General features: G+C 42.5%; 4 protein-coding genes and 1 long non-coding RNA gene across 6 annotated transcripts in view; 1 reads left to right on the forward strand and 4 right to left on the reverse strand.

The window, feature by feature from the left end:
- Positions 1 to 1210: 1210 nt before the first annotated feature.
- LOC127382078 (uncharacterized) lies at positions 1211 to 7533 on the reverse strand. The gene is made up of 2 exons (XR_007888860.1): positions 7342 to 7533; positions 1211 to 1331 (listed from the first exon to the last, which is right to left on the reverse strand). It is a non-coding gene; the product is annotated as an uncharacterized LOC127382078 (long non-coding RNA).
- REV3L (REV3 like, DNA directed polymerase zeta catalytic subunit) lies at positions 6931 to 115712 on the forward strand. The gene is made up of 32 exons (XM_051613089.1): positions 6931 to 7153; positions 44567 to 44756; positions 47623 to 47697; positions 49104 to 49264; positions 52538 to 52634; positions 57866 to 57960; positions 58523 to 58627; positions 59863 to 59947; positions 60033 to 60181; positions 60476 to 60604; positions 63123 to 63360; positions 67186 to 67325; positions 70150 to 74347; positions 74722 to 75701; positions 76306 to 76388; positions 77422 to 77547; positions 79608 to 79800; positions 82202 to 82313; positions 92361 to 92476; positions 97139 to 97257; positions 97909 to 98027; positions 99029 to 99170; positions 101273 to 101517; positions 102510 to 102618; positions 103655 to 103861; positions 104549 to 104658; positions 105652 to 105766; positions 107551 to 107688; positions 109164 to 109354; positions 110548 to 110794; positions 112555 to 112764; positions 114557 to 115712. Exons 1-32 carry the CDS (start codon positions 7015 to 7017, stop codon positions 114695 to 114697), a joined length of 9504 nt encoding a protein of 3167 aa, XP_051469049.1. The 5' UTR covers positions 6931 to 7014; the 3' UTR covers positions 114698 to 115712.
- A 298-nt stretch (positions 115713 to 116010) lies between these two features.
- MFSD4B (major facilitator superfamily domain containing 4B) lies at positions 116011 to 126316 on the reverse strand. 2 transcript variants are annotated; one of them, XR_007888848.1, is made up of 5 exons: positions 126101 to 126316; positions 125844 to 126012; positions 122559 to 122675; positions 117217 to 120461; positions 116011 to 117186 (listed from the first exon to the last, which is right to left on the reverse strand). XR_007888848.1 is itself a non-coding variant. In XM_051613131.1 (4 exons), exons 1-4 carry the CDS (start codon positions 126230 to 126232, stop codon positions 119242 to 119244), a joined length of 1638 nt encoding a protein of 545 aa, XP_051469091.1. In that variant the 5' UTR covers positions 126233 to 126316; the 3' UTR covers positions 116011 to 119241. The 2 variants fall into 2 exon arrangements, 1 of the variants encoding a protein (XP_051469091.1); XM_051613131.1 differs by having other exon boundaries at positions 116011 to 120461.
- Positions 126317 to 128889: 2573 nt separating this feature from the next.
- SLC16A10 (solute carrier family 16 member 10) lies at positions 128890 to 202940 on the reverse strand. The gene is made up of 6 exons (XM_051613139.1): positions 202416 to 202940; positions 160523 to 160667; positions 156951 to 157389; positions 137272 to 137415; positions 134874 to 135102; positions 128890 to 134118 (listed from the first exon to the last, which is right to left on the reverse strand). Exons 1-6 carry the CDS (start codon positions 202834 to 202836, stop codon positions 133883 to 133885), a joined length of 1614 nt encoding a protein of 537 aa, XP_051469099.1. The 5' UTR covers positions 202837 to 202940; the 3' UTR covers positions 128890 to 133882.
- Positions 202941 to 227364: 24424 nt separating this feature from the next.
- RPF2 (ribosome production factor 2 homolog) overlaps positions 227365 to 239068 on the reverse strand; it is a 12768-nt gene continuing 1064 nt past the window's right edge. The window contains exons 2-10 of the mRNA XM_051613172.1: positions 238811 to 238943; positions 237967 to 238004; positions 236500 to 236539; positions 235486 to 235567; positions 235321 to 235397; positions 233589 to 233688; positions 229189 to 229291; positions 228070 to 228214; positions 227365 to 227762 (exon numbers count right to left, since the gene is read on the reverse strand). Of these exons, the coding sequence (XP_051469132.1) occupies positions 227583 to 227762; positions 228070 to 228214; positions 229189 to 229291; positions 233589 to 233688; positions 235321 to 235397; positions 235486 to 235567; positions 236500 to 236539; positions 237967 to 238004; positions 238811 to 238943 (898 nt within the window). The 3' untranslated portion in view covers positions 227365 to 227582. The remainder of the gene's footprint in view (positions 227763 to 228069; positions 228215 to 229188; positions 229292 to 233588; positions 233689 to 235320; positions 235398 to 235485; positions 235568 to 236499; positions 236540 to 237966; positions 238005 to 238810; positions 238944 to 239068) is intronic.

The following is a 239068-nucleotide window of genomic DNA, read 5'->3' on the forward strand; positions in this document are numbered from 1 at the left end:
GGCAGACTACATGGCAGAAAAAAACACAGCATCTAAAATTAAATGGATTTTAACACTTACTGTCTAGCCCCATTTCTGTGATTCATTCACAGAATCACATTTCACATTTTAAAACAACAAAACTTCAAATAATAACCACATACTCATATCTCTTTGGTTACGTAAATTATAAGAGACTGACAGGGCTTTTGGCAGTTACAATACTTGAACATTTTCCATTATTAAATCTTTTTAATTAGTTGCTATTTGAACCATTTGGACTAACTCTCTTCACACCACACGTATTTCTCAATGGAAAGTTTCAGCTAAATGCTTCAGCAATTAGAACTAGCATATGAAAAAGTATCTTTTGCTTGCCTGTTTAAAAACAATTCTTACAGCCACTAATGTGACAGTGTATGGAACCAAAATGTCAGAGTTTGGGAAGGACATGGACACCTCTAGACAGGCACACATATATATTAAAAACACTTTTAAAGTTAATAAATCCCACCCAGTCACATATGCTTTCTCCTCAGAATATGGAATGATCAACCACATGCAGCCCCAACTGGAAGCTCTGTTGTAAAAATAAACTAATAACTTTTATTTTTACAACAAAAGCTATTCAAAGGCTCAACCATTTTTCCCTACTACTTGCCAGCAACTCTCACTGCTGGCCATGCCACTCCCCCAAGCAGCACTAACGTTCAAATGTTATTTGCCATTACACACAATTTTGTCTTTTAAGTCCATACCCACTTTTATAGTCATTAAATCCAAGCACTAGACAGCAGTTTTTTTAATTACATGGATTCAGCAGTGCCACTCATAAAAAGAGCTCTAGCACTATTCTTCAATTATATAAGGCTTAATCAGTTAATCTTAATCAAATTTCATCCATGCAATTCTCATTGTCCTACATCCAACCACTAAACTTCACTTCTGCCCATACTGCTAACTGTTCCTCAACAACGTGTGTGTTCCTGTCACAAAAGTTAACCCCTTATGCATTCATGTAAATATTTTGCTCTTTATGGCAGGTCAGTCTCCAAACATGGGAGGGAACCTCAGTCCCTTCTTGACATGTACAGTTCTGTCAGCACAGATCAGGAATCTCATCTTAAGAATTAACATTGTTTACTGACCATTTTCTTACATTATGCATATGCTGCACAATATGCTTCTCAATTAAATACACTTTCTCAATTTAAAAAAAACAGTGGTACAGTTCTACATTGCTACACATGTAATTCTTTATTGATTTTTACATTTCAGTTTATATAATGGTCTTGAATACTTATGCATTTTCCTGTAGGCAGGTCCATCAGTCAGTTTTTCTGGTAAGAGACCTGAAAATGTCAGAAAAATAAATTGTTACTTTCAAAACAAGCAAAAGATTGAATCACCTGCAATTAAAACTTCTGTTTGAGATATAAGTTGCTAACTGAAATACAACAGAGGAAACAAAAACGGTCAGAGGTGGCTTTGCATTTTCATATAAACATCATGTGTGTGCATTTGTACATACACACACAACTCATTTACAGATATGAAGGTATCAGGCCACAACACACGTTGCAACAGGGTTCCATTTTGTGCCAGTCAGGGTTTTCTGAATCACAAAGCTACACCACAACCATGGGATACAGGGTGTTTTACACCAGGATGATGAAAACCCATTTATCCTCATGGCCAAATTGTCTCCATCGATTAGTGGAACTCTTGATGGAAATGTCTCCTGAACTACATGAAAATCTTCTACAAGTTTGATAACCAGGTGCAGTCGTGTGTGACAGCCAGCAAACATCATATAACCCTTTGCATAACCTCATCAAACCCCATATTAGAGCTCAATAAAGTGCTCTGCCCTGCTACTTCCACTGAGAGAAGAAAAGCATTCCCTCCTTGGTTAGAAACCTTCTTCCATGGCCAGTTAATCTCCAGTTTGTATCTAATCGTTCTGCACCAACACTGTTCAGCTTAAATATTTTTCCTTCTTGCTTCCTCCAAAGTTACAGATACACTTATCAAGCCCTTATATTCTCTCATCTTTTCTCCTTCTAGATGAAGCCAACCGGTTTTTATCTTCTTGATAAAAAAATGCTTTTCAAATCTATGATCATTTTTGGAACTCAACTCTGTACCTCTTCTAGTTAAAATTATTCTTTCTTGACAACACAAAAACCAGTCCAAATAAGGTATGACCACAATCTTGTATAATCACACTGACATATCACATGGACAGTAGATTGAGTGTCTCCACAGCAAGTTTGCTGACAACTCCAAGCTGTGTGGAGTAGCTGACACTGCTTGGCACCCCAAGATTTCAGACCACAGGCCTCAGAAATACTAAGCATCCTGAAAATCACTAGGAACTCAGACCCAGACACTAAGTCAGTCTTGAAGACATACTGCTTAAAATTTCACCTTCTGTGTCACAAACTTTTATGACCAAGTTCTGTTGCATTCTGCTACTGTAATTAGATCTTTGAAAAATGTGGCTTCTCCCTGCCCCCCCCATCATGTTTAGTTGCTGAATGATTGCTCGTATTTGCATTTATAAATTTTTTGTCAACTGCAGATACCATCTTGTGACCAGATCTATTTTTTTTTAAGTAGGTACACAGTAAGGATTAAGAGAAACTAAAACCTGATGTGCTTTTCATTAAAAAAACAACAACAAAAAAACCAAAAACAACATTGATTTTACTCTATTGGGAAATTCTAACTTTCAAGACAGTCATCAGTTATGGTGATAATACTACTAATACTCAAATTTTTATTGTACAGCTGTTTAACTCTGCATGATTAGAAGCAGTTATATATTCAGGCTTGATTATTTTCATGCAAATACATAGCTGGCTAATGGGGAGAACAGCTGCTGCTTAGCAACTGGAGGAACACAGAATGGGGTGACTTGCTGTCTAACAGAAAACTGGATGAAACCTTAGAGAGTACATACTGAGCTGGGAGAAACCAGGGAAGATGGGTGGCAGTGCTCTCTACTCCTGATGTTTCCTTTTGCAATTACTGACATCCTAGGAGGTCAGAATTTGCAGGCAATACAGAATAAACTACAAGGAAACATATATATATAGTAGGTGCATACACACACAGAACCACAGAATGGTTTGGGTTGGAAGGGACCTTCAAGATCATCCAGTTCCAACCCCCTGCATGGGCAGGGACACCTCCCAGCAGCCCAGGCTGCTCCAAGCCCCATCCAACCTGCCCTTCAACACTGCCAGGGATGGGGCAGCCACAGCTTCCCTGGGCAACCTGGGCCAGGCTCTCACCACCCTCACACTCCAGATTTTCCTCCTCATGTCTCACCTCAATCTCCCCTCCTCCAGTTTTCATCCATTGCCCCTTGTCCTCTCCCTCCCTGCCCTTGTCCCAAGCCCCTCCCCAGCTTTCCTGGAGCCCCTTCAGGCACTGGAAGGTGCTCTAAGGTCTCCCTGGAGCCTTCTCTTCTCCAGGCTGAACACCCCAACTCTCCCAGCCTGTCTCCAGAGCAGAGCTGCTCCAGCCCAAGGGTCATCTTCATGACCCTTCTCTGGACTCTCTCCAACAGGTCTAGATCTTTCTTGTGCTGAGGGCACCAGAACTGGACAGAGTTCTCCAGGTGGGGTCTCACCAGAGCAGAGCAGAGGGGACAATCCCCTCCCTGGCCCTGCTGCATTTGATGCACCCAGGACACGGGTATGAGCACACACTCATGCACATGTGGGAAAGAACAAAACAAATGCTGAAGAAACACAAACACACAAGCTGAAATGTAAGAAACTGAGAAACAAGTTTTGTGCCTGTCATCTACTGTAAGGGTTACACGGACTTTTAGACTTCAGCAAGTTACACTAGTGATCTACTCAAGCCAAGCCTGCTGGAAGAAGTGCTCCTTTCCCTCCTGCTCACACTCAGGCCCTGCACTGCCTCCTCCACTGTGCAACCAGAGGCTTTCAAGCACCTGCATTATGAGGCACATCAAGGACCTGATCTACAGTAAAACTAACCCATACTTTTTAGATTACTTCCACCTGGATCAGTTTCTGAATCCAGTCTGCTATATAACTAGTCAAATGCTTGCAGTGACATGAGGAGGGGGGCAGGGGACCTCCCGTGACAGTGCTGACTCAAACCTTGTCTGAAAATACATTCTGACCTTGGCGTGACCCAGAAGACCAACTTACTGACTTGCCTGCAAGAAGAACATGAAAGCAGAAGTGCACTCAAAGAAATGAAGGGAAACTGAAAAGGTAGAGCTCAGAAAGCATGAGTTCCACATAAATGTCTGCGTGATGCTAAGACTACAACTTGCATCAGGCTATCTACATCAAAAAGGAAAGTAATTTCATTTTTTTTTCTCACAGTAATTCATTCAACATTTCAAGAAACCAAATTAATGCCTCTATAAACAGGAAGCTGGCTGTAGGCTAGGCATTAACTGCTCTTGTCTCAGTCCTGCTGGCTTCCATTTGCAACAGTTCTTCCTAATTCAAGGCATGGTTCTCTCTGATTTAATAAACATTAACGTTTGTAATGAAATAGAAGACTCTGAATGACATGCCTTAGTGAAAACTGCTTTATGCTTCTGGAAAGTTAGTTATTGCAGCTATCCATACCATCCTCTTGTGGGCCATGGCTTTCTCCTCAGCAAGGCAGGAACTTGTGCCTACACCTCACACATCACACTCCCTTAGAAGTGCCCAGAATCCTCCAGAAGCTGAAAAGTCTTGGATTATCTACAAACCCAGCTGAGGCACAGATACACATCGTGTCCTGCTGCCTGTGTACGTGGCAGCAGAACCCAGCAGTGGGCTGGTGTCCCCTGGCACAGGACTGGGCTGCAGATGTTGTGGCACCTTCACCTCGTGCAGGAAGGGGAACCAGAGCACACTTGTCAGTGTTCAAAGACATGAAGCCACTGGTGAAAGAAACAGTGGTGGGAAGATACAATGCTTAAGAAGTTACAGATGAACAGAAAGACAACAGAACACAGAATGGAGCACTGCAAGAACAGCACCGTGTCCTACCAGGCCTATGGAAAGTGAGGGAAATCAATGCACTTAGCTGAGCAGCAGTAGAGAATGTATGAAAATAAAAAGAACTAGAGATGCTATTTGTTAACATACTTCACCAGCAATCTCCTGGTGATTTATCAGCCTTTGTGATATTTAGGTATTCCTAACAATGTTCTTGCAGTTCCAAAGGTTTTTCAAATATTATCCTTGCAAATGTAAATATGTGTCAAAAATTAAGGTTGTAGCTGAGTTATTCTTTAGATACAATGAAAATACAGGGTTTCAACCCTATTCCAGCTACTCACCTCTGTGAGGCAAGATTTCTCAATGACTAACTCGGCAGTTTTACCGTTTTTCTGTCTGCATAAAAAGAGAGTTTAAGGAGGAAAGCAGAAGCGAGCTAGAGAAAACGAACAGCTCACAAAGAAAGAGTAGGAAACCAGTTACCCTTGAGCAGACAGGCAAGCTTCCTGTTCATTACAATGAAAAAATGAAGGGTAGCAACTGCCTGACCTGTCTTTTGTTCCAATCTAAAACCAAAACATATGTAAGCAAAATGTGAAACATATGTTTTACATATTGGGACTTTTGTCAGATTTTATAGCCGTGTGCGTTTGTCTCCCATCATCCCGTCTTGCAGGCACATGGAACAGTATCACCCTAGGCAGAGGTAAGAACATTTTGGCTTTTTAGAGGCCGCTCTGCCAACTCTTTTTTGATACTTGGGTGCGATTTTTTGTTGTTGTTGTTGTTGTTGTTTTTCCCCCCTCAAAACCCTCAGCTCCGAGACAAAGGGACTGCAACAGGAATCCCACCCCAAGCTTTTCGCTGTCGTTTTAAAACGGAAAACCTGCACGGGAGCTGGGAAAGGCGAAGGGAGCGCTCCCGAAGGCCCAAACGCAGGAAAACCCGAGTCCTCCCGAGCTCCACCCGAGCTGCTGGCGGGGCAGGGAGGCACTGCACTCCGTCAGCCCCTTCTGCCGCGGTGCCAGCAGCCGGGCCCCGGCCCCGCAGCACCCGCAGCACCCGCGGGAAGGTGACGGGCAACCGCGCGTGGCGGGCGGGGGAAGAGGGATGAGGCGGGAGCGAGGGCGGAGCGCGGGGGAGGCCGGAGGGGGAGGCCGGGGCCCCGCGGGGAGGCTGCCCCCAGGCCCGGCCCCGCACCGGCAGCCCCGCACGGCCCCGCCCCGCCCGCGGGGAGCGAGACACCCGGAGGAGGCGGCGGCTCCGGCGGCGGCGCTGCCCGAGCCCCCGCCCCGCAGCCCCCCCCGCCGCCCTCCCGCCCCTCTGCCGCCAGCCCCGCGGCCCGCCCGCCCGCTCACCTGCCCCGCCGCGGGGCCCGGCACCCGGCATGGCGGCGGGGCCCTGGCGTCCCGCCCGCTCCAAGGCTCGGCGCTCCGCAGCCTCCCGCAGGCCGCGCCGGCCGATCGCCGATCACCGCCCCCCCCCTCCCCCCCGCCCCGGGGAGGACGGATGATGAGCCTGGGAAACGTTTCCCCCCCGCGTCCCGCCCGGTGCCCGCCCCGCAGGACGCGGGGAGCGCGCGGCGTGTGCGGGGCGGACGTGACACCCCCCCCCCTCCCCCCCCCCGTAGTTGCGCCCGTGACGTCATCATCATGGCAACAAGCGCCGCAGCCGGGGCCGGGCCCCGCCGAGCTCCGCGCCGCTGCGGGGGGACGGGCCCGCGCTGCCCCTGAGGCGGCCCGGGCTCTGGAGCCGGCGGGGCGGCCCGGCCGCGCCCGGGGCGGCGGCGGCGGGAGCGGGGCGGGAGGGAGAGCAGGCGCGCGCCAGGCTGTGCGCGTGCCCGCGTGTGAGCGCGCGGGGCTGCGCGCGCCGGCGGGCGGGCGGAGGCGGGCGGGCGGGCGGGGGGCTGCGCTCGCGCGCTGCGGCGGGCGCGCGCGGGGGGGGGGGGTGGGGGGTGGGGGGGGGCGCGGGGAAGAGCCGCCGCGCGGGCTCCGCGCGCTCCCTCAGTGTGCGCGGCGGCGGCGGCGGGAGCGGCAGCGGCGGCAAGATGTTCTCAGTGCGGATCGTCACCGCCGACTACTACATGGGCAGCCCGCTGCCCGGCCTGGACCCCTGCCAGGCCCGCTTCCGAGAGGCCCCGGCCAGGCGGGTGCCCGTCGTCAGAGTCTTCGGCGCCACCCCCGCAGGTAAGGGACCCCCCCCCCCCCGCCGCCGCTCCCCCCTCCCAGCCGCGGCCGGGCGGGGACGGCTCCGCTGCAGCGGGTCCTGCCGCCGCCGGGCCGCGGTGGCGCGGGCAGCGGCAGCTCCTGCTCTTTGTGGCTGGGTCGCCGTCCCCAACCGCCCCCCCCCCCACCGCCCTCCCGGCGCGTCTCACCTGCCCGCGGCGGCTGCGGGGGAGCGCGGCGGGCCCGGCCGGGCCGCGGGGCGGCCGGCGAGGCGGGCTGCGTGGCCCGGGTGTCCCGGCGGGCGGCGGGGCCGTGTGGTGTGGCGGCCCCCGCCCGGCCGGTGGCGGGGCCGGGCGCAGGTGCGGGGCGCAGGCCCGCGGCCGCCGGGGCTTTGTGCTTGGCGCGGCCGGCCCGGGGGCTGCCCCGAGCGGCGGCGGCGCTGCCGGCCCCGGGGGCAGGAGGGCGGCCCTGGGAAGGGCAGGAGAGCGGCCCGCGGGCGCGGAGGGGGTGAAGGCGGCGGAGCGGGAGGTCGCGTTTATGCGGGGCTGCGTGGCCGGGGGGTGAGCCGGCCCGGGGAGACCTGTGGAGGCGGTCAGCAGCGAGACTCGTGCGGTACTTGCAAAGTGGGGGGGTTGTGTTGATCCCACGCTAGCGTGGTGCCAGCCGCGTGAGACCGTGCGGGCACTGGTGCTGCACTGCAGAAGGGAACGTCCTCACCGCTGGCCACATGTTGCCCCCTGAGAGTTCCCGGTAACACGTCCCACTTGTTCCTTGCTGCTTCTCTGTGGGCTCGTGCTCATAGTCCTCCCACGTCTCCAGTGTGGTGCTGTCTATCAGAACACGTTTCTGACAAATGTAGTATTTAGGAAAACGTATTTACTATTTTTTGTAGTTGTACCCATATGTTAAATACTAAGTTGGAAAAAAACGCCCCAAACCCTGTTACATGAGATGTTAGACATGTTGAGTATCATTACTTGTGATACCTTTATACTTACATTGTGTAATGCTGACCTTGGGAATTAACGTATTTCTGCATACTTTTTTGACTTAAATGTTGAAAATGAGGTGTATATATATACATTAAATCTTAGGCAATACAAAAAACACATAATGAAAAAGCACACTAATGGTATTTTCCCTTCACCAGGTTCTTATAGTAGAGCAGATTTTTTTTGTTGGGCTGGGTTTTTTGTTGTTGGTTGGTTGTCTTGTTGTTTTCTTATTTTTAATTTAGCATTATCTGTCCTCTGCTTAGACACATCAGAATGTGAACTATTAAAGCTGTTGTGATCTGATGCATCTGCAGCTCCAAATTATTAAGTGGATGAGTGGGATTAATAGATACAATATTGAAATAGTGGGACCTATTTTATTGTAGTTCTAATTTTGCATACAAAGGAGATATTATGTAATAATATTTATGTAATGGCATGAATAACTATTTCATTATAAAAAAATGTAGAGCCTGAGGTTGTCTGGCAGGTAGCAGGCTTTCTGTGTGTGCGTGTGGTTAACTCATTAAGGCTGACTTGCTTTTAAGAAAATGTTTAGGTTGTGCCGTATCATGAATGTGGCATCATAAAGTAAACAGGGAAGTAGGTTAGTTGTCCAGCTGTTAGGAACACAGGAGGAAATCCCTGCCTTCCCAAACTATAAACTTTCATATTAGTTTGCATAATAGAAGTGTTTTTGATGTGTTTTGGTTAGAGAGGATACTTCACTACAGTCTGCAAAGGAAGTGTGGCTTGACTATCTTCTATTTGTTGTTAAACATTTTAATGCCTTTTTTTCCTTTCTATACCTTCACTGATGTTTGGTAGCAAGTTTCGAAAACTTACTACATTTCTGCATTATTTTTTCTTTTTTAAAAAAGGAGACAAATATAATTCTGCCTTTTTTCAGAGGTGTTGGACCTAAGCAGTCATTTTCAGATGCGTGTGACTTCAGAGAGAGGCCCACCCTGTCACTCACTTCTTAGTTGAAATATTAAAATGAAATTAAGTATAATCACCTACGTATACATTGACATTTTCTTTGAGGAAAAAGAAATAGTGGAAACAACTCCTAATATGCTGTGTAAAACAGTGGGGTGTACTTGTTTGGCTCCCAGTCACTGTGATCCTTGCCTTCCCCTAAGTTGGTCTGGGTAAGGATAATGCTTTCCCATTGGGGTTAATGTGTCTGCCTTGCCTACAGGAAAGGTGCTGAGTTGCCACGCTGCCTGCATGACAGCAAACTGCTATGTCTGTACAGGCTGCTTCACCTCCAGCATGATTAGCTCTGCACGGATCTTAGCATGTTTAATACTGTGTGTCCATGCTGTGCAGCTAATTGGGAGTCAGGTTCAGAGCAGACTCCAAATTCCACCTGTTGAGTGAAGAAGGTTTGGTTCGTATGTGGAAGTGGCTTATGCCAGTGTTCAGAAAGTCAAATGTCTGAGGGCACTGTGTCTTGTGTCTAGTATCAGCTGTGGATGTTGGTTCTGAAGGCACCTGTTTACTCCTCCTGCCTCCTCTTTTGGAGTATTGTGCTTGGTGAGGTACATGAATGACAAGGATTGCCAGTGTTCTTACCTTTGAGGACTTATATGTGTTTCTGTAGTCAACAACTGGTTTGTAAAGGTTTGCTGGTACAATCAATAAAAATAAAGTGGTTTGTGGTATGGTGGTTGAGAGACGTAAAAAACAGAGTTTTAGTGAAAAGTAATGGAAGGATGAAGTTCTAGAATGGACTGTGTTGACAGTAATGTTTGACAACGTTTTTAGGTCTTTTGAAGAAGAAACCTCATTGAATTTGGCAACACTATTTAAGTAGTGTCTTGATGTCCTACATCTTTGCGTAGTAAGCTTGAAAGGCAAGGAATCAAAATTTTGTTTAAGCCCCAAAATCCACCTACTATTTCCCATTGTTCTGTGAAATACAAAGAGTAAAATTCTGACTACAAAAGGAAAGGTGCTACTAGAGTTAATGTTTTAGTGCATCTTACCTGGTTGAGCCATTTTGTTCCATGTTAGCCATTTGATGTGTGAATCAGACTGGCATGTCAGCTGGCATCCTGACTCAGACAAAAGTGTAATTTCAGAAATGCTACAACATGGCTATGGGGGTGATATAATGAAAGCAGTGTTAAAGTCATGCTTCCGTGTACAGGATCATAGGTATTATTTTATATAGTAGTCTTTGTGTCTCTAAAAGAGTCTCATAATTTTGCCACTTAAATTTATAAACAGTAGGTTTTAATTCACAAGGTAATGCTCAACTATTAAACAAAACTTCATTATCTTCTCAGGCAGCATTTCTTTTGTGCTAGCTAGCAATTTTTGTAAATGGTTTTTATTAAAAAAGAAAAAACCTTTGAGAAATTGCAAGGCCTCTTTATTAGAGTAAAATCATATGAAAATTTGTTTTTCTATTTGAGTATGGTCTTTTGTTGATTTGGTAAGGAGTGAATTGTCATTCTTGCTGCTAAGCTGTGGTGTCTGGAGGTAATCAAAGTTTTGACTTTGGCTGGCTTTTGGCCATTACAAGCCCTTGGAGTCTTTCCTCAAATAAGTATGTGAATGTTCAGTTGAGCATTTCTGTCAGGCACCTACCAAACTGTAAATCCATCCATAAAGAAATCAGGATGAGACTAGATGTTAACAAACCAGCTGAGGTTACTTAGTTATCATTTCACTTAAGGAAGTGCAAGGAGCTGAGAACACTAATTGTGAACTGCATACATGATACCTGTTGGTGTATGATAATGAATATTGTAAAACAGCTGAAATATTTTTAAAAATCAGAATTTTGATTTGAGGCTGATCTATGTGATAAGTTTTACAGAAATAGGAATACATTTTAAAATTGCTTTTGAAGGACATTGCGCTGAGAAAGGTGTGTTCAATTGACAGGAGGGCCTTTGGAGAAGGCAGGCTAGGAATTTACCTAAGAAAAAACAATGTGTAGTTTGAGGCATAATATAACTCTGCTGTCCCCAACTCTCACTTTTTATGTCTCTTTTTGAAGGGCTTTGTATGTTACGTTATGAAATCACTAATCCAAGAATGAATCTTACTTCAGGGTAGCACAAAAATTCGGCCAAAGGAGAGGCTGTTTTGATTATAGTCTTGCATGCTTTTGAAGTTTTTCTGAGGTGAAATTTTAAGTAGGGGTTTAGTGTTAGCAAAATCTGAAAGCATTGCAGACGTCTTAAGTTTGGTAGCTTCAGTTCTTCTTGATTTCCTGAGAGGGGGAAAAAAGCAGAGACAAATGCTCCAGCACAAATCTGGCACCCCTCCAGCAGCAGTAGCTCTGGTATGACTCAGTGAGGGGCCTGCTTATCTTCTTTCTTCTGTTCTTCCCTCCCCTTTCCCCCTTCCCTGACCTGGCTAGGCTGTCTGCTCTTATCCCACTGTCTTTCTCTCCTTCACTGCTGCTCACTTAGGAAGGAATTCACTCATTGCAGGAACTTGTTGCTTTCTACGCTCAGCTTGTGATTTATGTGTATGTGTCCCCCTCATTTTTGCTACTGTTTCAGACACTGTCCCACAGTGTTTTTTCCCCTAGCCACTTTGGTTCATTATCCCAATACTCACTGCTGAGCATCATTCTAGTTGCTGCTACTTCCCATATTCCATTTCTCAGAAGCGGGCACTTCTCCTTCACAGTCTTCCAGTTCCCTCTGTGACTTCATGGTAAGGGCAGGAGGATGCAAAACAGGAATCATCCATTGTGGTGAGGCTTGTGCCTCTGCCTTACCTTTCCACATCCTCTCTGTAAACGTACCCATGTACAACTCCTGGTAGAGGGGTTTGTTTTGTGGACTGCAGCATGGCCTGGGAAGATTCTCAGCAGTGTACAATGTAGCTCTACTTCCAGTATGCTATTTCTGTACCTTACACTGACAGGCTTTTTGTGCTTCTAAAGAGCCATTTGAAAAACAGCCTTGTGTCCATTTGTTTCTCTTTTCTCCCAAGGTTTATAGCTTCTGTGAAATGTGAGCAGGGAATAAGGAATTTGGGAGAATGTATTTATTCTGAGAATGCTTTGAATGTTTGAGTTTTGCTGTGTGATTGGAGGTCATTAGCCTGTAAATTACCTGGTTCTTAAAAGGCTGTGTCTCCTAGCATGTTGGAGGGGTTTTTGTAGTCTGGTTTTTTGTGTTGTTTGTTTTTTTAAGAATCTTCTTTTTTTGAGACATTTGTTACATACTGTGTATAGCTTGCCTGCTGGGTTGTTTGAGCAGTGAGAGGCTGCCTGAATAAACTGTGAGATTCTGCTCTGCTGGCATGAAGCTCGTTAAGTAGTAAATTTAGTACCCGTGTATATACTTGCTTTAGTTCTGTTTTTTAAATAAGCCTTAACATACTGTGACAAAATCAAGGTTCTAACTAGAATCCACGTTCTGGTTTCATAGCTGCTCCTCTTTTTGCTACTGTAGAGCACCTCTTGCTTGAGTCACGTAATATATTGGTGCTTTTGTAATTCAGTCAGAAGATACATGTATAACTGACACTACGTGCTTAGAACTCATCAGCTGCAGACTTCAAAATGGTTCACAAAGTAGCTGCATCTATATTAGGTCTAATATATAACTTGGGACTGATTTTTATGATCAGTGCCCCTGGAAGTAGACTAACAGCTCTATCTCAGCTAAAACTTGCAGTTCTGTTACATATTTGTTAAAGGTGCCTTTTGGCTGCTTGCTGAAATAGCTTCTTTCTCAGTGTGTAAAATGAACCTCCTCAAAATAACACACTGGCCTGAAAATAGTTGTCTCTCTTATTTTTACTAGAGTAGCACATGCATATCACAACTGAGGTTGGCAGGATTAGACAATGTGTAAACACTCATTGAGAAACAGCTCCTGTTGGGTAGTTTTTGCAGTTGGAGTAGAAAAGATAAATCTCTGGAAGAAGGAAAGAGGTGCAGTAACACCGTGCTGTCCCTTTCTTCTCAATCTTTTGTTTCAGAGTCCCAGTATTGGTCATTTAATGCCCTGTTCTGCTAACTGTTGTGATTACCCTGTTTTTGTCCTTTACCTTTGATAAACTTGATTGATCCCTATGTGCAGTGGGCCTCTGGGAAGGATGATGGTGACAATGAAAATGTAACCATTTGGAAAGAGCCAGCATGAGCACTCACACTGAAACATTTGCAGTGGATATTTGGTCTTGCAGATCAAGCAGCTAAAATCCTTCAGAATGATTGGACAAGGTCACTGGGGATTCAGTCTCATGTCAAGGGAGATCTGGTAAAAATATATGGACGATTAGCAGTCAACACTTTTTATTTGTTTTTTTTTTTTTAATCAAGCATGCTGTATTTCCAGCAACTGCACAGCCAGCTTCTGAAAAGCCAGCATCACACCCTTCTGGCTGGTCATCACTGAATGTTGAGTTGACAATTGATGAACTTGCTTCTTCCTCTCTGTACACCATGTTGTATGCACTGTCACTGTGTGTTAAAATTGTGAGTGTTTTTTAAGTTCCGGTGTATGTCTCCTCTATGTGACAAGAAATTGTTTCACTGTCTATCAAATTGCTCTCTCACATTACAGGAATGTGATCTTGACAGCAAGGTGTATCTGTGTAAAGAGAAGAATGGGTTTGATTAGGGTCTCACATCAAATCAGTAGCAGAACTGATAGTACAATGAAGAAGCTGCTGTCTGCAAGCAGTGTTATTTCTGTGCTGTTACCCTGCCCAGTAATGAATTAATGCAAAGCATGAAATAATGTTCCTTTATACATTGTCCAAAGCTGTAGTTGTGGTAGCAATTATAACATTAAGGCCTGGGCTTGATTAACAAGGTCTAGGGAGTGGTTGCAAAGATTTGCCATGAAATCTGTCCAGTTTGGTTGTAATTGCACTGTTATTCATGATGTCTGTATGTATTGTGGTGAAAACAGTGATTTTGAGGAATGCAATGGAATAATCAAGTATACGGGCTTGCAAACAGGCAGTATTTTTCTGCTTGTGATACAGTTACTTTAAGACTCAGGATAGAGCCCAAAATCTACAAGAATCTAATCAAATATCAGAAGTTTGTACTAGACACAGGGTGTGTCTGAGATACAAGTGTTTGCATAGGCTTAATTAATGTAAATTTGTTAAGGTTCTTTTCTTTCAAGTGCTGTTTTTTCTTAAAGAGAAATTATGAAGTGTGTGGAACTCTGTGGGGTTTTTGGCAGGCCGTTTAAATACAACTTCACACTAGCTGGCTGGGTGGGCCACATGGCTGATTAGGGAGCCATTTGATGTCTGAGTGCTCCAGCCTTCCTGCGATCAGCAGGCAGCCATTCTGGTAACTCCTTCCCCCATTCATGCACATGCAGTCTGTCATGTTGACTCTGTGTTTAGGAGATCATGATATGGGCCTTGGCATACATGTGCATGCCTTCCCATGTTGTGTAGTCGTCTCCTTGGAGATACCCAAAGGCCATCTGGATGTGGTCCTGGGCAACTGGGACTTTAGGACCAGGTGACCTCCAGAGGTCCCTTCCAGCCTTAGCCACTCTGATTACTGAGATGACTCTTATCAGCAGTGAGCATCCAGGTGCTCTGTGCAGCCTGTTCATGTGTCCAGGCAAACACAGTTGCATCCAGGTGGTGTGGAAAGGTTTCCAGGTAGCTATCTTCTAAGTTGGTTACCCTGCAGCTGTAAAAGTTACTGGAGAGTTTTGGCAGTGCTAGTGAGAACTGATTTAGCTTCGGAAAGAAGAAGAGAAAGAATGTTCACTACAGAGACCATTGCTAGGTTGGCTTTGTCCCTCAATGACAGCTTCTTTTCCTAAAAATTACAGAGAAAATGGGAGCAGCCACTGCTTATTTATATTCAAGTTGTGCCTCTCTACTGTTTGCTGACTAAACCAGTGTTTACTGCAGCAAGACTGTGTGTCCTATTTTAGGTGCACTATCAACATGTGGTATACCCTGCAAATATTGAAAAGGCTGTGAAATGTTGCACCTAATCCATAATAGTGAGCATTACTCTTCAGGGGAGGTTTACAATGCAAGTTTCTGAGTTTTGTATAATGAAATATATAGTGAGTCTTTCATTTTGTGTTTGAAACTACCAAGGTAGGTTTCTGTACAGAACAAATCTTATTAAGCAGTGGGAATTGGAAGCTGATTTAGCCTTCACTTCTGCAGGAACTGCCTTCAGATCAGTATTGAACAGATTTTTATTGCTGCCACCCCTATTATATTTATTATCCAGATGAGGAAGTTATTTTTTGGAATTACTGATATAGCAGCTCTTATTAAAAAGTTACCTTTTAAAAAGTTACCTATTTAACCCAGCTAAAATGTTACAGAAGACTTTTCATTGCGAATTGCTCTTCCTTCATATTCTTCGATCCATTTACCCTTGAATCATAGGATGTCTTGGGTTGGAAGGGACCTCTAAAGGTCATCTAGTCCAAACCCCTTCAATAAGCAGGGACATCTCCACCTAGACCAGGTTGCTCAGAGCCCCATCAAGCCTGACATTGAATGTTTCCAGCAGTGAGGCCCCTGCCACCTTTCTAGGCAACCTGTTCCAGTGATCCACCACCCTGATACTAAAGAACTTTTTCCTAGTGTCCAACCTAAATCTACCTTTTTCTAGCTTAAACCATTACCCCTTGTCCTATTGTTCCATGCCTTTCCTTCCCCAGCCTTCTTACAGGCCCCTTCAGGCACTGGAAGGTTGCTATAAGGTCCCCCCAGAGCCTTCTTTTCTCCAGGCTGAACAACCCCAACTCTCAGCCTGTCCTCATCAGAGAGCTGCTCCTTGGGTCTTTTTCGTGGCCCTTCTCTGGACATGTTCCAACAGCTCCACATCCCTCTTGTGTTGGGGGCTCCAGAGCTGGACACAGTATTCCAGGTGATGTCTCACCAGGGCAGAGTAGAGGGGCAGAATCACCTCTTGATCTGCTGGCCACACTTCTTTTGATGCAGCCCAGGATGAGGTTGGGCCTCTGGGCTGCAGCTGCACATGGGTGGCTCATGTCCAGCTTTTGATCCACTAGGACCCCCAGGTCTGTTACCACAGGGCTGCTCTCCAGCGTGACCTCCCCCAGCCTGTATTCATGTCTTGGGTTACCTTGGCCCAGGCGCAGGACCCTGCACTTGGCCTTGTTGAACCTCATGAGGTTCCCCTGGGCCCACTTCTCCAGCTTGTCCAGGTCCCTCTGGATGGCATCCCATCCCTCTGGCATACTGACCACACCACCCAGCTTGGTGTCATCAGCAAACTTGCTGAGGGTACTCTCAGTGCTACTGTCAATATCCTCAATGAAAATATTAAACAACACTGGTCCCAGTACCAACCCCTGATGGACACTACTTGTCACTGTTTTCCATCTGGACATTGAGCTATTGGCCACTACCCTCTGGATGTGACCATCCAGCCAGTTCCTCATCCACTGAACAGTCCACCCATCAGACCCATATCTCTCCAATTTAGTGAGAAGGATGTTGTGGGGTCCATGTCAAAGGCCTTGCAGAAGTTCAGATAGATGACATCCATAGGTCTTCCCTTGCTCACTGCTGCAGTCACTCCATTGTAGAAGGTCACTAGGTTGGCCAGGCGGGATTTGCACCTCATAAAACCACCCTGGCTGTCCTGAATCACCATCAAGCATGTGGTTTTGAGGCATTCACTTCTGTAAGCAGTGAAACCTATTTTACTATCTGTAGGAAATTAGAAGAGTTTGCAGGCAGTTTCTTTTGTTGAGGTAAAATGAATCTACTGATAGAAATCTTGGTATCAAATATTTTAGGTTTTGTGCTGTTTTAATTAATTGTGTAGAACTGGGGCTTAACCATCTTGCTGTTAGACCTAAATAGCAACAGTAAAGCAACCCAGTTCTAATGTATTACCTGTTTGTCTATTTCCAATGGTGGGAGTGTGTTTTTACCCTCAGATTAATGAAGGGGCCTCTAGATGTTGTTCAGTTAGTCGAAGCACCCTGCATAAAGCAAGACCAGCTCCAGGGATGGAAATGCTACACCCTGTTTCAGTGTCTGATCACCCTCACAGTTAAAACAAACAACTGAAAAAAGAAGTCTAAAAAAATCCACTCAAAATGTATTTTTAAGTTTCTTGTTTGAATCTGTGCCTGTTGCCTCTTGTCCATTTGCTGAGCACCACTGAGGAGAGTCAGACTCACTCTTCCTTACTGCTTCCTCTCAGGTGTTCATATGCATGGATAAGATCTTCACCCTTGCATCCCCTCACCCCCAGTCCTTCTCGAGGCTACAAAATCCTGGCTCACCTGACCTTCCCAGGTCTGTCCAATGCTCCAGGCCCTTCATCATCTTCGTGGCCTCTATGTCTGTCTTGTACTGGGGAACTCAGACCTGGACCCAGTGCTCCAGATGCGTTTCACCAGTGTCAAGCAGAGAGGAAGGGTCCTGCCCCCTCAACCTGCTGGTGGTGTTCTCCTTAATGCAGCCTTCTTTGTGCCTGAGCTTTGTTGCTGCCTCATCTGGGACCCCTGGGCCCTTTCCTGAGGAACTGCTTTCCAGACAGTCTGCCTCCAGCTTGTACCAAGTGTATGGAGTTATTCCTCCCCAGGTGGGAACTTCGGATTTCCCCTCATACGGCTTCACAAAATTACTCTCTGCCGTTTTCTCCAGCCTGTCAAGGTTCTGCTGAATGTCAGCACAATCCTTTGGTATATGAGGCACTCCTCCAAATTTTATCATCTGCAAACTTACCAAGGATGTACCTGTTCAATGTCCAGGTCATTAATGAAGATGTTAAACAATATTGGCTTCAGTATTGACTTTCAGAGTACGTGACAAATGGCTGGTCCCGTGTTCCATTATTACAAGGTTGCTTCGTCACACTTAAGTTTCATTTCTCTCTCTCCTGCACAACAGTTAGATCTGTTTTAGAGCTCTCCAGTGTGTGTTTTATAGTTACCTCTTCCTTTTTTTAGCATGCCATCCTCTAAGGTGAAAGTATGCACACTTAATTTCTGATTACAGCAAGGTTTGTTTTGTGGTGTTTGTAAAACTTCTCTGTAGATATCTTGGGGGCAGTATGATTATGTAAAAGTAATAAATCCTAGGTCTGTATTTTCTGGTTTTTGATGGTGTGTTTTACCTGAACGTAAAACATAGGAATTATGTAAAGTAACTGAATATAAACCATTGTTAGACTAAAAAGGTGTTCTGTATCAGAAATAAAGTTTTAAATTGTCCCATGTTTTTCTTACTTCAGAAAAGTGGTGTAAGTTTTGCATGAAGTAATTTAACTTGCTATGGTAATTCAGGTCATTCTTCCTTAAAAATCATGCATTAAAAAAAATAGTGAATTTGTGCATTCATATGTCCATTTGTAAACCTGCAGTTCCCATGCAGGGATTAATTTACTATCTTTACACTCTAGGTTCCTGTTCTGAATCTGGTGCACTAAAAAACCTAAAAAAAACCTCAGCAGCAAAATCCCTGCCTCGGGATAGATGGGAAGAACAGAATTAAGTTCTGCTGAGCATTTACAGATTGTGCCAGCATGTTGGATTTTGGTGAGCTTGTGTTCTTCTGCCAGCAGTTGGAAACCTAGTCAAGGAAATAAATAGTAATTTTTAACCACTGCTGTATTAAAGATGAAAGACTTAAGAACAGAAACCAGTTGTTTTAGGCTGTGTGCAGATAATGGTGGATAGTCCTCACTCCAACAAAATTATGTTCTGTATAAACGGAGTGTTAAAAGGTGTAGAAAGAATGATATGTTATGAAAACAGATGGCATGGCAATGTTGTTAGTCATTATTTTGAAGTGGAATTTTGTAGGAGGGATTGCCTGAATGGAAAAACAGGAGGAGGAGATGATGTGTTGAAAGGAAAGCTGGGAATGGAAAGGAATATGTAGAGCATGTGAGGTGAGCTGGGGAGGGGAGGTTGCAGGAAAGAGAGGGTGAGAGCCAGGACTGTGGAAAATACTGATGTTGGAGTTGCAACAACAGGGACCAGTTATCTAAGGCTGCTCCCTTTTGGTTTCATTCGATTTGGCTCATGGGGCTGATTCATCCCCTGGAATTTCTTATCTCCAGACTTGTGGCTGGAAGCAGATTAGGTGTTACCTGAGGTTTATTGCTCTGTGTAGTGGGAGAAGAGAGAGAGAAAGAAAACAAAGTCACACACACACCCCCCCTCCCTGAGATCTGTCCAGGAGGTGCAGAACATAGCAGAGAACTACAGTATATGCTCATGAGCACCCTGCAGTTTGTGAGCACTTTTTGCATTGCCTGCTTTCATGACAATTTGTGTTACTATTTTTAGGTTAAGGCATGTGAAAATGTAATTAAAATTAATTCTAAATACCAGATGTTCATCTTCCCAGTGTATCACTAGGAACCTAGTACTACCAGTCAGACTTCAAGCCTGACTGTAGTGTGCTGCATGCACAAGAGTATACATCTTTCACTGGCAGAGATAGGTCAGCCTGCACAGTGTAGGTGCATATGTGCCAGATTTAAAAAACAGAATCCACAGTGAGAAAGGGTTCACTTCTTCAACTGATCATCTCTTCTTTAGTGCAAATGTGTTTTCTCTAGCCTGTTCATTTGTCATGTTAATTGGTTGCTTCCATAAAAATCTTACTTGGTTTGTGTTACATTTGACAAAGTTGTGGAGATAAAATGGTGATGGAAAAATAAGACTAGATCGGAGCAGAGTTGGCCAGATAACCTTTAGTTAGGTGTTGGTTTACGAGAAAACCTAGTGACTAAGATTGCAGTGTAGTGCTTTTATTATCTGAAGATAAACAATTTGGTATGTAAGAGTCAGGAGAGGCACAAGGAAGTTTAAAACTGAGTAGTACAAAACTTTGGCTCTTTTTACAGCTGCTCTGCAGCAGCCATCAGTTGAAACTCAAAGCTTGATCATATAGTTGAATCTCTGCACATGCCTCTAGGATTGAGTTTTCAAATCCAGTTGCTTGCAATTTTTTTTCTTTAATGTTTAATGATTTTAAGTGGTTTATGGTGTGCATTATTGAACATGAATTTAATGAAAAGCGTGGCCAGCAGGTTGAAGGAAGGGATTCTCTGCCTCTACTCTGCTCTGGTGAGAACCCACCTGGAGTACTGTGTCCAATTCTGGAGCCCCCAGCACAAGAAGAACACAAGCCTGTTGGGAGAGTCCAGAGGAGGCCAGAAGATGATCCTTGGGCTGGAGCACCTCTCCTGTGAAGACAGACTGAGGGAATTGGGGTTGTTCAGCCTGGAGAAGAGAAGGCTCCAGGGAGACCTTAGAGCACCTTCCAGTGCCTGAAGGGGCTCCAGGAAAGCTGGGGAGGGGCTTGGGACAAGGGCAGGGAGGGAGAGGACAAGGGGGAATGGATTAAAGCTGGAGGAGGGGAGATTGAGGTGAGAAATGAGGAGGAAATTCTGGAGTGTGAGGGTGGTGAGACCCTGGCCCAGGTTGCCCAGGGAAGCTGTGGCTGCCTCATCCCTGGCAGTGTTGAAGGGCAGGTTGGATGGGGCAGCAGATGTTCTATAGCATCTGATTACAGTTATTACTTTTTCCAAGGCATTGTGTTTTTATCAGTCTGTAATTTGAATGTTTAATGTATAGTGATTATAAATGCATACCACAAAGGAACTTTATATTCTTCAATATTATTGTTTGCAAGCTAGGATTGGAATTGATGGAATATGCCTTTTTGAATGTGAGGAAGCAGTCTCTTTCAACCTCTTGGGTTTTTTCTATTTTTGATTAGTTTTCAGTTGATGAACAGAATTAATCGCCATGATGCATGACATACTTAACAAGGAGAAAGTGGTTTTTCATCAGCCTGTGTTCTAGTAGCTGCCAGAATTTAGAACAAGGAAATCTCCCAGTTGACACTGGAGGCGAGCCATGTAAAAGGATAAGGCGCCAACTGCACCAAGTGTTGTCTTTCTGGCAGATAGCTCCTGTGTGTGCTCAGCCCTAACTCAGAATCCAACTCTGATGTGAGGTAGTTTCTGCTTTTGTGAGTTAGTTGAAGTTTAACTTTGAGTTCATGAAACATAGGTCACATCTGTAGTGAAAATTGTTGCTCTTTGACTGTTTTTGTAGTTGCACAAGGAGGTCAAAAGCTCTTTTTCCATTCAGGAAGTCAGGTCACATTTTAAAATAAGCTTAGCTGCAACTGGACATCTTTGTCTCTCATTGCCAAGCTGTATGTTGAACTATTTAGCTTTAAAAAGGCTTCTAAAATTAATCTCTTATGAGGCTTATTGGTATTTCTGCATAGGTCCAATTGTACACAAAAGGATTTTCTCCAAAGAGGGTTTGTAATGGTTGGAATTGTTGTAATTTTGGATTAGAATTTGCTCAAGCAGTTAAGGAATCTGTTTAAAGAAAAAAAAGTAGAAAATGTCTGTTAATCTAGTTAGTCCTACTGTTAGTAAAGAATGGCATGGAATTGGAGTGACCTTTTCCAAAACTGAGAAGTAAGTTGATACAAAATTAATTGTGGCTGCAGTTAAAACTAATAATTTCCATTAAGTAAAAGGTGAAAAAAGAGATAAATGCACTAGATTATGTTTATAATTAATATTTATTTAGAAGTGGGTTCCATTTTTTCCAGTGAGAGACAAATATTTATGTTCCGTAATTGTGTGTTAACAGAGATCTTGATCCTAGTATATAGAACTCTAGCAGCCACAATAACAGGATAATTGTGTTAAAAATGTCACATTTAAAGGTTTTTCTAAACTGTTCATGGTTGTAGCTAATGATTTTTCTATGTTTTAAGAGAGTTTCTTAGTATTTAAGACAATTTTAACATTTCAAGCAACAGTCTTCAGTTTGGTGCAAGGAAGTTTATCAGTAGATTACCAGGGCTAATGTGGTTCTATAACATCAAGACTTGATTTTTCAGAAGTATGTGATATTTCCAATTCCTATAAAATCGGTTCCAGAAGTTCCATCCTTAGTAATTATAGAAATGTGAGATAAATGTTTTTATTTAGAAGCAATAACTGGAATCCTGTGTTTTTTCTAATGCATAATTGTCAAGGGTAGTTACTTATTTGTAGGAGAGAATAAGTAGAACCCGCAGTCTCATTTGTGACTTGTGTATGAGGTTAAGTTCTTAGTTCTTTATGACTGGAAGTTTTAAGTGATTGCTGTTTTTTGTGCAGTCACAACTTAAGGTCTTTGTCTCCCTTACAACCGCCCAGTTCACATCCTAAACTCAATTTAATACATCAAGACCTGATAATAGCAAGATAAATCAAAAGACTTACCATAGCAAACAACTGCCCTTCTATGCATCATCTCTGCTGTTTGGTCGTCACTTTGTACTTTTACTAATATGAGTTATTTTAAATTGGATTAAGCTCTTGCAAGAGAATAATTCAGTCAAGTTGACCTTTCAAGATTATGTTAAGATTGAAAGCTCAGAATCACTTTCAGAACCTTTGCTAAGACATTTGCCTTTTCTTTCTTTTAATAGTACTCCTGCAAAGATATTTAGTAATCTTTATCACATATATAGACTGTATGACTGCATTTCTGTCTGGATGCCATGTATGCAGATAGTGAATGGTTTTGTGCTTACAAATACTGAAGTAATTCTTAATTTGGTGTTATGGATGTGCAATCAAGACCAAGGGATTGGATGACTTGTACAAGGTCGTGAGGGTTTCGAAGTGGGATTCATTCTCCTTTTCTTGCCTTTATGTGTCTTCATTGCAAGACCATAATTTAAAATAATTATATGCCACCAGTGCTTCTAAGAATTCTCACAAGATACGTGCCTTTACACCATAATATTGTGTGCAGGTTTGTGCAGCTAAACTAGGAGCAGTAGACTGGAAACAGAGCTTGTAGAATATGTATTAGAAAGCCATAAAACAAAAGGTGTTATTAAAGGTTATATTTTGAGTGGAACTGAAGGTGGCTGTGTTCATCAGTTTCCACTGATTTCACTGGAGTTTGTGGTTGTTAAAGATTTTGAGTATTGTGTACTGATAAATTATTTCAAAGGCTCCAAACAAAGCATTTTTTTTCCTGGAGATTAAAGTTTTGACTGTGCAGTGTCTTCTAATGTTTTTGAACCATATTCAAATGCAAGTCTGCATATGTGCTGGTGCACTTCAACTTTCTGAAAGAATTGTTTGAAGGATAGTCCCTGACAAGGGTTGGATCACACAGTTCCTGTCTTTAAAAAAAAAATTAAAAAATCCTGAACAGGGAAACTTGGCAGACATTCATATTGGAAAATAATAAACATGTCTCTGCCAGAAGTGTTTGGATTTGTTACGGTCATCTGGTCTGGACTAGTAGCTGCTTAGAGATCTATGAATAGCAACAGTAGAGGCAGAGGAGCAATTTTTCTACAGGCATAGGGTTGAAATGATTCTCATTTGGAAGTCTGCCTTTGTTATCAAAGAGTTAGAAACACAAGTTAAAGTTGTTTTGTTTTTTTTTCTGAAGAAATTAATAATATGTAGAAGTAAACATAATCTAAAATTTGCTGGAACATTCCGTTTAGAAGAGGATGATGCAGAAAGACCCCCTTGATACTGATTAATGATTTTCTGACCAAAGCCAAGACAAATTATAGATCACCTTACTTGTGTTTTTAGATCTCAGGGTCTTTGGGTGGTTTTGATAGCAATTCTTTTCTACTTTTCCTAGAAATAAAGGAATTCTTTGTCTCTTAAAGGGCTAGAGCCCCACAGGTTTCAATCATCAGCATCTCTTCTGAGTTGCACAAGACTTACTTTCTCTCAAGATGAGGTTCTCAGGTTGCTGTCCTAGTCCCCAGCCTTCAGTGCTGCAACAGGGTGGTCACCTGTGTGATACATTCTCTTGATCTCTGCTTTGCTCTCCGTATGCTTTGTATTGATTTCACTTTTGCTATATTCAAGTTAATTGACTAGACTTTGAAATAATCAGTTAAGTGTTGATCTTAATGATGCAAAGTAATTTTTAAGCACAGATTTTTATTCTTGGTTATGCTCAGTTTTCTCTGGTTGTCCACATGTTTGAATGTCCACTGGAAGAGTGAGACTTGAAGAACAGTCTGATGGTCAGGGTGTTGGAGTTCAAGTTTTGTTTTTTCCATTCATTTCCTGAAAGGCTTTGGAAAATGCTTCACCTTTTGGTCTAATTGTGAATAAAACATGTATCCTTTTCTTCATTGTCCTGAACTTTGCTATTAGTACAGAATCACAGAATCCTAGGGGTTGGAAGGGACCTGGAAAGATCGCCTAATCCAACACCCTGCCAGAGCAGGATCACCCAGAGCACATCACACAGGAACTTGTCCAGGCAGGTTTAAATGTCTCCAGCCAAGGAGACTCCACAACCTGGGCAGCCTGTCCCAGGGCTCTGTCACCCTCACAGTAAAGAAGCTTTTTCTGATGTTTATGTGGAACCTCCTATGTTCCTTTTAGCAATTAGTAGTCCTTATGGTCTGTGAGTTAACTGCAGTATTAACTGTCCTACAGACCTCAGGGACAAAAAAATTGGAGGTATGATTGTCAGTGTACTTCTGAACTTGTATAAACTTCTGTCTCCTGGCACTGGGTGATTAGTGTGAAGTTGCTGCATGGCTTCAGGAAGACCTTTCTTTTCAGCTCTTGGAAATGTAGATAACTGCTTCTGAGGAAGACTCTAAGGTCTCTCTTAAGGTGTGTCTTCACAAGCAGTTAGCAGTAGTGCTTTTGGTTCTTGCCCCAAAAAAGTGTATCATACCATTTGCATTAACAGCCTGCATGTACTTTAAGATTTGGTCAAGTTTACTGACTTTAGGGGAAATCATAGATCAGAATTCAAGCACATTCCTTACTGAAGCTTGCCATGGCATGCAAGTAAAATTACTAGAGCACCTGTAGTCCTCCAGTCCTCTTGCTGCAGTTATTGTTACAGAGCAGGTTAGCTGACACGTGCTGGTAAAACCTCTTAAGAGGATTGCAGCATGAAAAGTAGAATATAGCACTAGAGGTACACAGGTGAACAGAGACAGTATTGAAATGCAGAATCACTGGGTGGTGTTTTACAAGGTTAACCTGGGTTTTCAGAATTGGTCACCAATCTTTGAGTTTTCCATGGGATAACCAGCTGCAAGGGGATCTAAACCCACATAGGAATAAAGCAAAAGCTATTTTCAAAGAGGTGGAGAAAACCACTTCTTTGACAGAGAAGAGAAAAATGTTCAGTAGCTGCTAGTCCTCTTTGTTTTCTTTTAGGAGTAGCTTCTACTATTGCAGTAGTTGTAGCATGGGAAAACAATGGCTTGGAAAGATTACTGTGTCCGTATGCTGCCATCAGCTGAAAAAAAGACCTAATAAATGTTTGTTTCTGTAAGCCCTTGGGTAAAAAGCAATAAAGCCACTACAGAAAACTAACTAGTATGGAATAAACTGGTTTCAAATGTCTACTCTGTAATAATTTCATCAAAAGTTCTATTCAAAATGCATAAAATTACCTCTCACAGCTGATCTATAGAGTTATACCAAGTTTTACCTGTTACTGTGACGAGGAGACTTCATCCTGTTTACTTACAAAGTGAACAGTGTCCTGGGAGTTGAATGGATCATATTTAGTTTAGTTTTGTCCCCTCCCATTGCTCCCTCTTGAGTAATATTTAGCTCTAAAACTCTCCAACATGTGTTTTGTTGTTTGGGGTTTTTTTTAACTATGTACTACCCCTGCTTTTGTATTAAACCCTTGTAGTCCACATGGACCTTTGATTAGTGCAGTGAGATGTCTATATTTTGTTTGGATGTTGTTATTTCAGTTACCAGGTTGTAGTGAGGAGCTTAATGAAGTCCTATGGGTATCTTAAACATGGAATGTCCTCCATCCCATGACTAAAATATGTAGCTTTTAAACAGGTTACAAAGTGAGGACTTTGTTCTGAGTAGATGATGATAATTTTTTTCTCAGTGCATTGGAAATGCAACTTCTCTAGCATTTTTTAAGCCTTCCCGATACTTTTGATGATGCATTCAACTCAAAGGCATTAAGATATGAAATATTTATGTTAAACTTGCATAGATATGTGCTTAATTTTTCTAAACATGCTGATCAGTACACATAAATTTTCAAAACCTGAATCAATAAAGTTCTGTTCACAGAACTTTGCATGCAGGTTTGTATAGTATGTGCTATTCTCTCCATCTTCCATTTTACCAGGATTTTGTGCAAAACCAAACTTGTGCCATGAGTATAAGCATACTGTACTGGTTCTTTCTGGCCTAGTGAACAATATTCGTTCTAACTGTAATAAAACTAATGAAAGTAATTTATTGACAGTTGAGAACACAAAAGAACTGCTCAGCATTTTTTCTTTTTTCTTTTTTTTTAATATTCCCTGCAATGTACAGAATTCAAGGTGGAAATTTTCTGATAACTCAGAGCGTGTCACCTGATGCTGTGTTTTCGTTTGTTTTGAGTTGTAATACATGGTTGCAGAGTAAGAGCTGGAGTTGAATTTTTAGAAAAGGTTAACAACTTTGGGGTTTTCATCCCTTTAAGGAGCACAAGTATTTCACGTCAGAAACTGCTGGTTATAATATTTATAATAAGCTATTATTTATTTTCTTGCAAGTTTGCTGTGTAATTAGTTTGTATTGATAATGTCTAATGTTGATAGAATTCAAGGAAAGTGAAGTAGTGCAGCAGTCGTACAAAGTTATGTCAATTACTTGCAGAGTTTGGGTATTCAAACAAAGCAGGTTGTTGTATATAAAAAAAAAAGAATGTAAGCAGAGTTCATGGTACAGGAAACAGTGGCTGTGAAAAAAAAAAAGGTGTCATTGCAGACAAGCAGCTGAATGAGTATCAGTGTGATGCTGAAAGAGCTAATGTCATTTTTGTTTACATCAGTAATAGGAGAATGCTGTGGAGGTTGAAGGCAGCATTTCTGGAACAGATGTGGGAAGCAGTGTGTCCAACTCCTGCACCAGTACATTTTGAATTGTGTTGAAAAAATATAGTAGACTCAGAAGAGAGCTCAAACATGTTTTTTCCTCCTCTAGAGACTCTTTAAGTCCAGATGGAAAATAGTGACAAGTTTTGTCCATCAGGGGTCATTGCTGGGTCCACTGTTGTTTAATATCTTCATTAACAATATTGCCAGTGGCACTGAGAGCACCCTCAGCAAGTTTGCTGATGACACCAAGCTGGGTGGTGTGGTCAATATGCCAGAGGGATGGGATGCCATCCAGAGGGACCTGGACAAGCTGGAGAAGTGGGCCCAGGGGAACCTCATGAGGTTCAACAAGGCCAAGTGCAGGTTCCTGCGCCTGAGCCAAGGTAACCCAAGACATGAATACAGGCTGGGGGAGGTCACGCTGGAGAGCAGCCCTGTGGAAACAGACCTGGGGGTCCTAGTGGATCAAAAGCTGGACATGAGCCACCCATGTGCAGCTGCAGCCCAGAGGCCCAACCTCATTCTGGGCCAGCAGATCAAGAGGTGATTCTTTCAGGCTGGACAACAAGGGTCTCGATCCCCTCCCTCTCCTACCCAGGTAGGGAAGGAGAGACAGAAAAAGAAAGACTTTGCTGGGTTGAAAACTAAACTACACAGCTTTAATTAAACACTGATGACATAAGAAAATATATACAATTATATACAAATGTGTTCAGGATATGTACAAAGCCCCTGTTGCCTCCCCCCACCCCCAGCAACTCCCACAGTACTCTCCTTAGCTGCAAACAGTCCCAAAAAGTTCCAGAGCTGCTGCTGAAGAGAGAGCAGAGTGATGAGGGTCAGGAGAGCTTGAGCTTGGGGGTTGATGGTGATGGATGGACGGAGTCCTCCCCAAGCGCCAGCCATGGATGAAAGAGAAGGGAAGAAGAAGGAGGAAGGAAGTTGTCTTCTGTGATCTCTGGGCTTCCTCTGAGCTTAAATAGATACATGGAATGGAATATCTCTGGCCAGTTTTGCTGTCTGTCTAACTCAGCCTCCTACAGGCGGGTCACAGATCTCCCCGTAGTGTCTGAGACGGCAGAGTGAAGGTGCAACCTTGAAGCCCCAGCAGTTAGAGAAACATTCCACCATTATCAGTCTTGGTTGGAACACTACTAGTTAAAAGAAAGCTTACTGAAGGAAAAAATAATCAGTAAAAGGAAAATGGGCTTCATCCTGACTCCGTCACTATTTCTGGAGTGACAGGAGGTTCTCAACAAACCAGGACAAGGATTCAGCGCAGGTTCACTGTACGGCTGCCTCTGGGTGGGAAGTACTGCCCTGATTCAGTCTCAGCAATGTGGAGTTAGAACCATAGGCTTGTAAAGTGAAAAGATGTGAGTCCCAGTTCCCCATCAGGCTCCTTGTGTTATTACAGAACTTACTGCCTTGTTCTGGTCTGAGCTGTGTGTAAACAGCTGACCCCAAGTACTGAAGGTTAACATAAAATCTGTCTGTAGGACTGTCCTTTTGTAACACCTTGGAGCTCAGGTGAGAGCTCCCTATCTTTGCAGCACCACCCTAAGGTGTTACCCTGTGGGAACAGCTGTGCCCAACTGTCAGGGCAGGAGCACTCTAAATTTGTGTGCTAGTTCAACCTGCTGTAGCTTGTGAGTGTATTTGTGCTTCTAGGGATGACAGGCAAAACATCATGCCTGTACTTTCAAAGCATGTGAGCAGTCAATTACAATGTCTTTGCCTGGTGTCACTGTCACCATGGGCACTGCCACAGTGGAATCAGAATTCGAAGCTAAATGTAACTTTTATATGAAATGTGTCCTTGGGTATTCACTATCTCACTGTAGGGGAAGGAGATTAGTGTCTTGGAGCTGGGAAAGCAGCTGTTAAATGCACAAGTTGAGTAAACTTTGGCTCCATAAACCAGCTTTAGAGATTGGCTTGTCCTTAGAAATGCAAATGATATTAATAATTCAGCACATGCAGGATTGGATTCTTCTGATTGCTTGTGACCTAAGAGAAGATGCCAGCACTGGAGGTGCTCTCACTGTTCAGATAAGTTGTTCCTTTATGTATAGCAGCATTTCAGCCAGGTGCAAAGCCAGAAATATTTGAGTCATTTGACTTTGTTTTATCTGTTACTGCTAAGTATTTCTGATGCTTATTGCATTTTGGCAGATGCTCTTTTTATTGAAACCTCTTTTAAGTATCTAAAACAGTAACACTGTAAAAGCAGCTTCAGGGGAGCAGAGCATCAGGCCAGACCTGGTTTGGTTCCATACTGTGTAAAATAGAACGAGAAAGTCTCTGCTGTTCTTTCTGAAGCAAATGTATATTTGTTCCTCCAGCAAGCATCTATTTGTTCTGCAAGTGTTGAGCACTTCAGCACTAATAAAAAATACATCACAGCATTCTTTGGAACAGTTATTATTTCTAGACAGATCTGTTAGTTTATGGCAATACAAGTGTTTAACTGGTATTGCTTTGGTTTGTGGCCCTGAGAGACCTGCTTGACACTGTCATGTCACCCTTGCCTCTTTCTTAGAGTGTGAGAGGTCATTGCAAAATACCAGTTTCCAAATAGTCATGCCCATCTACTGAAAAAAGCTCACCCCTTGCCATCAGAGATTTCTTACTCATACTTCACACAACCCAGGTTGATGAATTACAAGTTAGATTGAATCACTGGAGAAATCTCAAGTGGAATGGAGAGATAATTGTGGTCATAGAAGGAGCAGCTGACACTGTCATGTTTATTCCAATATCCTCACCAGGAGGACTGAGCCTCTTCTAGACAACAGGCTTCATTTGTTGCCTCTAAAGTTAGATATCTTTTGTTGAATATTCATTGAATTCAGTGTTGTTAATTTATGTCCTTCATAGGCATATACTCCTGCTTGAGCGAGTATTATTTCTGGCTGAAACCTAATTCTTAAAGGGGATAAACTGATAAAAAAAGAGATCATTTGCCAAAAGATCACTGCTTTCTGGCCAGCCCAGCTATCAGCAGTTTGCCTATTGTTCTTTTCTGTCAGCAGTCTTCATCTGTCAATTTGAGGGTTCAGGCAACTCACAGAAACTCCTGAGCTACAAAGCTCTGCCAGGTCTCCCTTTTTGAGGGTCAAAAGAGAGGTTTAAAACATGGGCTTTTGATAACTTCAACACAGAGGTGGAAAGTAAGACAACTTCAGAACAATATGAAAAGTATTGGAAGTTTGTTAGAAAATGCATCTGGTGACAACTGGACATTTCAGCCAAGTCTTCCAAATCTTTATGCATGTAAAAGGCCTGTAAAAATATAGTTCTAAATTTACATGGCAGGGAATCAGTTTTTCATCTTTTATTACTTCTGTCTGCTTTCTGGCTGGTTCTAGGTTGCTGATTGTGCCCCTGAAACACTGGAGAGGTGTTGTCTGTACAAGTTCTGTCTTAAAGTAGGATGAATTACCTGCTGAAGGGGCCCATCTCCCCTGGTCCTCTTTCACTTAGAAGTAGCATAATGCTTAATTTATTAGTCTGGATGTACCTCCTGCATAAAATAAAAGGTAGGGCTCTGGAGCATCCATCTGACCTACAGAAGGTGAGTATAATGAAAGACTTAGTGAAGATGAAGATGCTGTTCCTACTGTTTCTTTTTATGGTTCTTCCTCAACACATTTTCCTTTTTCCTCACAGGCAGTAGGATTCGTTAGGTTCATGTTAACAGCACAGTCTGTTGACAGACATGTGAAAACAAATGTACTTTTTTTCCCCAGGGGACAACGGTACAGAAACATCTTTATGAAGTGAACAGTAGCACAAAGTATGTGTTACAAGCATTTGATTCAAAATGAGCCAAGACAGAGAGTTGCAGTTCAAGAGTCTCACATGAGTAGACAGGATACATGGGCCCTGTGAGTGCAGGCAGGGAACTCTACAGATAATGACATTTATACATGGTGTGGTAACTACACAAAGAGTAATTTTATCAGTATATTGGCTTGTGTCTACTTATTTTTGAAGTGATTCAACTTTTGCTGAGATAATCGATTTGGGACTAGGAAAGTTAAAAATTACTTTGTACTGGCTCCATTTGAAGTTCTATTAATGCATGTGTATCATGTACACAGGGGGCTGGTCTGTGCAATTTTTTATAAGCAATGAGCTGCAAATTAGACTGTTATGCATTTTTTTTTTTTTTTACTAGAATAAAGAGACTTCAGAAAATAGCATGTTTTGTAATACACATCCCTAGAGCTATATGCCTTTCAGTTGAGTGCAGATGTTAATTATTAGTTGGTTAACCTCAAATTTCTTCGGAGCAAAAATGTAAGCCTGGTCACATGGCAGGCCGCAATGTTGATTTCTATCATCTGGAGTTCTTAAAAGTTTTCTTAACAATAGTCTTACTTTTTTTCTGACTGTTAAGGTAAATTGCCATTCTTTGCATGCCTAGCTACAGATTGTGGTGACTGTGTCTTGGATCCTCTACTGCGGGTGTTACACTGAGATTATTTTTCACTTTTTCTAAAGTCATTTGATAAGTCATAATTCCCACACGGTTGGAATTGTGCTGCACTGTCTCTAGGGAAGCATTGCTTTGTTTGTTTAGGTATGTTTGAGTCTCCAGTACTGAGGAGATCACTATGGCGTGATCTCTTGGAGAGCTGTAATGCACATTTACCCAAAACTGGCTTTGTTTTTTTAGCCAGATCAGTGTTCTGTCTCCATTCCTGGTGCTGATGTCCAAAATCTTGTACAGTCTCAAAGGAGAAATGGAAAATGGGAGCAAGAGCAGGTGACCTCAGCAGCTTAGTTTTAATCAGATTGTTGTCTCTACTGTACAGCTGAGTTGTTTTTCTAAAGCATGATAATTCTGTATAAACACCCAGAGGATATTTTGGTATTGGCTTGAGGGTTGGGTTGTTTGTTTTTTTCTTTCTTTCCTTTTGCCTTTTTCCCCTTCTGTTGCCTTTCCTAGAAGAATAAAAGGGCAAAAATTAAAAACTGAGGAGTATATATAGCAGGTTTGATGCTTTGGATGTTTATAGGTGTGTGTTATTTCACATCTTCCTGAGTGTTGTTTGTGTTACAAGTGGCTGGAGGAAAGACAGTTATATCTGGAACCTGGAGATGTTTCCTGTTCAATTCACTGAAATCTGAAACCTCAAATACTTGGACAGACAGTTGCTCTGTGCTAGGTTCAAATGATGCTTTAATAAATTTCTTTTAAAAAGTTACTTTAAAATGTAATAACTTAAAACATGTTTATATTTTAGCAATGTCATGGGTCATATTTCAATAAGTTTGAAATTTTAATTTTGGAAAAAGCAACCAGTAAGCAAGTACTTTAACTCAGATTAATCTAGATACCTTTATAACGTAGCTACTTGTGTGCTTATAGGAGAAGTACATCTTTAGCAATTCAGCTGTCCTGTTTGCAGCCAACTGCACTCATCATTTCACCTTTTGATACACTTACTGAAGTTGATGTGTGCAGATGCTGAACCTGCAGTGTTGTCATAAAATTGCTTTTAAAGTTCATAAGGAATCTAGTACATTATTCAATCTGGCCACAAGGTGACTTGTGCTATTATGTTGCTCCTGTAGGATGGGAGTTGTATAAGAATCCCAACTCTCTCAGGCTGTCTCCAGAGCAGAGCTACTCCAGCCCAAGGATCATCTCTGTGGCTTTCTCTGAACTCTCTCCAACAGCTCCATGTCCTTCTTGTGTTGGGGGCTCCAGAACTGGACACAGTTCTCCAGGTGGGGTCTGACCAGAGCAGAGCAGAGGGGACAATCCCCTCCCTGGCCCTGCTGCCAGGTGCTGCTGGTGACACAGCCCAGGACAGGGTTGGTTTCTGGGCTGTGACTGCACATTGCTGGCTCATGTTGAGTTTCTCATTCATCATCACCCCCAACTCTTGTTAAACTAAAACTAAACTTTTGGTCCTTCTGTGACCTGAGGGAAGGAGCAGATTACTGCAGTTCTTGGCCCAGCTCAGCAAGCTCTGTCAAATGGCATCTGTGGGTTGATTCGAGTTGTTTATTCACCTTCATAGCACCATAGAATGGCATGGGTTGGAAGGGACCTTTAAAGGTCTTCTCATCCATCCCCTCTTCAGTGAGCAGGGACATCTTCAACTTTCAGAGCTGCCAAATTTTAACTAGCTTCCTCCCAGCTCATCTTTTCTCTTTCATAGAAGTTCAGCAGTCCCCATTTATCAGTGTTGCATGTAAATTCTTCATTAAAAGCACACCAGGGTTTCAGTCCCTAAGAAGTGCAAAGGTGTGCCAGAAATCTCTTCCTCTGTGTGAAAACATTACAATGACTTTCAAGAATGTGTTCAAATGCTATTTTTTCACATTCTTTCTAGCAATTATCACATGGTGCTTAGTGACTTTGTATTCAGTTGCTCAGCTGGTAGGCATCAGCTTGTTTATCATCCCCAGTTAAAAACTTAACCCAAATAAAACATTCACTTTTGTGGGGTCTCAACCTGAATGTATTAGCTTTAAGTTTTTATATACTATTACAATACTTATTTAATAAAGCCTAGGAATACTTAATTGTTTTCTAAATAATAATCAGAATGAAAATGGCAAGAAGAAGGTGGGAATGGTATCTGTTTTCTAGAATCTGTTTTCTAGAATCTGTTTTCTAGAATCTGTTTTCTAGAATCTGTTTTCTAGAATCTGTTTTCTAGAATCTGTTTTCTAGAATCTGTTTTCTAGAATCTGTTTTCTAGAATCTGTTTTCTAGAATCTGTTTTCTAGAATCTGTTTTCTAGAATCTGTTTTCTAGAATCTGTTTTCTAGAATCTGTTTTCTAGAATCTGTTTTCTAGAATCTGTTTTCTAGAATCTGTTTTCTAGAATCTGTTTTCTAGAATCTGTTTTCTATACGCATCTCCCTTGATGGTGAATCTTTGTGTTGATGCTTGCTGTATTGGCATACATCTCTAGCTCCTGTGCCAAATGAGATCTGCATTATCAAGTAATTTGTCCAGCCTGTAGTTCTGACTTACTTGCATATTCCGTGTCTTTCCTATTTATCAGATGAAGCTAAGGTTCTGTGAAAGAATTGCTATCAGTTGCACCATTAAACTTTTGTTTAATACATACACCTGAGGAGCCAGAGGCTTAACTAGTAGCACTTAGTTCTGGCACTTACTAAGATTTCTGTCAATAGATTGACAGTTTGAGTTGTGAGTTGAGTTCAGGTTGTTACCACTGGTTATCAGCTGCCAGACTGCAGCTCCATCTATTTTTCCTGTCATTCTCAGACTCTTGCTTCCTGTTTTCTCCCTGTGCTTCTTTATATCTCCATTTATCTTTTTACGCTCCCCCCCCCATGTGTAGTTTGGCTTTTTGAGTTTTGGTCTTGGTATTTTGAGTTGTTTTTTTCATTTCTCTTTCCATTCTTGCTGGATACCTGCAGTAGGGCTGCCAAGAGCCTGGGGAGGGAGAGTGTTGCTTTTGACTGCAGTTCCTCTGCTCTTGCTGCAGACTTTATTAAATTGTCTTAGACATGGAAGAAATTCCCTTTATTGCTCAGGTTTTATTTTTGAGGGAAAGCTTTTAGTGTGTAGTGTGTAGTCATAAAGTACTGACTTGTCTTTTCTTCTCATTGGTCTTAGTCATTCAGGCTTTATCCAGTTAATTTTTCTCTGAGCAAGCTGCTACATTAAAGAAAAGAAATAAATACCTGAATAGTTTCTATATATAGCACTACTTAAAATTACCATGATCATCCACATAATTGTCATTGTAAATATGTGGATACACAGCCCATGAAATTGTCAATGTAACGGTTACAGTGAGAATCTTTCAGTAGGTGCGGGATGCATCTGTGCTGGTAAGATTCGAGGACAATTCCTACTGAGCTCCCCAAGTTCATTTCACAGCGACCTTTCAAGAACATGAGCAATGCTGATTATACCCCAAGTACATGTACTCTTGTCTTCTCTGTCGGTCAGATTTCAGTCTGCCATAAGCCATTCAAAACACAGGATGAAAGGAGCTTCAAAAGCATGATGTCCTGACTCTTAAAAGAACAGGAAATCTCTTAGAGCATTAGCAGAAAACGACATTTTAGAAAAAGCTGTGGACTGGTAGTGGAAATTAAACATCCTTTTTGATAACATATTGGTGCTGGAAGGAGTTTTTCACATTTTTGTCACTTTATATGATGTTTTAATCTTGATCTGAAAAATGTAATGTCAAATGTGAGGACTACATTTTGGAGAAGGCTGGTTAAAAAGTGTTAATACTACCTATGTATCAGTGCTGTCAGGGGTTTGGTAGAGGGGCTGAGTGGGCATTGAGAGGATTCAGATCTGAACAGAGCAAGGGAGTGACTGATACAAGCACTCCCTCTGAGCATTTGTTGGATTAGCTTAAAATGTGAAACTAGATTGCTAGCTGTTTTTCTCCCCGTGTTCCTTTTAATTATACATGAAGGACAGCTTTTGTGTTCAGTGCAGAAAGGTAGTCAGTAGTTAGAGTTGTGCTGTGCACAGAGTTTCCACAATTTAAAATTTAATAGCCAGTGAGAGGACCCTGTAAAACAGGAGAATCTGGACAGGGTGATAGTACGTCAGTGACAGATACTTCTCAGTAGCACTTCAAAACATATCTTAAAGAATGCAGACTTGCTATAAATACCTAGTCTTGGCAAGTGAAACATCCAGTCTGTGCAGTCTTTACAGCCACTCTGAAGATCATCAAGTAAATATGAAACAATCACATGAAATGATCTGTACAAGACGAGCAGTCTTTAGATACAGACTCTCTGTAAAATGCTCAAGTGTTTAAATTTTTCTTGCTGTAGCACTGAGGCAGAAAAAGGTAGTTCAGTTGCAATTGTGTGAAGAACTAGAACAGTGTGTATGTTATCAATTAGTGACTGTAACAAGCCTAAGATAAGAGTGCTACAAAGATTGGGCATTCTTTGCAGAAGGAGCAGGCAAAAAAGCCATTAAACCCTTTGTGTGCTGCCAAGAGACAGCAGACTTTATAGAAGATGAAAAGCTGGGGATGGATGCTTAATTAAAGATGAGGAAGTGAAGTAGCATGTCACAAAAGAGACCAAAATAGGAAGTAAGATATTGAATAGTATTGCAAAATGTGCAGAATGAAATAGTTATGCCAGCTGTATTAGTGAAAGAGCATTGATTTACATATTTTGTAATACATAAAAGAACAGAAGAAGGCATAAAAAGGTCACATTTGAAGAGTGACAGATGCTGTGCCTACATTTAGCATCTATTTGCTTTAGTGGATGCTAAGGTCTTTGTTTACCTGGTTGGGGGGGACCCCTGCTTGTTAGTAACCACAGCTGAGGGTGTGGCAGAGTTCTAAGGACTAAATTCATAGTAGAAGACAAAAAAATTAAAATACAGCTTCTTTTTAAACACCGTGGACAGATCTATGGGAAAATAAGTCTAAGAAGAGCTAATTTAATTTACTTTTAATTTCACAGGCTTTTTTCTTGCATAAGACTCTTACCCTCCCATGGCTTTTGACAAGCAAACAGGCTATCTGATATTTTGGCAAGCAAAAGTAGAGAACGTTACTGTAGTGTTATTTCTTTATGCCTCAATATTGTAGTGTAAAGGAGGAGAACATTTTTCATTACCATATAAAAATACACTGAAAAATACTATAATTTGAAGTTAATTTTTCTAATGCTGCTGCTGTTTTCATTGTTTAAAACAGTTATTTTTTTGTACTTATACAGCACCTCTGCAGACTTAATCTTGAATAGCTATTGAAGATAAATGTAATAGTTATCCGACAACTGTTAAAGTGGAGCAAAGAGATGAAAATTGGTATGAAGGAAAAGAGGACAGTAAGATTTTTTTGGTGTGGTAAAAACTGTAGAATTGCTCAGGATTTACAGTTTTGTTAGATAAATAAGGATTCAGAGCACCAGCTTTCAAGAATACAGCTTCTCTAAGTGGTCTTCAGAGCTGTTTCCTTTGGGGATTGGTTCATAGCAAACTCAAAGCTGCTACATCATCTGAAAATGGTTTCCCTTGTTTAGTTGGTTGGAGAATCCTGTCATGAGAATCCTTAGGGAAAGCTTTGAATAAGGATTTGAGGTATGTGTAATTTAAATGTGTAGCATCATTTTTAAAACTACCATGAATTAGAGTGTTTTATTACCCTGTCTGCTTGCTGGAGCTTCCTTGTCCCCCACTTGGAAATGTCTTGAGCACTCTACACCTTTGTGCATAGCCTTTCTTGGAAGACTCATGAACAGGCATACTCTTCACTGATATGGTTTAAGTAGGTTTTATTGTGAAGGATAATACTGTCTCCCACATTATTTAATTCTTAATAGAAAAATGGGCAATATTTATACCATTGTGTTAATTTATGGTAATATTACTAACTTATGTAAAGTTCATGGTTTAAAATGTTAAGGTTGTATTGAAAGGTTTTATTAGTTTGGGGGTTGAGCTGTATGTTGTTTTTCATGAACGCTGATCAGCTGAAACTTCTACTCTGAGTAAAGGGTTTAAATCAGAGGCTTTCAGCTGTGACACCCCCTGAAATCTTCTGGTCAAGTTAGGGATCACAAGGTAGCACGTGTAAGTCTAACACTAAGACTTGCTTTACTTTGTTGCCTTTTCCAGGCCTTCTGAAATAGTTTGAAGGCTCCGAAGGTTGACATCCAGGGGATCATTTCTGTTTCTCGTGTGTGCTGGGTTAGACTTGCCTAACAGCCACCTTCCTGCCCCTCTGATAAGATGCACCACTCCCCCCACCCTGTTTAGGCAGAGGGATAAAAGTGGAAGAACAGAACCAGTAAAAGGAGTAGGTCAGGATAACACAGGGAAATTGGTTACCAATTATCATTGTAGGCAAAACAGACTCTACTCTTTAATTCAACAAGGGCAAGTGCAGAGTCTTGCATCTGGGGAAGAACAAGCCCATGGACCAGTACAGGTTGGGGGCTGAGCTGCTGGAGAGCAGGGTAGGAGAAAGGGACCTGGGGGTTCTGGTGGACAGGAGGATGACCATGAGCCAGCAGTGTGCCCTTGTGGCCAAGAAGGCCAATGGCATCCTGGGGTGCATTAGAAAGGGGGTGGTTAGTAGGTCAAGGGAGGTTCTCCCCCTCTGTTCTGCCTTGGTGAGGCCACATCTGGAATATTGTATCCAGTTCTGGGCCCCTCAGTTTAGGAAGGACAGGGAACTGCTTGAAAGAGTTCAACACAGAGCCACAAAGATGCTGAAGGGAGTGGAACATCTCCCTGATGAGGAAAGGCTGAGGGAGCTGGGTCTCTTGAGCTTGGAGGAGACTGAGGGGTGACCTCATCAGTGTTTACAAATATGTTAAGGGCAGTGTCAGGAGGACAGAGCCAGGCTTTGTTCAGGGATGTCCAGTGATAGGACAAGGGGTAATGGGTGCAAGCTGGAGCACAGGAGGTTCCATGTAAACATCAGAAAAAACTTCTTTACAGTGAGTGTGACAGAGCCCTGAGACAGGCTGCCCAGAGAGGCTGTGGAGTCTCCTTGGCTGGAGATATTCCAAACCCGCCTGGACACGTTCCTGTGTGATGTGCTCTGGGTGACCTTGCTTTGACAGGGGGGTTGGACTGGGTGATCTTTTGAGGTCCTGTCCAACCCCTAAGATTCTGTGATTCTGTGAAACTGGGAGAAAATTAACTAATTTGTTGCCAGTTAAAATCAATGTAGAAACAAACATTGTAACAGCACACCTTTCCTCCCCGTTCTCCAGTCTTTGCTTAGTTCCATCACCCCAGACTCCCCGAACCACACACCTCACTCCTGCCCTGCAGGCTCCCATGAAGCCTGGCAGGGGGGTTGCAGTCAATACACAGGTGGTATCTCTGCCACTCCTTCCTTCCTGTGCTTGCTGTGCAGCAGGCTCTCCATGGGCTGCAGTTCCTTCAGGAATATCCTCATGCTCCACTGAGGCGTTCTCCACAGGCTGCAGGGGATACCTGCTCTGCCATGGAGCTGCTGCTCCTCCTCTTTTCTCTGACTTTAGTGTTCCCTTTCCTAAACATGTTTTCCCAGAGGTGTCCCCAGTTTGTCTGAGGGGCTCAGCTGTGCTCTGCAGGAGGGTCTGTTGGAGCCAGTGTCCCACATGGGGCAGCTCCTGGCCTCTTGCCACAGCTAACAGGTTAGTAAGATACTAAGAAAGCAGTGTATTTTCTGGGTCTGTTCCCTGCTATTACTGTTGCACACCATATAGCTCTTTTAGAAGCTTATAGAGGAGTTTAAAAGTTGTCTGAATTGTTCTGACTAGCTATCTGGCAGACAGAAAACTGCCTGCTTTCTTCCAGTTGAAAAAAAAAAAATAGTTTGTTTCAGCTGTTTTTTTTCTGACACAGGAAAAAGGGGAAATGTGATGGGAACAGTGCACAGTCATTACAGTATTTAATAGGCAGATGAGCCTCATGCGGAGGTGAAAGTTCAAGTTCAGTTACCAACCAGCAAATCTTTTTCTCCTTTGAATATATATGCAGCAATTTCCATTTACATGTGGCTTGTGTTACTTCCATGAAGACAGACCGTAAGGTAGCTGAGAGAACTTGTGTAGCAGTCGCAGTCTTTAATGAAAGCTGGGTGAAGGAAATGGAAACAAAAGGCTCTGCTCCTCCTTTTTACTACTGGCTCATTTTTTCATCTTTTACAAGCTGCAGCAAAGAGCACATCATTGTTTTATTTGTGACTAGCAAATCCACTCTTTCTGCCCGGCTGTGCTGTGGTCAGTGTGGTGTGAAGCAGTCTGCTCTGCTGCATTCATGTGGTTGCTTTTCTTACTGGCATAGCATCTTGCCTGTGTTGCCAGCCCATGTGTGCCAACAGCCCGGCAGGATAGCTGGGATCTGTAGCTGGGGCCAGCTACACTTTCCTCCTTCACGTGTTTTAGTTCATTTTAGCTGGCATCCTACTGATTTTTTTGGCATTTGAGAAATATTGCCAATATTATCTGGCTGCTTACGTGAGTAATATGTCAATAGAGGAAGCAAGAATAGCAGTTTGTATGTGGCTCATTCTCTAGATGTGTACTGAATTAAGGAAATCCCTGACCTCGTCTGCTTGTTTCTACTAAGAAGAAAATACTGTTGCCATTTCTTACAGCTCACAAGAATTCAAAGTAGTGAAGAATGGTTTGTATATGGTTCATTGTTGATTTCTGAGGTGCTTAATTTCTTTGGTCTCTGTTATTTCAGGAGCCTTGTACTTCTAAACTCTCTTCTGCATCTTTGGATGTACCTAGTTCTAGTTTGACTGCATACCAGTGAACTTCACGAGTTACGTTTTTCCTATAATATCCACTATGGAGTTATTTTACTTGGTGGTAGGTAATAGCTGTTCCTTTCTGTTGATGTACCTGTGCATCTTATAAATGGTCAGGTTTGTCTCAGTAAGACAAGGGCAGTAGCTTTGCTTTGGGGAGCTTAGGATTGATCTGGGCAGTAATGCCCAGTGTAGACTCTAGCCTGAGAGGCCTCAAAGGTTATGTCTTTTGTAGATACCTCCCAGTTCAAAGTACCTAATGGACTTCATCTTTGTGTGGCTGTTGCATGGCTTTCTAGTCTGGAGAAGACAAGACTTGGTGAGCCAGGTGGTCTCTTAAGCTAAATGTTTCAAATTATTAAGACAACTTCTATTTGCTGTAAAAGAGTTGTCTCTGGGCAAACTGGCTGCATGGCTATCAGCTGGAGATGTGGTAACTGCAGGATGTGCTTAGGCACGACACAGAAATCAGTGCTTCTAATGTAATTTTGTTTGGTGTTACCTCTCTGAACCTCTGAGCAGTAGAAACATCTGTTCCAGGGTTCTCAGACCTTGGGACCTGACACATTTGCTAAAGAACTTGAGCGGAGTTTGTCTTTTGGAAGATAATTGGTTTAGGGAAGCCTGTGGACTTCTTGTTCCAATCTAGAAAATGCCCAGAGATCTGGGATTCTGGGAAGAGGATATTTGTGCTGCTTTCAAAAGCACAGGAATGTTGTGATGCCTCTGTGTTTGGAGGGAGGTGTGCTGTCCCTGAAATGAAGAATACATTGCATTTTCTTCTAATTGTGAGAGCTTCTTACCAGCTTTTAGGAGCCTACTGAAGTGGTGGGAAGTGTATTGCAAGTTTTGACCTTTAATTTTGAATATAGAGATAAACTTTCTTCATACTGTTTTTTTGCCTTTTTTTCCCTTGTAGGGACATCTTATATATTTGGATTAGTTTTTTTTAAAATGCAATTCAACTTTGTATCTGAATGCTCTGCTTTTCTCTCAGCTTTGTCTCCCTCCATAGTTCAAGTGGTAGAAAAAAATCTGTTGACTCACTTGTCTTGCTGCACTTCACCATCTCATAGGTGGATGGTTGAGATGGTCTGGTTTCCATATCGTCAGGTTGTTTCAGTTTTGCTGATGCAAAGTGTTGAAGAAGGCTGGGTGCCACTTCAGAATTTAGTAGTATGAGAGGAAGAAGGATGCAGGGGGCTTGCTGTTGCAAGACAAGAATGTTCAGTAGTGGTATTCTAGCCCTGCAAATTGCTTATACAACTTGCTTTCCTTTCTGCAAGACCTGTGGGAAAGAACTTACTTTGAAATTGGATTCTAATATTTATCCCATTTACAAGTTTTTATTTTCAGATTTTTCCTAACAGGATTGTTATTTTTCCCACTTTCTGTAGTTGTCATTGTTCACAGTTAGCTTTTCAATTACTTTTTTTTTAATCTAGATGGTTTAATAGCCAATTGAAAATACCTCTTAGTATTTTAAAGATGGCAGTGTAATGTCTTTTGGTTCCTAACAACTTTGCTCTACTGTTGCTGTTAAAGGCAGGAAATCCCTTATGGCTGTCAAGTCTTTTTTGCATCCTGCAGTGACACTCTTGTGTTAATGTGAATTCTGTTGCTAATACTGTCCATGTTTAATTAGTCCTGCCACTTTACTGAACTACAGTTAAAGTACTTTTTAATAGATGGCAAGTGTGTAAAAAGAGCTTTTCTTCCATTTTCTGCATCCTTTTTTTAATCTCAAGCCAGAATTTGTCCTGAAATCTTGGGATTTTGCAATGTATTTAAGTGCTGCTGCATTCTCCTTTTTACTCCCACTCTATTGTATTTTATAATGGTCTGTGAGAAAGGGATTATACTTCAGCTTCAACAAAACTGATTGTTCATTTACACAGAGGAGAGTGGATTCTGTGTAGTTGCTCCCAATGGATCTACTTAGCTTCTTTTAATGGGATCAGTTTGTTCTGTGGCAGAAGTATCACAGCAAAATATTTTTGCATGAAGACCAACACTGAACTGTTGTCTGAAGTTATGTTTCTCTCTAGTTCTAGTTTTCTAAATACTAAGTAAGATTATGTCTACTCAAAATGTTTCTAGTATTGAGTTCAACTTGTGAGGGTTCTGTAGTCACTTCTGGAATTAAGTACAGGATAGGAACTAAATGGCTTTGAGCATCATTTACAAAAGGTTAGTAAAACTGTATCACAACCACAGGACATGCACTCATTCATTATTAGAAATCTCCCATGCTGGGATTTTGTATTTTAAAGGTATCCTACCTAATGCATGAACATCACTGAGGCTGCAAGGCCCCTGAGCTCTGGAGTCAGCCACTTATTCTTACTGTAGAATCTTGCATTCTTCTCTGGGGTGAAATGAATTGGGGACTGTAGAGCTTTGCCTGTAGCCTCAAGGTTAGGTCAGTCTAAAGTGAAAATACTGGATTCGGCTGTTTGTAGGTAGAACAGATTCTGAAACCTTGTGTGTGGTTTCTTTGGGGTGACTTGACCTCAGTATTGACTTAAAGGCTCAGTAGAGCTCACATTCTTTACTATCCAAAAATACTGCATTTGTAGTTTTTTAAAAGTATTGATTCATTATTATTCTGGCTACTCATCAATATTAACATTTAGTTTGCAGTTTCTTGTTTTCAAATAGCCAAGTTGTGTTTCCCACAGTGTCTCATCATCTCAAAGTTTTGTGTGTTTCTTCTGAAATAGTTGAAAAGCATGGACAGAATTCATCATAGATGGTGACCTCAACAATAAGATCTGAGCAATCTGTTCTAGTGTGAGATATCCCTGCTTTTTGTAGGAAGGTTGGACTAGATGACCTTTAGAGGTCCCTTCCAACCCAAGGCATTCTATGATGTATGTGTATACAGGTTGTGTTTAAACATTGCAGAAGAGACTTTATGAGAGTGACTTATGGGGCAAATAACATTCTCCTTGGAAAATGGACTTGTAATACCAGCCTTTAAGCAGTTTCTTTCACTTCTAGACATGATGTGGAGGTCTGATAAATATTGGAAGGACAATACAGTAGAAAAAGTGCTGTGCTGTTTATGGTCTTTGGAGGCATGCGTTCCACAGGTGTGAAAATTTGAAAGCCCTCCTGATTCTGCCAGAGTTCTTCCTGCTTTTTGATTGACTCACAGCTGCCTGCACTGGGTGGCCAATGGTGCACTGATTGGAGTGTGAATGAGTGCAGGTAGTTCAGCCAAAGTCCACCTGCTGAGAAATAACCTCAGCTTGAAATAACAGACTTCTGGAAGTATTATCATTGGTCTTGTGGATCAGGGAAGTGGTGTTACCTCTTTGCAGTATTTCTCTCCTGGTTGATGAAAGCACTGCCTTTAGATGCTGCTTTGCTGTCTTTGTGCAGAGAGCTTCTCCAACCCTAGCTCAAGGTTCTATACTTTGCCTGTCCTGAGGGTTAATCCCCAACATCTGCTTACTGCATTTTTCTGTGAAGCTATTGCATTGACCAGCGAGAAGTCATGAATGATTTTTGGGACTGGAAGGAGGCTGAGCAGGATCCAGTGTTAGTTTTGGGAGTGACTGCATGCTCTGTTGTGTTCTGGTGAGGAAAGAACAGACAATGTGCATGACACTTGAGACCAGCCCCCCAAAATTGGGGTAGATTTGGAAAATCTTGGTCCATATCACTGTTCTGCCTTGTCTGAAGCAGAAGTTCAAGCTGTGGCACAGCACAGTGGTTTTCATGGTGTGTTCTTCTGCTGTTATTGCAGACTCATGAAACCTAAAGGAGTGAGCATGTTGTTAGAAGGCTGGAGACCTGCATATGCTGTAGAGGCTTCTCCAGGATGCATAAAGCTGAAAAGGAGGATGTTATTTTTTTCTGAATTGCAACTTATGCCTTAGATAACTAGATTATGGAATGGCTCCACACATGCTCTGGAGGCTCTTTTTAATTTCTGGCAGGTTGTGTGCTCATCCCAATGAGGAATGGGAAGAACTTAGATTCCGCTAAATTTTCACAAAGGCTGGGAAACTATTAACCCTCCTGTATGCGGAGTTGTTCTCAGAGAGGTGTTGTGTTGCTACTATAAAGAAAATTGTTAGGAGAGGAATTGCCACTGTGTGTGTCACATTCTGTTCTGTTCTGCTTTTGTCAGTGACTCAAATGTGAGAACTGCTGCAAGTTGGTACCATTTGTTTGAAACACACCTGAACTGGTTTTGTAAACGTATCCTGTCTGCAGAACCTGAAAATAACCTGAAAAAAAAATAAACTTGGGGACTACTTAAGAAAAAGTTGTTACTAGAAAATAAATGTTTACCTTTTTTTTTTTTTTAGGTCAGAAGACTTGTCTCCACTTACATGGTATCTTCCCTTACCTCTATGTACCATACGATGGTTTTGGACAGCATCCAGAATATTATCTTCGTCAAGTGGCATTCAGCATTGACAGAGCACTGAATGTGGCTTTAGGCAATCCCTCTTCTACTGTTCAACATGTTTTCAAAGTGTCATTGGTATCTGGAATGTAAGTATGACCTGTTAGGATTTTTGGTTATTTGTTCTGAAATGTTGCAATTGCACTACATCAAGGCACTGAGTGTGGACCTGGGTGACTGCAGTGCTTTTCCTTTTTCTTTTCCCCCATGTGTGTCTTTGTACAGGCCTGTACAACTACTAAACAACTCTTCTCACTTGCTTTGACTTTAACATAATCAACAGGTTTTCCTCCAAACACTTGACACACCATTTTTTCCCAAACTTGGATTCTCCTGTCGTTTTTCCAGATCTGTTCCTTTTAACTTTTCCTGTCTCTGCTCTCTCAGCAGTATTTTCCTGACAACATTTTCTACCTGTCCAGGTTATTCTAGGTTCTCTGTGACCAGGCATGTCTTGCAGGAGCCTGACTCTAGGTCTCCTTTTCTTTGTTCATCTAAGATGGCTCCTTTAGGAAGCACATCCCAGAGACTGTCAGGTTGTGTTTATCCATCTGATTCTTACAGCAGCCCAGGCCAGGAAGCAGAGGCTCTTAAACACTGATTTACTTACCTTTTGAGCTTTCTGTCATGTTTTATTTGGTGTAGCTTTATACTACTGCTGGAACTATATTCTATTATTCAATGTTAACATTTTAAGGATTCTCTTAATTTTTATTTAACTTGCATAACCAAGGACAGAAAATATGTCAAATCATAATGAATAATAGGAAGCTGTCCTGGAGGAACACAGCCTATACATATGTTGACTTTTTAATGTTTTTTTCATCTTCAGAACAATGTAAATGCTAATTTTAAGTATTGTGCAGCACTACCTTTTACTTTTTTTAGTGCACTTTTGAAGTATGTTCTTTCCAACTGTTAAGTTTCTATTCCCAGCCAGTTTTATTGGTATCTTCTACATATTGCTTAGTAAAGTTGTTTCAATAACTTTCTTTTTTAATCAGAACTTTCTGATGTGGTTTTGCAGTAACAGGGAAGCTAACCCCCAGATTTCTTGGTTTTGTGAGAACTGGGAATTGAAGTATAACCATTCATCTCGCCAGTGAGAGCTGGGCAGATTAAACTGCTGAAGACACTCTTTGAATCAGGGAGAAAACAGCAGGCAGAGATTAGGAGAACCTTCACCTTTTTCACCTCCCTTACAGCTTCAAAACAGTCATTACTGAAAGTCAGATGCTCCTTGCCTCAAATGAGCACAGGAGAGTGTGTTTCCTGGGGTTTTGTTTGCTGATGGGAAGCACCTAACAGAGACTGTAATAAACCTTCATCTGGACCTGGGTAGAAAGACATGCTTACGGAGTTACACAAATCCCTTTTCTTCTATCCTGACCTGACTCAGATTTTGTTCCTAGATAATACAGTGTCTCTGTGGTGAGAAACAGAATTTTTTTTTCTTGAAAATTTGGAGGTTATTTTATCCCTTCTCTTCTGGATTAGCAGGAAGGGTGTTATTTTTACAGATTTAACAAGATATATTACTACTTTTTTTTTTTTTTTTTGCATTAACTTCCAAGCATAGTTGAGGTCCAGGAATAAAAAGAGGCAAAAGATGCTGTCCTTGTGCATTGTGTATGTAAAGCAGGTGTTCACAGCTAACCTTGGAAGTGTTGTAAATCTTTCTCACCCATGTCAGTGTGAGTGTGGAGCACTTGTTATGCAAGTGCTGACGGTTTTTTTAAGTAGCTTTTAATTGACATGCCTACAGCAGAGGGAGTTGTAGTGAGTTTATGTATATAACCTGGTGTTAGGCTTATACTGTTGCTGTAAGAAAGAGATTGGTTTGTTGTATGAGATCTGATCTCCTTTTCAGCTTAAAGGTTTAAGTTTGTTGTTTCAACTTAGCTCAATTTTAACATCATAAACGATTTTTAAACAGTTCAGTGTAGCTTTTGGAGGTATTAAATGTGTGCATATTTAACCATGTGGAGGACAGCAGTGCTAATGCTACAGTGGTGCAGTTCTGCTGAGTTTGCATTTAATTTAGGGCTGAAATCCCTCTTACTGCTGAACTTCATATTTTAGACTTAGCAAGCAAGCATCCCAGTTGCATTATCTTTATACATTTTTAATAAAGAAGTTTTACTTGTAGAGATAACATCTAAATGTAGGCTTACCTGAATTTCTGTTGACTTTGCTTTTGGTGATTGCAAACTAGACTTCTTGCATTCACCCAGCGTGCTGAATTATGGCCCCTTACTTGCTATTTTACAAGCATGTTTGATAAGATTATAATTCTGGATGCTGAAAAGTCAGTAATTCAGGCAGGTAATACTAGATTCAGTGCTGCCTCTTCAACCTCAGTTTAGTCTGGACATACTCATTGTGTTTTCTTTAATTGCATTCTCACATCTGTATTCTTCACTGTTCATGCCTCATTTACTGCACAAGATCGTTAGGAATCAGTGAAAAGGGGTAGCTCTTCACTCTTTGGAACTGTTTTGATTGTTCAGTTACTTATATTAAACAGCTGGTATTTATTCTTTTTCGCCTGATAAGCAGAATTAATGTCCTTAAGGACTTTGCAGCATTTCTCAGAAAGGCTGAACACTGGTTTTGAAGCAGTCCAGCACAGATACATTTATTAAAAGTGCTATTATGATGGTTTGCCATCAGAGTCTTTACATGTGGGGAAACTGAAAAACAATGTCAAGCCAGAAGTGCCTCCTAATTATTTTTTTATACTTTGACACACATAGGACCTATTTTTTTTTTTATCTGAAACCTTTTATATCATAATGTAGTGGTCTGACACGTGGGAATTTTCCTTCTCCTGGATATGCAGTTTTTACCTTCTTATTTTTTCCCTGGATTTTAATGATCTTTATAGTAAAAGATGGTTCAATAAATGCCACAGCATAACTGGCTAGCTTCTTGATTTTACTTCTTCCTCTCCAGGCCTTTTTATGGTTACCATGAAAAGGAGAGACAGTTCATGAAGATTTATCTTTACAATCCTGCAATGGTAAAAAGGTAAGGATGTAGTGATAAGAAGTTCTGGCTGATTTCCTTATACCTTGCTTCAAAATTGATGTTTTAGCAACAGATTCACGTACATATTAACAAAACAAAAGAACCAAATTAGTGTCCAAATTTTTCAAAACGCCTAAGAAAATTGCTAATTTTAAGCACAGCAAGAACCTTTATAAAGCAGTAGCAGGTCAGAAAAGCAAGACCAGATGTGCTTGCCTTTAGTTGTCTTGTATTAACTCTAATTCTTGAACACTTGAACAAATTTGCATTAGGGTACTTTTTCTGTAACTCTGAAGCAAGACAGGAGAACAACGTGGTATTCTTTTTATATATTAAGTGGATTTTTAAGTCTTTTAATTCCAGCATCAATTATCAAAATTAAAATATTCATGTAAAGCTGGATAATTTTTGTTATTAGGCAGTTTCTCTACTTCACAATAGACTGATTCTCTGTTAAATGAAAGCACAGTTGATCTCAACCTGACTGTTACAGAATAAATAAGGAATTATTTCTCAAACATCAACTGGTGTCTCTTTGAGTGTTTAGTATTACCTGTCATAACTGTATTGTTTAAAGAACTAATATGTGATCATAAGGTAGATTGTCTGGGTTTCTGTCTAGGCTGGCCAAATTTTTCATGATGTGAAATTTCTGTCTCAGTGTAATCTCTATGCATGTGTGATGTGACACTTGATCTGAGGTTGGGAGCTTCTCATGGTTGAATGACTCCTATCCAGACAAGCACTGACACATTTCTGTGTCAGACTTTTTTTCTAACCCATCTGGTTGCATGTAGAGGTGCTTTGTGCTGTTCTCTGATCTGTAGATACATCTTGTTACTTGGAGATAAGTTTATTGCACCCATTTATAATTATGCAAATACCTGCAGTTATTTGTTTAATGTGTAGGTATTTAAAAGAGCAGACTGGTCATGCTTCTAGGGAGTTGTTAGAATCTTGCTTCTATGGATACAGTATGGAACTTTAAAACTGAAGAGGAGACCTTTGTATGTATGTCAGGACGAACTAGAGAGACTTCCAGAGCTTTTCCTGCTGAGTGGGTGTGCAGCTCCCCCAGTTATTCAGTAGAAAGATTCCCATGGACTCTAGTGGTTTTGGGTCAGTTGCAGGAACAGTACATGGCATGAGGAGTTTTGAGAGGTTTTTTTTTTTTTTTTCTTTTAAGCTGGAGTATTCACAGCTCCTTTGTAATTAACACCCAAATATTGAGTCATCGTGTGCAAAGGTAACTTCTGTGCATCTGTGATTGTGAAAACAAAATTCTAAAGTTAAAAATACAACAAAATTTAAGAAGTTTAAGTATTTTATTTTTTTATAAAATCAAATATCAGCATTGTTGTACTGAAATAATTTTTGCTTTTTGTCCTAATTGTCTTTAATTTTAGAGTGTGTGAGCTTCTGCAAGGTGGAGCCATAATGAACAAATCTTACCAGCCTCATGAAGCCCATGTTCCCTACCTCCTTCAACTCTTTATAGACTACAACTTATATGGAATGAATTTAATAAACCTGGCTGCTGTCAAATTCAGAAAGGCAAGGAGAAAAAGTAAGGTGTTTATTTCTTTAGACTGAATAACTGTTTTGAAGGCTAAAAACTACCATTTTGAACAAGATGTCACTAGCTGCCAGGTTTTTGCTGTAGGTTGTGGCTGAGTGGGTATCATGTTGTTTCCCTGTAGTTTGCTCTGTCTCAAAGCAAACTCCATGTGTGGTTTTCTGTTGTTTCTCCTTTTTGTGCCTGTGAGTTGGGCCTGGGGAGGAGTCTGCTTCCTGAAATGAGGTGCTATGGATCAGGAAACATGTTCTGTCAGCAGTGCTGCTGTGAACATTTTCACAAGATGATCACACCTCTTTTCAAGTTAGAGAATTAAAAATAGTTAATATTTAGTTGAAGAATGCACCTGACAGCATACTGATACCATTGTGTTAATTTTTTTACATTTGTTTTTGATCCCTGTATCAATTACAATTCATTTTTTCCTGTGGTAGTGTTTTTACGGAATTCTGGCTAATCGTTCTGGTGACAAATAATATTTTTATTAAAACACTTGTGTTTGTACTGAGGTCATTTGCTCTAGGGTGAAATTTGTAATAGAAATGTCTGGGCCAAGAAAAGTAATTTAAATCTCCATCTTAAAGAATTAGGTTGGCATTTTGAATGTACACACTTACATGAAGATTAAGTTTGTCAAGAACATCCATAATATTAGCTAAATGTTTTAGTATATTGGGGAGATAACAATAGGAAAACCATAATGTCCTTTGTACTTAACATTTAGAAAAATAAGTGTAATTTACTTAAATCAGAGTTGTTCTACAGCTAGAGCAAGAATTGAAAAGAATGGTGAAGTATCTTTTTGTAAAAAACAGCAAGTAGGAATAATGCTAACTTTTTTTTTTCCAATTAATTCTATGTATCTTCAGACAGCAATAGATGAGTGCATGGAGTTTCAGGAGCCTATTTTCAGTGATACTGTTCTCACTGAGACAGGTAGATTGTTTTGAAGGCTTAGAGAGGTCAGTAGGAAGCATGTAGTAGCAGGAATACTCTCTTCACCAGCCTCTATCCAGAAGATGCAGAGGTTCTTTTTTTCAAGCTCTTCTCATGAGTGGATAGTGAGGAAGAAGTCTGGAAATTCATTTGTGCACCACATGCCACTAAAATTAGTACTAAAGTTTTATTTTAAGTATTGAACCTTCTTCTGTAATATGATTCTGAAAGACCTTGTGTCACTGCTATTGTCTTTAAAGACCTTCATGTCAAGAAAAAGGGAATATTATGTGTCTTTAAATCTCTATCCCTATGAGTAACTTTACTGAAGAAACAAACTGATACAGGAATTTGAGCCTTCTAGAAGTGTTTGAAAGTAGAGCTCACAGGGAGTAAGAAAGGGAGTAATGCACTGAAACTGCTCTGGTGTGGTATTTGAAATGCACGTGATTTTAAAAAATAATAGTATCTGTTTTACCAGTTGGCCTATAATCTTGCATAACTACTGTGAGGTATTTTCCTTTAAAATTTACAACTATTCAGTCCCATTTTGTCAACTGAGAATAATCAAGCTGCAGATGAAAAATAACAAGCGATGCGTTTTTATACAGAGAGTAGACTTTGCATTTTGATACAGAGAATTAACTGACATGTGGTACAGCAAACACAGGACTATGTTGCTTCCTGGACTAGCTCTGCCTGGGGGCAAGTTGTCTCTCTGGAACAGCACAGGCACTGAGCTGTGCTAGGTCTGAGCAGGGTCTGTGCAAGCAGGGTCAGCTATTTTGTGTTGTCTCTCTGGAATCACCTGCTGAGACTTGGCAGAACACAGCTCACCAGTGCAGCTGTGGCTGGGCAGGACCAGCCCCTGCCCAGGGAGGTGGTGGAGTCACCATCCCTGGAAGTGTGTAAAAGAAGTGTAGATATAGTGCTTAGGGACATGATTTAAGCACTGAACGGGTAGATTAGGTTATGGTTGGACTTGATGAGCTTCAAGGTCCCTTCCAACCAGGATGATTTGATGATTCTATTCCTGCACAAACACACATATCTTTTCTCCACACTGGAGAGCCACAGACTAGATAGTCTCTAGGGGCCCTTCCAACTCCATGATTTCCCATGGGTGTCTAGGTTCTGTGTGCTGGGTCTGTGCACTGAGGAGTCTGGTGTTCAGGCAGGGTTTGCAGGAGCTAGACTGGGTACAGCATGATTGGGCTGAAACATATTGAATTAAGCCCACTGGATTCCAGTTGCTTCTGTTGATATCTTCTAAGGCACTTTTGACATGGTGTTTCCCACTTGCTTCTGTAGTAACTATTATTCAGAGCTATCCCTCTCTCTGCTGTTCTAAGTAGTGGAATTCACATTGGCAAGACTCCATTATGAAATTTACTTTTAAATTATGTTCTAATAAATATGTATTTATTGAAGGCCTGTGACAACTGGATCGTTCCTTTATCTTTAATGAATGCAAAACTGCCCTTGTTGAAAGGGAAATTCAGTACAAAGGAACCTGCTAGTGTGTGACACCAGCATAGCTGAGAAAGTTCAAGGTTCAGGCTGGTCTTTCATGTAGACATGGAAGACTAAGTAGTTTTCAAGGTCTTCTGTTCCACCTTTCCCCAACCCCATTCCTGGTCTTTTGTCTTTCTTGAGCTGCATCCTGTGTGTATTGTCTTTCCTTCCTCTGAAGAGTGAAGGTTCAGGAGGAGACCACGAGGAGGTGGTAAATCTTCAGAGGGGACTTCTCCAGCATGACTTTGGAGCACGCTTCCTTACACTGAAACCTCTGAGCAAGCTTACACAACATTGTCTTTGTTTGTAGGTCAGACAGCATCTGCCTTTATTGCAGGTTTTCACTTACTTCTACTGCCACTGCACCTGGAATGTATTTTGTATTCTCTTTCAGCTCACAGATAAGAAAGAAGAAAAGTGTGAAGTAGAATTTAGTGTTTTCTTGGCTTTTAATTTCCACTGGGATTTGAGACACTTAAGAATTCTGAAGTTTACATCAACTCTGCATGATTTACTTTGAAACTCGCACAAATAGGAAGAGCTAAATAAATTTAGGCTAAGATATGACTAGAACACAGCAAATATAATTTGAATAATGTCAGTGTGTTGAGAATATATTTTTATTTTTATATGTATCTACATGTTAGAAAGTTCAATCATTGAAATGAGAGCATAATTGCATTTTGAAGTTGATATGCAATGGCGTTTATTCCTCAGGAGCATTTGGGCAATAATAAATACAATTATATAATTAATGTGTAAGGAATTTTGCTGTGTAAATGAATTAATTTCTCATACTGATTTTCTTTCTAGGTGACACATCAGGTGTAAGTAAACGTCACAGAATTCATTTGACAGAGAATTCAAGTAGTGCATCTTTCATTGAATGGGAAGAAGATGAAATACCAAGGTCAGCATGCCCATTTTTTGTAATGTATGCTGTGTTTTCTTAAGATACTTCAACTTATATATACTACAGGGCTCCAGTCTCATGTAGAGGACCCTTATATGTTTTGTTTATTTGTTTTTAAAAAGGTGCTAAGTGACAGACAATTGTTATTTAATTTCTTGGTGTAGTTTTGGTCATCTGACACTTTGTGGTATCTAGTTGTTAAAGTCTAACTGGGAGGTAACAGTAGGAATCCATGTGGCAAGTTCATCTGTCTGGTTTTTGAAAGATGTGTTTCTAGCCTATGATTTCAGAGGAAAAGCGAAGCAAGTTTAATGGTTGTAGGGAATACCTACACATTCTGTCTTTCCTTAACAAATTACAGCCTGTATTCCAAACACTGTCTCCGTGCATAGCTGTGTCAACAGGGACACTGATTTCTCATTTCTTGTGCAACATCAGCACAGTCCCCTCACTTTATTATCCTGATTTCTTGAGTTCAAGTTGAGGTGTTTAACTGTTTAATGAATTGTTCAGCAAAAAAATTTCACTTACTATATTCACTGTTTGACTGCTATTTGCAGCAGCATTTGGGGTTCCTCCTGTGTCAGTGCAGAACTGCTGAGCCTTTGCTTGTCCTTCAGGTCAGGTACAAAGATCTCATCAATCTTTCCCTGCCTTTTGCAGTTGTTCTTTCAAGAAACAGCAAAAGAGGAAAAGACAATCAAATGTTGTTTGAGACCACAGAATTTCTAGGGCTGCCTTGTTTTCTTAGTGATTTGGATGTCTGCTTAGACTCATTATCCTTGATTTATGAGCACAAAGATTAGATTTGAGAGACAGTCCGACATGTTCTGTCACATCCTTGCTGCAGGTGGCACCTGAGATTCCTGGTTTAGCCCAGTAGTGCCAGTGATGTGGCATTTCTTGACTTTGCAGTACAGTATGTCAAGTGGTTGAAATCTGATGCTGGATATCTGGGAGGTAACATGCAAAATATTCTTTAGCGGTTACGTATGTGACATTAGCAGCATTTTGCATGAGTAAATGCCAGTGGGGGTTTCTTATTTCAAAAAAGCATCTGAGAACTATGCCAGAATTCCTTGGTGTCTGAACTCACTTCCCAGTAGTAGACAGCACCTTGCTGCTCTGCCACTTTTCCAGAGCAGTGTTTAACCCAGCCATGTCCTGTCTTGCTCCTGGCAGATCTCTAAGTCACTAACTTGCCACTCTGTTTAGCATCCTGTATTAAACCAGGGACAGTTGTTTTTTCATGTAATTCTAGAATGATTCTGTTACAAAGCAGACAAATGTCCAAAGCCTCTAGTACCCAGGGATCCCTGGCTTTAAGTGTTATCAAACTGGAACCTACAAAGCCCACCTTAAAACAGGCAGTAGTCACCTAAGCCTGGCAGTGCTATCCAAATGATTTGACAAGAGGAATTTTTCACATGAGAAACATTTATATTTTCCCTCAGGTAGCTGATGAAAGACTTAATGAGTTCCAATGAGAGAGCTTGCTGGTGAACATCAGACCTGAAATAATCTGCTAGTCAAGTCTACCACTTGGACATGATGTGTTAAAGGCAAATGACTGAAAGAATGCTTTTGAGGAACTTTCTTTTTTAAATCCTTGATTAACTGTTGAATGCTAGTTTATATGGAAGTGGGGAGATCTTACAAATAACCCTGTTGAGCAGTCTAGCAGTTATATACATATTACAGATTTCTGCAGAGTTTGTGGCTGTCATAATTGCAGTTCTCACTGGTCAGGAGCTGTTTGATTCTTCAGAGAATGTGTGCATTGTTCAAGTCACTGGAACATCCTGCAAACAAAGAATTTAATTTTTTTTTTTCCGTGAACAGCATATGGAGAATTATTGTGTCAAAATGGAGAGTCCTTACCAGTGTAGAGTGATACCTTTCAGATTGTCTGTGGGGTTAACTTCTTATCTACTATCCTCAGTTTAACGTTGTAAATACCTAAGACATGGTCATCACAGAACTTGTTTCAACAGAAACTTGTTTTCAATCAGAAACGCTTCTGATATCTGTGCCCATTGTGTAGTGTGATCTTGTTTCACTTGCTCCCAGAAATACTTTGATTTCATGAAGGGAGCAGACAGGATTTTTGCAGCCTCCTCCCTTGTTCTTGTTTCCCAGTGATCTCTCAGTCCTTTCCTGTTCTGTGACCAAAATGCAGGTTTGGGCTTGCCTGCCATCACGGGCAGGCTCTGAATGCTTGGAGGAATGGCAGCACCCTAAATGTGTGACAGGAAAAGTGTGCATTTTGATGATATGGACTTAACTTTCAGCTGATGGCATGGCTGGGAAGAGAGGGAAGTGGTGGCAATGGATTGTCCTTAAAGGGTGCATTAGGGCATGGGCTGTCAGGAGTCCTGTGACGTGCTCTCTCAATTCTCACAACTCTGAAACAGTACTGCTGACTGGGAGGGATTACTGATCATACATTACTGCACAGCATCTTACAGCTGTTAGTAAGTTCTACATGATAAGTGCTTCACAACGTCTGCCAGACTATTTTTGGATGGTTAGAATAAATAAATACCCTACTCTGCCTTCTTTTGCTGTAATCGAAACATACATTTACATACAGACTGGAAAATACATTTGATGTATTAATGCAGCCACAAAATGTGACATCACAAATCTTAAAAGTATGGCTGCCAAGAAATTATTGTTGCAACTTTCTTTTCTCTGCTTTTAAACTATATGCTTTCAAAATGTTGAGTTTCAGGCAGTTTCTAAAGCTGACTTTCATGATGCCTGTTCCTTTTTTCTTATCCCTCGCTCCATTTAAAATCCAATTGCAAGAGATTTCTGTTTTGTTTCTCAGTTTCACATTATGTATAGCACAGGATTTTACTTTCCAATAAAAGTTCCACTATTACAGTGTGATGCAGGAGGAGAGCAAAGACTATTCTTGAAAGCTGAGTCTGCTGTAAAGAGGCTGAGGTTATCACAGTCACCCTAGCAGCCTTACACTGGGGAATACTGCTTTCCTACCCCGGAGTTAACTCAACTAGTTACACAAATTGACCTTTGTATGACTGGACTATAGAGAACAAATCAATGACCAAATAACTAGATCTCCTTTCAGTCCTCTTTGCCTATTCCATTTGAAGTGCCAGTAAATAGATGTACTAGGGCTGGTTTAATTTCTGCCTGCATTTCTAGAACTGTTTATTTCTGTCTTGTCCGGTTCCTTGTCCAAGCAGTTAACCTAACAAGCTGTAAGTTTACTGAGGTTTTTTATCTCCACTGGAGATAAGAGTGGACTTTTTCAGAACCTCATTATTTTATAGTTAAGAGTAATTTTCTGATTTCCTTGTAAAGTCTCAGTGTTCTCTCTAACAATGGTGGAAACTGTTTCGACATGATGCACAATGCAGTTGGTATTTCAAGTGACTGTTGTTATGTTTCCATAGGTGGACAGATAAATAGAAGTGTAATAAAGTAGTTATAGCCTAACAATCTCCTTTTTTCTGTGCGTGATCCTGGCACCTAACAGTCTTCAGTTTATGGAGGAAAGGGTTGTTCTTGTGGGGGATGCAAGGAAAGCTGAGGGCCAGGAGGAAGTGAGATGGGGGAAATGTTGCACCCCTTTAGAAGTACCCTGTGTTGTGTCCTTCATGTACAGCATGGACTTCACATGGGCTGACAAGTCTCTCAGGAGTTGTGTGATGCTAAAGCAGGAGGCCACTGAAGCTGCTATGAAAGCAGCCCTTTACCTTTGGTTTGGCTTGTTTAAACCAGTTTATTTTTGCAGTGCATGTGAGAGAACTTGGTTTTCTGCTGCTGCAAATTCAGAAAAGGTATTTTAGAGCTTTCTTGCAAGAGGCATCATAGTACTTTTAATTGGCTCTCTGCTGGGCAAATCAACACGCTCTGCCCATGGATAACAGACTTAGGGAAGAGCACATGTCTGAACATGTGTTGAAGACGTCAGTTTTGGTTTTTTCCTGGCATGCTATCTTATCTTTTGATAATAAATCTGATGCCCTGAAGCCTTTTAGGAATTCAGAATATTTTTGTGGTTGAGTGCTCTGATGTTTTGAGAGAAGCCATTAGATTTTTGCTCATACAGTGTAAGTGAAGCAGTTTAATTTTACATTTCTTTCAGATTTAATATTTCTATATAATTAAATACTTAATTTTCAGAGAATGTGTCAGGGATATCCAGCTTTTAATTACATCACTTGCTACCTCCTTGTGCTACAGTGACTACTATTCAAATCTTATAGAGAACATTGAAAATGTTAATGAATTATATCTTACACTCTCTGCAGATATTTTTAAGGCTCTGTGTACATTGGGGAATGTAGTAATACAAGTAGATGTTGTAAGTCACCAGTCAAAGAGTCCTGAACAATAACATATTTTAACTGATTACCATATTTTAAGTATGGGGAACTTCAAGGGGACTTTCTGTGTTTCCTTAAATTTGAAAAGGGTAAACAGACTTCCACATAAACCTGGAAGAAAGTTTCTTTTTCTTAGCTTCCTCCATTCGCTCCTTAAAATCAGTTCACTGATAGCAGCAGGTGGAAGGCCACTGACCTTAGCAGAGCTGGGAAGGCACAGTGGAAAGATCATCAGATCATTATACAATCTGGACTGTGTTTCTGGTATTTTAAGTCTTTACCAAGGCAGCTGTCCTTAGTTCTGCTCATGTTTGGGATGCTAATACCATGTTTATATTCCCAGGCTACCCCTACGCCCCCTAAATAAATTTAAAAAAACTGAAAAATAAAACTTTTTTTGTTTCACTTCTCTGGTTGGGAGGATTAACCTGTTTTGAATTGCTCTGGACTGTGAAGGAGAGAGAATTCTGGCCCTTGTGTTTTCTGTTCACAAGGTGATCCAAATGCAGATGTTCCTATAGGCTGAGAGTTCTACAGCACATTTCAACTGGGGTTTGAGGAGGACAACATTCTTGTCAGTGCTGTAGTATTTAGAGTTGTGTACCACTTTTTTCTCTTTTCCCCACAAAAGGAGAAGCTAATCCCTTTATGTTTAAGATATAAATTTCTCATATAATTATATTTGGAAATTACCTTTAATTTATGGACTGGCAGGTGAGGATGAGAATGTACAATTCTGTATTCAGGTACCCACCCCTGTTCCCCCTGAAATGTTTTAGGTATTAGTCCAGTTAGAAAACAGTGATGATGCATGTTTCAAATTCAGCACATTGATAAAATTAACCTGTGGTATTTATGTTGTTGCAGCTCTTTAATGTTGAAAGGTGTTGAGCCACAAAGTACCTGTGAGTTGGAGGTGGACGCTGTGGCTGCTGACATTTTAAATCAACTGGATATTGAAGGTGAAGTGTTAATAACTTTCTGTGTAAAATCTTATAGGACAGGAGCTATATTGTCATCTTTTTTAAGGCTCATCTTGGTTAAGCCGTAGTTGAGATCTCAGTATTAGTGAATTGCTGATATATAAATTTCTGAAGTTTAAAAAAATAACAAACATTTAATGAACTCTGGGAGAAAACAAGTTATCAGTGTAGCCTAAAGTCAGAGCAATAGAAAGAGTTTTTTGTTAATGCATAATAAAAGATTTCAGACCTGTAAGGAGACTAAGTGGAATATCAACAGCTTTGTGTGTATGTACGTACATCTATACATACGTACACATACTTGGTGAGAAGACCAACAAAAGCCAGATCTACATCCAGAAAACAAATAGTAGATCTAGAAAACAAAGTTACACCTTAACTTGTACTTAACACTGAATCCTAGAGTAAGGCAAGAGTGGAATTAAAAACCCAACAGGTCAGAAAAACAAAAGAGTTGAAGAGTATCAACATCTAATTTGGAGGGAAGAATACTTTTTGTCACATTGACAGATTTCCCTTTACGTGTTGATCCATATTTCAGCCCAGATTGGCAGGAATCCTGGTTTACAAGCTATATGGGAAGATGAAAAGCAGCGACGGAGGCAGAAATGCGAATCCTCTCAGATCAAGACACCTGAGTCGCAAGGTAAAAAAGTGTGCAGCTGTTTGTCAAGAACTGTGAATTAGAAGAAAGCAGGAGGTAGAATTTAAAGCCGTATATGAAGTTTGAGGGATTTTTAGATGTCCTGTTGTTTCAGTTCCAAGCTTACTGATTGCCCAGGATGTGTATTCTAATTTTAAAAGCAACATGCAGCATCTAGATGCAGCTCACTGCAAAGCATCCCAGGCAGAGTGAATTCTTCTGAAAAAGAGTGTGGAAAAAATGGAACAAAACAAGAAAGCTGGGGAGGGGCTTTTGACAAGGGCTGGTAGTGATAGGATAAGGGGTGTAATGGTTTAAAACTGGAGGAGGAAAGATTTAGATTAGACGTGAGGAGGAAATTCTTCAGTGTGAGGATGGGGAGACGCTGGCCCAGGTTGCCCAGGGAAGCTGTGGCTGCCCCATCCCTGGCAGTGTTGAAGGGCAGGTTGGATAGGACTTGGAGCAACCTGGGCTGGTGGGAGGTGTCTCTGCCCATGCAGGGGGTTGGAACTGGATGATCTTTAAGGTCCCTCTGTGCCAGTCAAGACTGCATGCTTTGTGATGGAAAACGTGTAAATATTTAAATACTGGCAAAATGAAATGTCTTCTGTTGAAGCTTTTCATGGTTGTTTATGCACAATGGTAATTCCTTTGAGTTACTGAGGAATTACAGCTGAGGTCATGTTAGATGAAAATTCTAGGATGGACAAATCCTTGTGTTTTTAAGTAAAATTCCTTGCACGGGGAAGTCTATGCTCTGCACACTAATTGCATAATGAGCAGAGCTACTCCCTGCAGAACCTATGCTATGTTTCTGTTGAGATATGAATGGTAGCTGGCATGTGAGCCAGAGCAGTGCAGGAAGGGAAGAGGCAGGTTCCTGGCTGAGGCAGGCTGCTTTCTGGCTGGTTTTCCTTGATTTCTGTGTAGAGTTAATCAGGCTGCATGAGCCAGACTTTTCAGAATTGTTTACTGATTGTTCTTGTCCTCTGAATGTTCACCTTGGTGCAGTTGCAGCATGATTTGTAAATGCTGTTGTAAATGAGATCAGTGGGAGTATGTGAAGCATTTTAAAATGTTTAAGTACACTTGAAAAATAGGCTTTCAAATGTGGCACTTAAAAGTAGTGGACACTGCAACTTTGAGCCATTTCCTAATAGAATTAGGAATTTTAGTTCGTCTCTGTGTTGAGAGATCAAAGTAAAACTAAATAACAAACATTTTTTTACATTTTAAAGACCGTGGATTTGTGCCAGCAACAGAGAGTGAAAAGTTTTTTCAGAAGAGACTTAAAGAAATCCTCAAGCAAAATGACTTCTCTGTGTAAGTGTTCAGCCATTTGCCATAAAGTATAGTATTCAATGCCAACCTTAAATATGCATTTAAAAATTGGTTTTCAATTAACTAGAACGTTGTCAGGATCAGTGGACTACAGTAATGGATCAGAGGAGTTCTCTGCTGAGCTAACACTACATTCTGAGGTACTTTCCCCTGAAGCCTTTCAGTGTACGCCAGCTAATATGGTAGAAGTGCATAAAGATAAAAAGATGAACAAAGGTGAGTATTTTTAACAGCATAATTGTTTAGGCATAAATCTGTCATGCTTTGGCTGTTTATACTGTTAGCAGAAGTAAGCCAAGGAGGATCTGATTATCAGTTATGAAAAAATGAAGAGTCATTTTGCTTTTATTTTCATCGTTGTTAGATTAAGCCTTTTTAAAATTGCTGTAGCAAATAATGGAAACAGACTTGAATAGTGAAATCCATTTACAAGTGGCTTGCTTTCATAGTGTATTGTTGTCTGTGACTCCTGGAAGTTTTATCCTTTCACTTTTTGTTTTTCTTTTAAAGAATCCAGTAAGATGCATACTGATAAAGAAGAGGAAGCAGTTATTAATGAAGAAGCAATTTTAAACATCGTGGAGAATAGTCAGAGCTTTCAGTCTTTGTCTCAAAGACTGAGTCAGACTACAGTTTTTAGTGAGTATGACTGAAATGTCTTTTCTTGCAGGCTGTTTTGTTGTTCCACAGTCATTGTTGTGTTCACTTAGGTTACCAGTCATGAAAGAAAGTAGGTACTTTACCTCAAGGAGTTTGTCAGATTGAGACTTCGTACACACACATCCCCTACTACCACTGCCAAAAAAACACCTTATATTTTTCCAAAGTGTCACCAGGACAGTGTATTTGTAGAGGCTGCTCTGTGCTTCATGGTTCACTCAACCTGTCCCCTTGCCAGGTCAGCTCATTGCAGTCTCTTAGAGGTATTGTCCTTCCTTGTGCTCCTGGGGTTATAGGACTAAAACTGTCAGAATAAAGATAATTGTGACTGTCTATCCATTATATTACTGCAGTTACTGCATCTTTCTTACAGTTATGATAAAGAGCATGCTTATGGGCTACCTTTAGAAGCTCAGCTGTCTGGAAATACTGAGACATAGTAGGCTGATCTTGAGAGGCAAGTTGCAGCAGAGCATTTCCCAAAATTTGGATACAAAATAATGGATGAAGGCAAAGAAACGAGAAGTGAAACATTAAAGATGGAGAAAAAAAGCAACAGCAAACAAATGTGGGTGGCGTGAGGGGGAAACAACAATAAAATAACACAACAAATCTACTTCAGGTAGAAATAGTTTAGTTACTCTAAAGGAAGTGAAAAACACGTAGTTTATGCTGTCTCTATATATATTCTTATGTAAAAATAAGCTGTAGTGTTAATATGCTCTAAAGCTGGTACTACAGGGTGTAGAGAGGGGAAAAATATCTGACCCCCATAGCCTCCAGTGCTTGTGACACATCCATGGTGTGAATATGTGCATGGGCAGCAACATATGTCTGTGGGTGAGACAGTGTACAGCAATGTACAGTCTTTTCTTGCACAGGAAGGAGCAAGATTAAGAGCATTTTTCAGTGCTCTTTATTTTGGAGAAAGTAGGCAGGATTTTGGTTATAGAAATTTTATAGGCAAGGGCTTGGGTTTATCAAGAGAACTTTAAGTAAAGTTATGTGGGAGCTGGCAAATATGAGCATTGATCTGTTCTTTTTTGGAGGGAGAACACTGAGAGGATAGAAGTGGCTGACACAGTATCTAGGGTACATCTTATGACTGCGTGTGGATTCCTCAACCAAACAGCAGTGTTGAAAGGGTCTGTTTTTTCCCACTGACTACAGACTCAAATAGAGATTTTATGACTTCCTTCTTTTTTGTCCTTCTGGTTTTTTTTATTATTATTATTATCATGGTGCTGCTAATCACTGGTGTCTTGTGTGACCCTGAGTAGCACATTGCATCTGAGAGTCTCTTGCTCTTCCATAGCATGGACTAGTCTTTCCTATGTCTGTGTAGAGTCTTAGTGTCACAGGGGCTGTGAAGTGCCCTCCTGTTGCTGTGAAGTACACAACAAGGTTTTTATTAATGGGAGGTGAAGTTGGAGTTTAGTGCAAAGGAGCCAAGGACAGAAAGTGGCATGGAAAGTGGGTTAATTCAGAGCTCTGGCAAAGGGGATGGTTTCCATTCTAAATGGTTGCATGGTGTCTTGTGAAGCCTTTGTAAAACATGGAAAATGCCTTCCTCACTGATGTTGAGACCTATTTTATATGATTCTCAGGATCATTGTAAATCATATGATATTTCCTGAGGAAGGAAAGTAGAGATTGTAGTTCTTCAGCCAGAGGAGAAGGAGAGAGAAGTAACAAAGATGCCTGGTAGACTGGAGATCATAAATTGGTTATGAGGTCAGATGAAAGGTAAGCAGGAGGAGAGTGAGAAACAGTTGTGGCTTGGAAGGATGTTTAAGAAATAAAAATAAAGAATGAGAAGGCAAGTGCAGAGTTAGTGTAAGCCTGGGTGAAATAAAGGAAAATTAAAAAAAAAATAAAGGGAGGAATGAATCAGATAAACTTTTTTGTGTGTTTAGGAAAACCTAGGAATAGGTAATAGTGAAAAGGGAGATGAAGTTAAGCATGATAGTAAGGGACAGAAGGAGAGGATAAATAGTTGGTCAAAATCAGCAGCACCTTTCATGAGCTGCAGTGATTGGAATTCTTCCCAGTGATACAGAGAGAAGTGCCCAACAAGGCTGATGCAGCCACTGACATGGTAAAAGCCAGAGAAGACAGGGATTTTTCAGGATAGGGAGAGTGAGGTTCCACGGAATGTGAGGAGGTGGTGGGTGGGGAGAGAGAGAGAGAGAGAGAGAGAGAGAGAGAAGAGCTGCCACAGAATTACTGCAATTAGAAGAGGAAGGCAGAAAGGAGGTCATGAAGATTATAGATAAAGAGCTAGAAAAGATAACAAATCATATGACTTTGAAAGATAAGATATAAAAAGACCTCTGTTTCTTTAGCCTGCCTTGCTCTAGACAGTAGTGAATTATTAGATTTTTAAATGTTGGGGGGTTTTGGTTTCCCTTGTTTGGTTTTGTTTTTTACTGGTAGACTATAACTAGTCATTTGCAAGTAGAACAAAATAAAGATACTACTTGGTCTTTTTCTGCAGTGGACAGTGGTGCTGATGAGGCCATGATTGATCTGTTGGCTGGATTGGAGAACGATGGATTTCAGATGGGACATCACAAAACCCTTTCTCACCATCATTCTCTCGGGAACTGCCGAAACTCTCAGAACAGCGATGACGAAGAGAACGAGCCGCAGCGTGAGAAGGAAGAGATGGAGCTTAGCTTGGTCATGTCCCAGAGGTGGGACAGTAGCACGGAAGAGCCGGGGCCAAAAAGAAGGTATCTGTGTGATTTTCTTTTCTTAATATGCTCTCTACTGCCAAATCCTTCCTCCCTCCCATCCAGTTCTCAAGAGTGCTGCAAGCCCAGTGAGCTGTAGAGAGCTCTCTGTTGGCAACAGTGGAAGAATCTGTGCAGATCTTGGACTGGAATGCAGTGACTGAGGTGATGCTGTGAATTGTCAGCTTTATGTGGAAATAAAGATGAAACATTTAGGTTTGAGATGAAAAATCAAGAAGGTTTTTTGTCCTGCAACTCCTAATAGAAAAACTTTAGTTGTAACCTCCTTTAAAGTCAGCCGCTGGATGTAGTACAAATGCTCAGACATACCTTGCACACCGTGTGTGCCCCTAACTTGTACTGAAGTGAATATTTTAAGAAGTATTCTTGAGAAGACTGACACACAAACCTGAGAAAAACACCCATTTGTTTCCATGCTCATAGCTTAAATCAAGACTTGAATGTTTTTCACTCTACTGAGCTACTAAAGGTCAGCATCTTGAATATTTTTAGGGCCAAGATTCTTGGAACACCTTCTCAGGTTGTAATGACCTTTTGTACAGCCTGCACTGACAGGTGTTGAAAGAAGTTATATTCAGTTTCTCTTCACCTCTGCTTTGGGCAGACCTTTTGGCATTTATAATTCTGTTTGAAAGGTGAGAGTCTTCAGATATAACATTCTCACTTATATATTTTTTTTACATCAGAAATAATAATTATACTGTGATTCAGAGAGCAAGAGAGGGACTGAAGTATTAAATATTTTCTTTCCTGAAGACATACAGAAAAGTTGTAACAGAATCAGAAGTTAGATCATTAGTCTTCTAATTCTAGAGATGATTCATCTCTAAAGCTACTTTTCCTATCTGACCTTTGGTTTTCTTGGGTTTTTTTCCCTCGTGTTAGTCTGAAAAGTTGGAATTTCCACCTAAAATGATGTTACTCTTCAGTTTAGTAGTTGTTTCTCTGTAAAACCAGCCTATATCTTGCAGGATGGATTAGCTCAGGGACAGCTCAGTATGAGCATGACACTACAGCTTCTGGGGACAGGTGGGATCCTCAAGCAATTAACTGATTGATGCAATAAAGAACCATATTTAAAAAAACTCATGAGACTTGTTGAGCTGGCTCCTGAATAGCACACTTGTAGATGCCTCCGTGTGAAGCCCCTCAGAAAGCACTAGGGACAGTGTGCAACAGGGTGGCAGCTCCTGTTCAGATAGAATGCCAGGCTTGGCTTCAGTGTGACCTCTGCAGAATTTGGACTGTCTTCAGAAGTGAGCACAGATACCTCTGCTCCCATGTGATTCTGCTCCTGCAGAAAGAGCCACTTTGCATCTGATGATGGATCCAACCTTATTCTGCTTAGGCTCAGTCTATCTTCACTGAATCCTAATGTATCCTACTATATCCATACTGTCACTTTGCTCTTCTTGGGTATTCAATGATCTTCCATTATCTCAAAAAATATATTGAGATTTTAAGGAGTAACTACACCCTACTGATGGAATTAAATGGCTTGGGTTTGATTTGTGCTGAACTGGAGCAGAACGCCCACCAAGACCTGGACTGGTTCATGTGTGGTGGTCTGATGCTGTGTCACTTAAATTTTCCTGGATTCTAAACTGGTGGGCTTGAATGCAGAGAGAACCAAGTTCTTATTGCAGAAGTTGTCTCCATCCTGACTGGGTTTACTAAAGTTGACCAAGATTTGCTTCATGCACAGGATTATAGCATAATTCAGGTTGGAAGAAACATCTAAATGCGTTAGAGTCCAGTGCTCTGGTGAAAGCAGCTGTGGATAGATCAGTTGCTCAAGGCCTTGTCTGGTCAAGGTTTGAGTATCTCCAGAGACAGATATTGCTTAGCCTGCATGGACAACTGTTCCAATGTTTGAACACCCTCAAAATGAAGAATATTTTCTGTATACATACCATTCCCTGGTGCATCCCTGCTCACCTCTGAATCTGGATTAATCTTCTTAATACCCATCTGTTGGATGTTTGACAAGTGCAACAAGACCTCTTAGTTTTTTCTCAAGGCTGAATAAATGCTGTTCCTTAGCCCCTTCTTGTACATCATGTGCTCTGGCCTCCAGTCACCCTGGTGCTCCTCAGCTGGATTTGCTCCAGTGTGTCAGTGTCTGCCTTGCAGTGGGAAGCCCTGGGCTGAGCACACTGCTCCAGATTCAGCCTCACAACTGCTGATTCTGGCCCCAGTCTTGCAGTCACAGCCCAGGGTGCAGCTCCACCTTTGCTGCCAAGGCACACTGCGTGCTCTCCCTTTAAGCTACTTGTCCACCAGGGTCTTCTGTATCCTTTTCCACCAAGCCATTTTCTAGCCAGCTCTCTCCCTGCCTGCAGCAATACTTAAAGGTTCTTTCGTCCCATTTGTGTGACATTTGGGTGGGTTTTTTTTGAAGTGCGGGAGGTTCCTGTCAGCTCGTTCCCCAGCCTATTGAGGTCCTTTGAAAGAGCAGCCCTGCTTTCTGGAGTACTGACTGATCTCCTCAGTTTGACATCCATTTGCAAGTAGAGCTGAATGTCTTTGCACTGTGCTTTTCTATGTTTCAGGAGCATAGAAGAGGGAGAACTAAGCTCATTTCATAGGTTGTGGCTGCTGTGTACCTAGCTGTGCTTGGTAAAGTCTCCCTTCCAAGTCTTGCTGCTTCCAGACTTGAGTTAGTCATTAATTATGAAGCCACTTGTGGGGTTTATTTGTTTCTGAACAAATAAACATGGCTTGACCTAAGCTGGCTACTTACTAAGCACATTCAGGTGGCTGGGGTGTTCTATGTGTAATTCATGCTCTGATCAAAGAGTTATCTCCACAGATAAGAGTTCTTCAAAAGGTTAGAGTGGATTTTCCTTCCTGTAACTTCAAAACCTTTGTATTTATACCTGTTGAGGTACTACACAATAATGTTTTGATACAATCTACTAGGCTAGATTATTATTGTCTTAAAAACAACAAACAAAGCAACCAAAACAACTCCCCAAACCTCAGTTCCTTAATATTTATCTGGATTTCTCTCTGGTAGCCACAGAGTAGCTTACTTCTATGAAGAATTATGTCCATCTCACACTTCATTTTAAAGAAGAAGAAATCAAATTCCCAAGTGCTTCTAAAATCATAGGGTTTGTATTTTGGGTTTTTCTATAGTTGTTTTTCTTCCTTTTCTTTTCCCCATATAAAGCCATGCCACCCTGAAAAATTCAGAGAAGCATTTCTTCCTAGATTTACTACTTTTTTTTTTCCAGCAGATTTTTAACTGTAAAAATTACAGTGTAGAACAGTGAACTTAGTAAAAGCAGCTTAAGCATCAGCAACTTCAGGGTGTTCAAGGGGGGGTGTGAAAAAAGCATTGTTTTTGTGATTGTGCTTTAGCTAAGCTTGCCAAGAGAGAGAAATGTTATCATATAGTAAAAATTCCTTTAAAAAAATTAAGCATCTGTTTGCTAAGAGCTAAACTGAAGTAATTTTGCACAGTTGATTTAGTCTTCAAATTTCAAGCACTTTCAAGCAATGGAATTAGATTTCAGTAAAACTGAAATAAAATTAAGCATCTAAGTGCCTTGTCTTTAGCTTAAGCTAGTGAATCCTGCTGGTTTTGTCTGTAGTTGTTGCCTCTTAAAATAGTAACAGCAAATAATATTTTTATTTTCTCAGCAGGAATTGTAACAATTACTTGTTTGTTGCCCTTGGCTCCTTCAAATGATATAACCATACAGCACCACAGCCCTTGGATTTTGAGGTTCCCTGTGTGTATTGGTATTCTCTAAGAGGGGTATTGTGCATTAATTAGTGCCTTCATTTTTCTCTTAGGTCAGCTGGCAAAAATACACATCGAAGTTCAACAGAAGAGGATTCATCTTCAGAGGAAGAAATGGAGTGGAGTGGTAACAATGTGCTCCTAAGTAATCTCTCTATACCTCAGTTAGATGGGACTGCAGATGAAAATGGTGGTAAGTAAACAGAAAAACAGTTTGGAATTTAAATTATTAACTGGGTCATAGTTAGTTTTCAGATGAATTTGCTAATCTCAGCAGTCGTAACCATTTCTAATTCTTGTTTCAATTGGAAGGAAACATTCTCAGTGGATTGCAGAAGCAGGCCCTTCATAGCCTCCTTACAAGCCAACAATATTTTAAACTCAGTGCCCTCTGCAAGTTACCAGAATCTGCAGTTTTGTTGTTTTATTGATCAAAAAAAGTCACTGTTCAATTAATTTTTTTTAAAAAAAAAACAGTTACATTGTTGCAAGGGGTATCTTTCTGTTACTATTTGTTATGCAAATATGGTCTTAAAATGAATTCTTTTGTAGGGTCATTTATCCCGTTAGGAATTAATTGTAAATAGTAAATGTGTTGTAAATTTAGTTGGTTCTTTGTTTTCTAGGTGTTTGCCACACATGCAAAAAAATAGTAAACCTTGGCTTGAGCCTGTATTTCATTCAGCAAATGGCATGTTCACTTCTTGGTATTGCATGAGCTAGAACTGTGCTGGGGCCAAACTGGTGCAGAAGAATCTGCCTTTCAAAATGTATAAAAAGTTAAATGAACCTATAGAGCTTTCTCTTGCCATCTCTTTATAACCTGCTGTCTTTGATTAAATAACCTTAGTTAATAGAATACACACTTTGAGGTTAGTCAAATATATTTAATGTGGTTTTTTCATTAGATAATTACATATTTTCACATTTTTTAAATTCTGTTGAACAAAACAGTGTAAAATATATGGATCTTGTGTGGCACTAAACCCACCCATATGCAGGGTTTTCTCAGTTCTAAGTTCACATTTCTTCTTGGTCTAATCAACAGTGATTCTACTTTAAGAAGTGTTAGTCATACTTCATTGGCTTAAAAATTTAAAATTTGTGGTTAACATCACTTTGTAAAGAAGCTTCTTTCTCAATCTGTAGCACAAATTGGTTGATGTAAAATCTTGTTTGTGATTATGCATAAATCTCATTTCCTATTACTGCATTTGCTCTTCAGGGCAGGAGTGTAACTCTCCACAAAATTTCTGTTTGTGTCTCTTGAAGCTATTTGACAAAATGACAAATCTCATCTTTTCTATAAGTATATAAAATACATGTGTCTTAACATATGTATTAACAGTTGTGTTTTAGAGAAAGTGAGCTGTGTGATCTCATCACAAAGACACCTACTCTTTCATGTTCACTCTTTAATGCATAGTTTGCTTTTTCCTTTGCTTTTATAGGTAGAATGGTAGGCTTAATGTGTGACTCGATGTAATCATAATATGATTTGATTTTGCAAAATACACAATTTTAATTTCCGTATTTGCAGTGCTTTGTAATTTAATGTAGAAGGGGATGCTTCTGACTGATGAGACTGTATTTAAAATTATTGTTTGAATTTTAGAATATTTTAAGGATAGGAAATAGGACATGCAAAAGAAGAATATAAGCTTAGAATGACTTTATTACTGTGAACTTTTACATCACCTTATAATAGGAGATACAGTAAATTCAAAACAGATCTCAGTCCACCTCCTCTAAATCAGAAAATGCTTGTCCACGCGTGAGTCTGTGACCATAGCATGACTGACTGACAAGTATTTTTGGAATCTTTATATCTGAATGGCCAGTTATCTCCAAGTGTTCACCATTTTCTTGGTTTTCAGTTAATCTTCCTCATTTTTTGTGTGGACTCCTACCCTCCCAAGAATCACAGGCATCTCCCAGCTGTGTTTCACAGCTCAGAGACTCTGTGTATGCACTAGAAAATGTTACTGGAAACAGATTGAGACTTCATTTTATTTTTCTCACCCGGCAACAAATAAATGGCAAAGATGAAGGCAGCATGAATCTAAGATAATCTCCAGACTGGTTGAGACTTAGAGCCCAAAGGATCCCCTGTCTAGTATGACAGTGTGTGCCACGTGCTTGCGGGTCATGCAGCAGGAGCAGGCTGCTGTGTGCCAGGAGCTCTGCAGTGAATGCCTCTCTGCAGAGCAATCAGCTCCTTCCAGGTGCTTAGTGTTCATTGTGGTTATGAGCAAGCACACAGCTGCTGCAAACTGGTTCTTAATTGGTTACTCCCCACCTGCCTGTCCACACAATCTCCTGCAGCACATGTGGTGAAAGTACCAGCCTGCCCAGGACAGTTAGTGCAGCCCAGGCTGGCCCCAGAGCAGTGTGGGGATGTTATCATGGACCTGAATTAATGGTCTCACTCCATGGTGCCAGCTTCTGGCAGAACCACCTGGGTGGGTGGTGGGTTGCTCTGCTGTATAACAGTGCAGCCAGCTACCTGTGCTTAGAGCACAGGACACCCTTGCCATGCTGCAAGACTGTACTTCAGCTTTCTGCACAATGACTTTTATGCATGGGGAGAGTCATCTAAAGAAGGTCTTTGTTTTTTAGAACCAGTGAGTGTGCCTTCTTCCCAGGGACAAAGCAGGATAAACACTTCTCTAGAAATCAACCTGTTAGTAGTTAGCTATTGGGAAGTGATCATAAAAGCCTTCTTTCATAAAACCAGCATTAATCTTTGGCAACTGAATGCAAGCCTACAATTTAAGAGTAACTGGTAGAAGGGCTGAGACACAATTGTCCTGACAACATGATAAGCAACTGAGAAAGCAGCTCATGTACTCAGGGTCTGTAGCGCTCGTGATCATAAATGCAATGTGATTTGGAAGGGATTTATTTATTTCTTTGGATGAGAGGGCTTTCAGGAAAATGTCATTAAAATTGTTAATGCCTTAGGTTTGTGTTTTTTGCAGGAAAACTAGGGTAAAATTGCTTATCTTCCATTTCAGACAATCCTTTGAATAATGAAAGTTCTCGAACTCACTCCTCCGTCGTTGCAACAAGCAAGATGTCTGTCAAGACCTCAATCTTTCACAAAGATGCTGCTACGCTAGAGCCCCCATCTTCTGCTAAAATCACTTTTCAGTGTAAACACACAAGTGCCCTTTCTAACCATGTTTTGAATAATGAAGATTTAGTAGAAGACCTCTCACAACCAAACACAGAAACAAGACCTGAACTTTCAGTCCATTCTCTTACAAAAGAAAGCACTTACTCAGCCAAGTACCCAACTCCATTCAGCAATAGTACCCACACAGAGAACTCTCACAAGGAGAGTAACAAGAAAGATAATCTCCCAGTAACTTCATGTGAAAATAATATTTTTGAGTATGAAGATGACATTTCATCAGTGAGCAGACAGATACCTAGTAGGAAGTATACTAGCATCAGAAAGGCTGAAAAAGATGTCTCTTTCATGCATGTGGGCCGCCACATTGGTGACAGCATGCTGAATAAAAACTTATTTAACTTTTCTGACTTGAGCCACTCAAGCCACTCCAAAGGTAAAATGCCCTCTGAAGTAAATGAAAAATCCAGCAGTGCAAGTATAAATAGTTTCTTTCCAGCAACAGTAACAGAAAATTGTGAGTTGGTGTCTTGTTCGGGAGGCAGTCGAACTGTGGTACATTCGCTTGAAAATAACACTGACGAAGGTGGCCTTAATAAGCTTAAAATTAGGTATGAAGAATTTCAGGAGCATAAGGCAGAAAAGCCAAGCCTCAGCCAACAAGCAGCACATTATATGTTCTTCCCTAGCGTTGTTCTTTCTAATTGTCTCAGTCGACCACAGAAGTTGGCTCCCGTGACATACAAACTGCAGCAAGGCAACAAGCAGTCCAGGTTGAAGCTGAATAAAAAGAAACATAGTTTTATCAATCATCAGGAGCCTGCAGGTATGAATGATGTTTCATCAGTGAAGGAAAGCTGCTACACACAAGGTAATGCTTGTAGTAATGTTCCTGATAAGGACAGCGCTTTACCTAGTGACTTAGTTCCTCTTGAGGCTTTTGAAAACAAAATGCCCACAAGTACTGCTAATTATGCTGACTGCCAGTTTGCAGATGGGTCTCTTGAAAGTGAGCAGTCATTTGGATTGTGTGGGAATAAATACACGCTCCGGACAAAACGGAAGGTGAATTATGAGCCTGAAGACAGTGAATCGAGCTTTGTCGCACACAACTCAAGAATTAATCTACCTCAGCCAATGGAAAGTGTTGAAAGTTTGGAAGGGTCTCAGAAGTCGCGAAAGCGTAGGAAGCTTTCTAAAAAACTGCCACCTGTTATTATCAAATATATTATCATCAATAGATTTAGAGGGAGAAAAAATATGCTTGTTAAGCTAGGGAAAGTAGATTCTAGTGAGGAAAGAGTAGTGCTCACAGAGGAAAAGATGAACTTATATAGAAAGCTTGCACCTTTAAAGGACTTTTGGCCAAAAGTTCCTGACTCTCCTGCAACCAAATACCCTATTTATCCACTAACACCAAAGAAAAGTCACAAAAGGAAAGCAAAACATAAGTCAACCAAGAAAAAAACTGGAAAACCGCAAAAAACAGGTAGTAGAAATATTAAAAGAACTTTATCTTTCAGAAAAAGGACTCATACAATTCTTTCTCCTCCTTCACCATCTTACAACGCTGAAGCTGAAGACTGTGACTATAACTATAGTGATGTGATGTCCAAGTTAGGTTTTCTTTCTGAGAGAAGCACAAGCCCAGTAAATACGTCTCCTCCTCGCTGCTGGTCACCCACTGATCCAAAAGCAGAAGAAATTATGACTAACCTGGACAGAGAAGCTTTATTTAGTAGGGGACCCAACAGGTACAACAGCAAGACTGTTAATGCTAGCGTAGGGAAAAATAGTCGAGCGAAAACTCAGGTTAAGAAATGTAAAAAGAAATTTGCTGGCCCCGCTGTATCTACCAAGAAAAAGAGAAAGATGAATCAGGCTGATAAAACAGCAGATGACGGGAAGAAGAAACCTAGAACAAAGCAAAGGCAAAAAGCAGCTGAAAAAGCATCCTCGAGAAAGCGCGTTGTGTTTACAGATGAGAAGGGCAGTGCTCGCCCGGCTGCAGAAGTGAAGTTTGTCCTGAAACATCAAGAGCTGCCTGAGATGTCTTACAGCTCTGTCACCTCACAGCCACTTCCTCACCGGAAAGACAGTCCTGGCTGCTCAGCAGGGTATCTGCCATCAGCACAGCTCCCCCCAGCACCCGAATCACAAGGGAATTTGTCAGGCTGCTTTCACGCACTGATGGATGTTGATAACCCTGTAGATGCACAGGGTTTGCCTGCTCCCCGAGAAGACCCTCATTCATCTCTTGCATCTACTCCTGTGCCAGCTGGAAGGGAAGTACCAAAAATGAGCTCTCAAAGGCCCAGGACTCAAAGTGCTGTATTCAGAATGAAGGATTCTGCTGTCATTCCAAACGTGTTCGATCCAGCTAATCACTCAACTCAGGTAACACAGAATGCACACATCTCTAAAGATAAGACTGCTGCAAAAGCAGAAGAGAGAAAAAATTTGCAAAACAGATACTTACCACCATCTGGGAAATTAAATGAAGCTCGTGACCCTTTGGACACAACGAAGATGGATCAGTTGCATGCCACTAACTATTTGCATTGTAAGGACAATAATCAACAGCAGATTTTTTGTTTATCAGAGGCATCCAAGCATTCTGACCCTTGTTCTTCTATTCTCAAGTCATCTGAGGAAAGCCCTGGGCCACTTCAGTTGCCCAAGAACTGTTTTGTAACATCTTTGAAGAGTCCAGTGAAGCAGTTAAATTGGGATCAAAACCAGAGAGGATTTGTTTTGGATATGTCACATTTTAAGCCTGAAACAGTAAAACAAAGGTCTCTGTCAGAAACAACCACGCAACCAAAACCCATCTCCCAGTATAAAAACAGGACTATAGTGGCCCCATCAGCGTTCAGTGAAGGACAGTCTGGCCTGGCTGTTTTGAAAGAGCTGCTCCAGAAGAGGCAGCAGAAGGCTCAGAGTGCAAATGTTGCACAGGAACCATTACCAGCTAAACCACAGCTGAGCGGGAATATCCCATGTCCTCTTGAGCCCAATAAAGGAATCAAAAGGTCACGGTCAGTCATGTCACCAAGAAAATCTCGTGCTCCCCGGAACACAAAGCCTAAAGAAAAAACACCAAAACTTTCAAAAATGGAGTCTTTGAGCCAGCAGATCACTAGTTGTGTGGATCACTCGATGTCTGATGGCAGCCCAGTGTTTTTTTCAGACCCTGGTTTTGAAAGCTGCTACTCTCTTGAAGACAGCTTGTCTCCAGACCACAATTACAACTTTGATATTAATACTCTAGGTCAGACTGGATTTTGCAGTTTTTATTCTGCAAGCCAGTTTGTCCCAGCAGATCAAAATTTGCCCCAGAAATTCTTGAGTGATGCAGTTCAAGATCTTGGTTCTGGACAAACAGCAGAAAATGACCTTCTGGGTCACAGTGACCAAAAATCTGAGGAAGAAAATCAGCGTTCTTCAAGCACAAGTAAATGGATAAGATCTGGTGCCCTGAGCCCTGAGCTTTTTGAGAAAACCTCCCTGGATAATACTGAGAACCACTGCCACAGCCAGCGGAGGAAAAACGTTCATCCCTCCACTGCTAGACCTACTTCTGGTGATACCTCTTGTACACAAGAGGCTGAGGTCTGTTTAAATGAAAAATTCAGATTGAATAGAAGTACAGTAAATAAAGAGAGATTTCTGAACCTTCCTCAGCCAACCAGCTCAGACTGGATACAAAGCCACATTAGAAAAGAAACCACTTTTGAACCTTGCCAACCACTTGATTCAGTTAGTACCTCTTTTACGTTGATACTGTCTTCTCCTGATGGTGAACTTATAGATGCAGCTTCTGAGGATTTAGAATTGTATGTTTCGAGAAACAATGAGGCATTAACTCCAACTCCAGACAGTTCACCAAGATCAACCAGCTCTCCCTCACAATCAAAGAATGGAAGTTTTACACCTCGTACTGCTCACATTCTTAAGCCTCTGATGTCCCCACCCAGTCGTGAAGAAATCATGGCAACTCTGCTGGATCATGATCTTGCAGAAACAATTTATCAGGAACCATTTTGCAGCAACCCTTCAGATGCTCCAGAAAAGCCAAGGTACTGTGTTACATTTCTGTCTACATATGCTTGTGATCATATTAGATTTAATTTATTCCTGTAAACAGTTTGATGCTGTTATGTGGCCCAGATGCATGAAAGATCCCATCTGATATACATATATTTGAAGTTGAAAATTACTGTACTTCCCATGCAAATACCCATTTTCATTCATGACACTTAGGTTTCTTTTATTGCTTGATACTATTTTAGCAAGTGGGAATGTGCCTGCTTGGCCTGTAAAACAAAGATGCTGCCCAGAGGAGTTGCATAGTGGGGAAACTAGTTAGCAGGGCTCTGCTTGCCAGTCAGCTTGCGGACTGCCTGCAGTGCAGGTTAGAGCAAAACAATAATTCCAACTGTTTTCTTAACAGGGAGATTGGAGGACGGGTTCTCACAGTGGAAACTAGACTTCCAAATGACCTGCTTGAGTTTGAGGGGGACTTCTCATTAGAAGGTCTGCGACTCTGGAAGACGGCGTTCTCAGCCATGACAGAAAGTCCCAGGCCAGGGTCTCCCCCCCGGTACGGTCACCCGACTGTTAACAAAAGAGAGAGGAATAGCCATAAAACTAGTGTAGACAAAAAAATAGTCATAATGCCATGCAAATGTGCTCCAAGCCAACAGCAAGTTCAGATATGGCTTCATGCCAAAGAAGAGTATGAACACTTCAAGAAATTGCCTAAGAATCATCCTGCTGAGCCAGGAAAGGCTGAGGATTCCAGCTCTGCAGTATTGTCTGAAGAAAAATCTATAGACATAGTAAAAGCATCTAAAGATTTGAATTTATCTAGTCTGGAAGATGAAAGACCTGTTGTGCCTACAAAGAATTCTCCTGCTTCTGTGGCAGAAGCTACAAAAACACAAACTAAGGAAACCTGTGATAAATCTACAAGCACTATAAGAACTTGTATAAATACTAAAAATGAAATAGACTCCAGTAAAACTCCATCTGAAAGCAAGACACTTATTACTTCAACACTAGAACATGAGAAAGAGGAGGAGGAGGAAGATTATTATGTCAATTACAGTTCACCAGATTCTCCAGTACTTCCTCCTTGGCAGCAAGTAGCATCTCCAGATCCCAGGCAGTCCAATTTAGAAGACACAGATTGGAAAAGTCAGGATATTATTCTGTCTTCTGTGGAAGGAAATGATGTAGTACCTGTTGGAAGTGCACAGAACTCTCCATCCACCCAGGAGGATGTTAGGACATCCTTTGACACATCTCCATTTCCAGTTAATGAAGATCCTGGGAATTCTGAAGTTGTTTGCCTGCACAGCACACCCATTGTGCAGAGAAAGAACCAAGATGGAATACCTGAAGTTCTTGGATTTACGCCTTTGTCCACAGGTAAATCCATGAAGGGATTCTAATGAAATGCCAAAACAAATTTCTGAATATAAGAGGCTGTATTTCTTTTGACATCATGAGAAAAGAATTTCATCTCCTCAAAAATGTACTGAAAACTAGCTTTGGAAAGGCAAAGTCCTGTGCATGATTGTTAAAGTAACTGCTGAATTTTGAAAAAGGGCTAGAAACAGAACACCCTTTTGCTTCCTGATAGTTTCTAATAGCTGAACTCTGAAGTGCGGATTAAAAACTTAGTTTAAAAGTGTAGCTTATTTGGGGGATTTTGAAATCGTGTTGGTTCTGTTGCTTGTATTTTTTCCAAATATAATCTCAACGTAGGGTGTGAGTGACATTGCAGTGTTCAACATGTTAATAGTGTGGGCTTTGGTAACTTACTGGCCTTGTGCTGTACATTCCTAAGTGCCCATAAATATCAAGTTCTAATAGTTGTGCTTTGGATTGGACAGATAAAGTTGCATTTGTTTATATATACAGTATTTGTTTGTAATGCTAACCACATGCCTCTGGTTGTTTCCAGCATGTTGTTTAATATCTAGACAGTATGATTGAGGCTAAGCAGTTTTGCACTCATCTGTGTTTACAGAACCAAAAGCCCAGAAGCTGAGCCATAAGAAGGGAAATCACGCTGATGGTCTTCGAAGAGTGCTTCTAACCACACAAATGAAGGTAAATTAAGATGTTGGGTACAGATGTATTTTTATTACACCACACCTGCACATTTCCATTCTTTTCCTTCTGTCTTGTTTTTTTCTTTTCCTGTTAAGGTTTAGAAAATATATTTTCAGTGGCAGAGCCCCAAGCTTTAGAATCGGTGTACACTCAAAGTTAGCAAGAGAATATAAATTTAATTTGCAGGAGGGGGAAAAGTTCTGTGCTTTAGGGTAGTGAGAAGCTAACGGAACACTAAAGAGACACTGTAAGGATGTTGCTTGGCTCTATTAGTTACAACATCCTTTTAAAGTTCTTTTGTGATTTCCCCTACATATGTGTCTGTATATACACAGACCTGGATATTTAGGTGTCTGTGTGTGTTTTCAGACAAGGTTCTAAGCATTTTCTGAGAACAAGGGGTGCAGTGACTGGCACTGCTGAGCTGCCAGGGGAAGGAAGGGAATGGATCACATAAAATGACCAGACTTGCCTGTTTTCCCTCAGCAGGGTTTCTGGACACAGAAGGTGGGTTAGGGGCAGTACTGGAATGACCCAATAGTCTTTTCTTTTGTGCTCAACATACCGGTGTTCACCTAGTTCACGTGGGTACTTCAGTGTACCCTCAATTCAGTGCCTTAAAAAGTGGTGACTGAAACAGGTTTTTGATGAATTGAGCTCAAGAGAGAAGAGAGATCTGCTGGTTCCCCTGCCCTAGAGTTTCTAAGAAGGCCAATATGTGTGGGGTTTTTTTATTTTGTGCTTGCTTGGGTCTTTTTCAAATATTTTCAGACTGCCTGTTGCTTTTCTATGAAGTTTAACAGAAATTATTCCTAAAATACAGAAAGATACAGCTGTTGTTTCCCCATTAAAATATGACATGAGGGAGATGGTGAAAGCTTTTTTGTGTGTGTAATTCCAGTGTAGCATTTGCATTTTGATTGATAAATTTGTATTTAATATTGTGTATGAATTTAGCGTCCTGTCGTTTTTAAATATTGTAGTGTGATGATTTTTTTTTCCTCTTCTTTTTTTTCCTCCTCCCGATAAGAATCAATTTGCTGCACTTGATGCTCCAAAGAAAGAGACTTCTCAGATTGAAGGACCATCTTTAAATAACACTTACGGTTTTAAAATGAGTGTGGAAAACCTGCAGGAAGCAAAATCTTTACATGAGGTAACTTGTATGATATTTTATAAAATAATTCAGGCCAGTTTTATAATGGCAGAATTTAAAAATGTTTTCCTCCTTGGTCCCTGCCTGACTTAGAATTAATCAGTGTGTCATGCCTGCAGGCTGAAGTAGTTGCTCTTCTAGTTTCAGCCTGATGTCCAACTGTCTGTATATAATAGTGTCTGTGACTAAATGTCACAGTGTTTCTGTTGAGAAGGTGATAAACATCCCTTTAAAAAATAAGAAAGTTAAGGAAAGATCAGGAGGAAGAAATAGCAAGTTTTGAATAAAAACGTTACTGGAAAAACTGCTGGACCATAACTTTGATGGATCGTGTCCTTAAGGAACAAGGCACCTGGCACCATTGCCCTGCCCTCCCAATATCTACAGGTTCCCTTCTGAGCCTGCTGCCAGTTTCTGCCACCTCTAACAGAACAGTGCATGTCTCAAAGAGCACTTCTACGTGCTTCATGTAGATCAGTGGTTGGTCTGGGGAGAGAGGTCACGCTTGGTGCTGGAGATGGGGATGCAGTGTGGGCGCAGTGTTGCTGTGTGTGGCTGCTGCCTGGCCAGCCAGCACGTCTGTGCTCTGGACCTCACCACACCCTGGCCTGGAACGAGCTGTTGGGTCAATTCAGAGATGAGATGAGGAGACAGCAGATGATACAGGAGAAGCCACAAGAAACTAATGGTTCTGCAGGAAGAGGAGTTAGAGCTTGGCAGTCAATTCATTCCAGTGATGGCTGCTGTGATTTGGGATGCAAACCTAGAGGAACTCGGGCTGCTTCTAGGGCAGCTGATGTACTGGGCAGTACTTGTAACTTTCCCTTGTAAACCCTCAACTTGCCCATTGGTTCCCACTGTCAACTATGTTATGCAAAACCACAGAGCAACACCATAGCACTGAAACAGTATCAAATACTACAGTATTTCTTGTAGCGTCAAACCTGTACAATGTATCACAGAATCCCAGAGTGGTGGGGTTGGAAGGGACCTCTGGAGATCACCCAGTCCAACCCCTGCCAGAGCAGGATCCCTTAGAGCAGATCCCACAGGAACACGTCCAGGTGGAGTTGGAATGTCTCCAGAGAAGGAGACTCCACAGCCTCCCTGGGCAGCCTGTCCCAGGGCTCTGTCACTCTCACTGTAAAGAAGTTTCTTCTGATGTTTACATGGAACCTCCTATGTTCCAGTTTGCACCCACTGCCCCTTGTCCTATCACTGGACATCACTGAACAAAGCCTGGCTCCATCCTCCTGACACTGCCCTTAACATATTTGTAAACACTGATGAGGTTGCCCCTCAGTCTCCTTCAAGCTCAAGAGACCCAGCTCCCTCAGCCTTTCCTCATCAGGGAGATGTTCCACTCCCTTCAGCATCTTTGTGTCTCTGCGCTGGACTCTCTCAAGCAGTTCCCTGTCCTTCTGGAACTGAAGGGCCCAGAACTGGACACAATATTCCAGATGTGGCCTCACCAGGACAGGGATTAGCATTTTCTTAGTGCAAACCGTTCTGCAAACAGCTGTAGCAGCATTATGAGGAGGCTTATTACTGCAAGTGAAGGGAAAGTTGGGTATTCTCTATCTTCCTGTGAGTGACTTAATCTTCATGCTTATTTGCGCATCTTGAGGTGAGGAAGGGAAAGGAAGATAAAGACCAACAGTGATCCTTTGTTCTTGCTCAGTCTAGAAACTTGAATCAGCTCAATATGCAAAACTGTTAGAAAACACTGCAGGAATTTACAGTTGCTGAAGTTGATTGTTTCTGCTTGTTTGTGTTTTCTGCTTTTAGTAGAAGAAGGTAGTTCTCAGAAAAAAATACTGAACTTTAATAATAAAAAATGTATTAAATGATTAATGTTTTACTGCAAGGCAATGCCTTTTGCAAAAAAGTGAGATCCAGAGATGCATGTTTAATAATTTCTAGTGATTCTCAGATGTGACCTCTTAGTTACAACATAATATTACCATAAAATGTCTGCAATTAATTCATTTGCGCTGATAATCTCTTAAATATCTTGAAGAGAGCTCCAAAACTAACTCATTGTGTTTATTTGTTGGTAGGTCCAACACCTTACCCTCATCAGTTTGGAGTTACATGCTCGAACCAGACGAGATTTGGAACCAGACCCAGAGTTTGACCCGATCTGTGCTTTATTCTATTGCATCTCCTCAGACACAGCACTGCCAAATACTGATAAAAAAGAGATCACTGGTGCTATAGTGATTGACAGAGACAGGACGCTCTCCAGCCAAGGTTCCTATTGCTTTTTTCTTAACATATTTTACAGAAATGCTGATTTCATAGTAGTCAAACAGTAGCAAGCAAAATATAACCGAGTATCTGTATTACTATTTAGCTCATTTAATTTTGTCTTGTTGACTGTTGGATGAATGGCCATTTTAAACATAGAGTTTTCCTGCTTATATCTTCCAAAGAACTATTGCATGGGCTGTAAACCACAAACAACATCCTCACGTGCAAAATCCCTGTGTTTGCCTACTTGTGGACAAGCTCCTGCAGTGTTCTAAAAGTATAAAGAGGAAAACCTGCCTTTAGCTTCCTGCTCAAGTTGCTGGTTTAGCTACGAGTAGCAAATGTTAAAAAGCAAGACAGTATGTTTGATATTTTACTTAAGGGTTATTTTTGTGGTTTTATCTGATCCTTTCAGGATCCAAACAGGGGCCCTTATTCTACTGTACCTTTTTGGCTTTGTTTAGACCAGTGATACTCAACCTGTGGCTCTAGAGCCGGATGTGGCTCTTCATGGCCCTACAGGCGGCTCTCGCAATGTAGGCGTCTGATCGGCGCTCCACCCTGTCAGGCAGCGCGGGGAGCACTGAGCAAATGGACCAGCAGTGTGGGAGTCGCTGAAGTTCCCCCTCCCATAGGGGGAAAGAAAAGGAGCTGCTGGGACCCCCCCACAGGTAAGAGTAGAGATCACCTCCCACCCAGCAGCCGTGGGGCAGAGTGGGGAGAAACTCGCCCGTTTTGCCCCTTCCACCCCCTCCACCCCACTCCTTCCGAGCAGTCAGAAGGGGGTTGAAGGCAGAATGCTGCTGGGAGAGAGGATGCTGATGTGTCACCTCGTGATATATCAATATGTGATGATGTTGAGGCAGCAGCATCACACATTGAAGTGTCATGATGGGAAGAAAAAAAATATAAAAAAAAATAATAAAAATCACACTGTTGATACTTGATTCTGATGGTGCTCTACAACTCCATTTAATAAAGAAGTGGCTCTCCAGCTGTTAAAGGTTGAGTACCACTGGTTTAGGCTAGTGAAAAAAACAACAAACAAAAAAGTCCTCTTTCTTTCAGGGTTTCTTTTGGCATTGTGAACATGTATTAAACCACAAAATACTGTCTAAAATTTTAAGTGTGGAGAAAGCCCTACCAAAAATAAATTTAGCATTAAGGCAACAGCTCCTTCTTTTACCAGTTTATTTTTCCATGTATTGTAGATATTATATCATGTTAAGTTCTTATTATTGTCAGTGAAATTTATTCTGGTATTATATGCTTGTTATCTTTAAAAAAAATCTCTCCGTTACCCTTCTAAGTGAGATTTTCCAGAGTATCACCACCATGGCTCCCTAGGTGTGTGCCACTGATAAATGAGCAAGAAAAAGCTCTCTGTAAAGAGGTCCAATAATATTTTGAAAAAACAAAGGTTCTCCTCTGGTTTTGTTAGTGAAATAAAATTATATGTTTAAATGTTCTTGTGACATTCCTTGCTTTAATTGATGTGTGCTGTCATTATTTTCTTGGTTAGAACCTTTTGAGTTCCTTGTGAAGTGACTTGACATTGAGAAACACCTTTTTTTTTCCTTTTTGTACTATTTGTGCTTTGTAAGTTATAGTGCTCATTTTAACATATAATTCTGAAAGCACACTTTTCATTCTGAAGATCTGAAGAATACGTCAAAGTGGAATGCCTTTCAAAACCTCTAGATTGTTGGCTTCATCAGAGAGATTATCTGTTGCATAGAGAAAGTGAAAAGACAGTTTGTGTTGCCTATTATTAATGTAAAGAGTCTTTTTATATGGAGGGCAAATGCTGAGTTTGTGCATGCATATAAATGTAGCTATTATGCAGACGTGATCAATGTAAACACTTAAATGTGCACTCACTGAGCAGTTGCTTGTGTTTTTCTATTGGTAACTTAGCAGTGTTTTTCATGAAATGTACTAAAAACAGAACTATACTTTGTTATGTAGCAATTTCCATTCTTCGAGGCATTTTGCAAAGCACTACTCTGAGCTAGCAATTAAAATATGTATTTTGCATGAAAACTGTATGAGCTGTCATGCAGTCCTTCAGTATTTCTTCTTCAAAAATAATTTTCTAATAGCTGGGCTCTGGTACATGTGAAATGGTGATGTATCTCTTGAATCAATTTTCTTTCTAACTGAGAATTTGTGCAGAATTACCACTATCAGAATTTTACAAAGTCATAAGAACAACTTTTCCACCCAGGAGGAACAAAATAAGTCAACGGAAATAACTGTGAGAACAATTAGTGTTAAAGATAAAAATAGGTTGTATTCCATACTTCTTTACAGTTGTATGCTTTATTCTAATGTAATGTTGTTGACTGAAATAATGGAATTCCTTCTAAATGGTAATGATTCTTTTTAATTTCTTTTCTAGGGAGCAGAGACCAAGCCCCCTTGCTCACAAGATCTGGAGTTACAGGACTAGAAGTCAGTTACGCTACTGATGAAACAGCTCTTTTCCAGGAAGTAGTGAATATTGTAAAAAGGTAGCATATCTGTACGTTCTGCTTTTATTTTTCAGGCTTGGTACAGCAGATTTAGTTCCTTCAACCCTTGCCAGTCTCTCAAATACTGATTTTCGTTGCTGTTGTTTCCCTCAAAGGCTTATTTCTAGAGTGGACAAGCATGGTGGTCTTTGGAATAAAAATATGTTTTGATTTTCCTTTTCTCTGACAGCAAGAACACTCAGATCCTCTTAAGCAGCTGAGTTACAGTCTTGAGACTAATCTGCCATATATGTAATCTTCTTTAACGTACAACCTTTCCTGTTAATCCCAGACTTTACTACACATCTCTCTCTGAAACACTCAGACTGGTAGACACCAACAGTGCTGAAAGCTACAGAAAATCCCTTAGATGGGAAGAAGTTTTCTAGGGACTCTGAAGCAAGACAGGAAAAAAACCTACATGAAACTGCCATGGACGGATTAAAATAACCAGTAGTTGAAAAATCAGTTTCTTTCATTAGTTTTGTCTTCTCTGAATGGAAATCCCCTGCTCCATCAGACTTGGAAAACTGCTGGTTTTCCTCATCCCCACCAGGGCTGGGAAGCCTGTTTGGTAGACCTCTCAGCTGGTGAGTAGGTGGAACCACAGATGTCTCTCCAGGCCATACTGACAGAGGTGCAAAGCTGTAAAAGTGCAAGGAAAAATAAACAGATTTAAACTATGAGTCACCCTGCTGGAATAGAGGCACAAGAAAAGTGTGTACTAGGCAGAGTACATTTGCAATTCTTTCTCTCTCCAACCAGAAAACCTCTGATGAGAAAGACATTGACCAACCCCATGAAGCCAGAATACAAAAAGAGTTGCTGAATGCAACCAGCACAGGGTGGGTCCTGACAGAGCAGCAGATCCCTGCTCAGAGAAGACAAAATTCAGGTAAGGAACATAGTTTTATATTTCTCTTTCTTGGAAATCTAGTGCTCCATCAAACTTAGGAAAATTGCTGACAATGAGAAGCTGCCAACAAATGAAGAATTCTCTGCCAGCTGTGTGGAGTTTTAAAAAATGACAGTACCTAAAAGAGTATGGGAGGGAGAACTCAGCAGTTAGAATATCTGTTTGTTGATGAAGAGCAGCAGGAGTGCACATCTGTGGGTATTGGAGGCACTATGGGATGAGAAAAGCATGCAGGGCTGGTAGTGCTTCAAGATGGGCTGTACCAATCAGCAGGGTGCTGACTGAGGAGTCTCTTCAGAAGAGATCTTCTCTTCCAGCACTGTGCTAGCCCGCCTTTTTGACTCAGCAGCTTTCTCTTCAAAGACTGAGTTAGTTAGCTTGTATTCCTGGAAGATAAAAGATGTGATCTGTTAATGGAGAGGCAGACTGCTGTCATCATCTTAGTCTGCATCTCTCCCCCCTCTATGCAGTATCACCCAAGGAATCAGACTTCTGCTGAACTCTCAACAACTTGTAAAGTTTGGACCACATCTGCAGTGTGGAGCTCTTTTTCCCCTTTATTTTCTGTAGCCTAGGTGAAAGTGAATAATTAATTTTACTGCAGTAAATGTTTTATCTTTCTTAAGCATAAAACACGTGTCCAGGCCCAGAGTAGCTTTATCTGAAGGAAGAAGGTAAAACTATGTGATTAAAAAGGAGTGGACTGCAAAAATCTTCCTCAATGGGAAGTGAACAAGCAGGCAGCTTTTATGAAAACTTTAAGCATCAGGAATTATTTTTCAAACAATCTTCTTTTGCTGTTTTTAGTGTTATTGTTTCCAGCACAAGCTAGATACTGTAGTTGTTCTGGTAGGTGCACTTAATAATCTGATAGATTAGAGAAATAAAACAACCAGGCCATGTTTAAGAAGCATGGCCGCTTGGGCTTCTTGGAGCAAGACTCAAAATCACCAGTTTCTCAGCAGAGAACCATGTCATTGTCTTCCATACTGATGTATGTGCATCAGGCTCCAGGATAATAGGTTCTTGTGACCAAACAGCATGGCCAGCTTGACTGCAGCTGGCTTTTGGTTCATGTTCTTGGCGTCTTTGGCAGTTGGAGAGAAGGTTGGAAGAGTGAAATTCCACATTACCTGGCCCAGTGAATGACAGTGTCTCTTCAATCTTGATTGTCTCTACCAGGAACAGACTTTATCAGCCCTTTACTGGGACACTGAAGAGGGGCTAGCTCAGCTGTGGGAGGAATTCTCTTACGCAGTCCAGTTGAAGAGCCTTTGTTCTCATTTCTAGTCATTCTCTTCGCAGTTGGCCTAATTCTTGCTCTTACTTCATACATGTGAAATTGTGGAGCATACTCATTTGCTTCAAGTTCCAGCCTTCTACTTCCCTACTCAGGCCTTTAGTTTTCATTCAGGTCCTGGTTATTGAAAGTGAGAAATGGTTGATTCTGTCGCTTCTTGTCAATAGATGTAAACTCTGGGAGAGCACAGTAGAGAATTCTTGATGACTGTTCCCAGCACACAGATCAGGGAAAGGTGATTCCTGGGAAATGTGTAATTCCCTGCAATACTCTTAGCTCATCAATCTCTTTCTCCATCAGAAATCTGCAAGCATTTTGCCTTCCAGCAACTGAGAGTATCTACACAAATACTTCTGTAGTGTGCTGGTTGATATCAAGGGACATAGATGCTAAAGCAAAGAGTAATAAATTAATGAGGTTTTAATGCTTGATGGTGTTTTGTTCTTGGGCTGCACCACGATCACAGAACCACGGAATTACTCTGGTTGGAAAAGACCTTTAAGATCATAGAATCCAACCATAAACTAGTAGCCTTGTGTCACTGAAGTGTTTCCCAAATCTAACCTTTTATAGCACAGATAAAGTTACTCTCTTACATGTTCACTGCAGATGAGACTAGCTCCAGGAACTTCCCTGGAATTGATGAACAGAAGCTGGATTCAGTCGCACGTTCACTGTGAAGCTGTTCAGTGTGTGCTAAAGTGAATGATTACAGTAAGACTAATGTGGTTTTCCACCTAGACATCCCTGAAATAAATACCACGTTAAATGTTCTTCTGTGAAATTAATGATGTTGTCTCTGATTAACTCAGGGCAACTGAAAATTAAAATAAGTCATCTTGAGGTCTATAGTCCAGAAGACAATCTGATTGTTTCTCTGAAATTGTGATCTGTGATTTCATCTCTGCTGAAAACTAGCAGATTTGTCCAAACATTGAGGGGAATAAGCACTTTTCTTTCTAGGGAATTATTACAAAGAATGATTCAGCTGTGAAATGGTATTACTTACAAGTGTGAGTACCAAAATCTATGTAGAGACAGATAGAAGAAAGCACATAATTGTAAAGGAAATTTGAGAATTCTCTTTAATTCTAAAAAGTATTGAAATACCAAGCATGCTTGAGGGTTGAGAGGCAGGGAACAGTTTGAAAGGAAGAGCCATAGAGGTGAGTTTGGAGGAGGCAGGGAAGAATAAACAACATGGATTTGCAACAAAGAAAAATAGCATTAAAGTGGTTCTTGATATCCTGACAACTGTCTCAGCTTTTGAGAGGAAGCTTCCCTTACATAGGTCCAGTTTTCCCTTCTTTGGTAAGCTGTTGTAGAATCCAGGAATGGTAGGTTGGAAGGGACCTGAAGGATCATCTGGCCCAACCTCTCTAGGCACTACTCCAGTTGACATGAGGTGGCTCAGCACCCTGTCAAGCTGAGACTTCAAACTGCCCAATGTGGGGGAATCCACCACTTCCCTTGGGAGACTATTCCAGTTTGCCTGTCCTCATGGTGAGAAATTTACCTCTTCTGTCCCATTGGAATTTTCCCAGAAGCAACTTGTGCCCATAGCATCATCCTCTGGCTGTAAACAAAAAAAATAGGACTTCATCTCGAAACTGGCATAAAGCAGCTGAGAAGCAGCCTCCTTCCTATGCTGTGCAGCCATCGTGGATGATCTACAAGCACAGGGAGCCAAGTTGTAAGCTCTTTGATGTTGGCACAGGAGAAATGTTTGGGTGTTTTTCTTGAAGTGGAGCCTGTTCCTATCCTGCTGTCCTGAAGGACTCTGTCATGCTGCCTGAGCAGCCTTCTGGAATAGCTGCTCTCTTTATCATGAGGTGGCAGTGGCAGTGAGTTGGGATAAAGTTGGAAGAAGCTGCTTGAAGAGGTAAAACAGAACCAGCTCTGTCTGAACCTAAAGGCAGAGAAGCAGACTCAGGTAGCTCCACAAGCCAGTCAGTACAGCACACAGGAAGGCTGGCTGTTCAAAGAGGAGGAAGGGAATGCTGCAAGAAAGGTGGTCTTCAAAAGTGTGGGAGAACTAGAGCTGTCCAAGCCTGATGGAGCAGTGGATTCCCATGAAAGAGAAATTAAATGTCTGGGCCTCTCCTTCACTTTTAAGGCAAATTATGTCAGATACTACCAGATACTAGCAGAAAAGGGCTGGTCCTGCAGACATGAGAGAAGCATAATTTGGGGAATTCATGTGGGAATGCACAGTCCCCATCTCTGTGACACTCAGAGGATATGGAAACAGGATCAGCTTGAAAAGAAGTGCTAGATTCACTGCTACTTGAGACTCACCAGCCACCTGTGGCTTTGTCCTCATGGAAGTAGTTTCAGATAAAAGTATAAAAACACAGTATAAAGCTGTAAGATTTTTCTTCAAAATTTTTGGATCAAGTATTTTTTAATTAATTAGCTGTTAATATTTGGCATTTATATATTTTGCATAATGTTTTCCTTGTATGCTAATCAGTTTTTTGTATTTGGTACAATGCTTTATATTTGTTCTTCTGTAAATCCTCCAGCAACATTTTCTTTTCAAAATAGAGATATGTTAATCTAACCTTCTTTTCCCAGGTCAGTGTGATCTTCTGTGGCGTTTTCCTGTAGAAATATTTACTTCATGTCTTGTATCAGCTTTATGGATTTTTACTGTCCAAAGCAAACTGGAAAATGTTTTCAGATATTTCAGTTACGTATTTGAGTCACCAAATATTCTGCTTCAGTTACTGCTTTTGTCTATCTTGTAGGTCTGGCCTAATTTCCACCCCCCCTTTTTTCTCTGAATTTTAGCTGGAAGAAAAATAACAGTCAGGAAAACCAGGCACACAATAAAAGGGAAGGCATAACTGGGAGCTTTAGTATTCATTCACAAAATTACCAAGTGAGAAAGAGGAAGAGATGGCATCACAGCACGTACAGCTTAGCTAGAGAGGAGAGTAATCCCGTTTCTTGTCTCTGCAGCATGTATGAGTGGAATGCTAATGCTGTTGTCTGTAAACCCTGCCGGTACAAATGCTGCTTTTCATCTTTGCAGAGAGACTGACAGCAGGCAAAGCACCATCAGTGCCCATCCTTTTAATAACAGAGCACTGTGGTGGCAGACACAGCCCCTGCTCCTGCCGCGTTACTCCTCGCCAGCAGCTTTCACAAAACCTCTTAGAACTTACTAGTTCCTTGCAGGTGTAAGAGACCAACTGGATAGTACACTGTATAAATTGTGAGAAGGGAGGATGAAAAATACAAAGCTTGTCCTCTCCTTAGCTCACAGCCTGCCATCTTTGTGGTACCACATGAAAAGGAGAGAGAGAGAGAGAGAGGGGCTGCAGTTGAGCTCACAGCAGCTAAACCTTGGCTTTACCTGTTCTTCTTCCAATGGGGAACAATGTCATCTTTTAGTTCCAAGCATCTCCTCTTCTCTAATAACAAAATGAATACCACAGGAGGGCTCAATAAATGACACACTGGTCCATTGGTGCAGCTGCTAGGTGGGATTGGGCTGCAGGAGAAGGCACTTCAGCTGCACAAATTGAAATGGAGTTTGATCAGCAAGGAAGTAAGCAGGAAACAGCAGCTGCTCATGGTGGGTGCAGGAAATCTGATAGCTCTGTTCAAGCTGTACTTCAGTGTAGGAGAGGTTGTTCAGCAGAAGCAGTTGTACTTGAATATAATCTTACGTTGTTTTTTCCTTCAGATAATTCAGAGATACACTTAACCAAAAGTATTTTGATTGGAAATACCTAAGCATCCATACATGTGTTAATAGCAGTTAGAGTCCCTGCTGCATGTACATTGTGATTGCCCAGACACATTCACAATACACTGATGTGTGACCAACCTACTGCAGGATCCCAGCAGCTCAGTTGCTGGTACCATGTTGATCATTTTTCATGCTTTCGTAGAATCACAGACTGGTTTGGGTTGGAAGGGACCTTCAAGATCATCTAGTTCCAGCCCCCCTACATGGGCAGAGACACCTCCCACCAGACCAAGTTGCTCAGAGCCCCATCCAGCCTGCCCTTGAACACTTCCAGGGAGGGGGCAAGGATACCACTTGGATTCAAGTTTTAAATGTAGGAAACTGAGACTAAGGGATTATATTTACAGTAGGGTTTGAATGCATCATTTACTAGCTACTCTACCTTGATTTTCCATGGAGATAGCTTTATATGAAAGTCATCTGACTGAAACTTAGACATCAGTATCATTGTCAGTGTCTTAGTAGTTACCCTCATCACTGTGGACATTAGAGAGAATTGACAAGATCTTCTGCAAGAGGTAGCTAAAAATAAATAGTTTGCCCAATGAGGCACTTTTCCTTCAATGACAATAAAGAGAGCAGCTTGGAAAACTTGAGATGCCAAAATTAGCTGAAATGAGACCCTCCCCTTAACGCATGTGTGGTGTCTAGTTGGGAAGGAAAGGCAAAGTAACACATGGCAAAGTGATGCCCTGGGGCTCAGGAATGTGCTGCTCCAGGCACACCCTAAGGGCCTGTACAAGCAGGACCAAGTTCAAAATTAGCATGCTGACTGTTCTTTTTAATCTTTTGAGAGAGAATCTTCCCAGTCTACATGTGAATTTATATAAAATTGTTTTAAAATATGTAAAATTTAAGTCAGATGCAACTTATTTAGAATCATAAAATCATAGAATGGTTTGGGTTGGAAGGGACCTTCAAGATCATCCAGTCCCAACCCCCTGCATGGGCAGGGACACCTCCCACCAGCCCAGGCTGCTCCAAGCCCCATCCAACCTGCCCTTCAACACTGCCAGGGATGGGGCAGCCACAGCTTCCCTGGGCAACCTGGTCCAGGCTCTCACCACCCTCACACTCCAGAATTCCCTCCTCATGTCTCACCTCAATCTCCCCTCCTCCAGTTTTCATCCATTCCCCCTTGTCCTCTCCCTCCCTGCCCTTGTCCCAAGCCCCTCCCCAGCTTTCCTGGAGCCCCTTCAGGCACTGGAAGGTGCTCTCAGGTCTCCCTGGAGCCTTCTCTTCTCCAGGCTGAACACCCCAACTCTCCCAGCCTGTCTCCAGAGCAGAGCTGCTCCAGCCCAAGGATCATCTTCATGACCCTCATCTGGACTCTCTCCAGAAGTTCCACGTCCTTCTTGTGCTGAGGGCTCCAGAACCAAGCACAGAAAGGAAATTTATATAAGGAAAATGCATGTATCTGAAATAATAATAAACTAAACTGATGTTATGTCTTAATCTATAAAACATCCTTCTATCTGAAGGACAATAGAGAAACAGTTATTGAGCTTATATGCAGATTGTTTATAGTGGTCGTTTTACTAATTAGCTTAATTTGTAAGATTAACTCAAGAATTGATGAAATGTATTTCCTTGTAATGCAATAGAGGTATTTGCAGTAGTAATGTAATAACCCACTAAAATTTGGTTAAGTAGGAAGTGAGGGAGATAATGCATTGCTTGGCAAGGAGGAACCCAAAGCCACTGTTGTTCATCACAGGGGGAGCTGCTGGTAGAGCTGGGGCAGCTTGTTGCTTCCAGGCAGTGTGATGGTTTCTGTTGGAACAGGCCTCCCAGAGCAAGCACATTCCTGACATAACAAATACTGGTTTATGTAGCTCATAAGCAGTTCTTCACATGTTTCCCATTCCCCTCTGCATCTGTCACAGAACCCACCTGCATAATGTCTTGCCCTGCCTGAAATCTGCAGGTATTTTCCATTTTAAATGATGTGAAAGCAGTTTTCAAAGATGAATTTAAATTACTACTTCTGTAGGGTTTTCCTTGCAAAATGCCAGACCCAAGGTAGTTCACCTGCAAGGAAGAATGTGAAAAGATGTTAATTTTTTTAACACGTATTCTATGACTTTATAAACCATCAGATAAGTCTGTTTTATTTCAAAACTTAAATGAAGCTATTGATACTTTTGGAAGCTCAGTTGGCATGTCACTGTACGTTGTGTGGAGCAGCAGGTGGTTGTAACTCTCTTTGACACTGATTCTGCTGCTGGAAGAGCTGCAGGCTGGCTTCACTCCTCTGCTCACAAATTGTTCCAAGTAGCTTTGGGTTAGTACCACAGGTAGACTAGGCTTCCAAAATGAGTACATTCACTGTTTCCACTCTTTATTATCATTTCCTGTCTCCAAAACCAAGGATCATTCATTTGACATTAACAGCAGATAGCAAAATACACCCCAGATGCAAAGTCCTAATTCTTTTACTTTCTCTAGAATGCTAGAAATGCCAAAACTTTAGAATCTTCTGCTTTAGCCAAAAACTAGATGAAAACCATTCCTTCACAGGTAGAAGTAGGTGGTAAAAGGGATTTTCGCAACTTTTGCTGGCTGGTTCAAAAGCCCAAATTGTAATAAAGAGAGAGCCAGGCTGAGTCACAAGATTCAAATACTTCTCCCTTTTTCACAAACGTTTGGTGTCAGTGGCAGAGGTGTGGAGCAGCTCTTCTCTGGAGTCATGCTCAGAGTAGTTAGTCACTTCATAGTGAGTTCTCATCTACCTCTGGCTGTAACACACAAGCAAGGAAGTCACCATCACAGTAATATCTGAAGCTTCATTTATAATGTCTGTGATACAACTTGGTTTTATTCCACATCCAACAGTCAGGAGATGTTGGCATTTTCAGATGCATTCAGTGATGCAAAAAGCACACAGCTCCTGGTCATAAGCCAGGGCCCCTGTCCACCTCTCCTGGGAAGTAAGGTCTACAAGCCTGCATCCATGGGTTGGGCACAAACTGTGGTCCAAGACCCTCTGCCTGTTGCCCAGTCCTCTCCCTCCTGGCAGCTGCCCTTCTGTCACTCAGTGGTATTGAGTGCAACCTGCTGGAACTCAAAACCCCTTGACTGAGCTGCACTAAAAGAAGCAGCTGTGCTTCCCAGTGAAGCTTCCTTTCTTGAGATATCTGATGTTACTTTGGCCAGTCTCTGTCTAGCCCGAGAAAGTAATTCTTAGGCTCTTCAGCGAGTGACCACATCATGACTTCTGGTGTTAATAGTGCTTACTCGAAAGGCAGGTGATACAGGCTGCTCCAAGCTAACTCCTACCAGCACTTTGAAGCCGCTTTGTTTGTCCTTCTGTCTAGTCAACACGTCTCTGAGCCTGGTTGAAAGATGGGCAGTGACTGGGTCAGCAGACAATTCTGCCTTTTCTTGTTATACCCGAGCCAGTCAACTTCTCCACCTGGCACGAGATATAGCATAAAATGACTTGTGCATCTTACAGAAAGGTTATATTAACAGAAGAGGTGTTTATATAGAACTGGTAGGTATGGTTGCTTTTCCCCATCTTTCAGTTGTGACAGCTCTTACTCAGCTGGGAATTGTCCTCTGGTTATTAGAAGCTGTGCTTCAGTATGCATGGCATGTGGTTGTTTGCAAAACCTTCAAGTAGTCTAGCAGCAAATTCTATTTCATAAAGGAAAATAATACAATGAAGTTGGAGGACAGGACTGTATTTCATTGCACTTCTCTTGTGCCAGTAGCTGGACTGCAGTTTGTGCTCACTACAGCCTGATTCCATCCATAAAGTGTGATTAGACCTAGATTTTGTTCTTTATTTGTAAGTACTGAAATAATAGAAGTATGTTCAAAAAAAATGTTTTCCCAATGAAACTGCCCCTTCTAAAGATTTGTTCAGTTGAATGTTATTAACAATCCTAAAATATTGTCTGTTTTAAATATTGACTCTTAGTCCAGATGCTGCTTTCATAGATACCCATTGGGCTGCTGCTTTTTTAAACTCAACATGATTAGATTGAAATCCTGTTTATGCTCTCTTCATGGAAAATATTTTCTTAAATAATATGAAGCTCATTTTCCTTTTTACCCCCTCTCTAGATATGACCCAGACATTTTGTTAGGCTATGAAGTCCAGATGCATTCCTGGGGTTATCTCTTACAGAGGGCAGCTGCACTGAATGTTGCTTTGTGCCAGATGATTTCTCGTGTGCCAGGTAAGTTACTGTGTAGGGTTTCATTCAGTTCCAATAGAAACAACTTGAAATTATGAGTAAATTGAAAAAAAAAATGCAGTGTTTCTTCAGATGGACCTCTCCTGTTGTTGTTGCTGTTGTGTTGTTACAGATATAATCGCACACACAAAATTTGAAATACCAAAGAGATCCTGGTTTTCAGTGTTTTCTGAATTTTTAAATCCCTTGTGTATTCCACTTCTGGGTATGTCCTGGATCCATGAACCTAACCTCATTTTCAGTAGTCATCTGTGTTAAGTCTTCAGTTCTTGGAGGTGCTTCTGCTGCCAAACCTCTCTTTCTTCTGCTTGGCTTCAGTCATGTATCTGTCACTCAACCACCCACCACAATCATCATTCACAGTTTCTCTGGCTGGCACACCAGGACCTAAAGATGCTCCTGGGCAGGACACAGCAGCTCTGTAAGAAAAATCCTCCCTTTCAGTAGCCATTCCAGTACTCTGGGCAAATTTTACTGGCCCAAGTGCTCATGCTTTCCTCCAAGATTCAGATAAAGATGTGTTTTGATTTTTTCTTGAAAATCTGGGGGAAAGTTATACAGGAGAGTGGGGAGCCTGGTGCTGCACTGAGCCAGTCAGCAGAGTGGCTCTGGAGAATGCAGGTAGTGAACAGCTAAATAAATGTGTTGTACCTGAGAGGCATCAAGGTAACTTTGTAAAATTAAAAACTGTCTCAGAGATTTGTTGTAGCTCTCAGCAGTCATAAAGATGATGTGGATGAGGGAGATAGGATTTTAAAAATCAAAACAATTGAAAAAGCTGCTTTCGTCAGGGCTCTTCACAAAGATTTGTAGAGAAGCTAAATAGCCATGAAATTGGAAGTGCTTTGCTGTGATTGTCCTGTTAAAAACCTGATCTCATTACTCTGTAATGTTTGAAAAGACAAATAAAATGTTAAGAATTACAGAGCAAGGAAAATATAAAACAATGAATGTAAATGTAAAAATCTGTAGTTTGCTTGCACCTCAAATCCTCTAATTCTGGCCTCTTCATAACCTTCCCCCTCAAAGTGTATTTAGGAGAACTGGTAAAGATGAGAAGGACAATCCAAATGTGTCTAGTAATTTACTAAGTGAGGGTTCCAGAAGAGACAAAACTGGGTAAGGAAGGTAAAAGCCTATTAAATTTGGGGGGATATAAAGGGGAATATGGATTGGTTGTTCGTGGTCTGTTCCAATGCAAGAACTAGTCATCAAATGAAACTGGAAAAGGGCAGCTACAGAATAGGAGTTGATTTTTCACCCCTGGGTTGTTGAGTTCCTTGCCACAAGATAGTACAGATGCTTAAAGTGTATGTTGCTTTTAGAGGAGATAAATTCTTGGAAGAAAAAATTCAGTGGCAACTACATATGTGGAAATAACTTCTGGCTTAGGAAGCTACAAATATTTAGAAGCTGGGAGAATATTCTGCAGAGGATCAGTAGCTGTTTCCCCTGTTCTTGAAGCATCTGCTTTTTGGCACTTGATAGAACAGGGCTCTGGGCTAGCTGCATCTTTGGGCTTACCCAGCATAGCAATAACATCTCTTATGTTGGCATCCTCTGTGCCTGGATGTTTTAGGAGGGCCAAGTTCACACACTCCTTCCTTGACGTTTCAACATTTGTGCACTCCCTCCATCCTTCAGAATCTGTTTGGTCTCTCTTAAAAAGGTCTTAGTTATAGAGACCAGTCAGGGACAAGAAAACATAAGAACAAATTTGCTCCTTCTGTTGAAAAGTGTTGGCAACTGGACCTTGGTGAATTTTTAAATACTTAATAAATGAAAGCAGGAACACATGACAGGTTAAATATGAATTGACCATCAAAGATCACAAGTTTCCAACTTCAGCACAAAGGTCTCAAATTTGTTCTGCAGGAATAATAGCTGATAGCATAAACCTTGTTATTAAATTGCCCTGATGGCTACACTGAGATGATGCACTGCTTGCAATAATAATGCCTCTAGGTACCATCTTCAGATGTATTGAAGGATGTTCAGACATCTCCCTGGTACCCATCTTCATGGTTCAAGTTACCGGGATTGGGATATACAGAGTTCCTCAGAGAAGAAGGGATACTTCTCTGGGAACTGTGTGGTTTTTAGTGGTGATATCCGTGTGTATTTCACAGCTGGGCTCTACAAGTAAAGTCCCACGCAACATGGGTTCAGTTCTAGTCAAGGAACCCAGGGTTGTAGCCCCTAGTGTCTTTGGACAGAAAGTTGAAGTGGGTTTGCAGGACCTTGGCATGATCTGCACAGTGCTGGTGTCCATGGTACAGATGTGGTACATGCACACCCAGAAGCAGAATATGTAACACTTCAAATGTTTCTAAGAACTAATGTTAATTGTAAGGTAAGTAATTCTTTTTTGACTGAACTGCAGAAGAAAGATACAGAAGTGTTCACACTGAGGAGCTCCTCCCAGAGATGTCATGCAATAGGTGTGAGCTTGCATGCATGACCATAAACATAAGTGTTGTGTTCTCTGCTCTTTGGTTTCGGCCCCATCTGTGTTCCTCTTGCGTTTCCAGCCCCTGTGCTTTGTGTTTCCCTCCTCCCTCCACACGCTGTGTTTTCAGAGCAGGAGGTGTTCCTTCAGGCATCGTGCTCTTCTTTCCTCCTGTTGAAACAAAGATGGAAGGTCCCTCTCCTCAGCTTAACAAAAAGAAAGCTGGACTTCTGTCTGGTTTTGCTTTATTGGCTGAGTCTGCTGCTGCATGTGCCATTTACCAGGGAGCTATTGCTAAGGACACAGCACAAGAGCAGTGAGCCCTATGGTCCTTGGGTGTGCACTGTGGCCTCCTGCTTCCTCCTTTGCATCACTGCTCCAAGGTAGGGAGAGGGTGAAGGAGGATAAGAAGGAGACCTCTTTTTATTTTATCTCATACACTTGAAAGATGGGAAGAATGTGCAGTTTAGCTTCTTAACAACTTTTTCCAAAGAAGCTGAGGTGGTTCTGGTGATCTATTCCCACACCAGTTGTGGAGCACTGCAGGGTTTGGTGACTTTGTGATGCTCACCCCAGGTGGAGTCTCTTGTTCATCAGGGCAGTGGGGCTCTTTCTGACTGCAGGATTTTTAGTCACCTGTCTGTACCTTCAAGACATGAAATGAACTTAAGAAACGTAGTAAATCTCCTAAACAAGTCAAAAGAGGATGACACTGTGGAAACCAGAACTAACAGTTTCTGCTTCCAATTTAAAAAAAAAAAAAAAAAAAAAAAGGAGGGAGGGAAATGTAAGTTGCTCATTTTTGTAGGGGACCCAGCACGTGGAAATGAGGAAAAGCAGAAGAAAAAGTGTTGCTTCTTGTGGGGCTGTTTTTTCCCATCCAAACGTGAAAAAAGAAGTCACTATTTTTGCCTGTTAAAAACCTGAAACAATAAGGTGGTTTAAAAGCTGTTGTGTCATTTTTGTGAAGTGTATGAAAAGTTTGCTATGTTTTCCCAAGACTCTGTCATTTGTTGGTCAGGTCAGTAAATGAGAAATAGGCTTTCAGTATTTTGGTTGGAATGCTGCTCATTTGAAGGATCAGCACATGAAGTTAGCCTGTGTCAGCAATGTGGTTTCAGAGCAGTTCTACAGAACTTCAGGCAGTTTTTACTTCTGTCTTCCAGGGTAAATGTGCTTGGTGGCTGCCTGAGGAGCTCATTGCTCAGTTCTGCAAAGCATTGTGTATCTACACTTGGGTGTGCTCTGTCCAAAATGCTCTGCTCTTTTATTAGTAGGCTACTCTACAGGGGTATCTGAGGAGCCAGCAGTGGCCGCTGAAGAGTAGGTAGGGATTTAAAATTGTGGGAAAATTGCCCCAAAGTGCTTTCTCTTCTGTTAAGCTAGTAAGAAGGAGCAAGACTGGAGGATCAGCTAATACAGTGTGTTTTCATACTGAATTTTAACTTGTACGTTTTAAAAACCATCTATGTAAATATAGAAAAGAAAACTAAAACTGTAGCCTTAGGTTGACTGAATAAAAAGCAGTTTCAAGAAATATATACCCACAAGATTATCTTCTGTTATGTTGTAGTATTTCAAAGCATGAAAAATCCCAAGGGTGGCAGAGGAGGTGTGTCCCCTGTCACTGGTGTGACTACAGAAAGATTCAGGGAGCAGCTTCTGCCTCTGCATCTGTTCCTTCCTGTTTCCTTCCGTCTCTTTTGTGCTATTCAGAGCTCCTATTTACCTGCTCTTTTTTGCTATTTCTGTGTGAAAGGTGCTGAATTTTCTCTCCCATGACTGGTTCCAACTGTATGAGGTCATCACAAGTAAAGCCCTGGGTTATAAACTCTTCAGGGCAAAAATAACTGTTTTTTTATAATGTTGTGCATTGGTGTGCATGCAGCCAGGTCTCAAATAACATTCAGCATTGCTTAACAATCACAGTAACTGTGAAGAATATATTGCCATGGACCATCTTAGTGAAACCAGAGCAGGAGTTACCTGCAGGGGGGTGTGCAAGGGCAGCAAAACCTGGAGGAGCTTCATTTGAAGATAGTGTGAAGACTGGTAAATAAATCAAATTCTGCAGTCAGGAATGGCCCTTAGGAATGCTTGTTCTTCCACAGAGCTCCAGTTGGAGGAGGGATGGTTTGATCTGGTCTTGACTGTCCTGCAACTTGTCTGAATGTGTTCTCTTTCCATGTCTTCAGATGAGAAGAAAGAGAACAGATTTGCAGCTGAGCTGGATGAATATGGATCAGATACAATGACTGAAATAAATATTGTTGGGAGAATTACCTTAAATGTTTGGAGAATGATGAGAAATGAGGTAAAGTTTTTAAAAGTTTAATGTATTTGACTTCCTGAATTTTTAAAATGATAGTGGATTTTGTTGACAGTGGCATGTAACTTGGGTAACTTTTTGTTCCTTGTTTTGTACCCCTCTCAAATAGAGCTGTCTGCCACTTTGTGCATGTTGCTGATGTGTAAAATACTGAAACCCTTCTCTTTCTGTGAAGTTTCTTCATTACATTACTTTTCACTTTTTGGGTTTTGAGAACAATTTGCCTGTTTCAGCAGTTTGTCTGGTATGATGCATGTACTGAATGAAATACTTGAACTTTTCTTTAGCTGTCAGACTTACTCATTGGTCTGCTGTTTATGACCTTGGATTGATAATAATAAAATGGTTCAGCCTATAGAAATCTACATCTGATCAAATTCAGACCTGATCTTTGTGATCTTCTTAATACCATCTGTTCTTTTCAATTGATATGGGATATATATTCTTTCCTGACTTGTAAATAGTTAGGGACTTTTAAATACCCTATATACTAATAACATGTAAATATAAATAATAAAAATACCTAATATGCTAATTAAAATGAATAAATTAGTTGTTACAGTTTTTAGAAAGTAAATACTTATTTTGCTGTGAAAGACATTATGTATCTTGTCATGTCCTGTGTGTGTTTTCTAGGTGAATCTGATGAATTACACTTTTGAAAACGTGGGCTTTCATGTGCTTCATCATCGTTTTCCTCTCTTTACTTTCCGAGTTCTGTCGGATTGGTTTGATAACAAGGCAGATGTCTACAGGTAAGGATCTGTCCATCTATTTTGTTTGTTGTTTTTAACACCAGATTCCTAACATTGGATGGGTATAAACTAAAGTCAGCATAGGAAGAAATTACCAGTTTAGCTCAGGTACAAGAACAGTCTCTATGCAGCAATGTACTTATTTACTCTTCTGTTCTGCTGTGTTGTGCAGTTATACCCTCCATAGTTCATCTTCATGTAATTTCTGTTTAAAATACACAAAACCAAAGCAATTTTTCAGTTACAGTTTCAACATATCCGGGTAATTGTCCTATTTTGAAGTTCTGTAAGGTCTTTTTGCATATACTATTCATCAGGAGGACTTCTAATGAACTGTCAGGGCTCTGGTTTACTTTGCAGTACAAGTCACCCAAGCCAGGCTTAAAAATAAAACACAAAAGGGTGCAAGATGTTTAGACAGTAACTGTAGTAGTTTAGACAGTAACTTAAAAATACTTTTATATGATACATGTCACACTGGGCTGTGCTCTTTATTGGAGTGATTTGGTATTGTGTGATATGAACAATTAACAAAGCTGAATCTGAACATCATTCACGACGTACCTATAATTTCTGTACAATTCTAATACTTTTTGACCAGATAGAAACTTGATTTAGTGCTGAAATTATAAACTTATGTTCAACTGAGAAAGGTGTTTTTAATACTGAAGGATGTTTCCACAACAGTCCACCTGGTTAAAAGAACCACATGTAAACAGGTGAAGAGAAACCTGAGTTTCTGATTGAGCAATGACTTAGGGCAGCAAGGAGAACAGGATATGGTCACTGAGATGGGCCTTGCAAGCAGCTTGTAGCACATTCTCTGTATGTTTTTAGAATGCATAAGGGTGTGTTTTATGTGCCACGTTTTTGAAAGAGCCCTACGAAAATGTCCTAGGGGAAATTCTACTTGCTAGTTTGTAACAAGCTATCATACATGTTTCTTAATAGAAAGAGCAGCACTCTCCTGGTTGGTTGTAACAAGGCGTTCACTTTCACAGGTGGAAAATGGTTGATCATTATGTTAGTCGGGTCCGTGGGAACCTCCAGTTGTTGGAGAAACTGGATTTGATTGGCAGAACAAGTGAAATGGCCAGACTTTTTGGCATTCAGTTCTTACATGTGTTAACAAGAGGCTCCCAGGTAAGACTTAGTTTTCCTTACACTTGGCAAAAACAAAACAGTCCTTATAAGATGTTATAGTTCTTCTCTAGCTTTTCAGCTAGTATATGGGTTTTCGTAAGGTCACAGAGGACAGTTTTGCATAACATGAAATCGAAACACAAAGAAATGCAATTGAAAAGCAGTAATAATAGACTGAATGGTTACTCTCAGGATTAAAAATAGCTGTGAAAAATAGAGTGCCCCAAATGTAATCACACCAGTGAGTCTCTTCCAGGGACTTTGGGAGCACTGTTTTCCCTTTGAGCTGGTATTTTTCACACTTGGATGAGTCTAAAAATGAATGCTTTAAAAACATTAAGAAGTATAATTGAGCATGTCTTGGGAAAGATGAGATTCTTTTCTTCTGGGACAGACGAAGCTGCCTTGAATAGGTTCTACGTGACATTGACTGTTAAGCAGACCTGGGGGTGAGATCTGGTGATAAGACAAGAAGGGTTCTGGCTTTGTTGAGTACGTGTCGTACAAGATGTGTGTAGTTCTGTTATTCTGATACTAGCATCAGAGGGGAAGGCAGCAGGACAGAGTGAGATTTACACTCTGCTTTGAGACCCAGCAGTCTCAGGTAATACTACCAAAGGCTGAGTCACTCACGTGCTGAATCACTAGACTAACCAGGCTGTTCTCAGGGCTTCACATGAGCCATGAGCAGCACCTGAAATGAGAGACAACTCCTCTCACTCACGTGTGTCTGCTCTTCTGTTGACATCTTTCCTCAGGTGATTGAAAATCTTGCTGGAAACTAAAAAATAAAGAACCCCTAGCTCTTGCCAGGTCCAGCCTCTGACTGCTACCTCATCACACATCTGATCTCACCAGTGGAAGCAAATTAGTGTGCGATTAGTACAAGGCAGCAACAGCTTGTGCTGCTGCAAAACTGTGCTTTCAAACCCCAGCCTGTGTGTGAGGCAGGAGGGTCTGTTAGTGTTGGTTCTGTCAGTCCCTTCAGAACATCAGTTAAATCATACCCACCATGTCTGGTACAGTGGCTGCATGTGTAGTACATCAGCCAGGGCTCTGGAACAGGGATGGAGCTGTTTACAAAGCACAGGATCTTAGGGCTTTGTAGGATTGTTCTTTGATATTTTGGGACTGTCAGTGCTGGGCCACACGTGGATGGAATTTTCAGCTTATTTGTGTTTTATTGTGAATGGACACAGTGGGTACGTGCAGTCAGTGCTGGTGAAGTCCTACTAAAGCATTGAGTACATCAATACCTAAATAACTAGGGCTGGTTTTTCTCATGTTGCTGCCTCCACATAGGACATTTTGTGATGTCTTGGACCAGGTGAAGGTGCTTAAACATTTTAATTTAATACTTCCTGTACCACTTGTGGCATCATCCTGGAGCAGGCAGGGTAGCCAGTGCAGAGCAGCAGGCAAGTTGAAATCCTCCCCATCTTCTGCTGCCAAGGACATTCTGGTTGCTGCTCACGGTCAAAAGCTTGGGGGCACAATAACCAACTTACACAGCTCTCATGTCCTGCCTCTGTTTTCCCAGGTGTTGAAATCAAATTGCAGTGCAGGTTCCTATGGAAAATTGTCAACAGCTGCATATGACACTTGGTTGTCTTCAGTGTTCTGCCAGTCTGACAAAAGCACAGTAGCAGCTGCTCATTCCCTGACTCCAGCATGGCCTCCACACTTGGGTGTTGCAGCCTGGGGAATGGTTTTTCACCTGAGCTGCATGCTTACTTTTTCCCTAGAAAAAAATTATAAGGACTTGATTTTCAGTCATTAGGGCTGAACGATGAGGAAAGACTTGGAAAAGTTCACTGCAATAGGAAACTTACATTAAAAATATGGCTGTTTATTTCGGAAAACCAGCTGTCTAGACTTTAAATTCAGGATATTTAAGTGTGTGTTTATGCAGTTGTAAAACACCCATGTGTACAGTACTACCCATGTTGATGTGGGGCTTGGTCTGGTGGGAGGTGTCCCTGCTCCCAGCAGGAGGGTTGGAACCTGATGATCTTGAAGGTCCCTCCCAGCCGCTCCTGTGGTTCTGTGATGCTGTGACCTGCATTTTGGAAGCTCTGATGAGTGTCTCCACCCTGTGGCAGTACCGTGTGGAGTCCATGATGCTGCGCATTGCCAAGCCCATGAACTACATTGCTGTGAGCCCCAGCGTCCAGCAGCGAGCCCAGATGAAGGCCCCTCAGTGCGTCCCCCTGATCATGGAGCCCGAGTCGCGCTTCTACAGCAACGCTGTCCTGGTCCTGGATTTCCAGTCCTTGTATCCTTCCATTGTCATAGCATACAACTACTGCTTCTCAACCTGCCTGGGACATGTTGAAAACTTAGGAAAGTAAGTGGTTCTCCTGTAATCGCAAACTTGGATTCCATAGAGACTTTAGGATCTTTTGTGAGGTACTGAGAGCCCTTGGTTGTCATTGGAAACAAGGGGCATATAGGAACCTGTACATACAGACATCAGTATGTATTTTAAATTAAATACTTAATTAGACTCAGTTCCATTAAAAAAACAAACAACTCAATATGTGCATGTGAGTGGGAGGTGTCCCTGCTCATAGCAGAGAGGTTGGAACCTGATGATCTTTAAGGTTCCTTCCAAACTTCACCACTCAGTGGTTCCATGTGTGCACACCTGTTCCATTGCTGTGGTGATGCCAGTTTTCAGTATTGCCTCACAGTAACTTCAGTTGTTATTTAAATCCCCTACCTGTTTTCAAAACCAGACAAGTAGTATTGTATGTTAATGAATTGGTTTTGTTCTCTTTTAGTTCAATCTGGTCTTAACGATTCAAAATGAAAAGATCCAATGAGTTATTCTGTGTAGCATCTCTGACTGAGTTTAACAGTAATCCTCTTAATTGGAAGGAAAAAATCTCATTGCTCATTATGATTACCTCAATAAAACAATACTTGGAAGAATGGGGGATGCATGCAGTGCTTGCTAGGTGTCATCACCAGGTTTTCAGGCTTCTGACTGGGAATTCTGAATTTGTAGAAAGAAAATAGATGCAGTTTGTTACCTGGTAAACATGCCTGCTTTCCACGTGCCTGCACTAACTCAGCATTTGGGAATCTTGCATTAGCAGCACAGAGCTGATACATTATGCATGTGTTGGAATTCAGCTGTTTAGTTCTGCTTTATTCCTAGAGCCTTTCACATGCAGCTAAGAACTATTCATGATTCTGGGTCTGGTTACACCTGAGATGACAGCTGTGACTCTGTCCTTGCTGGCCTGACCAGCATTTCCATGGGAGCTGATGGTTTTGCTGGGCCAGGCTGCAAAGGGCTGGATCCTGTTCACATTTGCTTTTCCTTTCTGCCAGGTACGACGCCTTCAGGTTTGGCTGTGCCTCCCTCCAGGTGCCCCCTGACTTACTCTACCAGATCCGGCACGATATCACAGTGTCACCCAGTGGAGTGGCATTTGTCAAGGTACTGACCTTCCTGCTGGCTGACTGGCCTCAGAGCAGCCTGATACTGCCCTTTACATTTTGCTGCATTAAGAGCAGAAGGGGGGAGGTTCAGTTTCTTGTTTCCCCCGTGTTTCTTGTGTATTTGTCAGAGTGCTGAACTTCTGGCAGTTCAGGACATAAAACATCATCTTAATTCTTTCATTTAGACCAAAGGCTTATTTCATCTATAATTAAACCATATTTTACTTGTGCAGTTTGGGGATCACACGGTGATTATCAGTGTGTAACACTTCACTCTTCTGCCTGGACAGCAGAAACCCTTCCTAGAAAAAGGGTCATGGTTTGGGAGATGAAACTCCCTGACTGGCTTTCCGTTGTTCTCATTTTGTTACGTGCACTGCTGGCTGCTTTGTAATGAATTAATAAATAAGGCCTGGAGCTCTTACAAATAATTAGCCAGTCAGCAGCATCCATAAATGTGGTGTAAAACAAAACCTCTGGGTGAAGAATATTTGCAGAATTTGTAAAGGTGATTCACCTTTAGCACTGAATGCTCAGAGAATGACCAGTTCAGTATTGAAGTCCTGCTCTGGTTCATTGGGTGATCTAAAGGCTGCAGTAGCAGGGCTGATGGAGACAAGGAACAAAAAGCAGTTTGCCCTGCCCTGGTGAGCTGTCCTGGGCTGCTGCAATATCTGTGGGAAGAGCCAAACCACTGGTGCCTGGGGCATCCTGCTAATTAATTTGTCTTCTTAACAGTGATTATCTCACAGGTTTGGGTCTAGTGCTTTTCCTCTGAACTGTTTAGGTTGGGCTTTTTAACATATTTTTCTTTCTGTCTTTCTTTCTTTGTCTTTCTGTCTTTCTCTCTTTCTCTCTCTTTCTCTCTTTCTCTCTCTCTTTCTCTCTTTCTCTCTCTCTTTCTCTCTTTCTCTCTCTTTCTCTCTCTCTTTCTCTCTCTCTTTCTTTCTCTCTCTCTCTATTTCTCTCTTTCTCTTTCTTTCTCTTTCTTTCTCTTTCTTTCTCTTTCTTTCTCTTTCTTCCCTTTGTGGCAGCCCTCAGTAAGAAAAGGTGTGCTGCCAGGAATGCTGGAAGAGATCCTGAAGACCAGGATCATGGTGAAACAGTCCATGAAGGCTTATAAGCAGGACAAGGCCATAACCCGAATGCTCGAAGCTCGTCAGCTGGGTCTGAAGTTTATAGCTAATTTCACATTTGGTTATACTGCTGCTCATTTTTCTGGAAGAATGCCATGCACTGAGGTAAGGGCTGCAGAGCAAAATGTGGGAAAGACACTATTTGTAAAGTTTAGCCATATCACACAGTATTATTCTTTGAAACGTAATTAATCTTTATAAACGTTAGTAAAATAATAAACATATTTAATCTTAAAACCTTAATAAAACCATTTTTATTTGTAGTATTGAAAATAAAAATGGGATTTTTTGTGACTTTTTTTTTCTTAAAAAAATATGCATCACAGATCCCAATATATTTTTTTAATTTAAAACAACTAAATCTTATTTTCTGTCTTCCCATAAAAGAGGGTTCTGAGTTGGCATTTCTCTAGAGCTCTCCCCAGAGGTAAATTGGGTTACATTTCTAATAGGGGGGGGGGGGAAATAAAACATTGTAGCCATTTCATAGTTTTCATAAAAGGAGGAATCAGAAACTAGAGAAAATGACCCTACGTGGCCTTGCTCCTTTGCTTAAACCAAATGTTTATTTTAATTCTCTCCATATTTGATCAGTCTTCCTGCCCCCTGCTACTTGGGGGCAGTGTCAGCAACCTTGTTATTTATTATATGCATTTAAACCATGAAATAAAACACATGCTCACAATATAGTCATTTTCATAAACAGGCCAAGCAATTAGACAGTGTTTGCCAAGAGCCAGGGTTTTGTTTAGCAGTGGGAAAGAGATGGTCAGTTTCTCTTTAACTTTGCAGGTGGGGGACAGCATTGTCCACAAAGCCAGAGAAACATTGGAACGTGCTATAAAACTGGTGAATGATACCAAAAAATGGGGTGCTCGTGTTGTGTATGGGGACACTGACAGGTAAGCAATTCATGCTCTGCCCCTCAAATCTTTGCAGTCCTTCACAGATACATTTTTGTCTCAGCAAGAGGAGTTTGTGATACTGAAAAGAGCATCTGGGCCCTCACTGAGATGTTGCTCACTGTCTCCAGGATGTGCCAAGTAAATAATACTTGTTTTCTTGGAGGTTTTTTTAGGACTCTCAGGAAGCACTTTGACAAGTTTCCTTTCTTTTGAAAACTCTGTGGAATAGAAAGGGGAGAATCATATTTTTTCAGCTGTTACTACAAGTCTTACTTATCAAATGGGTGGTTTTGTGCCTGTTCCTGATGCCATTTTTATTTTGGGAAGTAGAGTGTTTGTAATGGAGCAGGCAGTGCACATTGATACTTAGAGGAAGGCACCGTTTTAAGCTTCAAAAGTGGATCCAGTTCAGAAGCAGCCCCCAGAGCGTGCAAAGATATGATCAGGCTGCCTGAAATGCATCATATCAGTACCTCCCATTTCTTAGCCAATCTGTTATCTAAATAATGGCCACTCTGGAGGTGTCTCCATCTCTGCTGCTGGACTTGGATAATTTTTCAGCCATGGGAAACAAAGCTTGTCTGGCTGTCCTGTCTGAATGATTGTGAATCCAGTGTCTGCCATCAGCCAGAGTTGAAAATTCAAAGATACTAAATTCACCAAAAAAAAGAAAAACAAATTGGAGAAAGGAAGTAAAATCCTGTTGCTGCCCATAGTGGGGAGAAAATGGTATACCCAGAGCTCCTGAGAGTTCCCTGCTGGGAGCTCAGGTTTTGCAGTCCTGCAGTCAGACCCCCTGCTCACCTCCTGCCTTTGGCACTCCTGATCCCCTCCTGAACATTCCCAGTTCTCAGGGTTTTTGGCTTTTCTAGCTGCAGGAAGGGAACAGAACTGATAGCAACAACCCTGCCTTGCCTCCAGGGATCCATAGCTTGTCAGGAGCTAACTTGAACAGATGTGTGCTTACTTCCTACCTCTGCTTTCTTGTAGCATGTTTGTACTCTTGAAAGGAGCCACAAAAGAGCAGTCTTTCAAGATTGGTCAAGAAATTGCTGAAGCTGTAACAGCAACAAATCCCAAACCTGTTAAACTGAAGTTTGAGAAGGTAAAAGGAAAATATTTTACTTCAAATGTGTTGTGTGAAAACATTGTTATCATAGAATCCTAGGATGGTTTGGGTTGGAAGATCATCTTCAAGATCATCTAGTTCCAACCCCTGCATGGGCAGGGACACCTGAAAAATAGAAAATGAAGATAAAAGATTTGGTTTGGACACGAATGTAGCATAAGGCTGTAGGACAGTTGTGTGCTGTGCTGGTTCTGTGGGAACAGTGCAGGCTCCTTCATGCCTCAGAGGCCTGGTCAGAGCAGCACTGCAGCATCAGCCACAAAGTGACAGGGTCCTGCTGTCACACCAGGATGCCTGGGGGCCTGTTGTACCAGACAGTTTGAAATTCCTGTCCCATCAGCTTTTGGAAATGTCTCCCTCAGTTTTGTCTTACATACAATCAAACCAGTGTGTGCAACTTGGTAGAGAACATGTGCCCCATCCCTTGAAGTGACTCCAGTGCATTAATTACAAGTCTGATATTGATTCTTCAGCCAGCCTGAGCACACTGCAGGATATTTTCCTGTAAGACATTTACCTATAAAATGAAAAATCATACAAACCCATTCAGTAGGCTTTTTAGAAGAAGTATTAATGACAATAACACTTTATATTAAAGAGCCAGGGAATATGATACTAATTTTGGTGGGAATTTATCATTGGGAATTCATTAGCAATCGGCTCAGGTGCACTAGACATTATTCAAAATACATGCCTGACTCAACAGGTTCAGTCAGAATTTGTAAGCAAATTACCATTTCTTCATGGAAGATACACTAGAAAAATATTAGCAAGAAAAATCAGAGTAAGTGTGGAAGGCACAGCAACTCTTCCTCACTGACTAATTCCTGTGCATGGACCCTTCCCATTCTGAGGCAATTCTGTGTCATTAAGATGAAGGAGAAATTAGCCAGAAAAAAAATACTAGGTGCAAGGAAATACTTGAGAAGATGCCTGAGTGCTTCACTTCACCTGCGGGTCAAAATATTGAGTACTTTCCTAGGGAAGCTTCCTAGAAAGGAAGAGGAAAATGCCCCAAAGCTGCAGCATCTGCTGAAGAAGTGACACCTATGTGCAGGACCTTCCTCAGCCTGAGGCCATCTGAACTCACTGCTCCCTCTTCCACGGGAGCCAGGAGATGTTATCCTAGTCATACGGTGAAGAAATTGCTCCCCATTCCTCCTTTTAAAACTGGTCAAGGAATACTGACTCAGTCAAGAAGGAAGTAAGAGGTTGGAGAGCACAGGCAAAAGAGACCAGGATCCTAAAAATCCATCCATCAGGAATCCATTCTCCAAGCATAGGCATGTGGAAACCACCCCAAGCCAAGGTGCTCACTGATTTTAGGTACCTCGTAATTAGGTGAAGTTTGAAAATAGAAAGTTCAAAGCCACTCCTTCTGAGAAGGTTTTCTTCTCTAATGCTTAAAATGAAGTTGTTGTCTTTTTAAGATAATACAGTTACATGAAAACCACTGAAAGAGGCAATCCAGAAAAGGAAGAGTACTCAGAACAAATCACAGTGTGTGTCACTTCCCATCTGAGCTCCAGGTTGCTTGGCTTTCACAGCTAGATGAAATACAAAGGGATTTGAGAATGGAACACAACTGAACCCCAACATCCTCAGCCATCCTTCAGCAGTGCTTTGATCAGGTTTATTTGGTTTAATGATTTAAACACCAAACAAACAGAAAAACAACAACAAAGCAAAGTATTCCCTAGGAAACCCCCTATATTCCAGGTACATGCCAGGTCAGCCTGTCTTTTTTCTAAACATTCCAGGTCTACTTGCCATGTGTCCTGCAAACCAAGAAGAGGTACGTGGGGTACATGTATGAAACAGTGGAGCAGAAGGACCCAGTATTTGATGCAAAGGGCATAGAGACAGTCCGGAGGGACTCCTGTCCTGCTGTTTCCAAGGTAAAACACTTGGGAATTTCTTCCGGAATGAAATGTTCTTTCATCATATGTGTAATACCTGTTAATGTCTCTCTTCCCTGAGGGCTGTGGGGCAGCAAGCTCAGAGCCAGCCCTGTGCTCTGGCAGCTGCATCCTGCACCAAACCCTGCATCCCCAGCCAGCCAAGGGAGGGGATTGTCCTGCCAGGCTGGGGGTTGGTGCTGCCTCACCTGCAGGGCTCTCTGCAGCTCTGGGCCCCACCATGTAAGAAGGATGTGAAGGTCCTTGAACACACCCAGAGGAGGGCAGCAAAGCTCGTGAAAGGGTTGGAAGGAAAGTCCTGTGAGGAAGGGCTGAAGAGACTGGGCTTGTCTAGCTTGGAGAAAAGGACCCTGAGGGGCAACCTCATTGCTCTCCACAGCTTCCTGAGGAAGGGAGGTGGAGGAAAAGGTGCTGAGCTCTTGTTATCTGGAGATAGGATGTGTGGGAATGGTTCAGAGCTGTGCCAGGGAGGTTCAGACTTGACATTAGGAAGACTTTCTTTACCAAGAGAATGGTCAAACACAGGAACAGCCTTCCTAGAGGGGTGGTCAGTGCCCCCAGGCTGTCACTGTTTACAAGACATTTGGACAATGCCCTTAATAACAGGCTGTAACTTTTGGAGAGCCCTGAAGTGGTCAGGCAGTTGAACTAGGTGATCATGGTAGGTCACTTCCAACTGAAAATAGCCTTTGCTGTTCTATATTTGTCCTCTCTCAGATTTTTAATCCTTGGGAGTTGTCTGATACTTTGTTTTTCTTGTATGCTTGAAAGCCCGTGAGAAGGACTTGCCTTTCCACCCAAACTACTTCAGCCCCTAAAAACCCCATAATAAGTCCTTTGCCCCATGTAAGTTCTCCAGAAGACCATTCTTGAGCCAGTTCACTATAACTGGAAGTATTACTCCAAGAGGAGTGAGACACACTGATGTGCCTGCTGAACAGCCCACTTACTTAACTGTAGTTTAGCTAAGAATTCATTTAAAATAAACTTCCTTGCCTGTTTATTTTGAGGTGTGAAAAAGAAAAGGCTCTTGTTTTAAGTCAAGTCAAAACAAATGTATCTCAGGAAGAGAAGAGACCACTTTGGAGGATTTACTTCCATTTTTCTTTTTAACCCCAACTGTTTTGTTTTTTGAGGTGTCGCAGCACCAGCAAAACCTTTTAGATTGTATGGAGAAATGCATTCTCATACTCTGGAAAACCTCTGGGGTGGTTGAAGCAGTTTTAGTGATGGAATATGGGTCAAGTCATGAAAGGTGTCAAACAGAACAAGTTGTCCAGTGATGTGTTTTTGAAAGTCTTGGGAGTGGAAGAGAATGGAACCACTTGAAATATTAACATTCTCGTTCACAACTAATATTTTTTCTAAACAGTGTATTAATATTTTAATATAATTTACTTAACTATTTTTTCATTAACATGTGGTTCTCTGACCTTTCTCCCTTGGCTGTAAAGATACTTGAGTGTTCTATCAAGCTGCTGTTTGAAACACGGGACATAAGTCAGATCAAGCAGTATGTTCAGAATCAATGCATGAAGTTGCTGGAAGGAAAAGCCAGCATGCAGGACTTCATCTTTGCAAAAGAGTACAGAGGGAGCTCAGCTTACAGACCCGGGTCCTGCGTGCCAGCCCTGGAGATCACCAGGTGAGAAGATTAAGTGCTAATCAGAGGTATCTTTTTCTCTTGACCTTTGCACTGCCACGTGATGGGTAGCGGTGAGATGTCTCCTTCAGATATTGTTGCAGCAGTTGGCTCTGACTTTCTTCTCTGTGTAAAGAGAGCTCAGGCATCAGGCAGCCCTGGAAAGCCCTTTTGTAGTCCTGGAAGGAGCCAGACACGTTGAGGAGTGAGGTCTCTTGTCGGGACACTGTGACGCTGTTTTCTGCTGTTCCTCCTGCTGTGGGTTTTGTCACAAGGGCTTGACTCCCTGAGGTTGCCCAGGGCTCACGGGTACTGGATAAGTTACAGATGGTAATGGTGATGTCTCTCAGTGCTGTGAAATACATTCTTACCAGGCATAATTTACTCTACATTAATATTTCAACCTGTCAACACTGTTTATCAGCAATAGATAACGTGAGCTGTCTCTTGACCTGCCCAGTCGGGTTAGGGTTGAGGTTCAGGCCTGCCCCACCCAGTGGACACAGGTAGAGTTAACCTTTTGGAACAGCCCCTGGGGCAAGGTTAACCTTCTCTCAGTTAATCTCTTTTAACAACCTTGTCCTCAAGATTAACCTCCTGAATTCTCTGTGCCATAGCCAGGAGTAACGACCATTACCCAGGAGGTTTAAACAAAACACAAAGTTACTTAAATTGAGTAAGATTCTAAAGTTTGTCCCAAACCACACAGTATTACTCCCAAAGCAGCAGGTTACAACCTGCAAAACTTAGCAGAATTAGAAATGCTGTTACCTGCCTGTGCTGAGAAGGTTAGAAACAAAGGAGCTATGAAGAAAAGGGGATAGAAGAGGTATCACCACCCTTGGGTCAGCAAGGATCTCTGCAGGAAGCTGTGGTCCTTCGCTTTCTGGGTTCTCGAGCTCTTTTTAGTACCCTGGCTGCTCCTTATTTAAAACATTTCATTAAGGATGGGGTGACTAGAAAGCAGCTGCATGCAAATCCAAGGGACATGGAACAGGACGTACCTTTAGGGCTCGTGTTCCAGGTTCTAAAATCTGGGTCTGATGGGGCAAATTAAAAATGAAACAACCTGGTCCTGTGCTTCACAACAGGCACCAGCTTCAGTCATCTGGGGAGCTACTCATGTGATCAGATGGGAGCTTGACCAGCAGGTGCAGTGGCTGAGTCTGGAGGTTAAGAAGGCTGTTTCTCCACAGGAGGATGCTGGCCTACGACCGCCGCTCCGAGCCGCGGGTTGGGGAGCGAGTTCCCTACGTCATCGTCTGCGGCTCGCCCGGCCTGCCGCTCATCCAGCTGGTCAGGAGGCCCAGCGAGCTGCTGCAGGACCCCAGCCTCAGGCTGAACGCCACCTACTACATCACCAAGCAGATCCTGCCACCCCTGGCCAGGGTCTTCTCCCTTATTGGCATCGACGTCTTCAGCTGGTACCAGGAGCTGCCGCGGGTGCGTGTGCGAGGAGCTGGCGCGGGGATGGGACGGCGTGTCTGGGCTTGGGGGGCCCTGGGATGGAAGGCAGGAGCAGAGGCTGTTTGACAAGGCAGTGTGTGATGCCCAAACCTGTAGACCTGATTCTTAGCTCTTCTCTGTGGGTTTTTTCACTTAGTAAATCAGTTTTTCAGCCAACCCTTCTGCACAGGATTGTTAACTCCTGTCATCTTCTCTCTTCTGACCTCTTCCATAGTTAAAAATAATATTTTTCTAAAACTGAGTATTTTTAGCAGTACTTGTATCTGCATCTATTGGGTTCTACCACCTTTTAAATCTCTCCGTAGGAGATGTTGGAACCCCAAGATGTTCTGAAGATCTGGGGCCTGGAGAAAAGGAGGTTGAGGTCTCTGAGGGGAGACCTTCTTACTCTCTGCCTGAAAGGAGGGTGTAGTGAGGTGGGGGTTGGTCTCTGCTCCCTAGTAACAAGCAACAGGACAGGAGAAGATGGGCTCAAGTTGTACCAGGGGAGGTTTAGATTGGGTGAAGTAGAAGAAGAAAAATCTTCTTCACCGAAACAGTTATTAAGCACTGCAGTAGTGTTTAATAGTGCCCAGGGAGGTGGTTGGATAACCTGGAGGTGTTCAAAAGATGTGTAGATGTGGTGCTTAGGAACATGGTTTAGCACCAGACTTGGTAGAGTTGGGTTAATGGTTTGACTCGACCACCTTACGGGTCTTTTCCAACCAGAAGGATTCTGTGTGGTTCTGTGTGTGATCTTTCCTCTTCCTAGAAAAGCTGGTAATGCCCCAGCAGCAGGAATGCTTCTGTCAAAATCTGTATCACTAGAAATTTGAAACTCTTAATATCCAAATCTGATTGCCCTGAAAGTTAAACTAAACACTGAGAGGCAGAAGAGAAGTGTGAGACACTGTAGGCTGTGGTTCCCCTGATGAGAAGGGATGGTGAGGGACAGTGTGTACGTGCAGTTTAGTTACTCTGCTCAGACTTCAGCAGCGCAGCAGCTGCATCCTGTTTTCCACTGAAAACTGTTAATAAAGCCTTGATTGGCTTCAGTTCTGCTTGTTCTCTACCAGTCTGATGGCACGGTGACATTCACCCTCAGTATCTCCAACAAGCTGCTCTAGAAAGGCAAGAAGAGCCCTGACTTTGCATAGACCAGGGAGCATGGGGAGATGCTGGAAGCAGGAGAGGGAAGGACAGCACAAAGCACAAGTTGTGCAGCAGGAGCGAGTGCAGGGAACCACCTTCCCTGGGCCAGGGGGCAGTGGTGGAGCTTTGTCTGGAGAGATGGGACCCTGAGCTAGAGCCACAGACCAAAGGGAAGTGGCAGCTCTGGGGCTGGGACTGGCACAGAACCTCGAGGGGGGCAGGATCTGGCAGCCCCTGGGGCTGCAGCCAGGACACGTCTGGATGGGAAGTAGATGAGCCCCTACAAAGGGACAACTGCAGGAGGAGGAGTTTGAGATGAGATGGGGAAATCAGCATGGGACTGAGGATTTCTGCAGTTACTGTTTTGTTCTGATCAGATGCCCAGTGAAGCAGGTGTGGGTGGCTCTGCTCAGGGCATCACCTCAGGGCAGGTGCTGTGCTCCTCAGAGTGCTGCAGCCCATGGTAACACCCTGTGTGTGACCCCACGGCCTGCAGGCTGTGTTGCACTTCCACACTCCTTTAAAAAAAATACCTTGTGTAATGAAGGCAGGTGGGAAACTGCTCCCTTGGAAGTTCCTTACCTCTGACTTGTTTTTGTGAACAGATCCAAAAAGCTGCCTCGGCCGCCCGCAGCGAGTTGGAAGGACGCAAAGGCACCATCTCCCAGTACTTCCCCACCCTGCACTGCCCCGTGTGTGACGAGCTGACCCAGCACGGGATCTGCAGTTCCTGCAGGAGCCAACCACAGCACGTGGCTGTGATCCTCAACCAAGAGATCCGAGAGCTGGAGCGTAAGCAGGAGCAGCTGCTCAAGGTAGGATGGATGGGAGCGTGGTCTGATGTCTGCCAGCCCCAGGGGCTGGGGTTTCAAAGCAGCATGGTACTGAATGGGCCGAGCAGGAACGGGAAGTACAATCCTAGAATCATTGGTTTGGGTGGGAAGGGACCTTCAAGATTATCCAGTTTCCACTCCCTGCATGGGCAGGGACACCTCCCACCAGCCCAGGTTGCTCTGGATGTCAAACCCGTTGCAGCTTGTTTGCTTCTCCCATCGCTGCTGAAGGCAGCACAGCTGTTCTCTGGCCTTGTGTAAAACCAAAGGCAAACGGGGGGATCAGAACAGAAGTTTCTTTTCTCTCTCTCTGCTTTTTTTAAGGGTAACTTCCATGGTTCATAGGTGTCTTTTTATGGTGACAGGGATGGAGAGTTGTGACAAGAGGAGGCACCTTTTCTGCATTGAAATAACTAATAAGTGTTCTAGTAATGAAAATGTTCGTCCAAGAAAGTGTATTTCTTTCTACATGTAACATGGATGTTTTAGCTTGGGGGATTTCTTGTTGCCTTTCCTCTTGATAGGAGTTTTCCAGGCTGGTTTTTTTCCTTTAGCTGTAGGTCAGTTAAGAGGGTGCCTGACTGAGCTCACCAATACCCTCTAGCAAAGCACGATGCGTTTCCTCACCTGATTTTCATAGTTATGTTTTATAACTAATAAATGTTTTGGTTGAAATGTATTTTTAGCACTAGCACATAAACCATGTTAAAGACTTGTCTGAATTGCAGGGCTATAAATGTTCCTGTAGTCCAGGCATTGATTTGATAGGTTCCCATGGGGTTTTGTTGCTAGAAAACCATTAAAATTCACGCGTCATAAATCCTGCATGACCAAAGTGTGGACTTCTGCTCCTTGCTGTATTTTGTAATATTGGCTCTGATCTGCCTTGTAAAGCAGGAAAGGAAGGTGCTGAATGTTCTGCACTTTTCCTGTGGCACTCTGACCCCTTCTGCATTGCCTTTATTCTGGAGTAACTCAGAACCTGGCAGATGGGTCCAGCCCCACGGAAGGATCAGGGGGTTTGATCAGAACATTTTCTTGCAACACGTGACAGGTCGGCAGGGCCTGGATCCTGTTCTGGTCAGTGCTGGGGTAGCTCAGCCTCTCTGCATGAGCATCTTACTTTAATGTGAAGATGAAATCATCCTTCACAGCTTCAGTTTTTGGGCACCTCTCTTAGAAGCATGCCAGAGCCAGCAGAAATTGTACATTATATTTAAATGCACTTAAAAATTACATGCCATAAATGGAGGCAGTAGACTTCTCCCCTCTGCACAAATGCAACTTGAGTGTGTCTTGAGTGCTGTTTAGTTTGGTCCCTTGCCTGTCTGACTTGGGAAGTGAAACTAACTGAAGCTTGAAGCAGTAGTTTTTGTGTAGAGGGCACCCGCAGGACACCAGCTTCGTCTTACTTCACTAGGAAACTTTCATATAGGGTCAGTTTATCATTAATATAACACACCTCTCCATTTAAATCCACCCGACTTATTTACCTTATTTTTCCAAAGTGCCACCATGTATGAGCAGAACTTAACGAGCAGGATTGAAACCCAAGCTGTTGATTGGAGCCAGCTGAGGGCAGGTGGCACCAGCAGGAGCAGGGGAGTGGCAGGAGAGGCTGCAGCAGAGAGGGGAGCTGCTCTGGACCTTGGGGCTGGCAGGGCTGGGCCTGCTCTGCTGACGCAACATCGAGGACTTTAGAGCCCCAAGAGATTTGTGCCTCACTGGTGCCAAGTTTCAAATAACCTGTTTTGCTTTTCTACATGTACCCCAGATATGCAAGAACTGCACAGGCTGCTTCGATGGACAGATCCAGTGTGTCTCCCTCAGCTGCCCAGTGCTCTTCAAGGTGTCCCGCGTGAGCAGAGACCTGTCCAGGGCTCCCTACCTGCGCCAGCTCCTTGACCAGTTTTAAACGATCCCTGTTACAGGATTCCAGGTGCTATTTTTTTTTTCAGTGTTTACCACACTAAGACTATTGTGCATGGTGCTTTTTCAAGTCTCATCTAGTCCAGGATTTCCATTTTAACTGTTGGGTTTATTATCTGAAGAATAATGAACGCTTATCCTAACTAAATTAAAAGAACCGACACGTGTTGATCTACGAGTAGCTCACTTTTTAAGATGTACAAATTTCTTCTTTCTTTCATGTTTCTAACATACTGTTTTATAATGCTGATGTTGGAATAGCTACGTGTAACACCTTGTAAATCCATTTCAAAGTAGAAGTCAAGTTTACTTCCTGGAGGAAGGAGCACTGAAAACCTCTCGAAAGGCTAAACCCGTTAGTGTGTGTTCTTGCCCCGTCCCCGCCCACACCTGTGACTTACATTTTACCCATTCACTTTATAATTTTGTCTGCGAAATATTTTGTAAATACACTTTTTTACTTTTCAAACAACTGAGTAAAATAATGTGCAATGACTTTTATACAGATAATTTTAAAGTTGGTTGGTATATCTCCTCCTCAGTTTTGCTTGATTCCAAGTAGATGGTTATTTTGATCAGACTGTGCAAGCAGTAGTACCATGTGTAGCATTTTGAAACATTATTTTCTAAAAATTGCTGTCTTGCTTTAGCTATTAATGGGGCATTGTGAGGAACTGTGCAAAGACATTTTTGTTACAAACCTGTGGGACTGTTGCAATACTTTAAATATAAAATTTTATTCCATTTTTGCTTGTTTTGTATAGACATTTCTATTGCTTCTAAATATGCTTAAAATATTTTCTTTCCTTACGTACTGTACAGTTAAATCTTATTTGCCACCATCTTGACAAAATGTGTATTTAGAATATTTGTATAACTGTATAAAATGGAAAAGGAATTATGTGGTCAGTGCATTGTTTTCTAAACTGGAAATCATTTTGTTTTAGAAGTTAATAATGGAAACCATATTAAAGTTGAATAAAATGATATGGTAAAAATTATGTGTGTTGTGTTTTTTTAATAGTTACCCCCACTTGTACATCCCTTTGTTCTCCTCACTTGCCACACAAATATTTATAAACAAGATGGATCACGGAAGAGTTGAAAATCCACAGTTTAATTTCCAGCTTAAGCTTTGGGATCTAAAAACCTCAGTATCAACTTTGGAAGCCTTCCCCAAACCAGAAGGGAAACATTTCTGGTTTTCCAATAGTCAAAACAGGAGCAAGTTTGAACCTCAGAAGTCCAGAGCACCTTTGAAAACTGGAACAAAACTTCATTTACATGAAGGAGCCAGAGTGCCTTCTCCAGTTAAGAATTTATTACATTCAAAAATACAAGTCAGGCTGTTAAATGTCACGTTACACAGTTCCATGTAAACTCACACCAAGCAGAACAGACCCAATACAAACAGACACCAGAACATCACACCCTGTGCTTTTATGCAAACTAACCAAAAACCAGACCATCCATCAAGGCACTGTAAGAACATCCTCCCTTTAACTGCACCTCCTAGACAACAATTTTACTTTGGAAAGAAATTTAAATGTGAACACTAACATTCCTTGTCTAAAAACAAGTCTTAAGGAACACCAGGATCCAAGATCTAGGAAACATACAGCCTTGAACATCAAGGAAGTCTAGACCTCCTGTGAGCTGGACTCTGCCTTGGATGTCCTCCAGCTGTTTTAACCTCCTCTGCTTTCACCACTTCCTTCTCAGATGGGCAGCCCCTGCTCTGACAAACGTGCTTAGGGCATGAAGAGAACCAATCCCATACTTTTCCATCTGAGGCCAGAACTAAAGATGTTGAAGGTTCTAGGTGCCAAGATGACACCCAAGTTAGACTCATCCAAAGGCCTCCACCTGTCACCTGCACAGGACTCTCCACACAGCACCATTCCTGAGCACTGAGTTCCACTCCATCCTCCTGCCACTGCCTTTTGGAGCTATTCCTTTTGGCAAAAGGCTCCTCTGAGCTTGGCATTCCAGGCTGGCACTCTGTGCTACACAGGCCTCCTGCTTTTAAAGGCGGGGGGGGGGGGGAGGGAAGCAGGGATGAATTCAAGTGACTCATGCAGGAATTAATACAGCCAGGCAACTATAAATAAATCACTGTTTTGCACAGTGTTTTTATACTTGGTGGGAAGACAGCAGAAACACAAGTTGCAGGCATGTGTGTGTATATATATACATACACACATATATATATATATAAAAAAATAAAAAAGCAGTTCAGTAGGCCAGGTTAGCCAGGTTAAAGAGGCTACAGCCTATTTCCCATGTTCTTGTTTTTAGCAGTTGATCATGCAAGACATTAACTATCCCTGAGAACAATCTTACAGGACATTCCAATTTCAAATTTCATTCAAAAAAAAATAGCATATGAATTGTGAATCATTTAAAAATCATCCTGGTTACCAGGTGTGGGTTTTTTTTTTTTTTTCCAACTGATTTTTCTTCTGGCAACATGATCTCAGGTCTCGGGGCGGGGGGGGAAGTGACACTTTTTTACATCACTGTGGAGCCAGGTGCAGCCTGTGGGGCAGAGCTGCAGCAGGGAGCTGCCCTGTATCCCTGTCCCTGCCCTTGGTTGGCTGTCCTGCACAGAGCCCAACACCGCCAAAGGAAACCTGGGACCTCCTACCGAAGCAGAGCAGCAGCAGGTACCACCTCCCTCCAGCCCAGCAGGGTTTGTCCAGACCAGCAGGTAACACTCCCTGCTCTTGACAGGAGTTGCATGGAGTGCAGGAGAAAGGGGAAGCTGCAGCAGTGCAGGCTCCATCTGCAGCCCTGGCTACCTCTGCCACATCACAGCACTTGGTACCATCCACAAGGCCACACAGACCTTCCTGCTGCTGAACAATGTCACATACACCTAGGGCAGGATTTGTCCTGACAGGTAGAAGCATCTCCTGTCACTGCAAGCACAGGGAAACCTTGACTGGCATGTGGAACAAGTGCAGGTTCATGCATTGCACTGGAAAAGACACCACAGGAGTACACAGACACACATACAGAAAACAAAGTGCAGAGGGAGAGGGAGGCACTTCAGCAGAGCAAGATGCCAAAAAATTATGCATTTTTCACTACAAGTTCATCCCTGCTTCTTACTAACTTCTCAGAAGGAAGGAAAAAGCCACAAGATTCTAGGTTGCACACTCAGGACGAGGGAGCAAAACCAGACCTGAAAATACAGGGAACATCTAAGGTTTTTGTGCTATGCTGCATCTCGACCTCTGTTGTCAGTAAAGTAAAATTCTTCACAAGAAAATTACTAATAAAAGTGCAAAGTAAAAAAAAAGCCCAAAGATGAGCACATTGTGATCACACAGCCTTAAAAAAAAAAAATCTTTTCAAATCTGGAGTGTCAGTCAGATGAATGTCAAGCCCAATATTTCAGGGTTCAACGGTTCAGACTCCCATTTTGTCATGAGCTGCTGCTTTGTTTTCTCTCCCTGGGTAGGGCTGCCTGGCCCAACGGGTCCATCCCAGGTGTTCCTGCTTGGCAGCAGTGTCCCTACCCCTACCAACCACTGCTGCTCCACCAGGAAGAGCCTCCTGTCCAGCCCCACCCATGGGAATGACCCTCAGACAGCACCAATCCGACTGGGAAAGGGGCAGGGGATCGTGCAGTGCAACCAGGAAGGATTGTCTCACCAGTAATTCCCTCTCCTTTTCAAACTTCCATTTTAACACAACACAACATTCCAGTCCTGGCACTGAAGCCAGAGAAGTTATTACAACCTTAATTTAAGCAACTGGCTGAAAAATACCATAGCCCTATGTCAATACCATCTCCTAAATCTGTTTATCTTCACACGTGCCTTGATTTCAGTACTGTAATCAAAACCACAAGTACAATCACAAGTACTTGAGACTACTTAGATTTCTCACCACCGTTCAACTGGTAAATCCAGGGTTAAGCATTAGAGCAGACTAATACCACTAATACCACCCGTTTTGCCCCCCTTCCCAGATGCAGCTTTTGAATGGCCCAAAGGCACAGTTCCACTTCTAAAAATTCATTTATCATTTTTTCTCAACTGACAGAACCAGAACATTCCAGTTTGCCAATGGGTTCTCTAATTTCCAGCCACTGGGCATCAACTGAAATTTGACTTCATGCCCTGGTTCATGTCCCACACCAACTCACAGTGCAGCAGGAACATTCTTCTTTCAGGAGATAAGAGAGCTCAGCATCACAGATCACACATTTCTCTGCTCTCCCATGAAAACACTGTGACCAAGCTACCTCAGAACTGCACCCTCACCCACCTCCCAAAACCTGAGTGGTCTGAGCAGTCCCCTGTGCATGCCCCACATTTAGAAAACGTCTCTGCTCTTTGCGCGCTCCCGCTCCAGGACTCATCCCTGCAGGCTGGAGGTGAACGAGGAGAAAAGGCTGGGCAAGCAGGAATGGAAGCGCTGAGCTCTGCGCCACTGACAGGACTCTTGAACCACTTGACAAGAGCAGCTACAATTCCATTGCACTTCCCTTTCAAAAACACAAGGCAGTCAGCTTTTACTCTAATCGTTCTTCTCCCGGTCAACATTCCCATCGTCTCCCCCAGGGGAGCCACCACCAACCAGTGGAGAATCACAGGATACATCGTCCAGGTGGGGCTGGAGAGTGACTTGGGCTGGAGAGTCCCCTGGGATCTTGCGGGAGGTCTCTACCACAGAGTTTCTCAGCGTGTCATTCATTTCTATCACCTCAAAGTCTGCCTCGTTCCACTCTGCTGCATCCTCCTCATCCTCTTCATCCTCAGTGAGCCCCGAGTTTGACAACAGAGCTTTCCGGTACTCACTGTCCCTTGTTTCTTTCAAGTTGCTCTCTCGGGGAGAGTTGGCCAGTTTGTACATCACGGGGAAGAGAAGCACGGTCATCAGTGAGGTCACCAGAGAAGCGTACATCACCACGGGGACGTGGTGGAACCTGCCCTGAAGATACCCCACCACGGCAGGGATGCACATCTCGCCCAGCGCGGCGCCCACCACGAAGAGGGAGGCGGATTTTCCCTGCACCACCGTGTACTGCTCCACCCAGGAGATGCCGCTGGGGAAGACCGTGGCCATCGACGCCCCGTAGACGGCGGTTCCGGCCCACAGGGAGAGCGGGTGCCCTGCAAAGAAGGCCAAGCACAAAGAGGAGGCAGCAGAGCCCAGGAGGCTCAGCAGGATCATGGTGCCCGGGTAGAGGCAGGCAGCACAGAATATGGCCACGCCCCGGCAGGCCGCAAACGCGCCCCAGAAGACAGAGTTCAGAGCAGCTGCTTCGTTCTCTTGCATCTCGGCAAAGACCCTGGCGTAGGTGAAGATGTAAGAGCCATAAGTGACCTCTGCTCCCACGTAGCAGAAGAAGAACATGAACAGGAGAGCAATAAGGGCATAGTGGTATTTGGCAAGCGTGCCTTTCTGCTGAGAAGCCTTTGATTTCTCTCGAGCTGAGCTGCCCTTTGAATACAAGATAAAAAAGAAAGAAGAAACAAACAGGAGATAGGTCCCTATGACCACATAGGACCACAAGAAATCTGCACCAAAATGTTGCTTCAGTCCTGTCAGCACAGATCTCGGTACAGACTGGTTTGTCTTTTCAACCACTGGAAGGTCTTTAGATTCGGGGCCTCCCAAGGCCATTTTAGCCAGGAGGGGAGCCACAAATGCACCAACAGCAAAACTGAAGTGTAGGGCCTGCATGTGTGGCCCAGCCTCTGCTCCCCAGGTGTTCAGTGCCAGCACATTGCCACCTGCAGAGGGGACACAGGAGGGTACTGTCATTTTAGCCTGAAAACAGATACTGTTAAAAAAAACCACAACAAAAGGAACAAAAAACCATAACCAACCTGGATTATTAATTCAACTGGCAATAATACCAGGTTTAGCAATAGAATCATAGAATGTAAAGGGTTGGAAGGAACCTACAAAGGTCACCTAGTCCAACCCCCCTACAATAAGCAAGGAAAATACATTGGTCAACACTGTAGTGAACTAAATTTCTGCCTGTAAGCACCTTAAACCCACATGAGCTTTAGGGGGGCAGCCACCCAGTGGCTTAATCCAGCACCCGTGCCTGTCCTTAATCACCCCACATGACAGTTTGCAGCATTTTTCAGCTTTTTTTTTTTTTTTCAAAAAAGCAGATTTTGAGCAGAAGAAGGTCACTTTTACAAGCAACAATGCACAAAGCTGAGGATCAGAGGTCTCATTAAACAGCACCCCAGGAAACATCAAGAATCACTGGTGTCTCACAGGCTGGGACTAGCCCAGCTGCCTTCAAATGCCTAATGCTGCTTCCAGAAACAGAAAGGTTGAGAGGAAAACAGCTGCAGAGACCAAACTACAACACCCTCAGATCAACAAAAATGCCAGAAAATAAGATCTCAAAGAGACATGTTTAAGTAGTCCCTGAGAAGAATGCAGGAAAACTAGAGCAGTGATCAAGTTCCTGTGCTGCAGTGCAGCAGCCCTTGTCATGCAGCACCAACACACTTCCAGATCAAGTCAGTTGCCTTGCTCTTACGTTTCTCCTGCTGGGAAGTCTCCCTGCCTCAAGGGTCTGACTTCAAAGCTGCACAGCCACCTGCTGAAGATTTTTTTTTTTTACAATATACCAACAGGATTTTCCCATATGAAGGATTTTTTAACCAAGTGCTACATATAATGGTCCTACCAGAGGCAGCAAGTACACCTCCGTGTTCAGGTTATTTAGCATAACCTGTGCCATGCAAAACCATGTGTTTCCATGGATCTGGATCCTGTCTCATGTCCTCCTCAGTGTTAACAGAGCTCCCTCAAGCTCTGCAGAATTGTGCAGCTGTCCCTCCCCCGTGCTGCCCACCAGCTGAGCCACTGAAGACAGGCCCTGGCTGGGATGCCTCCAGAGCTGGCTGGACACCTGGTTCATGAGCCACAACACTCCACCACTGATGTCCTCTGGTGGTGTCCTGATCCCCATCTCAAGCATGCCAGCGTTACCCAGCTGTCCCAAGGCAGCCTCAGGTCTCTGCTGTGGCCTCACCTCCTGACCCAGCCTTCCCACTGCAGCCATCCCTCACTCCCTCTTCCAGGCCATGCCCAAGGAACTAATCCATGCAGACCTTCCCTATCCGTACCTCTGGCACCACGGACCTTCCCACAGCACCTGCAGACCTCTGCTCTGCAACTTCACCAGTACGTTTTTCTCCAACAAGGAGCCTCTACTGAGAAACTGGTTTTCAACAGGTTTCCAGCAGACGTGTTTTCCCCAGGCTGTTTGCAGCAGGCACATGCCATGGACTTACAATTTGGGGCGTGGAATAAATCTGTATTCCCAAACACCTAAGTGAGGCTGGAGCAGGGCAGCAAACACTCCTCAGTTCAGGGAGATGGAGGACGTGGTGCCAGTGAGCTGTGGCAGCAGATGCCCAGGCCAGGTTGAAGTGGCCAACTCCAGCACAGCAACTGATCTCAAATCTCTCTTCAACACCAGGGCTTGCTCAGGACTAATTTTGTTCCCGCTGGCACTAATGAACCATAACCCAGTTAGCTTCCTCTAGATGAGTCATTTAAAGAAAACACTGTTTAAAGAGCACATGATGCTTTCTTTATGCCTGTAGCTGCCCAATGAAACGTGTACTGACCTTCTCCAGGAAGCAAGAGACACCCAGCTTCCCAAGCCCCTTCAGGAAGGCAGGCCTGCTACAGAGACACAAACACTGGAAGTCTAAGTATCCCAGGCAGATGAAAGAGCTCCCCACTTTCCATTCAAGGTGTGTCCAATTAAATACCAGGAACAGTTTGGGTAAACTTGAATTAAGTTGCCAACTACTTCAGTGAAGGAACTATCAGACCATGTGGTCCCTTACCTGTGTCTAGAATTCCCATGGAACCTCCAATAACTGACATCAAGGCAGTTAACAGCAGGGATTTCTTACACCAGGGTATCCCATAGAGCCCAACCGTTGTTCCAAACATGGACAGTGCTGGAAAGGTTAAAAAGAAACAAAACAAAAACCCCCAGATAATTCAGTTTTCATTACAACACAGAGCAAACCAAGAAACACAAATCCATTCATCATTACCTTTACAGATAACTCTCATAGTTGGTGTCACCTAACAACGTCCACTCATGATTAGCAGAAGCAGTGAGGAAGTTCAGCATAATAATTCTTCACTTGGAAAAAAAGGATTTTCATCAGAATATAAACACTGTGTGAAAAATCTGCTTTGCTGAAGCTTCATTTGCAAAGGGGACAGCATCTGCTGCTACAACACTAAGAAGTCTTCTGCAAACTTCTGATCTATAAACACTACTTTAAAATGAAAGAAGTAAAACATGGTTTGGAACAGTATGAAGTTTTCCCTCTGAGAACTACAGAGCATTACATTCGGCTCCATTTTAAAAGAACCAAAATCACTGAATTCTTAAAATCCTGGGCCAAAATTTCTTGGCTAATAAGCAAACTCCATACAGAAGGGCTGGCTTTAATTTACATTCTGTTCTCACATGAGGGATGCATTCCAAGGCATCTCTGGAGTTCTAAGAGACAGGACTACAAAATTTCTCATCATAAATTTACCACCAATTTATTAACTGTATTAGTTTTGCTACTATTGACCCTTAAAACATCGCACTTCAAAAAGTATTTTTTAGCAGGTGTAAAGTATTTTTACTGCAATTTGGGAGGAAGTTCAGCTGTTATATTCTAATGCTTATAATCACCTTCATAACAAAATAATCTGCAATTAGCATTTTGAATATACAGTATTAGGTTTCTTGAAAGCCTGCACCAGTTCAGGCATCTCAATGCTTGATCATAGGTGGGGCAGATACTTAAAAAATCAATGGGGATTGATGACATTGAGAACTCAGGTCAATTCCAAACAAAACCAACAGAAAAAAAACAAGCATCCAGAACCCTAGAGCCCTAGAAAGGTATTTGGGATATGTGCCTCACAAAATACTTGAGGGCTAGGATGCTGGGATGCAGAGGGAAAAAGGTAAAGATGGGGTGTGTTACGTACAGCTTCTCAGATGCCCCACTCAGAGCTGACAACTCAGACGCTGAGTTGTCCCCTTCAGCTTTTCACCTGAAGATTGGTACTTAAATGCTTTCTTGACAGATTATGTCTTCAATTTTTTTCTCCGTACAGCAGCAGAGTTTCAGCAGTTTAAAGATGGGAGGTAAAAATACCTGAGCCAAAATCTCTTCCAGGCAGCCCTCAGATGACAGAAATGAGAGAATCATAGAATCATTCAGGTTGGAAGGGACCTTAAAGATCATCCAGTTCCAACCCCCCTGCCACGAGCAGGGGAACCACTAGACCAGGCTGCACAAAACCTCATCCAACCTGGCCTTAAAAACCTCCAGGGATGGGGCATCAACAACCTCCCTGGGCAACCCATCCCAATTCCTCACCACCCTTAGAGTGAAGAATTTCTTCCTAATATCTCACCTAAATCTCCCCTCTCTCAGTTTAAAACCATTAACCCTTGTCCTGTCACTGTCTTCTCTGATGAAAAGTCTCTCCCCGGCTTTCCTGGAGCCCCTTCAGGCACTGGAAGGTGCTCTAAGGTCTCCCTGGAGCCAAGAGATTCACTGGTTCAAATTTTGGTTTTGCCAGAAGTGCTACCAAACTGGAAAGGATTAAGATATGAAACATTCTCCAAGCATTGCTGACAGACAGCTATCCTGTGTGATGTATCAGGAAAACAAGTCAACACTAAATGATTCCAAGTTAATACTTCCACAGGTGTATTAATACCATTATGGAAAGTAGAGTCTCAAATGCCAGACACACACGACTCTGACTTTGTCAGATGTACAAGGAAGCTACAAGAAACCTGCTTTGCAGGTGGGGGAGAAGAGCAACAGAGAGGATGAAGTGAAGACACCTTAGAACAAGAGCAAGTAAGAGGAACTGGTCCAGGGAGGTGTAGACAAGAGTGGGGAAAAAAGAGAGACAGACAGACATTATATGACATGATTGCACCTGACAGCAGGAGAGAGGCATACAGGGATAAGATCAGACTTAGTTCAAACACTAGCAATGCAAAATGGACCTTCTCATGTTCTCTGAACTCAGTGGTCACAGCACAGTCCTCAGAGGGGACACAGTTCTGTTCCTCTCCCCAGGTATGGGAAGGGAAAGGAAGAGCCAGCCCAGGTATCAGCCTTAATCCTTGATTTACAGCACAAAGCCACATACCACTTCTGCTGCACTTGAAAGAAAAACAGCCAGAGCTTCCCCCAGTGTAGGTGTGCTCTGAGAACCTCCACCTGAACAAGGCACTAAGGCAACTCTGACAGGAGCACCTCATTTCTGGGTGCTGAGTGTGGCTTCTGGGGACCTGAGGGCCAAGCAGCCCCACTCTGCCAGGATCACACCCATCCTGTGCTCCCACTGGAGAGCTTCCACCTGGCCAGAAAACTGTTAAGAACACAAACTGTGGTTCCTTGAAACATTTTCATAGCCAGGCAGCAACTGAGCAGCAAGTTTACACCACCACAGAGGCAGTTTAATGCTTTTTCACTTTGAATACATTCTAATTTGATTAAGACCCTGTAGTCAAAGTCTTAGTCCTTTTGTTTGATACACAAAAATGGGCACTTTGCTACTCTTTAAGAAAGAGAAGGCTTTTACAAAGCTGCAGAAGCGTCCCTCGGTGTGACTACAGTTTTCTGCTGTGTGCAAATTAAAGCCAAAGTGCAGGTTCCCCTGTTCTCTGCCTGTGTTTCATAGAGAAACATTGCAGAAACCTCTATGTTCCAAGAGAATCTATATGAAGCGTTGTACTTTCTTTGTCCAAACCAAAGACACGTGTCGGTCAATCCAAACGGGTCTGGGGGAATCCCAGAGTGGTGGGGTTGGCAGGGACCTCTGGGGATCACCCAGTCCAACCCCTGCTAGAGCAGGATCCCCTAGAGCAGATCCCACAGGAACACGTCCAGGTGGGGCTGGAATGTCTCCAGGGATGGAGACTCCACAGCCTCCCTGGGCAGCCTGTCCCAGGGCTCTGGGACCCTCAGAGTCAAGAAGGGTTTTCCCATCTCCAGGTTCAACCTCCTGTGCTCCAGTTTGTGCCCATTGCCCCTCGCCCTGTCCCTGCACACCCCCGAGCAGGGTCTGGCCCCCCCTCCGGCACTCACCCAGCAGCAGGTGGGGGTTCATGCCGTCGAAGAGCAGCCCCCCGAGCACCGACCCGCCCAGGTAGCCCAGCGACCGGCCCACGAAGACGTAGGAGATGTCGCTGACGTTGCTGCGGACGTTGGCGGCCAGGTTGGGGAAGGTGGGGCCCAGCACGGCGATGCTCATCCCCTGCAAGGCGGTACAGAGGGGGGGATGACCTCTCCCGCCGAGCCGCGGGGCCGCCGCCCGGCGCCTCCCGCCGCAGCCCGGCACTCACCAGCCCCAGGAAGGCCGCGCACAGCGCCAGCGAGACGCACCAGCGCAGCGCCGCTCCCTCCGCGCCGCCCGCCACCGCCACCTCCCCCGGCGCGGCCACCCGGGCGTGCGGCCGCCGCTGAGCGCCGGCCATGGCTGCCCGCGCCGGCCCTCCCCATGGCGGCGGCAGCGGGGCGGGAGCGGGCCGGGAGCTGCCCACAAGATGGCGGCCCCGCCTGGCCCCGTGACGGCGGCGGCGGGGCGGGAGCTGCCCGGCCTGCCCACAAGATGGCGGCGGGGCGGGAGCTGCCCGGCCTGCCCACAAGATGGCGGCGGGGCGGGAGCTGCCCACAAGATGGCGGCGCCGCCCGCAGGTCGGTGTGTGGTAGTGGGAAGGCGGGTAATGAAAACCAGGGGGGGAGGGGGGGGAAAGGGAGAGGTTTTACATTCAGGCCTCACCAAACAAAACTATAATAAGCGAGTTTTTTTTTAATAGACCTTTAAAAATCTAATTGTTTTGGATCCCCTTATATAAGTAAGAAGGGCTTGGGGGTGGGAGGAGATGAGGAGCTGGAGATGAGCTGACACTTTATACTGGAGCCCCGAGGGGCAGTTGTGTCCTGGGCTGCGTCCCCAGCAGCGTGGGCAGCAGGGCCAGGGAGGGGATTGTCCCCTCTGCTCTGGTGAGACCCCACCTGGAGAGCTGTGTCCAGTTCTGGAGCCCCCAGCACAGGAAGGACATGGAGCTGTTGGAGAGAGTCCAGAGGAGGCCACAGAGATGATCCTTGGGCTGGGGCAGCTCTGCTCTGGAGACAGGCTGGGAGAGTTGGGGTGTTCAGCCTGGAGAAGAGAAGGCTCCAGGGAGACCTTAGAGCAGCTTCCAGGGCCTGAAGGGGCTCCAGGAAAGCTGGGGAGGGGCTTGGGACAAGGGCAGGGAGGGAGAGGACAAGGGGGAATGGATGAAAACTGGAGGAGGGGAGATTGAGGTGAGACATGAGGAGGAAATTCTGGAGTGTGAGGGGGGTGAGAGCCTGGCCCAGGTTGCCCAGGGAAGCTGTGGCTGCCCCATCCCTGGCAGTGTTGAAGGGCAGGTTGGATGGGGCTTGGAGCAGCCTGAGCTGGTGGGAGGTGTCCCTGCCCATATTAACTAGCTGTCATGATAAGTGCTGGTATAAAAACAGCTTCCTGAAAAAGTACAAAAGTGTTTGAAAGGTATTCCATAGGCTTCTCCTCATTTGTGTTTTACAAGCTTACAAAGAGGTTTTGTACCTTGGGAGTGTACAAATGACAACAGCACCCTGCTCCAAAAGTTTGAGGCACCTTTTTCAAATTTTAATTCAAAATACAAGCAGCCTAGAAAATAACCCCCAGTGGAATGGTAATACTTCCCCCTTATCATCAGATACATTTATGAAGGAACAGAAAATATTTGGCCCTACTACAAAGGAAAGGTGAATGAACTCCTCTGATTTACTGAAGCTGTCAATGAGGAAACACTTCATTCTGCCAAGGTAAACCAAGGTGGAATTGGTAGTGGGCCAGTAAATGATCAAAGTTCCCCTGAATTACACTGGCAGGTCATGAAGCCAAACATGGACAATTCTTGTAAAAAAACACTCAAGTTTATTCTACCACAGTTTCCCTCTCTCAATTTTACTTTTGCCTTTTGTGAACGCCACTGTTCTGGAAGTTTTATATTAATCCGCAGAATGGAAGAGTACACAACATTTTCAGAAGCATGTAACACTCATCAGAGCTGGAAGGGACCTCCAGAGATCATCCAGTCCAACCCCTGCTCCAGCAGGACCCCCTGGAGCACATCCCACAGGGCTGCATCCAGGGGCTGGAATATCTCCAGAGAAGGGGCCTCCCCAGCCCCCTGGGCAGCCTGTCCCAGGGCTCTGTCACCCTCACAGCCAAGAAGTTTCTCCCCATCTTTCAGGGGCACTTCCCATGTTCCAGCCTGTGCCCGTTGCCCCTCGTCCTGTCCCTGGGCACTGCTGAGCAGGGTCTGGCTCCAGCCTCCCTGCACCCACCCTCAGACACTTGTGGGCATTGATAAGGTCTGTCCTCAGCCTTCTCCTCTCCAGGCTGAACAGCCCCAGCTCCCTCAGCCTCTCCTCATCAGGGAGATGCTCCAACCCCCCAGTCATCTTTGTCACCCTCCCCTGGACTCTCTCCACCAGTTCCCTGTCTCTCCTGAACTGGGGAGCCCAGAACTGGGCACAACACTCCAGCTGTGGCCTCACCAGAGCAGAGCAGAGGGGCAGGATGACCTCTCTCCACCTCCTGGCCACCCTCTTCCTTATGCACCCCAGGATTCCACGGGCCCTCTTGGCCACAAGGACACACTGCTGCCCCATGGATCATTTCCTGCCCACCAGGACCCCCAGATCCTTCTCCTCAGAACTGCTTTCCAGCAGGTCCACCCCTAACCTATATTGGTGCAGGGGGTTCTTCCTCCCCAGGTGCAGGACCCTACACCTGCCCTTGTGGAACCTCATCAGGCTCCTGTCTGCCCAGCTCCCCAGCCCGTGCTGGAACTCTGGAAGTCAGTAGCTTGGGTTTATAAACCATTGGTCTTAAAATGGCTCCTCAGTGCCATCCATGTGTGGTGCAATGCATTTCATTCTAAGTTAGGAGCTGGTGTAATGGGGACATCCCCAGAGCACAGTGGTAATAAAAGCTGTAAAGGCTGTAAACCCAAGTCTGCATATGAGATTCAATAGTAATCAGAATATAACTATTTTTTTTTAATACATGTTTTACAGGAGATTAAGACTAAAAATGATGGATGCAGTAACAAATGGGGCACTTAAGAACTATTTTCTTTATTCTGAATCATTTGAGACTGATCACAGTTACTTTAGCACCATGAAAACATTAGACATTCATTTCTTACCCTTCTAACAAAGCAGAACTTTAAAGAATGGAGTTAAGGCCAGCAAAATGTATATCTTTTAATATCAAAAACAACATACAAAATACGATGTCTATAAAGATACTGAAAGATGCCCGTATTATCAATATTAGCACACATTTTAGTATAAATTCAGTCTAATTGTAGCATATGCAGTTCTGAAACATTAAACATGTTGACACTATATATATATATATATGTAAATATATATATATATAAGGATTAGAAGGCACACTGAGAATATGCCAAAGTTTGCATGACTAGAAACTCCCCGGCTGTCTGGAACTGCTGTGGTGCTGTGCTTGTCAACAGTGAAACACACACGAGAACAATTTCTTTTCCTCAGCTCTCCCCCCATCCCAGTGCTACAGCTCCTGTGGTTAAATGCAGAATGCTGGTGTGTGCCCTGCTCAAAATACATTGTATTTATATAGAGCTACACACACAGACTCAATACCAGAGAGCCAGTTCTGGCAGAGGATGAGATGCCTGAAGTCAGCTCCCGTAGCCCTTCCAGCTGCTGGAGGGGGCTGAGGGCCCAGAGAGGCAGCAGCTCTGCTCCCTGCTCAGAGGGGACAGCCAAGCCCCAAGGGCTGCAGCACCATGAGATGCCCCAGCCAGCACAGTGAGGACCTGGCTGCTTAACCTGACCTGTAAGGAGAATCCCAAGGATAGCAGTCTTGATTCCCAACCTTAGATATTTCCTTTGGAAGCATCTCCTGTCCTTCAGCAGGTACCACCTGATGCAAGGAAGGGAGCAGGGCACTCTTGCTTTAAGAGGCAATGTCCATTTCTTACCCCATATGTGACCAAAGCATCATCTAGTCTGAGATCTGCCCTCAGCACTCCTGGAGTTGCCAGTTGCTCCACCCTCACAAAAACTTGCCTGCTCTGTCAGGCTACAACTCCTCACAGGGTTACTGCAGCTCGAGAAAGGAAGGCTGACAAGCGTGCAGCAGCTTGGACAATCCCACATCTCCAAAGGGAAGGGGGGATGGATGTGCCCAGGCATCATCCATGAAGAGCCAAAGCAGAAAGATGTCAGTTGCCTACCTCATCTGGTACTGACTGTGCCCTGAAGGGTGGCCACAGAATGGCTGTGCCACCTGTGACACGAGTGAGCAATTTAGGAAGGTCCGTAAGTGGTTGGTGAAAGTAAACTTAGAAAAAAAATAATAATTAAGTGTTAATGCAGAACATACAAAGATCTGGATGAAAGAAATTCTGACTAAGAGTATGTTAATTTGAAAGTCTTGGTTTGAGACTTGTACAGGTCCTTTAACATGTAGCCAGAACAAATCCATCAATACTTTTTTATTAATGACACATTGTGTATTGTTGCACGGCTTAGATGTAAATAAGAACCTGAAGGGTTTTTGTTATTTCAGGCTCTCTGAACAAACACATGAAGACTCACAAGGATCATACCTCCTGAAAAAACACGTGTCAGCCGTACATAAAGCCAACCCCTTGCTCAACATTAGTCCTGATTTCAAGATCTGGTGAACATCGAGGAGGATTGGGAATTTCACACTGCCATTTTAAGTGACCCTCTTTCTACCCCATTTCTTCTGCAGCTCACTCTGAGAGCACAGAATGGGAAAAAGACCATTATTCTGCTCACAGAAAGGGAGGGATACAAAGTACTCTGCTCAAGGGAGGGATACATCTGAGTAAAGGTTTTCTTAACTAAGCTAGTGCTTTAATTCTAGCATCTACCCCCCAACAAGATTAAATCTAACATGATTTAGGCCATCAAAATATGAGTTCAGCAGGTTTCCCATCACAACAGGTTTTCACACTTCAAATTAGATTTTGTTACATTTTTTTACATTGATTTAGTCAAAAGAAAGTTGAATATTCTGTGCTTTTCTCTTCTAGTTTTCAGAATAGCAACAGTTCCTACATTATTGAATCGTTTTTTCAGAAATGAAGTAAATAATTGCTGTGGGTTTTTTGGGTTGGGTTTAGCTTGTTTTTTAAAGAGAGACCACTAACCTCATTTTTAAAACCTCAGGGTATATAGAATCCAGGATCTCTCTGAGTTTAGCCTCACTGCTAACAAGCTGCAACTTTAATTTCAGCTGCACCTTACCCAGCTCTAGGGCACAATCTTTTTATGCTTGTGTCAATTAAAGAGCATTTTCTGCTGGACATTTCCCCCACAGATACAAGCTAACAGTGAGGATGCTAAAAAAATGCTCATGCATTCATTTCTTTTTTTACTTTTTCTGAAATATCTTTTTTGTTTTTTTTTTTTTTTTTCTGAAGTTTTCTCAATTTCAGCCTTGTTGTAAAACAGGCCCTGGCATCAGAAATGAGTTCATTATCCCAACCTCAGACCAGCAGAGCTTCTCACCCCTACCTCTGCTTCCCCCTTGCCTGACATCCCATTCCCTAGCTGTTTTTAACACAGTAAATCACTCCTAAACGATTGTTCACTCATCATACCTTCTTCCTGGAGTCTCTGGGTTTTGTGAGGTGTTTTCAATGCATATCCTTCATATTTGTGAGCATAATTTACATATTTCATTCTTCAAATATGCGAGTTTGGATTTTTATGTATAAATACATTTTTTAAAAGTATTGTCATAATTAATCCATACCATTGTTATACCATTTCTGTATAATTTCTAAAATGTATCAACTATTATTTTATATTTTCTCCCAGATAATTTATATACAAACAGAGCAGCAAGTCAGGAAGATGCCATGATTATACCCAGATACCTGGTCACAAGGATTTCAAATTGCATCAGTGCTAAAAAGCAGCCTTGTTTTTGGTTAAAAAGTGAAAGCTAAAACACCTGAAATAAGACCTGTGATGAATACTGATTTTTCACAGCAAAGCAACAGGAAACAAGAGGCTTTTACCACACTTAATCAAGACCTTTCGCATTGCCCAAACAGGAGATAATACTGAAAAATGTGCTCTACAGAAATACTCCAGGCAAGAACAGCATAAACTGTTCACATAATTTTGTCATGAAGGCAGCATCTTGCACTCATTTTAATTAACAATACTATAAATACTTTAATGATATTTTTAGAAGCACTTAGGAGGTCCAGAAGCACAAGTTCTAGTGAACCTAAAGGAGCCTTTGGATTACAGATTGGCTGGGGTGTTTGGTTTTTTCTGCCTCTTAATCTTTCCCATCCACCTCTAACATTTTAACATCCAATTCTTTTAAACCTCCCCTCATGTAAAGAAGGGATTGAAATCCTGCAATACAAAAAAGGTGTGAGCTTTGGTCTCAAAAAATTAGGATGCTTTGCATGATTATATTTAAAGGACTTCTTAAGTTGATAGATGTAAACATTCTAAGCAGTAGTATTGCCAACAATGTTTTATATCACAAGTGTGCATGGGCTTTATGTGCAATTTACTACAACTCTGGAGAAAGAAAAATAATAAGAAAAGACAATAAAGATTATCATTTTGAAGCAGTATGCCTCTGGTTTATGTCAAGAACAGGTATTGTTACTAATTAAGAAAATGCACTTCAGTGTGCACTTTGTCTGCAGACCACACGTAGTTTACTCTCTGCTGTGACACTTCCAAACAGGAAAACAAGTATTATTTAGTATCAAATGGACCTGAAATAGTGATGAAATATTCCACTGCTGATCCATATCCACAAATAAACAATGTGCTTGGAAGTGGTTTCTGATTAACTGAAAAGCAGTGTTTTGATCTCAGAGTATTATGCTTCCAAATATTTAACAAAGAGGATTTCAGAAATACCTGCTTGAGAAACAGTGCATAATACCTAAGAACACATAAGCAACAGGGACAAGTTTAGTATGCTAGGCAATAAACAGGACATGCAAAGACATTTATTTATATCTTAATAAAATATGGAGCTATATCCTACAATTGAACTATAAAGACCTATAATAAACCTGCATGTTCACTTAGTGCAAAAATCTTCAATTGTTGAATGTCATTTTCATAGCTCGTATGTCCATGTTAAAAACAACTTATTATTGCACTTAGAATGTATTCTTTAAAGCTGTCTTGTTTTCAAGAATAAAAAAGAAAAACCTAACAACAGAACAATTGGAAATTTAATCTAATAATTCACAATACTGCTCCAAAGTGTTACTGTCAGTGTCATTTCAGAACTGTCAGCTCCTCTGAGGTTTAGCTGAACAAGAAGACACACATATACATTAAGAGTATTGCCTTCAACCAAATAAAAAAATCTCTCACTCACCAGCTTCACTTCTGAATGTGTTTGCACCTGGAGCTTAGTTTGCACATAATTCCAAAACCTGTGCCCATCAAAAAAATTGGGAGAAGGTGAATAGGTGCAAGAACAGGTGAAGGTTTAAGCAAACTGAGAATGCTGGGGTGTTTCAGGAAAAGAATACAGATTATTCATAATTTAGCTTTCTAATTATTTCAGGAGTAAGGGGAATCAGAGGTGCAAATTTGTGTTGTTGATCTAGAATCCTGAAAGACTAAAACAGCATGAGAAACTTCAACAAATCAGTCCCAAGAGTTACTGTGTTTCCCAGTGTAAACAGCCACAGGTGTGTGTGCCTGCACTGATGGACCAGAGTTAATGAAGTCACTGGGTCAGTGAACCAAAACCAGCTTTTACACCTTCAGAAAGAGAGGAATTAGAAAAATATTCTCTTCACACACAGAATCACTATACACGAACACACCAACGCTACAAAACTTCAAATACCTTGAAAATGTGGCTTGAAATCCAACTCAACCACTCATCAAAAAAAGTTCAAAGGTATAAAAGATTTCTATAGCAGTTTTCCCATTTGAGCAATGGTTCAGAGCTTCTTCACTATCATATGGTATCTTCAGCCAAAAAGTACAAGTCTAGCGAGCTTCAGCAGGGGGGGGTAGAGGAAAAGAAAGCATCAAACCCCAGATTCTGTTTCTTTGACTGGCTTTTGTGTAGTGTCTGACACCAAAGTGTTCTCGTTTTCCAGCATTTTCTCAGTAGTTTCCCCATCAACAGGTTTTGCTCTTGCTTTTAGCTTCTGCCGTTCGTGGACCCAGGGGATGAAACACAATATGGCACCACCAATAAGAGGAGGGACTCCAGCCAGGTAGAACGCCACGTCGTACGTGCCGAGGTGATCCCGCAGGAGGCCTGGGGTGACAGAACATGGTCTCTGATCAACAGCAGGGCCCCAGCAACCTACAGAAGAGTCCTCTCTTTGGATTCCAAAACTTCAGAGCTAGCACAGATTATCGCCACCACCCATCTGACTACTTGATGGCCAAATCTAGGTATATGTGGGCAGAAAGGGATTCCAGAATTCACCAAAAACTCCAAGTACCAAAGATCTCAGCATGTCACCACTTGGATGATTGGTTACCATCCCTCCGTAAAAACATGGACCATAGTCCCCATAGGAAAGCTGCTCTTTTCAGCTTCTCCAGCCCTTGAATCTTCATCGAATCACAGAATGGTTTGGTTTGGAAGGGACCTTCAAGATGCCCTGTGATAGGACAGGGAATAGTGGGTACAACCTGGAGCACAGGAAGTTCCACCTCAACATGAGGAGAAACTTCTTGGCTGTGAGGGTGACAGAGCCCTGGGACAGGCTGCCCAGGGAGGCTGTGGAGTCCCCTTCTCTGGAGACTTTCAAGACTCATCTGGACGTGTTCCTGTGTGACCTGCCCTGGGTGTTCCTGCTCCGGCAGGGGAGGTGGACTCGATGATCTCCAGAGGTCCCTTCCACCCCTGACCATTCTGTGATTCTATGATGTTCTGGAGCACATGCTGAGAAAGATGACACGGTAAGTGGACTGACTGCAAGTGGTGCAGGAATGGAAACCATCTCCACAGAGTCATGCAACCACAGGAGCATATTCACAGCTACAGACAAGGTCTGTACTTACCTGCAATGGGTGGACCAACTGTCATAGGCACTGACATGAATCCCAGTAGAAATCCTATGGCCTGGGAGACATCCTGAGCCCCAACAAGCTCAAAGGCAATAGGAGCCATAATGCAAATGAAGCAGCCATCAAACAGGCCCATGAAGAGACAGACAGCAATGAGACCTCCAAAGACATGGCACAGGGGGATCATCATAGACATCAGACCAATAAAGAAGAATGAGGCCACCTACACATGACCAAGGGAAACATTTAAGCATGTTACATCAAATAAGCAAAGATCAAGGGAACTGAAGAGTTTTGGTACATTTCTAGTGAATTATCTGCCTGTACATACTTAAAAATGAAGAGAAGCAGTCTCTGGGGGTTACCAGCACCCAAAGTTACACACCAAGATAAAACAAACACACAGAACTCATGACATGCAAAGAGATTCCACTGCCTGTTTCACAAGTTTTCCAAATGCATTTCTAATCAACTCTCCTGCTAAAACACTATAATTAGACTCCTCCCTGCTGCAATTTAAGGTGTTTTTTTTTTTTAATCTATTTTATGAGTGATTGTTTCAGGGTGCTTGTATACAACAGAGGTGATATTTGAAAGCCTCATTTTTCCATATACAGGTATCTTTCCAAGTTCCTGTATCCATGCATACTAACAAAGATTTTATATTATAATCTTAGTTTAAAGGAATGAAACACTGTCTTTCAGGGAAAGTAAGCAGAATTAAGAAAATAAAAAAGGTAAGGATCTTGCTTGTGCACCATCCCTGTGCCAGGATGTCCCACCTTAATGCACAAACACATTTTCTGATCGAGACACAGGAACCATGCATTGGTCACTTGTAGAGTACTAAAGAAATACAAGGTCACTTAAAACCTAATAGACATCACTTTTTTTTTTTTTTACTTTTTTTTTTATGGATAAGCAACATCACATAAATTACTTCATTAGGAGGAGTCTTCAATCATCAAATCATAGAGTGGTTTGTCTTGGATGGGAACTTAAAGATCATCTAGTTCCAACCCCAACCTGAACACAGTGTGGGAAGGCACCAAGCACCCAGCTTTGTTCAAGCCTGCAATGAATGACAATGTCTCCTTCCTAAACATAGTTCCCTGCTCTGTGTTTCAGGAGCCATCTTAAAACAGGAGAGTTAACAGTATAAACTGTTGGACAAGACAATCCAGACTAATTCTTGAGGTGAATAGTCACTTTCTTTCACAAATACTGATCTGAAACAGGAGAGCTGGAGATGCTGGGCCATGGCTTTGCAACATGGTTTTCCTGCTTAAAACCAGGGGACACCAACAGTACCCAGATGTATCTGGTTCATGCCCTGAACCAAAGTCCCTGGTTTTCAGTTCTAGCTATTCAAGGAAAAGAATATAAAAAGCTTGTAGTTTTTACTGCATTTGGTATTTGTGCTTTGTTGATGTGTAACATCTCAATGCTGCCTTTTCATTTTTTATCTTAACATTGACTTTTCCTGAAAATAGAACAATAGGTATTCAATCAATGCATGAATGAGATCCAGTCCCAGGCTCTGTCATCATGGAACCCAAATTTATGTGACTATGGCAACAAATACTCCATCCTCAGAAAGGTAGTTCTTTCCTAAGGATGTTTGCTTTCAGTCATGTAGTACAGACGATACCCATTAGATGTCTCCCTTGTTACTCACTTTAAAACAACAAAACAAGAACACCCACAGGTTGATAACATGCAAGTTACTCAATAAAGCTTTTCCAAAAATCTACACTAACATTGCTGCTTTCTCAAAAAAAATAGTATTTATAAGTGTGAAGGGGAAAGAGTGTATATCCTCCTTCATTCCTAAGCTTCAGCATTTCTGGAAGCTGAGACTTCCTGCAAGTTACCCAGTGCATTCAGCAAAATCTCCTCAACTAAGCACCTCTTACTGCCTTGGCTTTACCAGTGTGCACTATGCACAGAACATACTTGACACCAAATTATCACTTATCAAAGATCAAGAAAAGAAATCCTAAATCCTTCATACAGGGAATATAGGGAAAAACAAAGAAAAAAAAATATCTTTCTGCAACCATTATGAAATCAGGGGATAAAACAGGGAAAGCAGAATCGAGAGAATTCCCAAAGGTTTTCCCCCTCACATACTAATAATTAGCAATTTCATTCCCAGCAAGTAGGAAGCTGACATGTTTCCTTAGCATTAAAAGAGGAAAAAAAGAAAGAAATCAGATCCCTGAACTTTGTACCTAAGGTTCCAAGTATCAAACCACCATGCATTGACTTTCCTACAGTTTTTTAAATTCCTCAAATTTGAATCTCCAATCAGTTAATTCCACTTACTTAAAATAGTACCTGCAACTGAAGACTTCAGAACACTGTATATTCCTTCAGGATAAAGACGTACCTGTAAATAAACTTTTTTTGCACCAGGAATATAATCTGCAACTCTGCCAAAGACCAATCTGCCAACTCCTGAAGTAATGCCCAGACACAGCAGCAGCACTTCTTCTGGCACGTTGTTACCAAATCTGTCTTTCACGTGCTTCATCTGTTTAAAGAGACGGTTGAGAAAATCAACTGGCTTTAGAACTAAAAGGAAGGTAAGCCTTAGAAAACCTGGGTTAAACAGAGGTAATATGTGAATCTCAGACTTACAGCTACAAATGTTCAACTTACTCCGCTTGTACAGATTTTAGAATCAGTTTTGCACTGGCTTTATCAGTATGAAGGGCAATAAAATAAAATCAACCTGAAAACATGTCATTTTATTCACAATTAAGGAGCTTCATTCAGGAAAACAACAAGGCTGCATCTATTACCAAGAAAAGTGAAGAGATCCCAGGAGTTGTCCTCCCCTACCACATTGAACTTACTGGTCACAGGCCTAACACAGAGCCCCAGAGGATGTCTGGGACTGGTCCCTGCCCTGGCTGGGGCAATGCTCTGGGGTCTGCAGGCACTGAGTGGTTACTGAGTCTCACCACAGCGCGGTTCTGTGCACTAAGAGATACACACCAAACTTTCAGGATAGCCCAGGGCGGGAGCAAGAAGCAGTGGGACAGAGAGCTGGAGGGGCTCCTCCAGGCTGCCCCATCCTGCCATCCATCAGCATGACCTGCTGGGACAAGGAGGAAGAGGAGCAGGAACTACCCCAGGGTCAAACACAGCACCTCCACACGCTTCCTTCCAGGAGAGGGTGCAGCTGCAGCAGCAACGAGCTGGGCAAACTGCAGGCAGGATTTATCAGCCACCTAAAGAACTAAAGCAACTGACCAGCAGTCCCAGCACTACTGACCATCAGCTACCCTGTGCTGAACTGCCCCTGTCAGTAACATGACCCAGAAGGCCAGAGTTAAAGAAAAATGGAGAAAGAAAAACCGTAAGACTGGCTTGATGCATTGGGATTGTTTAGGTTGTCTGGTTCCACCTTGCTTTTTGTTTGGCTGTGGGTTGTGTTTTGTTTTGTGTGTTGTTTTTGTGTGTTGTGTGTTTTTTTTTTTTAAATCAACCAGGAAGACAAGAAGGTACCCACAGGAAGGACCTTCCTGCACAATCACTTTTTGAAACACACTTGGCAGCACCAAATATGTCAAAGTGAGCATTAAAGGGCAGAGAAATCATTGGCATAGTCCTGCCATCTCTGTGCTCATAACTAGCTCCAAACAAGCAGCTGTAAAGTCTCATTGGTGTAAAGAAGCAAACAGAAAAACCTCTTTTTAAGGAAAGATGTAGTAAAAAGATTTGAAAGATAAGGTGGCCACAGGCTGACAGACAAAAGCTGCACACCAATTTGTGTTCTTAATTCTGATGATGTGATATTATTTGCATCTAAGGAGTTCTTATCCTCCCATCTATAAAACTGAAAAGCTCAGTTTTAGTAAATACTTCTAGAGCAAAATAGTTAAGATTGTTTCCTGGCCAGAGTGTTCATACACAAACAGAGCCTTTTTTCCCGACACAAACAGCATTTGCTGAGTGATGGCCGCTTTTCTAAAGTATAAAAATCAGCTGCACTTTGTTTACATGTCACAGAAAGTCCATTAACTCTAATAATAATTTGCCCAATATAATTGATTTTGTCAGAAAGGAAATAAAAAATAAGGGTTAGTGGTTTTGTTTTTAAATAATAACTTCTGGCCTCAATTGAAGACAGATGCTCGCCCTTTCTATTTCTGAGGATTGTTTTTTTGCTCTTTAAGACACATTTGGGAACAGAATCTGATGAAATGTTTCTTCTGGAATTATATTTGAACATAAGATAACTTGTTCTATTTATTCTCTTTCTGTCTAAGGTGAGAAGAGGAAAAGCTGACAGTTTTCCCACCCCTACCTTTATGTACCTCTCAACACCTGCTGGCCCAGCCAGCAAGAGCAGTCAAGGTATTTTCTTTCCTTCTTTCCACCTGCTCCACTTCCATGTTTCTGCAGCCTCTTGCTTGTTTAATTAGCAGACCTGATTCATCCACTCCCTGGAGGCTTTTCAAGAGGTGAGATAAAGCTCTGTGTCTAGATAAGTATTAACCCTGCATCTGCAACTGAGTAACTGGCTGTCTCAAAGCAGCACTCTCAAGGGTGAAATGCTGTCTTCTCTTAGACCAAGGGGGGAAAATACTGGACTCAGTCAACTCCTTAAGTAGGAAGATAACCACTACTCATCTCTTATCTTCAAATATCTAAATTAGTATTTATTTTTTTAGCTTTCACTCCTCTTAAACACACCATGACCTTAAAGAGAGCTTCCATCTCAATGCAAAGAGGAATTTCTTCCCCAGGGGGCAGGCCCTGGGCAGTGGCACAGGCTGCCCAGGGAGCTTGTTCAGTCTCCTTCCTTGGAGCTTTTCCAGACGCAAGTGCACAAAGCCCTGAGCAACCTGGTCTGATCTCAGAGCTGACCTTCCCATCCTCAGCATCACATTCAATCTCCAGTGATACAGTCACTAAGCAAGCTGTAACTAACAGCAGTATTACTAACCAAATATCTGAAAATACAGGGATTGAGGATTAACTCAGTAACTTACACAAGTGCTATCTATTTATGTACTCAGACATTTCTTGTAACTACAGGTTAAACATACCTATTTATTTATGATGAAGCATCTTACACTACATTCAGATTTCCACAGGTTTTTAATGGAAAAATGCCAAAAAATCCCATGATGGGCAATTACTTGTTGACTTTCTCAGGCAGCACCTCATGCATCCAGGCTGTCCAGCCAGGCAGTGATTGTCCTCTGGATTTTGCCTGTTCTCAGGAACTCAGCTAGCTCCTCACTCTCAGCAGAGCTGTGGGCATGCTCAGTCACAGGTCTGATTTTTCCAAAGGTAGTAAAAGCCTGGAATTTTGCCTGAGTCAATGAATACAAGGTTTTCCAGACTAGCACAGTTTCTTTATGACTTCTTTAATGATTCTTTATGGCTTTAAAATGAGTTAGCTTTGTACAATGCAGTTTTCCAAGCCAAGACACAGACAGTGGACAATATAACTGAATGCATCCCTGGCACCTGCATTTTACCTTGTAGCCTTGCTCCTTAGTACCAGGATAATGCAAACAAACATGGATCTTGTTGTCCAAGCTCTCATTCACCACTTGACAGTGGCTGGAATGTGTTCAGATACACCTGTCTTGGCTAACCTCTCTCCATTGAGCCAAGATCCTGATTTTGCCAAGATCTTCCATTCAATGCACATACATGGGGAGGACTTTTTCCAGGGTGTGTAGTGAGAGGAAAAAGGTGATTGTTTTAAAATGGAGGAGGGGAGATTTAGACATTAGGAGGAAATTCTGGAGTGTGAGGGTGGTGAGAGCCTGGCCCAGGTTGCCCAGGGAAGCTGTGGCTGCCCCATCCCTGGCAGTGTTGAAGGGCAGGTTGGATGGGGCTTGGAGCAGCCTGGGCTGGTGGGAGGTGTCCCTGCCCATGCAGGGGTTGGAACTGGATGATCTTGAAGGGCCCTTCCAACCCAAACCATTCTGTGATTTCAGCTACATTCATGCACTGAACAAAATACAAAGCACTCTGAGTAGAGCTCCAGTTCCTTTTTCCAAACACAAAAAACCTGAATCTGAAAGAAGTGAAAGTAATGAACTAGCAAGAAATAATTCTGTCAACTGCTTTCCTCCTGTGCATATTCCATTTTGGAACTCCCAATCAAGTAAAGCTTCAGTAGGCTAAAGCAATGCCCTTCCTGACTAGAAGGGATAGCCAACAGCAGTGCATAACCTAGAAAAGTCTGAGCACATAAACCCCAGCATTTCCAAGTCTGGATGCAAGGCCTGATGTCTGACACTGTCCTTACACTGGTTCTGAATGAAAAAAGGGAACTTGTACAGAGTACTACTGGTACCATTTATAAATTGGAGATGTTATTCCTAACTACTCCAAATTAACAGCTTTCTGAAAGAGCTGGGGGAGGTTCTTTTGATTTTTGTTTTGCTTTCCCAGACAGGAAAAGAAAAATTATAGCCTACACAAACTGACTTTTCATTATTCATACTTTCCAGCACTGTGAGAGTTCTACAGAAACCCAGGGAAAATTGTGCTTCCTTGGAATGCAAAGTGGTGAGCCATGCCTGTAAGTAGCACACACAGAGCTTTTCATGAGGTGCCAGATGAGTATAAACACAAGCTGACAGGCAAACTGTGATCAGACACTGAGTCTATCATAGGGCTCATGGTATAGAATCTACCTTGAGGTATAAGCACTTGAAGTATAAGCACTTATACTATCCAGAGCTGTTTTAATAAACTTGTTTATTTTCAGTACTAATTGGCCCTCTTAGCCATGCAACAATTATAAATCCAGACATCCAAAATAATTCTAGACTTGCATAATCTATGAGATTTAGCCATTCATCTAGCCATGGCAATACCTCCATTGTCTGTCATTTTGATTATCACTACTGTGGCCTTCAAAACCACAGTGTTATTAGAAAACATGATGGCCTTGTCATTCTGTTACTCAGGTTTGTTTTATTTTTCCCCAAGCTGTAAGTGCAAGAAAGGACAAAAAAAAAAAAAGACAAAAACAAGTGCACATCCAAGATGTCCAAGTAAGGGTATTAGGAACCGACAGGACACAAATAGAGTGAATATATGTAGAAAAAATAGCTGTTGATCATCCTCACACCTACAATTAGATTTTTTAAAATTTCAGATAACTAAACTTTAGGTTTGTTTCACAAAGATCTCCTGAGAAAAGCACAGCCCTAGTGATGGTGTGCCCAGATCTGTCTGTACTAGGAGTGCCATCACATCTGCCACGTGCCTGAACCAGCCAGCCCCCCAAAGGCCTAAAGAAAAATAGTATCTCTTGCCTTGATAAAGTTTATCAAGAACTCTGCAGTGAACTGTCCTGGAAGAGTGAAAGTTTGAAAGGATGGGCTGAAAAACATAGCATAAAGTAACTGATGATATCACTCCTTATTCCCTAACAGAGCAACTTGCCACAAAAATGGGGTGGAGGGAGGAGTGGTGAGGGAGGGGAGGAATAAAGCCCGATAAGTAAGAACTGAAGTGTTGCCTACACGTGAAGGCAGAGTTAAAATGTCAAATAGCTTCCCCTTTTAAAGCATTTTTTTAAAAAAAAATATTATCATTTGTGACTACAATCCAAAACATCTAACAGGCAACATCATAAACTGAGTATTGACATAGATTTGGGGATGGGGGGGGGAACAAGCACAAAGAAACAACAAAACCCAAACAAATGAAAAACACAACCCTGATTTCTCTCTATTACATGGCAGGCAGCAAACCTTGAAAACAGGGCAAGGACAGATGTAACAAGTCTTGACTTTGGACAGTGTTTTGAAGTTCTCTCAAACATAGCTCTCATGAGCCAGTCTGGAATACACAACTTAAACAGAACAACTGTAAAGATGGATGTTCAAGTGTTTGGAAAAAGCTGCTTTTAATTAGTCATTCGTTGCAAAATTGAATATATCAGAGGCAGCTCCATAAAAACCTACCCAAATCTACCACTATTTAAGTTTCATTAAGGATATGGACAATGAAATAGAGAATATACTTATTAAAATTGCAGACTACATCCAATGATGAGTATTGCAGGTGCTGTACAGAAAACAACTGGAATTCACAATTATCTTGGCAACCTAGCATCTCAGTCAATAGTGTTAAATAAATATGAATAATTTCCATTAAAACATTATGAGGTAAATAATACCCAAAAAAACATTACATGAAGTGAAGCTCTGGTGCAGGAAAGCAAGATGGAAGCACAATCTGGCAACAGCTCTTTAGAAAGGGAACTGAAGTCTTAGCAGATTAAACTCCAGCATATCCTAATTATTCCATCATCCTGCAAAAGTAAGAGAATCTATGAATTCCTGACATGACGTGACCTTCACGTGCTGCTCAGGACCAGCAGGGCCTCAGCTGAATTATTGTGGCCCATTTTGGATGTTACTCATTAAATACACAGACCATGTGTGCAGAGTCCAAAAGAAAGATCTGGCAGCAAGCAGAAAATGTCCTAAACATGACTTATAAAAAAAAGATTTTCAAGGAGAAATATTTCAAAACGGTCTTTTATCAAAGTAAGTTTGTACTGAAAAAAAACCAACCTGTAAATTGGATACAGTACTGGGATACATCCAGCCTTAGTTTGTGTGATTCAAGAAATTGTGAATCATAGAAATTAATGTTTTGGGACAACAGGAAATGGCTTCAAGTTACACCAAGGGAGGTTAAATTTGGATGTCAGGAAAAACTTCTGTACAGAAAGGGCTGGAAGGTGCTGCCCAGGGAAGTGGTGCAATCCCCAGCCCTGAACATGTTTAAAAGTCCTTTAGGTACAGTGTTCAGGGACAAGGTTGAGCAGGGGGCTGGCAGAGCTGGGTTAGCAGAGTTAGGTTACAGCTTGGACTGGATGATCTTCCAGGTCTTTTCCAACCCAAACAATTCTATGGAATGATTTGATGGATGTCTCAGTACAGTCACAAATACACACTTACTGTTATAACTTGAACACTTTAAGTCCTTGGCAAAACTCTGCTGCACATTTGCTTAAAAGCAACCTCATGACTGAAGGAAGCAACTTCCTGACATCACCACTTCAATTCTAGAAGTGTAACACAAGTAATTACTTTCAAATCATTGTGGCATTTAGTAATGTGATAAAGTGTTATCAGGTTATAAATTTTGCAATTACAACTGAGCATATTACATGCTATGCTCTGATTAAGGAATTATGGAATATCAAAAATCTGGATTAAGACAGGCAGTACAGATATCCAAAGTAAGGAGAAAAATCTTTCAGTAACCACTGATGAATAACACTCTGTGCATTGGACTTATTAAACAAACCACTTTGACTAACTGTAGGCACAATTTATGATGGATTCTCAAAGCAACTAATAGAAGTGAAACAACTAAAACCTAATGCACTGTGTTCTCTATCATATTCAATTAAAAGTTTCTAGTATGGTTTAACTTTATTTAGCATACTAAAGTAAAATGTTATTGCAAGTCTGCTGCTACACATCCAGTTTAGTCTTCCTCAGCTTTAAAAAAGAAAAAGAAAAACACATCTATTGTAGTATTTTGTCTAATGCTGATAATGCTTTGGCCTCGAATTCCAAAGAAATTAGGTTAAATTACATTAGTCTACTTAAAAATAAAAATAGAATACAGAGAAGGGAAATGTAACAGCATATGCTATTTTTCCAGAAATATGTGCAAATGTATGTTAACAAAAGTGTTTTGCTTTTTAACCTAAGAACTCTTAGTAGTTACACTTATTTCAGTTAAATACCTAATTTTCTTCCTTTTTTTTTTTGCCTGAATTGGACATTACTGGAAATATTACATCAATTTTGTAGAAAGCATATATTTAGCTCCTGAAAATTCAGTTCAGCAAAGCTGAAGGTAAACTTTCAGTTGATTAAATGGGAAGACAAGAGGGATAAACTGTGTATGAACCAATTAAATGAAGTTGCAAGTGGGAAAAGGAAAGGGTTAACACCAGTATAATTTTAAAAAGGCAAGACCGTTATTAGGATATTGTATTAGCTACAGTGTTTACATGTCACAAAAGAATGTCATCTCACTGCTAATCTTAAATGCCTGGCCTTAGCCAGGTAATCTTCCTAACCAATTAAAAAAAAGCAATTATTTCAGAGGCAGTTCAGCGGCCTGACCCTGATGCTCCAAGTTGTTCTCTGGGGAGGAGCTGCTTGTGCTTTGAACTACAAGGACTAGTCAGTCAAACTAAAGGTCTTCAAGAAAAGTGAGATGAGTACCCCTTGGAATGAAAAACATTTTGAAAGACAGCTAGGAGACCAATTCCAGGTCTCTGGAATATGCCATGCTGACAAGCTTCATAGGAGAGAGCTCATGTTCTGTAGCTGCTCAGCAAGGAAAGTGGCAAAGGCAAAGGGAAACATTGGAAGTTGGGAAAAGATCAGAATGAAAAAAAAAAAGCTCATTGGTGTGAAAAGAAAGCAGCTTTTTGCAGAAGCCCCTTCTAAAAGTTACTAACATAAAGGCTGTGTTTCTTACCTATCTTGAAGAGCAACAACATGATAAGCAACTAAATTGGAGTTAATGGGTTAATAAAAGAGATTCATTCATCTACCTACACATTGCAACACTACTGTCATCTCCCAAGAGAGGTGGACTTCCTTCCTGCACAACAGAATCTGTGCTACTTCTATCAAGTCTCTCAGGATTAGACTCCTTAAACCACAGGATTTAGGGAAGCAAAATCAAAACACAGATTCACAAACCTTTATTCAGCTGCCATATAATTCTTAGGGCATCCATGACACTTTGATATTAGAGATCTACTTATGGGTATGCTCAGAATCACCTCAGCTTTGACAGAGCTGGGTGAAGTGTCTGTCTCATTCTAGGGGGAAACAGGAAAAAAAAACCTCTCTCAAGAGTCTCAACTGTAGATGGAAGTCCCAGATACACTGCCAAATATCTACCAGATCAAGACCCAGAGAAATTGCATTAATTAGTCATATTTTCATTTAAAACACAATAAAAAGAGATAATAATTATAGTCTCCCCTCCTCTTAGAGAGATATAGCCCTGACACAGGATATATTTATGTTGTTTTCTTTCCTGCCTGGAGCAATCCAAAACCACCTCTCCCTTTTCCTAGAATACATTCTGCTCAGTACTAATGACAACTTTAAAGACAATCATCAGAAAAGAACTTGAAATATAGCTCACACCTTGGCAGTTACTGGCAGTCAAGTGGAAAGAGCTAGATTCCAGGCTTTATTCAAAGGAAAAATCAAAATACAAGGAAAGAGATTCACAAGTCTGAACAGGATTTAAAAAGCAAGGAGCACTTCTATGCAGCTCTTCCTGAAGCAGAAACTGGACACAAGAACTGGTCTGTAGATGAGTGAAGGGAAGTTCCTAGTTTAATTTTGGTGATCAGTTTTCTTTACTCTGTAAAAACCAGGAAAAATCATCAACTGTGATCACAGGCTTCTGGGCTCTTGTGGAGCTTGAAGAGTTTAGTTCAGGTCAAGATCCTTCAAGCATCCAAAGACAAGATGCTGAGCTGACCATTAAAACAGCACATTTCAATTCAGCAAAACCAAAATCAAACAACCCAATTCAATCTGAATTTGAACTATATGCTCCATTTGCTATTAGAAGAGTTTGTACTATGCAAGAGTCCATCAAGTACTGTGTTGGGAGCCTGATGCAAAGGAAATCATCATGTAAGTCAGACCTTTCCTTCTGCTACTATTGCACAGACCTGAGGAAGACTGCTTTGCTCTTTCCCTTTGACATCACCTTATTGTTTCTACCACAGCATACCTGCTGCCTAAAATATTTTTTTTATTTTAATTTACTTTTACTTTTAAAAAAACAAACAAAAAATATTTATTTTATTCTTTTTAGTTTCTATTGTTTCTGTACTTAGGATTTTTATTCTCCCATATTCATCTGGAAAACATATTTTAAATATGTTTTCATAATAACAAGTATAAGGCAGGAAATAATTTCTTTCTTCCCCTCCCCAATGTCAAAAGTGGACAATGTGGCTGAGAATAAATACTGACAGATCAACATTAAGGGATACTGGGAAAGAAATAGGTGCACAGGATAATTACAGAAGAGGATAAAGGGGGAAAATTTCACTAACCTGAGCAAACTGCAGCAGATGTTGAGATCTGAAGGGAGATAAATGCAAAGATTAGAAAGGCAAGTAAAGCATGAGGAGACACTGAAGGTTTGGGGTCTCAGAGATACATGTGCTTTATCACTACGTTGGACTTTTATGAAAACAGTACCTTGTTAGTCTTCCATTGGAGACAGAAATATGGTAGATCAAGTGGATGAGAAAGGTAATAGTGCTAAAATGGACAGCTATTCCTACAGCTCTAAACTGTTTAGATTATCTACTGTATAGAGAAATAGCTGTTGGACACACAGTTACATGTTAGTACTGGATGTAATTTAAAAGATACTACCCTATCATTCCAAAACAGAGAAAAAGCAGGTTCTGGGAAATAAAAGATGTCAGAGAAATGACTGATGTAGCAGAACTGAAGACATGAACAGCTTTCTTGAGCAGCAGCCCATAAAAGCAAGCGAATGCAGTGATGGAGGCTGATTTCTTTCTAGTTTGACTAAAAAAATCCAGACATTCCAGTTAAGATATTAAACATTATTTTACACCACATTTTAAAAGTAGCAAATTTATGAGATAATACAGGTGGTTCAAAAAACAGAGAGAGTACTTACCTTACAACAACTGAGTTTGTTCAAGATGTGCCACCTGTGTGCACTTTACTGTGGCTATGCATGAGTTTATAGGTTTAAGCTCAGAGATTTCTGGTTACTGGAGCCCATACAGCACAACAACACACTTTCCATCCTGTTCTCAGACAAAGGACAGAATTGGTATCTGTGCTTCTGTTTGTCTGCACTGTGGAGTCCAGGGGCACAGGAGGAGGAAGATGCAAGACTTAGGACTATGCACACAGAACGCACAGCCTGAAGAGCTTCATTTACTGCAGGGTCTGTAACCCCTTTCTACCGTGGCTCCTGCACATCCCACTGCAGAGAACAGAAAGCAACTACCCCCATCTCTGCAGAGATGGCCACCCTTGCAAGGGCAACAACCAAAACTCTGGTTTCTCAGATGAGGCGTCAATCTAGAGACGTCACATCTGACAATATTTAGAGAACGTGACTTTAGTAAGCAGGGCTTGAAGAGTTACAGGAAGATTTGTAAGCCAGGTTATGGGTGATGACCAGGGTCTTGTTAAGCAGAATAGTAGCTGCTGCAGTGAGATTCATCCTGACTATCCTATAGCTTGTCCAGATACAGCAGCTCAGATCTGCTTGCAGAAGCTTGGGTGGTTTCTGTACCCTTCATATTTCCCAATATAATTCTTCTTCATGACCCAGAGCTTTTGCTGGGGGAGAGTGCAGTGTAAAAGTGGAAAATGACTACTTTTCTGAATGGACAGAATAAAGAGACTGTTTTGTCCTGGATAAATAAGGCCTTTTAGAAACTGAGCATATGGAAATGAATACAGTTTTCAAAGTATGTCACAGGAATTTCAAATAAGTTCCTAGAAACACTGGGTACAGAGGATCTCATGAGAGCTTGGCTCTTCACTTCTCCAAGTTGGCTGCACAGGAAGACAGTTTTTACTGGCCCATGTTCTAGGGGGAAAAAGTTCACACACTGAATTTGCACAGCAGAATCTGATCTCTTAATGACAAAAACAAGGCACATCACTGATACCGAGTGGGAAATGGGTAGAGACAAATCAAATAGCTGGCTGGTAAGGAGCAAAGCTGAAGGACAAATCACCCCAGTCCAAGTTAAGAAGGCAGTCCAAGGAGATAACACACTTGCAGAATAGCTAAATCACAGGCAGGCAAGGATCTTACACTACAAAGGGGAAGGAGAGAATCAGATCAGCAAGATCTCCAGACAACAACAGGAACAAAAATGGGTGTTCCAGCAAAAGATAGTAAGTCTAGACCAGCAGACAGCACTATCTTTTTGTCTAAGGACAGATGATGTGGGCACAGCACTAGACCCCACAACTTCAAAACAACAAACATAGAAGATGTGGAGTCAGACTAAGCCACAGAGAGGACAGACTAACACTTATCTGTCTGGTTTTGTGATGCTGCCTGGCAAATGAGCTTGTTTTTATGTGTTTAGAAGTTCTTGGGACTGACAAAGTGCTTTACAGAGATTCCAACCATCCCCTCCCAGGAATAAAAAATGTGTGTCTTGTTAAGATGGTGAAGATTATGAACACAGTTAAGCTTCCATCTGAGAAGCAGATGCCTACATGAATTAGCCTTTAAGCATCCATCATCTGTTCTGACAAGAAATATCTGAAATACTTTGCTTGAAGGCTTCTCTATGCAGCAGAAGGACCCTGACCTCTCTCTCTGATAACAGAAAATACAATTGCAAGATTGTCCAGGGCTACATTTAAGCCCAGATTGTCTAGAGAACAGATTCATAAGTTCTAAAAGACAGTTTACATTTTGAGGGCACTGTATCTGTCGCTACAACCAGTGAGCTTCCCCCAGTGAACTCGTTGCCCTGGATGTCAAAAGGAGATTCTTCAGACACTTAAACTCTTCTAGAATTTCAAGAAGGCAACAGCATATATATTAAAAATACCTGCCTGTGGAACAGGCTAAGCTTTCAACAGCTCACATGTGATCACAGATGTAGCCTGGCATGTGGCACAAGGTACATTTGTGTTTTGATCTGCAAGTCTGAACAGGCTCTAGAACTCACTGCAAGAGAGATACACGTTTGCAAATGTGGAAGGAGGCCACCATAACCTTCATTGTGCCAAGGGAAAAGGTTTGACTTCCTAGGGTTTAAAAAGCTTATTGAGCTTTTCAGTCAGGCCTCCAAATATTTCACTACTACATATTTTCTGTAGAGAAGACCTGTCTGCATTAGCTACAAAGACCTGGTTTACAACCCTCCAAGCTGTCAGTAATTCAAATGACAAGGGCTCTGGCCCTGTTGATGGTTTTAACTTCATACCAGCTAAGGAACTGCACAGATTCAATAACAGAATTGCTGAGTTCTGAAAGCTCAGACATAAGAATCTCAACTACATTTAACTTCAGTTTGCAGCTGAACAGGTTTCACCAAACCTATTATTTTCTGGAAATGAAAGCAAGTAATTTCCTGTTCTCCAGGAAACTTCCTATTGTAAAAGATATCATTGGAAGGACAGCTGAAAGACCATGGGAGGTAATGAACAGGAAACAAACTGAACTGGAAGAATTATCCAGATGAAAGAGAGCCCAAGATGACTAGGTAAGCTGGGTAACTGTGATCCAAACTCTCAGTGTGCCCAGTGGTCTCCAAAGGGTAACACAGCAAGGCACTCCATCCATCACAGCTGCTTGTGGGCTGAGCAGAGCAGGGGATTGCTGGCCTCAAAACTGCTTGTCAACACTGGCACTTCTGCCCAGCCCTTCCTAAGGTCTGCAGAAACAGAAGGTGGCTGAACTGGTTTCCTTCATGCAACACAGAACACCACAGGGAGCAAGGAACCTCCTCAGAATTCTTCCAAACACAGTGGTTTTCATACAGCAAAGCACAGCTTTATGTGAGAGGACATAAAACACCATGGGAAATATTTATTTCCCAGTGAAAACCAGCTACACAGTGTCTGCTGAATAAGCCTGGCTGCCAGCAGAGGCTAACCTTGGCTTCACTGGAACAAAGTTTCCCCAAGAACCTGTAAAGGCAGCTTACCAGCAGAGCCTGAGGATCTCCTATTTTCTAATAAGCCAGCAGAGCCTGGGAGTTAGTACCTAACAATGCTCCTGAGGCTGCTGTATGTTTTGAAACACCTTCTAGCTGCCCAGCTGCTTGGAAGCCTCTTTACTTCACCAATACAGATGATGAAAGTCTTAGAGCACTGAGTCCAAGGTGATGTTTTGTTTCTCAGTGTTGGCTTCTAGAATCTGAAGAAGTATCTATCTTTTTCCAGACTTTAAGTCTGCAGTTTCACTCCCCTGTTCCTTGGAAGTCCAGCTGAATTGGCATGTGCAGATTCAGAGAATCAACGAGATACTGAATCTTCAAGTACCTGTCTGTGGAGGACAATAAATCCAGTACTTAAATCTGTCTTCCAAGACAGATTCTCTCATGGAAGTTGCTAGAAAAAATGGCCAGGCACACACCATTTTTTCATATCCTAAACATGAAGCACAGACACAGAACACATGCACTCCACATAGCTACTGCTAACCAAAAATCTCTACATATGCAAGCAATAATGGAATATGAACATGGATAAGCATCAAAAGGAGAAGTCAGATTTACACACTAGATTAAAAAATAGGCAGCAAAGCAGGCTGAGAAATATAGAAATATATTTTCCCTGAGCTATTCTGTATTTTAAGAGCACAGTCAGTGTTATGGTAACTTTCACATTGCCAGTCAATTAGTGGGTAACTTTGTCTACAAGCTTGTAACCATATTTAAACAATAAGCCTAATTTTCAAATAGGTCTGACCATTCTTGAAGAGCACATATTTCCTTTATTTTAATAAGATCTAGACTTAGAGGTAAATTTTCTTGATACACACTCTTATTGCACTGTCTACCATTCAGTTCTTTTAAAAAAGTAACATGTAATAAATGTTTTGTTCAACTATTCAGGTGTTCAGTTTTCCATCTTGCAAGGTGACAAACAGTATAAATAAGACAGGAAGCATTTAGTAAAAGTAACTGCTAAACCAAATCATGCCTTTGTTTGAAGTTGAATTGATGGAGATACTGTAACTCTCCCGAGACAAACTACTCCTGAACCAAAACATTCCACAGAAAGTATTCAGATGATATTCTCAGTCCCACCAGTATTCCTCATGGTGACTGAACATTGCTATATCAACACACAACTGGGCCACTTTTTTAACAGATGTCATAATTATTATAGTCCTAAACTCCTACTGAACCTTAGTAACTGCTTAGAAAAACTAAGTGGTGACAACATCCATGTTAAGCAGTATTTCCTTGCACCCTGCTAAATCATAGAATCGGAGAATGGCCGGGGTTGAAAGGGACCTCTAGAGATTGAGTCCAACCCCTGCCAGAGCAGGAACACCCAGAGCACATCACACAGGAACGTGTCCAGGTGGGTCCTGAAAGTCTCCAGAGAAGGAGACTCCACAACCTCTCTGGGCAGCCTGTCCCAGGGCTCTGTCACACTCACAGCCAAGAAGTTTCTCCCCATGTTGAGGTGGAACTTCCCGTGCTCAAGTTTGTGTCCATTGCCCCTCGTCCTATCACAGACACCACTGAACAGAGACTGACCCATTCCTGACACCCACCCTGCAGATATTTACAGACATTAATCAGATCCCCTCTCAGTCTTCTCTTCTCCAGACTCAACAGCCCCAGGTCTCTCAGCCTTTCCTCATCAGACAGATGTTCCAGTCCCTTCATCATCCTCACAGCCTCTGTTGAACTCTCTTGAGAAAATCCCTGTCCCTCCTGAACTGGGGAGCCCAGAACTCAACACAACACTCCAGGTGTCATCTTACCAGAGCAGGGTAGAGGGGGAGGAGAACCTCCCTGACCTCCTGGTCACACTCTTGGTCTCCTGGTCAACACATCCCAGGATGGCATCGGCCCGCTTGGCCACAAGGGCACCTTGCTGTCCCGTGGGTAACTTACTGACCACTAAGACTCCAAGGTCTTTCTCCACAGAGCTGCTTTCCAGCAGGACGACCCCTAATCTGCACTGGTGCCTGGTGTTATTCCTCCCCAGATGCAGGACTCTACACTTGCCCTTATTGAATGTCAATAAAGCACAAGCAGCAACAGTCTGTCTTTTAAACTACCTAACACTGACCATATATTAAATTTAACACAATTCACCTAGCAAGCTTGTAAGAATTAAGGATTTATGATCCTGATTAAGTAGATACTTTTTTAAATGGTAGGAGAGAACAGCACTAAGTGTTTAACATGAGACTGTGATTCCTGAAAAACAGAAGTTCTGTCTTTATCATCAGAACAAGCACAAAACAAGCAGCAGCAGAGAGACTAGGGGTCCTTTTTTCATATGTATTTAATATTCAAACATACTTACTATTTCCTTGTGAGACAGTCCTGATTAAAAACAACTTGGAAAGAGTATTTTACATTAATCTGACAGATTTCTGTTGTGGTCTCACAATTCAAACCTGAATTGCATAAGCTAGTTTATTTGGCTATTTGTCTATTTTAGAGAGGCATCAAGAAAAAAAAAAACCTCTCAATCACTGCAGCTTAGACTGGATTTAAAGCTGAGAGGAATAACAGCAGTTTGATTTAGTAACCCTATGAATTATCAGTTTGCTATTCAACAATCTGAATTAATACTAAAATAAAGAGTAGAAAACCTATTTTTAGTGTTTCTCCCAACCCAATTCCCCAAAATCATGTGGAAGGGAACACCTAAGAATGGAATTTAACACCAATTAAACTGGGATAAGAAAAGCTCTCTTGTTGGTTTTCCCCTGCAAGAGCCAAGAGGAATATGAAGCCTGTTTCCCATGCAGCTGCTATCTGCCAGTCAGGGACTGCTAACTCTTGCCAGCTCCTTGGTAGGAATGCTCTCTAGCATGCCATATAATTGGTTTGTTGATTTACTTAATTTTAGCTAGAGCTCTATGTACAGGTGTGTTTTCTCAGGGCACTTGCAGCCAGCATCCCATTCCAGCAGTCTGGCTACTGCCAGCCATCCCTACCAGTGGGGAATCCCCAGAGCTGTAGCATAACCAGAGCTGCCACTTGTCCAAGTGTGAGACTCCTTTTCCAGTACTGCCACAATTTAGATCATGCAATATAGAATGGAACAACAGTAACTTTCCTTTGCAAAAGCTGAGGAGAGTAATCTCTGCTTTGGTAGATGTACCAGCAATGTTTTTTCTTACAGCCTTTGACTTATCTGCAAGTACTTGTATGTACTTCTGGAAAGACATTAAAATGTGGCTTTTATCAAAAGCAGACACAACTAGGATAAAAACAGTCCAGAGCTATGTACTGGAGTTGAAATATCTGTGCTGAAGGACAGAATCCATGCTGCTCCTTCATAAACACCTTCTCACTTTCTCAAATACAAAAGAACCACAGAGACTTGGAGGCTTTAAACAGTCCCCCAGCAGACATCAGTGCCCATCAGCAACTAATGCCATGGTTCTTCACTTACTTGTATTTTCATACAAATAAATGCCTCTTTCAATTAAAATATTTTCCCTCCTATTTGAAATTGTTAAATTTGAGTCAGAGGGATGAGTGTTGCCTTAGCTCTAAAAGCAGACTTAAATTCAAGGAGTTCACTTAAATACAAGGTTCATGTAGAAATAATTACAGAAGTGATGGGTTTAGCTGCAAGAACACCTCATTCTTCAGGCCCCAAGCAGGAAGTTTGTTAGTCCTATGACTGCATCCTCCAACCCAGCAACTTGAATTCCTGCTTCTGTCACAAAGATTTCTGCTAATGAGGATACATCCATCCTTGGTAACCACATACAAAATAACTATAACACAGTCTTAAATATGATCTGCAGGTCATATATTTATCTTAATGTTGAAGGTCTTTTCCAACCTAAGTGATTCTGTATTGAACTCTTTTCACCCAGATGAAACATCTTACACATTCTGGAAGTGGAAATACTGCTCTGTATGAAATTAAAGTTCTAATTTTCCATTTCAACATCACCAAAGCTAGTGATTATTTTATTAAACTATTTTTTGTCAGGCTTTCTGGAAGAGAAGTGAGCATTTACATAGTACTTAAGGGATCATATAAAATAGCAAACAGAAAGCTGAATTTCATGGTTCCTGCACAGTCTCTTATCAGTCTAAAACACATGAAGTTTTATTCCAGTTCACACTGTTTCTTACTATCCCAGTAATACTCACTGATCATAGTTTGGTTTGGGCTTTAAATATTTCATAGAATGGTCAAGAGTCCTGAGTACATAACACAAGCTCAGTAGTACTCCAGTCCTCCATGTATTCTTTGCGCACACTGAAAGGTACCTAAATTAAATTTTAGATAAAAATCTGAACCATATATAATCAGATGTTTTAAAAGATTGAAGAAAAAAATCACTATTTAAAAAAGCTATCTGCAGAGCCAAGAATGAAAGTGAAGCTTCTTCTTTAGAATGGTTTTATCAAAAGTAGTTGAAGCTTACTGTACATTTTTTAAAGATCTTCCCCTGGTTTACAGGAGTATTTAGAGATTAGTAAATTAAAACAATAACTTTTGGGCTTCAGGAAGGGGTTTTGATAATAAGACTTATTAGTAAGGAGTTCCTAAGGACTGGTGAAGCTTCCCTTCTCAAAAGTGACATACAAAGCAAACTAACTACCTGTGAAAGTTCTGTGTTATAAATAGTTAAACTTAATGGTTCCTCTGAATCCCTGAGGAAAACAAAAGCTGAAATTTAAATCTCTTGCTATATTTCTGAGGTAATATTTAAGATACTATATTCTAACTGTACTTTGGAATAGTTTTATTGTGCTACCAAACACTATATTAGAAACAGCCTTGATCAAGTTGTTTTCAAGCACTGGAGCTGTATTTCGCAATCAAAATTTGTGCCAATCTGATATGAGGGGAAAAAGGCACTCATCAGGAGTGAAAGTTCACTGTAAGAAGAAAAATTATATTTAAAAATAAAGTATTATCCTCTGCAGGTTGACTAGTCCAATCTAGAAACAAGCAGCATTCATACAAGCATGTTAGTAAAAAAAAAAAAAATTAGCTTTTTGGTAAACAAATGTATTTTAGAGGTTCTTTGTGACTACTTTTATAGCCTTGTTCTTCAGTTCTCTGCAAGTGTTAATGATCATTTCCAGTCTACCCAACAGCTTTCTTTACAACACTTCCCTTCTCCTCTGAACAGTTTCATTTCAAAACATCACTTGCTCTTTCCCTGTGAGTTTTGTAGAGATGTCACAGCAGCCTCACCACCCGATTGTACAGTCCTTTGAAATAGCCCAAGTGTGACAGAATAACATCTGCATGACTAAAAAACTAAGCAACAAGAACTAGCCATGAAGAAGAGTCAGTTTACAGCTGCTCAGAAACAAACCAGCCCCCACCCTAAGATAATTCTTAAATACACGATGCAGAGTCAGTGATGTAACCAATGTCTTCCCAGAAAGCAGCCACAGCACTTGCTCTATTGCACACAAACCCAAGGGCTTTTAAGGAGCTGAAGATTTTTTGGCAGAACTCAAGACATTTATCATCATGAATCTCACTCTAGTATCATGGCTGAATAATAAATACAATCCTTCTTTTTTCACAGTGGGTACTAGTTGTACTAGTCCATTATGGTATCTATCAAATACTCTTGAATTTGGGGATGTGTAATGGTATAAATAGAGCATCCCACTGCAGGCTGGGGGCGGGGGGGTGGTTCCCTTTTCCTTTTCTCTTTCAAGAATTTTGATTTGCTTCACTTCAGTTTAGACAGCACTGGCAGGAAGCCACTGAAAAATAATTCACCATTTACATAGTGCAACAAGTGCCAGCCAGAAACAACTCATGTAATGCGTCTCCCAGTTGCACCAACATTTCTGAGACTGAAAGTGTACTGCAGAAAAAATTAATCCTGTTAGGGAAGCTAATTAACTTTAGTGCATATAAAAGAAATGGCCAATGGACAGCTTCCCACCAGCAGAAACTAAAGCTCTGCCAGTTACTGTGGACAGCACTGAAACCCAGCTTCAAGACCTTCAAGATCATCTGGTTTCAACTCCCTGCATGGGCAGGGACACCTCCCACCAGCCCAGGTTGCTCCAAGCCCCATCCAACCTGCCCTTCAACACTGCCAGGGATGGGGCAGCCACAGCTTCCCTGGGCAACCTGGGCCAGGCTCTCACCACCCTCACACTCCAGAATTTCCTCCTCATGTCTCACCTCAATCTCCCCTCCTCCAGTTTTCATCCATTCCCCCTTGTCCTCTCCCTCCCTGCCCTTGTCCCAAGCCCCTCCCCAGCTTTCCTTAGGCTCCCTACACAACAAAAAATAGCTATAGTTTTAAATACATCATATATAGTAAGAAACATGCACTTACCAAGTGAACATAAGGCACAAAGTATCCAAAAAGTGCAGCTGGGATCCCAAAAGCCCAGATTCGGTAACTGGGAACTCTGAAAACTGAGAAATTGCAAATCTTTTTTCCCGGAGGAAATCTGAACTTCGCCTTCTTTCCTCCCTCCTCGTCTTTGGCATTTGAAACAAGGGGTTTGTACGTAAAGCCAGCCAGGAAAAGAACAAACATGAGGATGCAGAGGACCCGCAGGGTGTTGTAGAGGCCAAGGGAGTCGATGAGGAGCCTCAGGAGGAAGGGCAGAGACACAGTGAACAAGCTGCTGCCGGCGGTGACGATGCCGTTCACCAGGCCAAGGCGCTTCTTGAAATAGTGCCCCAGAATGACCAAGGATGGCTGGTAGGCAAAGGAGCAGCCGCAGGCAAACAACACTCCGTAGGTGAAATACAGGGGTTCAATGGTGCTGTACCATGAGAAGACAGAAAAAAAAGTCATTTAGTGTTATGGACAAGACTAGGCTCACATTCACCCACCGTGTGCAAGATAATTTTGCAGTTAATGGAAAAGGAGCTGCATCAAAAAAGATGCTGCATCAAGAAAAGAAGTTATATCAAAAGAAGTGTGGCCAGAAGGGCCAGGGAGGGGATTCTGCCCCTCTGCTCTGGTGAGACCCCACCTGTAGAATTGTGTCCAGCTCTGGAGCCCCCAACATGAGAAGGACATGGAGCTGTTGGAGAGGGTCCAGAGAAGGACCACCAAGATAATCCCAGGGCTGGAGCAGCTCTGCTCTGGAGACAGGCTGGGAGAGTTGGGGTGTTCAGCCTGGAGAAGAGAAGGCTCCAGGGAGACCTGAGGGCACCTTCCAGGGCCTGAAGGGGCTCCAGGAAAGCTGGGGAGGGGCTTGGGACAAGGGCAGGGAGGGAGAGGACAAGGGGGGATGGATGAAAACTGGAGGAGGGGAGATTGAGGTGAGACATGAGGAGGAAATTCTGGAGTGTGAGGGTGGTGAGAGCCTGGCCCAGGTTGCCCAGGGAAGCTGTGGCTGCCCCATCCCTGGCAGTGTTGAAGGGCAGGTTGGATGGGGCTTGGAGCAGCCTGGGCTGGTGGGAGGTGTCCCTGCCCATGCAGGGGGTTGGAACCTGATGAGCTTTAAGGTCCTTCCAACCCAAACCAGTCTGTGATTCTATGATTTTCTACATTCTGGTGAAGGAGGCAACCTGTGAGCAATGTTTTCATAAAAGATTTGAGGTGGCACATGCTAATTTTTTTTTTTTTTTAATACTATGTTTCCAATGAACCTCAGTTAACACCTGCTTTTAAAGCAGCTGTAGAAAACTATTACACCTGTTAGCAAACATATTAACTTTTTTCCCCCAAAGTGTATGAATGCCTTCTGTGGTGCTTTTCATCACACACTTACCCACCAGCATCCCACCCAAACACACTCTGCAAGCTTCCCACGCAGTTACAAACATTCTTAGGAGAAAGTACTTGACTCACAAAGGTCTGACACCAGGAGCTCTGGGTTTGTGTGTTCTTGTGAAAAATAATCTGTGTAACATATTGTTGCTTTCCACATTGAACTAACAGTTTTTCTGAAACTGATTATACCCAAGGTAAGCCAGGAGAAAGAACATAAGGGGGAGAGACTGATTACCTTTATCAATGGAAAATATATATATAAAAAAATAAATAAACAGAAGTTTAAAAATGGGAGAAGGAACCTAACAGAGTAAGGACAGAAGTTCTGCTTCCATCTGTGGATTCATTCAAAGAGTCTGTAGCATGACACACAGTAAAATATTTCCTGCCTTACAAATTATTTTACATTTCCACTTCCTAAGAGATAAAATTTATATTAAGAAATCAGTATGTAACAAAAGCAGTAAATCATATTTACATTTATCTGCTGTACAATACTTTGCTTTCATAGCATTGACTTTTATATCTGAACTATCCTCCCTCAATTAACTGATAACATCAGAGGAATAAATCATTTTAGTCTAAGTAACATAATGAAACACCAAGAGCACCCATTAACATGGCATGTACTCCAACAAGAATTTACCTCTCCTCTCAAAGTGCTCCTCAAATTCTAAAACAAAATTCAAATCAACTAAAATATTTTTAAAGCCTTTACCAAGTAACTTCCTTTTGCATGTCTCTTCTGTGCCCTCGTTCCACTGGATACCAGGGAAACACAAAGATTACATCATTTTGTTCAAAGGAAAACAGCTTTTCTTTGTCAAGAGGCTTAATTTATAATAATGAGACTATTTTAGTATTCATCCCATGAGACACCCTTGGGAAGCAAGGAGGAAGACTTTTCCAAGATGCATTCCTTTAGCTTTTACCTCACATGTGGTAACAAGCCTCCTAAAATACATATCAGGAAGTGGTAAGTTTTTTTGTTAGTTTCCTTTAATAAAATTAATTAAGCAAAATATTTGCACTTGGATTAACAACAAAATAAAATTCAGAAACTTGCTCAAGGAACAAGACAAGAAGGCTCTCCTTTTCCCCATAAATGTTATTCCAAGAATAAATATAAAAATTAGTCTCTGTACCCAAGACAGAAGTATTTGTCTTCTGTTCCTGTATTTTGTGGGTATGTTTCCACATGAGGGGACACGTGCCCCAACCAGCCACATAGCTCAGGTAAGTGCCACACAGTGTGGCCAGTCACTCAGCTCCATCCACCTGGGGCAGAGCAGAGGCACAGAAAACATCTTCACAAGCCAGTCTGGATTGGTATTTTTGTTTATGTAGGAAATTCTTCACAATTTTGCTTTATGTTCCTGTACTTATTTTGCTAAGGGTGGCAAAGCAGACTGAGAACTAGAAGTTAACTGGCTTATTTTCCTGCTATTTCCTACCTTATCTTCACTAAGCAATTTCTATTGATGACTAGAGTAAGTGAATTTCCTTTTTCCTCATCTTCTACTGTCATCTGTTCTTAAATTTCTTAGGATTCATTCTGCAAAATTTACAGAAATACACAAAATTAAGTGTAATCTAGAGAAAAAAAAAAACAAAACTGAAATACTATTCAGACCTTTTTCAGTAACACAAGAACCAAGATTTTTTCCATTAAGACAATTATCCTCAACTATGTGTCATTGTAGCAAGATTTTCACTATCTTGGTGACTGGCAATTGAACCAGTAAGAAGAGAAGAAAACATCAAGTTTGACTAAACCATGAACACCTTTCCTGGAGGTGCAGGGGAGACAGAAGCAGCGTTTGTCTCCTGCCAGAGCCAGCGGACATCAACAAAGCATGCAAGAACTTCTCCAGGACAGTGCTCTTGATCTGAGAGCATCAGTCTTGCTGTTGATACATTTCCACACAGTGGTTCCTGTTAAGCAGGGAGTGCTCTCATGCTGCTATATTGTATTTTTTCAATTACTTTTGAAGTTGAAAGTACCATTTAGTTTTTCCGTGAGTCATAGTTTGAAAGACAAAGTCAAAACCAAAATGAAACAAGGTTTCTACTCTAACAGCATATCAAGCAGTACTGCTTACTCCTGCATATTCTGTTGACAGGACCATGTAAAACTGATAAAAGTCTTTGAATGGAAAGAAAATATTTTTTACCTTACAAAAGAACTTGAAAGGAGTCCAACAAATCCTACTGCAGCTCCAATAACAGCTACTTTTCGACAACCAAACAGGTCTGTGAATATGCTGACTATGGGAGAACAGAAGAAGACCATTCCCATAGAAAGTGAGCTCACCCACGCTGCAGAAGAGAAAAAAAAAAACAGCATTTTAGAAGACAAATTATTTCACATTTCACCTGGTATTTGTTTGAGTTCAGCAACATAAAATCACAGATAAAAAGGAAACAATTGAGCAACTATTTAAAAATATTTAAAGACATTGAAAAATATATTTACCTAATATGGCAAAAGTTAAAATCTTGGCCAATTTGCATAGTCAACTAACTTAGACTATCAGCTCTGCTACAACCAGCTACAGAAATTATTACTTTTCTTTCTCTTTTTCTTTTTTTTTTAAACACAAGTATTCCCCCAGTGATTAACCCAGTAGTCAAGCTGATAACTAGGCCATTAAAGATACCTTGAGGCTTCTTATCCATTCTTCTATCAATTAGCACACTTCACTTGCTTTAATTCTAGATTCATAGAATCATTAAGGTTGGAAAAGACCTCTGCCCTGATGTGAGCCAGGATGAGGTGTTCCACAGTTATCAGTCTTAGTGGAAACACTCTGCTGCTAGTTAAAAGAAAGCTTACTGAAGGGGGAGGGGGGGGGAAAAATCAGTAAAAGGAAAACTGGCTTCATCCTGGCTCAAACCAGGACATCCTCTAAGACTGAGACCAACCATCATGCCAACTAAATCATGTCCCAAAATGCCACGTCTACCTGTTTTTTTAACAGGCAGTGGAAAAGGCTGCTGATGCAAGGGGCTTGGAAAAAGTATGTTGGGTTTTTTTTTAATTGTACAGAAGACGAAATAACTCTTTCAACCTGGAATGGTTTAAATATGTGTAACTGGAATTTTATTTAGATTATCTTTCCTAAAGACTTAGATTAAATAATTGTGATTCAGTGATAAAGGCAAATAAAATTAGCTGGAAAAAAGATATAACCAAGAGACCTAATTAAGAATATCTACAAGTGTTATCTATCAATACCAAAGACTTAAAAGTAGTGTTGGTAAAGCTGCAATGAGCCCTGTGGATTGAGAAAGACCCAACTGTACAAGGCACCAAGGAAAACACAACAATTCAAACAAGCAAACAAAAAAATTGTTTCCTCAAAGAGTTTACAATGTAAATGAAAGACAAAAGAGAACAGATGGGTAGAGAAAAACAGAAAATGGAGTACAAGGAATAAACCCTTTATTTTAGTGCAAACAATGATCTTGATAAACCATGAGGTAACTGTCTGGGGCAAGGGAGGAAGGGAATGTTATTGGGGGTTTTAAGCACACAACAAATTTATTAGAGTTTCAAGTTTAAAGAAGAGTGAGGTACTTTTTTAGGTCTTTACAGCATTTCCTGGGTATGACTAACCCAAGAGAAGATGGCCCTGAACATGAGCAGGAAGGACTAGGAAGAACAAGGCCCTGTGACACGGATTGAAAGGCAACAATCCAAATTAAGAAAGGTCTGTCCTTTCTCTTCCTCTGCAGTCGAGAAATGTTCAAATGCACCTTGGATGTGCCAAGAGACAACTTGGAGATCTGTCCCATGTTACAGCACAGATGGCTCCTGGTGTTGCCAGATAACATTGTACCAGCTACAGTTTGTGCAGTCAGGAGTAAATGTTCTCACACAGGTTGGAGACCAGCCAGTTGCAAACCTTCTGAGTTCCTCAACTTCTACAAGACTCCTAATCCTTTTACTTATCTTTCCCTGAGTGAGCTATATAGAGACCCTGGAGTTCTGGTATCCAAAGGAAACTACAAACATAAGGAGGTGGAATGTCCACAGCTTCTTGTCACCCTCCCAAACAAATGGCAGCTCCACCACCACCACCAGTCCTCAGCACATCTGCATGACTTGCAGGACAGCCCTGCGGATCAAATTGCCTGTGCTACCTGGTGTAAGTGCAAGGCCGACAGAAAAGGCACCTAAAAGTTGAAGTGGGCATTACAAGACTCACTGGCAGATTCCCAGTGGTGTGAAGGTACCAAGCAATGGTTGAACCTCCTGCCAGCCTTCCTGCCTAAGAGACACAAAGGCAGCAGTGGCACTAGACAAGCCCAACAGGGATTACTGGCTATGGGAATCCAGTCCCATATGGACAGGTACATGCACATCACTCATGGAGACAAGCAGGTAATGGACCTGGGCAACTGAAACAGAGTTCAAGTAGCTTGCATGAAGTGAGACTAAATTACTTCTGAGCCACAAAGAGAGGCCAGCAGTCCTAATCTCCAGTTAGCACAGCCTGTGATTCACAAAGCATTCTCCTTAGTGTAATCAAATAATTTACAGTACTTTTTTAATGGTTTATAGAACTAATAAAGTAATTGCTATAAAAAAAGGCCTAAAGTGAAAATTATACTCAATTAACTCTAATTATACTCAATTAACAACATGCTGACATTTTCTCTTGACGCTTCCAGGTACTAATGAAAGAATATGCCTCTCATCACTTGAATCTCTCATGTTGCAACAGTGGGAGGCAAAGCCTGAAAGAAGGGTTCCCACTGGTTCCCAGAGCAACACACAGTTAAGAGGAGGGACAAGAGCCATATCTGAAGCATTTCAGAACACACTGATTCAGCTGCACAAGCGGGAGCCCTGTGCTCTACCACTTCATCCAGCTAATGCAAACTGCAGCCCTTTAGCTTAAAACTTGAAGTTAAATATGAGGCTCTTAGGTCCTACAGAAGGATAATTTAAAGAGATCTTGTTGGCATGTCTTGCATGAATAGCTTCGTTGTTTAATTAAGAACGTTCTTGAAGTTTAAGTTGTTGTGTATGCATAGTTTGAGAAAATTTACTGTATTCATCCTCTAGCAGGATGAAGAAATCTAGCACCAAAAAATTAAGATACATGTAGAACAGCACACATGTAAAATGTTAGTTTCCTTAAGGCAAATAATTCTTGCTGCAATATGTTGATCTTAGAAGAAATGGATGAATATATACAATAGAACCAAGATTTTTTTTTTTTTTTTGCTTTGCTCAAGTAAGTTTTCAAGCATTCTTACATTTCTCCACTCAGTATGAGAGAGGCACAATGAATTGCCTTCCACATTTTTTAAATAAAAATTACAATTGTCCCAAATAAGTAAAAGGAAAAGTTACAAATGCAGCTTGCCAGGATAATGAGAGCTCTCCAGAGCAGTTACTACATATTAATTAAAACATTTCTCCTCCAGGCTATTGGCTGCTTTCCTGGCCACAAGCTGGCTATGTTCCAGAGCTGCTAATTCAAACCCTAACACAGCACCTAATTGCTACATATAACTGCATTCATATTCATACACAAAACATTTTGATTGCCATAGAAGAAAAGCTTTTCCTGCTTTAAGGGCTTAAGCTTTCCTTAAAGCACTGGAAGAATTAGCTCCTCAAAACATGTAATTGCAAAATAAGCAATTCCCAGGCTTCCCTAGAAGTCATACCAGAAGTTATCCTTAAGATAAACATATCAGACCACAGAGCCTCTTGGGAGCCTCCATACTGAAAACTGCCATTTAAACACAATTATAAAACCCCAACTTTATTCTAACTAAAATTATTGCGAAATGAAAAGTCACAGCTACGTGTTCATAACAGTTCACTACAAACTTGTGTACTTCAGATATCATCTGAGAACATGTTCTGATGTTTCTTTGTTCAATCATGAACCTGTGCCACGTACTCCATAAACATGCTGCCAGCTTGCCATGAGCTCTTGACAGCCTTTTCTGTAATAGTGCCTTTCCTCTTCAGCAATAAATATAGTCTCTAATATCCAAACGTTTACAAAACCATTCCCATCATCACAGTGGCATTACATAATATGTATTTATACACCAAACTGTGGCCCAAGCTGGGCAATGTTTTTGGTCACAGACTCAAGCACTAGGATTCAGGGACAAAAGAAAAGCAAGCAGTGACACCAAATCGCAGTGGAACGCTTCATTGTGCATGAAGTTAAACAGAAGCTACTCATCCATAGCTTTCCTCTTTACAGTCAGGTTTTTTCCTATGCATTGTAATAAGAATCTTACCAGTTTTATCCTCATAAAATCATAGAATGGTTTGGGTTGGAAGGGACCTTCAAGACCATCCAGTTCCAACCCCCTGCATGGGCAGGGACACCTCCCACCAGCCCAGGTTGCTCCAAGCCCCATCCAACCTGCCCTTGGACACTGCCAGGGATGGGGCAGCCACAGCTTCTCTGGGCAACCTGGGCCAGTGCCTTCCTATTCTCAGGAGTCTTTCAAGTGGTTGGCTTATCACACTAATAACACCCTTCATTCTTTAATGAACTTAAAAAATATTTTGTTTCAATCTTCCCCAGAGAATTTTCCAGTTGAGACAGAACAAAATGCTACCATCTGGAGGACAAGAGATATGAGGCAAGTGAAGAGTATTTAAACTGAAGATTTAAAACCAACTCAGAAATAAGCTATTCATTATGATTTATGCAAGAAGGAAGTCTGTATGCACCCTCCCAGCCTCAAAACATTAACTGAGGGACTTCCTGAGACAGATGGCTTTTTTTGTTTTATCCTCTGAACAAATTCAGACATTACCTTATTTTTATTTATTTATTCAGTGTATTTATTAATACCCTGCCAATTTCTCCTCATTAACTTCCAGCCTCTCCTGGAACACTTACACATTTTCAGCATCTGCAACATCTTACAGCAAACTACTCCATAACTCAGCCATGGGCTGTGTGAAGAACCTCCACTCCCATTCTGACCATGTACATCCAAGCAAAGCAGAAGACTGGCTTTCTTACGAGTGAGAATTCAAGAGGTCCTGTTTTGGAGGAAACAGATGTCACTGTTCCAAGTTATTTCTGGAGATAATTTGCTCGTCTCCAGCTCGTATTAATAATCCCTTGCCTGCTTAATCACATTTAAATGGCAAAAGAATTGTAATACCCTGTAGATCAAAGCCTCATTTAGCCCAGTATCCTGTTTCTGACCACTACAAAATACTTAAAGAATATTTGAAATGGTGCTGGTAGCATCCTGCAGTGGTTCTTTCTTGCCTATCTCCTTCTAAAATCCAGCAGTAACCAGCTTAGAATCCTTCTAAGCAGAAAGTTGCATCTAATAATTCTTGAAGAACATTCAGTTCCATCAATATTACTTGGGCTTCACTGCATTTTACAGTTCTCAGTTACAGAGCATGCTCAGGCACCAGCACCATGAAAAATAAGCTGCCCTTTGCTTTGAAGCTTCTTGTACTTTAATTCTTGTTCTGTAAGAAATATGAACTGATCATCTCTGCCAAACTTTCTCTTGCAACCTATGGATTTTGTATGCCTTTATCAGATCTGTTCATACTAGTTTCTTTTCTAAAATTAAGCATCTTTTTGACTTAGTCTATCTTTGCATAGAAGACAGACTTAATATAAAGGGGGAAGGGGAAAAAGTAAAATTGCACCGTACTGTTTCTGAGACAGGGTAGTCAGAACTTCTTGCAGTATCTAACATGGGACAAACCAAGCTTCCATGCTAATGTAACATTTTTATTATCTCCTAATTATCCTTCCTCTTTTTTTAATAATTAAAGTAATGCAACTACTTCCAAGTAAATATGTTTAGAAAACTATCCATTAACTTATTTTCCCACTGATGGTAATGACCGATATAGAGGCCTTTTGTTTCCAGGATGTATTTGGATTACATTGCTCCCCATGAGACTCATGTGTACACAGAATTTAATCTGCCATATCAACCTCTCAGCAAAAACACAAGGATTCAGCAAGTCTAGTGGTCAGCCAGTAACATGCCCACATGTGAGGCCAGACAACAAGTTTCATCTGTTCAGCCTGGAGATGAGAAGGGAATCTCAGATATCTAACTGGTGGTTCTTGCAGAACAGAGAGCCAGTCTCTTTTCAGTGGTGCTCAGTGACAGGAAAAAAAAAACAACACAACAACTGAGACTACAATAAAGGATATTCCTAATAGATGTTCTGAAACAATTTTTCACTATGAAGGTAGCCAAAACACCAGAATGTGTGGGCCAGAAAAGCTATGGAATTTCTAAACACTTGTCTGGACAAAGCCATGAACAGCCTTGACCGAACTCTGAAGTTCAATGTGTTTTTTAACTCAGCCTTGGTTTTGAGTCAGGAGTGTCAGAACAGATAACCAGAGTCTCTTCCAACTCAAGTTATTCTAAGATACTGGAGCTTATGGAACAATACTGCTCTAAACCCACTTCTTGAAAAACTGGGTTCTGAAGATCATGTTAAACGTGAGCAGTCCTTTAGAGGAAAAAAAAAAAGCTTAGCAGTGTTAGGGCAACCATCAGTCCCTCCTCTGTGAATCACAGAAAGATGTAAATACTCCTTCAGGTAAGAAAAAAAATAATTAACTGAGCTGTAAGATTAAAACCCTTTTTTGTTTTTCCCTTAGGAAATGGGAAGGAGTTGAGGGCATTCTTGGATTCTAGGCCAAAGAGATTATTGAAAGTAGATCTGATTAAACCTATTGTTGGCTTTATAGACAAGCTCCACTGCTCAGATTCACTGTGTCCCTCCTAATGCATTTTCCCATCAATACTGTTCTACTCTTGTTGAGTATGCCTGGAAGCACAGGATAATTCTTTGCCCAAGGCTCTCCAGATAAATAGATAATGGATAAGATAGGAACTTCTTGTAATTTCCAGGTCGGGGAATTACTCAACAGATGTTAGTTAACCAACAAAGTAACGGAACCGTTAGACCCAAAAAGTATCAGAGTATCCTTCATATACACTGTATGTCAGCCTCCTGGGAACTGCCAACCCTGTTTTTATCCAGCTACCCAAATAAGTCACTTTGTTTCCAAAAGGAGACATCAAATGATATCCAAAAAAGACATCAAATGCCTTGTGCTACGTGCCTTGCTTACACACTCCTGTAAAACTTAAGTCAGACTGCTCAGGAGCTTAGGAGGAATTTAATCAATTGTGGGTGCAAAAGGGAGAGCAACTGAATTTCTCCAGAGTTGTTACCCTAACGGATCAACCCACAGATCACAACAGGGTGTCGGGAGAAAAAGAGAGCCCAGTTGAAAGGCATGTACTGACACATTCCAGTTCCTACTGTCAAAGAAGTACACTGCTTGTTTTGTTCAAAAGAGATCTGCAGACTCCATTAGAGAAAGCATGTGTTTAACAACTAAAAATACATTGATGACATAATGCTACCACAGGAAGTATCCTATGAACTCAGGTTACATGACTACAGCTTTCACTTTGCTTACTTCCAAGTGTATCCTTCACAGATATCTGAGCTGGGCTCTCTTTAAAGCAAAACTATCAAAAAACCACCACCACCAATAATAATAAAAAATTAGGGCCACTTTAAATGAGAATTCAAAATACATTGGACAAAGATAATTTAGTGGAAAGAAATAACATCTCTTTTGGACACCAAAGTTATCCTGAACAGGCTTTAAGTATCAGAATGATTTATTAAGGATCTAACTGGATTTCCACAACACACACAAAGGTTTATGAACCAGGGACTAGTAGAAGTATCCAAAGGGAATACATGACATTGCTTTTCCCCACTGCCTTTTTCTTGTCCCGGATGAACAAGTCTATTACTGAATAATCTTGTTACTGAAAGATACTGAAAGTATATTAAGTCACAATTCAAGAAGTAGATATGACCCACTGGATCCCAATTAAGAGTTCTTTGAACAGATGCAGTGTTTCCATAATCAAACCATTCGCTGTCACAAGCAGGAATGTGTAACCTCTGTCTTCAGAAAACATTAAGTCATTATCAGACAGGCTAAATTAGTTTGTTCTGAACTCAGATTTTAAGGACAGCTTACACTATTTTTATGCATAGCATCTCTTCAGTGTACCTGCCTTTTTGGCAGTCCGAAATGCTACTTCAAGTTTGGATGTGCCATTTTCATCTTGATGCAACAAGTTAGAAAGGCTTCTAAACTTGCCAATAGGTGGCAAAATTAGCAAAATAAGCTCATACAGTAGGAATAAACATTCAAACAAAACAGGATATTGAGTCAGAACATATTCTGATTTGTTCCAAAGCTTTATATACCACAGAAGTTCTGACATAGGACAAAGATAAAAGCCAAGTGCTAGAAGATTGACTTACATCCTTAATACATTGATCTTCCCAAACTTGCCATCTACAAAAATAGGGTCAGTTCCACCTTCTGCCTTCTGAAGTAATGACTGTACAAAATCAGAATTTTTACTGAGAGCTGGTTTTCCTAAAAATAAGCAGCAAGAGAACAGAAAAGCCAGAAATATTCATGCACTGACACAAGATCCTGCACAGCTTTGAGTTGATTACTTGACTCCCATCTCACTTGCACTCACTATAATAACACAACAAGCTTTTGTGGTTTGTTTTTTTTTTTTGCTTGTTGGCTCCCAATTCTCCCCTTTAACAAACCCACAAAGCACAGTACTGGAAAATCCAAAGCATGCATCATGGCAAACTGATCCTGACATTTTTTTCAAATTCTAAGGCACAAAATAGGAACTTGAAACAAGTTTTTTAAAAAAAGGTGTTCTTAAAGGTAAACAACTTTTACTACTAGAGGGACTTCAGATCTTCTATGTAGTTGAACAAATTAGAGGAAAATTTAAAAATGCTTAAGTTAGTAAAAGCCAAAGCAAAAGTTCAAAAGTAAAAGTTAGGCAAAATATTGCTAGTAGAAATTATAATACTAAGCCTTCAGGAACCTTTAAAGGAAGACTGAAGTCAATCATTAACAGAAATACACATGCATTTGGATTTCATGGCAAACTGAGCTTGACCTTTGACAATGAAGTCTGAAAATGCTGTGGTAGGAAGAATAAACAAGGAACAAATCGATAAGAAATGGCTGTAATCACTTGTTTTTCCTTTTAGAAGTCATACAAGAATGTTTTCTGCTGACTGTCTGAGACAGTTTTCAAAGCACAATGTAATCACATTTTTAACTAACAGCCTAAAAAAAAAAAAAAAAATTATTCGAGGTCTGACTTCCAGGCCCTTTTTTCTTTGCTTTCCTCCCCCTCTCTCAAATTACCCCTGGTTTCTTTATTCTTTTTTTTTTAAATATCAAACAGTTGAACACCAAGGATCATGTTCTACTTTGATTTAGAATCAGTAACATTCTGCATAAGAAAGTAACAGCTATTAACTTCAAAGATGACAGCCTGATTTGCCAGTAAGCTTTAATCCTAACTGCTCCCACAACCAACAGTTCCACACATATTCCAAACATACCTGCAACCCAATGACGTGCAATGCTCTCATATTTTAGAGCTATAGCATAAAGCTCAAGATGCAAATTCCTAAGCACTTAGTGGAGTTACTAGTCTTCCTTTCCCCTCTCACTTGCACTGGGGCAAGAGCTGCAAGTCAAGGTTGTTTTTTAAAAGGCACAAGCATACATTCCACAGACAGCGCCAGAAGCCCTTGTGAGATCATGGTGAAGATAAAAAAGTCAAAGAAATTTGACTTCACAGGTAAGTTTCATATACTATTTGAATTTCAGGAGTGTAGTTTGCCATAAGGCAGCTCACAAACTAACTCCAACTTTTCACATGCCAAGATCTTTCTGAATCCAGCTTGGAGACCCTCTCACATCTCAGTAACTTCATGAGCATCCTCAGGACAGATTACATTAGCAGGTGTTCTCCAACCACATCAATGTTACAAACCACCATTCTCCACTATCCAACCTGAAACAGTCATTAAGAACCTCACATTTAGGGCTTTATAGGTAAACAACAAGTCCTCGTTTTCAGCTGGGCAAAGATTACTTACCATAAAGAAGAAAAGCATACACTAACCAAGGCCAAAATACTGTTTCATAGAGCAAATAAAACAGAAGAACAAGTAATTTTAGGACAAATCACTTAGATGCTGTAAGAGGTAGTGCTTCTCAAGGTAAGGTCAGATGTTGAACTAGTAGCTGTTTCAGAGGGAAAGGATTTGCATTTATGTAGAACAAAAGCATCTCTTCAAACAGAACATTTTAATCCAAATAAACAGTGACATGTTTGGAAGCATGTGCCTGCATTTGGTATTACAAGTAGAAACATTGAACTAGACAGCAAAATTCTGGCTGTGCAATGGTAACACTATTTTGTACTACAAATTATGTGGGAAGCTACACTTTAAAAGAAGTCATCTTGAGAAGTCAGGTGACAAATAAGAAGTTCACTACACCTATCATCCATAAAGAATCCTTACTCGCTCCTCCAATATTTATATATAAATTTACCAGTCTCATCACAAGTAACACTGCCAAATGGAAAAACAAATCCAAAACTGGAATATTTTGCAGTGACAATATGAATTAGGTGGGTTTTTTACAGGTTGAGGGAAAAGGGGATTTACATGTGACATTTTTCTCTCACATCTTCCCTTCAAACACTGAAAAAATTAGTGAAGTAACAGGGGTGCCATAAGTTTTTGCACAGCAAACAATTGGATTGGACTGCTGTCCCTTTCAGAGGATTAACAGGAGGAGGGAATCATTTGCATGGAAAGCTCGATAAGAGCAAATACAAGAACAAGCACATCAGAGTAATTCCCTATATCAGCACGTGCCCTTTATATCAGTTACACCACATGTTACTCAGCTCGTGCACTCTAACCCCTGTAACCCAGCCACTAACTCCTGACTTTGTTCTTCTACCTCATCTCCATCCAACATTTTCAAGTCTGCCAATATCCTCCACTGGAACAAGAAACTATTGCTCATTTATTTCATGCCCAACTACTCAAGCAGTTCAATCTTATCTGATTTCCAGCAACCCAAGTGCCCAGGTTGCATCTACAAAACCTGAACAAACTGCTACTTTGCACACACAAAGTACTTTTATCTTATATACACAGCTGATAAACCTTCATGCCTGTGACTTGCTGCACATGTAACATTTCCCACATGATCCGAGATAAACCAGTGACAGACACAGGACACATGAACTACTTTTCAACAGGTTTGGAGTTCACATCTGTCCCATTTAGTCTTATATCCACTGTGTGAAAAATCTAAAGTGAGAGGTTATACAAATTTTTATTTATTCATAATACCAACAGGATTTTTACTAGAGTCTCAAGATACTGCAAATACTTGTTACTGGAAGCAATTATAATTTAGATTATATTTAAAGTTAGTAAAGTACAACAATTTTTTAAACAAAAAGCTTCCTGTTGAGCTGTTGAATCCCAGGCCCTCTCTCCCAACCACTAAAATGTTCTTCTATTAGGAAACACTACTGGGTCAGACATGAAAGCAAAAACTTCCTCAAAACTATTTTAAAGGAGCACCATATTTATTTTAAGTTCATATTCTACAGCTGAGAATTTAAATTTTACTGAGCTTACCAAAAAAACCACAATTTGAACTCAGTTTTTCATAGCCATTTTCATACAACTTCTACATTCCACCATCAGCAGCAGACCACAGCAATTTAATTTTAAAATACAAATAAATGGGCAAGTAATTAAGCTATTTGAGTATTGTTCTATACATTAAACCAACAATATTTCTTTGAGCTAAAATTCTGTTTACTTGCTACAGGGCACAAATTTTATTCTGCAACATTTGTCACATATACAGGCACTCTTTAACATTACAGGTAGTCTCCTTTATCATATTACCCTGCAAAAACTATCTTGTTATGCTGAAGAAATCCAAGGAGTTCTCCAAATATTGAGTATACCTCTGAAGAATATTTTAGTTAGGGGTTTGGGTTTTTTAACTTTTATATAGGTAAAATCTAGTTTAAAAAAAAAAGGCAGTAGTAAAGCACATCTATCATATGTAGAAAATTAAAAGCATAAAACCAATGATATCTGGAATAAATTTGTTGCTAATCTGAAGAAACACATCTTTTTATTCCAAGAATATCACTACTGCATTACTTATTCTTTTCCTTTGGATCCACCCAGTAGTGATCCTTTTCCACAACCATGATACCTGCTCCCCAGTAAAAGACTAACATCATAGCTGGGTTAGCAAATAAAACTCTCTGAAGATTCTTTTAAAGAAATAGTAGTTTTGCTAGGCAAAGATCCCACTGCCTTAAAACCAAAACCAACAGTTTTACTGAACATTTTGCTGTATTCTGAAAAATATCAGAAAACCAAACCTCTTATTTATAAAATAAGTAACAGCACAAACCCTAAACCAATCATCCTGCTGCTTCATTTCCTCCCCCAGTTTTCACTAACGCCTTTAGCTCTCCAAAAAAGTCTCTATGAAAGACTCTTTGTACCCACCATCAGCAAACAGACACAGGCACACACTGTCTAGTATAATTTTTTCTCTGAAGTCCTGGATTAAAACATTGCTTAGTACTTCCTTAAGGTATGAAAGTCTTCTTTTTAAGAGAAACTGTAAAATTTAGTCTAGAAAACTGCTGGGACCAGTCATCTCCTTCAAATATCTGCTGAGAGTTGGAAGGCATGAGAGTTTCAATGCCTTACTCCTTAATTGTTCACTAGAGAATCTTCCTCTCGGTGTTTGTTGAAGAGAAGCCCAACCTACCACTCTGTCTACAAATTGCAACAGCCTTGGCTTAAGCTGCACCAAAATGAAACACTTCCCTGCAGTGACTTCAGACATTGCTGTGTCAATGGCAAGATCTGGTGTATCATCAGTAGACACATTTTTTTCAGTTATATGTAAGAGGATGTAATAGAACAGAGTAACAGTTGTGATCAAAAAAGGAAAGCACTCAAGTCCTTCTGCTGAAAGATCATTCTCCATCCATTAACACTCTCATTTCTTAAAATAGTCTGAGCATTTTAAGTCTTTTTATTTTATCAGCTTGCAATCTAAGCACTCAGTGCCTTGGCTACTAGCATTTCTACAACCATGCGAACTTTAATGCTATTCCCAGAACTGTAACCCCACTAGATCAATTAAGAACTACATCAACTATTTCCCATCTTTGCAGTCAGATCTTAACTTTAGACTAATAAGTGAACTATTATTCCCTATTTCTAACTTTAAGGGGAAGCAAGAGAAGGACTAAAGATAATATTAAACCTAGCAAACATGCTATTACATCATAAACAGTAGCTGTCACTAGATAACGTGAATAATAATGTGTATAGAATGCATAACCACAGCACAGAAAACTGCCACATTAAACACACAGGGGGTTTTAGTCTTATAAAGCATAAAAAAGCTTCTAAGTTCTTATGACAATTTAAAAAGCTTAAGAAACAAGGCTGTTTCCACTGACAAATTACAGCTTCTGAGAGAAGAAACTGCAGAGCAAGGGAAATGGCTGTTACATGTATCACGTGTGGGATCCTGAGCAAAGTCTTGGGAGTGCTGCTGCTCATGGAGTGCAATTCTGCTGAGCTTGGCCAAAGGCCTGCTGCCAGCACCACTGCTGACCTCAACAGGTATCAAACTGTCTCTTCCATTCAGATCCATCTGCACTGTTGAATAATGCAATACAAGATCACCTGCAGACTCGGAAAGGAGCACAGGGAGGCCGTGGCAGGAGGGGGGAGCCCAAAGAACATCCTGCCCTGGCCCCTCCCAGGCACCAGCCCTGAGAGCACCAGCCCATCTCTGTGCCTGGAGAAGCACAGGGACAAAGGCAGGTGGGAACCCGAGCTGCAGGCTTAGAGGAGGGGACACCCTGTCCAGTTCCTTCCCGGGCTGTCCCAGGAGAGCCTCACAGCCTCTGTCCAGGTGTGACACCCATCAGGAGGAGCCAGTGCAGGGCACTGTTGGGACAGAGGGGGATTAGTGCCTGGGGACATGGGACACACTGGGGGATGCCATGGAAGAGCATTTCAGGATCACATGCAACTTAAGGGATGTTCTGGGGAGGAACTAGAGAGGGATATGAGGAGGAGCTAGTTGGGGGGCAGGGGAGGGGAAGAAGAGAGATACAAGAATAAAAAGAATTGGTGACATGCAAAGTTTGCTGGTCAGTACACTTGTCTGGTCATGCCCTGCACCTGATCAGCAAAGGCTGTCTTGGCTTCATGCTGAATTCCTTCCTAACCTTTTCCTGGGCAAGGAGCTCTCCATCTGTGTGCCTATCCAAGCGTCTGAGCCCAGCACCTGGAGGGATCAGATACAGATCTATACACACACACACACACTCTCACTAGCAGACTTCCATTCTCTGTTCAGCCAGAGGGTGCAGCAGGATGAAGCCACGAGTGCTGTGCTCATGTGTGATCTGAGTGTGTCAGTGGGTCTGTGGCCAGCCCTGTGTACATGTGTGTACGTGGGGCACGAGAGCACTGGCTGTCAGCATGGCTACCATGAAAATGTTTTCAGCCTCATTACTGGCCAGACCAGGGGCACAAAGCTGTAGCAGCTTCACTTCTCTCAGGCTGTTGAATCTGACCTGATATTTTCCCCAAACACTTGGAACTAGAAGAAAAAGATAAGAAGGAAAAAGCTACAGTCTTATTTCAAATACTCTAGTCCTGCCCTTCTGGTCCAAGCTTGTAATTCTGAGAAGTTGCACTTGTCATACAGAACAATTAGCTCTTTCTTCCAGCAGGTCTGGTGAAACAGCCAATGACAAACCAGGGACACAGCAAAGCACTTAGCAGAGCTGTCTAGACAAGACAGCTCCAATTCTGAAAGGTCAGTGTTAATTCCACCATCTTAAAGCAGTTTTCATGTAGTGCCCCTTCAGAAACGAGCTTATCTTCCTGAAGAGCTGCTGTAGCACTTGTCCCCAGCTACTACAGAGCCAACTGATGGGGCATCAGAAGTGCTCAATTGTACTGTGGGGGGAAGAGGGCATCTCAGCTGCACTAAAATAACACCCTTCCCCCCAGGGGTCTCCTTGTCACTTCAATTCACAAGTAGCCTTTATGTTGATAAAAAGAAGTGCTTAATGGTATTACCCTGTTGTAAAAAAAAAAAAAAAAATCCTCTGGGAAGTTCTGCACCTCCTCCCAGGGGCTCTCACAGTGTAAGAAATGTTGCTAGGACAGAACCCTCTCCTTGCAGCAACTGAAATACAAGTTCTGGAACCCAGCAGCTGTTCTAAACTACACCAGCCAAAGCATCCAAAGGATAGCAAGGTCTGGATATCTCTATGGAATAAAAAGACTACCATGCACCCACCCCTACTCAGAAATGGAAACCTGGTGGATGTAACTTCACCTCGATGGTGTAACATGGTTACTAGCATTAGGTAAAAGTTACTGGAAAGATTATCTCAAAAAAGGTATCAGCAGGTACAATCAAAAAGCACAATCAAGAAACATTAATAGTACGACTGCCTGCAAGTACAGTTTGGAAGAACTTTCAAATAAGACAGCAAATAAAAACATCAATCCAATACACAAGTAACCAACAGGAGTTGTTGACAGTAAAAGGATCTATTCTCTCAATTATTCTGCAATTATTAAAAACTAAAGCACACTGCAAGTGTTCCTTCAGCTGAAGTTCTTCAAAGAGAAACTGCTACCAGTCAGCACACCCAAGCCAGCCCAAAGAAAACAATCAACCAGGCTTGCTTGCTTTCAGTGTGGACCAGAGTGCAGAAAGCTCTGCTGCTTGTGCTTTATTTTGTAAAAAGCACCACGCGCCAAAGAAGAAAGAAATTCACAGTCAAGTGAGATGCCCTCAGCAGTTAAAACCTGGTAACAGCCACCCCATCAAGTCTTCTAGGACTCCATCTCCAGAAGAAGGCATCTGCTCTTCAGATTTTCTTGGAGGCAAACGAAGCAGGGTTTGGTGGGTAAGGAAGGCAGGCTCAGCTCACAAGAGGAAACGGAGCAGGAGTGCAGGGCACAAAGAAATTGCAAAGTATTGAGCAGGTTAGTAGGATCTGGGGATAGGGAAATGTGCATGTATGAACAAGACAGGAGCCTGCAATATCAAAAAAGGGATTAAGCTGGTAAACGCCTACAGCCAAAGCTGGTGTGGCAGCAGAGCCCTGTTTCCTCTTTCACCAGCAAGGCAGAAATGCAAGAAAAGGGGGAGAAGGAAGACAAGAGAAATGTCTCAAATTACAGGATAGGAACAAAAATATTCTAGCCAACACACCAGGTCTCCATAAAAGAATAGGTAGCAGAAGTTACGTTCATGAACAAAGAATATGTAATTTTAACATAAGATAATAGGTCTGATTAAGAGATTTTGGTAGTTTGGTAGTAACAGATTAGGAGCTGCTAGCTCCTGATTGTCCCTTGGAAAATTTCACACTGCCAGGGCCTGTCACTGGTAGCCTGGCTCAGACTCAAACTTGAGGGACCAAATCCTCCACTACTGCTTCTGAGTGTCACCTCATTTCAAGTCTGTGAGAGAAGGACAGGAGGTATCTGAGCTTGAGCTGCCTTCAGCCAAAGATGATGAGTGGTGTTCCTCACTTGGCTCATGCTCAGGCACACACACACACACATTGTGCACTCTCAGCCTCAGGCCGTTTGTCAGTGCAGGCAAGAGCTGTGCTCCCAAAGTGCTAAAAGATGGCTCCAGGGGTCTTCTGCAGGTCTCTCCTGCCACTATGTCCACTCATGTCCATGGTCCTTGTGATCACAGATACCTGAGGGAAGTGAGTCTCTCTGGCTGCTTCAAACTTCAGTGTGATGTATGGGAGAGCCTTTAAGCTGTGCCCATAGCTCTCTGTAATCCAAGGTGGGTCCCTTTCTTCTCTGGGGAGGATCAGAAAGCTAAGCTGTCTGGTTAGCTCTAGCTTTATGTCTAACATGAAACAGAGACAGGTGTTCCCTTTTGATACAAATGTAGAGACACTTTGCAATCGAAACACTGAGACTAATGATTGCACAATCAAGAGAAATGCCTGGGGGTGGAAACACCAGGAAGAATGGCAGAAGAAAAGCCTTAAGAACAGCATGTGCTGATGACACTAGATAAGCAGATCAAAGATCACAGTACAACTAGTATCAGCTTCCCAAAATACCCAAGGACTACATTTACACTAAAACAAGGGACAAACTATAGACTCGAGTCGTTAAGAGGTAGTGCTGGGAAGATAAATAACAGGACTGAAGCTGTAAAACAGCCAAGATAAGGAGACAAAAGACTGAGTAAATCCTAATGACTCAGGTGGAACAGGATTAGGAGATCCTCATCACTGTCAGCTCCAATGGGGTACATCCAAATTCAGCACACAGCTGCTGACCCAAGAAGAATCCAGAATAAACAAGGATTTGATAGCAGGAATCAGTCATTCCCAATTTCATTGAGAGGATTACTAGCCAGACCACTTTGACACATTCATCTGTGTGGTCTGGTTGCTCAACATGCTACTTGGATACATGAATCTCCAGGCTCACAAGCATGTGGGTATGACTATATGAATGTAGAAAAACGTGTGGGGAGGGGAGTGTATTTGGCTGGGTTTTGGTGTGGGCTTTTGAGTTGATTTGTTTTAATTAAACATCACCTCCCCATCCTCTAAGGGCTTCTCAATGAGCTTTACCACACATAGTTTATCACAAAAATGGAGGGGAATGAATGGGACAAGCAAAACCAGTAATTATACCATAGCAGCCAAGGGGACAGTCCACAGCATCCATCCACACAGAATCCAGGCATGAAGAATTGTACCTACAGGCTGCAGTGCAGACCACTTCATATCTGGCTTAACATTTCCCACCATTCGACTGGGACATTTGGTTGCAGGAGAAATTCCTGCTTTCCTAAATAGTATATAACACTAGTTTATTGTGAAAAAAACTGCTGAAGCCATTTGAATGCCAAACCACTGCAAATGCAACATTCTTTTATAGCTTAAATTTAATTAACTCTCTCCCTGGGTATTCGTGGCTTATGAACCTCACAATTAAAGACCAATTTGGACAATTCCATACACCAGTACAATCATGTTGCATTTTAATACTTTCTTAGACAGTTACTTACATGTGGTGCCTTGCATATAAGCTAGACAATGCAATACTACAAGCCACTTCCATCCTACATTAATTTCTTAGGATTACCTACTCAATCCAATGACCTTGGCCAAAAGTAGGACTTGTTAGAAAACAAGGGAAAACAAAACCAAAGTAAACCTTGTTAAAAAATAAAGGAAAACCAATTAGGACAGGAATTTGATCTAATAAATTATTCTGCATGAATAATGACCAGCTTGTCAAAATTCATAGTGTTTGCTCATGAAGCTCACAGCTGGAAATAGCAGGGATATTTCAGGTCAAGAACGAGGTTCTTTGGCAAAAGCTACACAAAGAAGTCTGCTTAGCTCCTGCCAACACCACACTTAGCTCGAGGCAGTGCTTTTACTTTCAGGAGCTTCGAAGTGACTCTTATTTAAAAATAATAAATAATAATAGTAAAAAAAGTCCTTACTAACATACCCAATAATGAAAACAAAGGATTCTGTCAGTTCTACAGCCAGTCTACTCTTAAGACTATTACAGACTTCCTATAAGAAATTACAGAAGCTTGACAGTAAAAAGACTCAAAACAGCAACGTTTATGAGGATTTATCTTCCTTTGGTAAATGCAACTAGGGACAAGCCCCGTGGAAGACAGAGGTCAAACTCACTCAAGTTTCTCATACTCAAGATGTTGACTGCCAAACAGGTTCATTCCTGCTCTTAAGAAGCCAGGAAAGAAGAAATGAGAGTAGTTTTCTCCCTCACCCCACACCCCCAGGCAAAGAGTGCCATCCCATAAGCCTGCCAAGGCAAACCAATGGTGCCACATGCTTCAGTATTGGTTACTCTAAATAAAAGTTGTCCTGACAGTCAGAACTAGATGTCCTTTAGATGCAGGGTGGTAGGATCTTCATGAAGAACACTTCCCTTGTTAATTTTCACTTACCTTTCAGCTTTAATATAGCCCGATACAATAAAGATATTACTAAAAACCAAGAAAGATGGGGATAGCAAAAGCCTTTTTATTCTTGCTTGAGAATAAATAAACCAACAGCATCTCTGCATGGCAGAGACACAATCAGGAGCTGCTTTTAAAACTAACCCTTTAGGTGGACAAAGGCACTTCAATCAACTTGAGAAATCACCTTTTTACATGTTTTCTGCATTTTAAAAACTAGAATAAAACTTAAGAAAAAGTGAAAGTTAACATTCTTTTACAAGGTTTATCTTCTTTTCTTTTAAGGATTGTTTTACTCTTCATGTAACTATCACTCTAGAAAGCACAAAAAACCCAGAAGTATTTCTTCACCACAATGAAGAGGTCACCTCCTCTGATGCAAGGCCTCTTTAAAGCAGCTAAGTATCATGAGCTTTTGCATACCTTAAGGCAGCTTTAAATACTTACCATTCATCAAGCCATCATGAATCACACAAATATCTTTTGAATAAAAATATTTTTAAACCAGTGTTTAGATATAATCACTTATTGAGAATTATCTGGATATGCTAAAGTAAACATGCCATTCAAAGTAAGTCTAATGTTAATTGCTTAGAACCTCTTACAGCTTTCAACAAAAGGTTCATCCATCACAGAGAATCTTAGAAAAACAAAGTTTCCACCGGAGGAAAGCCCTGCAGATATGGATAAACTGACTAAAACAAACAAGGAGAGGTCAGACGAGCATAAGAGAGCAGTTACCAGCAACATCCAGAAAGAATCCATGCTGAGTCCCCTTGCTGTTTGGCAATACTAACATATTACCTGAAAAAGGCAGAAGGGCTGAAATAACAAAACCTCATATTAGAACAGAACTCAGGTGGCTGGAGCTCAAGGGGTTGTTTGGGTTTTTTTTTATTTGTTTGTGTGGTTTAAGGGTGGGATTATTTTTTTGTTTTGTCTTGTTTGTTTTTACAGCAAGAATATATATGGATAAGATGGAGAGGGTGGGTTTTTTATTTCTTATTAAACAAAAACAGGATGGACTTCTAAATGTGTTTTATGACAACTTTGGAATACAAGAAAGTGTTAATTATGTTAAGAAAATAAATTCAACTCTGCATCCTCTACAACTGAGCATTCTGAACTGCACAGGTATTAAATGACTGAAAAAAGCAATTGACAGAGGTTCAACTTCTCTGTTTCTCCAAGTTCAAAAAGCACTGACTGGCCAAAGGAAAGAAGATATCTAGCTGGAGAACTACTTTTAAGCATCAGTTACCAGTACTAGATAAAGAACACCAGCTTAGATAAATTTGAAGAGGGACCTATTATTTTAATACAATCTTATTTGCTCATGCACGATACAGCCATGCAATATGTAAAGTTAGTCTCTTTTATTAAGCATTAAAGCCATACACCTGGTTTTACAAGAGATAGCATGGTTGAAAAGACAGACTTCACAAGCACCGAGTCTGGACAAGACCACGTTGTAAGAAGTGACTGAGATGCTGAAGGACAGGGCTGTTGTAAGAAGTGACTGAGATGCTGAAGGACAGGGCTGCTGCAAGCAGGGACCTCAACATGCTGCGAAACAGGCCAACAAGAAGGAATTAAAAAGCAGATGTAAAGTCCTGCACCTGGGATGAGCAACAACAGGAGCCAGCACAGGCTGCAGGTCAATTGCTTAGAAAGCAGATCTGCAGAACACAAGTTGAGCCTGAGTCAGCAGCGTGCCCTTCAGCCACAGAAACTGACCAGGCTCCGGGCCAGCAGCCCAAGGGACACGGGCATTCCACTCTCCTGGGGCTGGAGCTGGAGTTGCACTACATTTTCTGCTCCCTAGAGCAAAAGACAGACACTGACATCCTGGAGTGACTGCAGACGACTTGGGAGGCAGGAGCAGTGCAGAGCCTCTTGGTGTCTGCCACTCCCTGCAAGACAGAGAGAGCAGAGCCACCCTGCCCAGCCGCACGCAGCTGTAGCACAAGGGGCAGAAGCCAAGGTGGGATTTTGACCCATGAAGGGGGTCAAACATTGGAACATGTCACCCAGAGCAACAGTAGACTCCCTGTCCAGACTTGACGGGACGAGACCCTCAGGCATCTGATCTGACTGAACTTGGTCTGAAGAGGGGGCTGAATAAGATGGTGTCCAGAGATCCTAACCAGCCTTAATTCATCTATGTTTCTACAAATACAGACACCACAGCTAAAAGAGTTTCACCGACAGGGCTATTTCCCCTCAAATCTACTGCCAGGACACTCGAAAGGAAAGGTCATAAATCTTTCTTGCAACTAATGAGGATCCATGCAAGCACAGCATTATAAGTTGAGGTTTTTGAATGCTTTTATGCAATGGGATTCTCTTCTCCATAACTACCAAATATAAATAAAATAGAACGGAAATATATAAAAAACGTTATTGTTAAGTGAAACATTCCTTAGTTTACCCTGGAGGTTTGTTCCCAAGTGGCTCAAGTTGATAACTGTAAATAAAACATCAATTTTTCACCAGGAAGTCCCTGTTGATAACATTTCTGTCAGCAGCTTCTGATTTTCTTTGGAAGACTTATCATACCACTAAAGATGCTGCTTTAAAAAAAGACAAGAAGTTGAACTCAACTACTCAAAAAGCTTTATGATCAGGTTTAACAGCAAGGTAGTTTGTTTTCTGAGCCACAGCCACGGCACTGAGCACACCAACACAATTCAACCACTCATTAGTGACAATTCAAATCTAATTTAAAAAGCAGCAAATCCCATGGTCAGGGATGGTTGCAACCACTTGTGTCCAAAATAAAATCTCTGACTGCTTCTTATGATGCAGTGTCCTCAGTTTGCACTCAAAAGATAAATTCCAGATGTGAATAAATTTTGCCTAGGGAATTGGAAGCCTGAGAGGATCTGAATGCAAGTTCTAAGGAATCAGGCTTCTGCCTGGCATAGTAATCCAGAGCACTCACAGACTTAGCATGAATTAATAACAAGAACAGCTATGTAGAAGAAGTTACTGATTTTTAAAGTTTAATAGAATTCTTAAAGTTACACAGAAAAAAATCTAGGATGTGGTAATAGTGAAGACAACACATCTATCAGATACACCACCGGGAAGTCATGAAAAGGATGCTAAAGATGAACCAAAATAAACTGTTCAAAGAGTGTGTGGACCCAATAAAACTTTACCTTACTAGCTAGAAAAAGAACTTGGAAATTGAAGCTCAGCATCAGCAAGAATAGCAGTCATTTATCCTGCACATCACGTTTGCAGTCTCATCTGGAAACCTTTGGGCAATCTGACAATTTAAGTAGCTGATTTATATAAAAATTTTCAATTTCAGAACTTAGGTCTATATTTACACATGGTGCTGAACAAATGCCTACTACACAAGCACTTTTTTATTAAACAACAAATTATTAAATGCCAGATACTTAGTCTCTCTATGTATGTATAGATTATTTGCATACATTTACTTCTTTGTAAAATTCAGAAGCTGAGCCATCTGAGTTTAGATACAACTTTCACAGGTTCAAGAAAGGTATAAAGCATTTCTAATTAACTCCAAACTAGCAATTAAAAGACATTAGGAAATACCAAATCAAGCATGTTTTTATTAGCAGTGCCTACAAATTCAAGGACAACACCGGGGAAAAGAGTAACATGGTTCCATTTGCTCTGCTTCTGATAAGCTGCGCTCACCATGACACCTCTGACTGCTGGAAAATGCCAAGAATAAAGCCATTTTCTGGCTTGCATATAACAATTGTATACACATGGTACAGGAAACCCACAAATCTGAAATCACATACCTCTGCATTTTATATCAGCCTACTCAAACAAGTTTTGGATAAATTTAATTTTTATTACTCTAATCACTCTAGTTTCAAACTTTAGATCTGTAATGGCAAATACATATAATAATATTGACCTCTTTCCCTTAATGAACATATTTCCACTGTGTACAGGTTTTATGAACAAGACACTGGAGCTGTGTCATGGCAGAAACAAATGGGAAAACATCAGGCTTTGTTTTTATTCTGCTTCTATACTTTCCTAAAAACATCTGTGTGTGCATCCAGAGACAGAAATTCCTGTGTGCCAAAAGAAACGCCCTTTTTTGTTTGTGTATTAAGAGTAAAACACCAAGTATCTGCAGCAAGTATCTGTGAGACTTTGTACCTTTTACCTCTGCTGTTGCCAACCCGTGGATGCGAGAACCTTGACTGCTGAGCAGTGCTTCCAAAGCCTTCAGGCTCACTCCTGTCCTGCTCCCTGCAAGCATTCCCAACAGCCTTTGGAACCCGGGCAGAGCCATTAGCCCCCCTTCTTCCCGAGGGGTGGGGAGTGCAAGTGCTTCCTCTGGGGAGGAGGATGTGCACAAATACACACACCCTTTCTCAGTGTGCAAAGAACAGCTGTAAGGCTGGCTAAGCTGAGGGTCTGACCACAGGGAGCTCTGAAGAAAAGTGGTTTCAAAACCAGACCTAAACCTGTGCCTAGGATGCACTTCAGATTGTCGAGGGTATCACTGCTGTCCTTAGGGGCATAGAAGCATTTGACTTCTTGAGGCACAGATTGAAGCAGTATGTGAAGATTCAACATGTTTCTCCCTGCTATTTAAAAGTGCAGTCTGAAGACAAACCCACAGCACTATTGACACGAAATTCTGTGACAATTCTACATATGTCAAGCATAACTTACTGAGATCACTGCCCTTACAGAATACTAATAACCGTGTACTTAAGTGGCAAGTCTGCCATACCCTGATATTTTCACAGTAATTAAAGTAAATAGAAGGAGATTAAATAAATTTAAATTAAGGAAGTTTCAAGCAGAGATTCCAAAATGAGAAGACTGTCTACAGGAAAGTCGTCCAGTTCCCATTGACAGGCAGAAACACACTGCATGGATCAATTACTTCCAATCACAGTTTTTCATCTGAGTTAACCAGTTATCTCTCTGCCAGAATCTCTGTGGAATTTTGATCAAAGGTATAATGTAATAAATACTGCAATACACAATGTGATAGAATTAGAAGGAACATATCCTGTAATTTGTAAAGACCAGCTGCAGAACAGGGATCTGACAGAAGCAAATACAGATTTTTTTGTAAGCTCAAAAAAAAAAAAGCATAAACTGTCCATAGCAACAACCTCCAGAGAAGGTACCCATCAGGTCAGAAAAATCCAGGGACAACTTAAATTACTCCTTAGTTATCTCGAAAATATAAGATGCTGAAAATAAGTTAACAGGCACTGTTGAGTAATTTTTGAGGTGGATTTGAGCTTTGCTCATCTAATTATTTTGGGGCTCTGAATATTTCCAGATGTACGTGTGGGGGATTCTGCTCCTAGACAAAGCAAAAGACACCAGTGAAGTCAAAGAAGTAAGGAGTTCTAAGACTACTGAGTAGGAGCTGTGAATTATGACTCCTAACACCTTCTTTCAGGCTGTTCTGCAAAGGCAAAGGAGTGATGACCACCAGCAACAAGAAGCATGACTTCCAAATATCAGTACCCTAAAGACTAATGAACAAGTCCACCCAGTTATCAAGAACCAAGGGTTTTGGAGGCTAAACTTCCTAAGCTTTATCAAATCAAGGAGAATCAGGAATATTACACACACAATAGAGTGTCACAGGGTAGAATGCCTAGAGCTGAGCAGCACACACCTTCCCCTGAAGATCAACCCAGAATGAGAGTTGCTTCAAGCCCAAAATGGCTTGGTCATTCAAAGAGCAACACACACTTTATCTTATTCCACACATGTCCTAGCTCCTTACTGCCAGAAACACTGACAGAAATTTCAGTCTTCAGCTGAAGCTTCAGTTGGTAAGTTTTAGTAGAGCTCTTAAGGGGAAGGAAAATACGTGTCTGCATGGACTACATATACTGCAAGGTTCAACTGCAAGAGTTATGAATAAGAAGCTGAAAGCTCAGCATCTCTTCATTTACCGTTAACCTTCCTTAATAGTTCACTAGTTCTGACAGTTCTATAAACTTACAGAACTTACTTCTTTAAGAGCCAAGATCTCCTGCTCAGCAAGCAATTACCCAAAGATTAGTGTCTGGTAATTCATTTATTCCCTTCAGTGAGCAGAAATAATGGGGATTGGGTTTCTGTGACTTTAAGCAGCTCATGCTCAGTTACTACCAGATGCTCAAAGTCATCACAATGAATCAGAGCAGGAAAATATATTAATTGGATTAAATGATACTTTTACCTTTCCCTCTTTCCAACCAAAAACTGAGAACATTTTACCACATTCAATATGAGGAATGTAAAAGTAAACGTAATAAAAATAATAGTAAAACTAGTAAAATAATATAAGAGTAATTCTATTTTCCTGCATTTCTTCTCTGGTTTGAGAGCTCAGAAAAGCAGAGTTGCAAACAACTGGGCTACAAGAAGTGTAGAAATCGGTGCTTCATGGTGGAAATTGACATCAGTAAAGTCTTGAGAGCTGATACATGCAGGAAGCCAGAGGCCTCACCTGTTGCTGCTGAAGATCAACAACAAAACAAAATCTTGAGATGAATTCTTAATTGAGGGAGAGAGAGAACAATTTCAGAAAGAACAAACTAACATTCTTCAAAGCTCTTTCTAAAAGGGCAGCACTGAGCTTTCCAGATGCTGTCCATACCAGATGCTGCCCATACACAGAAAATAAATATTGAGGAAAAACAAGAAGTGGCCCTTGATTTGTGTGCAGAACCTTGGAAGTGCCACTGGCTGCCTACACCTGTGGAAACCAAAGCCAGGCAGCACGCTATTCCAACAGTCTGTTTTCAGAGAAACTGAAAGCACACTACAGAACAAAACAAAACAAAAAGGTGGAATGCTCAAGTGATATAAATGATAAAAACAAAATAGCAGCACTTGAAAACAATGTATATTCAGCGTATGCAAAAGTGAGTACCAAGGTAAACAATAAGGACATCTTTTGTCAAGAGATCAGCATACACAGTATCTATCTTTCAGACAGTTTTTCAGTTGTTGTCCTACCTAACCTATAATACCAACATAACCCTACAGATTCTATGCTATAGCTGAATACTTTCTTTGCTGAATACTATGTTTGCTACTTTGTTTTCTTACCCATTTTCCTTAGAGTCAGACAACCTTATCAGAATGTTTTCACTCCTGTTTGCTTATATCCAGCTAAATTCTCATCAGCTAATTCACTTATTAGACAGATTCCTCCTAGAAAACCTCCCAATTTCATTTACAAGTGTTTGGTCATCTTCATGAGATACAATTAACACATGACCAAAAGTCTCAAATAGCATATTAGCCCAGCCAACACTTTAAAATTGAACAAAGTTGTTGAGTGGCAGGTACCAGCTGGCATCTCCCAGCCCCTCTGGGGAAGTGTCACGCCTGCCACAGCAGCTTCCAGGGAAGCAAAGCAATGCCTCTGAGAGGAAGCAATTTTCGGTTTCCAACTCATACCAGACGTAGGGCTCAGCATTAATTCCCTCTCCCAGAGACAGGACGTAACTGACTGTCACTGTCTAGCCTCTGTAGATGCCAGGGGCTCTGTAATCCTGCCAAGATCAAAACAGGAAACAGAAAGGTGAGAAGCAAAAAGTCACACTGAACAGCTATATCTTGCCTGAGTACATGCTTTAGAAGTCTACCAACACTTAATGGCAAGATACTTCATCTTTCTTGACGTATTCATTAATTTTTTTTTCTTCTGTGTAACTTAATGTTGCACAACAATAAACCACTGGCCACAATCATGCCTGGAAAAGCTGCCTCATATTTCAAAATGGCTGAAACTAATGCAGCATCTATTACAGTCTCACTGTTGGGAGTTGCATAAATCTAAACATTGCAACTACAAGATGAATTTTCCTTTACTTTTGAGGAACAGAGTCACCCAAAAGCATCAGCCACAGGAACTCTGCACCAGCCTGTTTTCCATATGAACATGAACTAAAGTCTAGAGCAATCAGAGGATGAAGCTCCCAGAACATCACAGAGGACAGTTCAGCAAATACAGCTAAATTAGTAGCTACATACAACATCAGAGCATCAACCAGCTCTATGGGGCACTGCTTTCTGTTCTGATCTTACACAGCATGCTCTGACAAACCTTCAAAAGTGAAGATAACTTTGACAACACCCCTAGTGATCCAACTAACTGGGTTTGTAAATGTGATCTCTAACTAGCAGACACTGGTGTGCCTGTCAGAATGTGGATACTGTTGGTCAGAGCAAAGACTGTACACATGTAGCACATGCTCACCAGTACACGACAGCATTTTTGATTGTGCTTACCAACATCTGACTCCCATACCTTGCCAGTTCTCTCCTGCTACATGATCACTCTTGCACATTTTGCATCACTGGCTGAAAATCCCTGTGTCACCCAACACTCCAGTGTAGCAAAATTGAGTGAGTCAAAAGAAAAAAACCCAGTAAAAGCCAAATGCAGGTTACTGGTCCAGTGTGATGACTGGCACCAGTGCCATTCAGGAGGGCTGCATTGCACCTCAGTACGTATCATGCCTTTCAGAACACAAACCCCTCCAACCATAACATTTGCTTCAACAGGCCCATAGTGACCCAGATAAAAACAGGGAAAAGAAAGGCAAGGAGGGGAAGAACTATATATAGTTTACCTATTTATGATTTTAGCACATGCCAGAAATAACTACTGAGGGCAAAAATGCAACTACAACTCTGTAACTGATACTCCTTAAATTAGAGAGAAGCATTTGAACAGACTAGCTCTAAAATCCAACAGTACCTTTTCCTATCACAAAACATTTGTGACATCCTTGTCTTACTAAACTGAAACTCATTCAAAGGGCCTGTGCCTGGCTAAGCTAAACTAACTGCACATAGAAAAAGCCTTTACAATTATGAAATTACTTCATACAAAATGGAGAGAGTAGCTAAAGACAAAAAGTATCTGCTAAAACAAATGCCAATGCCAACAGCAATGCACAGCTGTAATCAAAGCAGCACAAGTCAGTTTGGAAGATAAAAGATTCCCTCAATCAATGCCTTTGTGTTATACAAAGCTACATGCAGCAATTTACTGAGAGTTTGTCCACTGCAGACACACAAGAAAATGAAGAATTTTATTAATTATGCCATTTCACACTTAGTGGCAAGATTACCTTAAAATGAATTGATCACACACTCGAGTGCTGAGCTGTTGCAGAGAGACAGGGGGAAGTGCTGGTGGAAATGGCACAGGGAGCCTGGGAGAACTACAGTTCATAGTCCCTGTCACTCTTCTATCAGGAAGTTTAAAGTCAAGAACTGATGGGGGACCCAGCATTACAAGCAGACTCACTGCCTCTGCTAACAGGAGCAGGCATCTTGTTAGGAGCAAGGCATACACAAGATACAGTGGTTGGCAGAGGGCAACCTCTCCCCTCCTCCAGCTGAAGGGCTTACAAAAGCTTTTTGTCACATTTCTTGACAATAGTTATAGGCAAATCAGTTTTGCAGCTCTGAGGTAGCAGGAATTGCATGCAGCACACCATTTTCTTTGCCTAATATTAGAAAAAAATACTAAAAAGACAGAACAGCAGAGCTGAGTGATGCTGACTAAGCTTCTGACTATGCATCCAAAGACTAACACTGTCCATACCAATTTTGTGCAGGTCTACTCCAGCCTTCCCACCAAGCTACCCAGTTCTGTCCCCATCCCCTCACACACACCTTCAGGGTCAGTGATTTCACTGCATGAAACCAAATGTTCATTAAACTGCTGCACTATGAACAAAAGACTTGGATATGTATAGTGGTGTAAAAAGCTGTTAATGCTCCATGCTTCCATTTGTAAAAAATGGGGTTACTCTGATAGGATTAGAAAATACATCCCAAGCTTCCAGAAGACTTTCTGGTGTTGATTTAATTTTCTAGATCACTGCCTGCACCCAGCAGTGTCAGAAATAATTATAAGTCGAGAGTTCTAATTTCTTTCAAGTCTGGAACACAATGTTGGGTTTTTATGAGCCTAAACTACATAAATATTTCACAGGTAGGAAATGCCTTGAAGGTACAAAAGAACAAAAGGGCAATTTCAAATTTGCTTTTATGTGCCAAAGTCATAAAGACTTTCTTTAAAGTACATACCCTCAGTTTTGTCACACAATCACAACTTAAACCATTGAACTCACAGAACCACCCACAGTATTTTCACAAATAAATTGAGGGAGAACCCAAGTCACTGTATAAATTATACACTCAGAATTTGAAACAATATTATCTAGTAACACTACAGCATCTTTCTGAGAAGGTTATTACTCTGAAGCATGACACATCCCACTGACACATCCAAAATATGCCCCATAAATCAGATTATAAATTTCAGTCTCACTCAGAGTTAACAGCACCTCTAGGTAAAACACCACTACCACACCTTTCCTCTCAAAAAATCAGCACCATTATACAGCAGTCAACCAGTTCAAACCACCCTGAAGCTACTACACTATGTGCTAAGCACAGAGCCAACTAACATGAAGTAGGCTTTCCCTCTCACCTATGCAGCCTATTGAGATTATTGCAATCCCAGCATGTTTAATTATAACACAGGATCAGGTTACTGTCCAAGTAAGCCTGGCTGTGGGGCCCAAGAACACTCAGCACTTGTGAGTCTTGACAGGAGAAACAGGCCTCCTTGGGCAAACCAGATGGGTTTCTGTTTTACACCCGTGTCCTTGTTGTGCAGCCATTCATCCTGCCTACTGCCTAGCTGCTGTCCAGACTCCAGTCCAGAGCAAATGAAGCAGCTTCTTCAGAGACATTTGGACAGTACATGCCTGAGTGTAGAAAGCAAACAGGACAGGATCACAACAGTCAGTGCAAGGACAACACAGGGCTCAGAAGTGCCAGCACCAGAGAAAAGCCTCCAAAGATATGGCCCATCTCAGCATTCACTGAGAACCAGTTTTTAATGAGTACTAGCATTCTCTTTTCCTCTGGAATGCTTTGGCTCTTAAGCATTCAATGCAACACAGTAAAAGCCAAAACTAGGACTTCTCTAGTTAGAAGAACCCGGTTTTGGTGTTGTAGTTGAGACTTTTTTTGCAAAAGAGCAGCTTTCTTACCTTGTACACAAAAAACACTGTTCCTGTTCATTCAATACACTTGCAACAATCAAGACTGATTTGTTCCAAAAGAAATTTCTAGACTGCAGAAGCAGAAAGCGTAAAGATCCCGGATTATTTAGTACATTCGACCATAGTGTTTCATCCTTGCTCAGAGTTACAGCATTGATTAGAGTTAAAACTATTAATGATTGGATTCTGTGATCTCAGAGGTCTTTCCAACCATGACTGCTCTGTGATTCTGTAAAATACTTAAATCACTCACCTGTGGTATCAACAGAATCACAGAATCTTAGGGGTTGGAAGGGACCTGGAAAGATCACCCAGTCCAACCCCCCTGCCAGGCAGGATCACCCAGAGCACATCACACAGGAACGTGTCCATTTGGGGTTTGAATGACTCCAGAGAAGGAGACTCCACAACCTCTGAGCAGCCTGTCCCAGGGCTCTGTCACTCTCACAGGAAAGAAGTTTTGTCTGACGTTTACGTGGAACCTCCTGTGCTCCAGTTTGTACCCATTGTCCCTTGTCTTATCACTGGACATCACTGAACAAAGCCTGGCTCCATCCTCCTGACACTGCCCTGAACGTGTTTGTAAACATTGATGAGGTCGCCCCTCAGTCTCCTCTTCTCCAAGCTCAAGAGACCCAGCTCCCTCAGCCTTTCCTCATCAGGGAGATGTTCCACTCCCTTCAGCATCTCTGTGGCTCTGCCCTGGACTCTTTCAAGCAGTTCCCTGTCCTTCCTAAACTGAGGGGCCCAGAACTGGACACAATATTCCAGATGTGGCCTCACCAAGGCAGAACAGAGGGAGAGAACCTCCCTTGACCTACTAACCACACCCTTTCTAATGCACCCCAGGATGCCATTGGCCTTCCTGGCCACAAGGGCACATTGCTGGCTCCCGGTCATCCTCCTGTCCACCAGCACCCCCAGGTCCCTTTCTCCTACCCTGCTCTCCAGCAGGTCAGCCTCCAACCTGTACTGGTACATGGGGTTGTTCTTCCCCAGATGCAAGACTCTGCACTTGCCCTTGTTGAATTTCATCAAGTTTCTCTTGCCCAACTCTCCAGCCTGTCCAGATCTTTACAATGAAGTAGAAAGATTTTTCTGGGAGTACTTACCCAACACATTTTCTATTTGGAAACTTATTATTGAAGCATCTTGAAAAAATGGCTAAAACAGAGACAATCCTTACTGCCAATTTTACAAGTAATTTGCAAAAGGGCGATAGTTAAAGAAGAAGGGAATTAAGGTAATAGCTAGTATGTTTTAAATTACTTATTATTCCTCATATATATATATGTATTCTTCAAATGCGAAATAAAACTATCCTGAGGTACTTTGAGGATATATAAAGTACAGCTCTACTGAACAAAGCACAATGCAGTGTACAGATAGCCAAGAAATTCACTATTTCTGCTTTTTACAGCCAAAAGGCAACAAGAAAGTTGCTTCACAACTAGCAGTCCAAACATAACCCCACCACCTAACAGACACCATGTTCCATGGGATTGTAGACACGCCACTGATAACAGCAAGAGGCTGGGCTCAACATCCCAGTCTTCCCTTCCTGTGTGTGGGAACTAACACTGATGATTTTTAAATTGGTTCCATCCTTGCTAAAGGGCTGATACTCTAGCTAAGCTATTAGAACAAGTAATTTATATCCAGTTCCCATGAAAAATAATGACAGGACACAAAACAGAGCTGCTATTATTGTAATAAATTAGATTTCTGGATGTAAAATGGATAACATAAGATCACAAGGGAATGTTTTCTTCTACAGTTATCCTTTCTGTACATACTTGCTGACTGCTAAACAGCAATAGACTGAGGCTGCATGAAGTGTAGGTGTTCACAAATGATTAAGAAATTTCTGGAAGATCTGTGAAGAACCGAGGTGATCCCTTCTGCTGCCAGAAGTGTTCTAAAACCCAGCAGCTCTGCTCTCAGCGCTGCCTCAGTTTGGGTGTGAGCAATCAGCAGCTGTCCTGCCTTGTGGCTGACAGGAGCCCTTTCCAGCAGGGCAGTGTGGAGGCTGGAGAGGACCAGGCTGCCAATGGCAGTGACCCGGGAGGGCCCCCAGCAGCTCCTGTGGGCAGGGCAGTGCTCCTGCCCCTGGGTGCAGTGTGAAAGGGCTGTCAGGGCACACGCTTTGGTTCCGCCAGTGGGACATCTCCATGCTGATGGTGCTCTCCGTGGAGAACATCATTCCCCCAGCAGCCGCCTTCCTCTGCCTCCCTGGGTAGGATCAGCACAGGTGCTCCAAGGTTATTGAGGGGCAACCTCATCAGTGTTTACAGATATGTTAAGGGTGAGTGTCAGGAGGTCAGAGCCAGGCTTTGTTCAGTGATGTCCAGGGATAGGACAAGGAGCAGTGGGTGCAAACTGGAACATAGGAGGTTCCATGTAAACATCAGAAAAAACTTCTTTCCTGTGAGAGTGACAGAGCCCTGGGACAGGCTGCCCAGAGAGGCTGTGGAGTCTCTGGAGACATTCAAACCCGCCTGGACACATTCCTGTGTGATGTGCTCTGGGTGACCCTGCTCTGGCAGGGGGGTTGGACTGGGTGATCTTTCCAGGTCCCTTCCAGCCCCTAGGATGCTGTGATTCTGTGGACCATCACTGCAACTCTTTCCAGTCAGGTCATAACTACTGATGAGGGTGGACTCCACATTTGTATGCTCCTTATGTCTTTAATATATTTGTATATATTTGGATGTAATTCACCATTAAACCTGTTCTAAGTTTTTTTTTCCTCCAACCTTAAAGTCCCTCTCCCTTATTCCCCTTTTATCTTAACCTAGGAGGACAGTGGGGGAACAGCAGGGAGCATCTGTCCCCTGTTATTGGCTAAAATGTAGAGGCAGCTACTCTCTAAGCATTATAGACCAATGCTTATTGAAAGTGCTTATACCCCTTAGCAACACACAGCAAGGTAAGTTAGAATTTTATGAATATATGAATATATAAAGCATGATCTTCGAGGTGCAGGATTCTATTAGAAGTTCTTATTCATTTCAGACCAAGAAGCCCTTCTTTTCCCTATGATGATTTTACCCTACATTTGGAAAAAAACTGTCCTAAAAATCTAGACTAAGATTTATTTTTTACATGCATTTTGTTTAAAAGTAAAAGCCTAGAAAATACTGAGTTCCAATCACAATTTTTTCTTAACACTTAGCAAACTAGAGATGCTTCACTGTGACTAATCAAATACTTGTATTCATTTCCAAATGTTTTAGAAGTATTCATAAACCAATCCATAACACTGAAAATGAGGAACTGAAATACAGATTAGGATAATTTCCATAAGTATAACAATGCTACAGCTAAACCTCAACTGCACTGAGTTGCTCAGTTAAGATTATCTGCATGTGGCTCTTCAAATAGTATCTATATAAAATTTAGGAAGCATTAAATGCTAGATTTCATATGACTGTTGAAGCCTAATCCAATGAAAGGGGCTGGCCTAGAGCACAGCTCCAAGAGCACGGCCAGGCAGCCAAGACAACAGTTTGCACAGCAGCTGCCAACAACAGATCATATCAAGGAGGGCCAGGAGCTCTTCTAAGAACAGCAAACACTTGCTCAGCAGTGGTGGTGCCACAGGGCACAGTCCCTGTAACAGCAGCTAGGGGAACAAGTGTCCCTGGCACACTGTAAGTCCTGACCAAAACAGTGCTCCTGAGGATCCACCTGAACAGGTCTGGGGGTCCTCAAGTCAGACCACTTGCCTGCAGAAGGTTTGTGCTGGGAGGGTGTGTATTACCAGGTGAAGGAGCCGTGGGAGGTCAGCACACTGCACTGCACCAGAGATGGCAAGAAAGATTGACTTTATCTTCTCCAAGACTCTTAACGCTCAACCATGCGGAAGGAGAAGGCAGTCTGCTTACTGCTGTGAATCCTGCACAGGGCTGCCATGATCAAGGAATTGAAGCAACTGAGATGAGGGAAGAACTTTGTAGAGTTGGGATGACGGTTGGACTCGGTGATCTCAAGGGTCTTTCCAACCTGAATTGTTCTACAATTCTATGAGATGAGAGGCTGAGGGATGTGGGGCTGGTTAGGCTGAAGAAAAGGCTGGGTGGGCAAACCTTACAAGTGTGCATAAATACCCAAGGAGAGGAATTAAAAAGACTGAGCCAAACTCTTCTCAGTGGTATCCAAGAAAGAGGCAATGGGCACAAATTGAAATACAGAAAATCCTATTTAAATGTAACCAATCTTTTTTTACTCTGTTGGTGGTCAAACACTGGCACCCACAGAGGCTGTGGACTCTCCATCCTTGGAGATGGTCAAAACCAACTTACCAACTGGGTAAGGTCCTCAGCAGCTTGTTCTAGTAGATGTTGCTTTCAGCAGAGCTCTACAACCTTAACCACTTTGTTACTATCTGTAACTACTGAATTAGCTCAAACTAGCTAGAAGCGTAAATAAACAATGTGTAACAGTTTGAGAACAGTCCACTACATTTCTTCATGCAAAGCCAGTAACTGAAAAGGAAAAGACACCAATAATATTTAAACTTTAAGCTAGGTCAAAAGACTAAAGAAATAAAATAATGACAGAAGTGGCAGATTATTCTTAACACACCAAGTGTCTGGAAGCAAAGCAGACCAAGTTAAAAGATAAAGCTGTCTTTCTGGATAGGCAAGCAGCACTAGCACTGGTACATCTTACTAAGAACTACAAAAGGGGTCTGTTAGTAAGGACACACATTTTGCTAACTTCCTGTTTTAGACAGCAGCTATTTATGCTAACTCTAAAGTCAGGAAGGGATTTGAGGAACCTCAAAGAATGGTAGCCAAAATGGATGAGGACACTGAAGAGTCTACAGAGACCAATAAACACAACAAAGCTGAAGAGTAAGGAGAAAACTAGAAACACATTGGGAAACTTTAACTAAACCCCACTGAATACAAGCACTGACAGAAAGTAGCAATGAAAACATTCTGTTACACACATCATGCAAACTAGACAACTTGGTGTCATTGTAGTGCATCATGTCATGCCATTAAACAGCAAAGCCTCCTTTGGAATATGTCACAGAGCCTTTTTTTCTCCATATTACAGAAGGCTATAGAAGCACCAGAGACAACGACAAAGAAATAACACTAACTGAGAGTATGAGAAGTATTTCACATAAAACAGAAGTGTTAAGCCTTGAAAGATTTCTCTAAGGAAAAGACACAAGATGACTCACACATGGAAATATGTATAAACACATGCACCAGTCCCAGGGCACTTTGTCTGAAAGCAAAGTGGTTGATGACAGACAAGCAAGTCATCTAGACCAAGTGTCTTCAAACGGAAGGAAAAAAGTTTATTCTGCTACTTGGATGTCAAACCAAGTTTGAGTCTTCAACCATCTGCAGAACAGTCTAACCACATGATACTTGGATTAGAAACGAGTGCTCAATACAAAGATTTTACACCTTTTAGAAACCACTATTCAAGGATAAGACTGGAAAACAGTCTGAACACCAGCTTAAGACCCATCAAACAAGGCATTTCTGTCATGAATGAAAAATAAGACAAGAATAAAGTTTCGTTTTAACCCTTATTTTTAAACACATTTTAACCTCATGTTCAGGAACTCTTTCAATACTTTGACACATGTAACTAGATTAGTGTAACTACAGGCAAGCAACTACATGTATCTTTTTAGTGTTATAACAATGTAATAGTTTAAGAGAACATCTTTACTGCTAAGGTTTTACTAACAGCAAATTACTCTGCAGGACATTCAACAGCAATTTGCTTTCATTCAACCTTTCACCTCATGAGTGAAGTACAGTAAAAACTTCACATTGTGGCGAGTTTGGTTGAAGGAGTTTTGAGGGACACAGTTTTGCCTGCAAGGCAACACACAACAGCTCTAACTTGAGGCACATGCATTTAATGCAGTGGTGGCAAGAGCCAGCCATCCTTCAAATGTCAGCGGGATGTTTCATCTGTATGAAATTAAAGTACTGCCTCTAAAGAAGGCCACAAAACTCAACTGGTAATGAGCTTTCAGACATATTAGGAAGACTAATCTTCATAAGCAAGCTACTTGTTCCAAGTTAATTGCAGTTGGAACAGGAAGAGGTTTAACCAATGTGAATTCCAACCAGATGAAAAAGACAGAAAGATAACCTAACTGGCAGGCACATGGCTAATGAGTCTGCAGACTGGCTATCAGGAGTACAAGAGAAATGCTCCAGAGCTGGAGGCATAAAGAGATGTGTGTGAATAAACAGTACTGGGATTAACTATTCTGAAATAAGGAGAGAGAATGTTCTAAAGAAACTACCATAAACTCTCCAGTTTGACACAGTCAATTTCAGCTGCTCCAGAATATCCATCTCCATTCACATGTACAACCACAAAGCCAGGTCAAAAAACAACAAAAATACAACTGCAGCCAAATGAGTCATTATTTTACATCAGTCACAGAATTATTAAGGTTGGAAAAGACCTCCAAGATCCTCAAGTCCAGCCATCCACCCAGGAAGTAAAAAAAACAAACAACAACCACCAAAACACAAAATGAGCAACACCACATGCCCACTAGAGCAGGTCCTGAAGTGCCACATCTGCAGGTTTTTTAATGCCTCCCAGGACAGTGACTCCAGCACCTCCCTGGGCACCTGTTCAGGTTAGTTTTCAGCCCATCTGCTTCCATTGCTGGTTCCCTGCACTGGTTTCAGTGGCCACACAAACATGGGAAGGAAGGCAGACTGCAGGAACACTGATACCATCAGTCCAAGCTTTTGTGGAACTACATCCCTCATTGCAATGCATTCCTTATTGGCTAGACAGTTACATAGTAGTGTCCTTTCTTGTACATCACACAAATCACAGTTTTGGTTCTCTGGTAACTTCCATGTTCCAAATTTTATTTATTTCTTCTTTAAAAGAGAAAAATAAGCCAACTGCTCTCTTATAAGCCATGTGACATAATTCCAGCTTGCCAAGCTTCTCAATTTAGCAAAAACCACATCCCATAGAATTAGAGATGAAAGAGTGGTTCTGAAGGACAGTTACAGAACAAGGTCTTGAATGATAACAAAAATGATGGTGTTTTTATCTCTGAAGCAAGGCTAAGGAAGACAGCGAAAGATTCAAGGAAAGAGTAAAGGGAAAACTTCAAACTGTCCTGTTAAACTAAAAAGCTGGCCTTGCTCAGCTCAGGAGTCCTTAGAGCAGCCTTGCAGTGCCTGAAGGGGGCCTACAGGAAAGCTGGGGAGGGACTCTTCACAAGGACACTTAGCAACAGGGCAAGGGGCAATGGCTTTCAACTGGAAGAGGGGAGAGGCAGGTTGGATAATGGGAAAAATATTTTCTTTATGAGGGTGGTGATGCACTGGAACAGGTTGCCCACGGAAGCTGTGGATACCCCTTCCCTGGAAGTGTTCAGGGACAGGTTGGACTGGACTTTGAGCAACCTGGTCTAGTGGGAGGTGTCCCTGCCCATGCAGGGGGTTGGAACTAGACAGCATCTGAGGTCCCTTCCAAGCCAAACCATTCTGATTCTATGAAACTAAGTTATCCCCTGTAGCAGTGGTTCACTTGTTGTCAACATATGTGGATCTCTCCATTCGTCCAACATTATTTTCACAGTATCTGAGTCACAGCCTGGATATGACAGCAAAGACAGAATTCTCCTCTCTGCCCTACTGGACCCACAGCAATCCAGCTCCAAAAGCCCTGCTGGTGCCGACAGTGTGAAGCCAGCTCAATGAACTACCCGTCTTTCTGATATCCAGACACATCACCAAAGGCTGCACCTTACACAGCCAAGCCAAGGTAGATACAGACAAGCACACAGCCAGCCAGCCCATGCACAAAAGGAACATGGGATGCAGAGGATGCAGAAGTGTAACAACAGCACACACTCGCTGTGTGGGGCTATTTGTGCAGGTGAAGATGAACAAACATACTGGGAATCATCCACTGGAGTTACAGAACCAACATTGTAAATCATAGAATGAGAAGTAATTAAACTAGTAGAACACATATTTTTATCTGACTTTTTTTTAAAATAAACCCCTGTATTTAAATCTCTGTTGCCATTGGTACCTTAGCGCTTATCTGCTTTTTGAAAGCAGGTATGTATACATACACACAGACAAACCTCTACAGCACAGGCATCTATCAAGAGCACAACACAGGACCAAATGGAGCTCACATGCCAAACCTCTACCCAAGGTAACACGGGGTGGTTGGCTGGCTCAGTGCCTCCCATCCCTCTGTGCCAACAGCAACAGGGAGAGGAACCAAGTTCTCTCCCTGCTACAGCTTGGACTGACCCTGATCGTTCTTCTTCAAGGACAATCAGGCTACAACTGCATCTGAACACCAGAGGCCTGCTAGGTCTGCCCTGTTTCCAAGGTCTAGGAGCCTCCTGAACTTCATCACCATTGTGTTTAAGTGCTTCCATTAACTCTCCTAAATCCTGCAACAATGTTAATTGCAGTCATTAATCTTACTTATCCAGTGCTGATGCTGGATTCCGGAGAGCCTTGTTGTCTTGCCTGTACTTCTGCTGCCTTCCACTCCTTATCTGCAAGGCAGAGTCTCTTCTGGACTACGTCCTCCTCCTCCTCCCATTTTGCCTTTCATGCTGATACATATTCATCCATCTACTAAAAATAACAAAAATAGCACATACTCTGATTACTTAATTCCCTCCTATTTTGCCTTACATAGAGATAGGATACTATTAAGAGATGACAAAATATTATTAAAAGATAACAAAAGCAGCATGTACTATAGACTACTCAAGCCCTCTTCTTGAGGAAAACATCTGGCAAGAAACAACTATTGGCTGGTCCCAAAAAAGCAGGCACACAAAAACTTCTGGCAACACATACGCTCCCAGCAAAATAAAACAAAAATAATTTTTTTTTTTAAAGTTGAATTCTGTGGTACTCTGGATCAACCGCAAGATTCCACAGACACCTGGGGTCCCAGGAGAGATTATCTGGAATATTCATGCCTCTCAAAAATCAGCTTTTCAGATTAAAAAAAAATAATAATTCTTTTTTCAAAAGGATTAGAATATTAAATTCTGTATTCCAAAGCAAAACCACACAGCCAGGAAACTTGCATTACAAACCCCAGTTTTCAAATTAATTAAATCTGACTCAAACTCAGTTCCCACCACCAGTTTTGAGTCACAATCAGTCCAAACACTAACTGTATTAAATGCTGTCAATACCTTGGGAACGACCAGACTCGGGTTTTCTCTAACACTAAAATCCTACTGGGTTTATCCCATTAGTCATCTTTTTTCTTTCTATAACATGCTGGCTAATCAACAGTGTTGAGGAAGAGCTACACCAAGTGCAATTTGCCATTTCTGATCATATCTCTCCTTCCTGGCAAGGAAGTATCAGCATTTGTTTAGTTCAGTTCAGTCTTGGTGCTACCTACAAGATAGAAAACTAGCAGACAGTTTCTAGGCAATACAGCTCAACACCAAGGAACAAAAAGTCCTGTTGGACAGCTACTGCCTAACCCTGATAGTGCCCAGACTCATGAGGGTACTTTCAGGTATTAAAAGGAAGGACACCTTTTTATCTGCTGTTCTGCTATTTACAGAAGCCACTTGTGTAGTGGCAGTCCTCTTCTTCACATGCACACAAGTCACCTTGTTGAGGCAGCTATCACCTGCCATTTCTCCCAACTTAAACTCATTGGGATTTAAAAAAAAACAAACTGAGTGTCTTCTGCACTACTCAAAGGAGAGTTCATCTGCCAGAGAAAAACAGAATGCAGTTGTAGGGGGGTTTTTTTGTTTTTGTTTTTGTTTTTTAATAATAAAAGTGATGCAGGAGGTGATGTCTGCATCCAGGACTTGGATCTCTTCCTGCTCTTCTAGCAGGATGCAAAACAATTAGTCTATAATCATAGATTCATTTCGGTTGGAAGGGACCTTCAAGATCATCCAGTTCCATCCCACTGCATGGGCAGGGACACCTCCCATCAGACTAGGTGGCTCAGAGCCCCGTCCAACCCGTCCCTGAGCACTTCCAGGGAAGGGGTATCCACAACTTCTGTGGGCAACCTGTTCCAGTGTGTCACCACCCTCATAAAGAAAATATTTTTCCCATTATCCAACCTGCCTCTCTCCTCTTCCAGTTGAAAGCCATTGCCCCTTGCCCTGTTGCTAAGTGTCCTTGTGAAAAGTCCCTCCCCAGCTTTCCTGTCATGTTTCATTTTTTTCTCCCCACTCTTTTCTGCAGTTGGGCAAATTTTAAAAAACATGGGTGGAGCACACTTGTAAGCTCACCTCACTCAAACACCCGTGATGCAATTACTTTTCTGGAAGTAAGAGATACTCATTGCAATCCTCTTCTTGTGGATTATTTTGATACTGTATCATTACCTAAAATTCACTTTTTTTTTTTTTTAAGGCAGAAGAACTCTACTTGGTGAGGTCATGACTAGAGAAGCAGATCCTCAGAAAAAGCAATGAGAGAACCAACTACCCGTGTGTTTTTGGCCTTCTGGCTGACAGGAGGCTCCCTGCTCAGGACACAGGTTCTCAGCACCTCTGAACACCTCCTCTCCTCCTGCACAGGCTAAGGAGCCTAGGCAACTCCTTCTGGATGTGCATTTCCCTTCTGTGAAGCAGGCACAGCCACACCTAACGTGTAGACAGACAGAGCTCCCCACACTTCTTGCTCAGGAACACGGAGCTATAAATGCACCCTACAGGTGACCACACAGCCCGAACACTGGACAGTACCTCCCTTAGTCCACAACAGCCTTCCAGCTGTCTTACTTCAGTTTAAACACCTGTCCCAGTTTTCTACTTTAGACAAAAGTACTGCTAGTAAGTCAGGGGAGGAAAATTAGCTTCTGTGTCTCCTCAGTTTTAGGCCCACTTATTCCACTATTAAGAAAGACACAGACTTTATATCACTTTTAAAGGTCTGTAACAGCACTCTGTACTGTTTCCTAGAAGGCTTAAAAGTCTGCAGGGCTACATAGCCAGAACACCTTTTTTTAATAAGGAACAAAAACCTAGAAGACAACATCTAGGTTTTTTCAATATTTCGTTTTAACACCTTAATATGCAATATACCTTTCAAATAAGCCAACTTCATTGTTATGGACTTTAAAAAGTTATTATGGTGGTTAATTCGTTGTTACTGTGAGAGCCAAAAGCTGCATTTCCTCAACTTACAAAGCGAATCGACAAGAGGCTTTTCAAAGAGAACTTAAATAAAATGGAATAGATGTTCAGCTTTGAGTTGATGCGTATGTGTCTGCAAGGATTTACATTAGTAAGGGCAGAGTGGAGATTCCAGTGGGAGAGAACTGTTACGTCTTCAGTAAACACTGAAGTAAAAACTGGCGAGTTTCAGGATACTGCAGTAAGCCTGCACACGGCAACGCTGGTTTTGGCAAGCGTGAAGCCCCCTCTTGACATACTTTAGGTGCCACTGTGCCCCACTGCTTCTTAACCGTTTAGACTAATCACTCGGCTAGTGAAGGCAGGGACGGCTAAAACTTTCCGGGACCCAAAAGCGCCTTTTTTCCCCCAGTAACGCCGGACGACAGAAGCACAAAACCGCAGCGGCAGGAGCGGGAGGACACCTGCTCCTCTGCCTCCAGCTTCCCCGCGGCGTGGCAGGAGCTCGCTGCCCCCCGGGGCAGGGCTGGGAGCGCGAACCCTGGCAGGGACGAGAGGAGCTTCTCCTGGCTCGGCAGAACGAGCGTTTCCGAGTCCCTCAGCGCGGCCCCACGTGCTGGGCAGGCTGCGGGGCTGGCTGCGGGGCTGGCTGCGGGGCTGGCTGCGGGGCTGGCTCCGGCCGGGCCCTGCCGCCCGCCCGGGGGCTCCCTGCCCGCCTCGGGAAAGGCGGGACGGGACCCCTGCCCAGCCGGACGGGGACAGGGAGACCGACGGCCCGAGCGGGCACCGAGAGCCCCGGGCCGGGCTGCGGCGGGGAAGGCCCGAGGCGGAAAGGGCCGGAGGCGACCCCGGCCCCCCTCACCTGTTTTGAACGTCAGCTGCTTGTCGTCGCTGCCGCCGAAGAGCTGGAGCATGGAGACGAAGAGGACCCCGCAGGAGTTCTGGATGCCGAAGACGGCGCCGTTGCACCACATGGCGGCCAGCATCACCACCCAGCCCCAGCCGCCCTCGGGGGGCTCGGGCTCCGCGCCCCCGGGACACCCCGCACCGCCGGGGGCCGCCTCCCCCTCTTCCCCCTCCTCCTGCACCGCCACGGCGGGGGGCTCAGCCCCGCTCTCCCCGCCCGGCGCTGCGGGGCTGCGGCTCCGGGGGCTCCCCTGGCCGCCGCTCCCCCGTCGGGGGGGCTCCTCCTCCTCCGAGGCCGCCGCCGAGGCCGCCGGGCCGGGCAGGGGGGGCGCGGCGGGGTCCTGCTGCGGCGCCAGCTGCTCGCTCACCGGCGCCATCCTCGCCTCAGACCGGGGCTGCGGGCATCGCGCGGCTCGGTCAGTCAGGGAGGGACGGGACCGCTCAGCCCCCCCGCCCCCTCCCTTCCCGCCGCCGCTTGATTTTAAAAGGGGGGCTCCCGGGGGGGGGCGGCAGCGGCACGCGCGCGGCGCCGGGCGCTGATTGGCTGGCGGCGGGGGGGCGGGGCGGGGCGGCGATAGGCGCGCGTGCCGGGGAGGGGGGGGGGGGGGCGCGGCGGCCGTTACCGGGGGGGGTTTGGCGGGAGGCGCCTCGCGGCTCCTCCGGCACCTCAGGGCGGGCGGGCAGCGCCGTAAACAAGCGCCTTGGCCCCGCTCCCGCCGGGCGGGCAACTGCGCTGTCTGGGCAGCTGGAGAGCCCCGGAGAGGAGCGGGGGGGAGAGGGGGGTGTTGAGGAAAGTCTGCCGCTCGCCGGCGGGCGAGGGAGGGGAAACAGCCCTCGGGCCCCATGCCGCGCCCCGGGCTCTGCGCGGTTAGTGCCTCCCCCAGCGCCCTCCTGGCATCGGCTGTCATAGAATGATCACGGAATCATTCAGGTCGGAAGGGACCTCAAAGATCATCCAGTTCCAACCCCTCTGCCATGAGCAGCGAACCACCAGCCCAGGCTGCACAAAAACCTTGTCCAATCTGGCCTTAAAAACCTCCAGGGACGGGGCATCAACAGCTTCCCTGGGCAACCTGGGCCAGGCTCTCACCACCCTCACACTCCAGAATTTCCTCCTCATGTCTCACCTCAATCTCCCCTCCTCCAGTTTTCATCCATCCCCCTTGTCCTCTCCCTCCCTGCCCTTGTCCCAAGTCCCTCCCCAGCTTTCCTGGAGCCCCTTCAGGCACTGGAAGGTGCTCTAAGGTCTCCCTGGAGCCTTCTCTTCTCCAGGCTGAACACCCCAACTCTCCCAGCCTGTCCCCAAGGAGCTGCTCTCCAGGACAGCTTCTCCACCTCCCCTCGAGCCAACCGTGGTGAAACCATTCATCCCCTGCTGTCTTCTCTTTTTCTGTACAAAGGGAGATAAAATACTGCACTTGCACACCTGATGAAATGATTCCCGCTTGTGCAGAGGCATCAACTCTTGACCTTTCCTCCCCACAACCAGGGAAGTGAGAGGACAGGGGAGGCTGAGGAAGGTCAGCAGGGTTGAAGTGACAAGCTTTTTTGACCGGTGATCCTGCTTCCAAACTCTCAACTGCACGTCTGTTCCTGTGTCTGGCAGCCACTTGTGCTCTGAGCAGTTTGGGCCTGATGAGGAAGGGGAGCTTCTTGAAAGAAAAACAACAGATTAAATCTGGGTACTTCGTCATTCCCTGTGAGACCTGTAGGGCTCAAAGCAGCCTCTTGCATTCCAGTGCCATTCCCGTTTCTTCCCTCAGAACCTGCTCCTGCTCCATCAGTTGCACCATCCAAATTCCCTGCCTGCCTGTTAAAAGCCTCTTCCTCCTATTTTGACCCTGAATCACCTCCTCCCACCTACCTACCTCAACAAAACTTAGTCCAAAATAAAGCACGGATTCATAAGACCACGCTTTGTTCAGCACAAGCTGCTCAGTGACTCCCCACATGAAAAGTAGTAGCTAAAGAAAGAAAACCATATAATGACATAATGAAAGCACATTGAATGGGTGTCAGCTTCAAGAATCCTTGGCTTTTGGAATTAATTGACCTTTGTATTTTTAATTTTGAATGTTTAGCGTCCTCCAGTTTGTTTAAAAATAGGGGTTTATAAATACATTAATGATAATAAATTGCATTCCCGTGCCCATCTAAGTCAAACATAAAAACATTACGCAGGCACACACAACAGCAGTAGAACACGGAAAAAAAATAAAAGCCCACAACAAAACAAATTATAGTTCTATGAAATACACGATAATTGTCAGAGGAAAAGAGGGAACTTTTGGCTGACTGTTGAAAAACACATCTGTTCCCCGCAAGGAGCAAGTTTTAAGGCTTACGAAAACCCCCAAGCCTATCATAAGCTTAAATATGCTCAGAATATTTTGTAAGCAATTTAGCATGCAAAAGTTAACACTTCACACTCTCCAGCAGGTCTTTGTCCAGAGGCTCTTGTCCTTACAACAAACCCAGCTTTCCCCCCACCACCATATAACATCTTTTAACAGTTATGGCAGAGCAAACCTTTTTTTTTTTTTTGGAACCATATTCAATATTCATTACATTTGCCAGCAATGATTAACTTAATTAAACTTCCAGTTGCATAGGAATAAACAAGGGCAAAATCCAAGACTGGATCTCGATGTGACTGATCACTGGGCTCAGATCTGCAAGCACTTTGTTATGTTTCCAGCCCCTAGTTAGGCTGCCCAGGTTAGTTCAGCTGCCTTCCCAAATGGGGCCTGTGATCAGACCAGCTCCAGGGAAGAACCACTTGTTTTTTCTGGCTTGGACAGCATTCAGTTAAGCACAAGACTAATTCCTTCTCCACAAGTTTTTCAATAGAATATACTGCAGTTTCATTTCCCTGTTTCCTATAACACTGTAATGACTTCCCCTCTCTTTTTAGGATAAACGATGTGTTTTTAAAAGAAAGAAAGAAAGAAATCACATGCTGTGTGCAACTTCTCCTTCTGGGCATTTAAAAATAGAGATTCTATTTTCTGGGTTTTTTAAGTGTATCCTCTGATTAGTATGAAATAACTATTTTCCCTGTTTCCTCATTGCTGGGAATGGAGAGTCACGGAATCTGATCCTCCAGTGCACACAATTTTTATACATCTGATGATGGCTGTAATTCTTCTGCGTGTTCCTTCAGGATTCTGTATCTTATTACCCTATTCCTACTTATCTTCAAAAAAAAAGAAAAACGTCAACAAAAAAGGTTTGTAGTATCAAAAAATGAGGGTACATGGGGCCTCCCTTTACAAACCTTAATTAGGTGTCTAGGGAAACTTTGTACCTCTTTGGTACACTGTGCTCCTGTCAAGAACTGAGTCTCTTCCCTTTCATGAGAGGTCTCCTGAGATCTCAGCTATTTCCCTGGTAGTTCCCAAGCACAAGAACAATAAAGGTTCACTCACTGTCAGATGATTTCCAACCCCCACCTCCCATAGAAAACGTACTTTGCAAGCAGAATATGGGCAGGTTTGACTTCAGATTGATTTCTAAAGGTTTTTTTCATAACCTAAATAATTCACAATAAAAGCACTGGTGTTTCATTTTTGCCATCTAAGAATTCTAAAAAACAAGACTATTTGAAATTTAAAAAAAAACCAACACAAAACCTAGCTCCAGAAAGATATGCAAAAGGATAGTCACCTTTGGGGCTCAGGTATTTGAGCCCTGCATCATCACAAGAAAAATATTTTTTAAAAGAAGGAAGAGGGACATGAGAGAATTGCCATAAAAATAACAAAACCAAAGAGATTACAGACTTGTATACAAGTAACTGTATCTATTTCAGCGAAACTGTTGCTATGAGCCATAACCTAACACCAAAACAGAGAGGAAAGTGAAACAATCAACTGCGAATGGATAAGCTGAGGAATGTGATGTAAGAAACACCTCAGTTTTGTCCAAGATTTGTTTCTGTTTATAGTAATTTACTTCTTTTAGATGTTTAATTAACACCCTAGTGCTGATAAAATGAATGAGCAGCAATCGCGTGAGAAGAGAGTTGGGGTGTTCAGCCTGGAGAAGAGAAGGCTCCAGGGAGACCTTAGAGCACCTTCCAGTGCCTGAAGGGGCTCCAGGAATGCTGGGGAGGGGCTTGGGACAAGGGCAGGGAGGGAGAGGACAAGGGGGATGGATGAAAACTGGAGGAGGGAGATTGAGGTGAGACATGAGGAGGAAATTCTGGAGTGTGAGGGTGGTGAGAGCCTGGCCCAGGTTGCCCAGGGAAGCTGTGGCTGCCCCATCCCTGGCAGTGTTGAAGGGCAGGTTGGATGGGGCTTGGAGCAGCCTGGGCTGGTGGGAGGTGTCCCTGCCCATGCAGGGGTTGGAACTGGATGATCTTGAAGGTCCCTTCCAACCCAACCCATTCTGTGATTCTGATATCATTGTCTGAAAAGACACAATGCTTATGACTTACATCATAGTTAGGGTAGGCCTGTTTGGGGATCAATATCTTCACTGCCAAAGAAGGGTTTTGCCCTGTCATTAGAAGGCTCTCAAAAGCCACAGGCTGGCACCTGCTCCCACCTTGTCTGAATCTGTAGCCAGTCCCTATTAAATATTCACTTGATTTCTCACAAGCTACTCAAAATAGACTGATACTTCAGCAGCTCTCACATGCAGCATTTTCTTCAACCATAAGGAATGTTTCAATTGCCAACAACTTAAAAATATGTACCCACATAGTTGAAGTGTGCTGTCAGTGACACACCGAGACAGCTTTTTCCACAAACCATTTTATTTGTAGAGCCTTTCAAAATGATGTAATATTGGCAAAGTGGACACGATGCCAAGCCTGAAGAGTACCTGTTCAGAGAGCTTAAGTCTGCCTTCTTTTGATCTGTTAAGAATTTGTACTGTAATCAATGAAGGGTATGCCCACATTATCCAGAAAATAAGAATAAAAAATATCTTAATCTAAATGGCCAACTTATTAAAATAATTGCAACAAGTCATGCAAGACCAAGATTAGGAGCACACAGAGAGGACATGAGGCTAACACAAAATTATGTGATCACTCAGACTAATACATGCTCTTAACAATTAAGCCTTTTTGTTGTTTAATTGTCAGCTGGGATTAATAACACATCTATTCAAAGGAAGGGTTTGGCCTTAACCATGAAGAGGAGATCAACAGGATAACCATTAAAACACAAGCACATTTGGTATCACCAGCTGCTGAAGATCAGCATCAGATTCAGCCCCATCCGGGGAGTGTTTGAGCACCTCTCAGCCAGGCAGGATGTTCCACTGGTGTTTCAGAAGGGGCTCCAGCTGAGCCCTGGGTTGGCCAGTGACTGCCTCTCTCTGCTGGGGCCAACGAGCCACATTTTCGAAGATCAAGAGCCCAGGTTTTACTTGTTTACTGTGGGCAGTGTTGGGAGAGTCCAGCCTTAGTTTTGGCACTGGGTAAGCCCTGTAGTAACAGTTTCCTAAAGGTGTCAGGACTTAGGTTCCCCCCGACCTCCCCAGTAGCCAGAGAATTCTCTTTTTTTGTCCTTTGAAAAGAGAAACAGGGAGCAGAGTGAGAGAGGGAAAGAGCCTCAATGTCCAACCAGTGAAGCTCAGAGTGAGCAACAGCTCTGATCACCACTCATAAGTTTATTTAAAAGTTCATTTAAGTTCCAGATTTTTTCGAACATTTTCCTCTTTTAGGTTCACCAAAAGCATGGGTGATGGCTCATGTCTGGCTCCTTTACAAATTAAATTTGGATTCATTTTTTTTCTTCAATGAACCATAGGTGGGACTTGCTGGGCTGTTGCCTGGGACATAGTTAACATAAAACTGCTCTTCACAGAGGCAGGCAAGAACAAGCAAGTGGTGGTCGTTAACTGTAAAACCCCCCTGCAAACCTCCAGCTGCACAAAGCCAAGATTATAATTGCAGTCTTTCCATGAAAGATTCCTCCAGCCTACCTTGTCACTGTCCCTGCTGTGAACATCTGGCCAGAGCTGGTCATCTACACAGTGTTGGTTGGAGGGAACAGGGAATTTCAGGGGACAAATTAAACATTAACGTTTATGATATTAAATGAGCCCAAAGGAGTAGCTTAGATGTAGATAGGAGAACTCTAGGCACCTAAAATTTGGTGAAATTAATCCCACCCTCAGATATTAAGTTGAAGAACATCTAAAGATCATTTTTATTCAGATCCCAAACATGCAATTTGTTTTGATCCCTTTGCTAAATGAGGAAGCATGAAGAATACATTGCCCTAGCATGATTATTCACCTCTTTCTTAGCAGTGAGGTAACTAACACTGTTGGCCACACTCTCATCCAACTTCAAAGTTAACAACTCTTTCAAATGAGCAGGAAATGCTTCAAGCCATTGTTTAGTCCTCAAGCTTGATTTGATACCACTATTGAGGTCACGTATTCCATATTGGATCCGTTATCATAGGATCTAAGCACCTCAAAGTTCCTTCCTTTGTTTACATAGATTTAGTATCTTCCAGATACTTTTGCAACCTCAGTAACTCCATTTTGTTTTCAACAAAAGTTCGGAGCATCAGAGAAGCACAGGTTTCATCAAATAAACCCGGTCTGTTGTCTAGAAGCAGATTTTTGTCATCTTGTTCAGCGGCTACTCAGTTGACTTCTCAGGTTGCAATAAGTCCAAAAAAGCCAGGGGCTCTGCCAACACAACCTGAGAAACATACAACTCCAGGAGTGCCAGCGACACTCATTTGCTCACTTGCTTTTTAAGAATTCTTAGTTCTATTCAAGTTAAATTAACTTTGTTTACCACCGTTTTCCTTGTCTTGCTTGGAAAGTGCTTCTGCATTAAAGGCTCTAGCAAGGGTGAGCAGGTGTTAGTGGCCCCGTTTCAAGACATAATTTACAGCACTGTCAGCATTTTACTTACTAGATAAACAAACCTGTGTGTCTAAGGGAGTCAACTCAAGCAGTAGAGCATGTGAAAACTGTTGACAAAGTCTTCCACATAGAAAGTCTACTTGCCTTTGCAAATTGAACAGATCTGGGGAGAGAAATAAACATTGAAAATAATCTGGGATTTTAAGAGTAGTATAAGGATGCTAGAGCTATCAAGGAATACTTTCAAGCTGTACATATTTGCATTAAAATAATTAAACTACATAGGGTATATTATATATATGATAAATCACTTCATAGAGCGCATTACCTTGTAGCTGAGACAGAACAGCTGGATTTCATTCTCCTTTTCTGCTCAGAAGGAGTTGCTTTAATATACCAAGGAGTAACAGAAAGGCAATCTTTCTTCAATTATATTTTGGAAATTATTGTGCTAGCTCTACATTTATTTCTTAACTATTACCTGAGTTTAAAGTTGGTCATCCCACAGCAAAAAAATCCAGCCTGTTGTGGGTCGAGTCCAAACAAAATTTATGTCCTTCTTCTGTTTCACTTTTCTCCAACTGGTAGATTATTTAACCCACAACAGATGCAGGATCAGTTTCGAGGCAGAATTATTCAGTACATAAAACATGTAACTATTCAGGTGGGGGCAACTTTAGTTACAAACACTTCAACATAAAGAAAAAGGTGAGTCCTCCCTCCTCCTCTCACCAGGGTGAAATCAAGGTCATCTTATTTAAGAGTAAATTTTCCCCGAGATAGTAATATTCAAAATTAAACAACACTCCACCTAGGTTGTTTCACTAAAAGCTTTTAACTTTTCTCAGCTCTCCAAGTAGCATCTTCTGAACCTTTAAGAAGTTGCCAACTCTTTGAATACCATAACACACACAGTGCCACCCCTTAAGAGTAAGGTCCTGTGCTCAAAATGGGCCAAATAAACAAGAAGGTGGTACAAGCCCAAACCACTGAATGCTTCCTAAACAGCGATTTATAACCATACACAAACAGCAGTTCCAAAATCACTTGGCTGGAATTTACTGCAGGAAACTACTGTGCACTAACAGGATTTTCCAATGAGTAAGAGCTAGAATGCTACTGACTGGGCATGAAAACTGTGTACTAAATGATGTACAATTCTTCTACTTTAGGTAAATTTGCTATGGAAAATAGCATCATTAAACATGAAGTAATCTGTATTCCTACACAAACATGTCTAGTATTCTCAGTAAGAAAGTCACCACTGACAGAAGCAGGTGAGCTTAAAAATAACCCAGGACCCTCATTTTTACAGAAAGAATGTTTTCTGACCTTCTCTGACCCACTTCATTCCCAGACAGTGTCATTCTCTGCTTCCTTTGATCTTAAAGCATTTTGCTAATTGTACTTCTGCAGGACACCTGGTGCTCTGCCATCAGTCAGCAGAAAAGCAGAAGTTAAAGGACCACTGGCCCTTCCTTTTACATACCAACATATACAGAAGAGGGTTTGTTTTTTCTTTAATTAGCTCAATACATCACGGACATGTGGAACAAGTTGAAAAAGAAGAAGAAAAAAAATATTCTGATATAGGACTGTTGACATATGAACTGTTGTGGAATGACTGCAGAGTTTAACTTCAGATTATTGGTGACTCAACACAGTGTAATAACGTGCAGCAGCTTCATCGATGGGGGTAGTTAGAAACGGTGCTAAATCTTGGTGTGGAAACACTTCTTAATAACCTGCTCACCTGAATACATCCAGTCCCCTATCTGCTTTTCTTCCTGGGAAAAATAAAGTTGTTCTTTATTCAGTGTGAGAAGGGTTGATTCACTCCAATTTAAATATAATTAACCAAATTGTTACGCAAGCTGCAGCTGCCAGATCTTTCTGGCTGGTAACACCTCAGCCAAAGTACACAGGATTTTCTGCTTCCAGTAGGACTTTGCAAGGCTATCAGTTGGAAAAAGCAGTTTTCTGGTTGTGCAATGAATCCAATCGCAGCCAGGAATTAAAGACACAAACAAAACCCCAACCTGCTGGTGGACTTTCTCAGTGGCACTGACCCTACAGGGGGATTCGGGTGCCATCTGTTGTCATCTTGCTGCTCCTGAGGCACAGGAGCCATGTGAGAGAGCCAGGCTTTTGATTTGTTTTCTAGCCAAGAGGTGTCTTCCTTATAAAGGTGAGCTGCCAAGCTCCTTTTGGGGACCAGTGTGTGTATGAGATGTTAACTGAAGCCCTGACTGTCCCCGGGGGCTGGCTCCTGTCCCCTGGCTGGCCATCGATCCCTGGCTGTGCTCAGCTCCATCCCCTTTCCAAAGGCTCCATGACGCAGACAGACCTGGTGTTCCCAACTCTGGATTTCTCAAACAAATTGCCAGGTACAGATGCCACATTTAACCCCACTCTCACCATCAGTCTCTTCTGTCTCTTACGCCCAAACCAGGCCTCCTAATCACTTGGATTAATTCCTTCTGGGTCTACCTTGCTGTTTCCTACGAACATGGCTTCCTAACAACAGTTTTTAGAAACAACTTTGGTGTTAAACCCAGGGTCACAGGCTTAATACAAGAGTTTCTTACCCATGAACATGTAAGAGTTACAAGTTTGTTTGTTTTTAAACAAACTTTTGAACATCGTCCCTGAGGTCTGCTGGAACTACTCAGCACCAGCTTCTCCTGGGCTTCCTTTGAAGTTCGAGGCCAGGCAGCCCCTCCAGATTTCCACCTCAGCTGCCTTTTTTTCTGGTGGTACAGACTCTCTCTCACTCAAGGAGGCACTTTGACAATTTGAGGGCTTCCAGCTCGGGGCTTCACAGAGCACAGGGTAGGAATCCATGGTCTGCCTCTGGTCTGTCTGCAAGAGCTCTGGAAAACACCTTGAGTTAAAAACTGTTAGTCACACTCTCAGTCTAGGAATTCATTCTCTCACTACGATTTGATCATATCAGTAGGACTGGAAAGTAAAACACACTATTTCAGTCAGTCTGAAACACTGGGTGTTGAAAAGCAAACCAGCCTTTTTTGGCAGGACCCCGAGTTCCTCTTCGCACTAGTTTTCCCTCTTTGCTCCCTTCAGCCCTCATTATCATGGCAGGGGAACTAAACTTTGAGCCACATAACACTGAATAGAGCTTGCTTCATATCCTATTTTATGCTTCTTGAGGTAAAAAGGTCACTAGAGAACGATTTGAGAAACATTTCCCCCCACACTTACTCAGGACTTCTGTACTCCTTTCTGGCCCAGTCAGCAACAGAGCCAGGAACCAAATCCTAATGCCAGCTTGGACCTCCTTCTTAACCCTTCCTCCTCCCCACTTTGGGAGTTACCACTTCTGAGCTTTAAAAACTCACAGCATTCCCTAACTACCACGTTGTATTTAGCACTACGCAGCCATTTCACTGTGAAAATGAAAGGGAAATGCAGGATAATATTGGTCTATTTATTCATTAACCATATTTCCAACTTGCTCTCTTCCTGGCTTTTTACATCATCCCAGCAACACTCCCCTTATTCAGGACTCCAGTTCACACTCTTTTCCTGCAGCAGCCTTCTCTGCTAACCTGTTCCAGAAATCTGTCATTTATTACTTACATTATCCATACCTGCACAATGTTTTTCCTGCTGCAATGGAACAGCTGAATTCCCCTAGATCTGTAACAACAACAGGAAGCACACACATACATTAAATTATTCTGTAACTTCAACTCTCCATGTCAATGCAGATCAGGACTTCTTGATGTGAGACGAAGCATCCCAGAAACAACACAGATTTGAAAAGTACTTTAAAAAGGCATAAAAAGTTCCTGTGCTGCACGTTAAAAGAGCATAACAGAGAGTTTAGTGCTGAGTGACCAACTCAGAACCTTAAGTGCTTTTCATAGAATCATCATAGACTCACACACTGGTCTGGATTGGAAAGGACCTAGAAGATCATCAGGTTCTAATCCCCCTGCATGGGCAGGGACACCTCCCACCAGCCCAGGCTGCTCCCAGCCCCATCCAACCTGCCCTTCAACACTGCCAGGGATGGGGCAGCCACAGCTTCCCTGGGCAACCTGGGCCAGGCTCTCACCACCCTCACACCCAAGAATTTCCTCCTCATGTCTCACCTCAATCTCCCCTCCTCCAGTTTTCATCCATCCCCCCTTGTCCTCTCCCTCCCTGCCCTTGTCCCAAGCCCCTCCCCAGCTTTCCTGGAGCCCCTTCAGGCACTGGAAGGTGCTCTAAGGTCTCCCTGGAGCCTTCTCTTCTCCAATGTTTTCTCCCTGATGTCTAACTTTACTTATTTCACAGACTGAGAAGCTGCAACACCTGATCTGTTTGCAGATGACAGGAAAGCCGAACTCGCTCCTCGGGGGTGTTCTAACACTCCGTATAATACTACGGAGACATCTTCTGCGAATTCCTGTTTCTCTAGTTTTCAAAGCCGGCTGAAGGATCTGAGAGAGCAGGAATTGCCATCTGCCGGCCGAGCCGGGAATGCTCTTTGTCCGCAGTTTATTTCTTCATCCATCTGGCTGAATTTGGCCAAGGGCTTGAGCCGAGGAGCCCGCGCAGCTCCTGGGAAGGGCAGGAAACCTGCGGGGGAGGGGGGGAGAAGATGAATATGGGGGCTCCATGAGATGACTTGTTGTTCAGGTGTTGAGGTTAAATAAGGTAGCCAGAGAAATTGCTGATCACTTACGGCCCGGAAATTAAACTCACATTTTATACTTTCGAGTGACACAAAGAGAAAGCAGGGGAGGCAAAAACTCCTGCTGGGACAGGGAGGTCGGGACTGTGAGTTCCTGCCTCCAGCCCAGAGGGAAGCAGGGCAGCAACCCCTGCCCATTCCCACCCAAATCCTGGGCAGCACAGCCCCTGACTCTCCCCTTCATCTGCCTGTCCTTATCTTCCAAGCCCTTTCTGTCTCCAAACTCATTTTGCAAACCACCCCCCCCAGGCCCAAACTCAAACTATTTCTCCTCATCATGTCACTTCAGAATCCCCAACATTTTCTGTCATTTTTTCCATCCTTCCCTAATTTCCCTTTCTTCCCAAGACTTCCTCCTTTCCCCTTGCTCTCACACTCCTTCACATCCCCAACTTTCCTTCCCAGGAAACCCCAGCCCACAGGGCACACCTCCTGCCCCACTCCCTAGTGCAGGTCCTCACATCTGCCCCAGCCTCTGGACTTTTGGTCTGCCAACTCAGAACAACTCTAACTCTTTGAAGTCATAGAACCACAGAACCACTCAGGCTGGAAAAGCCCCTTGGGATCACCCAGTCCAACCATCATCCCTACTCTACAAACTTCTCCCCTAAACCACGTCCACCAACACCACATCCAAACCACCCTTCAACACACCCAGGGATGGTGACTCCACCACCTCCCTGGGCAGCCCATTCCAGTGTCTGGCCACTCTTGCTGGGAATAAATTGTTCCTCATGTCCAGTCTGACCCTGCCCTGGTGCAGCTTGAAGCCCTTCCCTCTTGTTCTGTCACTAATGACCTGTGAGAAGAGACCAGCACCCACCTCTCCACAATGACCTTCCAGGTAGTTGCAGAGACTGATGAGGTCTCCCCTCAGCCTCCTCTTCCCCAAACTAACCATTCCCAGCTCCTTCAAGGGTTCTTCATCAGATTGATTCTCCAGGCCCTTCCCCAGCTTCCTTGCCCTCCTCTGTCCTTGCTCCAGCACCTCGAGATCTCTCTGGAATTGAGGTGCCCAAAACTGGACACAACACTCCAGGTGTGGCCTCAGAGTCATCCTCAATAAGAGAAAAGCACAACAAGTCCTGGGAAACATAGATGCAAGGTGGGTTTGTCTGGAGAGTTCTTCTCTGGTAACTACCCAAGTAGGTGGTAGAAGATCCCCCCTTAGTCTTCTCACCTGCAGGCTGAACTCACCCAGCCCTCCCAGCCTCTGCTCATGCAGCTTTAGCATCCCGACCATCTTGGTGACCTTTCTCGTGTGAAAAAACCTCTAGGCACCCAAAATAATGATCTCTAGGATGTTATTGTCATTAGAAAGTTCATTAGTGAGTTCTTGGGCTTATTTTGGCTCCTTCTCTGGGAGCAGTAGCTCCCTAAGCAATGGTGTCCAGCAGGCACAGAAAACATCCATCATTGTTAAGAAATCAAGAAGAAAGTTGCTCCTACTGCACACCTCAGGATTATTCACACAACAATCCCTTTGCTCCTATGTGCCCTTCTGCTCTCAGAAAGACTGTAAGAGAAGTGCAGAGAGGACAACTCAGTATTGTGATACAGCTTCTGGGTGAAAAGCATTGAAGCTCATCAGGACTCTTCAGCTTGGGAATGAAATCAGGAAGGAAACTGGGGCCTGTAAAACATGACCAGTGAGAAACAGGTGAAGGGAAATATCTGCTAACTCTCCAACAGCAGAGCTGGTGGAGATCCAGGAATATGACCAGGCTTCAGGTTTAACCCAGTATTTACTATTTCGTTCAACAACACTGAATTATGGAACTAATCAATGCAAAGTGTTTCAGATGCACTGAACAAACCAATAGGTAGAGCCATGAAAGAAAGATGCAGTTAACAACAAAACACAACAAAAAGGAGAGCATCTCCAACTCAAGAACTTTATACACTGCAGGTTTCTTTATGTGAGGAAACAATGGGAGAGGTACTGAAATAATGCTCTGCTGAGCTTCTCACTGTTCTTTTACTCTTTTCTGAAGCACCTGGAGCAGGACACACTCATTTTAAACTCCCAGAGTGAAGCACAAATGCAGATTCCTGCTATGCAGACACTGCAGGGTTTTTTCCCTCGTTTGTGGAAATCACATGGACAATCCCTCCAGCAGGCAAGGGGGGAGTCTTACGGCTGGAAAAGTCACTCTCTGAATCAGGTTCCCTGAGATGGAAAGAATCCTTGATGTGAATTGAGAGTGGTTGCTCTTTTGGTCTTGAGACATGGGTGAAAATTGTAAAGGAGGCAGAAGTAAAAATGTCAAAGCAAAGCACTGAGCTTCCACTTGACTGAATTTCTTTTTTCTTCAGCTTATGAAAGGTCAGCGTTGGTGTTTGCATTATCAGCATGTTATTCTGAGCAGAAAGGTATGAAAGGTTTCCATGGTCACAAACCAACTTTGTCCTGTCCCCAGAGTTTTCATTCCATGGGAAGCTTTGGCTTTTCATTCTCATTTGGAACAACAACAAGGTTTGCAGATGTTGCAAGTCCCAGAAATCCCATTTTCCCAACAGCTCATCCCTCATCACAGACTATCAAACACCAGTGTGTTTGTCTGGACAGGGAAGGTTCATCTCTTAGGTATCTTTATTCACACCCTTCCTAACCTTTAGTGATCCTACGGAGCTCTCTCCCTCACCAGGAAGCTGAGCAGCAAGGAGCTCACTCAGATTTTTTGGTCCATGGAAGATGGAAGCAGCAATCTTCATGTCCCACACCACAGTTAATGATCTAAAAAACTAACACACTTGAATCACCAAGTCCTTCTTGGCAAGCACAACACACAAAGGAGCAAAAATGATTGTCCAAACAGAGAAACAGGAATGCTTGTTCTCATGAAGGGTTTCCCCTGAATCTCACTCAGCAGCAACAAGGAACAGGCTCCTCCAGAGCAGAATGTGTCCAACACTTCTGCAAAGTGTGACTGCAGGTTCACAGGAGCCCTCAAAGGAGAAGATCTTAAGGCCTCTGGGTTTTGGTTTTATAAGGAGAAGCTGCTGCCACAGGGAAAGCCATGCTCAGCCTCTGAAGAGCCACATGCTGCTTCAGAATCTTGGTGAGGACTTCTTGTCTACACTGTAGTTTTTCCTATGCCCAGCACAGCAGGGTGCTGGGATCCTCCTCAGATGAACTTGCTTATTTACTGTTCTACAATAAATAAATAATTGTAAGCACTCGGAACTCATTCTTCTTGAAGGCTGCACTGCAGATAAGAATAAAATAAGATGTAGGACAAACGTCTCTTAACAAGTCTCCTAAAAACGAGACTGAGACAAGTAAATACAAGTTGGGAAGCTGTGGTTTGTTTTTTTTTACTTAAAAGTCTCAGTGGGGCCTAGGGCCTTTTACAAATGGAGCAGGATTCCTGCTCCTTAGGTGGGAATGATGTGTCACCTCATACTGTGAGGCTCTTATGGAGATGTGTGTGTGGGGAAAGAGTTCTCTGTGTGACACATGGGGAAAGATCTTAAAGACCTTGCTCCAACTTCTGTTTTACAACTGATGATTCTTTCTCCCCTGCAGAAGACACTTTTCATACAGGATTCAAAATTGGTTTTGCAGATGTCACTAAATTCTTATCTCTCCTTTTCCTGTCTTTCAAGTCAGATGTTTAGTTCAATGTCCAACAGGGGACTCGGAAGATCAGAAACTTTCCAATTTCAGTTGTCTGGCTTTTGCTGTGAGAAAACACCAGCACCACTGCCCTGTCTCAATAGTTTGCCTGTTCTGTCTTTGCACTCACTTGTTTTGCCAACAGAGCCCATGGAAACTGAGTCTTTACCTACTCAGTTGAAAAGTTCATCCTGTTCTACTTTGTAACAGAACAACAAAACTTTCCTGTAAACTCAGCTCCAAGAATCCATTACAAGACAAACGCTGCCACCATTTTAATAAACCACAAAATGTGACAAGTTTTTCCTTCTTCTCTGCTAGCATTTACCACCTCGTTCCCTCCAGGCACACCAGCCAGGCAGCACATCCTGCCACAAACATGATTCTCTAAAGGAATGTGATTTACCTCTGGCAGAACCTCACGTGTGAGACCATCTTTAGGGCAGGTTTGTCATGTCCTACACACCCATGTGATGAAAAAGCACGTCACCTTTCCCTTTTTTATCTAATTCCTTTAATTATACTTCTACCTTAATAGGGCAGCTTTGTCTATATGCACTGGAACTCTTTGGTCACAAAAGCAACAGAACAGATTTCCTTCCAGGAATTGAAAGAAAAGAGAACCTAATCAGCAATTACCTCCTGAAAAGAGCAACACAAGTCTGATGGAAATTAAATGAAATGTAAAGTATTCTCCATAACGGGAGAAAATTATCTGTCTCCCAGAGTTTTGAGGCTGGTACTGAGATGCAATGCTAGCTTTCCAAACACAACACACCACCACGCAGGGCTCCTGATCATGCCCAGACTAGAACAAGCATATCTTCGTATTTTATTCAAGATCCTTAAACAAAAGCATCCGGTGCAGCTCGAAATGTGTCATTCATGGCCACAGCTCCACAGCATCAGGGGGAAAAGTATGATGAAAAGTCTTGGTAGCAGAAGAAATCCTGCCAGCTAAAGCAGAAGCCACACAAGGAGTTTTGCCAGAAGGTCACTCATGATGAAAAGGACAACTTTCCTCATTATTATTACTATTTTAAAGTTTGCCTTCAAACCTGAACAGCTTTCTTTGTGTTTTGCTACAAGGCACAAGATGAGCCAGTGTCTCTCTCCCTGCTGACCAGCACTGGGTGGTGTTGGCCTTTGTTGATAAACCTCAATATTTTTGAGAGCTTTTCTTTGCAAAGAAAACCGCAAAATGTGAGCCGTTCTGCTCCGGTCAGCTTCTTTCTGGCCAGGTGTTGCTGAGAGCTGCCCCAGCTCCACCACAGCACGGGCTCCAGCCAGAGGAAGGCACACAAAAACACCCACAGACACCACGCTGAGAGGGAACTCACAACTTGCACATTCTGCCTTTGTTCCCAAAGCAAACCCCGTCTAAAAAAGTCCGTTAATCTTCACTGTCACGTTTGTAAAATGGTGTTAGAAGTGATTCTCTTCACAGGAAAAGTTGTGGTGAAGCTCATTGGCAAATGTAGGTCCCAAAAGCCATTAGTTTCCTCGAGAGCAGAGCCCTGGTAAGTCTCAGACCCAGGCACTATCCTACAAATCCTGCTTTAAGCAGCAACAGAAGGAGCAGGAGTTCCCTCCTGTCTCCCATCCCACTCCCAGCCTCTTGCTTCCCCCCCGTGCAGCATCACACCACCCAGCTGTGCTGGGACCCAGCTCAGGGAGCTGATCCAGCTTCAAAACACAGAGACCCCCCTTCCCCCCCACACCCCCTGCCTTTCAGAGCCAGTTCAACCCCCCAAGTCCAGCTGCCAGTCCCACCAACAGCTGCACCTCCACAACTCCTGGCATCAGCCCTGCTGCTGAGCTCCCCATGTGTAGAGCTCATCTATCCACCCCTGGTTTGTGTTCTGCTTTATTTCAGAAGCACCATGAAGTATGACCTGCTGCCTTTGAGCAACTGGTGTAGGCTCATGGCAGGAAGGGTGGGTACCCCTCCCTCCCTCTCTGTAAGGAAAGGGAGAGGGAAATGCTCAGCAGTTACCAGCTCTTTCAATCTTTCTTCAAGTCAGTCCTTCCAGCTCAGCCCTGAAGGGACCAGATCTGGAGCACACATAGAAACCCCCCACTCATCAACCACAGAGCACACTGGGGTTGGACAGCTATTCCCCTGCAGTGTTGGAGAAGCCACTGGGTATCTCAGGTATGTTCAGAGAAAAAGGAGAAAAAAGACCAAAAAAAAAAGGCACCTGCAGACTTCTTTTCAGACACATAAAATAAAACCTGCCCAATATTTCATTCAAGTAACCCTAATGAGCAAGGAATTATTCCTGTGTGCAAAGCAAGCCAACAGGAGCTGAAATCTATCACCTCTTACAAATGAAAAGCTTCTTACTGTTTATTGGCATGCTGTGCATGCTCTTTGGAGGGTCCCATTCGTTCTCCATAATAATGTTTGCAATTAAAATAAATGAAATGGCTGTGATGGGAGGTGAATGCATGTTCTGCATCACTCTTTTCACAGCAAACCACCCCACTGCAAACTTGCTGGGGCAGCAGAGGGGACTGCCTGTCTCTGTGCAGAGATGGATGCCAAGCAGATCCGTGCTCAGGACAGCCAGGAATGCTCAGCTTGGCTTCCAGAGATGTTTGGTAGCTTGGTGTGAATTTATACTGCTAAATACCTTATGTTTCCTGCCTGCACTGGGACTGGTTTCTGTCACATGCAAGAGCACGACACAGCAGGAGAGAGAGATGTTTTGCCTGGATCTTCTCTTTGCCCTTTTCACCTTCCCCCAGAGGAGAGAGCAGCTTCTGGGCCAAGGAGCTCAGCTCCCACTGGATAAAAACCTTAGAGACCGAGAAGATGTAACCTGCTCTTGGACTTCAGTGGATTAGGAAAACAGAACCCCCGACTCAGCAGAAGGAATGGGCCTTTATCTGAAAAACAGGCAGGGAGAGAAGAGGCTTTTCAGCTATCTCTTGGCAACAGCTGATGTTGGGCCCCAGCGAGGCTGCCTGTGGCTCATGTAGATAATTGCTGTTGCAGCAATAATTTCAGAGCATAAAGTAGCCCCAGAGGTTCCCCTGCCTCGAGGCCAGCAGCAGCCATCCATGGCTTAGTTCTGCAGCCTGAAGAAGGGGAGAAATAAAGCCAGCACCTAAAGCAGCCTCAGAACTGACACGAAGGGCTCAGTCCTCAGGGAAGCCCTTTCTGCTGAGCCTTCCCCAGGGACTGCACATGGACCTCAGGGAAGAGGGAGAGAAAGAGATGTTAAATCAATCTTACTTTGCATTGCAGCACTTGATATGCAAAAACTCCTGCTCACTGTGCATGGCTCAGATCTTGGCAGGCAACGCAGCACGAGGGACATGTTTGTGTCCTCCTGGCAGGGGATAAGCACCCCAGGATCCCAGTTTGCTGAGGAAAGCCTGGCACCCCTTCCCCTGGCACCAGCAGGTCAGTGCTCTTGCTCACACTCTCCCACTTAGGCAGCAGCTGGAGCACTGAGCCTCATTGGGCCCTTCCAGATTTCCCTGCCCAATACTGTGGTTGACAGGACAGCTCTTCATCCCAGCTGCTCTTTTGATTCTGGCTTTGGGGTCTGAGCCCTGACCTTGAACATGGCTCTTCATTCCTTGTGTCGGTTTTCCCAGATGCCCTCAGGAAGTGCCTTGATTGTTCCAGTGATCAACTGAGCAGGGAACTGAGCAAATAATGCTCAGTGTGGGGTACAGAAGGTAAGGGAGAAGGGTGGGAGAGACCAGTACGGTGACCACCAGGAGAGAAGGAAGGATTAATACAGCAATCACCACAAGCGGTAAAAGACAAGAAGTTCAGGCTCTTGCCAGCACAAAGAGATGATCTGGACAAACAGCAGGAAAGGGGTCCCTGCAGCTGTGTCTGGTTTGGAGGCTGTGAGGGTGAGGGAAGTCCAGAGGAGAGAATGGCAGCAATCACAACAGAGCAGCCAGGGCACACATGGGTGTACTTTGGGGTGATGGACAGAGGGAGAAATCCAGATTTTATAGGTCTTGGGTTGCATCACAGGAAGGATTATGGGATTATCCAGGGGAAAGTGGGAACAGAATGAGAATTTGGGGGAATGCCATTAGCCACACATGCTTTCTCTTAAGCTCTGCTCAAAGCTCTGTCTCCTCCTCCTGAATTACTTTGAGGTTATCTTGAGAAGCAGGAAAAAAAACAACAGACAGAATGTGACTTAAAGTCAAAGAAAATAAGAATGAACGAGAAACAGACACCTTAGAACTTTCCCAATCAGCCTTTGCCTACTGTGTTCACTGAGTAGATGATTCCCATGTTATTTAGGATAGGGCTTAATCCCAGACTAAGTTTTTCCTCTCCCAACACTCATTTTCCTGCATCAGGAATGGTGTGTCCAGCAGGAGCAGGGAGGTGCTGGTGCCCTGTGCTGGCACTGGTGGGGCTGCAGCTCCAGCCCTGGGGGCAGTTCTGGGCCCCTCACTGCAGGAAGGACATGGAGGGGCTGGAGCGTGTCCAGAGGAGAGACACCAAGCTGGGGAAGGGCTGGAGAACAAGTCCTGTGAGGAGAGGCTGAGGGAGCTGGGGGTGTTTAGTCTGGAGAAGAGGAGGCTGAGGGGAGACCTCATTGCCCTCTGCAGCTGCCTGAGGGGAGGTTGCAGGGAGGTGGGAGTTGGGCTCTGCTCCCAAGTGAATAATGACAGGACCAGAGGAAATGGCCTGAAGCTGCAGCAGGGGAGGGTTAGACTGGATGTCAGGTAGAATTTCTTTACCCAAAGAGTGGTTGGACAGTGGAACAGGCTGCCCAGGGAGGTGGTGGAGTCACCATCCCTGGAGGTGTTTAAGAGAAATATAGATATACTGCCTAGGGACATGATTTAAGCACTGACTGGGTAGATTAGGTTAAAGTAGGGGGACTTAGTTTATGGTTGGACCTGATCTTTTGGGAAGATTCTGTCCAGGGTTAGGACTCTAGGATTAAGGGTCAAGGCTTAAGGGTCTAGGCATAAGCATCTAGATTAAATGTTCCAGGGTTAAGGGTCTAGGGTTGAGGGCCTACTGCTATAGGTCTATGTTTAAGCATTGAGGGTAAATGATCTGGCTGATGTGGTGGTGTTAGGTCACAGGCTGGACTTGATCTCCAAGGTCTTTTCCAGCCTTGGCGATCCTGTGATTTTAATGACTTTGCTCACACACACTTCAGTCCCTCCTGCCTGCCACGATCTCCAAGATAATCAATTCCCAAGCTCCTCAGGCAGGTCCCTCAAAAACCCCTTCCTCCATAAATGTCTTTGCCAGCTCCTCCTCACTATCTTCTGCATAGATCCACGACAGCAAAGCTGTTCTCCCTGGGCAGTATTAGCCCAGTTTTCACTGGGAACATTCACCCGTTTAGGAAGGCAACCCTACACAGGCTTCACATTCAGGAGCCTCATGTCTCCTTTTCCTTGTGTATTTTTAGGAAACCTGCCTTCTGATACAACTGCCCTGTCTCTCAGCTGTGCCCTTGGATTGCACTGGTGATGTGTCAGCACTGCTAGAGGCACTTCAGCAAAGCCCCAAAGGAGGAGATAAATGGCCCTGGACAGAGGGGAGAGCTGTCAGCACCACAGGCAGCACACACCATACTGTGCAGGATGGCTGTGGTGTATGTATATTTTATGCCCAGCTGCCATTTTCCACTTCCCCCTCTTTAATAATGAAAATGTCTCTAATGTAGTTCTGCTTTACCCTCCTTATCCCCCTTACATTTGGTAGCATGTGGAGCAAAGACTGGCCAGCCTTTCTTTCCCTGGCTGGGTGATGCCCATTGGAACAGGTTGCCCAGGAAAGCTGTGGAAGCCCCATCCCTGGAAGTGCTGAAGGGCAGGTTGGATGGGGCTTGGAGCAACCTGGGCTGGTGGGAGGTGTCCCTGCCCATACAGGGGGTTGGATCTAGATAATCTTGAAGGTCCCTTCCAACCCAAATTCCATTATTCTCTGTTTGCTGTGTTGAACTGTCCTCCCTTCCTGCTCTTTTCTAATCCTCTCCAGCTGCAACCAAGCCAGGGGGGCAGGGAAACCCTCAGTCAAACCCAGAAAGCACTTAGTAAAAACAAATAAGGTTGCTAAGGAACCGTAAAGATAAACTCAAACCCACTAAAACCAGGAAATGTAAAGAAGTTCACATGGTCTTTTCAAACACAAGCCCCTCAGTCCCCTCAGTGCTCGCTGTGTCACACTGTTCCAGCAGAGCTCAGGCTGTGCTTACAGTGCCTGGGACTGATGCCCAAAATGTAGGAATCCCAAGAAACCTGCACATGGAGCCACTCCACAGCATCTATCTCTCTTTCTCCTTTCCTAACCACACCACACGTTAAGAGTTCACAGTGCAGGGAGACCATGAATTCTCTGCAGATTGTTAGTCATCTGTAATGAGAGAAGCAACGATGCTGCCGGGAGCAGGGCTGGGACCAGCAGCAGGGCTAGGAACAGAACTGGGACCAGCAGCAGGAACTGGGACCAGAGCTGAGACCAGCAGCAGGGCTGAGACCAGCAGCATGCAAATCCAGGCTCCAGAAGAATGCACAGGTCCTACCCTCCCTGCCCTGGCCATCCTGCCAGCTCAGAGTACAGAGGAGCACAGGCTTGGCTGCTGATCTGCAGCTCCACCTCCACCCTAGCACACAGGAACAGCTCCCAGAGCCATGCTGTGCCCAGGGGGGGTTTCTGGAAGCCGAGTTCATGCCTACGCTCAACTCCCAAATCAGGGCATCTCCAGGACTTTGGGAGGGAAGATGAAAGCCAAAGGAAGGGGGTGAAGATGCCATGCCTGTGCCACGCAGCCCCCGGGGCCATGTTTACATGTTTTCAGAGCCTGGTGAACTCCGGCACAAGGGGCAACTGAGGGCAGGCAAGCCCCTTCCACCAGCTGCCCTGGGAGCACCACATGTTCTGCTCCTGTGTGCTCAGCTTCGCTGCAGCACCTGAGGCACTTCCTCACACTTCACAAGCCTGTGAGAAGCAAGAACATGCCACGAGAAGGCTCCTGCTTAGCTCTCCTATCTCCATTCACATGAAGTTAAACCAGACACTGAGAGTGCAGCCATTTCCTACCATGCAGAGATGCAGCTGCACAAGTTGTACACCTGAAACCACATTTGCCACCAGCCCTGTGGCTCACTCCTTGCTGAGCAGCAAGGCTGAAACTTCTCTGAAAGGCATGGGGTGAACTCACTCACTAGTTTGGTTTCGTCCTGTCTCAGCAGGATCAGACCAGAGTGGTTCATTTCTGCTATGAGAACAAAACCAGAGAGGATCCCACTTCCCACTCAAGAGTTTGCACTGGAATGGCAGAACTTTGACTAGTACAATTTATTAGAAATAGAGCAAATTCTAATCCTTGCTAACAACACAACTTGAAAATTATTATGAAAAAGCAGTCTAAATATCCTAAATATATCATTGAGAAGAGCGTGTCCAGCAGGTCAGGGAGGTTCTCCTGCCCCTCTGCTCTGCCCTGGGGAGGCCTCCCCTGCAGCACTGGGGGCAGGTCTGGGCTCCCCAGTTCCAGAAGGACAAGAACTACTGGAGAGAGGCCAGCACAGGGCACTGAGGTGCTGAAGGGGCTGGAGCATCTGCCTGGAAGGAAAGGCTGGGAGAGCTGGGGCTGCTCAGCTGGAGAAAAGGAGGCTGAGGGGGGATCTGATCAGTGCTGGTCAATATCTGCAGGGGGTGTCAGGAGGATGGGCCAGACTCTGCTCAGGGGTGTCCAGGGACAGGACAAGGGGCAATGGGCACAAACTGGAGCACAGGAGGTTGAACCTGGAGATGGGAAAACCCTTCTTGACTCTGAGGGTCCCAGAGCCCTGGGACAGGCTGCCCAGGGAGGCTGTGGAGTCTCCATCCCTGGAGACATTCCAGCCCCACCTGGACGTGTTCCTGTGGGATCTGCTCTAGGGGATCCTGCTCTGGCAGGGGTTGGACTGGGTGATCTCCAGAGGTCCCTTCCAACCCCATCACTCTGTGAGTCTGTGATCTTTACACTATATCCAGATGAGTTCTTGTCCACTCTGTGGCTGTATTTCACCAGTACAAAAGCTAAGAATAGAAGAGCATCCACACAAACAGGCCCAGGTCTGGGACATCAGGCACTTCAGGTTCCACCACTATTGAGCACAAACAAAAGACCCTTCAGAGGGTGAGTACCTGCACTGGGGCTCTCCCAGTGGACAAATTCCCTGTTCCCAGGGACACTGGAGCTGCAGTAACCCCAGGGGCTGCAGACTCAGCTGCCAGCAGTGCAGCAGCCCTCAGCTGCCCCAGCTTCCTCTTTAGATCAGCAGCAGCATTAAACAAAACCAGTGGCAGGAGGCAACAACTGCTCTTTGAGGATTACTTACCAAGTAGCTTTCACTTTTGGCATGAAGATGTCACAGGCTGTTGGATGGTCTGCATTACCTCCATGGAAATCAGTTTCTAGACATCTAATTAAGCAACACAGCTAGTTTCCAAATTACAAAGATAATTATTGACTAGAAGATCAAAAGACAGAATGCTCATTAGTGCAGTTCTTCTATGGCTATTACCACACATTGTTTCAGTCAGAGTTGTACCCACTTGTATTTCAGAAATATGGTGGGAAATACAAACCTGAAGGATCTTTGGAATTTCCAGTTTCTCAAGCACATGGTTATAGATCAGAGAAAAGGATCTAGAAAGCCATGCCATTTATTTTGTGTGGAGATAACCCCCTCCTATTTTTAGGTAATACATTGAAGATAAATACCGTTTGTGCCCTCAAAAAGACTTCAAACATGCAAACCCCTTTTTTCTTCACACTCCAAGTTTGATAAAACCAGCACAGCAAGAACATCAGTTGCAGCAGTTGTGCAGCCACAGCTCTGGCTCAGCTCCCACACACGGAAAAGAAAGCTGCCCAACAGCTTCCCTCCAGGATGCAGGAGACAAGTAACAATAACAAACCACCTCTTTCTGATGTGACACTTCAATTGATTACACCAAGAAAACTAACAAGAAAGGATAAAGTACTAAAAACACAGCTAGGCTGAGCAAGCTTGCTGTGTTCTTGATCAAGGGTGTCCACTTTTATCATCTGCCCCACCAAGGGGCAGAATAACAGCTTCCAAAGAGACCAGCAGAAGCAAAAAGCAGTGCTTCTCAATATGTTCCAGCACACAGACCACCACACCAAAGCCTCACTAAGCTCTGAAACTCTCATCCCCACTAGCCAAGTCTTCGTTGAGTCTTTCACTAATTCATGAGCAAATTTAGGAGGAAAGCAGGGTCAGAAGAAAAGACCTGCACCTTTCACGGCTGTTTCATGTACCTCCATTTGGGGCACAAATCAAGCATCAAAGATGGAAATTGAAACTGTGAAGATTCACTTATGGCTAAAGCAAACATCAGGCACTTTGCAGCCATGGTGATGAACACAGTAAAAACACCTTAATCTTGATTCTGCAGGTGTAAAGTAGGGCTTGGTGCAATAGTTAAAATATTGTCTGTCATCAGACACGTATTTTGAGTCCAGGCTTTTGAAAATGGTTCATAGTTCATTGATTATTGCAGCTGTGCAAAACCTGAAATGAACAATAAATGAACAGGGAAGTTGTGTATATTACTCACATACACCACCCTTGTCCTGCACAGAATTTGTAAGATGGATTGATCAAAGGTTCCCCTGCTCAATGGCCATAAAACTGTTGGGGAGATGAGCCACCTGCTTGCCTAGCTCATGTTTGCTGACATCAAGAGAACAAATGCTCAGCTTCAGAAAACTCAGCAAGTTCTATCATGTTGGTTTTTTATTTTTATTTTAAATAACCAAGTACCACGTTAAAGCTCAACAACCCCATTTTCCCTCCAAAATGACAAAGCAGTAAAAAGACTTTTATATAAAACTGAAGCTACCAGCAGCTGAATCTTTGCTGTCTGACACATTTATATTACAATAATATATACTCAATTTGAAGGCACAAAGAGTTTTCAAAGCTGCTCCGGCCTATCAACCTGATTTTGACTTCTTGGGAGCAACCCCACCACCTTCAGCTGACTTCTCTGCTGGCCTCTTTTTTAACCCTTTCATTTTCCGTGTCTGCAGTTTGCCAAGATCTTGCTTCTGCATGTGGATTCGACCATAAGTTGTACCAAACACGTCGTGGGAGATATTCTTTTTCTTCTTAGGCTGGAAGGGAAGAACAACACCAGTAATTTCTGAGTAGAGAGTGCCAGGAGCTCTGGTGAGAATCAAGTGCCTTAAAGCAAGGCCACACACATTGTTTGGAACTCGGCATTAAGATTTGTTCTGTGTGTTCTATATTTCCAGAGGAGAGTTTGTATGCCAGCTGATCACTACAGAAGTGCTGTGGCCCCAGAAACTTTTGCTGGCCTCTATAAAATAAGCTTTGATCAAGTTTACAGTAATTAATCCTTCAGCTTTTGCTGTTCTTCACAGATAGATCTGGCAGTAGCACACTTTGCAGGGTACATACCTTCAGGGCCTTTGGTTGCTTTAGAGACAGTTTATAAAGGTCATCTGAAGCTAAATGTGTCCTTCTCATAACCAGATCTAATGAAGGTCCCATCTCTTCCAGTTCAATCCTTGGTACTTTACAGCCAGATTTCTTCAGCAGCACCCTAGAAGGGAAAACCAACCAAACCCAGCCTTGTCCTCTGCAGTAAAGATTTATCCATCTTCCTAAAGGGCAGGTTCAATCGTGTAGCTCAGAAGACTTAAAAACAATTGCTTGCTGCTAATTGAGAAAGATGTCTGTCAATAACCATTTATAGCATGTTACCTCTGTCCCATCACAATTTCAACACACCCAAAATATAACCTGGATAATGTTTCCACCCCCAAGTGACACCAGGATGCTCAGTACTACTGTTAGAACTCGGTCCCAGAACCCTGAGAGCCAAATCACTCTCCAAATCCAAAATACTACCCTGGGTAATAAAAGACATGAAAAATACTCACTGTTGTTTACAGCAAAATAATCTGAGCACTAATCCAGAATGTTCTTTGTTTGTTTGTTTTGAAGAATGAGTGATAAAAGTGCTTTGTTACAAGAGCCCCCAGAATGGGAAAGGATAGAAGCTGTGAATGTTCCCAGCCTCCTCAGGCAGGGCTGGGAGCTGCCAGCCTGAACACCAACACAGCAAGAGAGATGACCTTGTCTTGCCTTCTCCTGATTTTCCTTCTCTATCTCTGGCTGCAGCTAACCCAGCTAACCACCTGGAGTTCTCTGACAGACACCTAAGTGAGGAGAGTCCCAGAAACCAGCCTGAGGACATGCTAATCTCTGGAGTGTCAGACAGTGCTCTGAATTCACCAGGTTATTTTTCACCACCTCACTAATCCAGTCGTGTGGAAGAGCAACCCTCCCAGCTAGCAGGGGGAGCTCAGCAAGAAAGGAAGCAGCAGGTTTAGGGCTTGAGCATTTTCCTGCTCTGGGTTCTGCTGGGACACCTCTACACATGCCATGCTTTGAGGACAACAAGCTGGCTCAAGCCAAGCTTGCTGCAGCCAGTTCAGCTGCACAACTGCAGGGTGAATTTGGGGAAGAGCTGGTGAGTGGACCAAAAAGCAAGCAGAGAAAACACATACTCACTTGTAGCTCCGCATGTAAATCTTCCCATCTACAGCTGTGAAATGCAGAACATACTCTAAGCCAGCCAGGCGAATGCTGGGCACGCTGGGGCCTCTGAAGAAATCTGGAACAGGATTTATTTTAAAGGAAGAAGAAATGCTCAGTTTCTGGGCTGAAAACCGAACCAACAGATGACTGGGACAAATCTGTTCACTTCCTAGTGGGCCCAGGTCACATCACTGCTGGGAGCTCCTTGCCTAGACAGACATTTCTGCTGCCCCTAAGCAAGGCTGCACACAGGATGGTTCTAGGAAAGCTGAGCTGGAATGTTTCATGGGAACCTCAGGCAACAGCCACTCCTTAGAGCTGCAGCCCTACCAAAACAGGGGAGGGAAACATTGCACATGTTGGCTCCTGCTCTGGTAAAATCAAACCTATGTAGAAATTCTGACAGAAACACAGGGACTTCCCAGAGATCACCTGGTAGCCACATACACACCAGCTAAAAGTGAGTACATGAAGAAAAACTAATACACATTCAGAGCAGTTACTTAGCTTTATTAAGCTAATTGGGATAATTGAATTGTCTATTTTTATGTTCTTTTTAATAATATTATTACCATTTTATTATAATAGCAGTAATATTTAATAATATTTTTCTAAATATCTCACTCTGAAGTCAGAAAAATGAAATGTATCTGGCTTTGTGTTGAGCCCAGCTCGTGCTCAACTAAACATAAATCAACAGGGAGAAGGCATAAGCTCAAGTACCTGTTTAAAGACTTAATTCAAAAAACTGATACTCAAGATTCTTAAGCAGTCAGATTTGGAAGCGTAAAAGGACAACACAAAACACATCCAAATTATATCTATCTTACCTACATTTTCTCTCTCTGACTTGGGGAAAAAAATTTAGCTGTGTATTTCCTTTCATAGCTCCTCCACAGCAAACACTCTGTGCTTTAGGTAAAGCCATTTCAGAGCTACTGCTTCTCTATTTAATAAGCAACAAGGAGCTGCAAGACACTGGAAAGACTTGCTTAGTTTGTACAGAGAACACTGCAATCCAGGTTAAACACAAAATAAGCTGTCTCTAGTGAGGTTCTTGTACCAGGCTGTGAAAAGAACCCTGTGCCAGCAGAGCCTGGAAGGAACAGAACCACCTGTGCAGTGTGGGCAGAGGAGGGAGACGGAGCAGGGCCTGGAGGGAGGAACAAGGTGTGCTCAGGAACACCACAGGAAACACTGAGACACAGGGGAGCTGCCAGGAGATGCAACCAACCAGCCTTCTCCATCCTGTCCCATTTCCAGATCCCTCAGCTAGTTGTCTTTTCCACCACTACCTTTCTCAAGAGTAGCAGCACCAGAGTGACATCCCAAACAAAGTCTTGCTGGCAGATACCTGCTCTGGAGTCTAGCTGGGAAGTGTCCTTGCTCAATTAAATACTCTCTCCTCCTTTTGGGAGCTGAACTTGTAATTAGAGGAAAAGATGCAAATAAAATATTTTGCTCTCTCCTGGCATGTATTCTCCCCTAGAATAGCCACCTCTGGGCACACAAGCTTACATTTACAGTGGTTTTATTGGCAACATCTCCCTTCATATTTTCCTGTGGCATCATACACTTTTTCCCTACAGGATGATCTCTTCCCATGAAGGCAGGTGGTCAGGAATTCCTGTTTCCTGGCACTGCTGAACAGCTGCAGAAACCTGACACCTCAGTACTCCCAGAGAGCTGAAGGTTTTTTAATGTACTCTTAATTTACTACTCCTGCTTTGGTTGGACTAGGGACTTGGCTTTCTCCTTTCTTTCCATTCCTAGTTCTTTCTCCCCCTTGTTCTCAGTGTGTTTCCAGAACTTCTAATTTACTTTTTCCTGCAGAGAGATGCACAAGACCTTTCCATTTCCATATTAAATTCCTAAATTATTTAGGAACATCAGTCTATACCCTTCTTTTTGTATCAATTAATATCCAAAAGCTGGTAACACTGAAACCTATGCAGGAAGCATTAGTGGAGTTGAAACTCTACCCCAGACATTTCCCAGCCATCCCATTTCTTGGCCAGAAGGAATCCACACAGGTTTTGAGACACTCAAACAGTGTCTCAAATAAAGGTCTCCTGAAAACCAACATTGTAGGAAGTGAATAAGCAAGTCACACAGCACCCAGCCATTTTTAGGATGAAATGGGTGTGCAGAAACAGAAATTAGCACACTGACAGTGTTGTGAGTGAAGTATTGTATAAATACAAGTATAAAGTTATTAGAATTGAATGAACTGTATTCCAAGGACTTAGATTGTAAATTAATTCCTACACTAACACATCAGTAGGCAATGAAAACCAAAAGAGAAAGAATGGGATGTCTTTGGCTTCCAGGTCACTAAACTGCAGCTGCCATTTACTTCTGCTGAACAACTTCTTCCACTTCACAATTTAAGTGGTTACCATGAAGACAATGCACCCTGGCCTTCAATTCTACAAAGAAATTGCTGAAAGCTGTTACTCCAAACATGCATAAACCCTTTTGATACCACAAAAGCCAATGGAGGCTTGGTTGCTCACCAGCATTACATTGCTTTGGCAACAAGAAGCTACCAGCTATCTAATATTCCCTCTGGGATCACAACCATACCACTACAGGAACAAACTATTTGCTGCTGTTGTTAGAAAGACACTTTTCTTTTTTGCTTAGCAAGAGTGGCAGCTTAAAAACACTATGTTTTGTAGGAGCAGAAAAAAAATCAGTTATTCCCTATCAGTTCAGGGCAGTTTTGAAGCAGGTCAAACTGTTACCCAAAGGAATTTAATTAGTTAGTGATTCCTCAAGCCTTTACACTCCTTGTCTGCTGTTTTGCATCTAGGTGTTTCATAGAAGTCAGCAGAACATCAAGACTTGGAGTACACTCAAGAAGAAAGATCAGGTGTCAATTTGACTGCAATGTCATTAAAGGCAAATAAATAGGAGAGGAGAAAGGACAAAAGAACATCAAAAGAACTAGAACAGGAAAGACTAGTTAGTTAGTTGGCAACTATCTAATGGTGTGTGTCTCCCACTGAAGTTACCAAGCTGTTTGATCACGAGGTGCAGGAGCACATTTGGATGCCAAACACCAACACTGTGCAGGTGCCTGAGCAAGATACACTTCAGATCATCACACCCCTGCTTCCTGCACTGTAAATATTCATTTAGTGACACAAACAGGCAGTGTGAAAACTCACTTTGTATTTATCCAATATTCACTCATCTTCAAGGTTTACATAGTTACTAGCCTTTTGTCTACACCCAAGAACCAGTCAGCTGCACTGGGAGGATGTTAATTTTATCCTCTCCTGTTCCCTTTTTAATCATGAAACATCTTGCTTTAAGGAATTAATATTACTAAAGGGGGAAAAAAAATCTCATTTTTAAGGTCTATTTATAAAGACAAATCACTTGTTTGCCTAGAAAAAGAAAACAGCCCAACCAGTATTTATGCTCTTTGAAAGACAGACCTTGCAAAGCTGTACAATTATAAATTGGTACAACCCAAGAATGGAACTGAGAGAACAAAACTCTTCTTTTTCAACCAGTTTCAATATTTTACCAGAGCTTAAAAAAAGGTAATCCACTTCCAGGAAACCTACTAAAAAGACAAAAAAACCCACCACACTACTGACTAGATCAAGTTCTACGAAGCAAGACACATTCTTAAGTGTCAAGAGAAACAGCAGCACATGACTGCTATGTCCCAAAAAGCTACCCTAAGAACAGTATAATGGTTTCTTGTCATTCCCCAGAAAAAAACCCCACAATGTGCTTTATTTTCCAGTGCCCTCAACCTTGAGATAGTAAAACAACTTGATGCCAGTTTGTTTACTAAGCTCCAAGCCTGCCTTGAAGTTATGACACAGCTATTATCTACAGCTGATTGTTACTGCACTTGTTCTTTCCTAGTACTCTCATCAATGGCACTTCTGTTAGGACTGGTCACATTTCCAACAGAAAATGCTTTCTTTGTAAAAACACAAGCTCAGTTATACTGATTTGACTATTTAGTAAGCAAGAATATCCCACTTTCTGAACTCGATCCACTGATTTCAAATTAGATACTTCAGACCCATTATTTGGTTAGAAAAATGATGATTCAGTACAATTGCAAAGTAAAGACTTTTTGAAAAATGCCAGAATTTCCTCACAAAAGTCATGGATTTTAGTGAACAGAGAGGTTCAACTGCAGAGTCTTTTAGGCCAGTCTTCTTTTGCCCTAGTGATGACTAGTTAACTTTAAATTCATGTCACATGAAACTGACAAGTGCCTGTTCTTGTTTTCTTTCTGTGCTGAACGTAAGAAAACATTTATTGACAAACCAGCATTTCCCCACAGATCCTATCACTGCAGATCTAGGCAATCCTACTGCTCAAATAATCAAAATACTGACCAATTAGAAGGCTCTTCAGTCTTCTGTATTCTTCATTCACCTCAAACACATCCCCAGCAAATATCAGCATCGGTTTTGTTCCTTCAGGGCATTTGCTGTTCTGGGGAATAAGAATTTTAAAACAGAACAAAAATTCAGAACATGTTAGGGAACATATTATTGACTTCATAGGTTGTTAGACATTCAACATGGAATGAAAAACTGTTGTGACCTGTAAGCAGTATGGACAGAAAAGACACATTTGTTTAACTGGATGGCATTGTATGTGTACGGAAAGGCTTTGTTTTTAAAAGGGTGAATTGTATTATTCTTTGTGCTGGACTAAAAAAAAAAAAGATTGCTTACTGCAAAGTCTGTAAGATAAAACTTTCCAGTGAAAACAAGTGAATTTGACTGCAACTACTGACAAGAAAATTAATTTTAGAGGGAAACAAGTCTATTGTACTTCCGACACTGGAGAGCACATGAAAAAGGATAAAGATTAGGTTAGTCAACCACCTGATTTTAATTCTGTCCAACAAATACATTTACTTAACTATTTCTTTCCTGCTATGAACACTGTTATGAAGATACACACTACAATTCGACTTCAAGGAGAAAATTCACCTTTAAAAAACATACTCTCTTCACAGAATCACCTTGGGTTGGAAAAGAACTTAAAGATCATCTAGTCCAGCCCTCAACCCAACACCGACAAGTCCTTAACTGAACTCTTCAGTTCAGTTGGTGACTCCACCACTGCCCTGGGCAGCCTGTGCCAGGGCCTGACAGCCCTTTTGGTGAAGAAATTCTTCCTCACATCCAATCTAAGCCTCCACTGGTGCAACTTGAGACCATTACCTTTTGTTCCATCACTTGTAACTTCACTGAACAGCTGGATCCCCACCTCCCTACAACCTCCTCTCAGGCAGCTGCAGAGGGCAATGAGGTCTCCCCTCAGCCTCCTCTTCTCCAGACTAAACACCCCCAGCTCCCTCAGCCTCTCCTCACAGGACTTGTTCTCCAGCCCTTCCCCAGCTTGGTGTCTCTCCTCTGGACACGCTCCAGCCCCTCCATGTCCTTCCTGCAGTGAGGGGCCCAGAACTGCCCCCAGGGCTGGAGCTGCAGCCCCACCAGTGCCAGCACAGGGCACCAGCACCTCCCTGCTCCTGCTTGACACCAAAGTAAACACATATGAAAAATGTTTTAGTCTTGCCAAAATAAGCCAAACGTAGCCATAAAGGTGAATTTGGTCTGGGTTTAAATAATGCAGATGTTAGTTCCCTATCTGAAGTAAGCACAGTTCCCTGAAAATTGGTATTTATTCACTACTGAAAGCTACAAAGATTTCAGAATCACCTCAGTCAGCAGGGATCCCCTTTGGTTACAACTTGAGAAGAGGGATTTCAGTTGTCAAAGCCTACACCAGTTTATTTAGGAACCTACCAGGAGCAGAATCTGACTAAGGAATTTTGTAAATCTAACTCTTTAATTAAAAAGGAAAATATTGTGAATAAACAAATTTTTTAAAAAGGAATTTCAAAGACAGCTGCAAGCTTGCTCAAAACAACAAAAATAAAATAAAAAGAAGAGCATAAAACCCCCATTCTGGGGTACACAAACCAGCAAACCCCGTGTACTGCACGAAATGACTTTTTGAGCAACTGTCCTCGCTGCAAAGCACAGAAAAAGCCAACGCCCCAAGAATCCCACCAGCAGGTGTCACTGTCAGATGGCACGAGGGATTCCTTACCTTGACATCTTTGAGGGACACAAACTTCTCAACACCCAGCTCAATCATGTCTAGGACGTGATAGTCAAACATGCGACCTGCGACAGTAAAGAAAACCCAGCTATTTAAATACTCATTTCAAACGACACCCTTCATCCAAATGAAACCCCAAATGAGACATCTTACCTATGACCAGGTTGTTAGGTCGCTTCTTGTTGTGAGAGCCAAACAGAAACAGAGAACAGTCTGATTTCTTGGAAAAAAATTCCTGCAATTGAGGAAAAGGACAAAACTCATGAGCTGCAGTTTGCAGAGTTTAAAATATTGGGTGAAGGAACATGTCACAAACGTGAGTTTAGCAGCTGCTTAATGAGAAGAGCAACTGCACCTACCAGAGGTGCTTTGAGCACGTCCAGGTGCACATCAGCTCAAACTGACAGCTGGATTCCAGGTTCAAATAACAATTCATTTCTCTTTTTTACTTCCCATTGTAATCTTAAGGATCAAGCCAGGCAAATTTTCCTTGCCATTTTATCTGTCATGTCTTTTTTCAGAATTCTTCATTACTTATTTCTACATAAGAAACCTTCCACCTCTTCTGAAGCAAAAGCAAGTTGGCTGCAGCCATAACATCTCATTCTAGTTACCCAGACAAGCTTTACAGACCACATGAGCTTTGCCCAACAGCTTCTGAACCACCAGTTAATTCCCTCAACAATACATCTAGAAACATCTGCAAATATCTAGTGTTCTTACACTTGGGCACAAGAGTCCTATTAATGAGCAATTTCAGGTCAATTTATTATTTCAGACTAAGGTGCTACTTAAAACCAAGCCAGGGATGACAATGACAGAAAAGACCTTTTCTCCAGGTGGAGTAGACAGAGAACCTCATATGGTGTTATGTCCAGATCAATGTTGGAAGATAACTTAGAAATGCAGAATGTTGTGGTTATTTAGTGTAAGATGTGCTCTGTATTTATCTATACAAAGGGAAATTGCAGCTGGCACACAGCTGGCACCACAGCCAGCCCTGGGCAAGGACATCCTGCAGTAACCAGGCCTGCCTTCAGCTTCTCCAGGCTCCCTAGAAAGTTTGTTTCTCATCTAGTTCCTCAGAGTAATAGTAAATTATTCTCTGACAAGAGTTCTTCAGGACTTTAAGGCAGTAAAATGTCACAGTGTGTGGTTTACACTTACCAATGATGTTTGATCCTCAAAAGGCCTGGTAATATTTTTCCTGACAAGAGGAAAAGAACAAAAACAAAACCAAAAAAGATTAAAAAAAAGAACAGGCCCAGATAAGCACTTCTTTGTTTTGGTTTGGTTTAAAAAGACCTTTAAGAGCATCAAGTCCAGCTGTCAACCCAGCACTAACCCATGTCTCTCAGCACCACATCTACAGGGCTTTTGAATCCCTGCAGGGATGGTGACTCCACCTCCCTGGGCAGCCTGGGCCAGGGCCTGACAACCCTTTAGGTGAAAAATTTTTCCTAATATCCAATCTAAACCTCCCCTGGCACACCTTGAGGCCATTCCCACTTGTCCTATTGCTTGTTTCTTGGGAGAACAGACCAACCCCCAACCTCACTACAACTTCCTTTCAGGTAGTTGCAGCCATAAGGTCTCCCTCAGCTGCTCCTTCTAATTAAATGACCTGAGAACATCACAATTATGCATTCTACTGGAAACTCCAGGCCTACAGGCTCAGTTTTGATTCAAAACACAAGCTTTATTAATAGTGCCAGGAGGTCCTTAGTACTGCAATTGCCATTTTAAGAACTTTTCTCCCTGTTTTCTGTCTCCTGGGGCCTGGCTTCCAGGCCACCACCAGGGACACTAAATAACTGCCAGTGCTTGTTCATGCAATGTTAAATTCAGCTATTTTAATTAATATCTCTGCACTAGAACCATGGAATGGTTTGGATTGGAAGGGACCTTCAAGACCATCCAGTTCCAACCCCCTGCATGGGCAGGGACACCTCCCACCAGCCCAGGTTGCTCCAAGCCCCATCCAACCTGCCCTTCAACACTGCCAGGGATGGGGCAGCCACAGCTTCCCTGGGCACCCTGGGCCAGGCTCTCACCACCCTCACACTCCAGAATTCCCTCCTCATGTCTCACCTCAATCTCCCTCCTCCAGTTTTCATCCATCCCCCCTTGTCCTCTCCCTCCCTGCCCTTGTCCCAAGCCCCTCCCCAGCTTTCCTGGAGCCCCTTCAGGCACTGGAAGGTGCTCTAAGGTCTCCCTGGAGCCTCCTCTTCTCCAGGCTGAATACCCCAACTCTCCCAGCCTGTCTTCTACATCCATACAGATACTGGGCTCCCATTATGAGCAAGTGTATCTAACATTCTACTATGTATGTCAAATTCATAGGAATTTGGATCCAAGAGCTCCAGCCCCACCCAGACACAAAACCCCACCAGCTGTTTGCACAGACCAGCCTGAGCAGGAACTGTCCCAGGCTGCTGGATCCTCTAACACTTGGCACAGAACTTGTCTCAGCACCAACACTGATCACCTCCAGTCTGCTGAAATTCATGATGAATCTGTCACCTCCTGCAACCCCTTCCATCATTCCAGCCCCCACGTTAGGCAGCATCTCTACCCATTCTCTGAAATCACCAACAGCTGTCTTGTCAGAAGAGCTACAGTGAGACCACTTACTTTTTATACAGCACAGCAAAAGGCTTCTTCACAGCATACTGCAAAAGACAAAGTTAAACACATTATCTCTAATATATTTTAAGTGCACAGCACTGCTTTTTCTCAAACCCCACAACTTGCATGGAATACAGGAATCGTTTGTGCAAATCAAAAGAAGGCACCCCAAAAAGCCTGCTCACAATAACATCCTTCAACTCGGTGGCATCTTGGTCCCCAGTTTACTGAAAAAGGACTTACTTCTAGAAACTAAGAAATAACCAAGTCACTGAGAAGCACCTAAAATCAAAGCCATATGATGGAATCTCTCTGCTTCCAGGGGCACAAGGAAAAACAGGGAGTGACCAACAGCCTGATCATCACTGGAATAAAATGGTAAGAAAATAACAAAGAGAGAAAAGAGTGCAGGAATGGCTGTAATATTTTCAAGTCCAGAGCCAGCAGATGGGATTGGGAAGTTTTAAGAGAGGTTGAAAGCTCCATCTCAATACACAGGATTCTGGGATATCAACTGACTGATCCAGTCCCAATTCTGCACCTAACCCTCTTGTTTTCAAATGAACTTGCAACACTTCACAAACTGGACAGTCACAGATAAAACAATAATAATGGAGAAAACAAGCTCAAAACTTCCAGCCAAGAAGAAACTGGAAGAAAACAATCTCCATCAAGGGGCAGGTAATGGTACCTTTGGTCAATCTGAGAGTTGGGGAATGGGGACAGCATGAAAATATGGATCTTGCAGCAAAGAATAGGCAAATTGTAAGGAAAAGAGAAAGGAAGGCATTGCTGGTGTAGCACAAAAGGAGGTGTAATGAAAGGCTGCACACCATGTCCAACAACTCACAATGTCTTTAAGCACTTCAGTCACTGTTAAGTTTGCATTTCCTCCTTTTATGAGCATAGCATTTTTTGTATTTTCCTTAAGTTTGGGTTCTCTCTTCTCCAGAAATCTTTTTGCTCTCTTAGTTTTAGGTTTTCTGTAACAACAAATTAACTGTTAAAAACTTGGTTATTAGCAACAGCACCTGACACCACAGGAACAGCAAAACACAAGAAGTGGAGCAAATTGTCTTCAAGGAACTTGTTTCAGTGACTGAAACTA

Source organism: Apus apus, chromosome 3, assembly GCF_020740795.1.
Source record: "Apus apus isolate bApuApu2 chromosome 3, bApuApu2.pri.cur, whole genome shotgun sequence".
Classification (NCBI taxonomy): domain Eukaryota; kingdom Metazoa; phylum Chordata; class Aves; order Apodiformes; family Apodidae; genus Apus; species Apus apus.

Bases quoted from the DNA above. Each gene is read 5' to 3' on its own strand.
- REV3L (XM_051613089.1), top strand. From the start codon at position 7,015: ATGTTCTCAGTGCGGATCGTCACCGCCGACTACTACATGGGCAGCCCG. The intron at 97,258-97,908 runs GTAAAGTTTTTA...TGTGTTTTCTAG, and splicing joins GGAGAATGATGAGAAATGAG to GTGAATCTGATGAATTACAC. The intron at 101,518-102,509 runs GTAAGTGGTTCT...CCTTTCTGCCAG, and splicing joins CATGTTGAAAACTTAGGAAA to GTACGACGCCTTCAGGTTTG.
- SLC16A10 (XM_051613139.1), bottom strand. From the start codon at position 202,836: ATGGCGCCGGTGAGCGAGCAGCTGGCGCCGCAGCAGGACCCCGCCGCG. The intron at 137,416-156,950 runs GTAAGTGCATGT...CTCTTTAAACAG, and splicing joins TTGTGCCTTATGTTCACTTG to ATGAAGCACGTGAAAGACAG. The intron at 134,119-134,873 runs GTAAGTACAGAC...CTGTCACCCCAG, and splicing joins AGTTGGTCCACCCATTGCAG to GCCTCCTGCGGGATCACCTC.
- MFSD4B (XM_051613131.1), bottom strand. From the start codon at position 126,232: ATGGCCGGCGCTCAGCGGCGGCCGCACGCCCGGGTGGCCGCGCCGGGG. The intron at 126,013-126,100 runs GTGAGTGCCGGG...ACCGCCTTGCAG, and splicing joins GCGCGGCCTTCCTGGGGCTG to GGGATGAGCATCGCCGTGCT. The intron at 120,462-122,558 runs GTAAGGGACCAC...TCCCCTCTGCAG, and splicing joins CATGGGAATTCTAGACACAG to GTGGCAATGTGCTGGCACTG.